The sequence below is a fragment of the Pinus tabuliformis genome, chromosome 4_2 (assembly GCF_031772625.1).
Source record: "Pinus tabuliformis cultivar Carrire ecotype Pingquan chromosome 4_2, CPIR1, whole genome shotgun sequence".
Classification (NCBI taxonomy): Eukaryota; Viridiplantae; Streptophyta; class Pinopsida; order Pinales; family Pinaceae; genus Pinus; species Pinus tabuliformis.
In genome coordinates, this window is record NC_142304.1 from 1,133,739,151 (window position 1) to 1,134,027,508 (window position 288,358).

The 288,358-nt window shown below is 38.8% G+C and overlaps 2 pseudogenes; both read right to left on the reverse strand.

Moving 5' to 3' along the window:
* Positions 1-220,759: 220,759 nt before the first annotated feature.
* LOC149173668 (LEAF RUST 10 DISEASE-RESISTANCE LOCUS RECEPTOR-LIKE PROTEIN KINASE-like 1.4 pseudogene) lies at positions 220,760-222,057 on the reverse strand (annotated as a pseudogene).
* A 16,049-nt stretch (positions 222,058-238,106) lies between these two features.
* LOC149173669 (WAT1-related protein At5g07050 pseudogene) lies at positions 238,107-238,793 on the reverse strand (annotated as a pseudogene).
* Positions 238,794-288,358: the final 49,565 nt, after the last annotated feature.

Genomic DNA, 288,358 nt, shown 5'->3' on the forward strand with positions numbered 1-288,358 from the left:
AAATGGTTATTTTCCAGTTGATCTCTTTGGAGTAATTCTGTTTGCCCATACTGCATAAATCAAATGTCAATCCCAGTTCTTCTTATGATCAACTAGAGTCTTTTTTATTACCTTTACTAGACTTTTGTTTGATGACTCTACAAGGCCATTACCTTGAGGGTAGTATGGACTTGCAAATTCAATCATTTTAACACTCGATTTTTTTTTTGTATTATTAGTGACAATTTGAATTGGGCAACCAAATCTAGATAAGATATTTTCCTTAATAAACTTAATTACTACAGAATCAGTAGCATTTCTGACTGGAATTGATTCCACCCATTTAGTAAAGTAGTCTGTTGCAGTGAGGATCCATCTATGTTGATTACTTGAAGTGGGGTGAATCTCTCCAACAAAATCTAATCCCCATTGAGAAAATGGTGCTGAAACTATTGATGGAACGAGTGGAAGAGCTACTAATTTTTGTTTACCAGCAAACATTTGACAAGGAACACAACCTCTGACCTTTGCCGCTACTTGTAAGAACAATGTGGGCCAATAAAATCCTCCCCTCAGAATCTTGTATGCTGTTGCTTTCCAATCATAATGTCCCCCACAAAATCCTGTATGAAACCGACCAACGATTCCTTCAGTTTCTAATTCTGTTAAACATAATAACACAATGTTCAGTGGATCTTTCTAGTATAAATCTGCATTTATAATGCAGTACTTGACTGATTTTAACTTGAGGGTTTTACGTTGGGTTTTGGAGAATGATGTTGGACACTCAAAATGGATCAAAAAATTTACAATATCTCGATACCGGTTGGACAACAATAAATTTTCATCAATGTGTATAGGACCGATCTGCTCAGAAGGTAGAGGTTCTTGTGGATTCTCCCCTTTAGGATGAAGGGAAGGTTCTTGTGGATTCTTCCCTTTAGGATGAAGGGAAGGTTCTTGTGTATTCTTCCCTTGTATTTCTAAAACAAAATTGATTCCAAGTACTTTGCAGTTGGATTCAGCTAGAAGCTTGGTTAATCCTTGACCTTTTACTAGCTTGGTAGTCTTGATAGTTAGATCAAACTGCAGAATTTGAGTGATCCATCTACCTCTTTTCCCATCGGTGTCTGGTTGGGTTAGGACAATTTTCACAGTACTATTACGAACATAAGCAGTAATAGGTGAATGTAAGACATACATTTTGAATGATTTCAGGGCTTGAATGAGGGCATAGGCTTGCTTCTCAATGATGTCATACTTAAGCTCAACATCTCTCATAACATTGCTAAAAAAGGCTATGTGTTGGTCATGGGAATCTTCATTTTTCTGTAATAGAATGGCAACAAGGGTTGTTTAGAGGCAAAAGGGAAAATACTAAATGGCTTAGTATAATCAGGGTTGGCTACGGTGGGAGCTTCAGAGATAGCCCTTTTGATTTGTTCAAATGCATGCCTAGAAGAGGAAGTCCATTTGACTTCATGGTCTTTTCGGAGCATGTTAGTTATATCTTTTACAATCTCTACATAACTTGGAATAAACCTCCTTAGAAAATTGATCTTGCCTAGAAAAGCTTGAATCTCCTTCTTGTTTCTAGGTAAGGTCAATGTTTCAATGGAAAATATTCGTTTGGGGTCAATTACTACTCCGTCCTTTGAAATTATATGGCCCAACAGTTTTCCTTATTTGACAACAAGCAAGGACTTCTTAGGGTTCAATGATATTCCAAATTTTCTACACCTGTCAAAAACCTTCATCGAGTGTTTTAGATGTTTCTGATCAGATTTAGAAAAAACAGTTATGTCATCAAGATAAATAACCAAAAATTTATTTACTTGACCCATAAAAGCTATTTCCATAGCTCTTTGAAATGTTGCTCCAGCATTGGTTAAGCCAAATGGCATCCTAGCATACATAAATGTAACCCAGGGTGTAGTAAAGGTTGTCTTCTCTCTGTTTGTTGTATCAACATTCACTTAATTGTAACCTGAAAAACCACCAAGCATAGAAAGTCTTTGTGCTCCTGAAACCATTTGAAGTAACTGATCCATTTTGGGCAAAGGATAATTATCCTTTAATGATGCATTGTTCAAATTTCTAAAATCTACGTAGAGTCTTATTTCTCCATTTTTCTTTCTAACAGGAACTAGATTTGCAACCCAATTAGAATATCTAAGAGGGAGGATGATCTGAGCATCTAGCAATTTCTTAATCTCCCTTTCTACAATTGGTAGAAGGGTTGGATTTATCCTTCTAAGTTTCTGTTAATAAGGCTTTTCTTTTGGCTTCAAAGGAATCTTAAGATGTATTAATGAAGTATCATAGGTCTTTAGATCAGCATAAGTCCAAGAAAAAACATCCTTATAATCTTTCAGTAACTTAAGATATTGAGCTTTGATCTCAGGGTCTATAGATGCACATATTTTGATGTTTTTGATATCTTCATCAGTTCCAATGTTAATCTCTTCTATGTCATCTTCTGAAGAAATGGACTGAGGGTTTTGGAAAACATCATTTTGATCAAACAATTTTTCTAAAGGAATAAGTCCTTTTGGAATAAAATTATTAGATAATTGAATAATGTCATGATTAGAAATTTGGGTTTTTAAATCTGAAGTATAATTCCATCTGCATTTTCATTTATTTCAATTCTATTTTCATCAATTTGGAGAAATGAAAAATCATCTATTACCTGCAAAAATGATTTCAAATGTTCATCATCTTCAAATATTTTCCAATGTTTCAGATTATTTGGGATAGATGGCCTATATTTGACTTGTATCTGATAGAGTACATCAATATGATCAGGAATTTAAAAAGAGCTAGCAGAGATAGCTAAGGCATCTGCATATATATTCTAATCTCTGGGAATATGAGTCAAATTAAAAGCATCAAAGAAGTTTTCAACTGAATCCCATACTTCATTTTGGTAGGATCTAAGTCTAGGGTGCTTAGTCTAGCAAACATTTCTCACTTGCTTAACTATAAGTTCTGAATCAGTAAAAACAGTTAAGTTTTGAACTTTTAAGCTTTTGGCTAATTGTAATCCTAGAAGGAAAGCTTCATATTCAGCCACATTATTTGTAACTTCAAAGTCTAATTTAAATGATTGGGTTATATTTTCTTTTTTCAGTGAAATTAAAACTACTCCAGCTCCTGCCCCATCTTTTGTGCAAGAGCCATCAAAGAAAAGTTTCCAAATATCAATTTGGTTTGGTTCAGGACTTTCAACTACCTCTTCAATTTTGACTTGAGTTTTATTTTGTTTTGAAGTGAGTTGAAAACAACCAAAGTCTTGATCTATTGCATAAATTGGATGGTTCCTTAGCTGGTCAGTCTTACAAACCGTATGTATAAATCTTACCTCTCTATATAATCTTAATTGCTCTCCTCCATAAACAGGAATAGTAGCATATGACATATCCATTTGTAGAGTTCCCCCTAATTTGGCACAGCAAGACCTAGAAAGGAGCATTCCAAACTTGGGAGGGATATTTGTGACAACAATATCAAGTACTACACTTTTCAATGGAATTTGGGCAAGGGTAACCACTAGATCCTTGATCAATCCCAAACAGGGCACCCTTTTAGAGTCAAAGGTGTACAGGTCATGGTAGGATTTAGTTATGTCGAGTTTTAAATGGTCAATGATAGATTTTGGCATAAGGTTGTGTGATTTTCCTGAATCAAGAATACAATTATACAACATGGAATCATTTTTTTTAAGAGTTACATAGAAAGGAGGCACTATCTCATCTATCATGTTTGAACTAGGGCCAAAAACTACTACTGGTTTTTCATCTTACAAACTTATGACATCACCTTTAGCATCAACCGAGGTATTTTGTCTCTATTTTGTGACTTGACTTTTGTAACCATGGTTTTTAGAAGGTTCTGACAGTGGAATTGGGATCTTAACCCTCTCTAATTCTTTTTCAACATTAAATGTAGTCAAAATGTTTTTACCAGTTTGGGTAGCATCAATTCACTGATCTAAGGGCTAAATAAGAGTTGTTTGAGCTTCAGCAATTTTGGTACGTGGTTCAATTATTGGAGTTTCCTTTGGAGGTCTCCTAGGACCAGGCCTAGGCCTAATATCATACCTCTTGTTTAACTCTGCAATTAAGAATTCAGAGAAAGCATGATATTTAGAGACCTGTGAAGCTTCCTGATCTCCTTGAACCTAATTTTATTGTGACAGAAGAATGATGGCTATTTGATTGGAAGAAGAATCCATACTATTAATATCTTCAGTAGTTGTCATAGTATTATCATCAGATTGTCGGTCATCTATCAATAGAGGAGTAGGAACCTGTTGATCATTGCTAGGTCTCTAAAGAATTTGTAGTGGTGGATTTCTTTTATACTGACCTTGATTTTGGTTTTGAGGTCTAGTAACTATTTGTTGTATTGTCCTAGGTTGGTCCTCAATATTTGAAATCCTATTTGATAGGTTTCTAAGAAGAGATGTTATTTCATCTATTTTTGAGTCTTCTAATTTAGTATTAGAGGAACTAGAGGCTTCTTGAACAGATTTGAGTTTTCTTTGGGCCTTTTCTTCCTTAAGTTTTAAAGAAGTTGAGGCTGCCCTATTTGCTTCTACTTCTATAGCGTTTGTTTACATATCTTCAAGAGTTCTTGAAGTTCTTTTTCGTAGCATAACAAAAAAGTCATCATTAAAAGCTTTCGAAAATCTAGACTTAGCTGCTGCTACAAGGGGCTTACAATCAACAGGCATTTTGTGATAGAGTTTTTTGAATATTTTGATAAAATCTGATACTGGTTCATCGAAGTTCCTTTTAAGCTCTTCAAATTCTATGAGGAAGTAAAGAGGATCCTTTTTCACACCCCATTGATTTTTAAATATGGTTCTAAGCTCTTCCCAATTTCTAATGAAAACTGCTGGTAACTGTCTAAACGAGATCCTCACAATTCTTTCAAATGACTGTACAAACAATCTCATATAAACATTTTCTTGTTCAATATTCATGTTGTTTGCAATGTCTAGGAAAGATTGAGGATGGTCTTCAGCTGAGGGACCAGTTTCTCCATTGTACTTGGGAAGGTATTTTAAGTATCCAGCTGGGAATGCATCAAGGTTATTAGGTAACACTAAGGCAGCATATCTAGCCTGTACAATAGGTCTAAAGCCATGACAACAGGTGGTGTATGAGGTGCTTGAGGTGTATGAGATTGTCCAGGTGGAGTATGTGGTATTTGTGTGGATGTAGAGTATGAAGAAGAAGTAGAGGAAGAAGATGGTGATTTAGGGGTCAATGAACTAGTTAGAGGTGAAGGAGGAGGAGATCTCCTGAAAGACTTCAAAGGAGTCTTAAGAACTAACTTTGGGACCTATAAAGTAATACCTTCTTTTGTTTCAAAGAGAGGATTGGAATATATAGAGAAGGTCTCCTCAGGTTGTTCAGAAGAAGAAGCTTTAGGTTGGTAAAAAATGGAAGGAAATGGATAGGTGGTAGGGGATATGAAATCTATGGATTTATATGCTGGTAGATTAACACCCAAATCAGATTTAGTTTTAGGTGATCCTGGTGGTAGTGTGGGTATTGGATGCGATTCTAATGAATGAATAAGGTAGGCTGACTTAAAATCAACTCCTTTATCTAGAAGTTCAGCAATCCCAGGTGATAAATAGGAGTAATCAAGATCAGATGGGATATTACTATAGGTGTCAAATGATTCTAATTCTTCAGACTATAGGACTGAAGAGAAAGAAGAAGATGGTTGGTGTCCCCTGTTAGAACTAGCTTTTCTCATAAGCCTTTCAGGATTTGGTAGAGGACTAACTATGTCAGCTTCTGAACGAGATATGGTATGCTTAAAAGGTGCCAGCTTTGGAGTGTGGAGTTGCCTAGGTGAATGATTTTAACCTTTCTAAACCTTTAATCACCTTAAACGAAAAGAATGAATGAATATTGTTGTCCCAACGGAAACTTAAAAGAAATTCAAATCCCCAGCAACGGCGCCAGTCTGATGTTGTGCCTTTGAGATAGTAGTAGGTCAATGTTGGGCTGTTAATATGCCATTATTATTGTCACTTTTGAACACTTATTCAACCCATTTCTACTATTCTTCATCATGTCATTTATTATAATTTATTATATAAATCCATTTTATGATGATTTATGCTTCTATGAATGAATATTATTTATTCTCCTTTATTTCTAATAAATTGATGATTATGCATGATTTTATCAATGATAGTTTTAATAAATCAGTTGTAACATTATTCACCATTTTTAGCCTCCAAGATAATTTCCAGGTTGAAGATTTGATCATTGAAAGTGCCAACTCAGAAATTCGCTGGAATAAGAAGTGACGGTTTTGCGGTTGAGATTCTGAGAAAATGAAGCAGAATCTGGAAAATCTGGAACATGGGTTTTGTCCAGAACGGACCCAATTAACTTTATCAAAGAATGGTTTGCCCAAATTTGGCTTGTACTGAGAGAAACACAGGGTTCTTTGAGCACGATTTTCTCAGATTTGTTGTTGCGGCCGTCCTCCAAATCTCAGCTGCAAAGCCAAATTCGTCTTGCTCTTGTTGAAAGCTGGATGGAAATATATCTTCTTGTTTATCAATTGGTTGGAAACAATCCAATTTTGTAATAGAAATCATGTTGTAGTTATCTCTATTGTAACTGCTCTCTGATCTCTCTCTATTTAAATGAAAACAGAGATCAGAGATGGAAGGGATTCGAATGATGGAATTGAGGATGAATTAGAGATTCGGAATTGAGGATGGCAGAGAGAATGGATAATGGCTGAGAGATTGAGAGATTTCTTGTTGTAATCCACTGTAACTCTGCTTTGATATTTTAATATAAATCTAGTTGCCATTCCATCTTTGATCCTGAAGTAACCCAGCAGCATCCGCTAGCGGCTAAGGGCCCAGCCTCTGGTGGAGTATGCTACTGCTGTATTATATATTAATGCTTCATGTGTGGTTTGATCTCTTTCTTTTACTCTGTTCAGTGATCTGACGCACTTTACTATTTTACATATCAGCTCTATTAGATATACTTGATTGGATACTATCGTTATCTGCAACAGGAATGCTATGTTATCATTTTAACTTTGTATCACATTGCTGTTCCTTTTGATAATTGATATGACATTGTTGTTCCTTACAGATTGTCATTCGATTACAGATTAACCGTGCTGTATGTTCCTAAATCGGTACAACTGTATGATGTATTCTTAAATTGTGACTGTTGTTAATTCGAGATTGCTGTTCCGTTACACTTTCTTTTACTTTATAGTTGTGATTCATGCATATTGTATCGAAGCTCGGATTACTATCCCTTTTAATGATAAGTGTGTTGCGTGCTTGATTTGGATTGTTGTACATTCATATTTAATCTACTGTTCCATTTCCTGTTATTCGCATTATCTTTATTTTGGTGTGAGAGACGATCTGTGGCTGTAGTGAGCCTTGGCATTTACTGCCTAGCTCCCAGACCCATGGTCCATGCTCTAATTTCCTTTCCATCAGTTTCCAAAGGGATGGGCTATTGCTATCAAACCCTTGACTGATACATTGCTTATTTTTCCGAATGAATGATTTAGGCTTCAAGGTATTTTGTTGTTGATTTCCATTAATTAGAGTTTGTTGTTCAGATTCCTTTAATTACAGTTTGCTTTTAAAGAGTTTTCCTAGTTTACCTTCAATGGCAGCTTTATTTCAATTTCGATTTCCTTTTGATTGCTTTAAAGCAGGACTGTCAACTATAGAGAACATTGGTTATTGCTTCCTCATTCCCAGATTGATTATCTTGTTCCGGTTTGATTTCAATTGCATCAATATCCAGAGGAATGAGTTATTGCTACTGTATCCTCGATTGATGGTTGTTTGAGTGAATGATTTAGTTTAGAACATTTCAGTTTCTTGCTGTTCCAATTAGATTTTGTTTCAAGCTTTCATTTACTTTTGAATTTTAAGCACTATACTACAAAACATTACTCTTGAGTAAATAGCCGCCTCAGACTGAGTACACTCTTGAAATAAAAAGTCGTCCCTGGGTTGATAATTAATGTGAAGGTAATTAGGAGTTAAAAAGACACCTTTTGATTGCTCCACAATCAGCTACCAATGCCAGAGCATCTAAAATAATTGTTTTGTGGTTTTTGGTTTTAGTTTTGGAAGACCAATGAATGAAGACAGATTTAGAATTGAAATACTTAGTCCTTTGGATAATATTAATATCTCAGCAAAGGGCTGCTATAAAGCTTTACACAGTGATATAGATCAAATAGTGGTGAGAAGAAGACAGAAAATAATATGATTATCATGGTTTCCAGACTGTAAACATAACAATCATAAGTATGAAAACCTTCTAAACTACGTTCCAAAGATTCAAGGCAATATACCTAAGCTTACAAAATATGTTGATGATTTATTGATTAGAGGGGATTAGCTAAACAGACAGTTCATTAATCCATTCTCTTAATAGATGATCACTTCAGGAGCTTATAGGAATAGATTGAGACACAATTATTCCTACCTAGATATCTCTATAAGTCATAAGCATATGAAGAAAAACATAATGATTGATAATTGGAAAAACTTACAGGATAACACAAACTGTGTAAAACCAAATTTAGAATCCTCTGCTTTGTATTAAGGTTCTAGAAAGATTGAGTACATCAAGTATCTAGAAAAGCTTCCTTCAAAGGTGCCACCATGTTCAACGTAAAATGAACAGTCACTACTTAACAAGCAATGAATAATAAACCTTTAACAATGAACCCTTAACAACTCGAGAAGAGAGTTATTTATACAATAATGAAACTAAGAAAATATCCTAAAACTGATTAAGATTTATTCTAGGAAAGGAAAGATCTTCATGTAAGAAGATAGGGGCAACTATTGAACTGCTTCTTGTTGTCCCTTTTATTCAGGTTGTGTTGGCTTTGTTATTTGATATTTTTCCCTTTAAGCTACTTGATTGTTTGTATCCTTTATGCTGGTTGATTCCTTCATTTGATCTTTCATCTCATACTCTTTAAACTCTGTGAATATCCTTTGGCCTCGTTGAGTAACCTTTACTGTGTTCCTTTTTACCTTTACTGTGCATTTCAGATATTTTTACTATGTTTTTCAATAGTAAGATCTTCGTATTTGTCTTCAAACTATATGCAGGCTTTTTCTTTGTAATCCTAGAATAGGAGTTTTTCCCTGCAAAACATAGAAATTGTTCAGAAAACATAGGTGACAAAGAAGGACATCAATGGCTTTATTGAGCTCTAAAGGATATTGGAAGCAGTCCAAGCGTATCGAAAGGTAAAACAATGGTTTTATTGGTCGCAGAGGCTTATGGAGGCTTCACTGTGTAAAAGGGAGAAACAAAGCCAAAATGGTGATTTTTGCATTTAAACGGAAAAACAGCTTTCTTTTTGAAATATGGCACAAAGTGAACAGGGGTCATTTGTTGTTATGCGGGAGGTGGTTTTGGTTTTCATCGCACCGCTTATGAGGTGTGGGTGGTTTTAGGAGGGGTCACCCAATGCAAATTGAACCTGGCACATAGCAAGGGGAGGTCAGTGGAATACCTCTTTTTGGGTGGGTAATGCTCAGACAGAGAGCCAACCAAAAATTTCTAAGGGTCGTTGGTTTTGAATACACATGATCAGATGGTGGTGGAGCGAAAGAGCAGCGTGGAGGGGCCCAACAACTAATTATGGAGGTAGGGCTTTATTATGGGATAAAAATTGAGATTAGCAGGGTTTTATGTTTAAACAAAGGTTTAGGTTGTTTCTTCGTTTAAATCATAAAAACAGTTTAACAAAGAAATCCTTTGTAAAACATGGTATGGCGCACTTGAAAAAGTATGAATTTGGGTGGATAGATGACATCAAGTTTGGGTTCATCGCATATCGCAATCGCAGTTTAGCGGAGGAAGGCCTGTCACAAAGGAATGCGATAGGGGCTGGATGCGATGTGGAAAATAAAACATGGATAATACTTCGTCGGGTCTAGGTTTCCATCGCATATCGGATATCACAATGGTGGAGGGTATATGCTTTAGCCAGGACTTGCGATGGGGGAGGATGCGAAATGGGTAATGAATTATGATATATATTTGCATTGGGTCCGAGTCTATCGCGCATCACATATCACAATGTGGGGAGAGTGGATGCATGTTGAAAAGATTGTGACCTGCCGATATGCGATGTCTTATTGAATACATAGTTTTATAATTAAACTAATGGTTTTGGGTTATTTAATAAAGGTATTTAATAATATACAGGAAAGGGAACTTTTAGGGGTTTAATACTATAAGTTAGCATTAATATGAAACATGAGCGGAAAGGGAAAATACACTAAGTATAATGCTTTTATGAGTTATTTGCTTTCACACACACACACACACACATATATATACATAGGCTAAACATCTTTTTGTGGGTTTTTTGGGTAAAAGGGGATTTAACATGGGGTTTTCACTTTTCCTAGGCAAAAAGGATTTTGACCTTAGGAAAAGGGGTTTTTATGGAAAATGGATTAATATGAACTGTATCAAGGTGGGAAGGGGAAATTAGTAAATGTAGGGATGAATGGGGATGAGGGAAGTTAATTAATTGATCTTGTAGACCTTCGTTTGCTTTGTGTAATTGCCTCATGGACATAGAAACATATGGTAAAATATGATAAATGTACATTTTGCCCAATCAATCAACATACTACTGTAACCTTTCTTCCACTTACCCTTTGCTTATCCTATCATTTTTTCTTCTCTTAATGGGTGCAATTAAGCTAGCAAACCCTTTTCCTTTCTTTTTATTTTACAAAATAAAACTATCTAATTCTAACCTTATAACATCCAAGGGTTCAGAGTAAACTGATGAGTACCTTATTATTCTCTACCTAACTATTGATCTGTCAAGATTAAACAGTTTGGCAACATCTTTATTCTCTAATTATAACATCAAATTTAAAGCATGAAGCAGTCAAGATTAAACTATTTGACTGTCATGGGTTGTGACATTTATGACAAGTTGCACACAACCATTATTTTGCAGAAAAAATAGTAGTGGCATTTAGACTTGCTCACTTTCAGAGTTTATTTGTTTTCTTTTCTTTCTAACCTAACTTTTTATTTTTGTCTTGATCTTTTTAGGACATCTAACTTAACATTTTCTTTGATATGGACATCATCATCAAGATATTTTCAAAAACATTTTATTCAATATTATTATATCCATATCCTTTCTTAACATTTTTTCAAATATTTTATCTTATCAAAACCAAAAAATGCTACAATAGACTGGACAACGTGAACCTCTGAAGTTTTACCAGGGTGAGAGGAATCACTGGGAGCAGTGTTGGAGAGAGAATTCTATTTGGAAGAAGACTTTGCAGGGGTCTGAGTCACTAAACCAATTACTCCGTCAACAAAAGGTGTAGCTGGAGACTTAGATGTCGTTAGATTAGATGATGGTCTAGGAGCATCTATTAAAACATCATATGGTGTGTTGAATTGTTAATAGATGAGGTCTATATACTGGGCACGCACGATGGCTTGTTCCTCAGTGACGCATCTACCCATAGCAATGTCCTCAACAATTTTGTTGACGAATTATTTGGTGAACCACTCGGTCAACAACTGATCAACAATCTCAAACTTAATCAGTCATTGGCTACGTCTCCATTCATGAATGTGATCAGAGATGTGGGTCGCAGTGTCTTGCTTGAGCGACGTTAGCAAATGGGTGACAATTTCATAGTGAACCAGCAACTAGAAATGTGTGAGAAAGGCCATGGCGAGAGTGTTAAAGTCATGATAGGTATTTCGATGTAGCTCGATATACCATTTAGCCGCAACACCTGTAAGAGTTCATTGGAAAAGTCGAAGACGAATGGAATCATCAACGTAGGAATTCGAGGAGCACCAGAGGTGATATTTCTTCACGTGGGCTTGTGGATCCTCTTTCGATTTTCCTTCAAACTTCAAACAATCACTTGGAATATTGGATGGAACTAGAGGCTAATATGGCGAATGAAGAATTGGGTCATTCATGAGTCTAGACACATCTGGAAATTCCAGTGTAGACAAGAACTACAATTTGGTATTGAAAGGCATTTGAGGTCGATAAGGGGTTCAAATGGTAGGGCCCATTCCCACTGGTAAGGATTTTGTCCCCATGATGGAGGATTTTGTCCATATGGAATTTGATTTTACCCCCATTTTAGGTTACCTTGCCCGTAGGTAGGATTCTGACCTTGAAAGCCTTGAAACTATCTGGCCAGAGGCTGTTGATAAGAAATATACTGGTTAAAAGGTTATTGAGCCTGCTAGCCTTAGACATATGGATTTTTCACCTGATGTCCCTGAGCATAAGGGTTTTGGACTTGTTGCCCCTGGAAAAAAGGGTTTTGGACCTGCTACTCTTGGATGTAAGGGTTTTGCACTTGTTGCCCTTGGACATAAGTATTTTGGACTTGTTGTCCTTAAACAATAGGAGGTTGAACCTGTTGCCCTTGGACATAAGGATTTTGCGTCTGCTATTGTAGGACTTGACCCTGGCCTTGCCCTTACAAGGGTTGACCCTGTTGATATGAGTATAAGGGTTACTATTGCCTGGGTTGACCTTGTTGTTGCAACGGCTAACCTTACAGCTATAAAGGCTAACCTTGCAGATGTAGAGGTTGACCTTGCAAAGGCATAGGTTGGGAGGATTGTGGCACATACTACACTTGCGGCTGCATGGTTTGCTGCAATTTTTGTGAGGGTTGCCCCTGTGATTGTTGTAGTTGTCCTTGCTGTAGCATCATCTGGCCTTGTTGCTGCATGGATGGCCCTGGCTACAATGGAGGTTGCCCTTGTTGCTGCATGGATGGCCCTGGCTGCAATGGAGGTTGCCCTTGTTGCTGCATGGATGGCCCTTGCTACAACGAAGTTTTCCCTTGCTGCTACAGGAGTTGTCCTTGCAGCTGCAAAGGTACTTGGACAATTCTTGAAATTACACTGTGAAAGTTCTTGAACTGCATTTGACCATACCCACCAGGTGTGACAGACTGACCAGGCTGGACATAAGGTCCAGCTGATGGATGTAGGGAAGATTAAGCATCGCTTGTGAACCATATGGAACATAAGGAGGTTGGTACTGAATCTGAGCCATGTTAGGCTACTGGTACCGGATGTTACTTGACCCAGATCGACCAACAGGGTTCAATTGTTGGTACTGGACATTTATGGATCCAGCAGGACCAACAAGGTTTAGAATGGCACCCAAAGAGAGTTGGTTCATTCCAACCATGTGAGATTGTGAACCACTCACATTGGTTGCACCAGACATCATAGACAAATTTAGACTTTTCCCCACAGGCAGTGGCATTGCTTGTCCACTTACCAGAGGGATCAGAGAACTAACAGTGACATGACTCAATATCGTCGGTTGAATCAGACGAGTTACTTGGAGTGACGAAACAAGAGGATTTGGAATGGTGGGTTGTGTTATCACTCCTCCAGATCGCCAAGGCTGAGGAAGATTCTAGTGAGGTAACCACAGACCAATCTTTTGACTTGGTGGCTAGCCCTACCAGGCCAGAGAGGGTTCTCTCCAAAGGATCACATCCAAGAGGGTTGGATAGATTAGCGTTCTAGGCTAGATATAAAGTTCAGAGGGTTTTTTTATTTGATTTTGATTGGGCTAGTCACTCGATGAATGAATTAGGTTAGAGAGTGAACTACGTTAAGGAAAAAGAGAATCAGAATTACAGACATCTGATGGGGAAAGGTAGGCAAGTTACTTTAACACTTTGTAGTATAGTGATGAAATGGTTCAAACTGATGAGATGATAAAAAGAGCATGAAAATCATGAATTCTTTTTAAACTGAAGAAATTAAATAAATTGTGATGATTTTCCCAAAACAGAGCATAGAAGATGTATTATGTTTATCACACCTTGAAAATCAAACATATTTAGAATTGAAATGGATCATGGAAGATACAAAACATTCACACACATGTAACTTAAGAATAAACAATATCAAAATACCATGCCACAGGAATCCCACCAAGATAGTTGCAACTCATCCAATATATTCCATGCCAAAGTCTAAAACACTAATACAATATCCAGTGGAGTCCAACCAGTAGAATGACTGAAAAAGTACATGATATAGGCCTTAAACAAACTCCTCCCAGCCTCAGGGGTCGAATCCATGAGAGGAGGAGAAATTCCACCAAAAACTAAATTTATAGCTAGAGTGTAGGGTGGTCAAAGTTACTCATCCCTCACTTTTTGGAAACTGATTCATTACACCTCATAGAGTCTATTTACCTAATGTATTTACCCTAGGTAATAGTAAAAATACCATAATTACGTTTACATGATCAATTGCATCAGAAAAAAGTTGATTTCCCAAGAGGTAAAATCAAATCTGGAGAAAAATAGTGAAAAAATAGGTAGCTGGTCAAACGTGTAACGCCAGTGTCAAATGTACAGTGCCATCTTCAGAACCACCTTTTCCTACCTTCCTTGTGTCTGAATTGAGCCCAGGATATATCACTAGAAATTGTATCCAGTCTAGTTTCCATATCTACCTTTATTTGGCAGCATGGACTTGATTTGACTCTCCAAAACATCATTCTCCCAAGACTGGTCAAAAAGTGCAGAATTAGGGTGCAAAAATGAAGTGTGATCTTGTAGGAAACATTTTGAAGTCTTTATCAACTCCAAATTGATTTCATGATAGCTCATTAGAAATCTCTTTCTTTCTAGTAATCATTTGATGCATCACGTAAATCATTTGGACACTTCCGCCAAGAGAAAAAATTATTTTCCGAAGGTCGCTTCAAAAGTGTAGCAACTCTCTTATAACAACTGTAGTTTTGACATTTCTCCAAAACCATAACACCTATGTAACAACGGAAGGATTTTTTTCATCCTTGGACTATTATGGATAAAACCTCTCTCACTTTTGTAAAATTCATCTCTGTTTTGTTGGAAACATACTTTGAAGCAAAACTAGCCCTATGTGTGGCAAATGATTTGTCCCTTAGAATGACTTCTTGAAAAATGATGGAGACATGATGTTTATGAGTTGCAATGGCCTTATAATAGCTAAAATGACCTCCCTTAGGCCTCCTCTATTCATATGTCTCTGATTCCATAGCCAACCCTAGCTTAGTGGGAGAGGAAATTAGGGTTTAGTGTAGGCAAAACAGGGGATTTGGGAGATTTATAGGAATGAAGGGAAATAAAGGAGATAGAGGGATTCTAAATTTTTAGGAAACTTTTGGGAGGTAGGGAGGGATGTGAGTAAGTAAGGGCAACTAGAATTTTAAGAATTGAGTGAAGGGAAGGGGTCCAAAAGGGAGAAACACAGGGCTTGTCTAGAAAAGTGTCAAAAGCATAGCAATAGGCTAGGGTTTGTAGAAAAATGATGATTTTGAGGGATAGGAGTGATGGGAAGTGTTTAGGAAGGTATATTAAGGATAGGATAAGGTGTGAGAGAATCAATATACAAGTTTTTTTTATGATTTAACCATGGAGGTCATGAAACCAAGAAAAATGTCATCAAAACCCTGGGAGAGGGAAATGAGAGGAATGGGCATGGGAAAAGGTCAAGGGAGGTAGATGGAGTGTAGGTGAGTGAGGTTTTTTTACTAGGGCTACCACCAGTGAGTAAATTTTTGAATGCGGACCTAGGTGGAACGACAAAAATTTCTGAGCAAGACCCTAATATGAATATGAAAAGAGGAGTTTTGATCACTAATGGAAGTATGCAAATACTGACACTAACAAGTTGCACAGGTACTGAAGTAACTGCAAAAATCACCGTATGTTGGGAGGTCAGGTTTTGAATGAATGGACCTGTGGTAGGCATAGTGGAAGATGCCAAAATAGGGTTGTGATAAAGTGATGAGGCAATAGGCGTGCCTCAAACCAACTGAGCTAAAGTCACATAATTACACGGTAACTCAGGATGAACACTGGTTGGAATGATTCCCATGTAAGGGAAACCTTTAGGAGGGAAGGGATATTCCTTCTCCTTGACTTTTTGTGGAGTGGAAACCTTTGAGTGACTCGGAGAGGAGACTGGGATTTCACCTTTTGATTCCATGGGCTAAAACAAACAACGATGGATGATCGAAGATGTTTGAGGGGATAACTCCAAAAGAATACCCGACTGATCATATCCATGGTATGGATGTTGCAGTGATATCACAATAGTATCAAACAAAGGATTCGGAGGATAAAAAACCAGTCCAACTTGACCTTCAGAAGTCGACGGACTCTCAGGAGTCTGGATAGGATTATCTCCAGATTCCGGGCCAATGTTAGAAAGTGACCAGTATGCGAAGAGGGAGGACAAGATGACAAAGTTTGAATACTAAGGACAAGTCCAAGCTCAACACTTTGGTCCTCAAGTGATTGTGGAAATTTAGGAAAAGGCTCCTCAGACAATCTTTCAAAGAGAGGAGAGGAAGAGGAACTAGGCGAACCAGTTGGTTCAGCCACAATGATCTTGTCTCAAATAACCAGAAGAGAGATTGATTTCAACTCTTTAAAATGTATTTAAAGGTGTACTCATGATGTGGTCCAGCAAAAGACTACTAGGGATGTTATAAGATCATGGGCAACAATTTTTTAAGACACAAAAACAAACTAGTTCTCTTTCATGTTTTAAGAGTCGAGAAAGAAGCAAAGGTGACTCTATCACTTTTAGTTTGAAATGAGCTCGAAAGGACAAGCACTCGGGTGATATTTTATATTTAGGGAGTCAAAAAATATCAAAATTACTACTCAAAATGATCTAGAAAGAAAGGATTACTAGGTAACTGTGAATTGCAAAATACCTCCTGGCAAACTTAGAAGTACGGGTAGGCAATCCCCTTGAATGTTGTGTTCAGTTTATCACATTTACAAGGTGGCAGACTCAGCTTCCTATGGATAAAGGATTGCAACCTAGTGGGGTCTCCCTTTATATACTTGATAGTACACGGAGCACAAGTTTGTACTAGTGTTTTCTAGTGCCGAAGTGAATGACGACTGCTAGGTTTAAAGACGTCGGAACACGTCCCTAGCCTAGACCTTCTAAAATGGTATCGTTAGGTTTCAAATGTGCCTTAGGTTAATTGAGTACATTTTAGAATTTATCTTGAAACTATGTCTCAGTTTTCAAACCTTATCAATGTGACTTGAAAAACACCTATATGCAGCTAAATGAGACAAGACCCTTTCAATTCGATGAATTGTCTACACTAATGAGAGTAGAAAACACACTCGAATGCAAAAAAACAAGCAATTGAAATCAAAATGACCTTTTCACTATTTCGCTTTTGAAAAAAAAAATGATAAAAAACTCTTTCCAATTCCTAACTTTCCTATCAAATTCACTTCAAGTAGTCCTTTCACTAGTAAAGAGAATTCATTTCTTTTCCAATGCAAATGATGATGCAAATCTATCCTTCAATGATGATAACTAATGTAACATATTGATTCATCAAACTAGAATTATGTATTTTCCAATGAAATGACGGAATGAATCTTTCACAAACACTTCACACTTCAATGAAACATTTCCAATACAATAAATCACAAGCAGATGAAAAGCACCAAGAGAATCCCTTTCAAACTAGTGAAGTAAAGACTCAACCAATAAGAAAATGAGCAATGTGGTCTATGCTCGAAAAGAGATGTCTAAACAACAAACGAAACTTTTCAAGTTTTTTGAATGGAAATCAAAGCAACAAAAGGACTAATAAAGTAAATGCAAAGTGCAAATTTGACTATCGACTTGACTTGTTGAGCACACAAACAAGTGAATGGATGATGACCTATATTCCCTAGGGATACAAACCATCTAAGAACTCAGGAAACCAAGTGAAGAAAATGCAAATAAAACAAGCATACAAACCAATCTAAAAGAGCTTTCCAGTCAAGGAGAACACAGTTAAAACAAGCTGAGAGACAGAAATCAAAAGGGCAAGACACACTGGCTATGATTTAGGGGAAACCCTGATCTTCACCTCTAGGAATCGGCACGACTTCCTAACTGACAACCAGTGCTAGAAGGGGATCGGTGCAACTGTTTTTTAAAAACTCGCGTTGATCGGCATGACTGTGATAAAAATAAATGCTTTGATTGGGGATTCAAGGAAAAAAAAAAATTCAAAGGCTAAGACCAGACTTTCCATTGTAAATTTCAGACTCAGAGCAATAAACCAGACAAAGCAGAGAACGCTAAAGGGAAATGGTGATACTAGAAAATTTCACACAAAACCATAAAATGACAATCAATCATGCAGAAGGTTTGTCTCCCCAGCGGAGTCACCAATTTGTGGTGCAGGTAAATTCTCAGTGCGGACAGAAACAATTCCTCTAGCCCGAGAGAGTGGGTCTAGCCACAAACAAACAATCTATGGAAAATCTTCTTAAGCTAGAGTCAATTAAGAGGGCCTACCTCTTAGAAAGTTAGTTAGTAGCACCAGTCTTGTAAACTGGGATAAAAGGAATATTCTTGGGAAATAATGCAGAGTGGAATTATTTTGCTCATGAAGAGGGACATACTAAGAGTTCTTCATGATGGGAAAGCATGTCAAGTTCACTGTAGAGGTCCCCCAGGATCATGGACAGGGAGTACAGGGACAGTAACAAAATTTTGTGTAACAAGGAGCAGGAACATTTAGTTTACATATTAAACAAACCTTTGTATGGGCTAAATAATGACCCTAGGTCATGGTATGAAAATATGTATTCCTTCTTTATTCAATAGGGTTTTTGATGCAGGAGCATCCAAGCACCCTTCATTCAAATCAGAATCCAATGTTGTAAAAGGGGAAATGTGGAAAATCATGGTAAATTGGGGCAAATTCTGTTTAAACAAAGCTAAATCGATGGAATTGATAAGTGTCTAGAAGACTTGATTAATGTAATTATCTGCCATGTATGCGAATAGAGAAATTTAGGCGATTTGTGTGAGGAAATCGTGGATCTTAGATGATCCACACTTTTGTAATTTATTCTATTAGAGAGTCTTTGTTGCGTGAGAAAGGGAGAGAGAGGATACAATGTAGCCGCAAGGGTGATTTGTGATTCAGTCATGAGGCCTTAGCCAGTAATCTAGTTCTATATCTATATATCTATATATATATAGATATATATATATATATATATATATATATATATATATATATATATATATATATATATATATATATATATAATTAAAATATGTGTGTTATGTGGATTTCGTGTGTCTGTGTACTATTATTATATATATGTTCCTTACTATAAGTTGAAAATATACGTGTGCGAGTGTAAAGGATGAAGTTCCTATGAACTTTGCCTTAAACGAGCATGGCAGAGATAACTCTGTGTTATAACGTAATTCCACCGATAAGCAAACGAGAATAGACCAATGGAGGAGAATTTCAATCAAAACTATTAGATCATCCAGATCGATGGATAATATTGACGAAAGAGGAAACCAAAGGAACCATAATAGCTATCCGATGGGTGGAGATCCACAGTGATCGCGTGGAAACTTGCACGCAAGTTATCTCGGCTAGCGGACCCGAGAAAATCATCCAAAGGAGTTTAAGGTTCCGAAGGATCAGATCGTCCGTTTAATGGAAATTGGACACATATCACCTGCTAACAAGTGCGGACTTTAATTCCAAAATCAGACGCAATGAGGCTTTATACAACGGGATTAAAACCTCGTTGAGTTCCGATCATCCAAACTGTTCGTTGGTTGATTGATCGGACGGTAATCGCGCTCGAATGTGTGTGCGGGTTAAAATTTTTGGCGGACCTGATATGTTATGAACTGGGGTTTAATTTTATTTGGGTTCTGGCCATATGCCTTCAAAGAAGGACTGACATTGATTGGTCGGGTTTCTTTGTGATTCTGCCAATTAGAACGCTTCCGATATATACGTGGGCCTATAACCCACAGGTCCACATTAATATATGTAAAGGTGCAGCTCTACTGCATCAAAGTAGCTAGGCTATCATCATTTTGGTATTAGAATAGGAAAAATATTTCCTACGAGAAACAATTTTCGTGCAAAAGGAGGAGGTACAATTACGTTGAAGATTGGCGAGTTGTGATCTTTATGTTGTCGTATAGATAGTGGCAGAAGAAGGTGAGAAGATTACAGTAGCCTAGAGCCAAGAGTGCTCAATTGGTTCCAAATAAGAGAGAACCAAAGAGATGCTAAAAGACTAAGCTCAAAGGAGAGAAGCTTGGTAAGGTATCGTGTAGCAGGGAGGACTTGTTACTACAAAGGTTTTGTTGTAGCTCACAGAAAGATCATAAATGCAATTCCATAGAGAATGTAGGTAGCATTTCTAAGGGATGATGGAGAAGCATATGACTAGGACGTCATAAATTTTTGTACCTCGGGAGTCGGATGCAAGAGCATCCGAGCACCCTTCATTAAATTTGGAATCCTATGCTATAAAAGGGAAAACGTGGACAATCATGGTAAATCGAGGCAAATTCTGTTTAAGCAAAGCTAAATTGATGGAATTGATAAGTCTCTAGAAGACGTGACTAATGTAATTATCTGCCATGTATGTGAATAGAGAGATTTAGGCAATTTGTGTGAGGAAATCGTCGATCTTAGATGATCCACGCTTTTGTAATTTCTTATATAAGAGAGACTGTGTTGTGTGAGATAGGGAGAGAGAGGATACAATGTAGCCGCAGGGGTGAATTTTGATTCGGCCGTGAGGCGCTAGCCTGTAATCTAGTTCTGTATATATAATTGAAACATGTGTTTTATGTGGATTTCATGTGTTCGTGTACTATTATTATATATACGCTCCTTACTGTAAGTTGAAAATATACTGTTGAGCACCAAATTGGCCTATCTTTTCCCTGCATTTCCACTCCTCTTTTCATCCCTTTTGTATTCATTCACATATATTTACTGTGTAAAACTATGAGGTAATTCCCCTTTATCATCTCTTGGGATATTTAATTAATGAAGTAGAGTCATGAAGGCTTTTACCTATGTGAACCACTAAAACATGTGATGACCGCAGATTATGGAGTGCAGATGTTGACCGCGCGACATATCATAACAGTTCCGCAATTCACAGTAGATGATCAACCATGACGAAACAACATGACTGATTTGCATCTATTCTCAACCCATTTTTGGATCATTCCTATTCTTTCTCTCTCAGCGCTAGTGCTGTAATGGAACTGATGTATATCTTTGGGCATATAGTTGCCAAGTTTTGGGGAGAGATGTTATTCTCCTTTGTACTGTATAAAAGACAGGTTATTCCTATATCAGGGGTTAGTTAGACACTGCATTGTATTGTAACAACAGTATTCATATTAATAAGATACAAACCTTTTTGCTAATCTATCGTTCACTATGAGTAACGCAGCCCTGATCAGAGAGTTGGGTCCGCTCTCCTTATCAGGTGTTGTGTGCTTCCTTGTTTGTGTGTATTGTTTATCAGTGTGTTTATTTCTTGTTACTGTTGCAGATTTCTTAGATAATTGTGAATACCTTTTTAAGTTCTGCAGTTGAGTTTTTATTTCTGTTTCAACAATGTTTTGATTGGTAATCACGAACCCTTGGTTGAGGATAGACTGTAACCTTGCCCCTGCATATACCTTGCGTGTTGCCTTGAAAAGAATACGCACCCAGATTGATACATTAATGTAGGAAAAGGGGTGGATAAATTCTTCATACCTGGACACCAACATATACGTGTGCGAGTGTAAAGGACAAATTTCCTATGAACTTTGCCTTAAATGGGCATGGCAGAGATAACTCTATGTTATAACGTAATTCCACTGATAAGCGAACAAGAATAGACCAACAGAGGAGAATTTCAATCGAAACCATTGAATCATCCAAATCGACAGATAATATCGACTGAAGAGGAAACCAGAGGAACCATCATAGCCGTCCAATGGGAAAAGATCCATGGTGATCGTGTGGAAACTTGCACACAAGTTATCTCAGCTAGCAGACCCAAGAAAATCATCCACAGGAGTTTAAGGATTTGAAGGATTGGACCATCCGTTTAATGGTGATTGAATGCATATCGCATGCTAACAAGCACGGAACTTAATTCCAAAATCAGACGCAATGAGGCTTTATACAATGGGATTAAAACCTCGTTGAGTTCCGACAATCCAAACCGTTCGTTGGTTGATTGATCGAATGGTAATCACGCTCAAATGCGCGTGTGGGTTAACATTTCTTGCGGACCCGATATGTTATGAACTAGCCTTTAATTTTATTTGGGTTTCAGCCATATGCACTCAAAGAAGGACTGGCGGTGATTGGTCAGGTTTCTTTTTGATTCCGCTAATTAGAACGCTTTTGATATATATGTGGGCCTATAGCCAATAGGTCCACACGAATATATGTAAATATGCAGCTTTGTTGTGTCAAAGCAGCTAGGCTGTCATCAGTTTTATGAGGAGTTAAAGTGATCCAAATATGTCTACCAAGTTTGATGCAAAGGGACATGTAATATTGATTTATTTATATGTTCATGATCTAATTATTACAAGAAATTCAATCAAATTGATTGATGAAATCAAGGTGCAGATGTCACAATTATTTGAAATGAAAGATCTTGGTGAGCTACATTATTGTTTAGGTCTTGAAGTGTGGAGAGATGTTGGTCAGACTTTTGTTACTCAGGGTAAGTATGTCAGAGAAGTGCTCAAAAAGTTTAATATGGATAAGTACAAAGCTGTAGCAGAATGTGAAACTACATTTGGATGATGACTCAAAGGAGGTATATGGTGCATTGTATAGACAATTAGTACGAAGCTTGAATTATCTTACTACAATCAGACCAGATTTATCGTACTTTGTTGGTGTGTTAAGTAAATTTATGGCGAGACCTCTAGAAATCCATTGGAGGGAAATTGAAGGATTACTCGAGTATATCAAAGAAATAATTGATTTTGGTCTTAAATATACTGATTGATTTGATGTTGAGCTTACAGGTTAGTGATATTCAGATTGGATCGGTAATCGGGATGATAGAAGATCCACTAGAGGTTATGCAATCAGTATTGGATCCTGTTGGGTAGCGGAGGCCCCACGTAACGGATTTGAAGCATAGAATCCATAGTTTAGGGGAATAATGGGGTAAAAGTCTGTAAAAATCATGGAGTGTGAAATGTAATGGGTCGAGTCAAAGGGTTGTCTGCCTGAAAAATAACGTAAATAAATAGGAAGTAAGTCGGCTTACCCTTGGTCTGCGGACCACGGGAAGGTATAAATAGAGCAAGGTGCTAAGGTAGAAGGTAGCTTTTTGTTAGATTTGATGGGTTATGGGTTTTTGGAAGTAAGAGCAGTTCTAAGTCTGTAAGTTTGAGTCTGGATTGGTGATAGGAGATAGAGGCTCTGTAGCTATGTGCGCAGAGGTCTAGTAGAGTCCATAGCTGGGTACGCGGACCCCTGCAACTGTGTGCATAGGGCGGAAGTGGAATGTACTAGATTAACCATATTAATAAAGATAAGTGATTCTGGAGTATTATGATCTGTGCTCATTTTGTTTTATGCATCTGTTATGATCTCTATGTTATGATTACCAAGTTAGACCTATAATCTGTCTAGGTATGCACACTAGTTGATATTGCTAAATGTTTGCTTAAAGACCCTAAGAACTAAATCTAATCTGTAAGAAACACACCAATTGGTTGAAAGGATACTCTATTCTGGATCCGTGTAGAAGTCAAAGAGCAGTACAGAGCGACACAAAGCCGTAGGGTTAATCGTGAACCTTCCAAGTTCCCATCACGACATCCCTCCAGGGCGGAAACCTATGGGATCTGGATCAGAGACTGAAGAGTACGATCCAGGAATCTAACATGACGTTATCAGACGCACATCATTGTGCGTGATTCGTGGTGTCTTTGACACCACACCTCCGGACGGCGCTGTCGCAACAGGAGATCTCAACCCAGGCAGAGGCACTAGAAACAGTGATGAGGTTGCATGAGACACCAATACAGGACCTTGGGTTGGGAGTTCAGTAGATCCATGCGCAAATCCAAAATCTATGTTTAGAAATGCAGAATCTAAAACAGGAAAAGGCACCTAGACCAGAAGCACGTGAAGAAGCGTGGTGTATCAAGTGTAAAGGTCAAGGGCATGACAAAGATCATTGTCAGGTGTTTACAAATTACTTGATCGTGGGGGGACAAATGCCATTGCAACCAGAGGCGTCAGTAGGGCCTAGCATGGCACCCTCGCTCTGGTGTGTGATCTGTCAGGTGGGAGGAAAGCACACCACAGACAACTATCACCTACTGCCAAAATTCACCCAGACTTCCCCCAAGCAGTTATTTTGTGAGTTTTGTAGGTCAATAGGACATGATGAGCGAGACTACCAGAGCTATGAGTTATTGATGGATCAAACATCTGCCTACGGGAAGCAGATTAAGGCATGAGGACAGGATCCAGTCGCAGCGATGGCGCGCGGTGGGTTCGAGGAACACAGACGAGGACGGGTAGGCATGGGCCCAAGCAGGGGGCACAACCAACTAATCTATTACAACTATGGAGGACTGGGTCACTACGCGTGAGATTGTACTAACCCTACCAGACTATCATGCCCATATTGTAAAGAATTCGATCATGAAATGATAGACTACCCCATGCTGATAGCACATATATGTGAGAAACGAGCAACTCAACCAACACCAACAGAGAATGTTCAAATGATGCGACTGGAGCTACGCGAAGAAGAGCCTACGTAAACCTAGTGTGTAGAAGTGACATGATCACAAGAGATGGTAGAGGAAGCTGAACAGACACTCGAATCTGTGAGGAAACGAGACTGGAAGCTAGGGAAAGATTTGCGGAGGTATCTACCCTAGGTAGTAGGGACCAACCCAAATCAGAAATAGGTCCCTCGATGTTGACTACCTTTTTAGAGACCTGTATGAAAATTCTAAGGGACTGTAAGGCAGTTAAAGGCTTGCAAGAACTAATGAATAGATGCACAGGGTTGAGTGAACCGCACGTAATCAAGAAACTGGGCAAGCAGGTGATACACACTGGTAGAGAAATGTGGTTAACAACATGGATTGGTGATTATGAGATGGACCAGATCATCCTGAACTTGGGGTCAGATGCAAACGTCCTGCCTAGGCAAACATGGGAACACATGGGCCGACCTACATTGCAGTGGTCTCCGGTTTAGTTGCGGATGGCAAACCAGCAAACAATCTTGCCCATGGGGAGACTAAAAGGAATCACGGTCGATATAGCAAGCGCTAGTACACAGACAGATTTTGAAGTAATAGAAGTCGTGGATGGCTGGAGCTCGTATCCCGCATTGCTAGGGGTCGACTGGACCACGGCTATGAATGCAGTCATCAACTTGAAGGATAGGGAGAGGGTCTTTGAAATGAAGTCTCTATGTGTAGTCATTCTGCTCGATCCAGAGGGAGGAGTGCATTGCGTAGCATCCATTCGCGATGGTAACAGGGATATAGGTTTAGATCATATCTACCAGATAACCACGCAAGGGACAGATTGGGTCAACCAGGCCTCAAGGGGAAGGATATCGGAGGAACGCATAGAGCTCTACGATTCAGGAGCAGATGAAGAGGATAAACGATGGCATAACCAGTTGAGCAGCACCACCACACTAAACTACAACATGATAACGTGGTCACTGTATTGTGTAAAAGTCCAAGATCGCAAGCTGTCGAAGTATGATGGGTTGACAGAAGTGGGTATATTCCTAACCAAGTTTGAGGACACAGTACCTGAGCACCAGTGGTTTGACACATTGAAATGGACATTACGCACAATGCCTGCACGATGGTGGGGAACACACGAAGGAACCTTTGAAGAATGGCGCGACTGCAGAAGGATGATGGAGATCAGGTTTGGCAAGACGGAACTTCGACTGACCATGAAGTACAATAGACATAATGACCCACACATACACCTAGCATGATGGACCAAGGCTTATGGGGAAGAACCCGAGGCAGAGTGGGTACATTTGTTCTATCATACCTTGGATGTTATACCTCAAAACTGGTATACTGAAACAAAACTTCGACATGGAACCAGTGAATGGGATATTTTGCATGAAGGATTCTTGAAAACATTCTTGTTAAAAGACAAATGGATGGATACTATTGATGATGCGCTGAAAGTAGTAAAAGCCGTTATTTGTAGAAATCCACCCGAAATAGAAGAAGTAGTGCGGCTAGAAGGGGTGGAGAAACTAAGCCAAGCTCTGGAATGTTACAATATGCAGATGGATGATGATGAGGATGACCCCAGGAACATCAGTACTCTAGAGACAGAGGGGAGCTCCAAAGCACGTGGACTGACAATTGAGGACCCCAACATTAATGCACAATTAAAAACAAAACAGTTCAATATTGGGACCGAGGAGGAACCGAAGTTTGCCACACTTGGAGACTATTGGGATGCCACAACAGTAGAGAAGGTCGTCAAGTTACTCAAGGAATATCACGACTTATTCCCAACAAAAATCACAGAGTTAAAAGGGATCCTCGGCGAGTTAGGAATGATGAAAATAAATCTGAAGCCGGGCGCGAAACCAGTCAAGCAACGACCCTATCGGTTAAACCCAAAATACAAAGAAAAGGTCCACGAAGAATTGGACAAAATGCTGGCTGCTAGAATAATTGAACCAGTGGAGGAATCTAATTGGGTAAGTCCCATGGTGGTCCAAGAAAAGAAAAAGAAGGGAGAAATTCACATCTGTGTAGATCTCAGGAAACTAAACGATGCATGTGCGAATGATCCTTTCTCGGTGCCATTCACAGATGAGGTACTGGAGAATGTCGGTGGATAGGAAGCCTATTCATTTACAGACCAATTCTCGGGATATCATTAGATCAAGATTGCGCCAGAGGACCGAAGCAAAACAATGTTTGCAACTGAATGGGGTTGTTTTTAGTACATAGTGATGCCCTTTGAATTGAAAAATGCACTGGCAATATTCTAGCACATTGTGATAGCTAAATTCAAGGAGTTTATAAACAAGTTTTTGGAGGTATATTTGGATGACTGGACTGTCTTCGAGTTAGTCAAACATCATACTGAAAATTTGCAGTTAATGCTGGATACTTTCCGACGCCACCAGATTGTGCTAAACCTCAAAAAGTGTACATTCCTTGTCCCGTTTGGGAACTTGATAGGACATGTAGTGTGCAGGCAAGGGTTGATGGCAGACCTAGCCAAGATTGCCGTCATACTCAATTTGCAAGCACCACGGAGTGTCAAACAGTTGCGCGCCACGCTAGGACATACTGGCTATTATCGGAAGTTCATAAAGAGCTACGCACAGATCATGGCTCCGATGGAACAATTGTTAAAGAAGGATGCTACGTATTGTTGGAATGAAGAATGTAATAAAAGTTTGGAAACACTGAAAGAAAAGATGGCATCCGCGACCATATTGGCTTTTCCAAATTGGGACATCGAATTTCATGTTCATGTGGATGCGTCATGTATCACGCTAGGTGCGGTACTCACTCAAGAAGAAGCGGAGGGGATTGATCACCTGATCACATTCACCAGCAGACAGTTTTCCAAAGCTGAAAAGAATTACTACGCAGCGTGAAGGGCTGGCCATGGTATACACACTACAGAAATATCACCACTATTTGCTCAGAGGTCGCTTCAAGATGTACACAGACCATTCTATGCTGAAATACCTAGTGAATAAGCCTGTGTTGGGGGGCCGCATCTACAAATCGTTGTTGTTGTTCCAAGAATATGATTTCGAAGTCATCGTCAAGCCGAGACGTTTAAACGTAGGACCATATCATTTGTACCGAATTGAGAATGGTGAAGAACCCACGAACATAGAGGAAGGATTACTCGATGCTCAGTTGTATGCAGTACACGTCGTGGATGGCCACTTTGAGGATATCATCCATTTTTTGACTACAGGAGCTGCGCCAACAAGATACTCCATTCAGTAGAAAAAAGAACTGGTGATACACATGACAAATTTTACAGTTAATGCAGGACACCTCTACAAAATGGGCAACAATGAAATGGAGATATGTACTAGACTTTGAGCGTGAATAATTCCTTGCCAAAGCACATGGGGGAGTCACAGGCGGACATTATGCAGGACACGCGATGGCACAAAAGATTCTTCACACCAGATTATGGTGTCCGACTCTACATCAAGACTCCAAAGCATTTTGTCAGGCCTGCGATGTCTATCAACAGATCGAGAAACTCTCATGGAGAGATGAAATGCCGCTCAAGCCTCAGATGATGCTGCAACCATTCGAGAAATGGGCAATCAATTTTGTCAGACCTATTACACCACCAGGAAAGACGGGCGCGTGGTATATTATCACCGCGACAGAGTATTTGACCCAATGGGTAGAAGCACAACCAGTCAAGGATTGCACAGCTGCTACTGCCGCTAAATTTTTGTTCGAGAATGTGTTAACGCAATTTGGATGCCCAAAAATTCTAATGAGCGACTGCGAAACACATTTCTTGAATGAGACTATCAGTGCACTCACGGAAGAGTTCCAGATCTACCACCAACAGAGTATGCCATATCATCCACAAGCAAATGGGACCATGGAAGCATTTAATAAGATTTTGGAGACAACATTGACAAAGGTATGTAATGCGTAGCAAAATGATTGGGATTTACACATACCAGTGGTACTATGGGCTTATCACATGACGTGCAAGAAGTTGACAAGCCAGACACCTTTTTGATTAGTCTATGGTTAAGAAGTTGTGATGCCAATGGAATAAATTGTACCCAGTCTGAGAATTGCAGCAAAATCAAGCATGGCAGACCGGGCAGCATTGGAAGAGAGGATCGTGCAACTAGAGGAGGAACAATTCTTAGCAGGTTTTCATCAGCAGGTACAGAAGCAATGAGAGAAGGCTTAGCATGACCGTCACATCAAGATGCGCATATTCAAAAGAGAATGACTTGGTGTTACTTTAAGACAACAAGTTTAACAAATTTCCTGGAAATATCCAAATGCATTGGTTGGGACCCTATGTTGTCGAGGAAGTAACTAATGGTGGCGCGGTACAATTGGCCAAACTAAATGGAGAAACCTTCTCGGGCAGAGTAAATAGCAATTGCCTAAAGCTCTACATAGGTGGGCCGACCGCCTGACTAACTGCCCGACATATAGTCTCACCGCTCCGGCAGTTGGAAGAGAGCGCAGGATGATAAAGAAGTATGTGAGGAAGTTGCATGTTACCAAGGGTGCGCATAGAATTAGTATGGTCCATGGTTCATGGTCACGTAGAAGGAGATGCAAGGCTACGGGGAAAAATGAGGAAGTGATAGCAACTATCAGTGTTCATGACAAGATATCTGAGCTAAGGCGAAAAGGAGCAAGCAGCGGACAATCAAGTTACCAAGTACAAGACGGATTTGGAAAGATCCACCACAAATGTAGCAGTACAATGCCAGAATAGGAGGGAATAGCTAAATTTGAATTTCAAATCACTTATAAATTACAGGGGAGCATCCACTGATCGAGCTGTGGTTCTGAAGGGAGTAAGCTATTTTTCCTGTCTATTGGTATGGTGGTGTTGATCGTTGAAGCCGAGGGTGTTGGAAATAATACTGAGAGGGGGGGGTGAATCAGTATTATCAGATCAATAAAACTTTTTCAATACTCTGAAACATATACGCTACTTCAGTTAAGTGAACCAGTGTGTACACGCTACTATGTCTAAAGAAACCAGCGTATAACCAGAAATCTTATGATTCAGTTAGTTTATCTTCAGTCAATGCATCAGGACATTATTAACCATATTAAAAGTAAACAGATGCAATATAACAGATCATCACACAAAAGCCACACACATGAACACCATGATATAAGGTGGAAACCCAATGTGGGTGAAAACCACCTGCTGCAAGTCGTCTCTATCTTTCTTTAATAAGAAACTTCAGTTTACAATCTTTTGTACTGGTGCAGCCTTATACCAGTACGTAGGCTACAACCTGCAGAAGGCTTCAACCTTCTCTCGTTCTCCAAACTTCCTTGGAAGGGAGCTCCAACCCCCCTTTGCTCTTGTACTAGCCAAGATACTAGTACGTAGGTGCTGGCCTACAATCTTCTTTCCTTCAGGTACCACTTTTCATCAATTTTCAGACTGGATACTCCTGAAGCACAACATTACAATCTGAAGACCATGATTTATTCACAAATCATTGAAGCATAAAACAACCAATTACTAGCATCATCAATCTTTGAATCACTGAACCACTGAAACCCTGTCAACACCAGTCACCAGATCACAGAGCAGACTACAGAACTCTGCAATAACAGTCAGACCCAACTGCAAACCCAAAAATCAAGCTTCAAAAGATATACGCTACTTCAATGAGAGAATCCCGCATATACACGCTCTTTTACCAAAGACAACCTGCGTACAGATCTAAAAATAAATTCTCTCAACTTGCAGCTGTACCAGACATCAGTTAGATCTAGAACATAACATTGCGTCAGTATGCAGATCTAGAAATACGCATAATCAACCATATCATAATAGAGCATTTCAAACCATTAGATCCTGATCTGTCCTTAGATCTAGTCTTCCATCAACCGATGTGATCTCTCCTTAGCTTAGATCAAGCAACCCAGAACCTGCATACGAGATCTCTTTCTTTATCAGATATTCAAGACTTTTCTTCAGTTGTCTGTGCCTAATGATCTTCTTCTCCTTATATAGCCTTAGGCCTTGCTCAATACCAAGGGCCAAAACCATAGAAATCCAATACCATCAACTTCAAAACTAGGGATCAACACGTCTGTCGAGATACTTTGGTCCAAAGACATAGGCTCAAGTACCGAGGACTAACTACCACGGACCAAAGGGAAGCTTCTCGACATGTATGCTCTTTTCTGTTCATGAATCTGCGTGTATACGCGACTTTGTATATATCGAACCTGCGTATCCGCGACTTAGTCTATAGCGTACCTGCGTGTATACGCAACTTTGGCTTAATGAACCTGCGTATATGAAATTTCTCTTCATACTTGTAGTCTGGACTGAGATCTGTCATCAAAGAGAGTTGCCATCAAGGACAACACCTGGATCATAGCGCCACACCTGTGCCAAAATGCCAACAATCTCCCCCTTTGGACTTGATGGCAACCCCAAGATCCTTAGAATCATTCTCCCCCTTTGTCATCAAGGGCAAAGGGCTGTGCTCCCCCTGAGTACATGCTGATATCTTTGCTTGATTGTGCTGAAACATGCTCCCCCTGACTGTAGGCAATATCTGCAAAAGATGTTATTCAAAAGAACCAAGACTTATACACCATAAGGGACCTTCCTATCACCAAAAGACTCAATACATACATCCATACTCCCAACCAAAAGGGGATACATCAGAAAGTTACATATAATAACCAATTATATTACATCATTCATCCCAGGCATAGTGGGGAAACCAACATAGGCCGTTACATGACCTTGACACCATAAAAGAGATAAAAGATATACATGACATAGAGACAACAAATCTAGACCAAGACTTATGAAAGTCACCAGCAGCATCTGATAAACATTTTTTAGATCAGCAACCAAGATTTCCTCCTGTGCTCCTTCTCCTGAAACCAACAACAGTTGTGAACTAGTACCAAAAGTATCTAAATGCCAACAATGCTTTATGAGACTTTAAGCTGCTCCCCCTGAACCTGTGCCTGCTGCACCCCTTGAAACTGTGCCTGAAGAATTCTGGCATACCCATCTCAGACCTTCTCCAACTGGAGTCTGCCCTTGTTGTTCAGAACTCCATATACGCGAATTCTCTTGCATAAAACGGCGTATGCACGCGGATATGCTTTCGGCAGCACGCGCACACCATACACGCAACTTTCCCAGCATAAATCTGCGTATATACGCGGATATCCTTTACGTAACTTGCGTATACCAACTTTTCTGTAGAACAGACAAGCTTCAACAGCAGGATGAAGCATCAACTACTCCCAGCTTTTGTCTGAGTTATTCAAAAGTTTCCCTAGGCAGTGGTTTTGTGAGAATATCAGCAACTTGTTCCTTAGAAGGAACATACTCCAGCTTGACCTTCTACTCAAGCACTTGTTCCCGAAGAAAATGGTACTTGATTGGTATGTGCTTGGTCTTTGAGTGCATGACTGGATTCTTGGAAATGCTGATTGCACTTGTATTATCACATAAGATAGAGACTGGTGGAGTGCAAGTGATTTGAAAATCCTGCAAGGTCTGCATCATCCAAAGAAGTTGTGTGCAACAAGATGCCGCAGCCACATATTCTGCTTCAGCTGTAGATAAGGCAATCGAACTCTGTTTCTTGCTGAACCAAGATACTAATCTGGAACCCATGAAGAAAGCACCACCACTTGTGCTTTTCCTATCATCCACACTTCCGGCCCAATCTGCATCTGTGTAAGCATGAAGAGTGAGATCTGTATCTCTAGGATACCATAAGCCATAGTTTTGGGTCCCTTGAAGATACTTGAAGATTCTTTTGACTGCCTGAAGATGAGTTTCCTTTGGGTTGGCTTGAAATCTTCCAACAATTCCTACTGCATGCATAATATCTGGTCGGGTACCTGTCAAATAAAGCAAACTCCCAATCATGGATCTATAAGTGGGTTGGTGAACTGCTGCTGATTCGTCATTTGCACTGAGGCTGCATCATGTAACCATGGGGGTACAAACTGGCTTTGAATCTTCCATTCCATACTTCTTCAAGATCTGCTTGAGGTACTTGGTTTGAGATAAGAAAATACCTCCTTCATTTTGTTGGATTTGCAATCCAAGAAAGTATGTCAATTCTCCAAGTAATGACATTTCAAATTCTTTCTGAATAACCAAGGCAAAGTTCTGACTCATAGCCTCTTCATTGCTACCAAAGATAATATCATCTACATACACAACATGTATTAGCAATTTGTTATTTTCAACTTTCATATAGAGATTGCTATCTGCTGATCCTTTTGAAAAACCTTGTTTGTGAAGATATTTGTCCAAACGATAGTACCAAGCCCTTGGAGCTTGTTTGAGACCATAGAGAGCCTTTTTCAGTCTGCATACAAGGTTTGGATCATTCCCAAGAATGAAACCATCTGGCTGCTCAATATATACTTCTTCTTCTAAGTCTCCATTCAGAAAGGCTGATTTCACGTCCATTTGGAATACCTTGAAGTTTTGAAAGCTTGAGAGAGCAAGGAACATTCGGATGGCCTCAAGTCTTGCAACAGGAGCAAAGGTCTCTTCAAAATCTATTCCTTCTTGCTGCGCATACCCTTTACAAACAAGTCTGGCCTTGTTTCTAATTACTTCTCCATTTTCATTCAATTTATTTTTGAAGACCCATTTAGTCCCTATGACATTTTTATCTTTTGGTCTAGGAACCAATTCCCAAGTATTGTTCTTTTCAATCTGCTCAAGTTCTTCATCCATTGCTTTGACCCAACATTCATCTTTGCATGCCTCTTTCACATTTTGTGGTTCAGTGGAAGAGAGTAATGCCAAATAGCTTGAAGCTTCTGCAATTCTTCTTCTTGTTTGTATTCCTGCTTCTTTCTGCCCCACAATCTGAGATTCTGGATGATTCTTTTGAACATATCTGGATGGAGTCTTCTCTTCTATTCTTGTCTGCTCCTCTGGTTCTTCTTGAGGTTCTTCTTCTTCTTGAGGTTCTTCTTCTTCATCATTCTGCCTTTGAGGGTAGCCTTCATCTTCTTCAATGTCTTCATGATGAACTTGCCTAGGAATATATCCCTTCTCATCGACCACTACATCAATGCTGTCAACAATTCTGCCAAGTCTTTTGTTGTAGCACTTGTATGCTTTGCTATGTGGAGAATAACCAAGAAGAATGCCTTCATCTGCTCTTGGTTCAAGTTTTCCAAGTTGCTCATCAGTATTCTTAATATAACATTTGCTCCCAAAGATTTTGAAATGCTTCACCGAAGGAGTCTCACCACTCCAGAGCTCATGAGGTGTTTGAGTGCTGTTTACTCGGACATTTGTTTTGTTAAGAATAATAACCACAGCATGTGCAGCCTCACCCCAGAAAGTTGCGGGAGTACCTGATTCATCAAGCATAGCACGAGCCATTTGTTGGATTGTTCTGTTCATTCTTTCCACAACCCCATTTTGCTGAGGAGTTCTAGCTGTAGAGAATTCTCTTCTTATCCCATGTTCTTCACAGAAATCGAAGAATTAGTTTGAGGTAAACCCCCACCTCTGTCAGATCTGAGGCACTTAATTTTGTGTCCTGATTCATTTTCAACCAAAGCTTTGAAGGATTTGAATTTTTCGAATGCTTCATCTTTGTGCTTCATAAGCCCTAACCAGACGAACCTGGAGAAATCGTCAATGAATAATATCAAATATTCTTCTCCTCGAGGTGTCCTTTTCCTAAATGGACCACATACATCTGTATGGACTAGTTCAAGAGGTATGCTGGCTGATCCTTCCTTTTCTGGAAAGTTAGTTCTAGTTTGCTTTCCAAACTGACAAGATTTGCATATAGTGTTGTCTGGAATTTTGATATCTGGAAGACCACGAACTGCCTGATATTTGCATGCTTTCCTTATTTGTGAAAATATTATATGCCCCAACCTCCGATGCCATAGCCAATGTTCATCATCCTTGCTCAAATAGCATTGTTATGGTCCTTCTTCAAATATGTATAGATTATTTGGAGTCCTTCTTCCTTTGATCACTGTTTTACCTGTATCAAGGTCACGAACACAACATCCATTTGATCTAAATATTACCTCTGTTCCTTGATCGCACATCTGACTGACACTCAGAAGATTATGCTTCAATCCATCAACATACAAAACATTTCCAGCTTTGACCTTCTCTTTCAATGGAGCAACACCTTTTCCTTTTATGGCTGCAGAGATGTCGTTTCCAAAAGAAACTTTCCTCCCCTTTTCTAATGCGGTATATGACTCAAGTTTTTCTTTGTCCCCTGTCATATGCTTCGAACATCCGCTGTCAATGTACCATAGACTTTCTTGACCTTCTGCATAAAAGGCTATCCCACATCTTTCTGGTTGTGGTTCCTTTATTCTCCATGTTCTGACATTTGAGGTTTGTTCCTTCTGAGTTGTCTTCCGGAACCTGCTCCTGCATTCAGAGTCTTCATGACCAAAGTTATTACAAATAGAGCATTCAACTTCATTTTCAAGAACTGAAAAGTTGTTATAAGTCCTTTTCATGGTTCCAGTCATTCTCCCTTGCTTTTGAGCTTCTCTAGTCATGATTGTCTTGTAGGCAACACATTGAGCTGCTTTGTGACCGAAGTTATGGCAAGAAAAGCATTGGCCATTAAAGAAACTTCTGCGATAATCAGATCTATCATCCAACCGATTGTAGCTTCTATTCACATTCATTCTTGGAGCAAATTGGGAAGATTTTACCTGAGGCTGATTGTAGCTTTTGTTTGTCCTTAAGGCAGTTTGTCCCCGAGTTTCTTGATGGTCTTTATTTGTTCTTGAGGTAAATTGTCCCTGATTCACCTGATGACTTTTATTTGGCCTTTGCTCGCTTCTCCTTGCTGCATCAAGATAGCTTTTAGAGGTAGATGCTTGAGATGTTTCTCCATTATATCCAAGACCTGTCTTGATCAGAGGAGATCGCTACACATTGATAATCTCATCCAAGGTTTCAGATCCTTTAACAAATTTAAGATTAATCGCTTTTGGTTTCTCAATCTCCTTTCTAAGACAAACAATCTCACATTCCAATTTTTCAAGATGTTTTTCCTTTTCATCAATTTGAAATTGTAGAGTATCAATGATCATATTCTTTTCTTCTATACATCTCTTGAGTTTAGTAATTTCATCATAAAGGTTATCCACATCTACAGCATCCATATAATCATCATCTTCAAATGCCATTAACAACTTATATTCATTACCTCGTTCATCTTCATCACTGTTTGATAGACCATCACTATCTTCATGAGTGTAGTAGCTTTTCTTATTTGCACTCTGTTTCTTGTTCCATCTAGCAGGTTCCTTTCCCTTGTCATTCTTCTCTTTGTGAGGACATTTGGCAACATAATGACCTACTCTTACACAAGCAAAACATTTAAAAGGTAACTTACCTCTGAACCTTCCAGAACCCCTTTGAAGATTTCTGACGAAATTTGATTCTTCTTCTTCATCTTCTGGCATGTGACTTGCCTCATAATAATCTTCTTTACCTGAAGCCTTGAAAGAAGCCTCTCTTCTGTCTGATGGACCTCCTTTTCTCATTTCATAAGCAGTTAGAATTCCGTGAAGCTGACATAGTAAGAATTCGTAGATTTTCTTTTTCTTCTATTGCAGACACTTTAGATTCAAATTTGGGGGACAATGATCTTAGAACCTTTTCAACCACAATAGCCTCTTTTATTTCTTCACCCAAGTTTTTCATGCAATTAACAATCTCGTCTACCCTAAGGAAATAGTTAGCCACACTTTCATCATTATACATTCTGAGAGTCTCATACTTAATCCTGAGAGTTTGAAGTTTAGCACGCTTTACCTGTTCGTCTCCTTCATAGCTCGTGACAATTTTGTCCCATATTTCTTTTGCAGATTTATAGTGCATTACCTTCATGAATTCTGATTGGGATATACATCCTAATAGAGTACTGACTGCTTTCACATTTGTTTCATACTTCTTTTTCTCGGCTGCATCTATAGGAGTAGCTGAAGGAAAAGTGTAGCCTGACTCTACAATGTCCCAAAATTTTGTACCAAGAGATTGAAGATAGGCAGTAACTCTTACCTTCCAATAATTGAAGTTTGTCCCATCAAAAACCGGTGGCCTGATTGATGCTTCTTTCTCGTAGTTGCTCATGATGAACGATCTACCTTCAAGCGATCAAGCTTCTCTGGAGGACCTGCTCTGATACCAATTGTTGGAAATAATACTGAGAGGGGGGGCTGAATCAGTATTATCAGATCAATAAAACTTTTTCAATACTCTGAAACATATACGCTACTTCAGTTAAGTGAACCAGCGTGTACACGCTACTGTGTCTAAAGAAACCAGCGTATAACCAGAAATCTTATGATTCAATTAGTTTATCTTCAGTAAATGCATCAGGACATTATTAACCATATTAAAAGTAAACAGATGCAGTATAACAGATCATCACACAAAAGCCACACACATGAACACCATGATATAAGGTGGAAACCCAATGTGGGTGAAAACCACCTGCTACAAGTCGTCTCTATCTTTCTTTAATAAGAAACTTCAGTTTACAATCTTTTGTACTGGTGCAGCCTTATACCAGTACGTAGGCTACAACCTGCAGAAGGCTTCAACCTTCTCTCGTTCTCCAAACTTCCTTGGAAGGGAGCTCCAACCCCCCTTTGCTCTTGTACTAGCTAAGATACTAGTACGTAGGTGCTGGCCTACAATCTTCTTTCCTTCAGGTACCACTTTTCATCAATTTTCAGACTGGATACTCCTGAAGCACAACATTACAATCTAAAGACCATGATTTATTCACAAATCATTGAAGCATAAAACAACCAATTACTAGCATCATAAATCTTTGAATCACTGAACCACTGAAACCCTGTCAACACCAGTCACCAGATCACAGAGCAGACTACAGAACTCTGCAATAATAGTCAGACCCAACTGCAAACCCAAAAATCAAGCTTCAAAAGATATACGCTACTTCAATGAGAGAATCCCGCGTATACACGCTCTTTTACCGAAGACAACCTGCGTACAGATCTAAAAATAAATTCTCTCAACTTGCAGCTGTACCAGACATCAGATAGATCCAGAACATAACATTGCGTCAGTATGCAAATCTAGAAATACGCATAATCAACCATATCATAATAGAGCATTTCAAACCATTAGATCCCGATCTGTCCTTAGATCTAGTCTTCCATCAACCGATGTGATCTCTCCTTAGCTTAGATCAAGCAACCCAGAACCTGCATACGAGATCTCTTTCTTTATCAGATATTCTAGACTTTTTTTCAGTTGTCTGTGCCTAATGATCTTCTTCTCCTTATATAGCCTTAGGCCTTGCTCAATACCAAGGGCCAAAACCATAGAAATCCAATACCATCAACTTCAAAACTAGGGATCAACACGTCTGTCGAGATACTTTGGTCCAAAGACATAGGCTCAAGTACCGAGGACTAACTACCACGGACCAAAGGGAAGCTTCTCGACATGTACGCTCTTTTCTGTTCATGAATCTGCGTGTATACGCGACTTTGTATATATCGAACCTGCGTATCCGCTACTTAGTCTATAGCGTACCTGCGTGTATACACAACTTAGGCTTAAGGAACCTGCGTGTATGAAATTTCTCTTCATACTTGTAGTCTGGACTGAGATCTGTCATCAAAGAGAGTTTCCATCAAGGACAACACCTGGATCATAGCGCCACACCTGTGCCAAAATGCCAACAGAGGGGTTAAGCCCCAGGGTCAATATATGGCCAATAAAGATGCAGGAGCTGTTGAGTCTTGAAAATGTCATTCATTTCCATTATACTTTCACTATTATGTCCATTATATCACCTCCATTTCACCTCCATTTCACTAATATGTCACCACATTCATCCCACTTTCATTATCATTGGGCCACCTTTATGTTTTTCCAATCTTTATTATTTCTAAGCCTTTTAAGTGAATTTGTGGTTAAACATTAGAAAATAATGTGCATATGCTTATACCTAACAAATGGGTTGAGATTGTTGACATGTGTAGGTTGAAAGGAGGCTTCTAGAAGACCCTTATGTGGCACCCCAAGGCCAAATTCGAATTTGAGTGGAAAGAATCATGGGATAATGAGGATATGTGTCACATCTCCTAATTGTATTGTAACTCTAAGAAGACATGTGTCTTATCAGTTCCTATTTTGATTAGGACTCTAGAGGTAGAGGGAGAGATTCATGGATTCTCATTAATGAGATGGCTCTCATCTTTTTGTATAAATAGGAGATCTCTCTCCTTCATTAGTTAGTCCTCTTTAGCTTAGAGTTTGGAGTTCTTAAGTCTTTTTAGCTTGTGAGTTTGTAGTTCTTCCTTGATGGCTTTGGAGAGCTTTGTTGTACTTTGTAATTTTGAAGAATTTGAATAAAGCTTTGATGTTCTCAACATGGAAGGAGATGTGAAGTAGATGTCATGGAGCACATTAGAATGTAAGGTAGAGTAGATTTCATTTTGTAATTTTGCTTTGATTTCATTATGTCATTTTTTGATAGATTAGATTTTTCATTCATGCAATTTTAATTCATGCAAGTGTGTTCAACCGGTTGATTGTAGATTAGTGATGCACATAGCCTTTTAATGACTAATGACATGATAGAATCATCTCGTCCTTCTGCTGAAGCAGCAAGGATACTGGGTCTCATAGTCACTAGCTCATTGTTTGGTTGTTGCATTATATTTTGATTGTATATTAGTGATGCACATAGCCTTTTAATGACTAATGACATGATAGAATCATCTTGTCCTTCTGCTGAAGCAGCAAGGATACTGGGTCTCATAGTCAGTAGCTCATTGTTTGGTTATTGCATTTTATTTAGATTGAACTAGCTGTATATTTACACTTTTGTTTAAATACTAATTCCATCAATAACATGTTTTAAGTTCTTTTGAAGTGCTAAGTTTTGGAAGTTACCATTAGGGACATAGGCCTTGTCTTGAAATCTTTATCCATACTTGTCCTTTAAAAGTATTCTTAAGACCTTAGAATAGGATTTCCATTTGCATTAAACACTTTAGAAAACCAACAAGAACAAAACCCCAAAAAAACAACATAAACTATAAAACAACGAAGTAAGAGAAAGGTTAACTAAGCACATATGGTGCACCACACTTCATCAGTTTACGGTACCCGGATTGATAATTTATGTAGAGCAATTTAAGACGTTAAATTGACTAGACATTTTGGCGCCATTGCCGGGGAAGTGTAATTAGGAGACCTTATTTATTACATCTAAAAAAAATTAACAATTCTTGAGTATGCTCTCCTCCTGCACTTTGTGTGATCTGGAGGATCAGAAAAAGGATTGTTATGTAAAAAAAAAATAATAATTCTTGAGTATTCTCTCCTCTTGCACTTTGTGTGATCTAGAGGATCAGAAAAAGAATTGTTATGTAAAAAAAAGAAAAAATAAAAATAAAGAGGAGACAAAATAAACTTCATCATTTCAATTGATTCAACAAAAAAAAAAATGAAAAAAAAAATGAAAAAATGAAACTCAACTGCTTTGATAGGTTCAAATTGTCCAAAATTGTCTGGTTATGGTTTGTAGTGGTCTTCAAAACACTGTATCCTGTTTTAATAAGGTTTTGCAACTTAGCTGCGGAAACTGCCCTGATTCCGCAGCTAGTTGAGAATTCCGCAGCTGTTTCAAGGTTTAGCAGGTTACAGGCATCCAATGAAAAAACCGACCACATGGGCATCTTCAGAATTTTCCCGACATGGATCCTATCCTAGTCACCCAGCTCAGATCGATGAAAAACCAGCATAAGACCTCAGTCAAAGTCATGTTTTTAACATGTTTTTCTTGAAGTATTTGCTGCCTGAAATTGAAAAGCATTAATCCTTTTCATAAAATTTTACAATTTCAGAGAAGAAAAGAGAAGAAAAACAATCTATGGTTATCCTCAATCCTAGCTTTTCATTGTGGCTTCAACAAGAAAATCTGCCTCCCTGTTCAAGCTTTGGCCTGAAACAAACCTGCAAGAACATTTAAGAAAAAAATAGGTCAAATTGCATGGACTGCTGTGTTAAAATAAAAACTCTGTGTTTTTGGGATTTGGTTGGACTCTTGCTGATATGGCTTTCAAAGAAAGGATATGAAGGATTAACTGGATATCTTGTAGAATATAATAACAATGAGCCAAGGAAAACGATTAATTTTAATGAGTTTGAAATTTTTGAGAATCTAAGAGAAGATGAACTCTGTATGAGAGATTCTCTTGCTGCTGTTCGCATTACTACTGAGGCAGCAACAAGATTCAAGTTGCATTTCAAGAAAACTCATTTAAATTAAGAGTAAAGACATTTGAATCAGCCGGCAATTGTCTAACCAAAGAAGAAACTTTTGAAGTGATCGCTGTCCTTAAGATTTAAAAGGCATTTCGGTAACACCATAAAAAGAAGTAGATTGTTGCAGTCAGGCGTATACCGTACAAATTCTGCGATTGGAAGGCTTGTGAAGAATTTTTTTTTTTAGCATCTCCTTCCCTGACTGATTCATTTGTTATTGACTGCATCTGAAAACAATTTTTCCCCCTCTGAGATTTATCTTAAGGCCGAATGCAAATTCATAAAAGGCAGAACAGTGAGAACAGTTAACTCAGGAAAAACGTAAACAGCAAAAAAAATGTCAAACTTCACATGCTCGATTTGCCCAAACGAAGGCGAATTTCAAGAAAATAAAACATGGGTTTTTTCGCCAGCTGAGTTAATTAGATAACCCAGAAACCGTTTGAAGAAATTTGTGGCGGTCTAGGAGAAATCCTCGGTTCTTTGGAGCCTCTTTTTTGCCGCCGCGTGAAGAAAAACGGAATTTGAGTTAATTAACTGATAGTTTGATGTGTGCTTCAATTCCGCGTGCCTGAGGAAGAGAAATCCAAATAGGAATCAACCATGTGCTGTTATTCAAGCTTAATTACATGTCTTTAATAACTAACAGTCCCATGCAACGTGTGACTGTGTTTCAGTTTCACGGCCAGCAATAAAGACATGTAAACAAATACGGCACTTCTCCAACAGTTATTCCTATGACTCGGCGTTTTACTTGCTAAAATATCGGCACAGTGCTACTACTCATGGATCTTGTCTTCATTAACATGTTTTGTGTACGTGTTTAATTTGACGTGCTTGGCAGTTTGATCATATTTTCAGCCAAAAACTCTGCATTGCTTTTCTATCCGCTCTTCACAGCATCTTGGCCTCTAACAGTCCTGAGCATGTGATGCCACTCCTTGAAATTGTTCGAACAGAGAAAACTTCACCGCAGATTATTGTTGACCTTATAAATGTTGGAAAGAATATAAAGAAAGTCCCTAGAGTGGTGGGAAATTGCACCAGCTTTGCTGTCAATCAAATGTTCTTTCCATACACTCAATCGGCTCATATGTTGGCAATTCTTGGTGTAGATATTTTAGACAAAGTCATCACAAGTTTTGGAATGCCAATAGGTCCATTCAGATTGCAAGATCTTGTTGGATATGAAGTATCTATTGAGGTTGGACAGCAATTTGTTGCAGCCTTCACTCCTCCACATTTTTTCTCTTCCACGCACACAGCCACTCCATTTCACAGTACTTTCTACACTCTATTTTCATTAGCTGCGGAAACAAGCCACTTTCCGCAGCTGATTCAACTTTCCGCAGCTGGCTTAACTTTCCGCAGCTGGCCCAACTTTCCGCAGCTGGCTCAACTTTCTGCAGCTGTTTTGTTAAACTCTAGGTTGCAGGTGTCATCAAGCAAAACAAGCCACATGGGTAGTTGGGGGAATGTCAGTACATGGATGGTGTCCTATTCATTCGGTCAAATTTGATGAAAAAGACCCCGGTCAAAGAGAAGTAAAGTTGAGTGTTTTCACTAAGTCGCCACACTGAGTCGCTGCATATCAAGAAAAAAATACTAATTTTGAATCAATGAAATGAATAAGTTATTTGCTCACTTTTCTGAAGGTATTGATTAATTTTGGATTGATGATGAAAAATGAATGGCTAACTTTGTATCCAAGATTTTTAGCTACAGAACCGTGCACATTCCGCAGCTAAAGTCTAATTCCGCAGCCAGAAAAACCTCATTGTTCAAATCAGCCTATCTTTCTCATACAAAATCAGATTTTGATGATTTAAGTACCATTGGAAAGATCTCAACAAGATCTACACAATGAGAAATCCATCATTTGGGTTTGAAATGGCAAATAATGAAATAAATTGCTGAAAAGAAGCAACATCAACTTGAGGCACTAATTCCAAATCAGGTATAAATTCTTTTGATTTTTCCTTTGAGAACTTGTTTCATTAATACAAATTCTTAGTTTTTTGTGTAAATATCATAACTAGAGAGATTGGCCATCTCTCTCCTTTGATAACCTTACATTCCATTGCAGAAGAAGTATTAGTTTTTTTTGCAGGTTCTAGGAGGAAGGACAAATGACTACAAGAGAATGGTGTCTCTCTAAGAGACCAATTTGTTTCATAAGGGGATGATCAGCAACAAAGAGGAGATATGCTAATGCAAAATCAGATCCAAACACTTAAAAAAAAAACTTTCAGATACTATTGTCTCCATCACATCCATCCATCACATCCATACTTCATAATAAACCATTCACCTCATTCCACTCCATACTTTCCACTTACATTCACATACACTTTCCATCTCTTTTTGTCCATTCATAACCCACAAATAACAGCAAGAGGCTCATTCACATGCTTATTGCCCATTGCCATTTCTACTCTCCATTGCCATCTTCCATTTTCATCTTCCATTTCCTGTCATTTTCATTCCGCAAATAAGCCCTGCTTCAATGCAAATTATTGAATCCATAGTCCTTTGAGTCTAAGTTCTTTGTAAAAACACCTTGAGGCTTGCATGCCTTAATGGCAAGTCGTCATGCTGACAAACAATGGGAATACATTAATGTCCCTTGTTTGTTAGATCTTCTAGGTGACTCGACATCAGCAAATTCATTCGTACCTAGCAAGATGTGTTTGGGCATCTTGACTCTCATTGTCATCAATGGTGAGAGTTCTCGTGTTGACTAGTGGCATCCATTAATGGCCACTAAGCCAACAATTTCCTACTATGTTCGACATCAGAACATCTTTTCACATAGTAGGAATTGTGCCAATGAGTTTTGAAGACGTGAAGACTATTATTTTCAGCATTTTGGAGCAGATTCAGCAAGTTTTAGTAGAAGCAATAAAAAGTCATCTTATCTCTCTATCCATGATTCCTCTTGTTCAGCCACTTGAAGAAGAATATGATCAGAATTTTTCAGCCACCACACATCCAACTCATCCATTCCAAAGGGTAAGTGAAGGTACGTCATTTTCTAACTTTTGACCATAGAATTCCATAAAAAGCTAGAATGATAATTGTTGGAAAAACATTTCTCTTCCTCATTTCATAAAATTGCCAATACCATCAGTTGGGGGGGGAATACATTCATATTCATATCTTGCCATGTCCATATCATATTTAGGAGCTCACATACTTCCAACATATATTAATTATTACATTGTTATTATGAGCATACAATGGCTTTTGAAAAAGTGCTTAAAGGATAAATTGGACACAAACAAAATCATGGTTGTCACACAAGAACCAACCATCATGCAATCCAATAAAGATATACTTTGCAACAATAATCAAAATATCATTATGCAAAGTTCAAAGATCAAAATAGAAGGCAACAAAAAAGAAAAAATGGTTGTAACACAAGAACCAACCATGTTGCAATTCAAGTAAAACACTTTGCAGAAATATGAAGTTATCAAATGATATCATGCAAAGTTAAGCCAAAGCTCAAGGATCAAAAGAGTTAATGTAATATATATTGCATGAGGACATGCAATAGCTTCAGTTGGGGGGTATGTTGAGTCTTGAAAATGTCATTCATTTCCATTATACTTTCACTATTATGTCCATTATATCACCTCCATTTTACTACTATGTCACCACATTCATCCCACTTTCATTATCATTGGCCCACCTTTATGTTTTTCCAATCTTTATTATTTCTAAGCCTTTTAAGTGAATTTGTGGTTAAACATTAGAAAATAATGTGCATATGCTTATACCTAACAAATGGGTTGAGATTGTTGACATGTGTAGGTTGAAAGGAGGCTTCTAGAAGACCCTTATGTGGCACCCCAAGGCCAAATTCGAATTTGAGTGGAAAGAATCATGGGATCATGAGGATATGTGTCACATCTCCTAATTGTATTGTAACTCTAAGAAGACATGTGTCTTATCAGTTCCTATTTTGATTAGGACTCTAGAGGTAGAGGGAGAGATTCATGGATTCTCATTAATGAGATGGCTCTCATCTTTTTGTATAAATAGGAGATCTCTCTCCTTCATTAGTTAGTCATCTTTAGCTTAGAGTTTGGAGTTCTTAAGTCTTTTTAGCTTGTGAGTTTGTAGTTCTTCCTTGATGGCTTTTGAAAGCTTTGGAGAGCTTTGTTGTACTTTGTAATTTTGAAGAATTTGAATAAAGCTTTGATGTTCTCAACATGGAAGGAGATGTGAAGTAGATGTCATGGAGCACATTAGAATGTAAGGTAGAGTAGATTTCATTTTGTAATTTTGCTTTGATTTCATTATGTCATTTTTTGATAGATTAGATTTTTCATTCATGCAATTTTAATTCATGCAAGTGTGTTCAACCGGTTGATTGTAGATTAGTGATGCACATAGCCTTTTAATGACTAATGACATGATAGAATCATCTTGTCCTTCTGCTGAAGCAGCAAGGATATTGGGTCTCATAGTCACTAGCTCATTGTTTGGTTGTTGCGTTCTATTTTGATTGTATATTAGTGATGCACATAGCCTTTTAATGACTAATGAAATGATAGAATCATCTTGTCCTTCTGCTGAAGCAGCAAGGATACTGGGTCTCATAGACACTAGCTCATTGTTTGGTTATTGCATTTTATTTTGATTGAACTAGTTGTATATTTACACTTTTGTTTAAATACTAATTCCATCAATAACATGTTTTAAGTTCTTTTGAAGTGCTAAGTTTTGGAAGTTACCATTAGGGACATAGGCCTTGTCTTGAAATCTTTATCCATACTTGTCCTTTAAAAGTATTCTTAAGACCTTAGAATAGGATTTCCATTTGCATTAAACACTTTAGAAAACCAACAAGAACAAAACCCCAAAAAAACAACATAAACTATAAAACAACGAAGTAAGAGAAAGGTTAACTAAGCACATATGGTGCACCACACTTCATCAGTTTATGATACCCGGATTGATAATTTATGTAAAGCAATTTAAGACATTAAATTGACTAGACAGGAGCCTCGGGGAAGTGTCGTGTCGATGGTAGGGGAGAAACTGGCAAATCATAAACACAAAGTAGAACTGGTCCAAATGTCATTGCCTAGCCCACTTGCTAGCCAGCGACCCATGAAAGATAAGGAAAAGACTGTGAATAAGGAGACAAAAGGCGGAATTGCAGTTACCAGTTCATCTCCACAGTACCTTGAATATTGGGATTTCGCGGACAGTAGCATCATTCTAGTACCAATTCAATACAGGCGGCAGCAGACAGGGCATAAGGAAGATCAAAAATTGGAGATTGGCTACTATGGTACGAAGAGTTCTCGTAGGTGGCACCCTAGCTCGAGCTAAAATGCTATGAGTGTTGTTGGGAAAAGTATCCAATTTGGAATGCCCCTATCCCACTCTAAGGTGTGATAGTGCCTTAGCAACAAACAAGGAAAACTATCTGAGTATTCTTCTTTATGAAATGTAAATGGAGAAGAAGGACGTAACTAACCTGTGTCTTTCGCTAGCTTGTCAATCCAATCACTCTCCTCTTTTGCTTGTTTCTCGCTGCCTGCTCCTTCACTGGTCCAGCTTCACTCAGTTCCTGTAAGATCACAAGAGAGGAAAACTACACAAAAGGCATAGATTTACATTCATAACTAGTTTAGGATCAGATATAAACTAAATATGCAAATATAACAAAACATCATTGATATACAAGCATATAGGAGAAACTCAAATAGCTTTATTGATATGATAAGAAAGTCCAAGAGGAGATACAACCAAGTGAGTCCCGATCCAGCATCTACCTCCCAGCAAAGGAATCCCTTCCTTTCCTCCAACAAAGCATAAATCACCCAATGTACTAATCTCAATCTCAAACCAACAGCAATTCTCTGCAAAGTACAAAATTCCAGCCTCTTGAACCTCTAGGTGAGAGATCCATATATAGATGTAAGTAGAGAGGATGAGTCAGCTTATGTTTTGACTTGTGGCTTCTCTCTGTCAGTTCTTGTTTCCACTTGGAGGCTAAGGGCCTCTTACTCATCACTGGTCGAATTCATTGAGGCAAGTGTCATTGAGGAAGATTCTGGAAGCTTCCAGTGCTTGTACACCTCGTTGAATGAGATTGCCATTTGTCATTTCTCGCTCAGTGCACCCTGGTAGTGCATTTAGGTGCATTGCAATGCACCTAGCTAGTGTACTGGGGTGCACTGCAACGCAGGAAGCTAGAAGAGCTTCTGAATTGATCCTGAATTGACTGTTTCTGAGTGGTTTTTGGTGGAGAACTTCTGGGAGAAGCTGTCATTGGTTGACCTTGTTCCTTTAGGGGTAGGAACAACTCTTTTAGGGACTTTGGATCCCTTGGATTATGGACATTTCATGCTCAATGCTGTAAGGCACAAAAATGTCTATAACAGTTGCCCCCTAAAGTATGAGGCCGTTTATCGGGTGAAATGCTTTATTAGGAGGATCCGAAGTTCTTTCAATGCTGGGAGGAGACCTGTAATAAGATACAATACAATACATTATTTTTCATACTATTTTCATGATCTAGCTGAGGCGGGCATTCCCATGCTCAGCTTTATAAATTCATTTTGATGTACATAGGACAGACAATCGTCTGATGGTAGACTGATGATCTTGATGAAATCACCATCCTTTTGGTAGGATGATTATCTGTGCTGTAATGCTGTACATGTCAATGTCTTTATTTTTCCTGAATATATATTGCAGCCCGGATGGATGAAACTAGATCCGGGGTCTTCAATCTCGTCCGATCTTCACTCTAAGTACAAGTCGATCCATGTGAGAAATGTTCTGAAGTCGAACATGGAAAGACATCGCTTGATTACCAGTCAATGATGTAAACTGTTAACAAGCGCGAGAGGAATCACCGATAATGATAATGACCCTCAAGGTACTACAGTACAATTCACGTGGTGTGAATAAAGGACTTGGCGTCGAACACCACGCAAAATCTTTCGATCGAAGGTCATTGATGTATACCTGTCGCCGGAAGTGAGAAACTTGCCATTGAGGCATGCAAGCTTCAAAGTACTGAAGAGGGTGTTCCTAGATCAACTTCTTGGATAATGAGCTGATGTCGACAAGAAGCAATCCGTCAAAGGAGGGCCTTAATGTATCCCACATCAGTGACACGGAACAGAGCAAATGATTTTGATGGAAGTGAAAATGGTCTGATGATATATGGTTCAGGGTGGCGGTCATGAAAGAATGAAGGATAATGTATGGTAGTGGATGGGACACGGTTGACTTCTCCGGATGACTTCTCTTGAACATATCGGCGACACTTGTGTGATGGATTGGTAGCATTTACCCCAAAGGTGGATGGTATTGGTGAGACCATGGCGATGAGACCGGTGAATGAAACAACCCAACCCGACTCAGGCACGGAGTGGAAGTGTCATGTTCAAGAGCGACTTGCTACAAATAAAAGTTCTTTGAGTTTCTTCCTAATTTTTCCCCAGTCATTTTTGACCAGTACCTCTTTATTTTTGTCAAGCTTGAGGAGGATAACATATGCTTGTTCTATAATTTTCCCTTCGTGCAAACCCATCGCTATGTTTTAACGAGTCTAGCGATAGTGAAACTCGTTCTCGTCTAAAGACAAGTTTGTCGCTATTAATGTTTTTAACGAGTTTAACGACAAAGATAACTCGGTCCTTTTCATTTTTAGAGAGTCTGAAAAGGTACGTAAAGATAACTCCAAAGTTCCTTTTTTGTCATCTAATCCCTTAAGTCCGAAAAAGTATAAAACAATACAGAAGGGATGAGTTTTCGATAGTTTTAACGAGCTGAACAAAACAAGCGCTCGATCTTTTTGTGCAATAATCCCTCAGGTCCAAAAATATTAAAATCTAGAGGAGGGATAGCACTTCTGGTCGCTTTAACGAGCTGGAAGGCCAAAACTCGGCAATCTTTTCATATTTTACGAGTCAGATGAAAAGAGCTTAAAGAAGACTCGTCTTCTGAGGAACGAGTGATAAGATGGGTAGCAGCTGATTCCAGGTAAGGGTTGGAATTTTCCAAGCACGGAAGTGTCACAAGGATGGCTAGTGAAATCACTCTTCGCAGCTGTTCCTCAAAATGGGTAAACAATCAAATGGAGGTGAATGATCGGCCAATGGAAAAGTGGAGGTGACGGTGCAAACACGACCAAGGCTTTAATGGCTGATAAATCTACATTCGCAGTGGTTATTTACCGGAAGATAGTTCAATTTTTAACGAGCTTAAACGCGGATTGAAACACTTGCTCGATCTTATGTTTATTTTTTAACGAGCATGAACTATGTGCTAAAACTGCTCGATAACATGGTCTAATTTTGATTTTTTACCATAAATAGCTTTGCCTTTTCAAAGATAGTACTGTATCCTTAATTGCTGCATCAAACTAGTTAGAAATGAATAACATTTGCTTGAAAATGAGTTTAAAACATTAATATTTTACTTTGAACTACGTAAAAAGCATTTAAAAAGTGTTTTTACCTCTCATTTTACCATTTCATTTGAACTTGGTTTGTTGGAGCTTTGGAGGTGCCTCTTCCCCCTTGATTTTCATCAGCTGATTTCGGGAGATTCTGTGGACGATTCTCGGCGCCGTCTGGACCAGGTAGGAGCTAAACCTAAGCTCTTTCATTTCATGGTTTCCTTTCTGTATTCTGTGCTTCATTTCCTGTTTTTCCGAGTATCCATATGTTGGCATGGACTTCCGGGGTGATCCGGATTTGGTACTGCCGGATGGCGAGCAGTGGGGCGCTATTGGTAAAATCTTCGACCATATCACTGTTTACAGTTTTTGTATATAATGTCCTTGTGCTTTATTCTATCAAGACTTTTAATCAAACTCATGTGTGCATGCAGATGTTGGTCCTGTTCGTCCAGTAGTTCGTCTGAGAGTGCCAGCCGCTACCCCAGCAGGAGAGGCTGCCGGGAGGGTTATTCCTCGTGACCTTGATGTGGCCGAGACCCTCACAGCTGTGCAGGAGCAGGTTGAGAGCCTTACTCTCAGTATTCTAGATGTGAGGATCGACGAGTTACCTTTACAGTTGCAGCGGCATACTACTGGTGTGCCTAGTCGATGGACTCGTCTCTTACGCATGATCGCACAGGCTGTGACGTGCTATCACGAGCATCATTAGACTAGGGTGCCCCCTAGCATTTTGAGTTTTTGGGTCATGTGACCGATTTTGTCTTGGTTACAGAACATTATATGTAAACCATAAACAGTTATATATATATATATTTATTTTCGGGGTTTTATTCTGGTTGAGTTATATGATCCACATGTAAAACACTGATGATGTGTTTCTTTTTATAAATGTCGCAAATGTCTATCTAACACATAGTTTGCTAATGAGTCGGTTAATGTGTTTAAGTTTCTGGAAATATGTTGATATTGAATCAAATCAAATTGTCTTTCCAAAATCTTAACCCTTAGGAACATGCGATAAATAGCTGGGTTGCGGACGGAATATATACCATTGAGTTGTAGTATTACGAGTTGTGAGTCTAGCCTGACGATTAGTCGGGGTATACCATGGGTGATGGCATCAGAGAGAAGTTCTATCAACGCGCTATACTCAGCGATGTTATTTGTTGATTGACCAATACATACACCTCTGAAACTTACTAACTCGCCGCTTGGATCAAAAATGGCCCAGGCTGCGGAGGACAGGTTCCGCGAACTACGACTCACTCCGTCGGCATATCCCACACATGTCTCCAAAAGGTTTGACATCTGCAATAAATGTAGAAAGGTGGATTACTCGACCAAAATGACCACTTTAGCGAAAACAAAATACAACAAAAGCATATTGGTTACTATTTAAGCATAGTAACGCTTGAGGTACAACCCATTACGAGGTTGCGCCAGTGGAATTCCGTCATAATCCATTAACTCGTAGGCTCCTTTTGCTAACACTCGTTTAACAATATAGGGGCCCATCCATAAAGAATTAAATTTACCTGCTCCCAATTTATCGGATTCTTGGTCGTAAAGCAAGACCAAGTCACCTTCTGAGAAGACACGGGGTTTGACATTTTTGTCGAACTGTGCCTTGACTCGTTTCTTATGGGCTTCGTTAGCCAAAGCGGCATCACGACGAGTTTCATCCAATTGGATTAATTCCAAGAAACGGGCCTCTTCCTCTAAAGTTCCGGGGAGGAGATCAATTGCGAGTTTAAGAGACAAGATTTCGCACTGGATTGGTAAGACTGCTTCCAGGCCATATACCAGTTGGAAGGGTGTGAACCCGGTCGCATTCCTTACCGATGTTCGGTAAGCCCACAAGGCCGAGTACAGGATTAGGTGCCACCTTTTTTTGTGAACTCCGATCATCCTTTGCAACATACGCTTCAGGACCTTGTTGATCGCTTCAACTTGTCCGTTGGCTTGCGGATAATACAGAGTAGAGCTGTCGTGAGATAACCCTAGCTTGGCAGCTAATTCAACCATCATGTGATTGCGAAAGTGCGATCCATGATCTGTGACTATAGCCTGTGGTACGCCAAACCTGGCGACTATATGATTGAAAAAGAAAAGGGCAGCTGTTTCACCAGTGTTATCTAATGTAGGCATCGCCTCGGCCCATTTGGTAAAATAGTCAACGGCGACTATAATATACCCATGCCCCCCGGTCGAGGTGGGGTTACATGTCATGAAATCGATGCCCCATTTGGCGAAAGGCCCAACAGCAACTATTGGCTGTAAAGGTGCGGGTGGTCTTCTGGTATTGCTATCAAAAATTTGACAAGCATGGCAACTTCTGACTGCGGTTATGCAATCTTTGAACATGGTTGGCCAGAAGTATCCTGCTCGTAAGATTTTTTGTGCTGTAGCATATCCAGATTGATGTCCCCCACACACGCCTGAATGACACTCATTCAGGGCTTTTTCGGCCTCCTCATGGGTGAGGCAAATTCTCAGAACTGTATCGATACCATGACGGTAAAGCGTATCGCCGACGATCATGTAGTCTTTTGCTTCGTATCGAATACATTTCTGTTCAGAGTGAGAGGTGTTAGGCCTAAAATTTTGGGTTTGGAGATAAATTATGTTATCTCCATACGACTCATTGCTTGTAGATATCAGAAACAAAGTCTCGTCCACGATTGGTTCTTCGGATGTTTCATCGTTGGACGATGATGGGAGATTGCACAATAATTCTGCGAAAACTAGAGCTTTCTTTGATTTGGATTTTACAAATTCCAAATCAAACTCTTGAAGGATCGCTATCCATTTTGAATATTTGCCCCCCAACAACTGTCGTGACAATATATAAGTCATGGGGTTGCAATCTGACAGAATGGTAGTTTTCCGAAAGAGGACATAATGTCGAAATCTTTGTATATCTTGAACAGCTGCAAGTGCTAGTTTTTCAACATAAGAATATTTGCTTTCTGTATCATTTAAGTTTCTACTTAAATAATATATAGGGTGTTCAATTCCATCGACTTCTTGAACTAAAACCATTGCGATGGTTGTATCTGCTGCAGCCAGATACAGGTTAAAGTCTCTTTGATAATCGGGGGCGTACATTAATGATGCTTTTATTAAGGAATCTTTTAAAGCATCAAAGGAAGCTTGCGCAACCTGATCCCAGACGAAGGGTACCTCCTTTTTCAAAAGACGTGTATAACCTTTAGCAAGTTCGGCATAATTTGGAATGGACCTCCTCAGAAAGTTTGCTTTCCCTTGGAGTTTCTGAATCTGAAGCAAATTTGAAGGTGGAGGCAAATTTATGATTGCCTGAACCTTGCAAGGGTCGAGACGAATCCCATCCTTGGAGACTACAAAGCCAAGTAAACGACTAGAACTGACGCAAAATACACATTTGTGCAGATTGAGTCGTATCTTGTAGTGTCGGCAACGTAGAAATATCGCTCTTAAATGTTGCGGATGATCAGTCCGCTTTCGCGAATGAGCGGGAAGGTCGTCGAGGTATGGTTGAACGATGTTCTTGATGTCATGGAAGGCATAATTCATTGCCCTCTGAAACGTCGCCCCTGCGTTCTTTAAACCAAAGGGTAATTTTCGATATGCGAATGTGCCCCACGGACAAATGAATGCAGTCTTTGACTGGTCCTGCGGGCGGATATTTATTTGATTATACCCGGAAAATCCATCCATGAATGAAAAGATTTCACATCCGGCGCATTCATCAATTATCTGGTCGATGAAGGGTGTAGGGTAGTTGTCTTTCAGACAAGCTTGATTTACATCCTTATAATCGAAACACACTCTAATTTTCCCTTGTTTCTTCATAACAGGGACAATATTCAATACCCAATCGGTTAGAGGAATCGGGTAGATGAAACCAGCATGGAGAAGTTTTTCAACTTCTGCCTTAATGGCAGCGGCTTTCTTGGGGTGCACCTGCCTGAGCCGTTGTCGTACCGGTTTGACATCTGGATACATCTTAATTTCGTGTTCAACGATACTCGAGTCAATGCCTGGAATTTCATCATATGACCAAGAAAAGACATCTCTGAACTCGCGAAAAAGAGCGTTATATATTTCTAGTTCTGAAGGAGAACAACATTTGCCGACATAAATATTCTCTACAACATCCGTTTTAGTCGAGATATTTATGGCTATAGTCTCTTCAATATTGCATAAGTTTCGCTCGGAATCCACCGTATTTACAATATTTGACAGGAATTCAAAAACTGAAGGATGATAAAGGTCATCTTGAGTATCTTCTTCACAATCCGGAAGAAGGGAACGATGGTGGCAATCATTCCATGGTGCCCCCTCAATCAACATTGATTGTAGAATTCCTTCGTCGGTTCCATGCACTCTCGACCAAGGATTTGAAGGGGTACCATATTCTCTAGACCTATCTACCCAAATGCTTGATGAGCGTTGATTTGGGTTTGCCTCCCATGCTAGAAACATTGATTGCTACAATATTTCTATTGGGCTTGGGGGCAAAACCATTGCATGATCCATGTTGATATCATCTTCTAAGATCTTCGTGGAAGATATCATATTGCAGGTACCTATCGACGCTACTTCCGCCAAATCAATTGGAGGTGGAAAAGCGAAAGTTCCCATTAGTATAGGATCTTTTAGTAGGCCTACTCCGATATTCTGAAGCGAATGGGGGCTTCCATGGATCATGGGAATGCTTCCTGTAACTTGTGAACCATTGGGGAGGAAGTTTTGTTGGTCGACGATCGTAATCCCCCTTGAAAGGGAAATGCAATCTTCCTAAAATAGGTCGACACAACAGCTGCCATGGCATATATCCACGGTCTTCCTAGTAGGATGTTGTAATCAAGATTCCCATCGATGACTTCAACATCTATTTCTACTGTTTTTCCCCCTAGTTCAACCTTCAAGTTATTTAGGATACCATATGGGGTATATGTCCTTCCGTCGAATGCTTTTAATGTCGTCGAAGATCGCGACAAGGTTGGAGATCCTAAAGTTTTCCAGCAACTCATCGACATAATACATATAGATGCCCCCTCATCAATAATTGTTCGATGAACAGTTTTGTTGAGGGCTTTCACTTGAATAAGGAAAGCTACTTGAGCTGGTAACTGAGGATCATATCCTTTGTGGTCAAAGGATACAACATTGGAATCCTTAGGATCAACCCCACCAATGGCTAATAACAAAGCCTGCCTTTGGGATGGACAATTTTGTAGTACTTCAAGAGTCGACATAGCGGATGGCGATTGGGCCAAATCTTCCACTATGTTATAATGCTGCGCTGCTCTGGCGTGAGGATTAAATGTCGACTTGTGTACTACTCCCTTTGGCGGTTTTATTGTTAATTCAGGAATGATGGGTGGTACAACTTCTGTCGAAGTTGTTGTCGAACTACTTGGTTGATCTTTACCTTTGTCGTTCGACAGCTGTGGATTCCCGTAATCTTTGTTCCTTGTCGAAATCAAAGCATCATTTTGTTGCTTTGAAATCGACAACATTAGCACCTGCGACGGTGATCCAGGTGGATGTTGGTGGCCACCCACTAACCCATTTGGACCCCCACAACTGTCTCTTTCAGTCTTTTCAGTTTCCTTAATTGTAGCACAACTTACTATTTTTAGCAGTTTTTCGGGTCCTGAACTTCCGGAGCCGTTTTGAGGCCCTAAACGACGTTTTTTTGGGAATCTGGGGGCAACATGGGTCTATAGACCAATGTTGCCCTTCCCAAAGTGGTAGTGCTCGGATAGATCTTTCTAACGAGCTATTGTACGCGTCAAACGGAGATCGTATGCCAAAGTTACGACCCCGGGAAATTGATGTACCAATTTACCCAAACGGGGCCCACAATTTGGCGTTTCATCTTCTAGGGTTAGGTTTCGGGATGTGAAGGGTTTTCCATTGTTTCTCAACAATAAATAGGCCTTCGAGCCTCATTGTAACACAGTTCGGAACAGTTCAGAGGCATGTAGCCGCACATCTCTTCTCAGAGATAGCTACCATCGCCCTAGCTGGTTTTCTTTCCATTTCTGGTTGTATTCAGTATTTTCCATTAATGAAATGAATCATTATTTCCGCTGCATATATGTGTTTATGGTTATTGCACCTCTGTATTTATGGTTATCTCTGTAATCTATTGCGTTCCTGTTTAAATCCGGATCAGTGGTATCAGAGCGGTCTGCTTTTTCTCTGTTTTTCTTTGCATGTCCCCAACGAGGTCGGGATATAAGGAGTTAGGGCTTGAACTGGTCGAACCTTTGCAAGACCAGCCTCGCAAATCCCGACGGCCTCCCATGGCGGATGAGAAGAAAGACGAGGGGGCAGGAGATCCTATCAAAATCTTGCTCGAAGAAGCGCTCGAGCGGCAAAGGAACGCGATGATGGATAGCTTTGCGCAGATCCTTCAGCGGCTACCCAGAGGCGACGCATCAGCTTCCAGCAGCAACTCTGGAAATGCCACGCCCTTCAAGGTACAAGTTAATTTTGAAATCCCCATCTTCGAGGGTCAAATAGACGCAGATGCCGTAGATAAATGGTTAAATCTGCTAGATGGGTATTTTTCTGTTCATGAATTTTCAAGTCGGGAAAAGATTGTTTTCGCTCTTCTCAAAGCAGCCCCCCACGTCAAGGACTGGTGGGAAACCTACTGCGAGCAGAAGGATGAAAATACAGGCTCACTATTTTCAGCCGCACCCACTTGGAATGACTTTCGGGATGCCATCAAAGAGCAGTACTACCCTGTCGGAAGCTATGAGGACAAATACATCCAATGGACCACACTGCGACAGGGACGAGACCAAGATGTGCCGGAGTTCACAAACATTTTTCATACCCTTCGCACACAGTTGGGTATCAAAGATTCTGAGTTGCATCTGGTACTCAAATACCGTGGCTGCCTACACAAATACATCCAGGAAGAGATGGTGTTCTTGAACATCTCCTCACTCGGCACAGCATACCGATACGCTGTCAAAATCGAGCAAAAGTTCAAACAGAAGAAGCGAGACTTTGGATCTGCAAATCCGAAGCCCAAAGGACAAAGCCAAGGCGGGGTGACCCAAGACAACCCGTCGAAGCCACAAGAAAAGAACAACACCATGAAGCCGAAGAAGGACACAGGAAAGTGGTGTGAGTTCCACAAGAGTCCCACTCATAACACAAGTGAGTGTCGGACCAAGCAGTCGCTCGTGGCCGAGTTGAAGGCTTCCGAATTAGATGCATGTTCCGACCCTGAGCCAGAACTCGACAAGGGGACTGGCAAAGGGAAGCAGATCATTGATGCGGATCCCAGCGCCACTGTTGCCACCGCCAAGATCCAGAAAGATGAGCCCGAAAATCCAGAGGAAGGGGAGCGTCTTTTCCACTCACAGATGTGGGTGAAGGGTTCGCCGCTACAATTCATTGTCGACAGTGGCAGCCAAAAGAACCTTGTTTCAGCAGAGGTCGTGAAGCGGTTGGGCCTACCGACTACACCACACCCACAGCCGTACAGTATCGGGTGGCTTCATGAAGGACGAGATCTCAAAGTTCGCCAGCAGTGCCGCCTTCCCTACAGCATCAAGCCCTTCACAGACGAGGTATTGTGTGATGTTACACCTCTGGATGTTTGTGATGTATTATTAGGCCAGCCATACTTGTGGAGGCGACATGCTGTGTATGAGTCAAGGCCTCGTGCTGTCATTATTTCTTTGAATAATTCATTATACAGGATACCGGAGGTAGCCCCACCTACCGCCACATCTTTGATCACTACCAAGAAAGGCAGCAAGCTCATATCACAGACCAGGAAATTCATCTGTCTGGTTCACTCCCAAAATAAGGGGAAGATCGTTGCTACATCCATGACCCCTGCAAAGGGTTCCTCCATGCAACAGCAGCAGCAAAGGGATACGGTCATGACAGAACATAGGAACAACTTCTCCTCACCCACATGGGTACCACACAAGTTTCAAGTGGGCAACAAAGTCTGGTTGCATCGACAGAAAGAACGCCTTACCAGAACCCATCAGAAGCTCAGACCACTCCGACATGGTCCTTACAACAGTACCAAGGCTATGGGGAACAATTCTTTGGAGCACATCATTCCTCCATTCATTCGCCTGCACCAAGTGTTCAATGTGGACCATCGTCAACCATGCTTCCCACCATCACTGGACACATCAGAGATTGCAGGACAAGTTCAGCAGATGGAGGAACTCAACGCAATGGGGACCACTGCTTCCTAAGGGGGGAGGAATGATCCAGGTGGATGTTGGTGGCCACCCACTAACCCATTTGGACCCCCACAACTGTCTCTTTCAGTCTTTTCAGTTTCCTTAATTGTAGCACAACTTACTATTTTTAGCAGTTTTTCGGGTCCTGAACTTCCGGAGCCGTTTTGAGGCCCTAAACGACGTTTTTTTGGGAATCTGGGGGCAACATGGGTCTATAGACCAATGTTGCCCTTCCCAAAGTGGTAGTGCTCGGATAGATCTTTCTAACGAGCTATTGTACGCGTCAAACGGAGATCGTATGCCAAAGTTACGACCCCGGGAAATTGATGTACCAATTTACCCAAACGGGGCCCACAATTTGGCGTTTCATCTTCTAGGGTTAGGTTTCGGGATGTGAAGGGTTTTCCATTGTTTCTCAACAATAAATAGGCCTTCGAGCCTCATTGTAACACAGTTCGGAACAGTTCAGAGGCATGTAGCCGCACATCTCTTCTCAGAGATAGCTACCATCGCCCTAGCTGGTTTTCTTTCCATTTCTGGTTGTATTCAGTATTTTCCATTAATGAAATGAATCATTATTTCCGCTGCATATATGTGTTTATGGTTATTGCACCTCTGTATTTATGGTTATCTCTGTAATCTATTGCGTTCCTGTTTAAATCCGGATCAGACGGGGAAGCATTTCCACTATCAACCAGATTTGTCCCTGGATTCGGAAACGGATCATTTAACAATGCTGGGGTTTTCGAATTCTTAAAGAATTTCTTAAGCTCAGCTCTGTGTGGACAATCTAAAGTCCGATGATCTTCATCGCATATCATGCATGGATATTTTTGTTTCCTATTTCCAGGGGGGTTTGAAGAAGTTTTTTCAGGAGATGATTCACCTTGTTTCTTCTTCTTCCCTTTGCTTTGCTTCTTCTTGCTTCCTGGTTGTTTGGTTTCTTTGCCTTTATTTGCTGATACGGAATTTACTTCCGAAGCAAGAATTTCGTCATTTGCATTTTGATCTGAAATCTTACGGGCTTTCTTGGATGCAGCCTTTGTCGATTTCGCGTTTGTCGTGCCAATCACACCATCGCTGGCATGAGAGTCATTGTTCGATTTAGGAGGAGGAGGAATTGAGAATTCCGGTCTAGGGGCGTCAGGTATTTTGTCGTAGAGCGTGCCAGACTGAGTATAGACCAAGTCTAGATATTGCGCACGAGCGATAACTTGCTCTTCCGTTACGACTCCCCCTTTCGCCACATCTTCCGTTATGGCAGGAAGTAACGACTTGATAAACCATTCAGCTAATAGCTGATCGGGAACATACGTTTTTACCATCCTACGACGACGCCGCCACTCATGTATATGATCAGATATGTGAGTGGCCGTTGTCTGTTTGAAGTTGGTTAAGATTTCCGTTCCCATTTCATACCTTATCGGTAATTGAAAATGGGTTAAGAAAGTCGTGGCTAAGGTGCTGAAATTGTCGAACGAAGCTCTAGGCAATTCAATATACCATTTTGCCGCTGGACCCGTTAACGTCCTCTGAAAAAGGCGAAGCCTTATCGAATCATCGTTTAGGGTGTTTGATGAACACCATAGATGAAATGTCATCACGTGATTCGATGGGTCTTCACCTGGATTTCCATTAAATTTAGGAATATCTGATGGAAGTTTATGAGGAATCGCTGGCCACCAAGGGGCGTAAGCAATTGGATCGTTTGTTAACCGGTGTAAATCGGGTAACTCTAAAGTTGCCACGAATGGTAACTGTTGATTCAGGTTAGGTGAAGCATACCCAGGATACGATGGAATTGTCTGAGCAGTTGGCCTTTGCATACCAGCATAATGTAGTTGATGCTGGTACAACTGATACGGTTGGTGGACTTGACCACTGTAAAGCGGTTGATTTTGACCGTTTTGAATGTACGGCTGTCCACTGTTCGCAAAGATCTGCTGCTCAGAACCTTGGTACACTTGTTGGAATTGTGGTTGTTGGTATTGCACCAGCCACGGTTGCGAAGCCATGTTCTGCTGCGCTATACTAACTGTTGGACCAAGGTGTGGGGTAATTGTACCCGTTTGGACCTGTGTCGCCCCACCAGTTGGCGATTGTGGTTGAGTCACAGGGTCAAGGGGCTGTTGCATTACAACCTGAGAAATCTGAGGTTGACATACAACAGGCAGCGTTTGAACTTGTGACACTGTTACAATAGCTGGTGTTGTCGGGATGTTTGACATAGGTACACATTGTTGCATAGAATACACAACTCTTGGTTGTTGGGGTAGTATAGGTACCCAACCACTTGTCGTAACTCCAGTATAACCTGAATACTGTTGAGAACTCCCGTATGGATATCCTCCCGGAGGGGGTAATGAAAGGGCATACTGCCCCCCATACGGTGGTAATCCGGAACTCAAGGGGATCGTCTGCCCTTGGGGACTGGATTGCCCAAATTGACCTCCAAATGGATCAATTTGTCGAGTCTCAACATAAGAGTTGCCGGATATTATTCCGGAGGAACAAACAGGAACGGACCATACTGTCGAAATAGTCCCTGGATGGACTCCTTCTAGCGGTTGTGAGCTAGTCGGGACAGATGGTACGTCGACAAACATTGTCGGAGTGATGGGAAGGAGTTATGCTGTCGCTGTGTCATTCGACACAGTCCTAGATGTTGACGGTTGTTCAGACATTTTAAGTCTATCCAAAATATTACCTAGCGATTCTACAGGAACTTCCACTGGTGGTAGACTAACTTCTAATGTCGAAGGAAATAGAGTGACCCCGACTCCAAAATGTGTTGGAGTACTTGCTTGCGGATCTTCTACAATTTCCTCTATCGCAATCAAACCAGGTGGAAGGGGAAGACTGTCAGGTCCGTAAAATATTTCTGGTGCTGAAGAATGGGTTGAATCGACAGCGAAAGATGTTTGAGGAGCAAGACTCTCCGAACCGGTTGCAGATGGAACTGGTTCAGTAACACAAGTGTTTGCTCTCAGACTAGGATCAGTATCACTGTCCCTTTGTGGCTGTTGAACTTCTTCTGTAGAGGCAGGGTTTCCAGAAATGTTTGGAGTAACCGGAATCTCGGATGTCGTTGGAACACTTGTTCTAACTTTGATAGGAGATTTCAAACCAGTTAAACGAGTCCACTTTGTCCGTACTGTTTTCGATTCCAGAGACAAAGACGGTTGACTCGTAAGCCTCCGCGAACGACGGGGTTTCAATTGACTTTCTTCCACGATTGCGGATTACTCGATCAACCAAAATACAAAAGGGGAAAGTGTGTTTTCGAATTAAATGAATTTTTAGACGCTTTAGACACAACTTGCTTTTTCAATTTTAAAGAGTCGAGAAAAAGCTAAAGATGACTCTAGTCTCCTTCGATTTTTAATGAGCCTGAAGTGACAAGTGCTCAGATGGACCTTTTCCGTTAAGGAGTCTGAAAAGGAATGAAAGGGACTACTCTGGAGTTCTAGGTAGAGGGTGTGCCAAACTTTTCGCAAAACTGCAGAATACTTTTTAAGGTACGGGCGATCAATCTTCCCGAATGCTGTGTTCAGTGCATTGCGATCAGTAGGGCGGCCGACACGGCTTCCTATGGATAAAGGTTTTATGCCTATAGGGGTCTCCCAATATATACTCGACGGTACGTGGGAGCACAATCCGTACTGGCACTTATCGTCTCTCAGGAGGAATCACCCAACCATCAGTGAGGCGACCAGTGACCAGGTTTTACGACGCCGGAACACGTCTCTAGCCTAGACCTCAATGTTGTGCATTAAGTTACAAAGCGTTGTTAAGTTCATTCAATTTATTTTAGGTTGATCTTTCTTAGAAGTTTTCCTTTTTGGATCACCACGAGATGTATGATACAATTCCTAAATGCAGTCTAAAGATGATAAGCAAGCTTTTATATCTTTTCAACAATGAAAATCCTAGCTACAAGGGGAAAAGAAAGACACAATCTTTTCTCAAAGAGCATAGAGCACACTGTAAATGCACTTTTCCTAAATCAACACATACAAACTATCAAAATGCAAATGCACATATGCATGTATTTGTTTTCACTTTCTTAATATTGATGCCTAAAAAGAAAGCTGTTGTACAAATTTGAATTCGATTTCAAGTGAAAAACACAAACAAGCTTATTTCGAAATCAAAAAGACGATTACGACACTTATGATTTTGAAGTAAACACTTGTTTCGACACTAGAAATTCATAAATTCAAACCAAAAGACAAAAGTAAAATCTAAATCAACTGTGAACAGCAAACAAACTCACTCCTAAGATCAAAACGACACTTACGACAGGTCTATATCTAAGGGCGACAGTATGACTAGTTTACTTTTGTAATGGGAAACTGCAAATGATGTAACAAATACACAAAAACAAATACAGTTTCTTTATACAACCGAGGCGGAATTAAGGCAGAGAAAAGGGGTTTCAGATAGGTACACACACTGATAACAGGCTGCAAAAACAAAGAGAAAACTGAGCAAAAGAAGCAGAGAACCACAGCTGCACAAGGCAAAGGTTGATCAGCGCACCCCAAACACAGAGAAACTGAACTTCAGCGTAGGTAGCCTTCACGGGACCTGCGTTGAAATGCAGAACCTCTTCACAGAGTCTGCGCTAAAGCAGAAACGAGAGTTGTTTCTGGGTTCTGGGTCACGGTTTGTAGTTTAATCTACGGTTTTTGGCCGGATAAAAGCTATCAATTAGGTATAATTAGAGGGATGATTTAAAGGAGGACTAAGATCTATCACAAAGGGCTGTTAGAGCACTTGTGGATCAGCTGTTCAGATCATAAACAGGCCCAGTGAATGGACTAGAGTAGCAGATCTCTACTTTGCATTTGTAAATGGAAAATGCAGTTCGATTCGGCACTCTTGAGTTTATGAGATGAACAACAATAGAAACACAAATAAACTAACAAGATACGATCCCCAGCGGAGTCGCCAATTTGTTGTTGGGAAAAGTATCCAATTCGGAATGCCCCTATCCCACTCTAAGGTGTGATAGTGCCTTAGCAACAAACAAGGAAAACTATCTGAGTATTCTTCTTTATGAAATGTAAATGGAGAAGAAGGACGTAACTAACCTGTGTCTTTCGCTAGCTTGTCGATCCAATCACTCTCCTCTTTTGCTTGTTTCCCGCTGCCTGCTCCTTCACTGGTCCAGCTTCACTCAGTTCCTGTAAGATCACAAGAGAGGAAAACTACACAAAAGACATAGATTTACATTCATAACTAGTTTAGGATCAGACATAAACTAAATATGCAAATATAACAAAACATCATTGATATACAAGCATATAGGAGAAACTCAAATAGCTTTATTGATATGATAAGAAAGTCCAAGAGGAGATACAACCAAGTGAGTCCCGATCCAGCATCTACCTCCCAGCAAAGGAATCCCTTCCTTTCCTCCAAAAAAGCATAAATCACCCAATGTACTAATCTCAATCTCAAACCAACAGCAATTCTCTGCAAAGTACAAAATTCCAGCCTCCTGAACCTCTGGGTGAGAGATCCATATATAGATGTAAGCAGAGAGGATGAGTCAGCTTATGTTTTGACTTGTGGCTTCTCTCTGTCAGTTCTTGTTTCCACTTGGAGGCTGAGGGCCTCTTACTCATCACTGGTCGAATTCATTGAGGCAAGTGTCATTGAGGAAGATTCTGGAAGCTTCCAGTGCTTGTACACCTCGTTGAATGAGCTTGCCATTTGTCATTTCCCGCTCAGCGCACCCTGGTAGTGCATTTAGGTGCGTTGCAATGCACCTAGCTAGTGTACTGGGGTGCACTGCAACGCAGGCAGCTAGAAGAGCTTCTGAATTGATCCTGAATTGACTGTTTCTGAGTGGTTTTTGGTGGAGAACTTTTGGGAGAAGCTGTCATTGGTTGACCTTGTTCCTTTAGGGGTAGGAACAACTCTTTTAGGGACTTTGGATCCCTTGGATTATGGACATTTCATGCTCAATGCTGTAAGGCACAAAAATGTCTATAACAATGAGGGGGTGCTTTGTGTTAACCGAACAAAACAAAATCGGCATCATCGATTGCGCAAGGTAGTAAATGAAACGAAGTAGTAGTTTACAGAAGAGTTGCAGGATATCAAGAAGGAACAGCAATACGAAGAGTGTCACTCCAGGGGATGGTGGACCGCGAAGCAATGGCAAAGCGTAGTGTCGTACCGCAGAGTGACTCGAGACGAGTCACGATGATTCTGTTGGGGGCTTGTTGGGTAGCGGAGGCCCCGCATAATAGATTTGGGGCATAAAGTCCGTAGTTTACAGGAATGATGGGGTAAAAGTCTATAAAAAGCGCGGAGTGCAAAATGTAATGGATTGATTCAAAGGGTTGTCCACCTGAAAAATAATGTAAAGAAATAGGAAGTAAGTCGTCTTACCCTTGGTCTGCGGACCATGGGAAGGTATAAATAGAGCAAGGTGCTAAGGTAGAAGGTAGCTTTTTGTTAGATCTTATGGGTTATGGATTATTAGAAGCAAGAGTAGTTCTAAGTTTGTAAGTACGAGTCTAGGTTGGTGATAGGAGATAGAGGCTCTGCAACTGTGTGTGCGGAGGCCTAGTAGAGTCTGCAGCTGTGTGCGCGGACCCCTCCAGCTATGTGCGCAGGGAAGAAGTGGAATGTACTAGATTGACCATATTAATAAAGATAAGTGATTTTGGAGTATTGTGATCTGTGCTAATTCTATTTTATGCATCTGTTATGATCTCTGTGTTATGATTACTAAGTTAAATCAATAATCTATCTGGGTATGCACACTAGTTGATATTGCTAAATGTTTGCTTAAAGAATCTAAGAACTAAATATGATCTGTAAGAAACACACCAATCGGTTGAAAGGATACTCTATTCTGGATCTGCATAGAAGTCAAAGAGCAGTACAGAGCAGCACGAAGCTGCAAGGTTAATCATGAACCTTCCAAGTTCCCATCACGTCATCCCTCCGATGCAAAAACCTGGATCCAACACCCCCCCGCTACCTCAAGTGAGACCTCAGTCCACGCTCCACAGATTGTTGTCGAAAGGGCTAGTAGCATGGGTTTTGTTTGGCTGAATAACTCTTTTGAACTTGGTTTAGGCCCTAATAAGCCAACAAATCCGGGATTGTGTTAGGTCCCTATACTACTAGTGTAACCCCTTATTGTTATTAGTACAACCCCCTTATTATATTGTTGTGCCCATTTAGTCCCCATATTGTTATTATTGTGCCCCATAGAAGCCCACTATTGTTATTATTGTGCCCTTATATTATTATTGTTATGTCAGCTCTAACTATATTATGACCCCTTAGACTCTTATATATAGAAAGGAGGTCGTGCAATTTGTATCATCCAAGAATTGTTCATTTGTGTAATGTAAAGGAGGTTGCCCCCTCAAAGAGGCTTATTTCTAAGGCGTTGATCTACCTTTTCTATCTGTTTGTGAGCTGGTTTCACAACATTTGGTATTAGAGCTTTGGATTCTAGGGTTTCGCTGCTCCTAACAGGTCATTGTGGAATTTTCTCTATAATTTTTTTTCTACAATGTTTCAGAAGCTAAAAAAAACCCCATTTGAGCCAAAATCAATCAAAACTTCAAGTTCCAATTTCAAAGATTGTCTCACTGTATTTTCGGAGATATGATCTGAGAAATTTAAGATTGTTGAAGACTCCCGAATTACATTCCAAACAGGTGACCTAGGGAAAATTGTCATAACTTTTGTTCTGAACATCAGATTGAAATTTTGTAAGATGTTTCAGAAAGAGGACAGCATGTAGTTTTCTGTATATCATTTTTTGGTAATAAGGTCGAAATAGTAACACTTTCACTTCATATAAATTCACTTTATTAAACTAGTATATAATCAGGTCACCGTGGGCGATTTGGCATAACTTTTCCTTGGAGAATCCAATTGTGATTAGACTTGCGGAGTAAGAAAGAGGACTGAGAGGGATATTACAAGCTGAAATTTAAGAACTTAAAGATTTGAAATTACAGAGTTACAGTCGTTTCAAGATAGAGCTCCCAAAATCAAGAAAAAGCAAGATGAAGAAGTTTGATGGCAAGGATCCGGTAAATTAGATACTACACATGGAGAAATATTTTGATCTACATGGTGTACCAATGTTAAAAAAGGTAGGTTTTGCATCTTAATATTTAGAACTGGATCAATTTTTATGGTATAAAGGGCTTTTTTCTCATAAACCACTTGTTACTTGATCAATTTTGATGGAGGAAATGATAGCACATTATGAGGATACAAAGAGAAACACCTTCTTTAGCCAATTGATAAATCTAAAGAAAAAGTGTTCAATGGAAGAGCACATTGAGGACTTTAAAAAATTGAATATAAGGGAAAATGATATTCCAGAGAAGCAAAGGATTGATGTCTCCATAGGGACTTTAAATGATAACATTCAACATGAGGTTTGTGTATGCGAACCAGATTCATTGGAGAGGGCATTCAGGTTGGCAAGAAAAGTGGAAAGAAAAATTATGGCAACAAGGAAGTCTACCCCTCACAACTATAAAGATGGAAGTGTTGTTTCTCCTAGCCTTCCACAACCTACAAGGTTGACACCACAACAATTGGAAGAGAAAAGAGCAAAAGGGCTTTGTTACAATTGTGATAACAAATATGCTAAAGGTCATAAGTGTGCTGAGAAGAAATTATTTTACAGAGATAAATAAGAGGAGGAAGAAAAGGATCACGAAACATCAAAAGAAGAGGATATACACCAGGAACCAACCTGAGAGGAAGAAGAAATTAATCCGACCATATCTTGTAAAGCATTGCCAAGAATTACCACTCCTCAAACTCTCAAGATAGGAGGACATATCAGGAAGAAAAAGGTTCAAGAAGTGAAAGATCACATTGAGAAAGAAGAAATCAATCCTAGCATATCTTGTAATGCATTGGTCGGAATTACCACTCCTAAAACTATCAAGATAGAAGTACATATCAAGAAGAAAAATGTTCAAGAAGTGAAAGATCACATCGAGCATCAAGAAATGAATCCGACCATATCTTGTAATGCATTGGAAGAAATTATCACTCAAACTCTCAAGATAGAGGGACATATCAAAAAGAAAAATGTTCAAGCAGTGAAAGATCAAATCGAGCATCAACAACAAGTTCTCCAACTTTTAAGGGATAAAACAAGAGGCAGATCAACATCATAGTGAAAGAAGTTTTGATGTAGGCAATTGGGTATTTTTATGGCTACATCTCAAGCAAGATATTTATGAGAAGGAAATGTTGGCAATACTACATGCACTTAAGAAATGGCGACCTTACATAATGGGAAGACACTTCAAGGTAAACATGGATCATGATAGTCTAAAATAATTTTTAGAACAAAGATTAAATTTAGAAGAACAAAAAAAATGGGTCACAAATATGTTGGGTTATGACTTTGAAATCATCTACAAAAAAGGGAAGCAAAATGTTGTTGCAGATGCACTCTCAAGAAAGGATGAGGATGTGGAAGCATTATTTTGTTCTCTTTCTACTATCCAACCAAAATGGATAAACGAAACAAGGGATGAATGGAAGAAGGATGAAGAAGTTTGGCCACTCATTCAAAAGTTGGAGAAGATCCCAGTTCAAACAATATTGCCAGAACATGACAAGGAAGGAAAAATCATATTGGAACCTGGAGCAGTCACAGAAACAAGAACCCAACAGCTATGAAATCGATCAATTTCAAGGTATCTCATCAAGTGGAAGAACTTACTCGTTGAAGATTCCACATGGGAGGACAAGAATTTAATATAGAAACATCAAGAACTACTCAAGTGTTGAGGACAACACTTTTTGAAGGAGAGGGGTATGTTAGGTCCCTATACTACTAGTGTAACCCATTATTGTTATTCGTACAACCCCCTTATTATATTGTTGTTCCCATGTAGTCCCCATATTGTTATTATTGTGCCCCATAAAAGCTCACTATTGTTATTATTGTGCCCTTAAATTATTATTATTGTTATGTCGGCTCTGATTATATTATGACCCCTTAGACTCCTATGTATAGAAAGGATATCTTGTCATTTGTATCAACCAAGAATTGTTCATTTGTGAAATGTAAAGGAGGTTTCCCCCTCGAAGAGACTTATTTATAAGGCGTTGATCTATCTTTTCTATCTGTTTGTGAGTTGCTTTCATAACAGATTGTTTCATGGAGCTGCAAGAAGCATCATATTGTATCTTTTCCATCTACAGAGGCAGAGTATAAATCTTTGTGTGCAACAACTTGTGAAGTTGTTTGGTTGAGGTGAGCTATGTAAGATGTTGGAGAAGAACAAAAGAATGCTACAGTGATCAAGTGTGACAACTAGAGTTCGATCAAGTTGGCAAATAATCCAATCTTTCATGCAAGGACAAAGCATGTTGATGCCCAGTTTAATTTTATTAGAGAGAAGATACAGTCTACAAAATTCTTTTGTGAATATTGTAATACTTGTGAAAATGGTTTTGATATTTTCACAAAGCCCCTTGGGAAGATGAAACTTGAATTGTTTAGGGAGATCTTAGGTGTGGATATTAATCATTTCTCCATTAAGGGGGAAACTTAGAAATAATGGAGAAAGGTTGTTTTGATTTTTTTCTAAGTTTATATTTAGATCTTATTTTTTAGGAGATTGTTGTGATCTCCTCAACAGAATATAACCATTATATTTCTATATGTGTCATTTCTCTAATTAATGAACATGCTAGTTTTAATCCTGCACAGAAATTACCTGCATATGAATTCTAAAAACAAAAAAAATAAACAGTGGCAAGAGCATAAAACATCAAATAGATATACATAGATATTTTCCCCTGGAACCTAAATCTGAGACTGCCAGATTGATTTTTCATTATATTCCTTTCAATGTTACAATACATATATATACATGTTGAAGCATCAATTAACCCTGGATTAGAACATAACTGTTGTTCCCTTGACCGGATCTACAAAATACCATGAATGGAAAACGATCATGCCCAAAATCATGTGCAAAATATATGCACAAAACCATAGGTAGGTCCACCCACCTAATATAGGGTCCATAAAGAAATTCTCGAGGCACTGCCCTAGACCCCATGCAAGGAGGCTACTGCCCCCTTGAAAACCCCATGACAGGGGGGGTTTCCGCCTCCCCTGTGACCACCCCCCCACCCCCCGTAGGCCTTGTGCAATGAAGGGGGCAGTGATCACCCTCCTATAACCCCCTCGGCTTCACGCATGGGGCTAGCTGTGGAAATAATATAACACACACCCAACATTCTCCCACTTGTTGTTTTCTTCTCCACATAGGGGGTCACATGAGAGATTAGTCACTGGTCTAGCCCTACAATGCACATTGTTTCTCTACACCAAGAGAACTTCTCAATGCTCATAAACTCTTTTGATGCATCTACAATATTCTTCAAAGTGTCCACATTTACTAGCAACACCTTTTTGTCCTCAACTATAGACCTTAGAAAGTGATATTGAACATCAATGTGCTTTGTATTTAATTAATAAGTAAGGTTCTTTACCAATAAAATTGCACTTTGGATGTCAAAGTATATCCTTATAGCTCGTTGTACTAACCCCATACTTGAACAAAATATCTGCAACCAAACTTCTTCCTTGCTTGCATGAGTGGATGCCATGTATTCTACCTCTGTAGTTGAAAGTGCCACTACAAACTATCTCTTACTCATCCAACTGACTACACCTCCAAATAGGTTAAAAAAATACCCACTTGTAGATCTTCTCTGATCTAGATCTTTAGCCTAGTCTACATCAACAAAGCCACGGATATCCAAAGCTATATCCAATCCTAGTCTTCCTTGGTAGCACAAACCATAATCACTAATGCCACGAAAATACCTGAAAACCTGCTTTCTGCTATCCAATTCTCCTTCCTTAGTTTTGACATAAACCTTCTCAATACTCCCATTGTATGTGCCATGTTTAGTCTAGTACAGACCATTGCATACATCTAGCTACTAATTGCACTTGTGTATGGAACACAGGACATGTCCTCTTCAATCCTCTTCTTGTGTCTTGGGACACTGTTCAACAAACAACTTTACACCTACATGAATAGGAAGCTTCACTGGTTTAATATCCTGCATATTAAACCTCTGCAGTATTGTCTCGACATACTTCCTCTAGTTTAACCAGAGCTTCATCTTTGATCGATCTCATTTAATTTCCATGCCCAAAATATAGTTTTCAACACCAAGATATTTCATGTCGAATTTGGAGGACAATTAGGTCTTCAAATCCTGGATAATTTATTTGTTATTTCCAATCAACAACATATCATCCACATACAAGACCAAATAAATAACAAGGTCATCAATTAATTTAAAATACACGCAGTGATATGCTTTGCTTCTAGGGAAGCCAAGTCCCCATATAAATGTATCAAATTTATGATACCACATCCTTAGTGACTGTTTTAACTCATACAAAGACTTTTTAACCCATACAAATTTCATAGTCATACACCATTGTTGGCTTGAGGGGGCCTGACCCAAGTTCAACATTAGTTAGCCAAATAAATCCCTACACTAATAGCCCTTTCAGCATCAGCGAGAACTGAAATCTCACCTAAAGCAGTATGGGGGGATGCTAGAACCAAGTTTCCACACCCAGAGATGGTTGTGATGTCAGTTTATTTTGGCTATACCTGCCTTCGCACAAGTTGCTTAGCTCTCTATTCCACCCTTCAGTACCTTTGCGAAAGGGTACAATTGGCTTTCACGCAACCCTAACCTACGGCTCAGGGACTTTCACATTGATAGGGTAGTGAACTGCGATATCTCCCAAACTAGGTTAAGTGTCTTACTTATCCTATAAACCAATCTTAGTTAGCTTCACGTAAATAGATGTTCTTACTTGCGTTCTCTTAACCAACACATTTACATACATTCGCACATCATATAGGCATTATAAGTGAAATTCATACCCAACATAACAAGATGCATAAACAAGAAAGAAAGATGTAGAAATTGTGGAATACTTCTCTTTATTGATAATTCCGGACGATTGTAGGCTCGACCCGCCCTGCGCAGTCAGCTGAAGGGTTTGGTGCACTCAACTGCGGACTTCTACCCTAGGCCTCTACACACTTAGTTGTAGAGCCTCTACCTATGCTACAACCCAAACTTAGACTTCTACCTCAGAGCTATCTCTCATTCATCATATCTTTGTGTGTTTATCTTCTATTCTTCTTCTCAAACTACTTATATGTTAGCTCTATTTATACAATCCCATGGTCTGCAGACAATGGGTAGATCTTTTACAGTTGACATTACATTTCCGAAATAAGGCCAGACAACCCTATGACTCTTTAACACCGATGTGCTCCGCGACCACAAAATGCGGAGTCTTTACACTTGGATTACAAAATTTAACCAAAATATGGGCTTTTAGCCCCAAAACTACCCTTGGGGGATCCCGCGTCCAACAGGCCCCCAACACAAACATTGTGACTCACCCTCGAGTCACTCTGCAGGTGCAGAGATCTTAGCGCGAAGACCTCCTAGCTCCGTTTGGATGACCACAACCTTGGCAATGCACTAAGCGGCCACCTACTAGACTTCTTCCACTCTCTGCTCGGTGACTGCCCCTAAACTGCCACCCTGAATCTTATACTGAGTTTCCTGAAGTGTCATGAGCTTTCCTTCAATGGAAGTTGTGGTCATTTGCCTCATCTATCCATGGCTCTAGGCGTGCTTTTAGGACCACTTCTTTGTGCCGAGCGGCATTTACCTTTTCCTTAAGTGCCTTTGCCTCCTACATCCATGCGAGCCTTTGTGTAAGGGGACCATCTGCATGGTCCCTTTGACCTCATCATATCTTTGTTGTAGCTCATGCACCTCTGTCTCCAGGCACTCTACATTTAGGTCCTCCTACAAGGTGGTCAAGAGCTCGAATGACTATTCAAAATGTTGCGTGCAGCCTGCTACTGCACTGTCAACTGCCGCTATTGTTGTTGTAACAGTGGTGGAACGTTGTTCCCTGACTTCTGACGGAGTTTAAGGTTGAGCCCTCAACTGCAATTCTATTATTTGCAGGTTCAACTACAGCGTGCGAACGCGCGCCTCAACCAGTTCTTCTTCTTGAATGTCCAACTCTAGGACCATTCGGCAGGCTTCCTCCAATACCTGCATGATTTTCATATTCTATACCACTATTGCACTGCATTCCCAACTGCTCGATATTGATGTGAAACTCACTCATTAACTACAGAGCGTGACTCTCCTGGGCCCTAAGTTCCGCGGTGACTCCATTGTGCAAGAGGTGGAGCGTCTCTCGAGGAAGCACGACCATATTCAATCCCACCCCTTTTAGGCTACTGACTATGGGCCTGTCGGCCTCATTTTCTATAGTAAGTGCCCCATCTGGTAGTAGTATCGCGTTGCTCACCCTTATGATCAGCATCTTTGTGGCAACTAAAGTGTCGATTGCAAGACTGGTGGACATTGTGCTAGTTTGTGGAGTTCGAGCCTAAAATTCCTACAACTCTATCCGAAGAGCCACTAATACCAATTTTTCCTGCTCTTCGAACTATTGGAGGGCCTCTGCAGTGACTTCCCTCACCATTTCTCCAATACCATGCAAATCACCCTCAGTGAGGGTGATTAGGTCCAAGGACTTCTTTGAAGCCTTGGTTTTCTTCCTTGACACTGCCTTCTCTTGTGGTTGCGGATGCTTGAGTTGGGTGGACATTGTCTGTGGGTTCACACCACCTTGTTCTATTGGCTCCTCTGTTTCTACCTCAACCTCGGGTGAAGGTGACTTCTATCCTTCGTGCTCTACTCCTCCTGTCTCCTATTGTTCTGCCAATTTCGCAGCGTCGCACTCTGCCTGGGTCTTAGCCTCTTCTTCCTCTTTTCTGCGTTTCTCATCCAGTTGCGCCATTTTGAGCTTTGTTTCTTCCTTCTTACGCTATGTGGCAGACTTTTCTGTTTCCACCGCAGATCCTGTTGCAGTGCACCACTCCGACAGCCAAGACTCTAGGGCTATAAAGATAACCTCATTTGCTGCCAGATAAGGTAATCTATTCCATGTCTTCATGGGGTCCTTCAGTGCCCTGATAAATACATGGTGGAAATCCACTTTGAACTCTACAAAGCTTTGCAAACTAGTGTATATTGTGGGTGACAACCGTGGCTTGCGATTGATCCCCATCTGGATACTCATGTCCATCAAGATCCAAAAGATCTTGCTTTCTTTTATGCGTTGTACGTCCTTGGTCGCCCACAGTGAAGCATACTTCACTGCCTCAGGAAGGTCTGACGCGACCAAAGGGAATTGGCTATATTTTGGTAGCTCCCATTCCATTAATACAATAAACAAGAAGAGCCACGTGTAGTGGAACATCTTGCCCTGCTCCTGTGCCTCACGACAGTCTACAAGGAACTCATCGCATTGATAATTCGCCCAGTTGAACTGGACTCCTTCAGCACATTGGGCTGCTAGTTCAATCACAGGCGCGAGCACCTCATCCGCGTGGCACCTCTGCATCACCTTCCCTGCTAATATTTGTGTTGCTACCTTGATTGTAGGGTCGCGAATGTTGGAGATGGCATATCCCCACTTCTTCTTCTCCAACTTGAATTTCTTCTTCATAGCTTCCGTGAGGGCCAACTTACCACCTTTTCCTTATGATATATTGGCTGGATCCTCCCCTGAGTAAGGCAGCCATGTGATATGATGGATCAAGTGGTTTGTGATGGGAATGGGCTCCTCTAGCCACAAACACCCATCATGCACCAAGCAGAGCCGTTGCCCGAGGACAAAGACGGTCACTGGGGTACAGTGGTCATGCAGTACCTAGAGCAGGTTGAGAAGCCCAGCTTTCTCTACACCCTTGAGCCATGTCCGCGGCTCTAATTCAATCTTTCCAGTATTCATGTCAATCAGTCGGTGCATTAGAAGCTCAGGCGCTAAATGCGGGAATTTCTCGTGATCTGCAAGGTCCCAATCTTTGAACTTTAGTATAGGAACCCTCCCTAAGTGCGTCCCCTCAAAAACAATGTCATTCAAGAGCAACGGAGTTTGCAGGGAGCTCTTGCTCTCGTCTATGTCCTTTGGCACCTTGGCTTTGCCCTTGCACAGAGGAACATATTCTGGTAACCTAGTAATAGGGTCTGCACCCTGGGTTTCAACTTCCATTTCCAAATCCTCCTCATTTGCTAGGATTTCTTTAGATTCCTCCTCGTCTGCCTCTAGATTAATGGCCTTCCCCTTTTCCTGCAAAGTGAGCTTGGTCCTCTATGGGTTTCTTAGTGAGATGTGCACTGGTAGCATAGTCTGCTTATCCTTCTTTGGTCTCAAAGTCCTGGGTGATTTAGGGACTTTGACTACCACTTCAGTGCTCTATGGGGTAGCTTCCACTACCTCAATTTTGTGCGCGACTTCCTTGGTTGTCACCGCTTTTGTGTCCATGGCTTCTGCAGGTGTCGACATAATTCTATTCAAGAGGTCCTGCATCTCCTTCCGCAATCTCTCAAATGCCGAACTTGCTCTCAAAGCCTCAAAATTTGCACGGCCTATACATACTTGATAGCGTGACAACTGAATTTTCAAAATGCCAAGTGCTTTTTCGCTGGACAGCCACTTGTAATTTATAGGGCCTTCTGAATTCAAATCCGACTGTTTCCCCCCACTTTCAACCCATTAATGTTATATTGGTGGCCGATTTTCAATAATATAATCCATAAATTTCACCTTAAGTGCCTGCCACCCACTCCATTTGGCCACAATCTAACCATCAAATCATGAACAGTGACTTTAATGGTGACTTTCTAGCTGACCTGCATGCTATTTCCACGAGTAGCACAGTTGCCTTTGCACTGTAGTGAACCCTGTGAGACTTCCCTGCTTCGCGTAGTCCTAAAATCGCACAGCTCCCAAACTAGAGCAGTGTAGTTTATAGTCCCGCGCCTCCTTTTAGCTGCCTAGAGTGCTAATACTATGCTACTTTCATTTAGTCACATGGCCAGACCGTCAGTGTATGGCTTCAAGCAACTACCATTCACCTTTCCTGGGAAGGGTTCTCCATTTAACTTGACTAGCTGTACCGCTCCTCCGTCATTAATATTCTTAATAACATAAGGCCCTAACCAGTGCATCCTGAATTTTCTAGGGAATTTATCAAACTTACTATCATATAAAAAAACCTGATTGTTTACATTAAATGTACGCATCTTGATGTGTCGATCATGCCATGCCTTTTCACGCTGCTTTTGGACCTGTTGGTGAAGCCTAGCTAAAAATATTTCTTCTTCAAGCTCATCCAGCTGTGTGAGCCTCTCTTCCAGGGTCCATGATCCATCATACCTATGAGAGCTACAATGCATAGACTAGGCATGGTGTATTCCATAGGCATTATGGCTTTCACACCATGGACAAGCCCAAAATGGGTTTGTCAAGTCAGCTTTTTGCATGTTATTCGATAAGCCCACAATACTACAGGTATGCGTAGGTCCCAATCACTTCGCTAAGCATTGCAACCTTGGTGTGCATTTTCAAGCACTTTGTTGAATGCCTCCACTGTCTCGTTAACCTATGGGTGTTAAGGTGTGCTCTTCTGGTGATATACCTAAAATTCCTCCATTACTGCCCTGATCGTCTCATTCAGGAAGTGAATACCACGATCACTCATCGAGATCCTTGGGCATCCAAATTATGTCAGTACATGCTTAAATAGGAACTTTGTGGTCGTCGCACCCGTGCAATCCTTCACCGGCTGCGCTTCTTCCCAACAAGTCAAATACTTCATCGCAGTGATATTGTACCTCACCCCTGTCTTCCCTTGTGGTTGAATGGGTCCTACAAAATCTATTTCTCACTTCTTGAAAGGTTGCAACGTCATTTGTGGACTCAAAGGAATTTGATCCCTCGACAATGGCCTTCCTGTTCTTTGACATACATCACACGCCTTGCAATATGCTTTTGAATCCTTATGAAGGGTTGGTCACCACAACCCTGTGCTTAGAATCTTATGTGTGGTTGCTCTTCCTGCATAATGTCCTCCCGCGGTGCCTCCATGAGCTTTCACGAGGATGTTGCTTCATTTGAACTTAGGTATATAACGTCGCAATGTCTCACCAATCCCCATCTTGTATAGATACCGAGCAATGACAGGGAAATCTATCACATGCACCACTAATTCCTTCTTTTGCTGGACAGAGTATCCTTCTGGTGTAGTTCTTGTTGTTAGGAAGTGTATTATATCCTCAAAATGACCATCTGCGACATGTACTGCAAATAGCTGCACGTCAGGAAATCCTTTTTCCAAGTTAGTAGTTTCCTCCCCTGTTTCGATGCATGACAAATGATCTGGTCCCGTGTTCAATTGTCCAAGATTCACAACAACTCCAAAATCATACTCTTGGAACAATAAGAGCCATATGCAGATTTTCCCCCCCAACACAAGCTTATTGACCAGGTACTTCAGTGTGGAGTGATTCATATACATTTTAAAATGGCCTCCTAGCAAGTAGCACCGGTACTTCTGGAGCACATACACCATAGCTAGCCCCTCGTGTTCAGTGGGAGAATAGTTCTTTTCTTCTTTGGATAATCTGCAACTTGTGAATGCGATAGGATGGTCCAAGCCTTCGCCTCCATCCTGTGTTCGTATTGCCCCTAGCGCTCTACATTACACGTCAACATGTACATGAAACTCTTTCTTCCAGTCCGGGAAGATTAGAATCAACACAGTAACCATCTTTTCTTTCAATATATCCAAGCTTTTCTTACTATCATCGTTCCAGTGGAATGTGACATCCTTCTTCAACAATTTTTCCATCAGCGCAGTGATCTGGTCATAGCCTTTGAGAAACTTTCTGTAATATCCCATATGTCCCAGAGTAGTGCACAGGTGTTTCGCACTCCTCGATGCTTCCAAGTTCAGTATCACCACAGTCTTCACAGGTTCTACTGTCAGTCCTTGTCTACAAACCACATGCCCCAATAGGTTCCCAAAAGGAATGCAAAATAGACACTTCTTGAGATTGAGCGCGATTTGGTATCTTTGACAGGTATCCAAGATCAGGCGCAAGCTTTCTACTTGGCACTTCACCAACGCAAATACAGTCCAGTCATCAAAATATACCTCCAGGAACTTATGAATAAATTCCTTAAATGCCACAACAACCACGCATGAAAATATTGTAGGCGCATTCTTCAATCCAAATGACATTACAGTTTATTGAAAACAACCCCACTCAGTCGCGAAGGTTGTCTTGCTCCTATCCTTCGGCACAATTTTGATTTGGTGGTACCTAGAGAACCCATCAGTGAAGGAATATGCTTCTTGGCCACCTACATTTTCCAACACTTCATCTGTTATCAGAGTCGGGAAAGGATCATGCACACAAGCATCATTCAGTTTGCTAAGATCCATGCATATCCTTATCTCATCCTTCTGCTTTTTCTCTTGCATCACCATAGTGATGCAGGAGCATCCAGCTAAGGGCACCATGACCGGGTGTTGGTCTCTGCCAAGGTGGAAAGTTTTATCAGTGTTTGGTTTCTTTATGTTTAATTAGTCAAAGCAGAATGTAGGGACTTGTTGTTTCTTTTTAATTTCAGTATTAGTTAGGGAACAGTATAGTTAGTTAGGGTCACTGTCACAATTGTCTGTCTTTTAGTGAATAATTGTCTTATAACTGTTTCTTCCATTTAGAACAAAAAAAAAAAGAGACATCCATGTCAATTGTAAAATCTTGCAGCAAGAAGAACCGAATGAATTAACAGTTATGTAACTAATAAAAGAAACAATTGAAGCGTAACTGTGCACAGTTCAGGTAACTGTGGGAAAACAGTACAAATACAAAATGTAAATCATTCTGAGGGGTTCAGCATAATTATCTACTTTTCTTTAAGCATTGAATAAACCAAAATAAGTAGATACTGTGCATGCCTATTTTCTCTCCTAAAGAACAGAAAGCAGACAACAAGAATTGCACGCGAGTTTCCAGTACGAAGGCTGGCAATCAACAAATAGAGACCATGACTGAAAGAGCCAAGCACATTACAAAAAGTTTGAGCAAGAGCGAGTATATAAACGCTGGGTAACAAAACCCAGGACAGAGGTAACAAGTATAACCCAATACATTGTGATTTCTTTTCATTCCAGAAAAAGAAAACATATATTTGTATACATATGACAGAGTCCGAGGATAACCCAACAAACAGCTAAAGAGCCAATTGAAACAATAGAACCCTAGACGAGGGTTCTAGACAGCCTTCAAACAGTATTTTATAATTACAAAATTTGCGGAATCAAACAAGGTTTTGTGCCAAATAACCCAGCTCGCATAGCGACGACAGAGGAGTATGAGCGAACAAGTACTGGGACTCAGTCTAACCTAATCGACAGAGACTAACACTAAAAACAAGTTGAAACAGAGGCAAGGCCTACCAGGAAAGGACCATGGTGATCACACCAACCACATCAAGGAGCAAACCCCCGACCTGCGCAATCAAAACAGAGCAAGAATGTTAGCCCAACTGTCAACAGTGAAAGGCAAATGAAGGGTAATGAACTATATACATAGTGAGAAAGAAACTTTTACCTGGAGATTTAGCCACGCGGGAAGAATGCAAACCAACTGAGCTATAATCCATGGTGACAACTTGAGACCGAGGAACAATTTTTGTTAGAACCAGAAAAAGACAAAGAGAAAAATAGATCATGGAGTGATAGTTTACCTTGAGCGAATTGTGAGCAGGAGGAGGCCACCGCAGTTGTGACCTGTAGCATGCACACCATTAGTCAAAATTAACAAGTAGGAGAACCACAAAGAAATTAGAATAGTAGAACAAATATCAATTGAGTAGCCGAATAGACAGTTACAACGGTCATTCTCTTACACCAACGAGTAGAGTCGTCACTCTGTGCTCAACGAACCGATCCCATAAGTCACCAGGACAAATGCAGGTGCTATATTCACAAGCAGTACAGCCCATAGCTCGCACACGCAAAGCCGTGGCTTACCACCAAACACTTACAGCATGAAAACCTTCTTTCTAGATCAAACCCTTAGCGCAGCAGAGTCACAGAACAAAAATGAAAGAATGACCATAGAAGGTAGGGTTTTGGCTTAGACCGAGGAGCGGGAAACAGCAACCAAGGAAAGGACTACCAGCACAGCGAAACTAATGACTGTCATAAATGCCACCAAACGCAATCTAGAATCATCCGAAGATTAACCACTAATCACCTTTGTTGAGTCACAAAATCACCGTTTAATCATTTACTTATTGATTAGTGCATTATTGTGTTATTTGATTAGAATTATTGCGTGGAACTATGAGCTGGTCGCATCACATAGGGCTTACCCAATCATATTCTTCCACAAGCTCAATGATGCTTGCTGCTAGCATCGTGTCTAGCTCTGAGCAGACCTTCTCCTTGTATTCAAATTGAGGCAGTAAGGCCTCTGCCTAACTGGCTTTGCGTCAGGTTTTAATGTGATCTTGATCACTCCTAGGTCTCCGATTATTCCTTTCAGATCCATAAAATTGGTAGGGAATAAGTCCTGGTATTCACGGAGAAATTCAGTGACCTTATCCACCATCACGTCATCCCAGTAGTCTCAAATCTTCGCGAATTTGGGTTCTACCTCTGTACCAATGTTCACTTATTTTGTTTCCACTGGAACAGTTATATCAGGGTTCTCAATCTGTGGTCCTTGAACCTCGCACCGGCCTTATGTTTCTGGAATGTTAATCTTCCATGGATCCTCATCCTCATCTTCAGCACTTACATTATAACATTCAAGCGCGTGACTCAGCTGAGTAGCCCAATCAACCTGAATTAGGTCTAAAGGATCGAACGGTATCCTAAAGATGGCTACTTTCTCCTCTTGTAGTGCTTCGTTAATACTGTCAAACCTGTCCTCAGAACTAAATGTCATCATGAATCCGTTGTGCAGGATATCCCATTCGCCTATCCCATGGTGCAGCTTTGTTTCTATCTACCTATTCATTGTGATAACATCCAAGGTATGCCAGAACAAGTGCACCCACTCAGGTTGGGATTTTCTCCATAAGCCTGCGTCCATTTGGCCAGATGCGTGTCTGGATCATTCTACCCATCATACTTGTTTGTCAGTCACATCTTAGGTTTCCTAAATCGTGTTCTCATCATCGTCCTACATTCGCGCCAATCATCAAAGCTTCCCTTGTGCGTACCCCACCATCTTGCGGGCATAGGGTACAGTGCCCAGTCCAAGGCATAGAAGTGTTGCTTTTCTGGTACCTCCCTTTAAAATGCATCTAAAAAGATATCTACCTCATTTAGACCATCATAAATAGGCATATTTCTTGCCTCCGATGACACACATCACAGCGACTGGGTCATCATGTTGCAATTCATAGTAGTTACTTCGTGTAACCGATTCTGCCAACGTTCTATTTCTTCGTCAGACTCCGAAGTGCAGGAACTCTCACGATCCCATATAATCCATCCATCTACAGTGGGATTCACCCAGTCCTAGTCTCATGCTATTATCTTATAGATGCAATCCAGATCATCATCACTCTCATAATCGCGGACTAGTTCCATATAGCGTGATCCTTCCGTAGGATCCAGGGGTAATATTACACGTAGTGATTTCTTCTCAAAGATCATCTTTCGCTTCATCAGATTGATTACCTTGTTCATATCATTAGTCCATTCAATTCCCAGGAGTGCAGGGTAGGGATTTCTATCATCCACTATCTCTATTATTTCAAAATCCACCAGCGCACTCACTCCCTCAATGTCCACGGTCATCCCCTACAGCCGCCCCATGGGGATGATTTTCTATTGATTCGCCATCCTTAGCTGAATTGAAGACCATTCCAGCATAGGTCTCTCCATTCACTCCCAAGTCTGCTTTGGTAGCAAATTCAGTCCAAAATGACCTGATCCATTTCATACTCTCCTATTTGTGCGATTAGTCTCATCTCCCGTCCTGTCGTCATTTTATGCTTGCCAATTTTTCATACTACGCGCAGCTCACGTGGCGTGGTCCTTGCACATATATTCATGAGTTCTTGTAACCATTTCACAGCCTTACTGTCATGCAGTAACTTCATACAGGTTTCCAAGAAATTTGTGAGCATTGAAGGGTCCATCTCCGACTCAATCTTATCCTTGCTTCCTGAGGTGGAGGCCTCAACGAAGCTCTTCTTAGCATCCATGAAGGTTTCACAAACGCACTCCAAGTCGAATTTAGCCCTTTTTTCTGGGGCTTTGCGAACCCGTGTACTCTTGAGCACTATGTTTACATTCGGATCCTCCTCGCGCTGCTCAGACCTCATCATTTGTAGGTTCTGAGTCGATGGAGGTGATAGTGCCCCTTTATCTCATATCGTAGCTATCAGTGTAGGACAGTCTTCTATTTCATGATCAAGAAACGTGCAATACTTGCACGACGGACTCATTGGATTAGTGAAATCGTGGGCATAGTGTCCTAGTCCTCTACAATTGTAGCAAATCAACTGCCCTTCACTTCTACCAGGTCCTCCTCTACCTCAACCTCATCTGCATCCTTGAAATCTTGTCCATACCATCCCTGCATTCTGGTCAAGGGGCCGCATTTCAGCTTGAACCCTATAGGTAGGAGTTCTATCCATCATCAATTCATAGTTCCTGCAAGTACACTCATCATGTCCTACCGACCTACAAAAGTTACAGAACAGTTGTTTCGGTGCTTGTACATACTTCTGTAACAAGTGACAGTTATCGGTGGCATGTTTTCCGACTACCTGATAGATAGCGCACCATAATGCAGGCCCCACACTAGGTCCTGCTTGAGCTTTTGGCCTTAAAGGCATTGGTCCTCCCCCTGCAAGGTAATTCGCAAAGACTGGGAAATGGTCCTTGTCATGACCCTGGATCTTTCATTTCAAGAACCATACTTCCTCATGTACCTCTGGTCAAACCGTCCTATCATGCTTCAGAAATTGCATCTCAAGGCACAGATTCTTCAGCTATGCATGAATCTGCTAAACTCCTAGATTAGGATTCGGCATTAGAGTCTCATGTAGTCTCATGGCAATCTCCAAGGCCTCTGCCTGAGTTGTTATCTTCTGCTGTGACAGCGTACTCCTTAAGTGTGGTAGTAGCGAAGCCACAAACCACTCCCGATGTTGTCCATCTGTCCAATTCATGTCAACTTTGTGGATTGTACATTTTAGCCTTTGATCTAGTTCCCAAGGTGTCTTGCCTGGTTTCATTGCGATCTCTTTGAATCCCACAATCGACTTTGCCTCCGATTTAGGCCTGCTAAATTCCCTATTTATTGTTGTCTAGATGTCCGCTACTCTAGCATTCCTGTTATCATTAGAGTACTTAATATACCAGTTAGCATGTCATCTTGCAGAGCACTACCCAGTGTCGCCTTCTTTATATGATCATCTATAACACCCTAAGCTTCCCATACAACCCTCACAACAAACCAGAATTTTTCCGGGTCCTCATTTCCCAAGCCTTTGAACATAGGCAACTTCACTTTGTTTTCCATACTGAACCACGGTGGAGGTGGAGGTGGTATGGGTGAAGTTGGAGGTGATGGTGGTGAAGTCAGAGATGGTGTGGGTGGAGGTGGTATTCACGGGAATCCTTTTCTTAATAACTGAATAGAAATTTATGGAGAAACCTTCGTTATCCCTATTTCATCTCTTCGCGGAGGTGAAATGAAGGGGCTATATTTCAAACCCTTATTTCCTTCATTCTTGTAAGTTTTTTCCATTCGCATAGTCCCAAACATCAAGGTAGCTGCATAACCCGTTTTTCGCACAACAACATTTTAATCCAAGTATTCAAAGATTTTGCTTACTTACCTCGTGGTCCTTTGAAAAAGTGTCGCTCTGCCTTGCTATAGCTGACTGAGGTATTGACCACGAGTTCAGTAACAAATCCTCCTATGACGTGATCGAGCCAATGATTGACAGTGCAGGCGATCTTATCCTCTGATGCTTCCAACCTTCACACCAGGTCTAGGGTCCACACAATAGGACCATCAAGTTTCCACCTTCCTTGGCTATCTTCTAACTTCGTGATCCATTGGTATAGCTCAATAGGAAAAGAGAAAAAAATGATCTCGTGGATCTCTATATATATCTACCGGTCCAATCACTATTCCTTTGTCAGTCATGGGTTTGTGTTCTCCTGTGTCGTGAATCGTGGATTTTTCTATCCAAACAGTCTCCAATCTCCTTCTTAGTTGGATTCTAGTGATACGACATCACACATCTATTATGCAGATTCTGGTCCTGGCAACGAAACCATTTTTTGGCTTGAGGGGGCCTAACCCATGTTCAGCATTAGTTAGCTAAAAAAATCCCTACACTGCTGGCCCTTGAGGTATGAGCCCACGGAGTGCGAACTGCAGTCTCACCCGAAGCAGTATGGGGGGATGTTGGAACCAAGTTTCTGCACCTAGAGATGGTTGTGATGTCGGTTTATTCTAGCTATACCTGCCTTTGCGTAGGTTTCTTAGCCCTTTGTTCCACCCTTCAGTACCTTCGCGAAAGGCAAATTTGTCTTTCGCATAACCCTAACCTGTGGCTCAAGGACTTTTGCGTTGCTAGGGCAACGAACTACGATATCTCCCAAACTATGCTCAGTGTCTTACTTATCTTATTAACCAATCTTAGTTAGCTTCGCGTAAACATATGTTCTTACTTGCGTTCTCTTAACTAACACATTTACATACACTTGTGCATCACATAAGTATTATAAGTGAAATTCATACCCAACATAACAAGATGCATAAACAGGAAATAAATAGGCAAAAATTGTGGAATACTTCTCCTTATTGATAATTCTGGATGATTACAGACTTGACCCACCCTGCGCACTTAGCTGCAGGGGTCCACGCACTCAGCTGTGGACTTCTACCCTAGGCCTCTGTGCAGTCAGCTACAGAGCCTCTACATACGCTATGACCCAAATTTAGACTTCTACCTCAGAGCTATCTCTCATACATCATGTATTCGTGTGCCTATCTTCTATTCTTCTTCTCAAACTACTTAGAGCTTAGCTCTATTTATACAATCCCATGGTCCACGGACTATCGGTAGATCTTTTATAGCCGAAATTACATTTCCAAAATAAGGGTGGACAACCCTATGACTCTTTAACACCTACGCGCTCCACGACCACAAAATGAGGATTCTTTACACTTAGATTACAAAATCTGAACAAAATATGGGCTTTTAGCCCCAAAACTACCCTTGGGGGATCCCATGTCCAACAACCATCGAGTGGCTTCACTAAGGGCAAGATCTCCATGTCAGGAAACAATGTCGCCTTCCCTACAACATGAAGCCCTTCACTAATGAGGTATTGTGTAATGTTTCTCCTCTTAAATTTTATGATGTATTATTAGGCCAACCATACTTGTGGAAGTGTCATGTTGTGTTTGAGTCTAGGCCTTTCACTGTCATTATTTATTTGGGAAATAATTTATACAGGATATCAAAGGTAGCACCTCCCACCATCATCTCTTTGATCTTTACAAATAAATGCAGTAAGATCATTTCCCATATTGGGAAATTTTTCTTCCTCATGATTTTCCCTCAAGGCAAGAAGAATATGATGGCCACATCCACAACCTCCAAATAACGCTCCTCCACATGGTAGCAGTAGATGGACAAGGTCATGGAAGAGTACATGGACATCTTCAACTCTCCCACAAGGGTACCCCTACAATGTTAGGTAAAGCACTCCATCTATCTAACCCCGGACATGTCGTTGTTGAATGGGTTGATCTACCAGTGTTATGTTCTAGAGAATGATGAAATTTAGAGGCAGATTCAAGATTTTTTGCAGAAAGGGAGCATCAGGTCAAGTTCATCACCCTATGGGAGACCGATCATGGTGGTACAAAAGAAAGATGACACATAGAGACTCTGTATTGACTATTGGGCGTTGAATAAGATCACTCTCTAGAATAGGTATCCAATTCCATTGATTGATGGCCTTCTAGAAAAGCTCAAGGGGCCCAGATATTTCAACAAGATTGACTTGAATTCTGGGTATCACCAGATACCAATTGAACCCTCCAATGTGTGGAATACTACCTTCAAATCCAAGAAGGGACATTTCGAATAGTTGGTCATGCCTTTCGGGTTGATGAATGCCCCTGTAACCTTCATGTGGTTAATGGATGACTTATTGCATCCCTTTACAAACTCGTTCATGGTAGTGTACCTCGATGACATCCTGATCTTCAGCTAGAGTTGGGAAGAGAACATACACCATATCTCACATGTCCTCCAAACCTTGTGACAGCACAAACTATGTGCCAACTTGGAGAAATTCACTTTTAGTATGACCCAGGTTTAATATATAGGGTACACCATTATTGAGCAAGGTGAGCATTTGGACCCAACCAAGATACAAGTGATTCAATATTGACCAACCCCAACCACTCTAATAGACCTCTGTAGCTTTCTGGGTCTTGCCAATCTCTATTATATGTTCATGTTGTGATTCTCTCATATCACTTGGCCTTTGAGTCAAGTCACCAAGAGTGGTGAAAAAACAAAGTTCTTTTGGTCAGAATCCCAATAGAAATCATTTGTCAAGTTGAAGCACGTCCTCTACTTTGCACCAGTGCTCACATTACGAGACCTACAGTAACCATATCAAATTGAGATAGACACCTCTGACTATGCTATTGGTGCAGTTCTTACCCAGTAGGGGCATCCGGTGGAATATCATAGTGAGACACTTTCAAATACAGTCTGAAAGTATCCCACTTATGACAAAGAGATGAATTTTATTGTGTAGGCATGCCGAAAATGGAAGCATGACATTTGGGGGAAGAAAATGGTCATCCACACAAACCACCGACCCCTACAGTTCATATAGACACATGGGAAGTTGCAAAATGATTGCCATCAAAAATGGTTCACATATCTACAACAATTCCATTTGAACATCAAGTATAAGAATGGAAACACCAATAATGTTGCAAACTATCTCCATCGACCACCGGTTATGGCACTTACCACTGTGCTCGAATCTTATGGAGATGAGACTTCGGGGTGGATGCATATTTACAAGAGTGATCCACAATTTGGAAACACATACCAGATGCTCTTTGAAGGAAATTAAATTCTAGATTTTCACCTCCAAGGTGCACTATTATGGCACCTGGGATACCTCTGTGTTCCTACAAGATAGCGTGCCAATATCATTTGTGAGGTGCACTATAATCTAGTCATTGGAAATTTCAGAGTAGTGAAAACAATGCCAATGTTGTAGAATTATTTTTATTGGTCGAACCTTCGACAAGATGTTGGGAAGTACATCACATCCTGCATTGCCTATGCCATTTCCAAACCAACAATCAAGAAGCAAGTCCTATATACTCCTCTACCTAATCCTAGTCGGCCTTGGGAATCCATCTCCATGGATTACATGTTGGGCCTTCCTTCTGCAAAGCATGGCAATGACTGTGTGTTCATGGTCGTCAATGAATTCTCTAAGCTTTCCATTCTTGCGGCATGCAAGAAGAGTATCATAGCAGAATCCATTGCTAAGCTCTTCTTTGAATGAGTGTGGGTACATTTTGGGATCCCACAATCCATTATCTCAAATTGGGATAGCAAGTTCTTGAGTACATTTTGGTCAAGCCTCTAGTCAATGTTGGATACCAAGATCATTAAGTACACAGACTTCCACCCCCAAACTAATTTCCAACCAGAGGTCGTCAACAAGATGATCATGCACATTTTATGCATGTACAACTCAAAGCATCCACGCACATGGGATGAAAACCTCCCCTATGTCTAGAACAACTAAAACAAAGCTCTCCATATCTCAACTGGCCACATCCCCTTTCAGGTGGGCTTGGGATTCCAACCACTATGTCCCATCGATGTTGCCATACCATTTGCAGTTACTCAAGCATATTCGACTCATGTGAAGTCTGAAGCTGACTCAGATAAAAACTTTATTGAGCACATTCAACACATCCACTAGCAATTCCATGACATATTGGACAAGCCCAATGCCAAGTACAAGAAGTGTCATGATCAACATTGTGTGCCACATAAGTTCTAGGTGAGCGACAATGTTTGGTTACAATTGTAGGAGTGCCTCGTCGGGCCTCACTGCAAGATTTTCTTGCTCTGATATGGGTTGTACACCATCACCAAGGATGTAGGGGACAACTCCTTCAAGCTCAACATTCCACCGTTCCTTGGTATGCACCTAGTATTCAATGTGGACTCGTTGCGACCATACTTTCCTCCATTGTTGGACACATCTGACGTTGTTGAGAAACTGACACCAACAGAGCTCAACCCAAGTTAAATCACGTAGACCACAACTAATAAGCTCATGGACACATAGATCAATAACATTCACCATCAAAGGATCTAGCTATATCGAGTTGTCAAAGCAGGCCAACTTCTTCACCAGGGCAAGTGGTTCACCAAGGACCAGATTCAACAAAAATTTCCTTACCTCATGGAGGCTCTACACGCAATGGGGATCATTTCTTCCTAAGGGGGGAGGAATGATCCAGGTGGATATTAGTGGCCACCTACCTATTCCACCTAGATCTCCAGCCGGTATCATCATTTTCCTTGATTACAACAACATTTACTATTTTTAGTAATTTTTCGGGTCCTTAACTTCCAGGACTGTTTTGACCCCTTAAACAACATTTTTTTGAGGTCTACAATAGGCCCATATTCATAGGTAGGGGTCTTTGAAAAATTTTGTAGTACTCGGAGAGATATTTCCAACAATGTATCATACATGCCAAACAAAGATCATATGACCAAGTTACAACCCCGGGAAGTTGGCTGCCCAACTAACCCCAATGGCGCCTAAAAATGCTTGGTGTTTCATCTTTTGGGGTTAGGGTTTTGGTTTTTTAGGGTTTTCCTTTGTTGTTCAATAATAAAAAGGCCCTTGATTATAACATATTTAATAGGCATGTATCCACCACATCTCTTCTCAAATATAATCTACCACCACCCAAGCTATCTTATTTCTATTTTGTATGTAGACATATTTCAGTTCATTAAGATTAATGAAATAAAGTTTTATTTTTGTTGCATCTCTGTGTTTATGTTTATATCTGTATATTGTTGCATTTTTGCATAAGTCTGAATCGAATAAAAATTGAAAACTTACTCACAAAATCAAACAACTTATCTAACAAAAGCGTAAAGGGTGGGAAATATTCTTGAACATAAGCATAGACTAATCCATGTTAAGGTAAGTTGCAGTGACCACAAATTAGAAATACTCAGAAAATATCCAAGTCTAAAAGGGTCAGGAATATTTATAAATGAAGATATTATCCCAGAAGACCAAGTTGAACTAAGAAATGAGGTCCAAAAGGTAAAAGGGGGAACAAAGGAAGGAAAATGGGCAATGATTAGAAATAAGAAATCTATTATTAAAGATAGAGTCGAAAATAAAAGTTATAAATATGAATTAGGAACATTTCGGGTCCTCTTTTGGAATTGTCCTAATTTTCCATGGTGTAGCGGTCCTACGTTAAGTTGGATTTCGAGTGATATTGATCTTAATCTCTTAGTTGAAACAAGGGTTAAGATATTGATCTTATTCTCTTAGTTGAAACTCGAGAACATGACGAATCTAAGGTCCCCCACATTGATGGATGTATTCTTTGGCCTGCTTAGAACAAGAAATCCTCTCATAGAGGAATTGGTGGTATATCGTGTTATATAAAAAATAACATTGCTTCCCACATTCAACTACATAATATTGACCCCCTCAATCGGTATGTTTGGATCGAAATCTCTGACTCTAATACCAATAGGATTTTTCTTGCAATTTGTTATTTTGATCCTATAAACTCTACCTCATATAAGAAGAAGAACCAGATAAATATTGTCCCTTCACTATATTAAAACAAGATATCCACAGTTTAAGGAATCGAGAAAACATCCTACTACTTGAATACTTCAATGCTCAAACTGCTACTAACCAAGCCAACCTATTAAGTAATAACTCTAACCCTAACCCCTTATGGCTTGATGAGGCTTGTGACTTAGCTAATATTTTCAAAAGAGATTCTAAAGAAACTAATGAGAACCTTTTTCGTAATGATGTAATCAATATTTGCAGTTCCAAAGATTTGATTACTTGTAATGGACTTAACAAACGACCTACCTCTGGATACATGACTTGTCTTCACGGGCGTGACAATAGTGTTGTGGACTATGTGATATCTAATTCCCATACCGTATTGTTCATTTTGACCTTCTAAATAAGAATGAGCTTGAATCTGATCACATACCTCTATCCTTAACCCTTTACCTTGATATGTACACCAACCACAAGCAAAAAAATGGTGAGCACCAAACACACATTTTCCTTGACAATAGAAAAATGGATCTCTTCTTACAAGATCTAACAATGGATTTCGGTTTCCTAACGCATAATGATAACATTGATCTTCAAAAACTTCCCACAACAAATTTCTAATTGGGGCATTGATTTAATGCTTGGAGCATTCCTTTGGAAGTTAGTATTTTCCAAAGATCAGTTGTATGCATTTTTTTCCAGTCTATGCAGCTTGTTGTAGATCATGGATTTTGAAGTGTGATAGTGGTATAACAGTACCTTTAGAGCTCGTATTTTCCATCATATATACCTCTGCCATATATATATCAGAATTAAATTTTTTACCATCAGGAGTAAAATTTTGCAGCAGAAGTATATTTTTTTTACAGTTCACAATTTCTTTAAAAATGCATTCATTAATATCTATTGTGGGAGTGATCCTCAATTGGAAGGAAAATTATCCTGAGTGGTCTCAGAAAATCAAACACACTCTCATTTTTAATGAGTTGTGGAAAGGAGTGTGTGTTGGAGACAGAGACAAAGAGCTAGAACAGCCTACCTCAGACAAGGAATTCTCCATTTGGGAAAATAAGAACAACAAGGCTTATGCATTGATTTCAGCATCAATAAATGAAGAGGTGAGTCACCATATTTCGCCATTTTCAAATGCTTTTGAAGTGTTACAAAAACTGAAGGAACTCTATGACTCACACTCTACAATTGAAGTTGTTCAACTCATGATTAAATTGTTTAGCCTTGAATTACAAAATGATGATCCTCTTGCTCTTGCATCAAAAGTAAAATCTATTATGCATGATATCAAAGTCACTAATGTTGAATTGGACATTCCTCTGATAGCTTTTCTCAAGGTACTTTATCCTACTTACTCAAATTATCTTGAATCATTGCAAGAAAATCGAAACCTCAAAGATATTACCTTTGACTCCCTTGTGAAAAAATTTGCTGAAAGAGAGAAAGCTTTTGGTAAGAAGACAACTCCTCAGTGTTATGAAGAGGTTGTGTGTCTTGCACATAGAGAGAATAATCTTGCTCAAGATTCTTCTAGACGAAGAGGTGGTCGAAGGGGAAGAGGAAGAAATTCAAAGGTAGGGGGCAGACACTCTCAAGGAGAAATGTCAAATTTGCATTGCATACGTTGCCAAAGAGATGGATCACATGATGCATCCACATGCAAGTTTCCTTGGGACATAATTAAGCAGGAAAGAAACCAACCCAAAGCTAAAACTAATGACAAAGAGAAAGGTAAAGCACCTAAATCCGCTCACTATGTTGTGGCACACTATAATATTAGAGTAAATGAAGACTTATTTAATGCTTCACTTGCTTCTTGGAAAAATGATTGGTTGCTTGGTTCAAGAGCAACTTGCCACATGAATTTTAGAAGAGAATTTTTTGAAGAATTTACTGACAATGTTGATGGACCATTATACTTTGTAGACAAATCAAAACTCAAGCCATCAGGGCTTGGCACAATCAGGTTTAAATTGACTGGTCTTCCAGACTTTCTTCTGCATCATGTTTTATATCTCCCATAGTTGAGGAGAAACTTGTTGTCCTTGGTCCACATCCACCAACAAGGACACTCATATGTTTGATGGCAAGGATTAGGTGAGAAAAGCATTAGACCACTCACTTGTCATGACGGGGATTAAAGAAGAAAGACTTCTCAAGATGCAGGGTACTTCTGCTCATGCACAAAATTTATCATACAATTCTCATTATGAAGAAGGTAAATTTCCATCAAGTTTATTATGACATGCTAGATTTGGACACTTGAACTAAGATAGCCTCCACTTGTTGAAGAAAAATGGTATTACTAGTTTGCCTACAATTCCTAGGAAACTTAAGCAACGTGATGCTTGCATTCTAGGAAAGCATAGCAAACAATATTTTCATGATTCACATTCCAGTGCACATAGAAAACTTAAACTAATTCATTCATATTTATGTGGTCCAATGCCTGTTCCTTCTGCAAATGGAAATAAATATATGATGACATTTATTGTTGACTACACCAGAATGTGTTGGGTTTATTTATTGAAGAAAAAATCTGATTCTTTTCAAACATTTAAGAACTTTCATACATGGATTGAAAATGATGCACAATCTCATATTGGCTCTATTCACACTGATAATGGAAAAGGATACACTTCAAATGAATCTTAAAACTATATTCGCCAACATGGGATCAAACATCAAACAACGGTGCCTTATAATCCCCAACAGAACGAAGTAGCTGAAAGAATGAATAGGACAATCTTAAATATGGTGCACTCCATGATGATTTTCAAGAATGTAAAATTGATGTTTTGGGCTGATGCAGTTCTATGTGTTGTATATGTAAAGAATATTTTTCCATCTAATGCTATTAGAAATAGGACTCCTTATGAAATGTGGTATGGGCACATTCCTTCAGTAAAGCATCTCAGGGTATTTGGTTCATGTTATGCCTTGATACCAAAGGTACATAGAAACAAACTTGGTGCAAGAAGTCGTAAGTGTATCTTCATGGGGTATTCAAACACCTCCAAAACATATCGTCTCTATGATGAAGTCAATAAAAATTTTGTTGTATCTAAAGATGTAATCTTTCTTGAATCATCCAAAACTGACAATGTTGTTGAGCGGAAATTTGATCGCTTGGATAGATTCACAAATGCAAAATCATTTCAAGAATTTGATAATCAGATTCCACATCTTGAAGTGGGGATTCCTATACTAGATCAACCTATGTAATCTTCTTCTGAAGCACTCTGTCTCCCGCATGAAACTCCAACAATGGATGGTACTTTGAGTGATGTGATTGACAGAATTGGGAGACTCAATCTTGATTTAGTCCCGACTCAATCTTGATTTAGTCCCGACTCAATCTTGATTCAGTCCCAACTTAATCAATGGAGCATACTGGACCATCTCAGAAAGGTCCCCCAAAGTGGCAGACAAAGACACTTGAAAGTGTTCATCCTGATGAGGTTGGAAAGACAGGAACTAGAAATTCAACCCGACAAAATGGAGGTGATGTAGATGACTCTAACTCACCTGTTGATATGGATGTTTCTTATGATTGTGAATTGAATTTGTCTACATATTTTGAACCAACTTCCTTCAAAGAAGTTTCTTCTCATGATGAATGGAAAGAAGTGATGCAAAAGGAGTATGATGCCTTGATAAAGAATGGCACTTGGAAGTTGGTTGATCCTCCATTGGGAACCAAACCAATTGGCTGCAAGTGGGTCTACAAGAACAAGTATAAAGTTGATGGTTCATTGACAAGAACAAAGTTAGGCTTGTGGAAAAAGGTTTTTCATAGAAGGAAGGGTTCAATTATGAGGAGACTTTTTCCCCCACAACAAAATGGGCTACCATCTGGACACTATTTTCCCTAGCAACTCAGACTAGTTGGAAATTCCATCAAATGGATGTAAAAACTACTTTCTTAAATGGAGATCTAAAAGAGAGTGTTTTTATGTCCCAGCTTGAAAGATTTGTTGTGAAAGGACATGAACATAAAGTATGTGAACTTTTGAAATCCATGTATGGCCTCAGACAAGCACCACGAGCCTGGTATGAAAAACTGACTGAGCATCTTCTGAAACTCAATTTCAAACATTATGATCATGATGATGCAACTTTGTTTGTCAAGAAAGCTGGAAAAATAGTTGTATATCTTGTGGTATATGTAGATGATCTTTTGATGACAGGGAACAATGAGAGCAACATTACATCCATAAAGAAGGGATTGAGGAAAGGTTTTGAAATGACTGATTTGGGCTATGTTCATTACTATCTTGCTATTGAAGTACTTCAACATCCAAAGTCCATATTCCTTTCTCAAAAGAAGTACATTGGAGATCTGTTGAACAGATTTGGCATGGAGGAATGCAATCCTCTGACTACTTCTATGGAACAAAACTTAAAGCTCACATCCATTGAAGGAAAATAATTTTAGGATGCAACAAAGTATAGATAGCTTGTAGGAAGTCTCAACTACCTGACTACTACCAGACCAGACATTTCTTTTGCTGTTGGAATCCTCTCCAGGTTTGTGCAAAAGCCTTGTGAGGGACATTGGTCTACTGCAAAAAGAGTTCTAAAGTACTTGAAGGGAACTCAAGACTTTGGACTCAAGTATATAGAGGTGGGTGGCTTCAGCTTGATTGGATACTCTGATTTAGACTTCGCTGGAGACAAATAAACTGGGGTATATACTTCGAGTTATGTTATGAGTCTTGGATCAGGAGCTTTCTCCTGGAGATCACGCAAACAATTAGTTCCAGTATATTCCACAATAGAGGCATAATATGTGGCAGCAGTTGAGGCAAAAAAAGAAATTGTGTGGCTCAAGAAAATTTGGGAAGATTTGTAGATAAAACAGGTACATTCGACTCCACTCATGATTGACAATACCTTGGCAATAAATTTGGCCAAGAACAAAAAGTTCCATGATTGAACAAAGCACATCAATACAAAATACCATCTAATTTGACATCATGTTGAGGCCAAAACAATCCATCTTCACCATTGTTCCACTAATGAGCAGATTGTAGACATCTTCACCAAAGCGCTTGGAAGACAAAAGCTTAAAAGATTCAGAACGATGCTTGGACTCATGAACATCCCTTCAGATTAAGGGGTGGAATGTTGACACCTAATCATAGGGATTGGGTGAACAACTATAAATAGTGTAAAGAAATAATAGAGAAAATGGAGAGTCATCAGGAGATGAAACTCAACAATCACTTCCTCTTGTATATAATAATGAACAACCTAAATGAATAATACAATCTCATTTTGAGGAGTTACCTCTTGGCCTGACATTCTCAGCCTTTAAGGCCTTTGTTGAAAAACAATCTGGACATCAAATTCTTAAGCTAAGATCTGATAATGGCGGAGAATATGTTAACAACAAATTCATCAACTTTTGCACTAAGCATGGAATTCAAATGCAACATATTATTCCATATACTCCACAAAAAAATGGTGTAGTTGAAAGGAAGAATCACACCTTAAAGGAAATGGCTAACTATATGCTTCAATCTAAAGGACTTAGTCTTAATTTTTGGGCAGGAGCACTTAACTGTGCAAATTACATAGTAAATCGCACTCCTACTAGGGTTTTAAACAATATCACTCTAGAAGAAGCATGGAGCTCAATTAAACTAGATGTAAGTCACTTTTGTGTTTTTGGAAGTGAAGCATGGGCCCATATTCTTGATGAGAAACACAAAGTCTTAGAACCTAAGAGTGAAAAATGTATTTTTGTTGGATAATCTGAAGATGTCAAAGGATATATATTTTTTTCACCTAAGTCCAAAAATGTTATCATTAGAAGAGATGTAAAGTTTGCTGAAAATATATCGTCCTATGACCCTAGTTCAACAAATGTGCCACCTCTCTCTATCCCTTCTACTTCTGAAAATATTTCTTCTTTCAAATGATGACAATCCTCCCCCACCTTCTCAGGATCCTCCTTCAGCTCCTTGGCTTCCAAAATGGATTCGTGCTACTTAGGATGCAACAGGTGCTCTTGCAGGTGATCCTACAGATCAACGACATACACATTCTCAGTTCGATAGAGCCTCTTATTTATTGGCTCAAGCTTCAGCGAATTGTGATCCTGAAACCTTTGTAGAAGCTTCAATCCATCCAGATTGGTACGCAGTTATGAATGTAGAATATCATTCATTATTGGCAAATGATACATTGGATCTTGTTCCTCTTCCAAAGCGACGAAGACTTGTTAGATGCAAATGGGTTTACAGAACCAAGTTTGGACCAGATGAAAAATTGATAAACATAAAGCTCATCTTGTTGCTAAGGTTTTTTCACAAGTTGAAGGCATTGACTATACTAAAACCTTCTCCCCTATTGCCAAATTGAACTCTATCTGCATTGTTCTTTCCCTTTCTACCTCTTTCAAATGGGAATTCCATCAGATGGATGTTAAATCTGCCTTCTTGCTTGGGCACTTACATGAAGAAATCTATATGGAACAAGCTCCTGGATTTATAAAAATAGACTCTAGCCTTGTATGTGGTCTTAAGAAATCCCTTTATCATCTCAAGCAAGCCCCTCGGGCTTGGTATGCCAAAATGGATAGCTTTCTTTTAGATACTAGCTTTCTAGGTGTCATTCTGACAATAATGTTTACACCAAGAAAGTGGGTATGTCCCTTATCATTCTTGTTCTTTATGTTGATGATCTTATCCTTACTGGTAGTGATCCCAACATTATAAACCATGTGAAGTCCAGCCTTAAAAAGTAGTTTGAAATGAGAGACTTAGGACACTTGCATTATTTTCTTGGTCTTGAAGTCTTGCAATGCAAGGAAGTTATTTCCCTTTCCCAGTCCAAGTATGCCTGTGACCTTCTATGCCACTTTCACATGGAAGACTGTAAGCCAACGCCTTCTCCCTTTCAGTCTAGAGCCAGTCTTTCAATCACTTGTACTTCCCATGAAGTTGATGCTAGGTTATACCGTCAGCTTGTAGGAAAACTTTTGTATCTAACCCATACTCATCCTAACCTTTCCTTTTTTGTTGGCCTTATTGCTAGGCTTATGCAAAACCCACATGAAATTCATTGGAAATAATCTAAAATAGTACTTCATTATGTTCAAGGTATAGTTTAGTTTGGGGTTCATTACAGTGGAGAAGCATCTCCTCTATTGGTTGGTTTCACTTATTCCAATTGGGCTGGTGACCCTGATGATCAAAAGTCTACTGTAGGTTATGTCTTCACTCTTGGTTTTGGACCTATTACATGGGCTTTCAAGAAACAAAGTTCCATTTCTCTTTCTTCAGCAGAAGCAGAGTATCGTGGTGCCGTAGAAGCTAGTAAGGAAGTCCTGTGGCTTCGTCAGATCCTATTAGAGTTTGGCTTTCAGCAGCGACATCCAACTACACTTTGGTGTGATAATAAAAGTTCCATTCAACTATGCAAAGATCCAGTCCAACATCAGTGAAGTAAACACATTGAACTACACATGCACTTCATTAGAAAGCTCATTCATGACCATGTTCTTGAAGTGCAATATTGTTCAACTGATGATCAAGTTGCATACATCTTTACAAAGGCTCTCACAGAGGTGAAGTTTACTAAACTTCAATTTATGGTTAGAGTTCAAGAAGTTGTCACTAAGGGGGGATAGGTTCTAACGCCTCCTTCCTTCTCTTATTATGTCATATTTGTACATCCTTCAATCCTATCGCAAGTTGTTCTTAAGGGGGTATGTTAGGATATTCCGACAGTTCATTCTCTCCTTAGTATTACCGACACTTGATCTGTGGCTTAACACCTGATTGGTCTATGATCTCTATTTAAAGAGCATGGAGGTTCATTTGTAGGGTGACTGTTCATGAGAGAAGCTTATGTAAATTCTCATTTTTTTATTAATAAATTGCCTGAAGTGACCGCGTTGGCTCAGGCCGTGGACTGTTTCCCTCTTTGAGGGTTTTAACCACGTCAAGAATACTAGTGTATTGATCTGTGATCTATTTGTGAGCAATGTCCTCTGGTGTTCTATCTGAGAAACTGACCCTGTAAATTCCTACAATGTCCATATTTATCCTTCCACAACTCCACATGCATTCCCCTCCACACAAATCTTCTAATCAAATATATTAAATTTTTAACTTTAGCATCGCTTTCACTTCCGCACTCTACATAATCAAAGAGGTAGGTGTGTTGTAGATGTGTGCAGGATGGAGGAAGTTTATTTTCCTTGTTCCAAACACCCGTTCCCTCGCACAACACTTCTTTCTCATACGCATTACGAAGACACTTCATTTAATATTGGATAATAATAATTTAATTGACAAATGTCAAATAAAAAATGCACTTAGTTGAGCTTATTTCGTATACTTATTCAAAAACCTGAACCTATTTATTACGTAAGCAACATGCAACCCCATAAGTCTTGGAATCACTGGGAAAGGAACTGGTAGTGTTAGTGTCATAACACTCACCGACGAAATGACCACTTACAAAACTTCCAATTTTTTAGTTTAAAATGATTTATCTAACAATTACCGAAAATAAAAATTCCTCCACTAGCAGAATTATGTCACATCAAGGATTGATGAACCAATAGAAACATTAGAAATAATATTTCCATCATTTAGAAAATTATATTTGAATTTATTGAAAAATAGGAATATTTAGCATTTTCCTGAAACTTTGGTTGAAATTGCAAAACCTTGGCAAAATAGTCAAAAGTCGACATGTTGGGTGTGTGTTATATTCTTTCCACAACTAGCCCCGCATGCGAGGGGATTACAGGGGGGGCGATAGCCCCCTGTTCGTTGCGTGGACCTACCTATGGTTTTGTGTGTGGTTTTCACACATGGTTTTGGGCATGATGGTTTTCTACCCATTGTATTTGGTAGATCCCGTCAAGAGAACGACAATTATGTTCTAGTCCAGGGTTAATGGATTGGGGTTTATGGACACTTCGACATGTATATATATGTATAGTAACATTGAAAGGAATATAATGAAAAATCAATCTAGTAGTCCCGATTTTTGGATTCACGGGAAAATATTTATGTATATTTGTTCTACATTTTATGCTCTAGCCATTGTTTATTTTATGTTTTTAGAATCCGTATGCAGGTAATTTCTATATGGGGTTAAAAACTACATTTAGTATCAGATATGGTTTGGCTTCAAGGGGACACCTTTGCTGCTGAGGGGTTTTTCTCGGGCCTGTGGTAGACCCTGTTCAGTGGGAGATCTACCGGATCGATTCTTGTGGTGAAATAATATGGCAAGCAATGGAAAGATACAGATCGAGACATTTAATGGTCAGAGCTTTGAGTTGTGGAAACTCAATATGGAGGATCTACTGGTGGATAAAGATCAGTGGATCACGGTATATCTGGGTACTAAACCAACGACAATGTTCGATGAAGACTAGAAGAAGTTGGATCAGAAGGCAAAGTGCACAATACGGTTGTGTATCTCATATTTAGTATTGTTGAATGTATCAAGGGAAGCTTCAAAGAAGGCTTTATGGGACAAGTTAGGGACTTTGTACCAATCCAAGAATCTGGTGAATAAACTGTTCCTACAGAAAAAGTTGTATAACCTAAGGACAAAGGATGGAGACTCGGTGACAGAGCATCTGAACACATTTAATGTTGTGGCAAGCCAGTTGTTATAATTTGATATAAAAATTTTAGATGAAGATAAGTGCATCACTTCGTTTTTTTCTCTACGAGATTCGTGGGATAGTATGGTTGTTGCAATATGTAGGAACGCAACTATCTTGCAGTTTGATGAAATAGTCTCATTCTTGCTATTGGAGGAGATGAGACAAAAAAATACAGAGGGAAAGAATGGTGATGCCTTTTCTATATGAGGACGGTCCCACAACAAAAAAAAAAACAAATCCTCAAGTGGGAGATCTAAATCTCCAGGAAAACCTATAAAGGTGTGCTGGAAATGCGAAAAGGAAGGGCACTTCAAAAAGGACTGTAGATCTAAAGCTCCTAATAAAGGAAAGGGATCTGATGATGCGCCTTCTACAAAGGTAAAAGCCACTTCAAATGAAGGTGGGGATGTGTACTTCGCTTCTTCTTCAAGTACACATGTAGATCATGAGGCATGGTTGATTGACTCAGGTGCATCATTTCACTTCACTCCCCACAGGGAGTGGCTCTGCGGATATGATAAATATGATGGTGGTGATGTCTTCTTAGGGGATTGACAGGAAGGATAGAACTGTCAGTTGCAAAAAATTAAAGTTGATGTTTCAAGGTGGAAGGATTAGAGCACTTCTGAGTGTTCTACATATTCCTACATTAACCAGAAATCTAATTTTTGTAAGCAAGATGAATGATGCAGGTGTAAAAACAGTGCTCGAGAAAGATACCTGCAAGATGGTTCGAGGAGCACCGGTATTGATACAGGGAGTTCGGATTGGAACTTTGTAGAAGCTTCAAGGTAGCACTCTTATTGATGGGTGCAATAATTCTATGGTTCCTGAAAGTGGAGTAGAAAATCTAGTGGTCTCTATAGAAAAGACCATGCTATGGCATCAAAGGCTTGGACATATTGGAGAGAAGGGCCTTCGAATACTTCATGGTAATGGTATGGTAGACGGTATGACTAATTTCTATCTGGATTTTGATTTCTGTGAAAATTGTGTATATGGGAAGCATAATCGAGTGAGTTTCCCCTCTCGTGCTAAGACGGTGAAACATGTATTAGAGCTTGTACACAATGATGTGTTTATACCTGTGTCGGTTCAATCACTAGGTAAGTCTATGAACTATGTATCATTTATATATGAGTTCTCAAGGAATACATGGAAATATTTCTTCAGGAAGCAATCTGAAGTCTTTGACGAGTTTAAATAATTTAAGGCTTTGGTCGAAAAATAGATAGAGAAGAAGATAAAGGTGTTGAGGACTGATAATGGTGGAGAGTTTTGCAAGTTGAAATTTGAAGAGTTATGTAAGAAGTGTGCTATAGCACGACAGAAGACTATTCCATACACACCTCAACAAAATGGAGTTGTAGAAAGAATGAACAGGGCATTAATGGAAAAGGCAAGAAGCATGCTCAATGGTGTCGAGTTAGAATAAGAATTCTAGGTAGAGGCGATGGAGATTTCATGTTACCTGGTTAACAGATCACCATCATCGACATTGGAGGATAAGACTTCACAAGAGGTATGGACTAGTAAGAAACCATCTCTTTCACATATGAGGGTATTTGGATGTGATGCTTATATACAAGTTCCAAAAGAGAAAAGAACCAAGTTTGATAGTAAATATGAAAGGTCCATCTTGATTGGGTATAAGGATGGTTTAAAAGGTTATAATATTTGGAACCCAAAACCAAGGAAGGTTATGTACAGTCGCAATGTGGTGTTTAGAGAGGTGAAATATGTCATTAAACATGAATTCCTACCAAAGGAATCTAAGAAGATAGGGTTTGAACTAAAGGAGGAGGAATCAGACTCTACAATAGAAGAGGAATAAGAAGAGGAAGAGCCACAAACTCTAGCAGTGAGAAGATCATTTCGAGAAAGAAGGCATATTGTTCTTAATCTATTACTGATGATGATCCCAGAACTATTAGGGAAGCAGTAGATTCAGAGGATGGAAAACTTAGGAAAGAGGCCATGGTTGTGAAATGACATCTTTGCACAAAAATAACACTTGAGATCTGGTGGATTTTTTTGCTAGACGGAAACCCATTGCCATCAAATGGGTGTTTAAGAAGAAGATGAATGCAGAAGGCAAGGTGGAGAAATAAAAAGATCGGTTGGTATCAAAAGGTTATTCCCAGGAGTCGGGAATTGATTTTGGTGATATTTTTTCTCTTGTTGCCAAAGTAGCTTCTATTAGATTACTTTTATTTGTTGATGTTGCTTTTGATTTTGAGGTAGAACACATCTACATGAAGCAACCTGAAGGTTTTGGAGTGAAGGGTAAGAAAGAACTAGTGTGCAGGTTAAAAGAGTCTTTGTATGGGTTAAAATAGTCACCAAGGATGTGGTATAATAAATTTGATACATATATATGGGGACTTGGCTTTACCATAAGCAAACCAGATCACTGTGTGTATTTAAAATTAACTGGTGATCATGTTATTTATTTGGCCTTGTGTATGGAAGATATGTTGTTGATTGGAAATAAAAATGAAATTATCCAGGAATTGAAAATCCAATTGTTCTCCAAATTTGACATGAAAGATCTTGGTGCTGCAAACTATATTTTGGGCATGGAAATTAAATGAGATCGAGTAAAGAGGAAGCTCTAGTTAAACCAGAGGAAGTGTGTCAAGACAATATTGCAGAAGTTTAATATGTAGGATAGTAAACCAGTGAAGGTTCCTATTCCTATAGGTGTAAAGTTATATGTTGAACAGTGTCCCAAGACACAAGAAGAGTGTTGGCATTATGATTCTGGTATGGCTCTATGTTACAGATGTTGTACTTGATGGCAACACTCTCAAGTGGCAATGCTCTGTTCAGGCTCTCAAAATGTTGGAAATTAAGAGGTACGCAGGTGAATGGTTCAAAAGGTGCGGACCCACAAGTACGCCGGCCAGGAAGTGCGTTCATACCCGCAGGTTACCCGTTCATGAGGTGCAGACCCCTAGTTCACTCATTTCAAGGCAGAGAAGCGCGCTCACGTGGGGTTTCTTATGTTTGGCCCGTGGTATTTAGCCCGCCGTTCTTGATTCTATGGTTTTGGCCCGTGGTATAGGATCTAATTTAGCCCCGGTTTGGATCCCTTGTATTGGTTATTGATGGTTTTGTCCCATGGTGTGAATAAGAGCTTGACTATAAATAGGGAAGGAGATCACTTGGCTAAAGCATCTTTTGCAAATTGAATATCTTAAGATCTGAAATATTGGGTTATCGGTTTAAAATTTTGATCTATATAAAAGTGAAGTTGAAAGTGAATCTATGAAGTGTGATCTCTCGGGCGCATGATCAGATCTAGGCATCTGACTATCTGTGGCACACTGGTGGACTGCCAATTTGGCCCTAATCAGAGGTTCACAGGTGATTAACGGTGCAAGTGCGGGGGTACGCACAGCAGAAGAAGGCGTAGTGCATGGATACGCAGTGCGATAGAAGTCTAGGTGCGATGGTTCACAGTGAAGAGAAAGCAGAAGCGCGGAGGTACGCTGTGCGACAGAAGCCGCAGGTGCGGGGACACAGTGAAAGTACGCGGCGTGATAGAAGCAGTGGGTGCGAGGGCACAGTAGAAGTATGCGGTGCGATTGAAGGCACAGGTGCGTGGGTACGCGGTGCAGAGGAACGCTCTCTGCGTGGATATGCAGAGGCACAGAAGGTGAAGTGCGAAGCCCCGCAGCCCAGATAAAGAAAAACTGCGGATCTGTATTAAGGCATTTATTTGATTGACTTTTCTCTGTTGATAAGGTGTTCTGGGTTTAGTTTACTGTTACTATTGATCTGGTTACTGCAGTTGACTGGGTGACTTACTTGTACTTAATGATCATTTGATGTTCATGGATCCAGTTTGAAAATTTATGAAAAGTGATCCTTGAAAGAAAAGAAGTAGGGGGTTGTAGCTCCCTTCTAGGAGAGACTGGAAAACGAGAGAGAGTTGTAGCTCTCTGCAGGTTGCAGCCTGCGTACTGGTAAAGGACTGCACCAGTACAAAATCATTGTAAAAGGAGTTTCTAATTTAAAAAAAAAAAAAAAAAGATAGAGACATATTGCAGCAGGTGGTTTTCACCCACATTGGGTTTCCACCTTATATCTGGTGTTCTTTGGTGTGACTATCTATTTTTCTTGTTCATGCTCATTATTTTATGGTACTAACATACAAAAATAATTCAAAGTATAAATAAGGAAGATTTATTAAAAGAACTTGATAATACTGATTCACCCCCCCTCTCAGTATTATTTCCAACAAAGAGGAAGAGGACATGTCATGTGTTCCATATGCAATTGCAGTCAGTAGCCTACTATATGCAATGGTATGTACTAAGCCAGACATTACACATATAGTAGGAGTATTGAGCAGGTTTATGTCAAAACTAGGGAAGGAGCATTGGATAACAGTGAAGTGGGTTTTCGAGTTTTACATGTCCATTATTCACCCCGCTAAAGGGAGAGGGTAGCACAAGATTCGAACCCAAGATCTCCGGTTCAGTGAGACTTCATTCCACGACCATCACCACCTAAGCTACCGCAGGTGGGCTTTTAGGTATCTATGTGGCACTAGTGATTATGTTATGTGCTACCAAGGAAGACCATGATTGTATAGAGTTTTGGGCATCCGTGGATTTGTTGATGCAGACTGGGCTAGAGATCTAGATAAGAGAAGATATGCAAGTGGGTATGTATTTAACATGCTTGGAGGTGTAGTTAGTTGGATGAGCAAGAGATATTCTATAAAGGTTCTTTCAACTACAGAGGCAGAACACATGGCAACGACTCATGCAAGCAAGGAAGCGGTTTGGTTGCAAATATTGTGTTCAAGTATGAGGTTGGTACAGTGAGCTATAATGATAGACAGTGACAGCCAAAGTGCAATTTTCTTAGCAAAGAACCCTACTTATCATTCAAAGACAAAGCACATTGATGTTCAGTATCACTTTGTGAGGGATATGGTTGAGGACAAAAAGGTGTTGTTGGTAAAGGTGGACACTTTGAAGAATGTTACAGATGCATTGACGAAGACTATAAGCACTGGTAAGTTTTCCTGGTGTATAGAAACAATGGGCATTGCAGGTCTAGACCAATGACTAAGCTCTCCTATGGCCCCTTGTGGAAAGAAAACAACAAGTGAGAGAATGTTGAACATGTGTTATATTCTTTCCAAGACTAGCCCCACTTGCGGGGGGGTCATAGGGGGAGTCACAACCCCCCTTGTTTGTTGCGTCGGATGGGTGGCGGTAGTCCCCCTCTATGGGGTTTGAGGTAGCGCCCCTAGGAAAAAAACTTTGAACCCTATATTAGGTGGGTGGGCCTACCTATGGTTTTGTCTGTGGTTTTTGCACATGGTTTTGGGCATGATGGTTTTCTTCCCATCGTATTTTGTAGATAAGTTTTATGCTCTTACCATTGTTTATTTTTTGTTTTTAGAATTCGTATGTAGGTAATTTCTATACGAAATTAAAAACTACACAACACACTTTGACTATGCACCAAGTGCTATAGTCCATAGCGAAACAAAAACTAATAAAAAATATATAATTATATTCATATATATATTCTTAATAAAATGTATACATGTATTATAAAATTATATTATCATTTCTATAAATAAAATTGTATTCACAATTTTGACTAACATTTTAAAACTTATTTAAATATAACATTTAAAATTATATATAACACTCGTACAATATTATTTTTTGTATATTATTTTACAAAAAATAATATATATAGACATTATATTTACCCAATATCATTTTAAAAATACTAATACATTTTCCCTACCATTTACCAAATTATGTAATGTGTTTTATATTATTAGGTTTCTCAATATTATAAACTTTTTTTAAATCCTACTGGTGTCATATTATATGTTGCCCCATTTTCATTATTGGTAAGTGAAAATTTAAAGCGAAAAGGAAAATATTAAAATTCACAAGAGTATTATTGATTTTGTTTTACCTACGAAGACATACAACTATTATAACTAACGACAAAGACATTAATTTATCTTCAATATACTAACGATATTATATAGTGTTGGATATTTTGTTACTAAGATGTGATTACAGCTTTTTTATTTAATTGTATACATTTTTTGAATTCAAGATTTTGTAATCTATATTATGTATGATGAGAATTTTTTGGGTAAAATTATATAAGACATTTTTAATCCGAAAGACTTTCAACATGTAAATTTCACCCAGAGGTGGAGAATGACTTCTAATTGATCATGTGAGACTCAGATATTTTTACTTACTCATTTTTTTCCCCACTAAAGTGCGAAACCTATATCTATTGATTAATTTTATCAAAACACCATATTGTTTTCTTTATTTTACCGCAAAAGTAAGTGTTTACTTTATTTTACCAGAAAACTAGGTGTTTAGCATCATTCTTGAAAACTCTTTTATTCAAACTCCACAAACAGAAAGATATAATTAATTTGATGACGATCTTCATTTATGAAATTTATCCTTGAGAATACTTCTTGTTTAATTTTTGAGAGGGAGGTATTTTAGTGACTAAATTTACCTCAATGGCCTTTGCAACCAATGGTTTGTAACTAATTGGAAATTATAAACTATTTAAAGTTCGAGATTTGATATAGTGATTTCTAACTCATTGGAATTTTTGTGTTATTTATCATTGTTTGTTAGTTGGTTGTATGGTGTGCAAGCTAGTTGGTTATATTGTGTGAAAGCTAGTTGGTTATATTGTGTGCAAGCGAGATTGTAAATAGATAAGAATAAAGAATAATTGAGAATTTCGTAAAAGGCAGAGGACGTACATACACTTTTTAGTCTTTTAAAATATAAATCTCTTTATATAAAATGAAAAAAAAAGTGCAAAAAGAGACTTTTATAGAGAATCCACGTTGGCAAAGAGAGTAGGTCATAAATTGTTCATTTACGAATCAACAAGCTATAACAATCATGCTAGGATATGACACCAAATGATATATGGAGAATATACAACTAACCTAATATCAAAGATCCAATGAGAATATGTACTTCATTAAGCAATCTTCAACTATGACATTAGATATGGTGTTATAATGGCCCCATTCTGAAAATATGTTGAAAACCTCCTACAATGGACATTAAGGCTCGACTCACGCCGAAGATTATTTGTATCATTTTCCCTCTCTTATTAGCTTCTAAACAATGATTTTAGATATATAACAACAATTTATAGACATGTTAACATTTTGTTAAACATTAAAGGATTTTTTCATATTTACAACATGAAAGGAAGCAATATGTACTCTTTGTTACATCATTATTTGCACGCATAGCAATTGGAAATTTGTATTTTTTGTCTCATATTATGTAGATTATCCTACATAATATGCTTCAGAAGTTGGAGAGGTTATATATGGATATGCTTCAGAAGTTGGAGAGGTTATATATGGATTCCAATAATTTACAAGGAAACATCCCTATGGAAATTGAGCAGCTAAAAACCTTAGGGCTCCTAGATCTCTCTAAGAATAATCTCTCTGGAAGAATCCCTAATTTTGTGGCCAACCTCTAGTAGCTAAGATATTTATATCTTAACCATAACCAGTTATCAGGAAATATACCTGCAAATTTAGGGAAATGCGTGAACTTACTACTGCTAGATCTATCATACAACAAACTTACTGGGCACATACCTCCACAAGTTGGAGGCCTTGCAAATTTAGCCTTCTATTCCAACTTGTCAAAAAATTTATTACATGGCCATGTACCTTTAGAACTAGGAAAGTTCAATAAGCTTCAAGCTATAGATATTTCTGCAAATCAATTAACTGGTTACATTCCAAGTGCACTTAGAAGTTGCTAAGAAGTAGAATATCTGAATCTTTCTTGCAACCCACTTGAAGGTCCAATCCCACTATCCCTCAGTGAACTTCAAAGCCTTAAAAACCTAGATCTCTCTTCCAACAATTTGTCAGGTGGAATACCCATATCAGTAGAAAATATCACAGTGCTCCAACACTTGAATTTTTCTTTTAACAACTTGCCAGGAGAAGTCCCTAAAGAGGGAGTTTTCAAAAAGGTTGGCACCAGGACATTTATGGGAAATCTTGCTCTATGTGGACCTTGGGTAAATCTACCACCATGCTATGCTCATAAATATGAAAGTGTTCTAAATCTAAAAAGAGTAATTGCACTTGTTTTTGTTGTAGCATTTTTTATATTGTGTTTGTTTCTTGCAATATTGTGGAGACGAAAATGAAAGAGACCTATTCAAAAAGAGATTGGCCCAACATTAAATGTGGGTCATCGAAGAATCTCCTATGCAAAGCTCGTCATTGCAGCAAATGAATTTAGTGATGCCAACTTGTTAGGAGTTGGTAGTTTTGGCAAGTTTACAAAGGGCTTTTGAATTATGGCACAATGGTTGTTGTCAAGATTCTCAATCTACAAAATGAAGGGGCTCAAAAGAGTTTCGATAGAGAGTGCAAAGTTTTGGGTAAAGTTAGACATAGGAATTTGGTTCGGGTCATATCCTGTTATTCAGATCTCGGATTCAAAGCTTTGATATTTCTATTAATGCCAAATGGAAGCCTAGAAAAGTGGTTATATCCTGATGATGGAGAACAAAGTGTTTTGAATTTGATTCAAAGGTTGAATATAGCAATAGACATCGTGCAAAGCATGACATATCTCCATCACTATTGTTTTTTGCAAGTGATCCATTGTGATTTGAAACCCAACAATGTGTTGCTGGGTGAAGATATGACTGCATATTTAGTAGACTTTGGCATTGCTACTATATGTTTTCCAAGTAATGAAGATCGAGCTCTCACTTCCACAAATTCCCTCAAAGGATCTACAGGGTACATTCCTCTAGGTATTATTTAAACTATATACCATCTTAAGCATTGTTATGATTTTCTTTTGTTTGCTTAACATTTTGAATTAAAAATTTAAGATGAGGATCTATGAATGCAGAATATGGAGTGGGAGGACAAGTTACAATAAAAGGCGATGTATATATGATGCATGGGCATCCAATTGAAGGGCTACAGTTGTAGTTGAGCATTTGTTATCCTTGATTGGTCATGAGAACATTTTTATTTTTATTTTTTCCTTGAAGGCTAAAGGCCAAGCTAACACAACCTTGTAATTTTTGTTTTCCAAAGTTAAAGAATAAAAGAGGAATAGTTAGTTAGTAGGGTTAGTTTAATTAGTTAATTAGTTCAAGAAAATTGAATGATAGTTTCTCAACTGTATGGAGTTACAGGCAAGGTATTAAAACCAAGCCAAACCACCAAGTGAGGGTCTGCCATCTAGAGGGAGAGAGTAGTCAGGAAGATAAATTTCTTTGTGAGCAAGCAAGTGTGTAATGGTTACTTTTATACTTTAAAAATAAAAGTTGTTTTCTTCTTTGTGCGAGACATTCTATATTTAAGATGATAGTTTAGAGGGAGCTGAAACCATATAGATGTTGAAACAAAATTGACAAATAAGTTGTTACAGACCCAGAAGCAAGGACCAAATATAGTCAAAATAAATTGAACGACAAATGAGGAAAGCAAGCACGGGTAACAATATCATTTACAAATTACAAATTAAATAGCCATATATATTGTTATTTCCTCACAGCCTCAGGTACAATAGAAACCACAATAAGTGAACAGCCTATTCAGGCTAACAGCAAGACGAAAGAGGCCTAAATACCAAACCCTGTAAGGGTTTTAACAAAATTTAAATTACATCAAGCCAGAGCAAGGGAGGTTGAAAACCCATCTGGGTTTTTAACTGTTGAAGCTCACAAACAGCACAGAACAACCAACATCAAATTCAAAACAGAGAAAAACGAAAGGGTAAGACCCTACCCTGTCTACATAGGGTTGTTGAAGAAGCTAGGTGCAGTTGGAGGCCATCTACGCTATAGCACCTACAAAAACACAAAGACAGAGAATTAGATCCACGGCTAGAGAAACTGAAAACAATAGCAAATCTACACGAAGATTAAATTGAACAGCTTATCTTGGAGGATCTGAGCAAGCTCACATCGCAGCAAAGGTGAAGTCACTCTCTCAGTACCAAGGTTGTATGGAGTAGTGGGGTTAGAAGCTGGGAGAAGGGGCAAACAGCCCACGCAGATAGCGACATTATAGAAGCTAACTCTGAAAGGAAGCCCTGCGAGGAAGGAGTAGAAGGGTTAGAGGAAACTCGAAAAGAGTTGAAAGCAAAAATCAGACAGAAAACTTACGAGTCGTGTAGAGGCCGATTTTCCTGGAGAAGGGAACAAGAACCTGTCAGAACACTGACCTAAGAAAATACATTAACCAACGGATACATGAAATTGCAGAACGGCTTGAAAGCAGCAAGATCAAAGCTACGAAAGAGGTAAAATAGGTACCCAATATGAGTTTAAAGGTTGCAAGGAGCAACGTAGCCATCGGAGGGTCGAAGCCACAAGATATTTTGCATTCTTGAAACTAGAGAATAGAGCAGAGGCACAAGGACGAAACCCTGCCCCCATAGCCTCACCAGAGCGGCAACGAATACCAACATCGAAAATCACAAAACCCTAAGTCTAATTTTCGTCAATGAGTTTTTGAATTGTAACTTAAGCCTTTGGTTCTAAGCATAAGGTCACATTGGAAATGATTTGATAAGGCTTAGGCCTTCGGAGTTATATTAATAAGCTTTTAAATACAATTTCATATTGTAAGTGCGAGTACTTAAGGTTTCACACCCCACGGTCCCACCAATTGTGGTATCAGAGGAGGTTTGTTCCTTTTTCTAAATAAAGATGGAGGTAGGTAGAAGAGGCCGAGGTAGAGCCATCAAAAGAGTAGAAGATGAAGGGTACAAGAAGAGATCAGGACCTTAACTGCATGTTTGGCAGCAGTGGAAGCAGGAAGGCATAGAGATCCGGAAGATGGGGATGACAGTGAGGAAGAAAACGCAACCACGACGAATGGGTTAGATGAAGAGGGACCAGAGATGTTATGAAACTAGCTCACAAAAAGATAGAAAAGATATATGAACACCTTAGAAATAAGCCTCTTCAAGGGGGAAAGCTACTTTACATTACACAAATGAACAAATCTTAGATGATACAAATGAAAAGACCTCATTTCTATATATAGGAGTCTATGGGGTCATAATATAATCAAAGCTAACATAACAATAATAATGTAAGGGCACAATAATAACAATAGTGGGCTTCTATGGGGCACAATAGTAACAATAGTGGGCTTATATGGGGCACAATAATAACAATATGGGGACTACATGGGTACAACAATATAATAAGGGGGTTGTACTAATAACAATATGGGATTATACTAGTAGTATAGGGGCCTAACATGCCCCTCTCCTTCAAAAAGTGTTGTCCTCAATTCTTGAGTTGTTCTTGATGCTTCTGTATAAAATTCTTGTCCTCCCATGTGGAATCTTCAATGGGTAAGTTCTTCAACTTGATGAGATACTCTGAAATTGATCAATTTTGTAGATGTCGGGTTCTTGTTTCTATGACTGCTCCAGGTTACAATATGATTTTTCTTTCCTCTTCAAGTTCTAGCAATATTGTTTGAATTGGGATATTCTGCAACTTTTGAATGAGCGACCACACCTTTTTTTCCTTCTTCCATTCATCCCTTGCTTCGTTTATCCAATCTGGTTGGATAATAGAAATAGCACAAAACAATGCTTCCACATCGTCATCCTTTCTTGAGAGTGCATCTGCAACAAAAAAATTCTTCCCTTTTCTGTAGATGATGTCAAAGTCATAACCCAACATATTTGTGACCCATTTTTTTGTTCTTCTAAAGATAACATTTGTTCTAAAAAGTATTTAACACTATCATGATCCATTTTTACCTTGAACTATCTTCCCATTAGGTAAGGTTGCCATTTCTTAATTGCATGTAGTATTGCCAACATTTCCTTCTCATAAATAGCTTGCTTGAGATGTAGCCATAAAAATACCCAATCACCTACATCAAAATGTTTCTCACTACGATGTTGATCTACCTGTTGTTTCATTAGATTTTGCACCAAAGTGGCATTATCCTTTAAAAGTTGGAGAACTTGTTGTTGATGCTCAATGTGATCTTTCACTGCTTGAACCTTTTTCTTCTTGATATGTCCTTCTATCTTGAGAGTTTGAGGTGTGGTAATTTCTTTCAATGCTTTACAAGATATGGTCGGATTCATTTCTTAATGCTCGATGTGATCTTTCACTTCTTGAACATTTTTCTTCTTGATATGTCCTTCTATCTTGATAATTTCAGGAGTGATAATTCCAGCCAATGCATTATAAGATATGGTTGGATTCATTTCTTCTTTCTCGATGTGATCTTTCACTTTTTGAATCTTTTTCCTCTTGATATGTCCTTCTATCTTGAGAGTCTGAGGAGTGGTAATTCTTGCCAATGCTTTACAAGATATGGTCGGATTCATTTCTTCTTTCTCTGGGGTTGAGTCCTAGCGTATATCCTCTTCTTTTGATGTTTCTTGATCCTTTTCTTCCTCCTCTTCATACTATATGTAAAATAACTTCTTCTCAGCACACTTCTGACCTTTAATGTATTTGTTATCACAATTGTAACAAAGTCCTTTTGCTCTTTTTTCTTCCAATTTTTGTGGTGTCACCCTTGTAGGTTGTGGAAGGCTTGGAGAAACAACACTTCCATGTTTATAGTTGTGAGAGGTAGAATTCCTTGTTGCCATAATTTTTCTTTCCACTTTTCTTGCCAACCTGAATGGCTTCTCTAATGAATCAGGTTCCCAAAGACAAACCTCATGTTGAATGTTATCCTTAAAGTCCCTATGGAGACATCAATCCTTTGCTTCTCTGGAATATAATTTTCCCTTATATTCAATTTTTGAAATTCCTCAATGTGCACTGCCATTGAACACTTTTGTTTGATATTTATCAATTGGCTAAATAAGGTGTTTCTCTTTGTATCCTCATAATGTGCTATCATTTCCTCCGTGAAAATTGACCATGTGACAAGTGCTTTACGAGAACAAAGCCCTTTATACCATAAAAATTGATTCAGTTCTAAATAATTAGATGCAACACATACCTTTTGTAATAGTGGTACACCATGTAGATCAAAATATTTCTCCATGTTGGGTCCCTATAATACTAGTGATTACCCCATTACTATTGTAGTTATACCCCTTATTTATATTGATGTACCCATGTAGTGCCCATATTGTTACTATTGTGCCACATAGAAGCCCACTATTGTTATTGTTGTGCCCTACAATATTATTGTTATGTAGGCTCTGATTGTATTGGGACCACTTAGACTCCTATATATAGAAAGGAGGTATTTTCATTTGTATCATCCAAGAATTGTTCATTTATGTAATGTAAAGGAGGTTGCCCCCTCGAAGAGGCTGAATTATAAGGCGTGGATCTCTCTTTTCTATCTTTTTGTGAGCTGGTTTCATAACATTTGGTATCAGAGCTTTGGATTCTAGGGTTTCGCTGCTCCAAACAGGTCATCGTGGCATTTTCGCTATAACTTTTTTTCTGGGACGTTTCAGAAGTCGCAAAAAAAAACCCATTTGAGAAGAATTGGCGCTGAACCTTGGGTCCGAATTTCAGAGCTTTTCTCGCGACATTTTCGGAGATATGATCTGAGGAAGTTGGTCTTTTGGCAGACTCCTGAATTACATTCAAAACAGGTGACCTGGGGAAAATCGTCATAACTCTCTCTCTGAGGATCGGATTGAAATTTCGTAAAAAGGTACAGAAAGAGGACGGACTGTAGTTTCTTGTGCATGTGTTTTAGATTCAAAGGTGGAAACAGTGACTCGTGGCACGTCGTACAAGTTCGCTCTACTGAACCAGTCTAAAAGCAAGTAACTGTGGGAGATTTCACATAACTCTTCCTTGGAGAATCCAATTTGGCTCAGACTTGTGGCATTGGAAAGAGGACGCAGAAGGCTACTACAGGTAGCAATTTCAGAATTGGAGGATCTGAAATTACAGAGATACATCAGATTCAATATCAGGCTTCTATAAAGTGAAAAAAGGTGTGTAGTTTTTTTTAAATTTTTGTGTAAGCTTGGTTTAACGGAATTCAAAGGGCATAGTAAAACTTTATTATCGGTAACTGATGCCCCGAGGAAAAAAAATGAAAACACCTAGTAAGGAACCTGAAAGCTCTAGCATGACTCATGAAGAAGAGGAAGAAATGCTACATGATATATCAAAATTACAAGAACAAGTGCAACAAATGTCACGCTCACAAAAGCTAACAGAAGCTAAGATAAGTGGCGTGGAATCTAAGGTAAATGGCATGGAAGCTAAGATGGATGGCATGGAAGCTAAGATTGATGCTAAATTTGATGGCATGGATGATAAGATGGATGAATTGAAGAAGTTGCTACAAGAAAGGGTCACTAATGGTGAAAAGGTAGTAAAGGAAACTCATGATGAGAACAAAAGAAATGTTAATCATGATACCATAGATGCTAATGTTGGATCGAAGACTCATCATGTTCCAAAAATCGATATGAGGAAGTTTGATGGCAAGGATCCCGCCACATGGATATTACAGATGGAGCAATTCTTCGATCTCAATAATGTGCAAAACACACAAAAGGTACGTATGGCAACTTTATATTTGGAACCAAATCAGTTTGTATGGTATCAATGGCTTTGTTCTCGTAAACAATTTATCACTTGGGCAATTTTTACGGAAGAATTGATAGCACATTATGAGGATACAAAAAGCAACACTTTTTTTAGCCAATTGATAAGTCTCAAACAAAAGGGTTCAATAATGGAGCACATTGAGGAGTTCCAAAAATTGAACATAAGGATAAAAGATATTCCAGAGGAGCATAGGATTGATGTGTTCATAGGGTCTTTAAAGGATAATATCCAACATGATGTGCGCCTTTGGGAACCTGATTCATTAGAGAAGGCATTCAGGTTAGCAAGAAAAATGGAAAGCAAAATTATGGCAACTAGGAAGCATACCATTCACAACTATAAAGAAGGAAGTGTTGTTGCCCATAGTCTTCCACAACCTACAAGGTTGACACCACAACAATTGGAAGAAAAAAGAGCAAAAGGGCTTTGTTACAATTGTGATAGCAAATACACAAAAGGTCATAAGTGTGCTGAGAAGAAATTATTCTACATAGATTGTGAAGAGGAAGAAGAAAAGGAGCAAGAAAGGTCAAAAGAAGAGGATATATTCCAGGAACAAAGCCTAGATGAAGAACAAATAAATCCAACCATATCTTGTAATGCATTGGCGGGAATTACCACTCCTCAAACCATCAAGATAGAAGGACAAATCAAGAAGAAAAAGGTAATAGTGTTGATTGATTCAGGAAGCACCCACAATTTTATTCATTGTAGGGTAGCAAAAGAATTGAATTGCTTCCTATATCCAGCACCAGAGTGTCAAGTGATGATTGCAAATGGAGGAACAATAAATTGTTCTGGAAAGTGCCATAATATCAAGCTATCCATGGGAGAATATGTATTGACTAGCCCAATGCTTTCCATTCCAATGGGAGGTGCTGATGTTGTACTAGGAGTCCAATGGCTACAATCCTTGGGTACAATAGCTTTTAATTTTCAAGAACTTTTCATGAAATTTTCTGTGGAAGGAAAGGAAGTTGAATTAAGGGGTATTGCAGGGAAACCAGGAAAGATAATCAGCTCTAATGGAATGACAAAGCTTCTAAAAAAGGAGCAAAGAGGTGTAATTGCACAATTATGTTCACTAGATGTTTCCACATTGGAATCATCTATTTCTCCAGATCTCCAAAAAGTCCTGGACAATCATTCCAAGGTATTTGAGACTCCCAAAGGTCTCCCACCTATGCGTGATCATGATCATGCTATTCATCTGATTCCAGGAAGTGTTCCTCCAAACATCAGGCCGTACAGATATCCATATGTCCAAAAAAGTGAAATTGAACGTATGGTTGCAGAAATGCTAGAGGCTGGTATAATTCAACCGAGTCAAAGTTCTTTCTCAGCTCCAGTAGTATTGGTGCACAAGAAGGATGGATCATGGCGCATGTGTCCAGATTATAGGGAGCTCAACAAGCTCACTATTAAAGATAAGTTCCCCATTCCTGTTATTGATGAATTACTGGATGAATTGCATGGATCAATTTACTTCACCAAGTTGGATCTTCGTTCGGGATATCATCAAATCAGAATGAAGATTGAAGACATTCCGAAAACAGCATTTAGAACTCATGAGGGTCATTATGAATTTTTGGTCATGCCTTTTGGCCTTACCAATGCACCTTCAACATTTCAAGGTTTGATGAATTCAATTTTCAAACCATTCCTTAGAAAATTTGTGTTAGTATTTTTTGATGATATACTAATCTACAGCAAGTCTTGGAAGGATCATGTTGAACATGTTGACAGGGTGCTACAACTATTGGAGGAGAAACAATTATATGCAAAAAGATCCAAATGTTTCTTTGGAGTCCAGGAGGTGGAATATTTGGGTCATATTGTATCTCATGAAGGAGTTAAGGTAGACCCTAGCAAAATTAAAGCCATTAAGGAATGGAAAATCCCCACATCCATAAAGCATCTGCGAGGATTTCTTGGGTTGACAGGGTATTATCGCAAGTTTGTTAAGAATTATGGGAGAATAGCAGCACCTCTAACAACATTATTGAAGAAAGATTCATTTTCATGGACTTCGGAAGCAACAAAGGCCTTTGAACATCTTAAAGAGGCAATGTGCCAAGCACCGGTCTTAGCTACGCCGACTTCACAAAAACCTTTATTGTGGAATGTGATGCTTCAGGAAATGGAATTGGTGCTGTTCTAATGCAAGATGAAAGACCCATTGCTTTTGAAAGTCGTCCAATCAAGGGAAAGTTTTTAAGAAAAGCTATTTATGAGAAGGAAATGTTGGCAATACTCCATGCACTTAAGAAATGGCGACCCTACCTAATGGGAAGACACTTCAAGGTAAAAACGGATCATGATAGCCTTAAATACTTTTTAGAACAAAGATTATCCTCTGAAGAGCAACAAAAGTGGGTCACAAAGATGTTGGGTTATGACTTTGAAATCATCTACAAAAAAGGGAAGCAAAATGTGGTGGCAGATGCACTCTCAAGAAAGGATGAGGATGTGGAAGCATTGTTGTGTGCCATTTCTATTATCCAACCAGATTGGATAAACGAAGCAAGGGAGGAATGGAAGAATGACGAAGAAGTGTGGGCACTTATTCAAAAGCTACAACAAGATTCCAGTACTTCTGATACATTTAGCTGGAAAAATGATTCGTTATGGTACAAAGATCGCTTATACCTCTGTAAGAATTCCCAGCTAAAACAAAAGATTCTTATGGAATTGCACACTTCTCCCTTAGGAGGGCACTCAGGATTTTTAAAAACTTACCACAGGGTTAAGAAGGAATTTTTTTGGGATGGCCTTAAATCAGATATTCAAAAGTTTGTGGCGGAATGTTTGGTTTGCCAGCAAAATAAAGTTGAAACAATTAAGACACCGGGTCTATTACAACCTTTATCCATTCCAAGCCAACGTTGGGAGGAGGTTTCAATGGATTTTATCACAGGTTTACCCAAGTCTGAGGGAAAGAGTGTCATCATGGTGGTAGTTGACAGACTTACCAAGTATGCACACTTTTGTGCATTATCACATCCATTTAAAGCCAGTACAGTTTCTACTGCATTTATGGAAACAGTTCAAAAGCTACATGGAAACCCAAAGATTATTGTAAGTGACAGAGATCCCATTTTCACTGGAAATTTTTGGACAGAATTATTTTCTTGTCTTGGTACTCAGTTAGCTCATAGCTCATCTTATCATCCTCAATCTGATGGGCAAACTGAGATAGTAAACAAATGTTTGGAAGGATATCTTCGTTGCTTTGTATCTGATAAACAGACACAATGGGTCAAATGGTTGCCTCTGGCTGAATGGTGGTATAACACTTCCTTCCATACAGCAACAAAAATGACCCCATTTATGGCACTTTATGGGTATCAACCACCATCCATCACATCATATTTAAGAGAAAATTCTAAGGTTCAGGCAGTGGAACATCACATCGAACATCAACAACAAGTCCTCCAACTCTTAAAGGATAACCTTGTGTTGGCACAGAATAGAATGAAACAACAGGCAGATCAACATCGCAGTGAAAGAAGTTTTGATGTAGGTGATTGGGTATTCCTACGGCTACAACCATATAAGCAAATGTCCCTCAAGCAAGCTAAGAAGGATAATAAATTATCACCAAAGTATTATGGTCCGTACAAGGTGTTGCAAAAGATTGGTACTATGGCATACAAATTGGAGCTTCCTGCAGCTTCTCGATTGCACCCAGTTTTCCATGTTTCATGTTTAAAGAAGGTTATAGGCGACAAGCTCCCAGTTCAAACAATATTGCCAGAACTTGACGAAGAAGGAAAAATTATATTGGAACCAGAAGCAGTCATAGAAACAAGAACTCGACAGCTACGAAATCGATCAATTTCAGAGTACCTTATCAAGTGGAAGAACTTATCCGCTGAAGATTCCACATGGGAGGATGAGAATTTTATGCAGAAGTATCCTGAACTACTCAAGCGTTGAGGACAACACTTTTTGAAGGAGAGGGGCATGTTGGGTCCCTATAATACTAGTGATTACCCCATTACTATTGTAGTTATACCCCTTATTTATATTGATGTACCCATGTAGTGCCCATATTGTTACTATTGTGCCACATAGAAGCCCACTATTGTTATTGTTGTGCCCTACAATATTATTGTTATGTAGGCTCTGATTGTATTGGGACCACTTAGACTCCTATATATAGAAAGGAGGTATTTTCATTTGTATCATCCAAGAATTGTTCATTTATGTAATGTAAAGGAGGTTGCCCCCTCGAAGAGGCTGAATTATAAGGCGTGGATCTCTCTTTTCTATCTTTTTGTGAGCTGGTTTCATAACACTCCATCTATAGTATCCAATTTACCGGATCCTTGCCATCAAACTTCCTCATCTCGATTTTTTTATTTATTTTAGGAGCTCAGTCTTGAAACGACTGTAACTCTGTAATTTCGGATCTTACAGTTCTGAAATCATGACCTGCAGTAGGCCTCTATGTCCTCTTTCCAATGCCACCAGTCTGATCAAAATTGGATTCTCCAAGAACGAGTTATGCATATTCTCTCAAGATGACCTATTTATATACCTTTTCAGAATAGTGAAGTTGTATGAAGTTCGGCATGTCACTGTTTTGACATTCAAATATTAAAAATACACACAAACAACTATAGTCTGTCCTCTTTCTGCAACTTCTTACAAAATTTCAATCTGATGCTCAGAGAGAAAGATATGACGATTTTCCCAAGGTCATATGTTTAAGATGTAATTCAGGAGTTTGCAAAAACCCTAACTTCCTCAGATCATATGTCCAAAAATATAGTGAGACAAGGTCTGAAATTCGGACCTGAAGTTCAGACTGACTTCTTCTCAAATGGGCTTTTTTTTTAGCTTCTGAAATTTCGTAGCGAAAATTCCACAATGGTCTGTTTTAGATGAAATTTTGGAGCTTGCAAAAACTATAAATTCCTCAGATCATATCTCCAAAAATATAGCGAGAAAAGCTTTGAAATTTGGAACCGAGGTTCAACGAGATGTCATCTCAAGTGGGTTTTATTTTTCACTTCTGAAACTTCACAAAAAAAAATTTATAGTGAAAATTCCAGAATGACCTGTTTGGAGAAGCGAAAACCCTAGAATCCAAAGCTCTGATACCAAATGTTATGAAACTAGCTCACAAAAAGATAGAAAAGATAGATGAACGCCTTAGAAATAAGCCTCTTCGAGGGGGAAACCTCTTTTACATTACACAAATGAACAATTCTTAGATGATACAAATGACAAGACCTCCTTTCTATATATAGGAGTCTAAGGGGTCATAATATAATCAGAGCCGACATAACGATAATAATGTAAGGGCACAATAATAACAATAGTGTGATTCTACGGGGTGTAATAATAACAATATGGGGACTACATGGGTACAAGAATATAATAAGGGGGTTGTACTAATAACAATATGAGGTTACACTAGTAGTATAGGGACCTAACAAGAGATTAAACTGTTGAGATCATTTTTGCTGGCTAGTACCAAGCCAAAACCGGAGCTTTCTAATTATGATGGCAATTTGTCCACAGAGGCATTGTTGGACTAGATAAGTGAACTAGATAAATATTTTGAATATGAAGAAATTAGTGAAGACAAGAAGATCAGGTTTGTTGTCACCAAATTGAAAGGACATCCAGCACTGTGGTGGGACAGTGTGCAGGCAGAAAGAAGAAGATTAAACAAGCCCTTGATCAAGAAATGAGACAAGATGATTGCAAAGATGAAGAGTAAATTTATGCCTAAAGATTATCAAATTTCCCTTTACAGACAGGTGCAGAGTTTAAGATAGAGAATGATGACTATAAGAGAATACATTGAAGAATTTGAAAAAATGAACCTGAGGGGGGGATATGTTAAAGATACCCCTGAAAAGACAACAAGGTTTGTGAATGTCTACGGATGGAAATCCTAGATGAAATAAGAATTCTTTCTCCTTTGAAGGCAGAAGAAGATATTACCAGGAAGCAGAATGCAAAGAGAGGACGTGGTTCCAATAGAGGAAAATGATAGTCCTTTGGCAGAGGTAGGACTGCCAACAGCAATGAAGAGTGCAACAGTTCAAAAACTTCGGGGCAGACTGAAAGGGAAGGTAATGATGGAGGCAGAGGAAATGCCTATCAATGTTACAAGTGTCACAAATGGGGGGCACAGGTATTTTGAATGTCTTGAAAATGAACAAGTTGGACAGAGGGGAGCATACGTTGCTCAACCTAGAGTAGTAGAGGTACCGCCACAAGAGGTGGAGGATGCCCTTGAAACAGGTGAAGCCTTGGTGTTGAATAAGGTTCTTCTAAAACCAGCTAAGGAAGTGACTGACACGACACAATGGAAAGAATTATTCCGTACTGTGTGCAAGTCACATGGAAAATGCTGCAAGTTGATTATCAATAGTAGAAGCACCGATAACTTGGTAGCCACTGAGATGGTGGAAAAGTTGGGGTTGAAGAGGTTGAAACACCCAATGCCATATAAGGTGACTTGGCTGCAGAAAGGACACCAGTTGCTGGTTGATGAGCAGTGTGAGGTGGAGTTCCACATTGGGAAGTATAAGGATAGCGTGATGTGTGATATTATGCCTATGGATGTATGCCATATTCTGCTAGGTAGACCGTGGCAGTATGATAGAAAGGTCGTCCATGACAGGGAAAAGAATTGCTACAAGTTTGTTAAAGATGGAGTGAAGCATACACTCATGCCCATGAAGGAAGGAAAAGATACTAAAGCTAGCAGAACTAAGACCCTGTTGATAGGCGGAAAGGAATTTTTGCGACAGCTTGGAAGTAATGAGGTGAACTATGTAATTGTTTGAAGACCAAGCGTGGTATTGCTGCACACCGAAATTATTAATCTGCCTGCGGAGATAGAGGAGATGTTGTAGGAATTCAGTGATATTGTGGTAGATGATCTACCTGATAAGTTTCCACCCAAGCAGAGCATCAGTCACCACGTTGATTTCATTTTGGGAGCCAGTTTACCAGACAAGGCTACTTACCGGATGAGTCCAAAGGATAACGAGGAAATTAGAAAACAAGTACAGGATTTGTTGGATAATGGATTGATTTGAGAAAGTTTGAGCCCTTATGCAGTTCCGACTGTTTTATCCCCCAAGAAAGGAGGAGAATGGTGAATGTGTATTGATTCCAGAGTGATCAATAAAATCACCATCAAGTATCGGTTTCCTTTACCTTGAATGGATGATATGATGGATTATTTAAGCGGGGCATCATATTTTTCAAAGATAGATCTGAAGAGTGGTTATCACCAGATTAGGATCAGAGAAGGTGATGAGTGGAAGACGACTTTCAAGACCAATGAAGGCTTGTATGAATGGCTAGTTATGCCATTTGGGCTGAGTAATGCTCCCAGCACATTCATGCGCTTGATGAATGAGATGTTGAAGGAATTCATAGGAAAATTTGTGATCATATATCTAGATGATATACTTATATTCAGCAAGACCAGGGAGGAGCATTTTCGACATGTCAGGTATGTACTAGAAAAATTACAGCAAAATAAATTGTTGATAAATCTTAAAAAGTGTTCTTTTTTCAAGAAAGAACTGATTTATCTAGGATTTGTAATCTCTGAAAATGAATTGAAGATGGACCTAGAGAAGATTGCAGCTATAGTTAGCTGGCCTTCTCCTAAAGGTCTATTTGAGGTGCGAAGTTTTCATGGATTGGCGAGTTTCTATCAGAAATTTATTAAAAATTTCAGTGGTATTTGTGCACCTATGGTGGATACCATTAAGAAGGCAAATCAACCTTTTTATTGGATAGAATCTGCCGAAAAGATCTTTCAGCTTTTGAAGAAAAATATTACTGAACAGCCAGTCTTGAAGCTACCAGATTTCAACAAACTTTTTCAAGTTTGTTGTGATGCCAGTGGGATAGCCATTGGTGCAGTGCTCAGTCAAGAAGATAAGCCGGTAGCATATTTTAGTGAAAAGTTGAATGAGAGAAGGCAGAAGTACACATCTTATGATAAGGAATTTTATGTAGTCGTCCAGGCATTGAAGCATTGGTGACATTATTTATTAGCTAATGAATTTGTCTTGTTTTCAGACAATTCAGCGCTACAGTACATTATGCAACAACACAAGCTGAATCATAAGCACGCAAAATGGGTGGAGTATTTGCAGAGCTCCACATTTGTTTTGAAACACATCAATGGTCAATCTAATAAGGTGGAAGATGCATTAAGCAGAAGAAGTTTGATCTTGCAAGAGAGTACAGTACAAGTATTGGGATTTGAGCACCTTAAGAATTTGTACAGGACGAATACATATTTTAAGGAAGCTTATGAAGCTTGCCAAAATCCACTATTGAGGGATAATAGCCCATGGTTGGACTATAACTTGTAGGAAGGATTGCTTTTCAAAGGAGGATAGTTGTGTTTTCCAGAGTCTTCTATGCAGGAGAACTTGATTCAGGAAAAACATAGTGGTGGTTTGGCTGGATATTTTGGCATCGATAAGAATTTGGAACAGCTAAGTCATTTCTACTATTGGCCGAGGATGCATAGGGATGTACAGAGATTTGTAACTAGATGCAAGATTTGTCAGCATGCAAAAGGACGTAGTCAAAACACAGGGTTGTATACACCCTTACCTATTCCAAGTAGACCTTGGGACTCAGTCAGTTTGGACTTTGTTTTGGGTCTGCCAAAGACACAACAGGGTTACGATTCCATCATGGTGGTGGTGGACCGTTTCACCAATATGACGCATTTCATTCCATGTCAGAAGACAAGTGATGCCACACATGTAGCACACCTATTCTTCTCACAAATAGTCAGATTACATGGATTGCCGAAATCCATTATCTCAGACAGGGATGTGAAGTTCACAGGCCATTTCTAGCGAACATTGTGGAAAAAGTTAGACACCAAACTCAATTTCAGCTCAACTTATCACCCACAGACAGATGGGCAAACTGAAGTTGTTAACCAGAGTCTAGGGAATTTATTGAGGATTCTGGTTGGTGAGTATTCCAAACAGTGGGATTGTGTGCTTGCACAGGTGGAGTTTTCCTATAACGACTCACCCAACAAAAGTACAGGCACAAGCCCTTTCCAAATCCTTTATGGAATACACGCATGTGGGATATTTGAGTTGAGGGACTTGGGACAGTTGGAGCGCAGAAGTGCTCATGGTGAAGATTTCACAAAAGCAATCAACGATTTTCATGAGCAGGTCAAACAAAAGCTACAGGACAACAACCAAAAATATAAGCAGAAAGCAGATTTGAAAAGACGGGAGGTACAGTTTGAGGTAGGAGACCTGGTACTAGTACACTTACGCAAAGAAAGGTTTCCTAAAGGAGAGTACAACAAGCTAAAGATGAAGAAAATTGGACCTTGTAAAATCCTCCAGATTTTTTCTGCAAATGCTTATGAGTTGCAGTTACCTCCGGGAATCGGAATCTCACCCATTTTTAATGTGGAAGATCTATACCCATTGTAGAAATTTTGAATAATATACACATATTCAATGGATATTATCCTGATCATGTACTACTACGAAATACATACACAATACATAAGCTCCTCTACGTTGATCATCAATTTACAGAAGCAGAAACATTCACAGGTGCACATAGAAGAATCAATCAAACTCATTAACACAATATGTATCCCGAGGAAAGCATCTCACTAAAAACCCCAACTATCTATATATTATATTGATTGAATCATGTAACATTACAAAGTGCGGTGCTTATCACAAGCAATCCAGTACTAGCTCCACCTGTTACACACAATACAGCTCAAATCTGATCTCCAAATCTCCCCCGTTGCTTGCTTGCCTCTCCAGCTCAATACCTACTCAATAATTGATGAGAATGGTTTACCAAACTCGTATTTGACCTGCAAATAATCACTCACACTGTGTTGGACGTGAGCACAGGCTACAATTCTTGGTATTGGCCAATTCATTAGCATACTCAATCCCTCTGATTGTGCAAATCTTCATGCACAACTATAGTCACAACTGATAGCAATCTGATCCTCTAACACCTGTCCCTGCTGAACTGAACATGCACTGACATGCAACTGAGTTAACTGATGTATTCTATAGTTGCATTATGAGTTAATAACTTGTGAATTAATTAATAACTAATTCACCCAACTCATCTCTAGTCTATTTGCCAGTTAGACTAAATACAACCAGTTTAACAAAGCTAAACTGAACACAACTCCCTCAACTGCACCTCCAGTCCACTAAACTCAACTCACTTGAGTTCTAACTGAAGTCCTGCATGAAAATATTAGTCATCCCATAGGTAACCACGTATTTCCTTCTGGGATCTGCATGTACCACATCCGTAGCTCATCCTGAAGTGCTCTAAGAGAATAAGATCAAGTTTATAGTCCAAATATTATTATGAGACAATAATATTTGACTTTTCTATTTTTGACAGCCAGTCTAAAAATAGACTTTGATCACTCATACTGTGATCACTCATACTGTGGTCACCCATACTATGGTCACCCATACTGTGATCACCCATACTGTGATCATCCCTGCTGGGATCCAAAAATAGAACTTGCGCCATAGTTTGCCTGCGGGCCCACTTAGTGAAGGCAACTCATTTCCACTAAGCTCCATCATCTTGTTGCATTCTCAACAATAATTTCTTGTTGCACACTTTTCAACACTCCCTCTCAACAAGAAAGGCTTCCTCTCAAACCCGATCCTGTAACTCTAGAATGTTCTCCATGCAACACATATGGCCGGTCCACTTGCTCTGTCATCAAAGTCTCTGACTGCTATTGCCTCTGTCGACTAAAGACCCTGCATCTCTGTGCTCTTCAGTATCTGACTGCTCTAGCCTCTGTCACTTTGATCTCTGACTGCATCCGTGCTGCTGCTGGTTCTATCTCCCAGCATTGCATCCACACTGCACCTCCCAACTGACCTCCCTGTTGGGCTAGAAACACCCTCTGATGCTGAAGCTCTACCTGCTGCTGACAAGTGCTCCCTCTCTAACATCTGCGCTACTGCAACATCTCCATGCATCTCGCACCATTGCACACCTCTCTGTGCCACCTAGCACTGTGCAAAACACTTGTGCCTCTCGCATTGCTGCAGCCTACTAGCTATGCGTTGTCCTGGGATTCCCTACACTGTCGCTCTCTCTGCCGCTCCATCCGCATCTGTCTCTACCCAATCAATCAGTTCTTGCTACTACACATTGGGGCTCCCGTAGCAAGGTCTCATCCAAGAGGTTGGGTACCTCAAGGATCTTGCCCCTCCTCCTTGGGACGATCAATCCACATCACCCACCTCCTACCTGGAGGTATGGCTGCATGTGATCCCTCAGCCCACCTGGCTCGAAGTTTCCCCCTACTAGAGGTCTCTGGATGAGTAGATGTCTCTACTCCATCTCGAAATAGCTTCCCCTGTTGTGGCTCCTCCACAACCTCCTGAAGCTGCTGCACCAATCGTGGCTCCTCCACAATCGTTTGAGACTTCTTCTGGCTCTGCATGTTGAGAGTTAATATACGCTCCCTCTCAACCACCAAGTCTCCATCAGTTGCCTCGCTGCTCAAGTCTTTGCATGCATCTTGAACCTCAAGAGCATACACGTTCTTGACCCGTGAACCAATCTCATGACAACGAAAGCATCTCACCTTTGACTTGTCAACCTTCTTCCCATCACTGGAAGAACTGGATTCGGAAAGAGAAACCTTCTCCTTCCCCTTCTTTACCTTACTTGCTAAGGCACAGTTCTCCTCATCATGCATAGATGAAGAACTGTCTCTGGTGTGTCGTCTAATCTCCTCCTGCATCAAATCCGACCATAGTCGTTCCAAATTTGGCAGTTTATCCCTTCCATTCACTAAGTCCTGGTAGCTATGCCAACTCTTAGGAAGGTCAAGGAGTGCTAGACTCACCATCCTCATCCGATAGTCACCCCCACACTTCCCAGCTCATCCCGGCATTGGGTGAATTTCGTGAGATTCTGGGGCATACTGTCTCCATTCTCACACTTAATGTTTCTGAGTTTTATCTCTTGCTTTGGAATTAAATTCGAATTCCACCAGCTCAAAAACTCAACTGCTTCTAATCTAGAATTCGTGAGAACAAAGTATTTCTTGGACAGAGATTGACTGTCTGGGCATTCACCGGATATCTCACCTTCCAAAAGAAGGATGAATCCAGAGGCTACCTGACCCGATTATAGACTCTGCCTAAAGAAATAAAATGTAAACACTTTCTGAATAATAGATCCGATGATCAATCCTCGCTTAATATCCTGTAAAAATCTCTTCTACAAATCAAGCAGCTCTGATACCATGTAGAAATTTTGAATAATATACACATATTCAATGGAGATTATCTTGATCATGTACTATTGCGGAATACATACACAATACATAAGCTCCTCTACGTTGATCATCAATTTACAGAAGCAGAAACATTCACAGGCGCACATAGAAGCATCAATCAAACTCATTAACACAGTATGTATCCCGGGGAAAGCATCTTGCTAAAAACCCCAACTATCTGTATATTATATTGATTGAATCATGTAACATTACAAAGTACAATGCTTATCACAAGCAATCCAGTACCAGCTCCACCTGTTACACACAATACAGCTCAGATCTGATCTCCAAATCTCCCCCGCTGCTTGCTTGCCTCTCCAGCTCAATACCTGCTCAAGAATTGATGAGAATGGTTTACCAAACTCGTATTTGACCTGCAAATAATCGCTCACACTATGTTGGACATGAGCATAGGCTACATTTCTTGGTATTGGCCAATTCATTAGCATACTCAATCCCTCTGATTGTGCAAATCATCATGCACAACTATAGTCACAACTGATAGCAATCTGATCCTCTAACACCTGTCCCTGCTGAACTGAACATGCACTGACATGCAACTGAGTTAACTGATGTATTCTATAGTTGCATTATGAGTTAATAACTTGTGAATTAATTAATAACTAATTCACCCAACTCATCTCTAGTCTATTTGCCAGTTAGACTAAATACAACCAGTTTAACAAAGCTAAATTGAACACAACTCCCTCAATTGCACCTCCAGTCCACTAAACTCAACTCACTTGAGTTCTAACTGAAGTCCTGCATGAAAATATTAGTCATCCCATAGGTAACCACGTATTTCCTTCTGGGATCTGCATGTACCACATCCGTAGCTCATCCTGAAGTGCTCCAAGAGAATAAGATCAAGTTTATAGTCCAAATACTATTATGAGACAATAATATTTGACTTTTCTATTTTTGACAGCCAGTCTAAAAATAGACTTTGATCACTCATACTGTGATCACTCATACTGTGGTCACCCATACTATGGTCACCCATACTGTGATCACCCATACTGTGATCACCCATACTGTGATCATCCCTGCTGGGATCCAAAAATAGAACTTGCGCCATAGTTTGCTTGCGGGCCCACTTAGTGAAGGCGACTCATTTCCACTAAGCTCCATCATCTTGTTGCATTCTCATACTGTGATCACTCATACTGTGGTCACCCATACTGTGTTCACCCATACTGTGGTCACCCATACTGTGATCACTCATACTGTGATCACCCATACTGTGATCACCCATACTGTGATCATCCCTGCTGGGATCCAAAAATAGAACTTGCGCCATAATTTGCCTGCGGGCCCACTTAGTGAAGGCGACTCTGTCATGCGGAAAGAGTCAATTCTGTGGACAAAACTGACCTCCCTAGAAAACAAGGCTTTTCTAGTGACAAACAAAACAATCAAGCACTATCTTTCCTTAAATATGCATTTAAAATAAAAGCAACCAGGTGTTTAAGGCTTACCTCTAGTCCAACGCTGTTTGTAGCAGCCAAGCCTCTTCGATCCAGATGAGCTCCTTCTCCTTGAAGCCTACATTCACTAACAAGGAAACGATTACACAACACCTGAATAACTCATATAATAAAACATATTCATCATAAAGACCAAGGAGTTTATGAAACAAATTATATATAACAACTTGTTGAGAAAAATGAACTTAATTGTATTAACTAGAAACAAAAGAAACCATTACAACCAGTGCCTTGGTGTTGTGTAGGTCCCTCCTAGGGTCCAGCAAGAGTTCTTCTCTACTTTGATCATCTCACCCACTTCCAAATGAAGCTAAGAAAGGATTGGAATCTCTCATCTCAAGCTCTATAAGGGAGTCCTAATTTCAGCAGCATCTACCCTTAGGAATGTTCAGCTTTCAACCTCCCCTCCCTCTGGCCCAATGCCTGTATTTATAATGCTTTGGAGGAAGTTAAACAGGTCCACCATCAATGGGATAAGCCCCTCTTTCAAAGGGATAGCTCCCCTCTTCATGGGATAAGTTCCTCTTTCATTGGGATGCATGAACCATCTGGAGGCGCTCAATCCACATCAAACCATCTTCTAGAATGCTCTAGAATCGATCGCAAGTAAGTTTTTTGAAGTAAAACTTGCGCCTTTTGACTTCTATAGGGGTACGCACCCACCCCTTTACAGACAGAGCGTACAAGTACGCAGGTATCATGTACTTGAGGTGCGGGCCCGCAGGTAAGAGTAAGAGAAAGTGCGTAACCAGAGTTATAATGATTTTTTAAATGCTTTCTCTCTTTTTTGGAGTTTGACATGAGGAGCAGAGGTATAAGACTTGCCAAGGAGGACAGTATGGTTATTGATGGAGCCATACTGACTGCAAATAGTCATGGTGACAAATTTTAGTGTAACAGATTGCCCCCTAAAGTGCGAGGTCTGTAGTAGATTAGGGTTTTATATCATCTAGGAAGGGTGAAGCACTTTATCATTTCGAGGATTATCTTGTGGAGAGCCCAGTCAGAACCTACAAATATTCAACACAAAATACATATATGAGATCATATCATCGCTGAGGTAGGCATTCCCATACTCAGATCAAAAACTTAACTAACAAACTAACTACTGCTCTAATATAGGAATGATTTCGCAATACATCATAATCATAGACACATGTAGACATAGTATGGACGCAGCCATTTGTTTATAATTAGTCTACTGTATAATGAATACAAAACTCCTCGCAGCCTGGATGGCGGAAACTAGATCCAGGGTCTTCATTTCTTCTTCTCGAAATAGTACGATTCTATCCATGCGAATAAATGAGTTGATGTCGAACATGGTAGAAACCACTTGATTACGAGTCAATGATGTAAACTGTTAACAAGTGTGAGAGAGACCACCAGTGATGTCAATGGCTCTCAAAGTACCCAGTACAATCCGTGAGATGTGAATGAATGTGTTGATGTCGAACATGTCACAGAATCCCTTGATCGAAAGTCAATGATGTAAACTGTCGTCAAAGGCGAGAAACCTGCCATTGAGGCATGCAGATTTCAAGGTACTGACGATTCCTAGATCATCTTTCTAGATAATGTGTTGATGTCGATAGAAATCAATCTGTCGTAGGCAAGCCTACAAGACGAATCATAGATCAAGTTGAAGAAATGTAGCTGTAAGGACTGACTCAGGGATGGTCAAGATGGATGACATATATTTTGCAGATGAATGGTTTATTTGCAAGACTCCTCTTGAACACATAACGACACTACAGATGGTTTGGTGACAATTGTCCCAAAGTTAATACCCGAAAATCGGCTGAAGACTTTCAATGTGGTTTGATCAACTGTTAGGTAAAGGATTTCCCAACCCAGGTGAATGAAAAGTGTCGTGTTCAAGAGTGGTGATAAGGTTTTTCCGAGACAAAGTATAACAAATAGGCTCATTTTCCTCTCTTTTGCCCCACCATTTCTGGCAAGTACCTCTTTATTTTTTACAAGCTTGAGGAGGATAACATTTTCTTGACTATAAGCTCATCCTTCGGATGAGTCCAACTTAGTTTAGATTCGAACCCTAAGAAGGAGTGGTCCGTTCCTGTTTGTAATCGAACAAGTCCTTTACTGTGAAATTTTAACGAGTCCAGTATAGGAGAAACTCGGCTTTTTTCAATTTTAGAGAGTCTGAAAAACTTAAGAAGACTCCAGGGTTGACCTTTTTCGTAAATTTGTGTCTCCCAAGCCCGAAAAAGTATAAAATAATACTTGAGAGAACCGCTTGATCTTTACGACCAAGGAGTACTTTCATGATTAGTGTCTCTGATCTGAAAAGTAGAAAGCGATCAAGGACACGTCATTTTATTTCCAATATCGAATTTGAAACGACAAAAATCCGGCAATCTTTTCATGTTTTTACGGTCAAAAAAGGGCTGTAAGAGGACCGTCTTTTTAATTCTGTTTTAACGAGCTAAAAAGAAAACTCGGCAATCTTTTCACATTTTAGGAGTCAGAAAAGAGCTTAAAGATGACTCTGAGGTTTCACTTTTTCGTAAGTTTTAACAAGTTCGAAAAAATGATAAAAATGTACTCATGTTTTTCACTTTTTCGTAAGTTTTAATGAGTTCGAAAAAATGATAAAAATGTACTCGTATGGCCGACTTTCAATTTAATTTACGAGCAGAAAAAGACGGAAAGAACTCGGCATTTTCATTTGTTTTACGAGAATGAAAGATAGCAAAATAATCTCGGGATTTTCATGAGTTTAACGAGTCTTGAAAATAACTAAAATTGACTCGAGATAGGTTTCATTTTTACAAAATCTTGAAACAGAGAAAAACTATGCTTCAAAGTAGTTTCATTTTTACACAAGCTTGAAACAGAGAGAAAACTGTGCTTGATGCCCCCTAAGCATAACTGCTAGAGCGCATGTCCCCCAGCTTCATTTCATTCAACTAAGTACAAGCTGGATGGAATGAAGGTTCATGTACAAGATCATTTGAAAAACTCGACCTAAAACTGTAAGAAAATTATGCAAAAAACTGAAATAACTAACCTAAATATACAACTTAACATTTATGAGATCTATTCAAACTCTCGACTCAATTAGAGGAGGATTTGTTTCATTTTTTAACGAGCTTGACATAGGAAAAGAACTATGCTCGGATTCGGTTTCATGTTTACGCAAGCTTGAAATGAAAAACTATGCTTGTTATAAGTTCGCATGCCCCCAGCATAATGACGCAAATCAAGGTACATGCCCCCCAAGCTTCATTGCATTCAACCAGGTGGATGAAATGAAGGTTTTACTTTCGAAATCTTGGAAAGACTCGTGGGAGTTGTTTCATTTTTTAGTGAGGTTGACACAGGAAAAGAACTATCCTTAAAACCCTTGTTTCATTTTTTAAATGAGCTTGACACAAGATAAGGAACTATGCTCATAACTACTCTCTACAATCTACCTAACAAGGAACTATACTCTAAAAACCTTGATTCATTTTTTAACAAGCTTGACACAAGACAAGGAACTATGCTCTAAAGTCCTTGATTCATTTTTTAACGAGCTTGACACAAGACAAGGAACTATGCTCTAGAAACCTTGATTCATTTTTTAACGAGCTTGACACAAGACAAGGAACTATGCTCTAAAAACCTTGATTCATTTTTTAACAAGCTTGACACAAGACAAGGAACTATGCTCATAAAATCCTTGATTCATTTTTTAATGAGCTTGACACAAGACAAGGAACTGTGCTCTAAAATCCTTGATTCATTTTTTAACGAGCTTGACACAAGACAAGGAACTATGCTCATAAAATCCTTGATTCATTTTTTAACGAGCTTGACACAAGACAAGGAACTATGCTCATAACTACTCTCTACAATCTACCTACTTAACCTACCCTTGTTTCATTTTTTAACGAGCTTGACACAAGACAAGGAACTATGCGCAAGACTCCTTGTTTCATTTTTTAACGAGCTTGACACAAGACAAGGAACTATGCTCAAAAAGTTCGCATGCCCCCAGGATAATGATGCAAAACAAGGTACATGCCCCCCAGGCTTCATTGCATTCAACTAGGTGGATGGAATGAAGGTTTACTTTCAATATTTAACTTGAAAAGGGAGTTGTTTCATTTTTAAGGAGGTTGACACAAGAGAAGAACTATCCTCATACCTGATTCATTTTTTAACGAGGTTGACTCAGTAACAGGAACTATCCTCGCGGACACCTGTTTCATTTTTTAACGAGGTTGTCACAGGAAAAGGAACTATCCTCGCGACAGCCTATTTCATTTTTTAACGAGGTTGATACAGGAAAAAACTATCCTCGCGGACACCTGTTTCATTTTTTAACGAGGTTGGCACAAGAAAAGGAACTATCCTCGCGACATCCTATTTCATTTTTTAACGAGGTTGATACAGGAAAAAACTATCCTCGCAACACTGATCATGGCTTCCAACTGGAAGAAAGACATGTCAATGGACACACCTTGATCATGGCTTCCAAGAGATCTTCATCAGAAGGAAGAATAGTTCTCTGGAAGGAACACATGTCAAGGGACTCAAAAGGGATAAGAACATCGCGTTCAAGTAATCCCATAGAGTTTTCCATGTCAATTACCAGATCTAAATCAAAGGAAGATGAGCAAACAGTGAGAGGCTCACTTACATCAGTAACTGAAAACATGGGACCAGTTGCCACATAATTAACCCGTGGCGGGGTAGATACCTCTTTAGAATTAGGAACATTTAGGGGTATCATATTATTGGTAGTTGAAACAAGACTAGGGAACGAAAGCTGGTCTACAGTCACAATATTTCCATTGTGAGGGAAAGACATCACGCGAAAGAGTGTCGATACGACAGCTTTCATTGCATAAACATAGTCTCGCCCAAGGAGTAAATTGAAATCCAAGGGACCTTGAACTACCATAAGATCAATACAGACAGTTTTACCTTCCAAGGTAATAGAAAACTTAGGAAGGATCCCTAAAGGTTCACTAACGGTTCTGTTAAAAGCTTTCAGATTCTGCGTAATAGGCACAAGCTGAGGGGAACCCAAAGCTTTCAAGCAGTTGAGCATAAAATACTAACAGAAGCACCTTCATCTACCTGTGTGCGGCGTATGTCCCTACCACCAACCTTGACAATGATTTGGAAAGGGATGGAGGAAGGAAGACGAGGTTCTGTCAGTCTATTCCAATCAAAGGAAAAGACCTCAGTACTTGGAGGGGGTTCTGTAGAAATAGGTGAAATGCCCCCGGCATAGAAGAATCTGATGTAACAAGAAGAACCTGAGCGGTATGAAGTTCACTCTCTAAAGGGAAAGCGGGATCGACCGAATGTGAAATTGAATCGACCACTTGATCAACTAATGGATCATCAACCTGAGTGACATGAGTTTCACTCTCCAATGGAAGAGTGTGATTGACTGTACTTGAAATTAGATCAATCACTCCGTCGGTTGACGGTAGGTTGAGAGAAAGTTTACGGTAACCAGTTGGAAATTCTTGTTGTGGAACAGTAAGGTTTACCAACAATTTTGAGGCTTCATCCATATGAGGGAAAATGTGATTTTGATGACTCCCTTTGCATAACTTACAAGGAAACCTAACTTTACCCTTTTTCCCAGGAACCTGACTATCACTGGTTGATGGATCAATGGAAAGTTGATGTGATTTTTCTGACCATACTTCTAAAACCTTTGGAATACCAGGACAATTGACAAGGAAGTGGTCACCCTTACAAAGCCTGCAAGGGTATTTGGGTTTACGATGCGTGTTGGAGGTTTCCTCAACACAACTAACACTTACAGCCATGGTTGGTTGGTTGACTTCTTTCTTATCTTGCTTCTTCTTCTTCTTCCCTTTCTTCTTCTTCTTAGACACCTGGTTACTAGCGTCAAGGCTTTTACCAAGCGAAGAGGAAGAAATGGAGGAAGAAAAATTAGGTGAAGAAGGTAAAGGGTCAACAGAAGGTTGGTGATGTTGAGATGGTGAACTCTGTTGAGGTGAAGCATTCAGTTGAGGTGGAACAATTGGAGTATTTGGGGCCAACGAAGTTGAAAATAACCATATCGGTAAACCTATAGTAAATCCAGGTAATGACAAAGTAGCCATATAAGGAGGACCAACATTTCCAAAGAAAGGAAAAGTACTAGGATCCTCGTTAAGAGGGGTTCCTAGGTTGGTAAATTCCGGAACAGTTGCCATTATATTCAACTTCAGTGAATTTTATTAACAATTTAAAACTAAAATTAACAATTCACAATTCGCACCTATGGTCTCTAAAAGTAAAAACAAACAAATTAACATGCACTATCAAATCTAGGAGTCAAACCACACACAAACAGTAACTTTCCGTACTGAAAACACTAGTTGGTGATGAAATCCAACGTCGCAGAGTTCAATACAGAAATGGCAGTTGGAACAGTTACCCCGGCAACCTGCTTAATGAATAGACTGGCACAAGTTTCTCCACTTAACCGTCTCGAGTGAAGAGAACCCCCCAGAAAATCTAAGTGAGTCTAGCCGACGTCTGCTCCAGGTACAGTGGGATCTTCCCACCACTGTCACCTTAGGAAGAATCCTAAAGAATATGGCCACTAAGGTTACCAACTGAAACAAGTATACCTGGGGGAACAGTCTACGATCCGATACGCACGCAAGGGCAGAGTAGCAAGCTCAATCCCCTTGAAGGCTCCTTGAAATAATCCAAGGTTTACCAACAAGTGACCCCAGGCTCCTCGACAATGGTTAATCTGAGGTTTACCGTTTTAATACGTGGATATCTGGCGTCGTTCCCAATGAAGGAGGATTGATCCCCTCACTGGTTCGGACACGATCTCGTGCTTCTCCTTTAAGAGGAGCTTTCCCAGAGCATAGATGTAACAATTGGATTTATCCTACCGCAAGATAAGCTACTTGTTTGTTTTTACTGTCTTGGAGAGTTAATTACTCTCCTACTCCAAGACACTAGCCTGATCTATGTTGGTGTATCAGAGCCCTAGAAATGTAAAAATTACTAGATGAATTTTAATTAAGCGTTGTGTTATTTAGGTTGTTATTACTCAAAGGGGTAAATGGATACGAAACCAATGGTTTTATGACCCGACTCAAAACTAAATGCAATCGAATATGATAATGTAATCCTTTCAATTCGATGAATCTTAACTAAAGTAAGGAGAGAGTTTCCATTCACTTCCAACAATGCAAAAAATTGATCACTAAGAGAAAATATGACAAATTCTCTAATGCACTAATTTCATCAAGAAAAACTAATGCAAATCAATTCCAAAATAGTTTTTTATTTTTTATTTTTGTGTAAATTCAAATCAAAGAAAACTGATCTAAATCTACGATTGATTTTTCAGAATATAAACTATGCAATTGTAATCTATGCACAATTCACTTGAAAAGTATGCAAATGTAATCTATGCACATTTTTCATTCATATTCTGAAAATGAGAATTCTAATTATGCAAATGTGATCTATGCAAGAGAATTCTCAAACACAAGACGATTCTAATGTAATCTAAGAACCAATCAAGTGCAAGTCGAGAAAATTGGGTGAGAGTTCCATAGATAAAAAAATAAAAACACTCAAAGGCGATTAACACGCATACCCAATTTAGCCCCCCCAAAATTAACACTCAAAATTGTGAAAAGATTGAGACAACCCTCCAAGTAATGACCAAAGGAAATCAAATTAAGAATTTCTCAAAAAAGAGACTCAAAACACCCAATTGATAAAAGCTTAAAGCAGGAATGCCAATGAAATTAACCAAGGAAAGTTTCTGACAAGTCACATGCAGGTCTGGGCAGTGGCTAAAAACCTATAAACAAATTCTAAACTGATAAAAAGAAGAAAATTTAAAATTTCTCAAAATTTTGACAGGGTACGCAAGCAGCCTGTTTACACAGGTGCGGTCACGCTCTGTGCACAAAGAAAAAGTGCGTACAGGTACGCACTGTGCTTAACTCAGAGGGTGCGTACCTCTCCCAAAACTATGAAAAATAAAAACTAACTCAAAATTAACTAAATTCACCCAATCCCACAATCATCAAGTCAAAAACAGAAACAAATCAACGTTTCTCAAATCAAAGTATCAATCAAAAGAGAAATCAATCAAATCCATGGATTCCCCAGCAGAGTCGCCATTTTGTCATGCGGAAAGAGTCAATTTTGCGAACAAAACCGACCTCCCTAGAAAACAAGGCTTTTCTAGTGACAAACAAAACAATCAAGCACTATCTTTCCCTAAATATGCATTTAAAATAAAAGCAACCAGGTGTTTAAGGCTTACCTCTAGTCCAACGCTGTTTGTAGCAGCCAAGCCTCTTCGATCCAGATGAGCTCCTTCTCCTTGAAGCCTGCATTCACTAACAAGCAAATGATTACATAGCACCTGAATAACTCATATAATAAAACATATTCATCATAAAGACCAAGGAGTTTATGAAACAAATTATATATAACAACTTGTTGAGAAAAATGAACTTAATTGTATTAATTGGAAACAAAAGAAACCATTACAACCAGTGCCTTGGTGTTGTGCAGGTCCCTCCCAGGGTCCAGCAAGAGTTCTCCTCTACTTTGATCAGCTCACCCACTTCCAAATGAAGCTAAGAAGGGATTGGAATCTCTCCTCTCAAGCTCTATAAGGGAGTCCTAATTTCAACAACATCTACCCTTAGGAATGTTCAGCTTTCAACCTCCCCTCCCTCTGGCCCAATGCCTGTATTTATAATGCTTTGGAGGAAGTTAAACAGGTCCACCATCAATGGGATAAGCCCCTCTTTCAAAGGGATAGCTCCCCTCTTCATGGGCTAAGTTCCTCTTTCATTGGGATGCATGAACCATCTGGAGGCACTCAATCCACGTCAAACCATCTTCTAGAATGCTCTAGAATCGATCGCAAGTAAGTTTTTTGAAGTAAAACTTGCGCCTTTTGACTTCTACAGGGGTACGCTCCCACCCCTTTACAGACAGAGCGTACAAGTACGCAGGTATCATGTACTTGAGGTGCGGGCCCGCAAGTAAGAGTAAGAGAAAGTGCGTAACCAGAGTTATATTGATTTTTTAAAGGCTTTCTCTCTTTTTTGGAGTTTGACATGAGGAGCAGAGGTATAAGACTTGCCAAGGAGGACAGTATGGTTATTGATGGAGCCATACTGACTGCAAATAGTCATGGTGACAAATTTTAGTGTAACAGACTCCTTTCCACTAAGCTCCATCATCTTGTTGCATTCTCAACAAGAATTTCTTGTTGCACACTTTTCAACACCCATATGTTGCTATTGATGTGGAAGATAGTTCAGAAATATGAACATGGGACACCTAGGACGAGGAAGAATCATGGATTAAGCATATGCCTTTAGCACAACTTTTGGAGATAGAACATATTCTGGACATGCAAATAGCCAAGAAGACACGAAAAAAAAAGAATATTTGCAATATCTAGTGAAGTGGAAGAACTATCCTATTGAGGATAGTTCCTAGTTAGATGCTACACGAATTCAAGGTGTCAAGTACTCTATCGAAGAGCTCATGGGCAGCAGCCATGAGATTAATTTACCACGGGAGCCTCATGCAGGGGCATCTAATTGAACGGATACAGTTGTAGCTGAGAATTTGTTATCCTTGATTGGTCATGAGAACATTTTATTTTTTATTTTTGCCTTGAAGGCTGAAGGTTGGGCTAACACAGCCTTGTAATTTTTGTTTTCCAAAGTTAAAGAATAAATTAGGAATAATTAGTTAGTAGGGTTAGTTTAATTAGTTAATTAGTTCCAGAAAACTAAATGACAATTTCTCAACTGTATGGAGTTACAGGCAAGGTATTAAAACCGAGCCAGACCACCAAGTGAGGGTCTGCCATCTAGAGGGAGAGAGTAGTCAGGAAGATAAATTTCTTTGTGAGCAAGCAAGTGTGTAATGGTTACTTTTATACTTTAAAAATAAAAGTTGTTTTCTTCTCTGTGTGAGACATTCTATATTTAAGATGATAGTTTAGAGGGAGCTGAAACCATCTAGATGCTGAAACAAGATTGACAAATAAGTTGTTATAGACCAAGAAGCAAGGACCAAATACAGTCAAAATAAACTGAACGACGAATGAGGAAAGTAAGCACAGGTAACAATATCATTTACAAATTACAAATTAAATAGCCGTATATATTTTTATTTCCTCACAGTCTCAGGTACAATAGAAACCACGATAAGCGAACAACCTATTCAGGCTAATAGCAAGACGAAAGAGGCCTAAATACCAAACCCTGTAAGGGTTTTAACAAAATTTAAATTACATCAAACCATAGAAAGGGAGGCTGAAAACCCATCTGGGTTTTTAACTATTGAAGCTCACAAACAACACAGAACAACCAACATCAAATCCAAAACAGAGAAAAACGAAAGGGTAAGACCCTACCCTGTCTACACAGGGTTGCTGAAGAAGCTAGGCGCAGCTAGAGGCCATCTATGCTACAACACCTGCAAAAGCACAAAGACAGAGAATTAGATCCATGGCTAGAGAAACTGAAAATGATAGCAAAGCTGCACAAAGATTAAATTGAACAGCTTACCTTGGAGGAGTCGAGCAAGCTCACGTTGCAGTGAAGGTGAAGTAACTCTCTCAGTACCAAGGTTGTATGGCACAGTAGGGTTAGACATCGGGAGAAGTGGCAAATAGCCCACATAGATAGCGGCATTATAGAAGCAAACTCTAAAAGGAAGCCTTGCGAGGAAGGAGCAGAAGGGTTAGAGGAAACTCAAAAAGAATTGAAAACAAAAATTAGATATAAAACTTACCAGTCATGTAGAGGCCGAGTTGCCTGGAGAAGGGACCAAGAACCTGTCAGAACACCGACCCAAGAAAATACATTAACCAGTGGATACATGAAATTGCAGAACGGCTTGAAAGCAGCAAGGTCAAAGCCACGACAAAAGTAAAACAGTTACCCAATGCAAGGTTAAAGGTTGCAAGGAGAAACGTAGCCACCGGAGGGCCAAAGCCACAAGCTATTTTGCATTCTTGAAACCAAAGAACAGAGCAGAGGCACAAGGACGAAACCTTGCCCCCATAGCCTCATCGGAGCGGCAACAAATACCAACATCGAAAATCACAAAACCCTAAGTCTAATTTTCGTCAATGAGTTTTTGAATTGTAACTTAAGCCTTCCGTTTTGAGTGCAAGGTCACATTGGAAATGATTTGATAAGGCTTAGGCCTTCGGAGTTATATTAATAAGCTTTTAAATACAATTGCATATTGTAAGTGTGAGCACTTAAGGTTTCACACCCCACAGTCCCACCAATATAGCTATGGAATAGTGTTATTGGAAATCCTCACTAGAAAGAAGCCCACACACGACATGTTTGTGGAAGGAATGAACTTGCAAAAATGGGTGGGTAGTATTTTTCCAAACCGAGTACAAGAAGTAGTCGAAACGGGTCTATTGAGGAGGACTAATAGATGCAGTGAATAAGAGAAGGATCTCAATTGTCTTAGTTCACTGATAAATGTGGGCTTACTTTGCACAAATGAATCTCCTCAAGGACGACCTACTATGATGGGCATTCTATGCATGTTGCAAAACATCAAAGACAATTTTTTGAGCACTACTGCCATTCCCAAATTCCAATCAAATCTAACACATTTGTTGGGTAGTAGAAGTACTACTATGAACAACATTTGTGAAGGCCAAAGTTCTTCCACATCTTAGTCTATTGTAACAAAGTGGTAGTTACGTAACCAAACTATGATGTAATTTGAGTCTCATTTCCCTTTCCTTGTTTGTACATAAATATGTGGTTTATTGTATGCAAATGTGAACAATAAAATTAGATCCATTCTCAATGGTGTTTTGGAAATGTGGAAATGTCTTTATTATTCTAAAATTTCTTATTCTATCTCAAAAAAAAGTTATGTTCAATATCCTTTGCATGTATAATTGAATGCATCACACCCACTTGTCTTAAACACATTAAAAGTTATGTATAACTAAATGCATCACACTCACCTTGTATTAAATACATTAAAAGTTTTGTATTTATTTCAAATGATTAAAACATAGAAATATTTTTTAGTTCTGGAAATTATTGAAGAAAATATCATAATTTCTAGTTGATGAATATATTTATTGTTGATTTTTTTCTTTTTTTCAATGAATATAACTAGTGTTCTTTACATCCATACCCATAAAACTAGAATGATTAGAACAAAATCATAAGCACATACATACGTTCATACCCTATTGAAGAGGTTGTGTATCTTGCAACATATAGTAGTAATAGAGTAAAAAGTTGGGTGTTATTATCAGACTATGAAACATGTAATACTTCTTTGTCCTCAAATGTGTGGAGTTCTACAGCGACAAATTTAACTATACAAATTAGACATTCTTTCATTTTCCAACAATCTATTTTGAATCTAGAAATACTATGATTCAGAGCCATGTTAGTGATACTATGATTCAAAGCCATGTTAGTTCTGATTAGACAAAGTCATAAATTCTCAAAACCATGATTGGAAAGTCCTAAATTATTAGAGCCATGATCCATTCTTGAAAATTGTATTTGATATTGGATGTTAAATTAGTGGAAGTTCTATTTTTAAAATTATCATTGCTATTGGATGTTAACGTAATGGAAGTTCTATTTTTTTAAATGCCATTGAAATTTTCAGTGAGTTTTAGGCATGTTGGGGATTGATGGTTTAAGGAATATGAGAAGAATCCTACCAAGCTAAATGACGAGAAATTTAGTAGGAACATAAAATCATGGGGTAGAAGTTAGGATTTTTTAGCTAAATGTTGCGATATTATTTATAACAACAAGAGTTTTTTAGAATGTCCCAGGAGAAGCATCTTTGTGACTGACAAACACACCTGCAATGGAAATTATAGCTACAATTCGCCCAATTTTAAATGCATTGTCCAGTTCCCTCACAAGATTTTTTTAAATGAAGTGTCCAATTCCATGGCATTATTCTTTTCGACAAAAGTTCTTACTAGTTTAGCAACTTCAGCCTTCCCTTTGCATTCTTCTCTACACATCTCTCCTGAAAACTTCTTCCTCTTTTTCTTCTTTTGAAGCTAATTTTGAGTTAGATATAGTTAAGGAAGGAGAATGAAACAATGGTGTTTCTGATTCTAATTTCTACATGCAAAGATAGTTGATGGAATACTTTGAGGAGCGAGCAAATGTACTAAAAAAAGTGGATTCTTTCATCCTCTCTACTTTGTGGGTGGATGGTCAATGGGGGTCAAGAGTAGCAATCAAACTTAGGTTGTTTCAGATCTCTAGAAGAGATTTTATAGGTCTATTCATCTTGGCAAGGGATCGTGGTCGAGCTAGATGTGGGGGAAAAGGTCATTAGTGCTAAGCTCTCTCTCCCTTGCATGGTTAAGGAAAGAACAGTTTGATGAGGACATGTCTATTCATATCCACCACCTCATTGTTGCCATGGACGTTGAGGAGAGATGAAATATAGGGAGTGGCCACTGGTTCATACGTAATTTTCTTTGTAGAAAATTCTCTGAGTAGAAACAAGACTGGGAGAGATCTGAAGGAAGATTTTTTGAACTTAGTGCCTTTCTAGTTCACGCACAAATGGGCTTAACAAACATGTCTAGAGCAATAGAATTTCCCTTTCCCCTCCTACCCCTCCTCTAGTGTTGTCTAATTCAAATATAGGGATTGAAGCAGTGGAATTTGTAGTATACCTACGGGGGATAATATGGGGTACAAATGGAGGTACCCAAGGGAGGAATGTAATAATGGGATGGGCCATAGAAATAAATAAGGTGGTTAACCCATATCATGTAAGGGACCACAAGTAGTTAACAATAATGTAATAAGCCCATGGTATTAGATAGATGGTATTGAGGGAACCATGGTAATGACCCATGGTATTGTATGTATGAAGCCTATATAGAGGCTAGAGACTCCCCGTTGAGATGTGTCAAGGAATATTGTATGAACAAGGATATGGCTTGTGGAGTGTTCTCCTTCCTTAAGGAGTGAATGTAAGGTGTTGCCCTACCTTAAGGGTTTCATTAATAAAGAAGCATTTCTATCTATATTTAGATCTTGTTATTTCTTGGGTTTATTTATATTATCTTATATTTTTGGATTAGATCTATAACAAGTGGTATTAGAGCACTTTCTTGGGAAAAAGTGGAATTTTTTTTTTAATTTTTTTCAGGAACTTTCTAGGGCGGCTAGTTTGCAGATCAGATCTGTATGTTTTGGGGCAAAATCTGCAAAATCTAATTGCAGATCTGGATTCTTTGTGAAAAAATACCCAAGTTAAAATAAATAAATAAAAAATAAAAATAAAAATAAATAAATAAAAAATTCGGCCAAATTGGAGTTTGGATGAAGGAGATATCGTTGATCTAAAAATCAGTGGTGTTGTAGACATTTTTCGGGGCGGCGAATTTGTAGATCAGATCTGTATGATTTGGGGCAAAATCTGCAAAATCTGCAAAATCTAATTGCAGATCTGGGTTGTTGATGAAAAAATACTCCATTTAAAAAATAAAAAATAAAAATCAGTCGAATCAGAGTCTGGATGAAGGAGATCTCGCTGATTTAAAAATTAGTGCTATTGCAAACATTTTTTGGGGTAGCAAGTTTGCGGTGCAGATCTATACGTTCTGGCGCAAAATCTGCAGAATCTAATTGCAAGTCTGGATTATTTGTGAAAAAGTACCCAATTTCAAACAAAAAAATCAGTTGAATCGGAGTCTGGATGAGGGAGATATCGCTGATTTAAAATCAGCTATTTTTTCAGCAATTTTTTGTGACGGTGGGACAGTTGCAGCGCGAATAGGAAATTCCAGTGCCTAGATCGGGATTTATATCACATGGGAAGATGCAGAATGGTTGTTCCATTTCTGAAAATAGACCATAATAGGGATTCTAAGCAATATTGACTGAATTGTGGCCATTTCAAATTTTTGCCAAGTAAGCGATTTGTTTTTAAAAACCCTCTTCATGGCTTATAACAGTAAGTTTTTTACAGGAAAAAATAATGGGTCTTCTATTGAAAATTTTATAGCACATCTTAAGTTTGACTTCCCAAGGTGTTGGAAGGACAAAATAGGGTATTATTTGAAAGATGAGGCTGCTATATGGTAGAAATCACTTGACAGTGAGATTCTGAAGTTATGTCATGCTGACAAAATTGAAGAACTACTTTTGGACAAATTGTCTTATACTAGAAAGGAGGAAACCAAAAAACCTAGCAAAGATTTTATTTTTGCAAGGAAAGAAGGAAACCAAGAAACCTAAAGGGTTATTTTCTGCTGGTATCTCCTTATTTTAGGTTCATGGATTGATTTAGAAGGAGAAGATCATTGTTTTTATAAATCCTAGTTGCAAGCAAAATTTTATCAATGTTAATTTGGCAAAAAAATTGCAAGTTCCAACAAAACACATTGAAAACACACAAGTTAATAATGGGGATGTTCAAGTTTATAAAGATTTGAAGCTTTCTATGGATAAGTATGTGTTGCATTGTGACTTTTATACTTCAGATATGGATAACATGGATGTTGTTTTGGGATATCCTTGGATGGAATCTGTGGGTACTGCCAATATTAATGTGCAAAAGAAATTCATGAAGCTCTGGTATAAAAAGAAGAAAATTACATTGCAGGACATTTCCATTAAGACCCAAGCAGAAGGTGTTCCAGGGACTAACACATCAGATGATGAGCCCTTGATGGTTGAAAACCAAACACAAACATCAAACCAGGTACAGGTAGAGTCCAGGGAGGCTGAAGCAGAAAATGTTATAGGTACAGATATATCAGATGAGGAATCAGTGGTTGATGTAATATTGGAAGATAAGCAACAAAAAAAGACACCACAACATGTACAAGCTACCAATCAAGCTCCATTAGGTGGTGAATTAAAGAAAAAGACACCGTGGGTTAAAACTTGAACATATCACCACCCACATCACCCCACAAGAAAACAACCAACAAGATGGCAACAAATTAGCCACAAGGACAACAACCCCAGCATGACAGATAGAGAGGAGCGACGATCCACACAGAAGAGTCACGACGGTCAGCTTCCATCTCAAGTGAGCGAGGCACCATCTAGATCGATGGTTCACCTTTCTTTGGGATGGCTAGATGCATGTGCATGGTACCAGTGGACTACTCTTTTGAGTAGATATTATTATTTGTGTTCTTCCCATGTTTCGGGGACGAAACATGTTAAGGGGGGTGGAATGTAGTATACCTAGGGGGGATAATATGGGGTACAAAGGAGGTACCCAAGGGAATAATGTAATAATGGGATGGGTTAGAGTAATAAATAAGGTGGTTAACCCATATCATGTAAGGGACCACAAATAGTTAACAATAATGTAATAAGCCCATGGTATTAGATAGATGGTATTGAGGGAACCATGGTAATGACCCATGGTATTGTATGTATGATGCCTATATAGAGGCTAGAGACTCCCTGTTGAGAGGTGTCAAGGAATATTGTATGAACAGGCATATGGCTTGTGGAGTGTTCTACTTCCTTAAGGAGTGAATGTATGGTGTTGCTCTTACAAGGAAAAGTGTCTATGCAGAACTGCTAATCCCACTAAGGAAAGTAGCTACCTTAGAAACAAACAAAGTAAAACTACTTTCGTTTTCCTTTATGAAATATGGATGAGAGAAGAATAAAGGAGACCAACCTCTGTCTTGCGCTTGGTTCCTTGTTCAATTCCTCTCTCTTCTGATAGTCCTTTGCTACTTGCTTTCTTGTATACCCAGCTATTATCGGGAAAAGTGTCTATTTAGAACTGCTCTATCCCACTAAGGTGTGACAGCTACCTTAGAAACAAACAGAGAAAACTACATTTGCATTCTTCTTTATGAACTATAAACAAAGAGGAATAGGATGAACCAACCTGTGTCTTGCGCTAGTCCTTCGATCCAATCTCTCTTCTCTTTGACAGCTTCCAGCTACCTGCTCCCTTACTTGCCCAGCTTCACCAAGTACCTGTAAGATCACAGAAGAAAGAAACTATACAAAGACATGGGTTTATATTCATAAATAACTTAGGATCAGATTTAAGTTAACCATACAAATGTAACAAGAATCAATGAAACACAAGCATGGAGAAGAAACTCAAATAGTTTTTATTGATATACAAGAAGATCCAGGAGGAGTTACAACCGATGAGTCCTGACCCAGCATCCGCCTCCCAGCAAAGAAGTCCCTTCTTCACCCCCAACAAAGCATAGATCACCCAATTCTCTTATATGTATCTCAAAACCAACAACAATTCCTTACAATGTGCAAAATTCCAGCCTCTGGATCTCTGGGATGAGGGATCCATATATAGATGTATGCAAGGAGGATGAGTCAGCTCATGATTTGATTAGTGGCTTCTCTCTGTCAGTTCTTGCTTCCACTTGGAGACTGAAAGCCTCTTACTCATCCTTGGTCGAATTCAGTGAGGCAAGTGTCATTGGAGAAGATTCTGGAAGCTTCCATTGTCTCTCCACCTCGCGGAATGACACTGCCATTTGTCATTTCCCGCTCAACGCACCCTGGTAGTGCATTTAGGTGCGTTGCAACGCACCTAGCTAGTGGACTTAGGTGCTATGCAACGCACTTGGCTAGTGGAGCAGCTGAAATGATCCTGTTTTGACTGATTCTGAGCAGTTTCTGGTGGAGAACTTCTGGGAGAAGCTGTAATTTGTTGACCTTGTTCCTTTAGGGGTTGGAACAACACTTTTAGGGACTTAGGAGCCCTTGGTTTATGGACATTTCATGCTTAGAGCTGTAAGGCACAAAAATGTCTATAACAGTTGCCCCCTAAAGTATGAGGCCGTTTATCGGGTGAAATGCTTTATTAGGAGGATCCGAAGTTCTTTCAATGCTGGGAGGAGACCTGTAATAAGATACAATACAATACATTATCTTCATACTGTTTTCATGATCTAGCTGAGGCGGGCATTCCCATGCTCAGCTTTATAAATTCATTTTCATGTACATAGGACAGACAATCGTCTGATGGTAGACTGATGATTCTGATAGAGCCATCATCCTTTTGGTAGGATGATTATCTGTGCTGCAATGCTGTACATTTCAATGTCTTTATTTTCCTGAATATATATCGCAGCCCGAATGGATGAAACTAGATCCGGGGTCTTCAATCTCGTCCGATCTTCACTCGAAGTACAAGTCGATCCATGTGAGAAATGTTTTGAAGTCGAACATGGAAAGACATCGCTTGATTACCAGTCAATGATGTAAACTGTTAACAAGCGCGAGAGGAATCACCGATAATGATAATGACCCTCAAGGTACTGCAGTACAATTCACGTGGTGTGAATAAAGGACTTGGCGTCGAACACCACGCAAAATCTTTCGGTCGAAGGTCATTGATGTAAACCTGTCGCCGGAAGTGAGAAACTTGCCATTGAGGCATGCAAGCTTCAAAGTACTGAATGGGGTGTTCCTAGATCAACTTCTTGGATAATGAGCTGATGTCGACAAGAAGTGATCCGTCATAGGAGGGCCTTAATGAATCCCACATCAATGACACGGAACGGAGCAAATGATTTTGATGGAGGTGAAAACGATCTGATGATATATGGTTCAGGGTGGCGGTCATGAAAGAATGTAGTATAATGTATGGTAGTGGGCGGGACACAGGTGGCCTTTCTGGATGACTTCTCTTGAACATGTCGGCGACACTTATGTGATGGATTGGTAGCATTAACCCCAAATGTGGATGGTATGGCGAGACCATGGTGATGTGACCGGTGAATGAAACAACCCAACCCGACTCGGGCACGGAGTGGAAGTGTCATGTTCAAGAGCGACTTGCTACCAATAAAGATTCTTTGAGTTTTCTTCCCAATTTTTCCCCAGTCATTGCTGACCAGTACCTCTTTATTTTTGTCAAGCTTGAGGAGGATAACATATGCTTGTTCTATAATTTTCCCTTCGGGCAAACCCATCGCTATGTTTTAACGAGCCTAGCGATAGTGAAACTCGTTCTCGTCTAAAGACAAGTTTGTCGCTATTAATCTTTTTAACGAGTCTAACGACAAAGATAACTCGGTCCTTTTCATTTTTAGAGAGTCTGAAAAGGTACGTAAAGGTAACTCCAAAATTCCTTTTTCGTCATCTAATCCCTTAAGTCCGAAAAAGTATAAAACAATACAGAAGGGATGAATTTTCGATAGCTTTAACGAGCCGAACAAAACAAGCGCTCGATCTTTTTGTGCAATAATCCCTCAGGTCCAAAAAGATTAAAATCTAGAGGAGGGATAGCACTTCCCGTCGCTTTAACGAGCTGGAAGGCCAGAACTCGGCAATCTTTTCATATTTTACGAGTCAGAAAAGAGCTTAAAGAAGACTCGTCTTTTGAGGAACGAGTGATAAAATGGGTAGCAGCTGATTCCAGGTAAGGTTTGGAATTTTCCAATCACGGCAGTGTCACAAGGATGGCTAGTGAAATCACTCTTCGCAGCTGTTCCTCAAAATGGGTAAACAATCAAATGGAGGTGAATGATCGGCCAATGGAAAAGTGGAGGTGACGGTGCAAACACGACCAAGGCTTTAATGGCTGAAATGCTACATTCACGGTGGTTATTTACCAGGGGATAGTTCATTTTTTAACGAGCTTAAACGCGGGTGGAAACATTTGCTCGGTGCGGGTTTATTTTTTAACGAGCTTGAACCTTGCGGTAACACTGCTCGATTAATCCAGTCATATGATAAGAATGTCTCATATAAAAATGGCAACTTTTAGATTTTTGCCCCACATCCTTTCTTTATGCAAGTTAGGTGACGACTAATCCTACGAGTTTAAAGGGTTAGAGGTCCTAAAATTTTTAAAAATAAATAGTCGCCCTTCGCTTGCACTCCAAAAGGTTTGCATGCCCCCAGGTATAAAATAGAGTTTCAAGGTTACCTCTACTTCATTTCCGCCAAAACATTTGTTTTACCGAGAGAGGCCTACCTCTTACAGGTTACCCAAAGATTGTTCTATTCGCGGCGCAAACAAAACACTTCTTCGGCGATGTCTACCGAGATAAACAAAGGTGAGCGACGATGCCCGCCAACTCACATAACTTTGACAAGAGAATCTTATTCTAGAATAACCCCTCTTCCAATCACGGACGGGGTACAGACTAGTCATATTCTCCCGCGGAAACCTACCCTATACCCGAAGTTTTCCTGCCGAAGCAGACCAGGATGCATGCCCCCTGGGTTTCAGTCATATCCCTCCGAATTACTCGCGCTCATCGGGAGGACGGACTGGGGATTGAGACATTTCTTGCGTGAAAAGACCATTTAGGGATGGTATATGACTATTTGCTATGCGTGATCCGGGAAATGAAAGCTGGTCCACGAGCTTGACCACTCTTCCTTCGTGCGGAAAACACATTACTCTAAAGAGTGAGGAGACAATGGCTCCCATGCAATAAATATAGTCTCGTCCAAGGAGTAGGTTATAATCCAAGGGTCCTTGAACTACCATTACGTTCATGCGAACTGTCTTCCTTCTCAATGTTATGGGCACATCGGGAAGGATCCCTAAAGGTCGACTGGTTCCTTTATCAAAGCCTGTCAGATTTCTCATCTCAGGCAAAAGCGATGGCGAACCAAGCGCTTTCCAAGCAGTTGAGGAAAGGATACTCACAGAAGCCCCCTCATCTATGATGGTACCAGCCATGACCATTCTATATATTTGAACGATAATTCGGAATGGTACACTTGCTGGTAAACGGGGTCTGCCTAGTTGATTCCAGTCGAAGGAGACAACTAGGTTGCTTGGAGGTGGGACCGAATAGACGGCCGGGTACGGCTCTGACGAACTTCCTTCCTGCGGTAAAGGAACGGGTAAATTGCCCCCATGTTCGTCGGAGTCTGTGTTTATGAAGAGAATTTGGACGGTGTCATCCTTGTTCTCTTCAGTGACTGTATCATCTGAAGATGAAACCTCTGAAGGCAAGACCGGGTCAACTGCCGCCTCGACCTTTTGACTTTCGTCTGGTATGGATCCAGATGGTTTATCTTCAATGATAGGCGCTTCAGCCGACCACTTGAGCGGGCCAGCTGGATTCTCAACTAGTGACGGACTCGGCAAGAGTTTTTTATATCCAGGAGGAAGTCGTAACGGTGAAACCGGACGATCATCCAAAACTCTTTTAGCTTCGTCTAAGAAGGGACAACGGTGGAGGGCATGATTGCCTTCGCACAGTTTACAAGGAAATCTAGCTTTCCCTTTTTGTCCTGGGGCTTCACTTTCACTAGTTGACGGTGTGCTTTCAACATGATCATCAGAGGTTGACGACACCGGGTTGTGCAAACGAGGAGACCAGTCCCTTAGTATCCGAGGGATGCAAGGACAATCTCTGTGAAAGTGGTCTCCTTTGCAAATGACACATGGCGATTTAGGCCTGGTCGGTGCAGTGTGTGGATTTTCGTTAGACGACACTCGTTTTCCCCCATTCGCCTTTGGCTCCTTCTTCTTCTTCTCTTTCTTCTTCTTTTCCTTCTTCTCCTTAGGAACTTGGCTTTTAGCTTTACCAGCTCCATCAAGCGAAGAGGAAGGAGGAGAGGAAGAATTAGAGGAAGTAGAAGGCTGGTGGGCAACTCTGGACTCGTCTAATTGCTGATTCGATTGTTCAGGAATAGTGGTGTTCTGAACGACAGAGGTTGAGAAGAGCCATACAGGCAAACCAATTGTCAGTCCTGGAAGCGACAATGTGGCCATATGGGGCACACCAACATCTCCCCAAGAGGAGAAGGGACTAGGATTTCCACCAAGGGGAATTCCTTGGTTGGTAGGCTCCATTTTCTCAACCCAAGATCAACGTAGGAAAGGGGTATGAATATTCCGTTTAAAATAAATTTTAACACGCTTTGACACAACTTGTTTTTTCAGTTTTTAAGAGTCGAGAAAAAACAAAAGATGACTCTAGTCTCCTTCGATTTTTAATGAGCCTGAAGTGACAAGTGCTCAGATGGACCTTTTCCGTTAAGGAGTCTGAAAAGGAACGAAAGGGACTGCTCTGGAGGTCTAGGTAGAGGGAGTACCAAACCAATCGCAAAACTGCAGAATACTTTTTACGGTACGGCAGTCAATCTTCCCGAATGCTGTGTTCGGTGCATTGCGATCAGTAGGGCGGCCGACACGGCTTCCTATGGATAAAGGTTTTAAGCCTATAGGGGTCTCCCAATATATACTCGACGGTACGTGGGAGCACAAGTCCGTACTGGCACTTATCGTCTCAAAGTGGAGGAATCACCCAACCATCAGTGAGGACAACAGTTACCAGGCTTTACGACGCCGGAATACGTCTCTAGCCTAGACCTCTAAATGTTGTGCGTTAAGTTCCAAAGCGTTGTTAGGTTCATTGAATTTATTTTAAGTTGATCTTTCTTATGAAGTTTGCCTTTTGGGATCACCACGAGATGTAGATGTAATTCCTAAAATGCAATCTAAAGATGATAAACAAACTTTTATCTCTTTTCAGCAATGAAAATCCTAGCTACTAGGGGAAAAGAAAGACACAATCTTTTCGCAAAGAGCAAAGAGCACACTGTAAATGCACTTTCCTAAATCAAGCCAAACAGACTGTCAATATGCAAATGCACATGCATGTATTTTTTTTTCACTTTCTTAATATTGATGCCTAAAAAGAAAGTTGATGTACAAATCTGAATTTGCTTTCAAGTGACAAACACAAACAAGCTTCTTTTCGAAATCAAAAGGTAGAGATGATTACGACACTTTATGATTTTGAAATAAATACTCGTTTCGACACTAGAAAGTCACAAATTCAAACCAAAGGCAAAAGTAAAAGCATAATCGACTATCAACAGCAAATAAACTTTCTCCTATGATCAAAATCGACACTTGCGACAGATCTAAATCAAAGGACGACAGTACGACTATTATACTTTTGCAATGGAAAACTGTAAACGACTCAAAAAACACATAAAAACATCTACAGTTCTTTTGTACAACTGAGGCGGAATATCAGTAAGGAAAAGGGGTTTGAAACAGTCATATACTGATCACAGGCTGCAAAAATCAAAGACAAAACTGGAAGAATGAAGCAAAGAACCTCAGCTGCACAGGGCTAGGCTGATCAGCGCACCTGTTACACAGAGAAACTGCATTGCAGTGCAGGTAGCCCTCTCGGGAAGTGCGTTGAAATGCAGAACCTCTTCACAGAGCCTGCGCTGGGGCAGAAACGAGAATTCTATCCAGGTTCTGGGTCATGGTTTGCAGTTTAATCTTTGGTTTTTGGCCGAGTAAAAGCAATCAGTAATGCACAATCAGAGGTAGATCTAAAGGGGGGTCTAAGAGCTATCACAAGGGCAATCAGCTAGTCTATGAATCAACTGTTCAAATCATAAACAGATCCAGTGAATGGATTGAAGCAGCAGATGTCTACTTTGCATTTGTTAATGGCAAATGCAGTTCGATTGCTACTTATAAGTTTATGAAACAAACAACAAGAGAAACACAAACAAACTAATTAGACACGATCCCCAGTGGAGTCGCCATTTTGTTATCGGGAAAAGTGTCTATTTAGAACTGCTCTATCCCACTAAGGTGTGACAGCTACCTTAGAAACAAACAGAGAAAACTACTTTTGTATTCTTCTTTATGAACTATAAACAAAGAGGAATAGGATGAACCAACCTGTGTCTTGCGCTAGTCCTTCGATCCAATCTCTCTTCTCTTTGACAGCTTCCAGCTACCTGCTCCCTTACTTGCCCAGCTTCACCAAGTACCTGTAAGATCACAGAAGAAAGAAACTATACAAAGACATGGGTTTAAATTCATAAATAACTTAGGATCAGATTTAAGTTAACCATACAAATGTAACAAGCATCAATGAAACACAAGCATGGAGAAGAAACTCAAATAGTTTTTATTGATATACAAGAAGATCCAGGAGGAGTTACAACCGATGAGTCCTGACCCAGCATCCGCCTCCCAGCAAAGAAGTCCCTTCTTCACCCCCAACAAAGCATAGATCACCCAATTCTCTGATATGTATCTCAAAACCAACAGCAATTCCTTACAATGTGCAAAATTCCAGCCTCTGGATCTCTGGGATGAGGGATCCATATATAGATGTATGCAAGGAGGATGAGTCAGCTCATGATTTGATTAGTGGCTTCTCTCTGTCAGTTCTTGCTTCCACTTGGAGACTAAAAGCCTCTTACTCATCCTTGGTCGAATTCAGTGAGGCAAGTGTCATTGGAGAAGATTCTGGAAGCTTCCATTGTCTCTGCACCTCGCGGAATGACACTGCCATTTGTCATTTCCCGCTCAACGCACCCTGGTAGTGCCTTTAGGTGCGTTGCAACGCACCTAGCTAGTGGACTTAGGTGCTATGCAATGCACTTGGCTAGTGGAGCAGCTGAAATGATCCTGTTTTGACTGATTCTGAGTAGTTTCTGGTGGAGAACTTCTGGGAGAAGCTGTAATTTGTTGACCTTGTTCCTTTAGGGGTTGGAACAACACTTTTAGGGACTTAGGAGCCCTTGGTTTATAGACATTTCATGCTTAGAGCTGTAAGGCACAAAAATGTCTATAACACGAGCTTCACAGAGTACCTGTAGAATCAAAGCAGCATAACACTATACGATAACATGGATCTATTATCATAAACAATCTAGGATCAGATGTAAATTGACCATACAAATGCACAAAACATAAATTACACAAGAGTATGGAGGAAGAATTGAATAGCTTTATTGATAATCAAGAAAGAGCCAAAAGAGTTACAACCAATTGTTCTGACCCAGCATCATCCTCTCAGCAAGTAAGCCCTTCTTCACCTCATGCAAAGCTTAGATCACCCAACACTATGATGTTGCCTCAAGAAACCAACAACAATTCCTTACAAGATGCAAAATTCCAACCTCTGGATCTCTGGGATGAGGGATCCATATATAGATGTCTGCAAGGGAGATGAGTCAGCTTGTGATTTGATTAGTGTCTTCCCTCTGATAGTTCTTGCTTCCACTTGGAGATTGATGATCTCTTACTCATCCCTGGTCGAATTCAGAGAGGCAAGTGTCACAGGAGAAGTTTCTGGAAGATTCCATGCTTCTCCACCTCGCGGATTGACACTGCCATTTGTCTCTTCTTGCCCATCGCACCCCATAGAAGGGATTTTTGAAATGCAACGCACCCACTATGTGTATTTAGGTGAGATGCAACGCACTTTGCCTATGGAGCAGGTGAAATGATCCAGTTTTGACTAGTTCTGAGTAGTTTTTCATGGAGAACTTCTGGGAGAAGCTGTAATCAGTTGACCTTGTTCCTTTAGGGGTTGGAACAACACTTTTAGGGACTTAGGAGCCCTTGGTTTATGGACATTTTATGCTTGGGGTTGCAGTGCCCAAAAATGTCTATAACAATTTCCCCCTAAAGCATGAGGTCGTTAATCTTTTTTGATGTCAGGTGAAATGATTTATCATGAGGATCCGAAGTTCTTTCAAGCTGGGAGGAGACCTGTAATAAGATAAAATACAATACATTATCTTCATAATATTTTCATGATCTAGCTGAGGCGATCATTCCCATGCTCAGCTTTATAAATTCATTTTCATGTACATAGGACAGACAATTGTCTGATTGTAGACTGATGATTCTGGAGGAGCCATCATCCCATAGATTGGATGATTATCTGTGCAGCAATGATGTACATTTGATGTCTTTATTTTCTTGAATATATATCGCAGCCCGGATGGATGAAACTAGATCCGGGGTCTTCAATCTCGTTCAATCTTCACTCATAGTACAAGTCGATCCATGTGAGAGATGTTCTGGAGTCGAACATGGAAAGACATCACCTGATTACCAGCCAATGATGTAAGTTGTTAACAGGCACGAGAGGAATCACCGATAATGATAATGATCCTCAAGGTACTACAGTACAATTCACGTGGTGTCAATAAGGGACTTGGCATCGAACACCACGCAAAATCTTTCGGTCGAAGGCCATTGGTGTAAACCTCTCACCGGAAGTGAGAAACTTGCCATTGAGGTATGCAAGCTTCAAAGTACTGAAATGGGTGTTCCTAGATAGACTTCTTGGATAATGAGCTGATGTCGAAAAGAAGCGATCCGTCATAGGAGGGCCTTAATGAATCCCACATCAATGACACGGAACGGAGCAAATGATTTTAATGGAGGTGAAAACGATCTGGTGATATAAGGTTCAGGGTGGCAGTCATGAAAGAATGGAGCGTAAATGTATTGCAGTGGGCGAGACACAGGTGAATTCTCTAAGTGACTTCTCTTGAACATACCGGCGACACTGACATGATGGATTGGTAGCATTAACCCCAAATGTGGATGGTGTGATGTGACCATGGTGATGTGACCGGTGAATGAAACAACCCAACCCGACTTGGATGCGGAGTGAAAGTGTCATGTTCAAGAGCGACTTGCTACCAACGAAGTTTCTTCAAGTTTTCTTCCCAAGTTTTCCCCAGTCATTGCTGACCAGTACCTCTTTATTTTTGTCAAGCTTGAGGAGGATAACATATGCTTGTTCTATAATTTGCCCTTCGGGCAAACCCATCGCTATGTTTTAACGAGCCTAGCGATAGTGAAACTCGTTCTTGTTTGCTATGGACAAGTTTGTCGCTATTAAGTTTTAACGAGTTTAACGACAAAGATAACTCAGTCCTTTTCAATTTTAGAGAGTCTAAAAAGGGACGTAAAGGAAACTCCAAAAATCCTTTTTCGTCATCTAATCCCTTAAGTCCGAAAAAGTATAAAACAATACAGAAGGGATGAATTTTCGATACTTTTAACGAGCTGAACAAAACAAGCGCTCGATCTTTTTGTGTAATAATCCCTCAGGTCCAAAAAGATTAAAATCTAAAGGAGGGATAGCACTTCTAATCCCTTTAACGAGCTAGAGAGGCCAATGGCTCAGTAATCTTTTCATATTTTATGAGTCAATTGAAAAGAGCTTAAAGGAGACTCGTCTTTGAGGAACGAGTGATAAATTTGGGTAGCAGCTGATTCCAGGTAAGGTTTGGAATTTCCCAATCACGGAAGTGCTACTAGGATGGCTAATAGAATCACTCTTCGCAGCGGTTACTCAAAAGGGGTAAACAATAAAGTGGAGGTGAATGATAGGCCAATACAAAGTGGAGGTGATGATGAGAACACGACCAAGGCTTCAAAGGCTGAAGTACTACATTCACGATGGTTATTTACCGAAAATTGGCTCATTTTTTATTGAGCTTAAACGCTGGGGGAAACATTTGCTCATTGCTTATGTTTATTTTTTAACGAGCATGAAGTCCGCGTTAAAACTGCTCGATTAATCCAGTCGCATAATAAGGATGTCTCATATATAAAAACGGCAATTTTTCAAAGTTTTTCCCCACATCCTTTCTTTATGCAAGTTAGGAAATGACAAATCCTACGAGTTTAAAGGGTTAGAGGACCTACAAATTTAAAAAAATAAATGGTCGCTCTTCGCTTGCACGCCAAAAGGTTTGCATGCCCCCAGGTATAAAATAGAGTTTCAAGGTCACCCTTCAATCTACCGACAAAACATTTGTTTTATCGGGAAAGGTTTACCTCTTTCAGGTTACCAAAGATTGTCTTATCTACACCGCAAACAAAACACTTCTTCGACGATGCCTACCGAAATAGACAAAGGCGAGTGGCACAGACGCCTCCACCCACATAACTTTGACAAGGGAATCTTATTCCAGTCTAACCCCCTTTTCCAATTACGGATGGGAGTGTCAGACTAGTCATATATCTCTCGCAGAAACCTACCCTATACCTGAAGTTTTCCTACCGAAGCAGACCAAGGTGCATGCCCCCCTGGGTTTCAATCATGTCCCCCGAATCACTCGCGCTCATCAGGTGGATGGACTGGGGATTGATGAGACATTCCTTGCATGAAAATACCATTCAGGGATGGTATATGACAATTTTCCATGTGTGAACCGGGAAATGAAAGCTGGTCTACGAGCTTGACCACTCTTCCTTCGCGCGGAAAACACATTACTCTAAAGAGTGATGAGACAATGGCTCCCATGCAATAAATATAGTCTCGTCCAAGGAGTAGATTATAATCCAGGGGTCCTTGGACTACCATTACGTTCATTTGAACGGTTTTCCCTCTCAATGTTATGGGCACATTGGGAAGGATCCCTAACGGTCGACTGGTTCCTTTGTCAAAGCCTGTTAGATTTCTCATCTCAGGCAAAAGCGATGGCGAACCAAGCACTTTCCAAGCAGTCGAGGAAAGGATACTCACAGAAGCCCCTTCATCTATGATGGTACCGGCCATAACCATTCTATATACTTGAGCAATGATTCAGAATGGTACACTAGCCGGTAAACGGGGTCTGCCTAGTAGATTCCAATCGAAGGAAACAACTAGGTTGCTTGGAGGTGGGACCGAATAGATGGCCAGGTACGACTCTGACGAACTTCCTTCCTGCAGTAAAGGAATGGGTAAATTTCCCCCATGTTCATCGGAGTCTGTGTTTACGAAAAGAATTTGGACGGTGTCATCCTTGTTCTCTTCGGTGACTGTATCATCTGAAGATGGAACCTCTGAAGGCAAGACCAGGTCAACTGCCGCCTCGACCTTTTGACTTTCGTCTGGTATGGGTTTAGATGGTTTATCTTCAATGATAGACGCTTCGACCAACCACCTGGGCGGGTCAGCCGGATTTTCAACTAGTGACGGACTCGGCAAGAGTTTCTTATATCCAGGAGGAAGTCGTAATGGTGAAACCGGATGATCGTCCAAAACTCTTTTAGCCTCATCTAAGAAGGGACAACAGTGGACGGCATGATCGCCTTCACACAGTTTACAAGGAAATTTGCACTTTCCTTTTTGTCCAGGGGCTTCACTTTCACTAGTCGATGGTGTGTTTTCAACATGATCATCAGAGGTTGACGACACCGGGTTGTGCAAACGAGGAGACCAGTCCCTTAAGATCTGAGGGATGCAGGGACAATCTCTATGATAGTGGTCTCCTTTGCAAATGACACATGGCGATTTAGGCCTGGTCGGTGCAGTGTGTGGATTTTCGCTAGACGACGCTTGGTTGCCCCTTTTCGCCTTTGGCTCCTTCTTCTTCTTCTCTTTCTTCTTCTTTTCCTTCTTCTTCTCAGGTACTTGATTTTTGGCTTTACCAGCCTCATCAAGCGAAGAGGAAGGAGGAGATGAAGTATTGGACGAAGTAGAGGGTTGGGGGGTAACTCTGGAATTGTCTAGTTGCTGACTCGATTTTTCAGGAATTGCGGTGTTCTGAACAACGGAGGTTGAGAAAAGCCATACAGGCAAGCCGATTGTCAATCCTGGAAGCGACAATGTGGCCATATGGGGTGCACCAACATCTCCCCAAGAGGAGAAGGGACTAGGATTTCCTCCAAGGGGAACTACTTGGTTGGTGGACTCCATTTTCTCAACCTAAGACCAACATAGGAAAGGTGATGATTATTCCATTTAAAATAAATTTTAGACTCTCTGACACAACTTGTTTTTTCAATTTTTAAGAGTCGAGAAAAAACAAAAGATGACTCTAGTCGCCTTCGATTTTTAATGAGCCTGAAGTGACAAGTGCTCAGATGGACCTTTTCTGTTAAGGAGTCTGAAAAGGAATGAAAGGGACTGCTCTGGAAATCTAGACAGAGGGATTACCAAACCAATCGCAAAACTGCAGAATACTTTTTACGGTACGGCAGTCAATCTTCCCGAATACTGTGTTCAGTGCATTGCGATCGATAGGGCGGTAGACACGGCTTCCTATGGATAAAGGATTAAGCCTATTGTGGTCTCCCAAAATATACTCGACGGTACGTGGGAGCACAAGTCCGTACTGGCACTTATCATCTCAAAGTGGAGGAATCACCCAACCAACAGTGAGAACAACAGTTACCAGGCTTTACGACGCCGGAATACGTCTCTAGCCTAGACTTCTAGATGTTGTGTGTTAGGTTCCAAAGCGTTGTTAGATTCATTAAATTTATTTTATAATTGATCTTGCTTAAGAAATTTTCCTTTCAAGTTCACCGCGTGATGTAGATGTAAAATTCCTAAAATGCAATCTAAGATGATAAACAGTCGTTTTATCTTCTTTGTGCAATGAAAATCCAAGCTACTAAGGAAAGAGAGACAGTATTCTTTCAACAAAGAGCAAATAGCACACACTATATGCACTGTCCTAAATCAAACCAATCAAACATTCTAAATGCAAATGCACATGCATCTATTTGTTTTCAGCCTTCTTAATATGTGAATGATAAAAGAAAGCTAATGCGCAAATCTGAATTATTTTTCAAAGCGACAATTACTAACAAGTTTCTTTTCAAAATTGAAATGAAGACAATGACAACACTTTGCGATTTGGAAATGAAAACTTGCTTTCGACACTAGAACAATTAGGGTAATCGACTATCAAGAACAATCAGATTCTCTTCTATGACTGAAAACGACACTTGTGACACTTTCAAATCAAGAAACGACGGTACAATTACGTTACTTCTTTGTAAGGGAGAACTGAAAATGACTCAACAAATACATAAAAACATTTACAGTTCTTTGCACAATGGAGGCGGAATATCAGCAAGGAAAGGGGTTTCAAACAGAGGTGTACTGACTACAGGCAACAAAACTCCTGAATAGATTTGAAAAGAGTGAACACAGAAACCAAAATTCAGGAACAAGGCCTTGTCTGATCAGCGCACCTGTAACACAGTGAATTTGAAATGCAGCGCACCTACTACACTCGGGAAGTGCGCTGAATTTGAGATTCACAGAACAGACAGTGCGCTGGACCAGGGACGAGACTTTGATTGGGTTCTGGGTCACAGTTTGCAGTTTAGTTCAGGGATTTTGGCCGAGCAAGTGGTAATCAGTAAATCAATCATAGGGGTAGATCTAAGGAGGTTACTAGAGCCACCACAAGGGCAATTAGAGAGTTTGTAAATCAGTTGTTTAATTCATAAACAAAACCCGGAGATTGACTGAAGCGGCATTTATCTACTTTGCATTTGCATAGCAAATGCAGTTCGAAGGCTACCTGGCTCAACTTCAGGCTCCGTCTGTAAGTTTATAAAGTAAACAAATGTAGATAAACAAACAACCTAGTCGCTCCCCAGCGGAGTCGCCATTTTGTTACAGGGAAAAGTGTCTATGCAGAACTGCTAATCCCACTAAGGCGGGTAGCTACCTTAGAAACAAACAAAGTAAAACTACTTTCGTTTTCCTTTATGAAAGATAGATGAGAGAAGAATAAAGGAGACCAACCTCTGCATAGAAAATTTTAGGGGCGAATGTTCGCCCTTTGGCGAAATTAAGGGGTTTTAAATTTTTAGTGGGCGAATATTTTGTATCATAGTACATTTTTACAAATCACCTCAAATAGCCCACCTTATTTTAAGGGAGAGGGTAAAAAAGGTAAATTTAGCCCTTGAAATTAGGAGTTACAACCTTCTATTCTCCCATTTTCAAGAATAGGTTTTATTTAAGTGAATCCATTCACCCATTTTCAAGAATAGGTTTTATTTAAGTGAATCCTATGGGCCAAAGGCCCAAATACCATATTTATAAAAGAGGTATGGTAAATTAATAAAAATATAAATAAATGAGAGGTATGGTAAATAAATAAAACATTTTTTATATTTACTCCATAAGTCACCTTATATACATGCAAGGGTGTAAACAAATAAAAATATAAGTAAAGTGGAGGTATGGTAAATAAATAAAACGTCTTTTTATACTTACTCAAAAGGTATGGTAAATAAATAAAAATATAAATAAACTAGACGCATGGTAAATAAATAAAACCTGTTTTTATATTTAGTCCATAACCCTCGTTCTATTTATGAAGGCTCAAGAAAGAGGTTTTATTTAAGTGAATCCTATGGGCCAAATACCATATTTGTAAAAGAGGTATGGTAAATTAATAAAAATATAAATAAACAAGAGGTATGGTAAACAAATAAAACTTTTTTATATATTTAATCCATAAGTCACCTTATATTTACGAACACTCAAAAAATGCGTTATATTTAGGTGAAACCTATGGGCAAAATACTATGGGACAAATACCATGGACTAGATTGTTATTAATACCATGCAAAAAAACATTATTAACCCTAATATTAGTATTAATAAAAATAAAAGTGGCACATGGTATTGACCCATGGTATTCACCGAAATGGCACATGGTATTGACCCATGGTATTCACCTGGAATGTAGCCTATTTAAATGGGGGAATTAAACCAGCATAGATCCATCTTTACTCTGGATCTACTAACCCCCGAGAGGTATCAAATATCGTGATATGCAAACTAGGACATAGTGAAAAAATATTTGATCCGATCAAGAGTAAAAATGGATGTTGTAATTTAATCTATGTTAAACATTTTAGCTTGGTTAAAATAAAAAATAAAATTAAAATCAACTATTAATTTTATTAATTTTTATAAATTACTAATAGTAATTTTTAAGCTCCAGGTTTATGATAATCCATGGTATTGACCCATGGTAATACCATGGTATTCATGTGATCATAGACTATTTAAAGGGGAAATTCTATCATCTTAGATCCATCTTAATTCTGGGTCTACCAAGTGCTCATAGGGATAAATAGATTTCATCCCCCTAAGAGTGGTAGATGTGGAGTTAAGATGGATATAGGTTGGTTTTTATGATAATGAAGATATTAAATAGATTTACGAAATTATATTTTAAAAACATCTTAAGGTGAATGGTTAAAGCATAGATATTGGACAAGTATATTTGTATACTTCTGTTTTAAACTGAAACAAATCCAGGGCTAAAAGGAATGTATTGATTGCACTAGTCATCCTTCTATAACTTTCCAACATATGCTGGAGTAAACAGATTGTATTTTGGGTAATTTTTCTAATTGTAAATAGGAACATACTTGTGTATGTGTATTGGCAGGGTGGTTACGAGGCCCCTAGAAGTGATGAATTTGAATTTTTCTTGGTTTTATATAAAGTATTAGGTTTTTTCTCATGCTTTCTGTGAATGGCACGGGTGAATTTTATCCAACACCCACTAGGTTATCGATATGTAATTTCGGTAATTTTGATTTCAAAATATATTTTAAAGAAATGCAATGATTTCATTTGTGTATCCAATAAACACAAGATTTTATAATTGAGTAAAATATTTGCCATGCCTGGTGAGAGATTCGCCAAAAAATTATATATACATATCATATTATTGATAAAATCGCCTTCCATTTTTCCTGTATACCATGGAGATTCGCCCATTTATTATACATGTAAATTTAGGGGGGGTTCTTAAAATTTTCCCTGACCCTCTGTCTTGCGCTTGGTTCCTTGTTCGATTCCTCTCTCTTCTGATAGTCCTTTGCTACCTGCTTTCTTGTATACCCAGCTTCACAGAGTACCTGTAGAATCAAAGCAGCATAACACTATACGAGAACATGGATCTATTATCATAAACAATCTAGGATCATATGTAAATTGACCATACAAATGCACAAAACATAAATTACACAAGAGTATGGAGGAAAACTTGAATAGCTTTATTGATAATAAAGAAAGAGCCAAGAGAGTTACAACCAGTTGTTCTAACCCAGCATCATCCTCTCAGCAAGTAAGCCCTTCTTCACCTCATGCAAAGCTTAGATCACCCAACATTATGATGTTGCCTCAAGAAACCAACAGCAATTCCTTACAAGATGCAAAATTCTAGCCTCTGGATCTCTGGGATGAGGGATCCATATATAGATGTCTGCAAGGGAGATGAGTCAGCTTGTGATTTGATTAGTGTCTTCCCTCTGATAGTTCTTGCTTCCACTTGGAGATTGATGATCTCTAACTCATCCCTGGTCGAATTCAGAGAGGTAAGTGTCACAGGAGAAGTTTCTAGAGGATTCCATGCTTCTCCACCTCGCAGATTGACACTGCCATTTGTCTCTTCTCGCCCATCGCACCCCATAGAAGGGATTTTTGAAATGAAACGCACCCACTATGTGTATTTAGGTGAGATGCAACGCACTTTGCCTATGGAGCAGGTGAAATGATCCAATTTTGACCAGTTCTAAGTAGTTTTTCATGGAGAACTTCTGGGAGAAGCTGTAATCAGTTGACCTTGTTCCTTTAGGGGTTGGAACAACACTTTTAGGGACTTAGGAGCCCTTGGTTTATGGACATTTTATGCTTGGGGTTGCAGTGCCCAAAAATGTCTATAACAGTTGCCCTACCTTAAGGGTTTGATTAATAAAGAAGCATTTCTATCTATATTCATATCTTGTTATTTCTTAGGTTTATTTATATTATCTTATATTTTTGGATCAGATCTATAACAGAATCTCCCCATCAAGGGAAAACACTTTCCAGTCTGGCTCACACAAAACCTCAAGCCAATAAAAAAATGGTGGTCAATAGTCACATCTCACCTAAACCAGTCAAGAAAGTGATGAACTTATCCAATGAGTTCAGTGTTGAGGGAAAATCAAAGGGGAGCCCTCACAAAGAAAAGTAAAATCATACACTGGGGGCGGATTCATCGAATGGGAGTGTTCCCCTCGGATTCCTAAAGGATAAGATAACCCCTTCCTCTACCTGGAGCAACAAGAATTGGCTAGGAAGGAAAAAACTCTGTAAGGTAAGGTTCCTAGGAAGCAAGTGCATCTCACCCAAACCAAGACTTATGAGGACAAGGCATGCCCAAACAAGCATGCTAAATTCCCTAGATAATCTTTCTTAGAGTATTAATTTTGCATGTTATTTATGTTTCAATTATGTTTACTTTGTTTTGGTGTCATTTTATAACCATTATGGCTTTGAACTCTTAGGGAGAGCGTTTGGTTTCCTTTTCATAGGAAGCTAGTCTCCCCAATTTTTCTCTTGTCCTCTTTGTTTTAGTCATGTTCAATTTTCTTTTTGTCTCTATGTTACCACTTTTTGTTCAAAAATATTTAAGAGACCTTGTGGGTTCCCTCTCTTGGGAAAATGGTCTCCCCAATTCTCTCTTAACACATTCATGTTTTTCTGTCCACAAATAACTATTCCAAACCTCCATGATTGTATTCTACGTATATTTTTTTAAATATAAAAAAAAAAAATAGCTTGCTTGCAAAAAAAAACTTTAGTTAAATGAGTGATATAAAGATAAGTCAAAATAGTTAATAGGTTATCATTGTGATATCTATCAAGTCATCAAGGTGATATTAATTGCCATACACCTATCCCTGGTAGGCATAAGAAGTAATTACATCATCGATAGCTTCAAAACAATGAATGAAAATAATATATCACTATTATGTTAAAGAATATATGTGGATCTATTATGAACGAATGTTTTTTTATTTTTTGGTATTACGAGAATGCTTCTATTCATTATTTTATTCTATTTTTCATTCCTTTTTGGTTTACCCCACTTCAAATATCTAATTTTTGGCATTCTCATCTCGACAATGCTTTTGTTTAAGAGTCTTGTTGACTAACAATTATTGATAAGTTGTATGTGTCTTCTCTCACTGTATATTATTGCCGACTCTCTACTTTTTTATGATACTTAATAAATTTTACATTTTTGTGGTGTTAAACACTTTTCTATGTTATCCCTCTTGCATTAATCACAACCCAGAAAATCCACCACACTTAGTTGTTTTTGTGTATGTAGGTTGCATACCCTGTTTTTCTTCAAGTCATCTTGCACCAACATCTCACATTTTGAAATTTGTACCCTCATTTCCACAACATATAAATCATACCTTTTCCTATACTTACCCATTTTATCATTGATGCAAGTTACAACATGCCTTTTCTTCACTTCTCCTCCCACGTGAGCTCCTCTTGCATGAATTTCTCCTACATTACCTTGTAGTCTTTCCCACATGATTCCCTACCTAGGCATTCCTACACTTTCTCTCTTGTTGCATGTAGATACTAGAGGAATTCCTTGGTAACATCTGATATTCAATTCTCATGTTCATTATTCTCCTCTTGACATTTTTTCAAGATGTATTAGATCGTTAAGGCCATTGCATGCTTCATGTGATTTAAGATTCATGGTATTAAATTAGGTTTTCTAATTGACTTAAATAGCCATTATAGCCAGGATCAAATGAGTGAATGACTTCAACAAACTTGTTGATTACCTGAAAGAGAAAATTAAAAAGTGATTAATTCATTTCATTAGCAAGAAAGACCAATTTGATGTAGTACATCAAGTTGGTTATGATTTAAAAGGCATTCAAGATGAGTTACTTCAAGTTCGAGTGAAACAAGAAGTCACCATTGCACCTTTACAAAATTCCATTGGGTAATTGCTTGAAGATAATTTAAATAAGGTACCAACTTCAAGATAACTCATCAACAATATCAATTGTTAGGTTTTAGGCACATGTCAAGTATTTTAAATGGAAGAAGTCTTCAACAAAAAATAGAGGTTTTTCCAACACTATTTTTTCTTTATTATATGGTTAGTGGGAGCCCCATCCCTATCCTTAAATGGATGAATGCATTTTTAATTTCTAGAATATTATATATCTTATTTAAACACTTGAATATTTTTTAGAGGTTCCTTCGAGAACTACCAAGAGTCCAACTCTAGTGTAATCTTTCAAATTTGACTTTTAAGCTTGAAGATTGCAAGAGTGTAACTCTTTTCATCCCAATGAGTCTGAATGAAAATGTCTTTTAAATTTATTTGTAAATGCATTCCACGATTATTTTCTTATGTCAAAATGTTTGATTCTTTACTCAAAATTATGCTGGAAATTATTGGTTTCAAAACTTTATTTAATTCCTATATCAATATGTATTATCTCATTGTGAATATTTAATGTTTGGTCCTATCTCAAGCCTCTACCGTTTTCTATATTTTCTTGAATTTGAAAGTTCTTTATTAAAGGGGAGTGACCTCTCTATAAAAACAAGGGGGGGATATTGTTACCTCAAATGTTATCATTGAAATTTGTAGGCATCATGTCTAGATGGGAGCATCTAAGATAACACTATCTTCTCAGCCTTACTCCTCATCAAGGTTGATACAAGATCAATCAATTGATAGAGGAATTTTACAAGATCAAGGAATTGTGAGAAGTAGTTTTGAAGACCAAGGAGTTGGACGAGAAGTTTTTTTAGGACAACCTCCAAACATAAGAAATGTTGTATACAAAGTGTCAAGAACACAACAAGAGGAAAACATTGTGTAGATTAATTACACACTGCAACAAATGCAAAATGAGATTACTTGTCTCAAGAGAAGCGATAATATTATTTCACAAAAATTGTCCCATGAAGGAAGAATGATGATTACCAAACCCTAGAGAATGAACTGATAGAAGTCAAAGACTTGAAGTACATAGACCAAAAGCACCTTGCATGCGAAATCCAAATGTAGTTGTGTTAGGAGAAGATGATGTGTTTGAAGAAACTTAAGAATATTTATATCCATTAATGTTGAAATAATTTAAGTGTCTCATATCTTAGAATCAATGCAATATGAAGAAAATATGCAGATTCTTACTCATGATGAATTTGTTGAACTAGAAAATTCTAAAGAATACCAAGAAAATTTGGTTTAGACAAAAGCTCAAACAAGCAAACTCAAACTAGATAATTAAGTCGATTAAGGAAAAAATATTATAATTCACCTCAATCAACATCACAACAAGGAACTCCATATTTGATAAAGGAAAAAGATAACACCACAACAAAATTGCCTTACAATATTTGATAAATTTAGGAAGTTGCAAATCACTCTTTCTCTTCTTGACTACCTCAAAAAAGGGAGAACTTAATAAAATCTTGGAGAACACAGGTCCATCAAATCTAAGAATAGAAGTAGCTTTGGTTGGTAGTCATGAAAGACCCGATTGATTTCAACAAAGAGTAAGAGGAAAGGCTTACCCTTTTTATATTCCTATTGAAAATCAAAACCCTATTGTGCATAATTGCATGGTAGGCAACATAGCCACAAATTATATCATTCCTTTCAACAATATGGTCCTTGGGGTTAGAATGCACTAAATATTGTGAAGTTAGAGAAAATATTTATGCTATAAATTCAATAAAAATCCTTTCCTTTGGTGAAATTAAAGACTTTTGTGCATGGATAAGATTGGCAACACGTATAACCACAATATTCACTATAGTTGTTGTCGATCTCCTTGCTACCTATGGAGTTTTTCTTGGTCATGATTGTGATTCTAGGATTAGAGGATATATCCAAATGCAGTTTTATTAGGAGAAGATGATGTGTTTGGAGAAACTTAATAATATTTATATCCATTAGTGGTTGAAATAATGTAAGAACCTCATAGCCCCAAGTGTTAGCTCAGTTGGTCAAAACCAGTGCCTCACCATTGGGAGGTCAAAGGGTCCATTCAACCTGAAGCCCTTGGGGTCAGGCCTAGCTAGTGGGCCACAGGGCTAGATTCCATTCGAGGTCCATCAGCCCAGATTTTTCCATGGATGTAGCGCCACCCATTGACCAGGGTGTCCGTGAACCACAACCAAAAAAATAAATAAATAAAATTAAGAACCCTGTATCTTATAATTAATGCAATATGAAGAAAATATGTAGATTCTTGCTCCATGTGACTTTGTTGAACTAGAAAATTCTAAAGAATGCCAAGAAAAATTGATTTAGTCAAAAGCTCAAATAAGAAAATTCAAACTAGATAATTAAGTTAATAAAGGAAAAAATATAAATAATTCTCCTCAATCAACATCACAACAAGGCACTCCATATTTTATAAAGGAACAAGATAACACCAAAACAAAAATGCCTTATAATATTGGATGAATTTAGGAAGTTGCAAATCACTTTGTCTCTTCTTGGCTACCTCAAAAAAGGGAAAACCTATTAAAATCTTGTAGAACATGGGTCCATCAAATCTAAGAATAGAAGCAGCTTTTGTTGGTAGTCAAGAAATACCCAATTAATTTCAACAAAGAGTAAGAGGAAAGGTTTCCCCTTTTTATATTCCTATTGAAAATCGAGACTCTATTGTTCATGATTGCATGGTAGGCAACAAAGCCACTAATAATATCATGCCACTTTTAGTAATGGGGTCCTTTAGGTTAGAATGCACTAAATATTATGAAGTTAGAGAAAATATTTATGCTATAGATTCAAGAAAATTCCTTTCCTATGTTGAAATTAAAGACTTTTGTGCATGGATAAGATTGGAAACACATATAACCATAGTATTCACTATAGTTGTTTTCGATCTGTTGGCTTCCTATGGAGTTGTTCTTGGTCATAATTGGTGTTCTAGGATTAAAGGGTATATCATGAATGATGGAAACTATATGATATTGTCAAACAAAAAACCTCTGCTAGAATCCCAAGAGAACAAAGGAAACCTATTTTCTTTAAAAAAAAATCAAATGTTTTTCAAAATTGTCTAGATTTATGGATAGAAAATTATGTTGTCCTCAATATAGCACTAAATAAATATTGTGAAAGTGATATTTTTCTAGGATTTTGGAAAATGACATTCAATGGCTCTTGTTTAAGTTATGTAATTTGAGTTAGGGGAGTATTTAATGGTCCAATCTCTCATATTTATCCTTATGCTTTTAGACTAGAGTTTCCTTGCACAAATATCCTTATCCTTTTAGACTAGAGTTTCCTTGCACAAATAATAGGTAGAATATGAGGCACTAACTTAAGAGCTAATACCAACCATTCAAATGCATATTAAAGATTTAGCTGTGAGAGGATATTTTGAATTGATCACAAATCAAGAAAAAGTATAATATAAACAAACAACAATTTGAATGTTATGATACAAGGGTTTGGGATATTCTTAAAAAATTTCAATCCTTTTGACACAATATTTGTTCCACTAGAACAAAATCAAATGGATGACTCCTTGGTAGTGGAATTATCCCTTTTTAATCTAGATGATCACATATCTGAAATTTCTTTTCCTGTAGAGAATATCTACTACCCATCAATACCTGGTAATGGGGATTAGTGGCAAATGTTTAAAAATGATGAGCATGCCAAAGAATTCATGTATCATGCAAAATAAATGCTACAAAAATATCTAGATTCTAATTATCCCCAAGATGACATGGACTATAAAAACACAATCCTCATCAAAGATGTAAAAATTCCCTCTCTCCCAAGAGGATATATCAAGTTCGAGTCTTTATTTACAAGAAATTATTAATAACATAATGAGAATCTTAAAAAATAATATTGTTTAATAAAATTTCAAGAAACTCAAAAGATTAATATTGATACATAAAAAAACCTAAATATCTAATCTTGTAAACCAACTATGCCCAAAAATAAATTCAATAATAACTTGATTTATTCAATGAGTTGCAAGATGTCTTTGCATGGACTTATTATGACTTGAAAGAATATGATATGTCCATTTTCCAGCATATGATACCACTCAAAGAAGGTGGGAAACCTTTCAGGAAGAAGACTAGATCCATAGATCCAAATTTGAAGCCACTAGTCAAAATCAAAGTTGAGAAGATGAAAAAGGCATGTATTATATTTCCAACAAATATTTTAAGTTGATTTCCAATGATATAGTAGTAAAAAAGAAGAATGATGTATTTAGAATTGTGTTTAGTTTTTAGATCTTAGTAAAGAATCTTTGAAATATAATTATCCACTACTAAATACATAAATTATCCTCAAACAAGTTGTTGGCTTTGCTTTAATTTCAATACTTGATGGGTCTGCCAGATAGAATGAGGTGTTAGTTGCCGAATATGATCAATACAAGAGTAATTTTGTAACACCATGAGGGACATTTTCATATGCTAGGACTCCCTTTGGATTAAAAAATGTTAGAGCTACATTAGAAGAACATATGGGTTATGCATTTAAATAGACGATCAATAAGTTCATTGAAGATTACCATGATGATATTACTCTCCATTCAAAATTAAGGGAATGACATATCATGCATTTGAGACAAGTTTTCCAACATTGTAGATTGTATGGCATATCTCTTAATCTTAGGAACCATTTGTTTGCAGTATCAAAAGGAAATATTTTGGGCCATATTGTGAGAAAAGAAGGAATAATATTTGATATAGATAGAGTTAAAACCATAAATAATTTGCGACCTCTAACTTCCCAAATGGGAGTTTAATCTTTCTTCAAGAAGGTAAATTTTGTTCAAAGATTGATACCGGATTTTGCTTCAATATTTAATTGACTTAATGAGCTATTAAAAGAGGATCAAGATATTGAATGGAATCCATAAACACAAATTGGTTTCGCAAATATTAAACAAGAAATTAAAATAGCCCTACTACTAACAAGTCAATATTTTGAATGAGACTTCATACTCTACTCCCTTGTTTTGAATGAAACTATTGTCTCTTTACTTACTCAAAAGAATATAAAAGTAAATGAGCTTCCTATTTCATGCATGAGAAAAACATTACATGACTATGAATTGAATATTTAGATCTCAGAAAGTAGGTTTTTTCTTTAATTAAAGTGGCTTCTTATTATGTTAGGAATTAACAATTCCCGGGGTTTGAATCAGTGATTATAATTTTTTTCATTTAATTAACCAATAAATTAATCAACTGCAATCTATAGACATCAATTATACATTCATACATATATACAGTGATTTAAAATGGGAACCCTTTTGGGATAAAAACCACGAAAGCTTCTATTTATTATGATGTAAATTGAAATCACTAACTATAATTACATCAATTCTTTTGTGAGAACCCATTCACAGAAGGCCCCAACCCCTTGATATTTGCAAGCACCAACTTTCTAGAGGTGTCAACTTCAAAATTTTGCAGGCACCAAACTACTGTTTCCAGTTGGATCTATTCTTTTCATAGGATTTTGAAACTCATGCCTCTATCAATATTCTTTTATTCTATTTCTTAATAATTCCATTTCCTTCCTAAACCAACCTCCCTGCTGTAGCTCCTCGATATCACCAAGATTCTATTTCTTCTACAAGCACACACTACAACCATCTACAATAGTAAACTTCAACAATTCACTTTCTATCATGCTCTGTTTCTCTCACTATGCAATTTACATTCACACTCTGGTTGCTTCTGCACTTCATGACCCTGTGGCTTTTTTTTAAAGAAAAAACCCACACTGGTCAAGAATAGGAGCTTCATTCACTCCTAAATATGCTTGATATAAGCACTTCATTCAATGTTCTACTACTTGAGGAGGAAATTCATCGCTCAGTTAGCTCACATCCAACCCATGAACTTATGATTCTGTAGTCTTGGTGCTTTATTCTAAGCTAGAGAGTGTAAAATATTATCTTTAATTACTACCCACTACAATATCTCACACTTTCTCTTAGCCTTCTTTTGCTAAACTCTTTATATATTTGTGTAATGTTCATAATTTAATTTCCTCACAAATGGCCATTATCCATGAGTTGTCATCAACAAATCAAATCCTTTATTCTTGTAGTTCTCCATTGTACAACTATGTAACAAAATATTTTAATTCATAATGGAACTCGGCACCAACTTCTAACTAACTAAACTCTTGGAGACTTTAGCACCTTTCCCATATGACCAAAAATGTGACCATGTTCTTTACGATTGATGTGTTTATGCTTGAGTTCAGGTTTGGACCTTTTTGTTGTTATGCTCGATAAAATCACCTAAAAGATGAAGTCTCAAACTAATGCTTATTATGGGTCCCACAATATGGAATTTAGTATAATGTTAGAAATTATAAAACAAAGGAAATCTTCTAAAAACTTGATCCGCTAACTCAAATCCCAACACTATGCCATATCATTTTCTAACAACACTTCTCATGTCATGGTGATGTCATCATGCCACACTGCGATATCTAAATGATGCCACATGTCAAATGGATTTTGCCCACTTTTCCATCCAAAGACTCCATATTTTCCTTCCATGTGTCACTTCTCCAACATGCCATGTCATCACCTCGGTGTATTTGGCCGCAACTATACGTACTTTAATAACCACATTATCATGCCATGTCATCAAAACTTAATAGAGAGTATGCCTTGGATGGCAGCTCAAATTATATGGCATGTAAGGATCACATGGAAGTGGTATTAGAGGACAACGGTTTGAAGGACTTCATTGATCAAGAAGTCCCCAAGCCAGCAGCTGCTAATGCCCAAGAATTGGAGTAATGGAAGAAATGTGTGGCTAGAGCAAGGAGAATTCTTCTAGAGGGAGTTCGAGAGCACATTGTCTCAAGTCTCCATGGGAAGGAGACACCGTTTTCAATGTGGAAAACATTGAAAGATCTATATTAGAACAAAAACGATCAAAGGAAACTGGCACTGAAAGACAAGCTTCAAAAAATCAAGTGTGAAAAGGGTGACACGATCTCTACATATCTGAACAAGCTCACCACCTGCATGGATGAGCTTTGAAGTGTAGGAATCGCAACAGCGATGATGACATAGTGAGTCTTGCTCTCCTCAGTCTTCCTAAGAGCTGGCATAGCTATCAGGACTCAGTTAATGGAAGAGAGAAACTTCCAGATTGGGAATGACTGTGGTCGGATCTGATGCAGGAAGAGATTAGGAGAAGCACCAGAGATGGTTCTTCATCCAAGGAGGATGAAGAAAATTATGCCTTAGCGAGTAAGGAAAAGAAAGGGAAGGAGAAGGATTCTCATCCCAAATCAAGTTCTTCTCATGGTGGGAAGAAGATTGAAAAATATGAAGTGTGATGCTTTAATTGTCATGAGGTGGGCCATTATTCAACTAATTGTCCATTGAAGAAATGCAAGAAGGGATCCAAGGAAGGATCTGAAGGTGAGGCATTGGCCTCTCAGTTCGAATTGGATTTTACCCTCATTGCATGCATGGTTTCATCGATGATGGGTTGTGGTTGGTTTCTTGACAATGGAGCCTCATTCCACATGACCGTCGATAAGAGTATGTTTAGTACCTTGGAGGAGAAAGACCTCAAGATACTATAGAGATGGTTAATGATGAAAATATAGTGTTTCAGGTGTGGGCATGGTTTTCAGAGGGAGAATGTAGCTCGCATTACCTTGACAGATGTGAAGTATGTGCCAGGATTGAAGAAGAGCTTGGTATCGATCGCAATGCTGGAGGACAAAGGCTATGATATAGTCTTCAGTAAGGGAAAGGTTTTCCTTAGACACATCACCATGAGGCAAGTGAAGCAGATCGGTTCACGAGTCAAGAACCTATATACTCTTGAGGTTCAAAATGCATGCAAAGCCTTGAGGAGCAAGGCAAATGTTGGAGACTTGGTGGATGAGAGGGAGAGTACATTATCTCTCAACATGCAGTGCCAGAAGAAGTCTGAAACAATTATGGAGGAGCCACAATTGGTGAAGCAACTTTAGGAGGTTGTGGAGCAGCCACAACTAGAGAAGCTGAGAGGATACTGACTGGAGGCATCCACACATGCAGAGATCTCCACTAGGGGGAAATTTCGAGCCAATTGGGTAGAGGGATCACATGCAGCCATACCTCCAGGTGTGAGGTGGGGCGATGTGAAGCGATAGTCCCAAGAAGGCTGAAATAGAGGCAGGATCCTTGAGGTACCCAACCTCTTTGATTATACCTTGCTACGGGAGCCCCGATGAGGAGTAGCAGGACTAGCTGAGTGGGTAGAGACATATGTAGATGGAGCAGAGGAGGAAGCTTCAGCATCAAAGGATGTTTCTAGCCCAAATGGGAGGTCAGTTGGGAGATCAGTTACTTACTTCTCAGTAACTGAGTTGTAGTGCAGCAGTGGGAAACACAATGCAACATGATGAGAGGAGGTGCAGTGTGGATGCAGTGTTGGGAGATAGGACCAACAACAACACGAATGCAGCTAGAGGAATCAGTGTGATTGATGCAGTCAGAGATCAAAGTGACAGAGGCTAGAGCAGTTAGATACTGAAGAGCATAGAGGTGCAAAGTTTTCAGTTGACAGAGGCAATAGCAATCAAGGACTTTGATGACAGAGGCATCATTTGGATTCAGGTTGTATATTTTTTGTTTCCGAAGTTGTTGGATCAACAAAACTAGAGAAAAGTGTTGCATGCAGAACATTCCAAAGATTCAAGATCGGGATCGAGTTGAATTCCTTTCTTGTTGAAAGGGAGTGTTGAAAATAGCAACAAGAAATGCTAAAAATAGCATTTCAGGTACCAGTGTTGGAAATAGAAACGAGGAATGATAAAATAGAAATGCTAAAAATAACATTGCTATAAATAGCATTTCTGGATAGATTCCAATTTTAGTTAGTCCCTGAACTAAAATTGAGAATTAAAATTCGAATTTGATCTTAGCAATTGTTTGAAAAATAATTAATTAATTCATCTTGGGTTAATTAGTTGGAGAAAATCAAACATGAAGTCTATGTGAAGACATGCAATAGTTATCCCTTTGATTGAGGAAGTTATCCCTTAATTAAGGAGATCAAGATGAGTTGTACTTTGAGTTGTAATTAGTTAGCTCAGTTAATTGAGTTAAGTCCAGTTAGATTAGTTCCAACAGTTTGTGGAACTCATTGTGAGTTCAGTTAATTAATGCATGCATGCATGTAACTAGTGTACTTCAGATAACTGAATATTCTATCATAAATAACTCATGCATGTCAGTTCAGTCAGAGACCCAGTTGAGATCAGAGGAAGGGACGATGTACTAACAGTTGGAGGATTTTTCCTATATAGGAAACTCATCCATGCAGAAGGAATTATCTCCTTCAGGATTGAGTAGTTATTTCAGAGGTTAGTGTTGTCTGTCAGAGGAGAATTCACACAAGTGGCAGCCAGAGGACCCAGGAGAAACTACGCAAGGAAATAGGAGGCTTGGAGGAATTAAGGAAGGCATATGTGTTGTTTATTCTGTTTATGAGTAGCAGTGAGGGATTGTACTGAGAGCTGGATAGCTTGTGAGCTAAAGTTTTGTGTAATCCTGAGATATTTACACTTGTATGATAATACAGATAGCAGGGTTTTTAGCTGAGGCCTTCCCCAGAGTATTCTTCTTTGTTCATGGGTGATTGATTTCTCGCTCTCTGTTATTTGTGTTCTATTTGATCTTGCTCAAAATCGATTAAGCTTCCACAAGTTTGTTTGTAGAAGTAGATCAAGTATTTTGCTTTAGTATATTGCATTATTTGGTGATCTACAGTGGGAAATTCTACAATGAGTATATACTTCAACGAGAGAACTTTGTCAAGCCTAGTAATAATGTCCTCAAATGATGGTGAATCAGTGGTTTTATGATTGGGAAGTGGCCTCTCCCCTTTTCTCAGTTATAAGAAATCTCTTTACAAGTTTGAGACAGATGGATATACAAAATTTTATCAGAGATAAATTTTAGTCATATATAGAGACAATGTGATTCTTGTGATACTAGTGCTATCCAATAATATTCGCTTTAATATATAAATATGATCAAAGAAAGACTAAAATTTCCCTTGAAAGATTCATATGATGTATATTTCTAGGAGGAACTGAAAGAATAAATTTTATTTACTATATGCAGCGAGGAAATTCGACCATGGAAAGGAAGGTTGTGACTGACAACGTAAAATGGAAAACAAATATGTAAGCTAGAAATGAATTTGACTATACATATTAAAAGGAAAGACGACTTGATAACATACTACTATTTAAGAGAATAAGAACCTTGATTAAAAAAAAATGGGAGCAATGACAATCATGGGGAAGTTCAACCCTTACACATATATGCAAACAAATCTAATATTGATCCTACTTTCCATACACAATAGTTAAAAATGGACCATACCTAAATTTGGTGTGATAAAATATTGGTTGAAGTGCAATTTCTGGTAGTTGTTCGAGCTGAATGACATTTTTTTTTAATTCCAACAACAATTTTCCAACATTTGGAGCTCTGTCACATGGATTTTTATCAATGTAATATAAAACTACCAATGAATCATTCTTAGGTAATGGTCTGGTATGAAGGCATGGCTTAGTTCTTAGAACCAATCCCCTCACATTAACACTGCTAGTTGCCCATTCATCCAAATACCTAACCCTAGGAGATGAAGCACCAAAGCTTTGTTGGCCTCACTAGCATTAGTTGGAATACCAACTTCTCGAGGTCGTACTTGTGGCATGTTATCTCTGTTTCCCGTGCACGATACCTCTTTAGAAAGAGATATCTAAGGAATTTTTTTATTATCGAGAAGGCCATGCCCTATAGGTTCACAGCTTGGCACATTTTTCAAAAAAATTTCGTTTAGGGCCTCAAAATGGCTCCGGAAGTTCAAGACCTAAAAAACTTCCAAAAAAAGAAATTTTTGCTAGAATTATGGAATTTGAAGAGAAGCCGTGTTGGGGTTCCAAGTGGAATAGGTAGGTGGCCACCAATATCTACCTAGATCATTCCTCCCCACTTAGGAAGCAATGGTCCCCATTGTGTTGATCTCCCCCATGACATGGGAAAACTTCCGTTGAACTTGGTCCCAAGTGTGCCACTTGCCTTGGTGCAGGAGCTGGCTCGATTTGACAACTCGATATAGTTGGATCCTCTATTGGCAAGTGTTCTTGATCTATATGTCCATGATCTGACCAATTGTGACCTATTCAATGTAGTTTTGGTTGAGCTCTATTGGTATCAACTACTCAACAATGTGTGATGTGTCCAAAAATTGTGGAAAGTATGGCTATAGGCAGTCCACATTTAATACAGGGCCCTGGCATATCGACAATTGCACATCGGAGCTTGGAGCATATTTGTGCATCAAAATATTGCAACATCGAAAGATCAAGAATCGAGAATCAAGACTTTTGTAGGTGACAACCTTTTAAACATTGTGACAGGGGTAATGTGCCAATAGTGTAAAATCATCGGAGGACTCAAATATAGATTAACAAAGGATTCCATTACAAAGCCAAAGGTGGATGGGCCCTCTTCTCTCTCCTCTAGTGGGACACGTGGTAACATATGGTTGGTTCTGATAAGCCACATGTGGCGTAATATGATTGGCTCCGATAAAGACACATGGAAGCATATGATTGGTTCCGATAAAGTTACAATGACATTTGAAGTCACCATGACGTGGCAGTACGATAGCCCATGCGACAGATAGTTTTGTTGTTTAGAGGGGCCTAACGGAGAAAAATGGGTGACACGTGTCACCACTCAGGAAGTGCCTCGTGGAGTGATGATGCGACATCAGAGGTTTCATATTGGAGAATTAAATTGTCACAACTCCAAATTTATTTCCCCGATTGGAAAATAGGGATGAGAGGGGCTCCAATATTAGGGCTAGCGCATGGTCCAAAAGAACTTAAAGGACCAGGGGCACGAAGCACTTTACAAAGGAAAAATGGCCCCTAACGGGAACAAAATCCACTAGCGCCTTAAGGCTAAGCACCAGGTCACAGCCCTCGGTTCTATGATGAAGAAATGTAGAAAGGGGTTAAGAAAAGGGGCCAAAGGATATTAGAACTCACTATTTGGCAATGTATTTAAGAGTAAAAGTCCCGATGAGGAAAAAATATGATATAACATTATGGCTATATTACAGGGCATATAGAAATCTAATAGTGAAATAGAGGGAGTTATGTGATGGATGAGTCGGAAGCTATGATTCAACGACACCACCAAGGCCACCACAATTGATCGCTCTCGGCTCTAGAAAGTGGTAAGTTCAAGCAGTTAAGGCGGAAAACGACAGGCGAACCAACTGAATCGTTGTGGCATAAATGTGGTCTGATCAGAAGCCATCATAGGAACGACAGGGAGATATTTTCTTCAACCATCATTCAGTTTTCCTTTTGTAATTTCTTGCATTTTAAAGAAGGAATCAAATCCTTTGTAATCATTTAGACAACATAGCCTTCAGATGCCAAGACAGCTAGTCGATCAGACAATTGGAGCTCAAGCTGAGATATTATGTAACTATTTTTCAAGTTCATTATAAAAAAAGGGAAGAAAGACTTCACACAGGTTCCAGAATTCTGGACCGAAGAAGCTAGAATTTGGTAGTTCCAATTTGGTTCAATTTTCTTATTCATGAGGGACTTGAGCTATGCAATTGCTAAATGTAATGGACTAGTGTTTTGGACTCCCTCTTGAAGGTTAATGAAATTGTTTTGTTGATTCTCATCAGAGGAATGTGCAGTATGTTTTATCCTCTGCATATCACTTCATGCATGTTTTTCTTCCTCTGAAATAGTGTAACGAATATGTTGGTTTCACTCTCATTCATGGTTGTATATTTTCTGCTAAGCAGTAATAGTACCCGTGTTAACTACATATTTACTTGTGTTATGTAATAGCCTACAGTACCTGTAATGTGCATACATTTACTTAATGTTATTTGGTGAAAAATGTATTCACGAGGCATAGAGTTTGAGGCCTTAATTCACGCTCCACTGTTTTTGCATTTTCATCTCCTCACTCTTCCATATTTTTGTTGGATATTGTTACTTAGGATTTTGTGTTATGTCCAACCCTTTGCATCAATTCCCCTCCTTTCCTTCCTCTTGTTCACCTATACTACAACAACAATTTTAAGCTGCCTATTATTGTGTGTCGGCCACCAGAACCAAGATAATCCTCTTTGAGATTAGCTATATTTACCCCATGAGTGTTTAGATATATGTGTTTTCTTGAGTTTACCTTAATGAAGGATTATTGAACCAAGCCCCTTAGTTATTTATTTTCAAACTAAGTGACATATGGGGTGAAACAGAAATCCCTCTGATAATATTCAAAAGCACTCCTCTCTCATGCCCTAGCCATTGGTCTCATATCAACCCAGAGGCTCTCTCTAGGAGGCTTTTATATCTTTTGAAGCAATTATGTGACAGATGATAGCAAAAGCTACAATAGAAACTATGAAAGTGAATATTTTATATCATGTGCACTAATAGATGGAATCAAATATTCAGATTGAGAAGCACATTGGTTTGTATTGATCAAGAATGAAAATGACAAAGCAAAAGAAGGAATATTGAAGCTAGTGAATATGACAGTGAATCAAATGACTTTTATCTTATGGGTAAAAGTGAAAGTAATCTAATGGCCCTAGAAATAGAGGTTAAAAGGCTTAGAGATATAATCAGAGATCAACAAAATCTATTTGATAAAAGGGATTGTACCTACAAAGAAGAGATTACCAGGTTAAAGGCTCAGTTGCAAGATGGAAACAAAATAAGGAAGACGTACAAGGAAAAGGAAGATCAATGTCAAAGGTTTCAAGATGAAGTAACCTCATTAAGAAACGAAGTGAATGAAAAATATACAACATCCAAGGAACTTAAAGAAAGAAGTAAAGGACTTGAAGCAAAAATCATTTCACTAAAATATGATCTTGAAAAGTCAAACAAACAAGACTCTTCAAGTATTCGAAGAAAAGAAATCATTGAGTTAAGAACTCAATTGGAAAAGACTAGAAGTGAAAAAGAGGTTGAAGTAAGTATTCTAGAAGGTAAGTTAGCAAAAAAGATAAGTAATTGAGATTTGAAAATAACTCAAAGATATTATTTGTTATTTTTTTATAATTAACAAAATATTCAGAATTTTTTAATTTATTTTATCAAATTTGGTATTTCACATTGGCCACTAAAAAAGAGGTTATGGATAAGGAGAAAGATTTATGATTAATTGCATGGACTTTTTACTTTCGTTTATTGAGAGGCGAAGAGAAAGATTTGTGATTACTTGTATGGAATTTAACTTTATTTTAGGGTATATTATATTTTTAATATATATATATATATATAGTACTGTACATTGAAGAAATATTTACTTTAATGTTGAACTCACATTGACTTTCAATTGATTTACATTAATGCATTTAAGTAATATTTCATTCTACTCGTTGGGGAGTGCAAATGCCGCATTATTTCCCTTATTTTACAGAAAAGTAAATCGTCATCGCTTACAGGCTAGTTTAATTTATTCAAATTTCAATTAGGCGGCTTTGTAAATACTAATTTTATGGCCCGAATTATGCAACTAATGCTTTGTGATTAATTTTATAAAAATGTGATATTGTTTTCTTTATCATCATTGTTTAAATGTCACAGTTTCCATTATTCAAACTTGAAAACGGAAATTAACCGACCCGAAGATCTCGAGAAAGTTGCTTCTTTTCTGGGTGTTAACAATTTGATTGGAACAATCCCGGACTGCGTGGGAAACATATCCTCTTTGCAGTACATAGATTTCGGTTACAACAACCTTCACGGCAGTGTTCCTTCTGAATTGGGTATGCTAAGCCAGCTCATCTTTCTTGACCTGGAAGCTAACCATCTCACAGGACACATTCCGTTGGAGTTGGTAAACATATCCTCTTTGCAGTGCTTATATTTGGAAAGTAACAACCTTCACGGCAGTGTTCCTTCCGAATTGGGTATGCTAAGCCAGCTCAACGTTCTTAATCTGGGACTTCATCATCTAACGGGACACATTCCGTTGGAGTTGGGTATGCTAAGCCAGCTCAGCGTTCTTATTCTGAATATTAATCAGCTGAGTGGCAGCATTCCTTCTTCCCTTTTCAATTGTACAAAGCTTCAAGTGATTGCCTTATCAGGAAACCAACTCAGCGGAATAGTGCCCATGGAGTTGGGTAAATTGACACATCTCCGGCGGCTTTTGTTTGGCGGCAATCACCTGATTAGCGGCAGCACCACGAGATGCCCCATTCTTGATGTTCTTAGTAATTGTTCCAATCTACTAGATGTAGACTTATCCGACAATAATCTCTCAGGGCAATTGTCGTTTTCCATAGGCCACCTCTCTACAAACCTCTCCCGCTTAGACTTGAGTTTCAATGAATTAGCAGGAGGAATACCTTCACAAATTGGAAACCTGACTAGTTTAACATTCTTCAGTTTAGAAAGTAATTCTTTTACAGGGGCAATTCCTTCTTCAGTTAATATGCTTCAGAAGTTGGAGAGGTTATATATGGGTTCCAATAATTTACAAGGAAACATCCCTATGGAAATTGGGCACCTAAAAACCTTAGGGCTCTTAGATCTCTCTAAAAATAATCTTTCTGGAAGAATCCCTGATTTTGTGGCCAACCTCCAGCAGCTAAGATATTTATATCTTAACCATAACCAGTTATCAGGAAATATACCTGCAAATTTAGGGAAATGTGTGAACTTACTACTGCTAGATCTATCATACAACAAACTTACTGGGCACATACCTCCACAAGTTGCAGGCCTTGCAAATTTAGCCTTCTATTTCAACTTGTCAAACAATTTATTACATGGCCATGTACCTTTAGCACTAGGAAAGTTCAATAAGCTTCAAGCTATAGATGTTTCTGCAAATCAATTAACTGGTTACATTCCAAGTGCACTTGGAAGTTGCCAAGAAATAGAATATCTTAATCTTTCTTGCAACTCACTTGAAGGTCCAATTCCACTATCCCTCACCGAACTTCTAAGCCTTCAAGACCTAGATCTCTCTTCCAACAATTTGTCGGGTGGAATACCCATATCACTAGAAAATCTCACAATGCTCCATCACTTGAATTTTTCTTTTAACAAGTTGTCAGGAGAAGTCCCTAGAGAGGGAGTTTTCAAAAAGATTGCCGCCACTGCATTTATGGGAAATCTTGCTCTATGTGGACCTTGGGTAAATCTACCACCATGCTATGCTCATAAGCATGAAAGTGTTCTAAATCTAAAAAGAGTTATCGCACTCGTTTTTGTTGTAGGATTTGTTGTATTGTGTTTGTTTCTTGCAATCTTGTGGAGACGAAAATGCAAGAGACATATTCAGAAAGAGACTGGTCCAACATTAAATGTGGGTCATCGAAGAATCTCCTATGCAGAGCTCGTCATCGCAACAAATGAATTTAGTGATGCCAACTTGTTAGGAGTTGGTAGTTTTGGCAAAGTGTACAAAGGGCTTTTGAATGATGGCACAATGGTTGCTGTCAAGATTCTCAATCTACAAAATGAAGGGGCTCAAAAGAGCTTTGATAGAGAGTGCAAAGTTTTGGGTAAAGTTAGACACCGAAATTTGATTCGGGTCATACCCTGTTATTCAGATCTCCAAATCAAAGCTTTGATATTTCCATTAATGCCCAATGGAAGCCTAGAAAAGTGGTTATATCCCAATGATGGAGAACAAAGTAGTTTGAATCTGATTCAAAGGTTGAATATAGCAATAGACATTGCCCAAGGCATGGCGTATCTCCATCACCATTGTTTTGTGCAAGTGATTCATTGTGATTTGAAACCCAACAATGTGTTGTTGGGTGAAGATATGACTGCATATTTAATAGACTTTGGCATTGCTACTATATGTTTTGCAAGTGATGAAGATGGAGCTCTCACTTCCACAAATGCACTCAAAGGATCTATAGGGTACATTCCTCCAGGTCTTATTTAAACTATATACCATCTTAAGCAATGTTATGATTTTCTTATGTTTGCTTAACATTTTAAATTAAAAAATTTAAGATGAGGATCTTTGAATGCAGAATACGGAGTGGGAGGACAAGTTACAATAAAAAGGCGATGTATATAGCTATGGAATAGTGTTATTGGAAATGTTCACTAGAAAGAAGCCCACACACCACATGTTTGGGAAGGAATGAACTTGCAAAAATGGGTGGGTAGTAGTTTTCCAAACCGAGTACAAGAAGTAGTCGACACGGGTCTATTGAGGAGGACTAATAGATGCAGTGAAGAAGATAAGGATCTCAATTGTCTCAATTCACTCATAAATGTGGGCTTACTTTGCACAAATGAATCTCCTCAAGGACGACCTACTATGATGGGCATTCTATGCATGTTGCAAAACATCAAAGACACTTTTCTGAGCACTACTGCCATTCCCAAATTCCAATCAAATCTAACACATTTGTTGGGTAATACAAGTACTACTATGAACAACATTTGTGAAGGTCAAAGTTCTTCCACATTTTAGTCTATTGTAACGAAGTGGTAGTTATGTAACTAAACTATGATGTAATTTGAGTCTTATTTCCCTTTCCTTGTTTGTACATAAATATGTGGTTGATTGTATGCAAATGTGAACAATAAAGTTAGATCCATTGTCGATGGTGTTTTGGAAATGTGGAAATGTTTTTATTATTCTAAAATTTCTTGTTCTATCTCAAAAGAAAGTTATATTCAATATCCTGTACGTGTATAACTGAATGCATCACACTTACCAAGTATTAAACACATTAAAAGTTTTGTATTTCTTTTAAATAATTAAAATATAGAAATATTTTTTAGTTCTAGAAATTATTGAAGAAAATATCATAATTTCTAATTAATGAATATAACTATTGTTGAAGTGGTTGTGTATCTTGCAAACATATATCAGTAATAGAGTAAAAGGTTGAGTGTTATTATTAAACTACGAAACATGTGTTACTTCTTCGCCTTGAAAAGTGTGGAGTTATGCAGCAACAAACTTAACTATACAAATTAAGCATTCCTTCATTTTCCAGCAATATATTTTGATTCTAGAGATACTATGATTCAGAGCCACGTTAATGATATTATGATTCACAGCCATGTTAGTTCTGATTACACAGAGTCCTAATTATTCTCAGATCCATGATTGGAAAGTCCTAAATTATTAGAGCCATATGCATTCTTGAAAATTGTATTTGATATTGGATGTTAAAGCAGTGGAAGTTCTATTTTTAAAATTATCATTGCTATTGGATGCTAACGTAATGGAAGTTCTATTTTTTTTTTCAAATTTCATTGAAATTTTCAGTGAGTTTTAGGCATGCCGGGGATTGATGGTTTAAGGAATATGTCAGTGAGCTTCCACATAAGAAGGGGAGAGTACGATTAAATATGAGAAGAATCCTACCAAGCTAAATGACGAGAAATTTAGCAGGAACATAAAATCATGGGGCAGAAGTCCCAGGAGGAGCAACAAGAGTTTTTGAGAATGTCCCAGGAGGAGCATGTGTGTGACTAACAACCACACCTACAATGGCAGTTATAGCTACAATTCACCCAATTTTAAATGCATTGTCCAGTTCCCTGGCAAGATTCTTTTCGACAGAAGTTCTTACTAGTTTAGCAACTTCAGCCTTCCCTTTGCCTTCAAAATATCCAAGGTGGATAGCATTTTGGACTGATGTCCAATTCTTCTCTCCGCATCTCTCCTGAAAACTTATTTTATTTTTTTCTTTTGAAACAGACGCTAATTTTGAGCTAGATATAGTTAAGGAAGGAGAATGCAACAATGGTGGTTGTGGTTCTAATTTCTGCATGCACAGATAGTTGATGGACCACTTTCAGGAAGGTACAAAAAGAGATGGAGGTTGGAAGGAACAAGATATCAATGGCATGATTCCCACCCCATCCTCTCCTGCGTTAGGCACTGAAGATATATATTTGGACAGCAAATAAAATTTAGGAAACTTGCTATTCAAAGAAGATTTGATGTCAAATTATCTGAAGTTCTCAAGGGATTGCAGAGATGAAGTTCTCAAGAGATTGCAGAGATTTTCGACATCGACTATCCCACTCAAAAGCCCACCAAGAAAATCTCGCTAGAACTTGCTGAGGTTTGGAAAACGTGCCAAGCATTATTATTCCCTTCTAACTATGTTCATCCATCTTCCAGAGAGCCTGTGCATGTGTATAAATTTAATTTCAAGATTTCTTGAAACACGTGGTCGAAGTTCATTGAAGAAATACAGAACATGTTTGTGATTTCTTCATTATAAAAAATCTCGGTGAAGCTCGTTGCTTTGCTTTAGAGATTGAAGAAAAAACAAGCACAAATGATCCCATATGCCCATGATTTCAATTATTCTTTTTTTTTCGGTATTTTGTATGTGACTAAATCAACTCTTATTCGAAGCCCCATTATGAATCTTTGCCCGGGTTAGGAGTGTGAATGGTTTGTTAATTCATTTTGAGTTGGGTTTTCATTGCTAATGAAAACTATGATGCTAATGCTACAAATCTGATTTGATGTCAATCTATATCATAGTGTTTTGTTACGCATTGACTTCTATGATGCTAGTACTTCAAATCTGATTTGATGTTAATCTATGTCATAAGGTTATCTCACATATATTGGCTATGCTGTTGTTATACAAGTAATCCAAGCACATTAGAAATGGAAACGCTACAACAAAGTCAACAACAGGTAAATAAAAAAGTCAATTATAATTATAGAGTCAATCTATTGTGTTAAGGTTTTTTTTAAGTATTTGAAGAACATAAAAAAAAATCATCCATATTATAGTGAATATACTGAAATTTAGATTTATTCAATGTTTTCAAATATTCTAAAGTTTATAGTCTATCTTGCCTCCCTCCTAATTCAGTGATATGAAGTTGGGAATCAAGACGAGCTGATTTTGTGGTAGACCAAGCCGATATTGTATTATCACTTGTTTATCATAGTTTTAGTGATCAAAATTAAGCCTCTTGCAATCAATCGAGTATGGCTTAGCTCTTAGTTTTCCTAATACGGTTTTGCTTGGTATCCCTTCCCCTAGTTTGCAGATGAATCCATGGGGTTAGTAGTGTTGTGTATGTGGTGATTCAAGAAGACTGTTCATCTTATATATCTATATAAAGCTATAGAGGGGGAGCAAGTTTCTTAAGAAGGAAGATCGAGTGATGGGTTTAGGCAGTGGAGAGAGGCGGTGGTGTGGTGGTGGAAGGTGTAGCCAGTGGAAAGGAAAAAATAGGTCACAACAACTGATTTGGAGTCAATGCAATATACACACTTCCAGGACTTAGGCTAATGTAAACTTTTTAAAGAAAAATATACGTTGGGAATAGTGGAGGCCATAATAAGACATTTATTTTCCTTCCCAATCAAAAAATATTTATAAAAATTAAATCATTTTAAATAAAATTAAAAAAAGATTTTGTTCCACGAATCTCGGTAATCACATGCGAAACAAGGAGGGGTAGTTGTCACATGCCACCGCTTCACGAAGTCTTAATGGGAATAGTTAGGTGCCAACCATTCCTCGCACTCACCACAAACCACATTCATTGCATTCAATCGAAGGAGGTATACATGAAGAAACGACCATTAAGGTTAGAGCATGACATGCATTCCACCATTACTGTGGATTCTGACATTCACTCCAACATTTATTCTTTCATCCTCTCTACTCTACAGGTGCATGGTCAATGCGGGTCGGGAAGTAGCAATCAAACTTAGGTTGTTTCAGGTTTGTGGAAGAGATTTTATAGGTCTATTAATCTTGGCGGGGGAACGTGGTCGAGCTAGATGTGGGGGCAAAGGTCATTGGTGCCAACCTCTCTCTCCCTTGCATGGTTAAGGAAAATAACAGTTTGATGAGGACATGTCTATTCATATCCACCACCTCATTATTGCCATGGACATTGAGGAGAGACGAAATATAGGGAATGGCCACTAGTTCATATGTAATTTTCTTTGTAGGCAATTCTCTGAGTAGAAGCAAGCCTAGGAGAGATACGAAGGAAGATTTGTTGAACTCAATGCCTTTCTGGTTCACACACAAATGGGCTTAACAAACATTTCTAGAACAATGGAATCTCCCTTTCCCCTCCTCCCCCTCCTCTACTGTTGTCTAATTCAAATATAGGGATTGAAGTAGTGGAATCCCCCCATCAAGGGAAAACACTTTCCAGATTGGCTCACACAGAACCACAAGCCAATAAAAAAATGGTGGTCGATAGTCACATCTCACCTGAACTAGTTAGGAAAGCGATGAACTTATCCAGCGAGTTCGGCGTTGAGGGAAAAACCAAAGGGGAGCCCTCACAAAGAAAAGTAAAATCATACACTAGGGGGGAATTCATCGAATGGGAGTGTTCCCCTTGGATTCCTAAAGGATAAGATAACCCCTTCCTCTACCTGGAGCAACAAGAATTGGCTAGGAAGGAAAAAAACTTTGCAAGGTAAGGTTCCCAGGAAGCAAGTGCATCTCACCCAAACCAAGACTTATGAGGACAAGGCACTGCCCAAACAGGCATGCTAAATTCCCTAGATAATCTTTCTCAGAGTATTAATTTTACATGTTATTTATGTTTCAATTATGTTTACTTTGTTTTGGTGTAATTTTATAACCATTATGGCTTTGAACTCTTAGGGAGAGCGTTTGGTTTCCTTTTCATGGGAAGTTGGTCTCCCCAATTTTTCTCTTGTCCTCTTTGTTTTAGTCATGTTCAATTTTCTTTTTTGTCTCTATGTTACCACTTTTTGTTCAAAACTCTTTGAGAGACCATGTGGGTTCCCTCTCATGGGAAAATGGTCTCCCCAATTTTCTCTTAACACATTCATCTTGTTTTGTCCACAAATAACTATTCCAAACCTCCATGATTGTATTCTACGTATATTTTTTAAAATATAAAAAAAAATAGCTTGCTTGCAAAAAAAAAAACTTTTGTTAAACGAGTGATATAAAGATAAGTCAAAATATTTAATAGGTTGTCAGTGTGATATCTATCAAGTCATCAAGGTGATATTAATCACCATATACCTATCCCTAGTAGGTATAAGAAGTAATTACATCATTGATAGCTTAAAAACAATGAATGGAAGTTATGTTAGAGAAGATATGTGGATCTATTATGAACCAAATGTTCTTTTATTTTTTGGTATTACGAGAATGCTTCTATTCTTTATTTTATTATATTTTTCATTCCTTTTTGGTTTACCCCACTTCAATTATCTAATTTTTGGCATTCTCATCTCGACAATGCTTTTGTTTAAGAGTCTTGTCGACTAACAATTATTGATAAGTTGTATGTGTCTTCTCTCACTGTATATTATTGCCAACTCTCTGCTTTTTATGATACTTAATAAATTTTACATTTGTGTGGTGTTAAACACTTTTCTATGTTATCCCTCTTGCATTAAGAAAAACCCAAAAAATCCACCACACTTGTTTGTTTTTGTGTACGTCGGTTGCATACCCAATTTTTCTTCAAGTCATCTTGCACCAACATCTCACATTTTGAAATTTGTACCCTCATTTCCACAACATATAAATCATACCTTTTCCTATACTTACCCATTTTATCATTGATGCAAGTTACAACATGCCTTTTCTTCATTTCTCCTCCCACATGAGCTCCTCTCGCGTGAATTCCTCCTACATTACCTTGTAGTCTTTGTCACATGATTCCCTACCTAGGCATTACTACACTTTCTCTCTTGTTGCATGTAGATACTCGAGGAATTCCTTGGTAACATCTGATATTAAATTCTCATATTAATTATTCTCCTCTTGACATATTTTCAAGATGCATTAGATCATTAAGCCCATCGCATGCTTCATGTGACTTAAGATATATGGTATTAAATTAGGCACATTTCTCATTGACTTAAATAACCATTATAGCGAGGATCAAATGAGTGAATGACTTCAACAAACTTGTTTATTACCTAAAAGAGAAAATTGAAAAGTGATTAATTCATTTCATTAGCAAGAAAGACCAATTTGACATAGTACATCAAGTTGGTTATGATTTAAAAGGCATTCAAGATGAGTTACTTCAAGTTCGAGTGAAACAAGAAGTCACTGTTGCACCTTTGCAAAATTCCATTGGGTCACTGCTCGAAGATAATTTAGAAAATGTACCGACTTCAAGATAAGTCATCGACAATATCAATTGTTAGGTTTTAGGCACATGTCAAGTATTTTAAATGGAAGAAGTCTTCAACACAAAATAAAGATTTTTCCAACACTATTTTTTCTTTATTATATGGTTAGTGGGAGCCCCATCCCTATCCTTAAATGGATGAATGCATTTTTTATTTCTAGAATATTATATATCTTATTTAAACACTTGAATATATGTTAGAGGTTCCTTCAAGAACTACCAAGAGTCCATCTCTAGTGTAATCTTTCAAATTTGACTTTTAAGCTTGAAGATTGCAAGAGTGTAACTCTTTTCATCCCAATGAGTTTGAATGAAAATGTCTTTTAAAATTATTTGTAAATTCATTCCACGATTACTTTCTTATGTCAAAAAGTTTGATTCTTTACTCAAAATTATGCTGGAAATTATTAGTTTCGAAACATTATTTAATTCCTATATCAATATGTATTATCTCATTGTGAATATTTAATGTTTGGTCCTATCTCAAGCCTCTACCGTTTTCTATATTTTCTTGAATTTGAAAGTTCTTTGTTAAAGGGGAGTGACCTCTCTATAAAAACAAGGGGGGAATATTGTTACCTCAAATGTTATCATTGAAATTTGTAGGCATAATGTCTAGATGGGAGCATCTAATATAACATTATCTTCTCAGCCTTAGTCCTCATCTAGGTTGATACAAGATCAATCAATTGATAGAGGAATTTTACAAGATTAAGGAATTGTGAGAAGTAGTTTTGAAGACCAAGGAGTTGGACGATAAGATTTTTGAGGACAACCTCCAAGCATAAGAAATGTTGTATACAATGTGTCAAGAACACAACAAGAGGAAAACATTGTGTAGATTAACTACACACTGCAACAAATGCAAAATGAGATTACTTGTCTCAAGAGAAGCGATAATATTATTTCACAAAAATTGTCCCATGAAGGAAGAATTATGATTACCAAACCCTAGAGAATGAACTGATAGAAGTCAAAGACTTGAAGTACATAGACCAAAAGTACCTTGCATGCAAAATCCAAATGTAGTTGTACTAGGAGAAGATGATGTGTTTGAAGAAACTTAAGAATATTTACATCAATTAATGTTGAAATAATTTAAGTGTCTCATATCTTAGAATCAATGCATATGAAGAAAATATGTAGATTCTTAATCATGATGAATTTGTTGAACTAGAAAATTCTAAAGAATACCAAGAAAATTTGGTTTAGACAAAAGCTCAAACAAGAAAACTCAAACTAGATAATTAAGTCAATTAAGGAAAAAATATTATAATGCACCTCAATCAACATCACAACAAGGAACTCCATATTTGATAAAGGAACAAGATAACACCACAATAAAATTTCCTTACAATATTGGATAAATTTAGGAAGTTGCAAATCACTCTGTCTCTTCTTGACTACGTAAAAAAACGGAGAACTTACTAAAATCTTGGAGAACATGGGTCCATCAAATTTAAGAATAGAAGTAGCTTTAGTTGGTAGTCATGAAAGACCCAATTAATTTCAACAAAGAGTAAGAGGAAAGTTTTACCCTTTTTATATTCTTATTGAAAATCAAAACTCTATTGTGCATAATTGCATGGTAGGCAACATATCCACAAATAATATCATGCCTTTCAACAATAGGGTCGTTGGGGTTAGAATGCACTAAATATTGTGAAGTCTAGAAAATATTTATGCTATCGATTTTGTTAGTGTCAATGTCTTCATACTTCCATTAGTGATCAAAATTTACTCTTTTGCATTTCATACTAGGAGCCCCATTCTGATGAGGTTGCATTCCATTAGGTCATGGATCTATTGATGGTAGGGCTCATTTCAGTTTTTCCCTCATGATATTTAGGAAACTTGCTAAAAAATCTCGCTAGAACTTGCTGAGGTTTGGAAAACTTGCCGAGCGCATTATTCCCTTCGAGCATTATTATTCCCTTCTAACTACGTTCATCCATCTTCCAGAGAGCCTGTGCATGTGTATAAATTTAATTTCAAGATTTCTTGAAACACATGGTCGAAGTTCATTGAAGAAATACAGAACATGTTTGTGATTTCTTCATTATAAAAAATCTCGGTGAAGCTAGTTGCTTTGCTTTAGAGATTGAAGAAAAAACAAGCACAAATGATCCCATATGCCCATGATTTCAATTTATTTATTTATTTATTTTTATTTTTTATTTTTTTTTCGGTATTTTGTATGTGACTAAATCAACTCTTATTCGAAGCCCCATAATGAATCTTTGCCCGGGTTAGGAGTGTGAAAACTATGATGCTAATACTACAAATCTGATTTGATGTCAATCTATATCATAGTATTATGTCACGCATTGACTTCTATGATGCTAATACTACAAATCTGATTTGATGTTAATCTATGTCATAAGGTTATCTTACATATATTGGCTATGCTGTTGTTATACAAGTAATCCAAGCACATTAGAAATGGAAACGCTACAACAAAGACAACGATAGGTAAATATTAAGTCAATTATAATTATAGAGTTTATCATATGTAAATGTTATTGTGTTAAGGTTTTTCTTTAATATGGCATCCATATTATACTGAATATAGTGAATTTTAGATTTATTCAATGTTTTCAGATATTCCAAAGTTAATAGTCTATCTTGCCTCCTTCCTAATTCAGTAATATGATATTGGGAATCAAGGTGAGATAATTTTGAGGTAGACCAAGCCGGGATTGTATTATCATTTTTTATCATAGTTCTAGTGTGTTAGAATTAATGGAGAAAGATACAGTTAGTTAAAAATAGGATTGAGACTCTAGGATTAGGTCTCGGGTCCTACTATCTAGGTAGTGGTTGAAACCACCTTGATTGTGTGAAAGCCTATCTTACTAGGCTGTTATTCTGATCTAATTGTATCTAAGAAAATTAAGATATTATAAGGAGGTCATCAACCCCACTCTAGAAGATCAAAAGTATCTCTCTGTTTAACTAGCTCAAAGAAGAAAATTAATATAGCCAAAATTAGAACGAACTCTCATGAGCTCCATAGTGAAACGGGTCATTGGGCAGTTCCTAAAACACCATGGATGGAAAGGTTCTGCCATCTCTGTGGGAATACGAACATCGAGGATGAAAATCGTTTCCTTTTAGAGTGCCCCACATACGACCACATTAGATCTTAGTTTCAAAATCTTTGTTGCAACACTGACCTTCCTAGCCTTTTATGATGTCAAATTACAGTGAGCTGGAAAGGCTTCTCTCCAAGCTTTTTGAGCATAGGAATAAAATCCTAAATCAAACTAAATAATTCATTTTTTAGGTCCATTAGACTAAATTTGATCTTAGTGAACGTTAACCATCATCATCATTGAAAAATATTTACGTTTCAAGTAATAAGTAATATTGACTTTCAATTGATTTACTTTAATGTTTTTAAAGTAATATTGCTAATTCGTTCTACTCGCTGGGAATGCAAATGCTGCATTATTTCCCTTATTTTGCGGAAAAGTAAATCGTCATCATTTAAAGGCTAGTTTAATTTATTCAAACTTCGATTGGATGGAAATATTTAATTTGGGTGGCCTTGTAAATACTAATTTTATGGCCCGAATTATGCAACTAATGCTTTGTGATTAATTTTGTAAAAATGTGATATTATTTTCTGGAAAGGTGGGTCTTTACCGTCATTGTTTAAATGTCACAGTTTCTGTTATTCTAAAAATTAATCTAAGTGTCGTATACCTTATATAAATTTAGACAAAAGATTTCTGAGAATAATTTTTTATTAAAAGATTTGCGAGAATAATGTTTTTATTAATTTTATGCGAGGGCTGCCTTTCAATGACTAATTTTACCCTAGTAGCGTGTGCAGTCAATGCTTTGTGATTAATTTTATGGAAATGTGATACGTTTTCTTAGTTTTGCGGAAATGTGGGAATCAACCATAATTCAAACTTGAAAAAGGGAGCTCCATTTTCTGCCGTATCGGTGTTTACTTTACTTTACCAGAAGAGTAGGTGTTTAGCATCATTCTTGAAGACTCTTTTATTCAAACGCCAAAGACGGAAAGATTTAATTAATTTGACTGCGGTCTTCCTTGATGAAATTTAGTATTATGAGAATACTTCTTCGTTGAAGTATTTTCGTGACTAAATTTACTCCCATGGCTTATGCAACTAATGGTTTGTCACTAATTTTATAGAAATGATAAACTATTTAAAGTTTGAGATTTGATATAGTAATTTATAACTCATTGAAATTTATAATGGCCTTCGTGAGTTCAGAAAGCTATCTTTGAAATGTCTACTTCTTTCATGCGAATTTGGTGATAGACCGAGTGAAGGTCGAGCTTAGTAAAGAATTGAGCCCCATTTAGTTCATCTAGCAAATCATCGACAACCGGGATGTGAAATTTATCTTTGACCATCAGCTTGTTGAGGGCCCTGAAGTGTGGACACATATGCCATTCCCCATCTTTCTTGAGCACCATGACCACAGGCGATGAATAAGGTCTAATGCTAGGACAAATGACGCCTGCTCCTAGTAGTTCCTTGATGATTTTTTCAATTTCATTCTTTTGGGAGAATGGATATCTATATGGACACACATTTGGTGGTTGGGCCCGTGGGACCAAAATAATGCTATGATCATGTTCCCCTCTCGAGGGTGGAAGCTCATGACGCTTTTCAAAGACCGGTAGATGGTTGTTCAAGATCTGTTGCATCTCAGGATGAATATGAAGAGAAGTGGGTTCGAAGGCCTAGATGGCATTAAATTGGGCTATAACTCCATGGTGGCCCTTTTTTTAACAATTTTTCCATCCTATGCGAGCTGATTATAGAGGGAGCACCCGCCTGGAGTCCGCGGAGGGTATGTGCATGGTTGTTCTGCTTAAAGCTCATATATAACTCTTGGAAATCCATTGTGATTGGGCCGAGTGTGCGGAGCCATTTAGCACCCAAGACAATGTCACACCCTCCCGTGTGTATGGTAAACATGTGGGTCTTTAGCTGATAATCCCCGATTTGAAGTTTGACATTTTCACAACGGCCTTCACATTTCATTGTCCCCCCATCAGCAATTTGGACTTGGAAGTTAGAGACTGCTCTGAAAAAACAATGCACTGCTTCCGCGACTCTTTGATGGATAAAGTTATGCGTACTGCCACTATCAATCAAGACTACTACAGGGCGATGCTTAATAAAACCTCTGATTTTGAGAGTTTGGGGAGAAGAAATCACTGCCAAAGCATGAAGTGAGATAATTGGTTCTTCAGGTACATTTTCCAACTGGTTGTCCTCATCTTCCTCCTCTGGTTTGTCAAGTGGTGGGGCTTCCTCCGATGAACTGTGATCAGTAGCATCAATTTGAAATAATCTGGGCTCCTTGCATTTATGCCCCGGGGAGTATTTCTCATCACAGTAGTGACACAATCCTTGCTTTCTTCTTTTCGCCATTTCCGCAGGTGACACCTTTTGAACCTTGAGTGTTTGGGTAGTTCTTTGAGCCTGGGTAGGGCGACCTTTGGCTATAAAATTTGGGCGATTGGACTAGGCCGCTAACGCACGTTCTACTTCACGAGCTATCTTGCAAGCATCCAGCCATGAGGTTGGGTGTTGCAGTCAGATGTGGTATTGTATGGCTTCTTTGAGACCACTGACAAAACATTCCAAGTAGAACTGATCGTGTAGACCTCCTGTGCAGAAGGCTAAGGCTTCAAAGGCTGTAATATATTTTTTCACTATTCCTGTCTATCAGAGCTTAGTAAGACGACCCAAGAAGTTAGATTCATGGTCAAAGAGATCCGTCAGGGCTTTTGAGAATGTCTGCCAAGTCACAGGCCTTCCATAAAAACGTTGATGCCACTGCCACCATTGCCACCTTTTGTGGTCCAAGTACATGCTACCCACACTTAGCTAAGTCGCATCATCTCTGATGTGATTCAATGTGAAATATTGCTCCATTTGTGCTAGCCATGTGACTGGATGAGAGCCATCAAATTTATACATGTCCAGCTTGGGTGGTCATGGCTGGGACTGTTGGTGGTCTCCAAAGAGGTGAAGAGAATGGCTAGACTCACCCTCAATGTTTTCATTAAAAGCATATGCCTCCGAGTGTTCCCCCAACTTGCCCTTTGTCATTGTGTCAGCTAAGGTCTGGATCGTCTTCAGTAATGTGTCCAACTTTTGTTCAAGGGTGTCAATCTTCTCATTGGCCATAGCTTGAGATCTGGTTTGTACCATGCACTGATCTGGTGCACTTGTCGATACTACAAGAAAAATAAATTTTGTGACCACCGAAAAATTTTATTCTAAAAAGCGAATGGTACCACCTTGCTCAGCCCGTCGAGTTGATTCTTATGGGCTAAGTCTCCTATAAGCATCCCGGGAGGGTCTCAGACTTTTTTTTTTTTTTTTTAACTCTGAAAGGAGTTTTACTCCTCGCTTAGGAATACTGCAGTAGCCGAATCCTAGAAAAGTAAATTTTGCCCAATGTCTTGCGAGAATCACACCAAGGTATAGGGGCCCACACAAATAGTCAGATCTGTCGCCTAACCCTCAACTGCAGATTATGAGTAGGAATGTGGTAGTGATCGAACCCCTGCTACTAGATTTGAATGGCGGATCTGATTATGGCGACTACTATAGAACCCAAACGACTAGATATGAATGGCAGTTCTGATAGATCTGATTGGCGGATCTGATAGATCTGAATGGCGGAACTGATTGTTGTAGCTGCGACAGAATCCCACCTGCTAGATCTGAACTGGAAAAGATGATGCGTGATCTAGAGAGAGACAAGCGAACTATGGTCTCAAGGAGTTTCAGGTGCTACAGATCGCAATATACATAAGGGTCTGATAGTAGTACTTGACCCAATCTTTTAGGGCACTAACCAAGGAGGATCAACCATACAACCCGACTACCCTACCGTATGTGCGAGTAATCTCCCTGAGTGCTGTTCTCGGCGTACTATAGCAGCAAGACGGATGATGGTTTATCTATGGCGAGGTTTCAAGAGAGCCTAGGGGGCTTCCAATATACCTAGAGGGTACTTGGAAGACAGTCCGTGCGTGGTTCTGTCTAATGCGCTACTACTCAAAGGGGTACCCATAGGGGTTACAAGGGAGTCCAATAAGCGTGACCACCTCTTGTATTTCCTACATGCATGCCTCCCCAAATCCACAGGTTTATGCACTCAACGACAGATCCTGTGGTTTAAAGACGCCGGAACACATCTCTAGCCATTTTTTTTTTTATAAAAATGGAGATCCCACTGGCCTTGGAAAGTGCTCTGATACCACTTGTTATGCTCTTGACCTGCGAGAAGAGACCATAATACCAAATATGCGAAGAAATATACCCAGAACACAAAACAATAAGAAATAATAGCATGTATTTTTTTATTCAGAAAGGAAAGCAATGCTCACTTGCCTCTTCGAGGGGGCAACCTCCAATAGAGCTCGACTCAATTACAAAGTAAGACACGATGATCCTCGAGGGGAGTCTCTATCCTTTATATAGGATTCATACATGCAATACCATGGGTCAATACCATGGTTCTTATTAATACCATATCTATCCTTTATATAGGATTCATACATGCAATACCATGGGTCAATACCATGGTTCTTATTAATACCATCTATCTAATACCATGGCCCATTTGCAACTAACTGTGGTCCCTTCATTAAATGCGGGTCAAGCACTTACAACTATTAATATGGGCTTTATTGACTCTTTACTTAACTATAAATATAACTCGACCCTATTACATAAATAAGGGGGTTAGGGTTGGACCCTAACAAGCAAACAATACTAGCCAAAACTCTAATATTTGAAATCAGTTGCCTCCAATACCTACCAAAAAATAATCATACACTAATTCATCATATAAGGCCAACAACAATTAGGATGAAAATATAAACTCCCAGAAAAAGATAACGAGGCATTGAGGTCCAAAAATAAAAACAAAAGAGATAGATTTGTCCATGAGCTCGAAGTGAAAAAATTGGTACTAATGTGACGTCCCTGCAAGCAAACAGAAAAATTGATGCAACCCAGATTCATTGAAAGTCCTTTCTTTGAAAACTTCTTAGCAACAACGTTCAATTCCCTATGTAGATGTGAAAAGGTGACTTGTTGGAAAATTCCTCTAATCTTGTTTATTTGATGCATCCAATGGATGAAATGTGGAGGGGAAAAAGTAGTCCCATTGTTAATCCAATGTATGGTTATCTGAGGATTGCAAAGATATGAAAAACATTGAGGTTTAGTCGCTTCACACGATACAGTAAACTCCATAATGCAAGAACTTCCACTCTGTTAGTGTCATGTTCTCCATTCCAACGAAAATGATACATGAGATATGCGTTAGTAGCAATGCAGACTCCACAACCGCAACATTGATTATGGGATGCCCCATTGAAATGGTTGATAGGAAAAGTGTGTGAGGGTCAATACTTTATAATATTGTTCATCATGTAACCATTGGTCCGTCGGTATTCATAGTGCAAAGCATAGATTTTGGAAGAAATATATTGAAACTCCATTTTCTGTTGTATCAGTGTTTACTTTTTACCAGAAAATTAATTGTTTAGCATCATTCTTGAAGATTCTTTTATTCAAACTCCAAAGACGGAAATATTTAATTAATTTGACTACAGCCTTCCTTTATATTATGAAACCAGCTCACAAAAAGATAGAAAATATATATCAATGCCTTATAATTCAACCTCTTCGAGGGGGCAACCTCCTTTACATTAAACAAATGAACAATTCTTGGATGATACAAATGAAAATACCTCCTTTCTATATATAGGAGTCTAAGGGGTCATAATATAATGAGAGCCGACATAACAATAATAATGTAAGGCATAATAATAATGATAGTGGGCTTCTATGGGGCACAATAGTAACAATATGGGGACTACATGGGTACAAAAATATAATAAGGGGGTTGTACAAATAACAATAAGGGGTTACACTAGTAGTATAGGGGCCTAACATGCCCCTCCCCTTCAATAAGTGTTGTCCTCAATGCTTGAGTAGTTCTTGATGCTTCTGTATAAAATTCTTGCCCTCCCATGTGGAATATTCAGCAGGTAAGTTCTTCCACTTGATGAGATACTCTGAAATTGATCGATTTCGTAGCTGTCGGGTTCTTGTTTCTGTGAATGCTCTAGGTTCCAATATGATTTTTCCTTCCTCTTCAAGTTCTGGAAATATTGTTTGAATTGGGATCTTCTGCAACTTTTGAATGAGTGGCCATACTTCTTCATCCTTCTTCCATTCATCCCTTGCTTCGTTTATCCAATCTAGTTGGATAATAGAAATAGCACAAAACAATGCTTCCACATCCTCATCCTTTCTTGAGAGTGCATCTGCAACAAAAATTTGCTTCCCTTTTCTATAGATGATGTCAAAGTCATAACCCAACATATTTGTGACCCATTTTTTTCTGTTCTTCTAAAGATAATAGTTGTTCTAAAAAGTATTTAAGGCTATCATGATCCATTTTTAGCTTGAAGTGTCTTCCCATTGGGTAAGGTCGCCATTTCTTAAGTGCATGTAGTATTGCCAACATTTCCTTCTCATAAATAGCTTGCTTGAGATGTAGTAGTAAAAATACCCAATCACCTACATCAAAACATTTTTCAATATGATGTTGATCTACCTATTGTTTCATTCGATTTTGCACCAAAGTGGTGTTATCCTTTAAAAGTTGGAGAACTTGTTGTTGATGCTCGATGTGATCTTTCACTGCTTGAACCTTTTTCTTCTTGATATGTCCTTCTATCTTGAGAGTTTGAGGAGTGGTAATTTCTTCCAATGCCTTACAAGATATGGTCGGATTCAATTCTTGATGCTTGATGTAATCTTTCACTTCTTGAACATTTTTTTTCTTGATATGTCCTTCTATCTGGATAGTTTGAGGAGTGGTAATTCCGGCCAATGCATTACAAGATATGGTTGGATTCATTTCTTCTTTCTTGATGTGATCTTTCACTTCTTGAACCTTTTTCTTCTTGATATGCCCTTCTATCTTGAGAGTTTGAGGAGTGGTAATTCTTGCCAATGCTTTACAAGATATGGTCAGATTCATTTCTTCTTTCTCTGGGGTTGGGTCCTGGCGTATAACCTCTTCTTTTGATGTTTCTTGATCCTTTACTTCCTCCTCTTCATACTCTATGTAAAATAATTTCTTCTCAGCACACTTATGACCTTTAGTGCATTTGCTATCACAATTGTAACAAGACCCTTTTTCTCTTTTTTCTTCCAATTGTTGTGGTGTAACCCTTGTAGGTTACAGAAGGCTAGGAGAAACAACACTTACATCTTTATAGTTGTGAGGGGTAGTCTTCCTTGTTGCCATAATTTTACTTTCCACTATGTAACAAAGCCCTTTTACTCTTTCCAATTGTTGTGGTGTTGCTTTAAAGAAGGTGTTTATCTTTGTATCCTCATAATGTGCTATCATTTCCTTCATGAAAATTAACCACGTAACAAGTTTTTTACAAGAACAAAGCCCTTTATACCATAAAAATTGATCCGGTTCTAAATATGAAGATGCAATACATACCTTTTGTAACAGTGGTACACCATGTAGATCAAAATATTGCTCCATCTAAAGTATCCAATTTACCAGATCCTTGCCATCAAACTTCCTCATATCACCTTTTCTTGAGTTTAGGAGCTCGATCTTGAAATGACTATAACTTTGTAATTTCGGTTCTTCTAGTTCTGAAATTGCGACCTGCAGTAGCCCTCTGCGTTCTCTTTCCAATGCCACCAGTCTGATCAAATTTAGATTCTCCAAGAAAGAGTTATGAACAATCTCCCAAGATGACCTGATTATAGACCTTTCTAGGAGAACTGACTTGTATGAAGTGCCACGTGTCACTGTTTTGACCTTAGTATTTGAAAAATCTACAAAAGAAACTAAAGTCCGTCCTCTTTCTGTAACTTCTTATGGAATTTCTATCTGATGCTCAAAACAAAAGTTATGATGATTTTCCCCAGGTCACCTGTTTGGAATGAAATTTGAGAGTCTGCAAAAAGGCCAACTTCCTCAGATCATATCTCTGCAAATTTAGTGCGAAACGCTATGACATTTGGACCCGAGGTTCATAACGAGTTCTGTCCAAATGGGTTGTTTTTTTAGCTTCTGAAACGTCGCAAAAAAAAAGTTATAGCGTAAATGCCACGATGATTTGTTTGGAGCAGCGAAACCCTAGAATTCAAAGCTCTGATACCAAATGTTATGGAACCAGCTCACAAAAAGATAGAAAAGATATATCAACACCTTATAATTCAGCCTCTTCAAGGGGGAAACCTCCTTTACATTACACAAATGAACAATTCTTCGATGATACAAATGAAAAGGCCTCCTTTCTATATATAGTAGTCTAAGGGGTCATAATATAATGAGAGCCGACATAACAATAATAATGTAAGGGCATAATAATAACAATAGTGGGCTTCTATGGGGCACAATAGTAACAATATGGGGACTACAGGGGTACAACAATAAAATAAGTGGTTTGTACTAATAACAATAAGGGGTTACACTAGTAGTATAGGGGCCTAACACTTTATGAAATTTAGCCTTCTGAAAATAATTCTTGGTTAATTTTGTGCGAGAGAGGAATTTTCGTGACTAAATTTACCCCAATGACGTATGAAACCAATGGTTTGTCACTAATTTTATGAAAATTATAAACTATTTAAAGTTCGATATTTGATATAGTGATTTCTAATTTATTGGAATTTTTCTGTGTTATTTATCATTGCTGGTTAGTTGGTTGTATGGTGTTGTTGAGGGCCCCGAAATCGGGTCAACAATAAGGGGGATACCCACCCGGTCGGGAACCTGGTTGGCGGCTCCGTACCCGTTTGGTGTAGTGGGTCCGACTGGGGATGACGGGACCAGCTTCCCGTTCTAAGGGGTGTGTGTGCGTGTAGAGAATAGTGATGTGTGTGTATGTCGAAAATGATAATCGAAAATCTGTAATTATTCCTTAACTAATCTAATTCTAAACTCTGAACTGATTTTATACTACTTTAATCTAACAAAAACAATACATCTAATCTACACTAACCCGGGGTAGAATTTATCCATTATGCAATCTAGAAAGATTTCACAGAATAACTGGTAATGAAGATTATTCAGCTATTATGAGAATATAAATCAATTAAGATGAACCATCTTGCGCAAAAAGTTAAGCAAAACGGTTGTGAACAACATATTGCATAATCAGTTATTCATGTATCAAGCACAAATCAATGATTCCACCGTACAAAAGTGCCAAATGGTAGTCCACTCATTCATACATTAACATATAAATAACATCAGCTGTATATTACTCTAAGAATGCAAGCAGAAACTAGTCAAGAGATAAAAGTACCATTTATGATTGATTTTAAACTTACAGATTTTAAGCAATAATGATCTATTTCTACTTGCTTCTAATGCCTACTAAGAGTACAGAAGTGCAACATCAGTAGCAGGTATTAAAATGCAAACATAAATAAATCTTGATCCGTCCATTCATCAAAAACCCCCTCCGAGGGTGCAAAAGTGCATGTTCTGAGGACAAGTTTTTTGACAAAATTTCGGACCCTTCTCCAATGCAACGAGAAGGGTTAAATACTAGTAACCGACTAATTTTAATTTACACAAATTTAGGGAACGACTTCAAATGACCGCCCTTTTACTAAAAATAAATTTATTTCTAAAAACTAAATCTAATTTCTGACCGTTTCTGTATCTGTTCCTTAGTGCTGTAAGCAATGCGCTGTTCGCCCTGAAAGAGTCGGCTGGTTTTCCTTTCCTTTTGTTCGAGCTTGATAATTAGAAATGACAAGAGCTGGCACCTCTTTCTGACAGGCTAGAAGATATTTTCGAAAACCTTTCTCTAGCTGGGTGTATTCGCTGTGCGCACACTTAGTACAACCCAGTTTCTTTTCGAATTGATTTTGCTGTTGCTATTTCGGTTTCCGGTCGTGCGAATGACTCAATGAGTTAGAAGTCGCGCTGTATGGACAATCCCCTGTTTCGAGAATTGTTTCCGTTCTTTGTTACAGGCTTTTCTGGAGCGTCCTCCTTCTCATGCGCTTCTTTCTCTGCTTTACCAAGTCTGAGCTTCAGGATCTTTTGTAAACACGCTGCTTTTGTGCGCCTTTGACTCTGAGTCTTGGACAGTCTATTTTCATCAGTGCCTATTGGGCGATACTCTGGAATTCGCGGTTTTGCTGCATGCGGCATCCAATTGCGGAGGCATCTTCTCTTTGTTGTCTTATTGGCGCTCTTTCCTTAGATGTTTCCTGCATATAGATTTATATCAGTTGCATGTCTTGCAGTTTACGCAAAGAAGAAGGGAAAAGATGAAAAGATTGACATGAAAACATTAAATTCTAATGAATGCATAATTCTGACATTCAATATGACTTGACTCTTCGATAAATGCGATGCAATCATTTCTGGATACTCAAGCATGCGGTCATTTATTTCTCTTAAGGCACGCGTTCAAATTTGGATCTACCGTGTATGTCGGAGAATTCTTGCGATGAGTCTTTTCTGCGATTGGTATCGCAGTATCAAGGGCATGCGACGTTATTAAGTGTTATCGTAGATCGCTGATATCGCAGATCGCAACTTTGCATGGTCGCAGATCGCATATCGCAACATCGCAAGGTTTTCTCTTTGTCACTTTGTGCTGCCCATGTGACATTGCGACGGGCGACGTCGCATATCGGCTATCGGCGACTTCTTTAGGTTCTCCCTTTTCAAACGCTTTTAATGTGCGCGATGCGATGGGTTCTCGCGTCGCTCCTTCTTAGTGCATTTATGCGCTTTGGGCAAGCGCTCCTTTTTCCATTGCGATGCGATATAGCTTTTAGGGAATTGATACAAAAGATTTTTTCAAACAAAAATATTTTTTGGATTTTTGGCTAAGGGTCCCCCTTTGCTTGATGTTATTACTAATATCAAATGAAGAGGGGGGTTGTTGGTGACCACAACAATGGTGATTCACTGTGAAGAACCAGTTATCTCTACTTTTCTATTGACCGTTCACTTCCGAAAAAGCAAAATTTTTATATTTCTAAATTTTGTTATGAACAGATAGAGTAGATTACCCCTCACCTCGTCAACGATACTTTGTCTCAACCTTTTTCTATCCCAATTGCTTGCTTCCTCAGGTTTTTTTCTTGCATTTGCACCAGACATTACTTGGTCTTGATTAAAAGATAAAATAAGGTCTTCTCTGCGTACTGGCTTAAAAGTATACTCATTTGTCGTAGGTAGAGCCTCTGCTGCCCGCAAGCGTCCATAGCCTCGACAGGGTTACCATGTTATCCAGCAATGATCCTTTTTCCTGCTTGAGGTTACTCGCAACGTTCCAGAGAAAAATCCTTTTTGACACACTTTTCCTTTTTTAATTCTCTAAAGAACAATGTCTTGGTTTGGTGGCCAAATTATGACACAGTCATTCACTTGATTTACACTTTTGCTGAACAAGCCGGCTCGTGATGAGACCTCTTGTCTTTTGATTGCAACAATCTTAAGTCGTTGCCCTGTTTCGATAGACAGTTTTGGAAAAGTCAGCAAGTTATAACATCTGTGATCATGATAAGCCGGCTCGTAATGAGACCTCTTATTCTTTGAGATATAGTGTTTTGTTTGGATTATTTCTCTGAATGCTGCAATTCCCTTTTAGCAGGGAGGAAGTCATTGTTTTTCCTTAAGAAAGCTCTGGACGACAATAATAGAGTTTTTGAAAACAACAGCTTTGCAGAGAGTACTTATTTTATTATTGATGATACCTTTCATGGTGCTGATACAAAACAATTTTTTCACCAAAGGTTGCCTTCGTCAAAGTTCTTTGAGGTTGAAACTAATATCGTAATCAAGGTGAAGTTAACTCTATTTGTTAATAATAAAATTCAGATTTTTCAAAAATTTTGCTATTTGTACAAGCGAAATCAAAATCTGATAGAGAATTGGCGTGCTCTTTCATGAATTCTATTTAAATGATCATTTACAACGGGTTTTATTGATAAAAAGAGAAAAACAAAACAAAATGAAATATAAAAACTAATTCTATCCTACAAAATTTATAAGAATTTCTCTTCTATGGAAAATATAATTTGAGAATGAGTCCATTGACAGGTAAAGAATCTCTCCTACCTCCCAGATCCTGCAACACGAATGTAGATGGGCCTACGACTTCCATAATCTGAAAAGGGCCAAGCCACAGCTTTTGAAATTTCATATGTTTGCCCTTTTCTTCATGAGCCTTATCCCATTTCAAAACTAAATCACCCATCTGAATGTTTTCTCTCGTTATGATGCTTGAGTCAAAAGACGATTTTATTAGCGCTTGGTGATGTTCATGGGTCTTCCTAGCTTGTTCTCTTTGTTCTTCAAGTTTGATTATTTCCATTTGTCTTAATTGTAATGAGGAAGTAGGTACTTCATCGATGTACTGCACTAAAGACAAAGAGGGAATGACTAAGTGAGTCAGAAGAACCACTTCCCTCCCATAAACTAAATTAAAGTGAGAAGTGTCGATTGAAGCTTTCTTTGTGATTCTATCAGCCCATAAAGCATTTACCAGTGCTTTGTGCCAATTATTTTGGTTTTGATCGGCTGTTCTTTTGATAATTCTGATTAGGTTCTTGTTTGTTGATTCAACCAATCCATTACCTTGCGGATAGTAGTTGGAAGAATATTTCAATTTGAACCCTCTTTTGAGCGCAAACTCAGTCATGGTATTTCCAGAAAAATATGATGCATTATCAAACATTAAGGCCGTTGGCAATCCAAACCTAGTTATGATAAATTGGTCTATGAATTCAATAATGTCTTCAGAATGAACTGTCTTGAGAGGAACTGCTTCTACCCATTTGGTAAAATAATCAGTTGCCGTAAGGATATACTTATGCTGCTTAGAAGAGTGAGGAACGATCTCACCTATTATGTCCAAGCCCCATTGACTAAATGGTTGGTCGATGTTGACCGGTTGTAGCGGCATGGACGGTTTCCTTTGTTTTCCTGCAGCAGTCTGGCAGATTTGGCATTTCCTTGCGTGATTGTATGAGTCTTTGAACAACGTGGGCCAATAATATCCTGCACGCAAGATTTTATGTGCAGTCGCATCTCCGGCATAGTGTCCACCTGCTGGTCCATCATGAAGTTCCTGCAAAACCTTTTCGGCTTCAGTTTTCTCAAGACACCTAAGAAGTACAGAATCATAATTCCTTTTAAACAGGACATCATTTATGAGCTGGTATTGTTTAGCTTTTAATCTCAGATCTCTTTTCTTGGTATGATCCAGACGTGATGGAGCATACCCGTTCTTAAGAAAATAAATGGTGTCAGCATATAATGATTCTGCGTCGTTTAGGCTTACCTCATACGTGTGTACCTCCTCAGACGAGTTCTCAGGGATTTGCGATGCTCCAGCTAACATCTTGTAGAAGCCTTGACCTCTTACGATGTGTGCTGGCTTAATCTCAAGGTCGTATTCTTGTAAGGCAGTGATCCAATTCGCTCTATTCTCGCCCACATCCTTCTGTATCAGGAGGTTTCTTACCGCTGGAAATGGTATTATGACTTTGGTATGGGCCTTTAGTAAGAAAGGTCTGAAATATTTGATTGCTTTGAAAACGGCATATGCCTGTTTCTCGACGTCAGAATAATTGAGTTCAGCACCTTGTAAGTTCGAGCTAAAGAATGCGATTGGGGCTTCTACCTTTTCTTGATTAGCTTGAGTTAAAATCGCAGCATAGGATTTTTCTGAGGCAAACGTGTATAAGATGAAAGACTCTGAAAAATTTGGGGTAGCCAAAGATGGAGCGTTGATGATGGCTTGTTTAATTAAGTTGAATGCTTCGTGCTCGTCTAGACCCCATTTGAAATTTGAATTCTTTTTTATCATATTTTGTAAGGGAGAAATAATACGTGAAAAATCCGGGACAAATCTTTTGACAAAATTGATCTGTCCAAGGAAGGATTGCATGGCTTTCTTGTTATGAGGTATGGATATTTCGAAAATTTCCTTGATTCTATCGGGTTCTATGTGAATACCAGATTTCGATACTATGAATCCGAGCAATTTCCCTTCGCTTAATGCAAAGAAAGATTTCTTTGGATTGAGCGAAATCCCATACCTCAAGCATCTTTGAAAGATTTGCTTCAAATCTTTGAGATGGTCAATTCGTTTTTTGGAGTACACCGTTATATCATCCAGGTAAATCACTACTGATTTATTGACTAGCCCTTTAAACGCGATGTCCATGGCTCTCTGAAAGCTAGCTCCGGCGTTGATCAGACCAAATGGCATCTTTCGATATGCATAAGTGCCCCACTTGGTTCGGAATTTAGTCTTTAACTGATCATCGGGATGCACCAGTACTTGATTGTATCCTGAAAATCCGTCCAGGAATGACATTAATTCTGAGCTTGCTACTGCCTGTAGAATTTGCTCCATAGGTGGGAGGGGAAAATTGTCTTTCTGACAGGCTTTGTTGAGATTCTGGAAGTCGATACAGATTCTAATGCCTCCGTTTTTCTTCCTAACAGGAACCATATTGGATACCCATTTGGAATGCCTGACGGGGAAGATTGTTCTGGCTCTCAACAACTTATTAAGCTCAGTTTTTATCTGATTTTCTAGGTTAGGGTGTATTTTTTTGAGCTTCTGCTGGACAGGTTTCTCGTTGTCAATCATAGGGATAACATGCTGAATGATGGAAGTGTTGTAAGTTTTCAGCTCATCGTAATTCCAGGAAAAAACGTTTTTGTACTGTCTTAGAAGGCGGATATATGCTGATTTTTCTTCAGGGGCTAGGCCCTGGCCTAGATTAACGTTTTGCAGCTTCTTGTCGGTTCCTAGGTTGACTGATTCATAGTTCAGAGTTGAACTGTAAAGCTTGGCATTAGCCGACCTTTTGAACCGACTTTTCAAGTCATATAAGTCTTCTAATTTGACCACCGATTTGGGTATAGCATTGTCAGTGCTACTTTGTTTTATCTGGTGATCATGACAGTCTTCATCGATTATCTGGTTTGTGTAGGATCCTTCAGAGGTGAGGAAAATTACGATGTCTAGGTTTTCATTGAACACTCTCCAGTTGGTGATGTTGTCAGGGATAGATGGTTTAAAAATTAATTCTATTGAAAACCTATCAGGACTAAAATCTTCGGAAGGGATAAGTCTAGAGGCTATGTTAGCTAACAGGTCTGCGCTTGCGTTTTGAATTCTTGGAATTGACGAGATGTTGAATGCTATGAAATGTGCAGTGAGATCTTGAACTAACGATTGATAGTGCTTTAAATGACTAGACAGGCAGTGTATGGTGTTACGTACCTGTTTTACGACAATCTCCGAATCTCCAAAGACTTGAAGATACTTAACATTCAATCTGATTGCTTTGTATAGGCCTTGAACCAAGGCTTCGTACTCCGCTGTGTTGTTCGTGCAATCGAACTCAAGTCTGCATGTGAGCATAATCTTTTTTCCGTCCGGGCTAATCAGAACGCATCCTGCTCCTGCCCCCTCGTTGGATTTAGATCCGTCAAAATATAATTTCCAAAATAAAGACGTATTTACAGAATTATCTAAAAAACTAAAACATTTTGAGTCATCAGTTTGGGAGAAATTTTCAACTTGGGATAAAACTGAATTCTCTAAGTATGGTGAAATATGAGCACTGAAATTGCCTAGGAAAGAATCTGTTGCGTAATTGCCTACAATGCTGCTATTGTATGTGATGGCTTCATTTTCTCCTTCTAGTTCTGTCACTATGTATTTTTGGTGCAACTCTCGTTCAACCTTTATCTGATTTGGTTTACCATTGTATGGTAACCACATGTGCACCAGTCGGTTGAGAAATATCCGTGGAGTTTCTCCGACCAATCCCTGCTAAGAATCAAGCCATAGAACTTAGGGATATCAGCTACCAGAATGTCGATAACCTAACACACTTTTGGGTTAGATTACAATCTTATGGTTACCTGATTAAGTTCACCAATCACTTCGACCTGGGATCGATCAAGTTGAACTATACGTACTGCGGATTTTTGAGGTTGCACATTCAATTTGGCACATATTGACCTGGGTAAAATATTCGTTGAAGCACCAGAATCGACCAAGCAATTGTGCACGTTTTTGTTGAAGATTTCATATGTGAGAAGAAAAGGAGGAGTATGAGGTCTTGATCTTCCTCCAATCAAGGCGATGTCATTTGGATCAATTTTATTGATCGCGTTGGTTGGAGGTCTTCCTAGATTGTGGGAAGCTACAGCTGTAGGTAAAGATGTAGTAGGCACAACATGTAATTCTTTCATCATGATTTTCTTCTGGTGTTTCAGTTTACTCAATTCATACAGAGTGATATTAGCCCTAGTCTTCTTCATGTCATCGATGATGTTATACTCCATTTCATCTGACACTATTAGTGTTCTTGATGGAGGCGTTTGATCAGATTGGACTGGGCTAAGCTGGGTCGCTTTAGCAGTTGTCCTTTTTGTTACGACCTTTTCTTTTGTTGCAGGGCTTGCGCCCTTTTGTTTTGGGGTAGCTTGGGGAGGATCAAGCTGATTTCTGCTTCGCGTGCTAACAGGAAATGCTTCTTGATCCTCTTCCCGTGGGAGGATGAAGTCCCACATTCCTTGAAGTTCTACAACTTCTTCCTCGTCGATCTGCCCTTCAGTGCTATTCTCTTCTTCTTCGTCTTCTTCAGATTCAACGTTTGAGACAACACTGGGTGGTTTTACCTCCATGGGAGGATTTATTTTAAAAGTCCTAAAGGGCTTTTTCGAAGAAGTCTCTGCTACTTGTTTCTTGATATCGACCATCTCATTGGACATGGCTTTCAACACTTTTTGTAATCCTTCCAAATCGAAAGGATCTTTCGTTTGCTTCTTCTTGGTGTCTTCTTTGAAAGAGATTTTCTTTGATTTACGTTCTTCAATTGCGGATCTCTTTTCAAGGGCTACCACGCATTTTTCCACTGCTAACGCTTCTGTCAAGTTGTCAACTAAGGTGGTCTTGTTTTCCCTATCTACGAAGATAGCCAAGTATGGAGGTAAAGCCGTGATGTACCATTCACATCTTACTTCCTTGCTGGGTTGTGAAGCAGCGGGGATTTTGTTGAGGATCTTATTGAACCGTAAGTTAAAATCTTTAATGGGTTCTCTAGCCTCAGCCTTAAGATTAGATAGGTCATTAATCAATGTCGCCGTGGATCGGTCATCACCAAACTTAGTGAGGAACTGACTTTGAAAAATGTCCCAGCTTGTGATGGATCCGGAAGGTAACGAAAAGTACCACGACCCGGCTGTTCCCTGCATTGCATAAGGGAAGAGCCGGACAACAACGTCTTCGTTAGTAACTTCGTTGAGATTAACAGAAAGCATGAAGTTATTGATATGTTCTTCGGCAAGCATTCCTACTTCTGGATTGAATTTAGGTAGCCATTTCTCGGGATGGGCCGGTATAGGGCTCAGGGGCGGAGGCATTAAAACCGCCCCAGGATTATTCCATGGAGACTGGGCCATCGTGGAGCTGCTAGCTAATGGAAGTGCAGAAACTGATCCCTGATGCTGAGAAGGTGAAGAAATCAGGATCTTTGATGTTTGAAGAGGGAGGTTTGTAGAAGATGGGTGAGTGAGTTGGAATGGAAAAGTGCGTGGTTGACTTCGCGGTGAGGGAGTTGATATGGACGAAGTGGATGAAGGAGTCTTACTGTCAGACTCTTGAGGTGTTTTCCTTGCTCTTTTTCTAGTAGGAAGAGGGAGTTCACTTGGTTGTATGCCAAATTTTTCACTCTTTAATCTGGTAAGGGGATGAGCAGGGTTGTACTGCGAAGTCACGCTGCTTTTAGATTTATCAGACTTCTGGTTAAAAATGGAGAATCCCTAGAGTTTACGAATCAAAGTTTGGATTTCAGGGGGTTCAAAAATAGATTGGTCTGATATATTCAAATGTGTAGCAGCGGTGGATACTCGAGCGACTTCAAATTCCGGGTTTAACCGTGTTGGAGAATTCGAGGGAGTTGATGAGGGTGTATTACTCTCAGAATGGTATTTGGATTTGGATTTATGTGCCATTCATAGTTCGTGCCCTCCTTCTAGCGCCAAATATGTTGAGGGCCCCGAAATCGGGTCAACAACAAGGGGGATACCCACCCGGTCGGGAACCTGGTTGGCGGCTCCGTACCTATTTGGTGTAGCGGGTCCGACTGGGGATGACGGGACCAACTTCCCGTTCTAAGGGGTGTGTGTGCGTGTAGAGAATAGTGACGTGTGTGTATGTCGAAAATGATAATAGAAAATCTGTAATTATTCCTTAACTAATCTAATTCTAAACTCTGAACTGATTTTATACTACTTTAATCTAACAAAAACAATACATCTAATCTACACTAACCCGGGGTAGAATTTCTCCATTATGCAATCTAGAAAGATTTCACAGAATAACTGGTAATGAAGATTATTCAGCTATTATGAGAATATAAATCAATTAAGATGAACCATCTTGCGTAAAAAGTTAAGAAAAACGGTTGTGAACAACATATTGCATAATCAGTTATTCATGTATCAAGCACAAATCAATGACCCCATCGTACAAAAGTGCCAAATGGTAGTCCACTCATTCATACATTAACATATAAATAACATCAGCTGTATATTATTCTAAGAATGCAAGCAGAAACTAGTCAAGAGATAAAAGTACCATTTATGACTGATTTTAAAGTTACAGACTTTAAGCAATAATGATCTATTTCTACTTGCTTCTAATGCCTACTAAGAGTACAGAAGTGCAACATCAGTAGCAGGTATTAAAATGCAAACATAAATAAATCTTGATCCGTCCATTCATCAAAAACCCCCTCCGAGGGTGCAAAAGTGCATGTTCTGAGGACAATTTTTTTTGACAAAATTTCGGACCCTTCTCCAATGCAACGAGAAGGGTTAAATACTAGTAACCGACTAATTTTAATTTACACAAATTTAGGGAACGGATTCAAATGACCGCCCTTTTACTAAAAATAAATTTATTTCTAAAAACTAAATCTAATTTCTGACCGTTTATGTATCTGTTCCTTAGTGCTGTAAGCAATGCGCTATTCGCCCTGAAAGAGTCGGCTGGTTGTCCTTTACTTTTGTTCGAGCTTGATAATTAGAAGTGACAAGAGCTGGCACCTCTTTCTGACAGGCTAGAAGATATTTTCGAAAACCTTTCTCTAGCTGGGTGTATTCGCTGTGCGCACACTTAGTACAACCCAGTTTCTTTTCGAACTGATTTTTCTATTGCTATTTCGGTTTTCGGTCGTGCGAATGACTCAATGAGTTAGAAGTCGCGCTGTATGGACAATCCCCTGTTTCGAGAATTGTTTCCGTTCTTTGTTCCAGGCTTTTCTGGAGCATCCTCCTTCTCATGCGCTTCTTTCTCTGCTTTACCAAGTCTGAGCTTCAGGATCTTTTGTAAACACGATGCTTTTGTGCGCCTTTGACTCTGAGTCTTGGACAGTCTATTTTCATCAGTTCCTGTTGGGCGATACTTTGGAATCCGCGGTTCTGCTGCATGCGGCATCCAATTGCGGAGGCATCTTCTCTTTGTTGTCTTATTGGCGCTCTTTCCTTAGATGTTTCCTGCATATAGATTTATATCAGTCGCATGTCTTGCAGTTTACGCAAAGAAGAAGGGAAAAGACGAAAAGATTGACATGAAAGCATTAAATTCTAATGAATGCATAATTCTGACATTCAATATGACTTGACTCTTCGATAAATGCGATGCAATCATTTCTGGATACTCAAGCATGCGGTCATTAATTTCCCTTAAGGCGCGCGTTCAAATTTGGATCTACCGTGTATGTCAGAGAGTTCTTGCGATGAGTCTTTTCTACGATTGGTATCGCAGTATCGAGGGCATGCGACGTTATTAAGTGTTATCGCAGATCGCAGCTTTGCATGGTCGCAGATTGCATATCGCAACATCGCAAGGTTTTCGCTTTGTCACTTTGTGCTGCCCATGCGACATTGCGACGGGCGACGTCGCATATCGGCTGTCGACGACTTCTTTAGGTTCTCCCTTTTCAAACACTTTTAATGCGCGCGATGCGATGGGTTCTCGCGTCGCTCCTTCTTAGTGCATTTATGCGCTTTGGGCAAGCGCTCCTTTTTCCATTGCGACGCGATATAGCTTTTAGGGAATTGATACAAAAGATCTTTTCCAAAAAAAATATTTTTTGGATTTTTGGCTAAGGGCCCCCCTTTGCTTGATGTTATTACTAATATCAAACGAAGAGGGGGGTTATTGGTGACCACAACAGGTGTGCAAGCCAGTTGGTTGTATTTTGTGCAAGGAAGATTGTAAATAGAGAAGAATAAAGAATGATTCAGAATTTTGTAAAGGGCAAGGGACATACATAGACCTCCTAGTCTTTTAAAATATAAATCTCTTTATAAAATAATGAAAAAAAAAGTGTAAGAAGAAACTTTTATAGAGAATCCATGTTGTTAAAGAGAGTAGGTCATAAATTGTTTATTTACAAATCAACAAGCTATAACAATCATGCTAGGATATGACACCAAATGATATATGGAGAATATACAACTAACCTAATATCAAAGATCCAATGAGAATATGTACTTCATTAAGCAATCTTCAATACTTCATTAAGCCATCTTCAACTATGACATTAGATATGGGTGTTATAATGGCCCCATTCTGAAAACATGTTGAAAACCTCCTACAATGGGCATGAAGGCTTGACTCACACCGAAGATTCTTTGTATCATTTTCACTCTCTTCTTAGCTTATAAACAATGATTTTAGATATATAACACCATTTAATAGACATGTTAACATTTTGTTAAACATTAAAAGATTTTTTCATATTTACAACATGCAAGGAAGCAACATGTACTCTTTGTTACATCATCATTTGCAAGCATAACAATTGGACGTTTGTACTTTTTGTCTCATATTATTTAGATTTTCCTACACATTCTAATAATTCCTCCAATATTGAGTGATGTATTCTTAGCATTGGGACTTGATTATAATTTATGGATAATACACCTACATGAAATAATTATGATCAATCCATAATCATCACTCAATGTTGGAAAACAAGTTTTTGGATGTTAAAGATTGGATTATTTTCCATTCTAATTATAAACTAAATTTACCTATTAGCGTAAATATTACAAGAACTAATTTCATTAAAATGTTATCCTCTGAAATTGTTTTTTTTATCCAAATTATGTTTCTCTTTATCTTACTATTTTAATAAAATGAGAAAAAATATAAGTATTTATATCTATACGTTTTTCATAAAATGTAAACATTTCTTATAAAAATATACACATTTCTTATAAAGCTATATTATTTATTTCTAAAATGAAAATTTTATACACAATTTTTGCAATTGTTTTTAAGCACATTTAAATATAACATTTAAACTTATAACTCTTTGCATAATTATAATTTCCTTAAAAGATACGATAATAGAGATATTGTATTTAACAAATATGTTTTCGAAGAAACATTAATACATTTTCTATGCCTTTGTTAATCAAAAGACAAATTATAAATTCTTACTACATCTTTCAAGAAATATTACAAATTCTTGTTAAATTCTACAAACAATAGAAATATTATTTGTGTATAAATATAGTTGGAGATTGATAGAAAATTATATTCTACTACTACCATATTATGTTGCCCCTCTTGGTTAATGATATGTGAAAATTCAAGAATTTATAAAATGTGAAAATAAATATGAATATTAATTTTACTACCTTTTAATATGATTGTTTTTTAAAATATTATTATTATTATTATTACTAAATATTGGATTTTTATTTAATTTATTATTTTTTTCAAGACAATTTTTTTTTAACATGTTTCTATTAATAAGAGAACCATGTTTACATGTAACATATTGTTAAAATGTAGCATCAGATATATAGCCACATGGACAACTAATCAACAGTAAACAACAACCAATAGTAGCCAAAACTCTAATATTTGAAATCAGTTGCCTCCAATACCTACAAAAAAATAATCATATACTAATTCATCATATAAGGACAACAACAATTAGGATAAAAATATAAACTCCCAGAAAAAGATGTGGCAGTAAACAAGGCATTGAGGCCCAAAAATAAAAACAAAAGAGATAGATTTGTCTGTGAGCTTGAAGGGAAAAAATTGGTACTAATGTGACGTCCCTGCAAGTAAACAAAAAATTTGATGCAACCCAAATTAATTGAAAGTCCTTTCTTTGAAAATGTCTTAGCAACAACGTTCAATTCCCTATGTAGATGTGAAAAGGTGACTTGTTGGAAAATTCCTCTGATCTTGTTTATTTAATGCATCAAATGGACAAAATGTGGAGGGGAAAAAGTAGTCCCATTATTATTCCAATGTATGGTTATCTGATAATGACCAAAGATATGAAAAACATTGAGGTTCAGTTGCTTCACACAATACAATAAACCCCATAATGCAATAATTTCCACTCTATTAGTGCCATGTTATCCATTCCAACGAAAATGATACATGAGATCTGCGGTAGTAGCAATGCAGACTCCACAATCGCAACATTGATTCTGAGATGCCCCATTGAAATGGTTGATAGGAAAAGATGTGTGTGAGGGTCAAGACTTTATAATATTGTTCATCATGTAACCAGTGGTCCACCGGTATTCACGGTACAAAGCATAGATTTTGGAAGAAATATATTGAATGCTATAACTACGATCATCAAAGATGGGTGTATTACCCACTTTCTAGATTCCCCAACAAATAAGAAAAGGTAGTATGTTTCCAACCTGTGTCGAGATTATCTAGTGTTTGAAGCCCTCCTCAATTGTAGGTAAGTCCCAATTAATATTAATCCTGATATTCTGGGAAACATAAATCCATGTCCCCATAGCATAAGGACACTTGAGGAATAAATGTAGAGTATTCTCATCAGAGCATAAAAAACATAAATCCATGTCCCAAGTTATTATTTTATTCCTACAAACAAGCCAACCAAAGAGAAATATTTTTCTGGGAATAGGCCATGTCCAAACCCTGTCAAACCAACAAATTTCTTATCGACCTCTGAGAGTGTCTGAGATATAATTGTCTATATTGTTGACTAAGTTTTTCCAATTCCTTTTTCCTACCTGCTAGCAAAGACTATCTTTACCTTGATTTAATGAAATGCCAAACATGTGCAATTGTGGTATCTATATATATATATATATATATATATATATATATATATATATATATATATATTCCATCAGACCGAGTTTCCAGGTCCCATTCCCAGATCCTTCACAGTCATCCAGATGGCATATAAGTGTAAGGGATCTAATCCCTTTAGGATATGAGTAATGTAAAAGATGCCCTTTGCATGTAAAAATTCAATGGTTTATATTCGCAGCTTATCTGAGTCCATCATATTATCATAAGTCGAGTCTATGTCTGTCATGATATCTGAACCCGATCTAGTGTACCCCCTGATATTCTCTATAGTCCATCGCATGATCGACATAATACTTTTCCAAATGTATGATCCATTCTTTATGGCAATAACACCCTATCTCAGTCAATCCACAACCCTCCTATTCTTTAAATATTTACCAATAATAATCTTGTTCGAGATACCAGACCCAGAAAATACCTTCCAGAAATTGTTCGACAACAAAGCCCATCTGAAAAATTCAATTCACTTAATACCCCACCCGCCCATGGATGTCCTTATGTAAATATTATCCAAACTAATCAAGAGAATATTCCTACTTTCCAATGGACCAGACCATATAGAATTAGTTATAATTGAAACAATATGTTTTATAACACCTTAGGAATTTTGTAAGTCCACATACGTAATCTAGTTTTGAATTTGTCTATGATCCATTGCCATTCTGCCAGGAGGTATCTATTAGGTTTCATCCTGAAACCCAAATAATTGAAACCTGCTTCAAAAGGGAGTGTCTTGACTCCAAAAATCTCAGAAATCGTCATAACCTGTTCCAACTCATTGGAAGCATATACAAGCTCTAATTTGGAAGAGTTCATTTTTAAACCATAGACATCCCCAAAAGACATGATAATATGTTGTAGATGTGTCTTTTGTTCAATAGAAACCTATCCAAAACATAAAACATAATCCATAAACATTAAATGTGTAATAGATACCTATCTCGTGATTTTAATTCCTTGAAATCTAGACCACATTGTTTTTCCACTAGAATCTGCCTGCTAAGGTGGTCAATGACTAGTAAGAAAAAAAATGGAGATAATGAGCACCCCTTCCGAAGGCCTCTGTATCCACGATGTAGGTTTTTACCCCGTACAAAAATTAACTACGTACGAATTCTAGAACACAGAAAATAAACAATGCGAAAGAATAACACATATACTGTTAGGGTCCCACCCTAACCCCCTTATTTATGTCATGGGATCACGTCATAGTCAAGAGTCAATAAAGCCCATATTAATATTTGTAAGTGGGTAACCCCCAATTAATGACGGGACCACAGATAGTGGCAAATGGGCAGTAGTATTAGATAGATGGTATTAATAAAACCCACGGTATTGGCCTGTGGTATTGCATGTATGAGTCATATATAAAGGATAGAGACTCCCTGCGAGGAGTATCATGTCTTATTTTGTAATCGAGCTCTGCTCTATTGGAGGTTGCCCCCTCGAAGAGGCATGTGAACATTGCTCTTGGAATAATAAAATCATTGCTATTCTGTGTTCTGGGTATCTTTTCTTCGCATATTCTGTGTTCTGGGTATCTTTTCTTCGCATATTCTGTGTTTGGGTATTTCTTTGCAGGTTAAGAGCATAACAAGTGGTATCAGAGCACTTTCCAGGGCTCGGTGGGATCTCCAATTTTTAGCAAAATTTTTTTTTTGGCTAGCGACGTGTTCCGGCGTCTTTAAACCACGGGATCTATCGTTAAGCGCATAAACCTGCGGATTTGGGGAGGCATGCATGCAGGAAATACAAGAGGTGGTCACGTCTGTTGGACTCCCTTGTAACCCCTGTGGGTACCCCTTCGAGTAGTAGCGCATTAGACAGAACCACGCACGGATTGTCTTCCACGTACCCTCTAGGTATATAGGAAGCCCCCTAGGCTCCCTTGAAACCTCGCCATAGATAAACCTTCGGCCGTCTTGTGGCTACAGTACACCGAGAACAGCACTCGGAGAGATTACTCGCCCGTACGATAGGGTAGTCGGGTTATACGGCTAAGGGTACGGTCAATCCTCCTTAGTTAGAGCCCTGAAACATTGGGCCGAGTACTACTGCCAGACCCTTATGTATATTGCGATCTGTAGCACCTGACACTCCTCAAGACCATAGTTCCCTTTCTATCGGGGGATCACACATAATCTATTCCAGATCAGCGGGTGCAAAGAAGGGCAGCAGCAGCAGACATCAGTCTGGCAGCTCCATCAGATCAACAGCAGCAGTTGTTCCACCATTCAGATCTCTCAAATCCACCAGATCGGAGTAGTTGTGAAGGGTTCCTGTACCTGGATATACTTTTCACAGGACTTTTGAAGGCATTGACATTTTTCGGATTTGGTGACCACAGTATTGATCTTCCGGGGCGCTTATTGGTGATCTAGCCCATCAGAATCAGGACAACGAGCTGAGCAAGGTGGTACCATTCAATTTCTTAGTAAAAATTTTTAGGCGGTCCCAAATTTTTCATCAGGTTGGTGTATGGTAGAAACTCGCGCTCAAGCGATGGCTAATGAAAGGATGGAAAAAATTGAAGACCATGTGAACTCCATCCAAACTGCGGTGAATGAAATCCAACATGAGATTAAAGGAATAAGTCTCCAGATACAGAATGCACTCTCGAAGGGCAAGGAGCCAGCCCACGAGGAGGCGTATCATGGCCATGAATACCATGAGGGTGAGTCTAGCCACTCTCCTCACATCTGGCACACCCATCCACCACCCAGTCAGCGACCTCCCAAGTTGGATATGCATAAATTTGATGGGTCTCACACGTCCTCATGGCTAGCACAAATGGAGCAGTATTTCAAATTGAATCATATCCTAGATGAGGGGACTAAGCTTATGGTGGGCACCATGTACTTGGACAATGAACGATGGCAATGGGGGGAATGGCATCAGTGTTGCAATGGAAATTTTCAGACTTGGGCCCAATTTTCCAAAGCTCTTCGAAATCGCTTTGAACAGGAAGACTCTTTTTTGGGGTGTTTCACTAAGCTCCGACAGACGGGTACAGTGGATGAATATATTACCGCTTTTGAAGCCTTAGCCTTCCGCACTAAGGGTCTCACAGATGAGTTCTACATGGAATGCTTTATCAGCGGTCTTAAAGAAGCCATCAAAGCTCAGGTTCTACTCCACCACCCTCCCACGTGGACAAAGGCTTGCCAGGTAGCTCGTAAGGTGGAACGTGCATTAACAGCCCAATCCAGCCGCCCCAACTTCCCCACTAAAGGTCGTCCCCCACAGGCTCCCAACACAACTCAGACACTGAAGATTCAAAAGGTGTCACCTGTGGAAATGGCTGAAAGACGGAAGCAAGGACTATGTTACTACTGTGATGAAAAATATTCCCTGGGTCATAAATGCAAGGAGCCCAAGTTTTTTCAAATAGATGCCACTGACTACAGCTCCACTGAGGAAGATCCACCACTTGAGGAACCAGAGGTGATCGAAGAAGATAACCAAAAGGAGATTGTACCTAACGACCCAATTATTTCGCTAAATGCATTGGCAGGAATTTCTTCCCCTCAAACTCTCAAAATCAGGGGTTTTCTTAAACATCGCCCAGTAGTAGTCTTGATTGATAAAGGAAGTACCCATAATTTCATCCATCAAAAGATCGCTGAAGCAACGCATTGTTTTGTCCCGGCAGTTTCTAACTTCCAAGTCCAAATTGCAGATGGGGGCACAATGAAATGTGAAGGCCGCTGTGAAAATGTCAAACTTAAAATGGGGGATTATCAGTTGAAAACCCACATGTTTGCGATACACATGGGGGGTTGCGACATTGTCCTAGGCGCGAAATGGCTCCGCACTCTTGGGCCAATCACAATGGATTTCCAGGAGTTATATATGAGTTTTAAGCAAAACAACTCCACACATACCCTCTGTGGACTACAGGCGGGAGCCCCCTCTATCATCAGCTGGCATAGGATGGAAAAATTGTTAAAAAAGGGCCATCATGGAGTGGTAGCTCAATTTAATGCCATCCAGGTAGTCGAAACCATGTCTCTGCCAATTCATCCTGAGATGCAACAGATTTTAAATAAACATCGGACGGTCTTTGACAAGCCTCATGAGCTTCCACCCTCACAAGGGGAACATGATCATAGCATCACATTGGTTCCAGGGGCCCAACCCCCAAATGTGCGGCCATACAGATATCCGTTCACCCAAAAGAATGAAATAGAAAAAATCATCAAGGAATTGTTGGAAGCAGGTGTCATTCGTCCCAGCATTAGTCCTTATTCATCCCCAGTGGTCATGGTCCTCAAAAAAGATGGGGAGTGGTGGATGTGTCCCGACTTCAGGGCCCTCAATAAGTTAACAGTCAAAGATAAATTTCCCATCCCGGTGGTTGACGATTTGCTGGACGAACTCAATGGGGCTCAATTCTTCACTAAGTTGGATCTTCGCTCAGGCTACCACCAAATTCGCATGAAGGAAGTCGACATTCCCAAGACGGCTTTTAGAACTCATGAAGGCCATTATGAGTTCCTGGTCATGCCATTTAGTCTCTGTAATGCCCCCTCTACTTTTCAGAGCCTTATGAATCACCTCCTCAAACCATATCTTAGAAAATTTGTCCTTGTCTTCTTCGATGACATCCTCATCTATTGTGGCACTTGGGTGGCACATCTTCAGCATGTAGATCTACTCTTGCAACTACTCAGCAAGCATAAATTATTTGTCAAGATGTCTAAGTGTTCGTTTGGCATGGAAGAAGTTGAGTATTTGGGCCACATTGTGGGGCGGGAAGGTGTCAAGGTGGACCCCAAAAAGATCCAGGCAATGCAAGAATGGCCTCAACCTAAGACCTTGAAAAGCTTGAGAGGATTTTTGGGTCTCACAGGCTATTATCATAAATTTGTCCGCAACTATGGCCGCATAGCAAAGCCACTCACTCAACTTCTAAAGAAAAATTCCTACTTCTGGAACGAGGAAGCACAACAGGCATTTACTGCTCTCAAAAACGCCATGTGTTCCACTCCCGTCTTAGCACTACCTGACTTCACCAAATCCTTTGTCATTGAATGTGATGCTTCGGGTACAGGTATTGGAGCGGTCTTAATGTAGGAAGGGTGACCATTGGCCTTCGCCAGCCAACAACTCAGTGGGAGGAATCTGGGCCAATCTACCTACGAGAAGGAAATGATGGCCAGCTTACACGCAGTCGAGACCTGGCGACCTTACCTATTGGGACAATGTTTCCAAATCCGCATAGATCATCACAGTCTTAAATATTTTTTGGAGCAACGCCTATCCTCCCCACAACAAAATAAATGGATAGCCAAAATGCTGGGATATGCTTATGAGATCATTTACAAGAAAGGGAAAGACAATAGTGTAGCAGATGCATTGTCGCGCCAATTTGAGGAGGAAAGTACTCTGCTCGCAATTTCCCTCCCCATTCCCGACTGGATTGAAGAGGCTCGCAGGGAATGGTTTTCACACCCCGGGCTCTCCCAACTCATTTCTCAATTGCAGGTAGATCCTAATTCCAGCAAGGGCTACTCGTGGAAGAATGATATTCTTCGCTACAGGGACAGAGTCGTAATATCACCAACATCCACCCTCAAAAGTCGCATTTTGGCAGAATTACACTCATCTCCCATTGCAGGACATTCGGGCTTTCAGAAGACGTATGCTCACACCAGAAGATCATTTTTTTGGACCGGCATGAAAAAGGACATCCTTACTTTCGTAGGAGAATGTGATATCTGTCAACGCCACAAAGGGGAAACCGTCAATACGCCAGGCACATTACAACCATTGCCCATTCCGACATCAATTTGGACAGAGGTTTCCATGGATTTCATTACAGGTCTTCCAAAGTCTGGGAACAAGTCAGTCATCATGGTGGTTGTGGACCGACTGTCGAATTATGCTCATTTCTGCGCCCTAACCCAACCGTTTACACCAACTTTGGTTGCTCAATATTTCATGGATCAGATCTTCAAATTGGATGGCATGCCCACTTCTATTGCGTCCGACCGCGACCCGATCTTCACCAGTAATTTTTGGCAGGAACTCTTTAGAACACAAGGCACTCAACTCAAACTCAGTACTTCATATCATCCGCAAACAGATGGTCAAACCGAAGCCTTCAACAAATGTCTAGAAACCTACCTTAGGTGTTTCACTTCAGAAAAGCAACACCTTTGGGTACAGTGGTTATTTTGGCTGAATGGTGGTATAACACCAACTATCATGCCACCACCAAAATGACTCCCTATGAAGCAGTCTATGGTCAACTTCCGCCTTCCCCTACTTTTTATCTCACGGGGTGCTCCAAAGTACAAGCCGTGGATCAACTCCTACAACACCGCGCAACCATGCTCGCCCATCTTCGCGAGAATCTTCATCAAGCTCAGAACCGCATGAAGCAACAGGCTGACCAACATAGCTCAGAGCGCCAAACAATGTAAACTTTGAAACGGAACTATAAACTCAAAACGGGAACTCTGGCCCAAAAACCCCAAAAAAACCACAAAAACAGTGCTAAAAACGAAAAGTGTGTATACTGGAACGATGTTTTTTTTTTTTAGGTGTCAATTTTGCGGCTGTTTTAAAAATGGCAGTGACTACGAAATTTTCTACGAAATTTTCTACGAAATTTTCCTGCAAAATATAGCTTCAGAACGAAAGTGTTGATAGTGGAATAATGATTTTTTTTTTTAGGTGTCAATTTTGCTGCTGTTTTAAAAATGGCAGTGACTACGAAATTTTCTACGAAATTTTCCTGCAAAATATAGCTTCATAACGAAAGTGTTGATACTGGAATAATGATTTTTTTTTTAGGTGTCAATTTTGCGGCTGTTTTAAAAATGGCAGTGACTACAAAATTTTCTACGAAATTTTCCTGCAAAATATATATCTAATTTGGTATTGCATTGTAGATATTTAAACAATAAAATTTATCAGACCTCCAAACATGCTATCGTGAAACCTTGAACCCCTTGTGCCCATTCCAAACCCACCCATACCCCCAAACGGGCTTGAATCACCAAAAAACTCAGCAAATATGTCTTCGGCATTTCTTGGATTAAACCTCACATTCGACCCACCTCCACCAGAGAAGGACGATGCCCCAGGTGGAGGAACCTGCCCCTTCAATCCCTCTTCTCCATATTGGTCATAAATTGCACGCTTTTGGGGATCGCTAAGAACCTATGATCAATAGAAATCGAAACTTTAAGCAACATTCTCACTGATTAATCGTGAATAATGGAAGAAGCAGGCTAATTCTCATGAAACGAAACTATGATACGGTCTAAATTTTTTTGCATCTAAATTACTCAAATCACAGATATTACAAAAACATTTAACTGAAATTGAAGCAGGTGGGTATGACAAACAGAAAAAACATACACAATTTCTGATACAATCACCTGCTTCGATACTTAAATAAAAAAATGCACATTCTTATGTGCTCAAAATAAATGTAATAGAAGACAGTACCAATGCAAGGTGATTGGTACCCTTTATATATATATATATTGAAAACTCATTTTAAATTATAAAAATCAAATTTTAAAATTTCCCGTAATGTTATGTACTCATTAAAAACCCATTTTAAATTATAAAAATTACAGATTTAAACAAACAAACAAAAAATTCCAAATCCAAAACAATAACACAACTCCAGATGTATAGAATTTGTTGATTGAGCTATACAATTTGTCAATTTTCCAAAACATTTATTAGAAATGACGTTAGTTTACCGTGTTTAAATTTCCCTTCATTTCGTTTGGAATTCGGTGGTTATATTGCTTAAAATTATTCAGTTTTAAAGGTCAAACCTATTAAAAATACAAATTTCGATTACATGAGTTCAATTAAAACGGTCTGGAAAATAATGTCTAGAAAATAATTACTGCATTAAGTTGTACAATCTCGCTAATTAAAATGTACCTTTCCATAAAAATATAGAAAACCTTCAATTTAAACTAGCATATAAGAACAATCCATTATCACTGGCTTGTTATCCTTGGTATATCACGACTGTCTGTTAGTGAGGTCCTTCGCGATTCGAAGCTCCATCGGATTTGGAACGTTCATCCATTCTTTTGTTACATAAGCTCGATCGGATTTGGAAGGTTTGTATGGTCGAATCCAGTTGATTTGCAGCAAAAGACACCCTTGATCACTTGGCTTAGGTAAGCAATTTTTTGCCATACATACTGTAAGAGTAAGGTCGTCGTGAAAGAAATCCTTTCGCCTGTGTGTATCTTCTTCTTCCCAAGATTGATATCATTTTGATTCTCGAACGACTTATTTGCATATATGCAGCAACTGAGACCCACAGCGCCACCCCGGGCCGCCCCGCCCCGCCCGACCGGCGGGTCGATTCCGGGAATCGACCCGCCGCCGGTCAGGCGGGAAGGGGCGGCCCGGGGGTGGCACTGCGCAGATCTAGACACGCAGGCGGGAAGGGGCGGCCCGGGGTGACACTGCGCAGATCTAGACAGGTAGCGCCACCCCCGGTCGGGCGGGCGCCACCCCGGGCCGCCCCGCCCCGCCGCCGGGGCGGGGCGGCCCGGGGGTGGCGCTGCACGGAGATGGGAGAGAAAGGCACTGTGTTTGACTGGTTGATGTTAGAAGACGATCCCAACTGCTGTTGTTCACCTGCACCAGTCGAGGCACCATACGAATCTCTGATATTCTCAAGCTGAACAACAATTTCCTCCATTTGCGGTCTGTCATCCCTCTCTGACGCCAGGCATCTGACGGCCAATTCTGCAGCTGCACTCACCATGACCTTTACTTCATGATTCACTTCAATCTCCAGCAGCGGTCTACTAGTTCATCCAAAGCCCCTTCTTGAATCTTGGTTATGGCTAAGTTAGCAAGGTTTATTTCCCTTCTGTTCCGATTTATGTCCATCGCTATTTTGGCAGAGATAATCTCCACCAAAACGACCCCGAAGCTGTAGACGTCGGATTTCTCGGTCAGCTGATAGCACTGATAATACTCTGGGTCAACATACCCTGGTGTGCCTTGTGGGATAGTAGTGACATGAGAGGCATCTACAGGTACAAGCCTGCAAAGTCCAAAATCAGCCAACTTGATATCCAAATTCTCTTCCAAGAGAATATTAGAGGATTTCACATCTCTGTGGAATATAGGTGGATCAAGGCCATGAAGAAAAGCCAAGGCCTGGGCAGTTTGAATAGCAATGTTCAAGCGGGCATTCCATGGTAATCCCTTGGGGTTTTTGCGGTCGCCATGAAGATGATCGTCTAGGGTCCCATTTGGGACAAATTCGTATACGAGCAGCAGCTCTGGACCATCTGCAGAGGTGCAGCCATAAAGACGAACAACGTGTGGATGATTCAATGTCGAAAATATCTTCACCTCATTGATGAACTGCTCGAGTCTCCTAGAGTTATCCTGGAAAAGTCTCTTCACGGCCACAGTTCGTCCGTCCCAAAGTTTACCCAGATACACCGACCCGAACCCTCCGACGCCAAGTTCGTTGTCCTCGTGGAAGCAATTTGTAGACTGACGAAGTGCTTCGTAAGAGAATATAGGCAAATTGTCTATCTCATGCCCAGGTAAATGTGTAGGAACAACACCACTGGGAGGAGGCTTTCTGTTTTTCTGATAACACGCTAAGGACAGTAGAACCGCTATCAGCGCAACTCCCACGAAGCAACAACCTGTGGTGGAATTTAGAGATTGATATCAATGTAATCCTGGACCCCGAATAGAATAAAGAAAAACAATTCACCGCAGGGGTTAAAGCGGATAAAAATATTTGGAAGAAATCATAAATTTACCTATTAGAATGGCAAAGTTGTAATTTCCACGACCTGTAACGTGGACACAACACACAGTTATGATAAGTAACAGAAATTATTCACATATACATATAATAAGATCTTGTTTTAGATGTTTGAGTTCAGTACACCCATTGATATTAATATTGGAAGCTTCAAATGAGAGGGACAAAGATCGGCCATATACTACCCTAAATTACTTGGGATCACACAGGAAATTCTAGTTGCAAGTAGTTTTGCAAAAGGTTAAAATAAAACATACCATGGCCGGAGCATTTGTGAGTATGGGGTCCGTCCTCGCAATAGCAGAGGAATGGCAAATTAGTTGAGTCCAAATTGTTGTAACCGCATATTCCTCCAGTTGCTTCACATGAGTTGCAGCTGTTATCTCTCTATGTATCAGTGGAAACAAATTTCGTTATTCCGACCTCAACATCAACTTGTTCTATAGAACATCCCGGGATCGATGAATGACCTGAGCTGTAGAATTTGTAATAGACAGTAGCATTACATTTCCAGAGTTTCCGTCCATTGGAGTCGAATGCATTCTGAAATGATATAGTACACCGGTACACGCCTAGAGTCATGTTCTCTTTACCCGAAATTTTGAAGCGGTCGTCCCCATATTCTGAGAGCGGTATCTGAGCGGTATCTGAGGATAATTACTGCGATGATTAAAAAAATTGCAATTCTTGCCCCTGGCAATAACGAAGCTGCTACCATAAAACCTTAGTATTGTGTAACTCCGGCCATGAATCTCGATAATTGGACTTGAATTTTGTACACAGTTGATCTGAAACTTAGGGTGACCACATCCACGGTTTCCTACACCGAAGGGATACCTTATATCCATACTCCCGCATTTACTAGTATTTTTGCAATACTGATATTGCCTGTCCAAACATAACGAGTAGGGGAATAGAGAGGCACAACAGGCAGTAAGGACAAGGAAGACGAGGTGTGGAGGCTGGGAAGGAAGAAAGCGAGCAAGATATAATTCCATCGATGATAAGCATAGAAATGGCGTTGGCAAAACAATAATGATCCACCCACAGCAACATATTACTCACCAATGAAGCATAGGTAGCGTTAATTAATTCGATATTGTCTATACAAATAACTGAATCATTTAAATTAGTGGTTACCATAAATGTCAAATATTTAAGTTTGTTTCAGCGCTCTGACCAAATGAGTCGGTAGTCATAATTAATAATGTCAACGGTTAAGTTTAAAAGAAAAGATCAGTAGAAGATGCCGTGAAAATCAAGTGTTGGTATTTTTTCTATTTTAATAGATGTTTCGACGCTCTGCGGAAATTTTTAACAGCTTCGTTATTGAGAATTTTTTTGAAAATTAAGATTTGGTGGGTTTTCTTAAAAATTTATGATTATAGCCGAGTTTTCGTAAGAAAGAAGTTATTGTAATGGCATTTAGGCCCGCAGCGCCCCGCCCCGCCCCGCCCGACTAGCGGCGGGTCGATTCGTCGATTCCCGGAATCGACCCGCCGCCGGTCGGGCGGGGCGGGGCGGCCCGGGGGTGCCTGTAACACCTTCCTGTGCGGATTGCGAGGATTAAATTAAATATGTGTGCCTGTAACAGTACAGTAAAACCTGGAAGAAGCGCAGTGTTAGGTAGGGGTATTGCGCAACACATCAGAAAGCCAGAAGCAAAGGCGGTGACAACCCTAACAACCTTACCTGCAATAATATCAGTAATTGATTTAGTCATCGCGGTGCTAAATGAAAATACGGGCGTTTTGGTTTCTGTCTGTGCTTGTAGGGTTAGAGATTCAAATCCCTCTGCAACCATGGTGTTTGAATTTGATTTGTGTGTCTAGGAACGGTTGCTCTAAATAATTTGGGGTCTTTCTGTTGGATTGTTGTATTGATATATGGAGTGGACTGGACGAATGAATATCAGGAACTCGTGGAGAAAAGAGGGTGGAAATGGAAATTTGGGACTATTTAAACTATTAAATGGACGTTGCCTGAGCTTCTACGAAGATTGAGACTAAATCATGTACGTTATTTGTTATTTTTCTCCTTCCACTTCACATTAATGTATATATATGATTTAAGATTTTAATTCCGACAAACAAGACAAATGATTTCTTTCTTCATCTGAGTTATGCATTTTAATTCCGAAAAACATGATTTTTTTTCATGAGTTGATATAGCTGATGAGTGTAAAAGAAGGGAATTATACTTAAATTTTCTTTAAAGGACTTACATAAATAGCTTTAATGCAACCAGCATTAAAGGTGTATATTTTTAATAAAAAAAAATGCAATAACAAACATGATTTTACCTAAAGACTCACTAAAAAAGTTCTCAGTATTTTTTTTATTCATAAATAACCAATTTATTTATGTTGAATTTCAATATAACCATAATTTCTTAACTGAAATTATAATACCATAGACCAAACCACCATACATCACAAAATTGTTAAAAACAAAAAAATTCAAAAACTACAACAGGTGGAGTGGTTGACCCCCTGTAACTCCGTACTGCGCCAGATGCAAGATACAATACATCGATGTAATCGCTACTTCCTGTGGGTGGCGAGGAGAACATGTTTTTGTGGCTAGTGAAAATCCCAGTTTTTTTTGAAAACATTTGGTTCTTTTTGTCAATTAACTCATAAAAATTTAAACCAAAAATACATCACAAAGAAATTCTTAACAATACACCCATTTACTATCCATCCAAAACCCCTACACTAAAAGAGTTAAACTTCATTCAAACATTTTTATAATTGACCCAGCAGCTGCTGCAACTATAATAGGAGGGAAACAAATGCTGAACATAATTGACACACTGTTTTAGTTTATGACATCTAAAACATCAACATGAGGTTGAGTAGGTCTGCCGATTACGATCATCGTGGCCCTGGAAAGACCTGGCACATGATCAGAAATTCGAAACTTGGATGGTAATCTGGAATGAAATTGGTTTCACGAGCCTGCCTCTCACTAAATTGGCTATTTATTAGGTTGGGTTGATGACTCCATTATCGAGCTCAAGGATTTCATCTCTAAATGCAAAATAAGGTGCCTTTTCAAGTGCTTTATTTAGTAATCCATTAACTGTTTAATTTTGTTAGCTTTTTCTTAAAATTATCTCTCATATTTTGATTTTAATGGTTCTTTATGAATTGGTGAGTGATAACATTTTTATTGTTTATTATTTTGATATTTTGATTTTTTGTTGAGTAGCTCATGAAAAAATTTGATTTTAATTGTACGAGCAAGTAGATCATCTGATAAGCCAGGGAAGGCTCGTTAGGATTGAGTGACATCATAATCGTGGGGTACAAAACTTTGTGCTAAATAGCCACGACAATATATGTGCAGTCACACGATGCGAATTCATTAGATAAATTATTTTTTATGGTTAGTTTTGGCAAAACAATAATGTTGGTCTTACACATGGTTGATGAATATTAAAGTTTTGTGTATCACATTGTTTAGGTTACTAAATGAGGTTAGATTTAAGTTAATCATTATTTTTGAAAAAAAAATAGTTATTATTATCTTTTTGACATGAAATTCATAAAAAAAACTATTATTTGACCATTTTTAGTTAATATTTTTGTATAAAAATTGTGATTTTGACATGTTAATTCTAGCAAAAAATTATCAAAACGTTTAGTTTTTTTGTTATATTTATGTTAAAAATGGTTATTTTTTATGTCCATTGTTAAAAAATGTTGTTTTTTAGAAACAATTATTTCATGTGGATTGAAAAATTAATTAAGGATGTCTAAATATGTAGATTATCTAAAATTCAAACTATTGACTTTCTAATTTAAAAACGCAAAACAATAAAAACCCCACTAAAAAAAAAAATTAAGATAGAGAACAAGAAAATATGAATACAATGACGACTTCAAAAACTATCAAATTTAGAAAATAATTTTTTACATTTCCCACACTAGAAAATTTAAAGTCAAAAAATAGGTCTTTTAAAAAAATGGTGTGATGCAAAATACTCACTTTTTAAAATCAGGATGAAAATCACTACCATTCACTACCATTCTAAAACTTAATGCACATGAAAAAAATTAAAGTTCCAAAAACCATGTTCTAAAAAAAACATGTCTATTCTGCATCACCACTTTTGAAAATCGGGTCATTTTTTTGCCACCTCTACAAAACAGGTAACAGCATCAGTTCTCGTTTCAAAGTTTACATTGTTGCCAATTTCAAGAAGGGGATCAGGTCTTTTTGAGGCTGCAACCATATAAGCAAACATCACTCAAAGATAAGGGTTGTCAAAAGCTCTCTCCAAAATTCTACGGACCATACCAAGTACTTCAGCGCATTGGAGAAGTGGCTTACAAGTTGGCTTTGCCACCTACAGCAAAAATCCACACAGTTTTCCATGTATCATGCCTCAAGGAAGTGATTGGGAACAATTGCCGAGTTCAAACCAGTCTACCTGAATTGGACGAAGAAGGGTCAATCTGGCTTCAACCAAAACAGGTTCTAGACACAAGGGACAAGCACCTACGCGGCCGCATGATTAAGGAAGTCCTCGTCAAATGGAAAGACACCTCTCTGGAAGATGCAACTTGGGAACCAGCCACTATTCTTCAGTAGTTTCTGCAGCTTCAGCCTTGAGGACAAGGCTAGTGGTGGGCTCCAGTATTGTAGCAATAATGCTACAACTCCTGGAACTCCCTTCTTTAATTTTATCAACCCGTAGTTCGTAACAAACTTGGAAGCGACGCTGCTGTATGCACAAGTACTAGCTCTTGCCGCAGCTGTCACTTGGTCAGCTGGCACAAGTCCACTAGGAGTTTAAACCAACTTCTATGAGCTCTTGGAAGAAGCTTTTTAATTGATGGATGAAAGCTAACTCGAAGGAAGCTAATCTAATTGCAAAAAGAAACTGAAAGCCAAAAAGAAACGCAAACCCTAGCAAACCCTAATTCTACCAGCTAGTCCTACTGACGCAAAGGAGAGCATGCAAACTACTGAAAGGGATGCCATTACTTCTATGAAGGTGAAATACATGTGTCTAGACTACCTCTGTCTGAAGAAAACATATTTTTGTATTTTTGATTAAATTGTTGGAATTATCATGCATGTGCTTTTAACTATTTTTGACTGTGCAGAGGTGGATCAAGGAGGAGAAACGCTTGGAAGAGATCGGGAAGGTTCGGAGAGGGTCTAAGGGGTCACCAACACCCTTCCAGAGAGTTTTACAAAGTTTGGCTATCAAGAGACCTCATTCGTGAGCTTCTACAGGAAGTCTGCAGGGGTTCTACATGATGTTTAGGATTTCTACAGGATGTTCTGTAATTTTTCTACAGGATGTCTAGTAATGGAATTTTGGATCATGGATGGAGGGAAAAAGGTGGAGGAATGAGTATGGAGGCGAAATAGGGGTGTAGGGGAGTTCAAGACTTGGAGGATGGAGTTGAGGAGAAGGTGTAGATGGATGGACTTGTTCCAAGAAGGCTGGAATAATGTTGCACAAAAGGTAGGGTTATGAGGGCAATGTGGCAACGTGAGGCAAGAAACCAAGTGAGGAGATGGAGAAGATGGGTTTGAGGGAGTCTGGGCAGATAGAGAAGTGGTATAGGTGCTCTGCAATTTGTGTTTCCAACTGAACCAACAAAGACATGCAAGAAAACAAAGATCTAGTTATGCTACCCTAATATGATCTAGCTAACAGTAACAAGAATGGACAGTAGATTTATTTGCAAGGAAACCATGTATATTAACTGTGCAATGAAGCATTCAAAGATCTGAACATGTAACCAACTTCTGCAAATGAAAACCAAACACTAATGATTGCATGGCAAAGCAAAGTCAATGTTTTTGTGGGCAGCAAAGTCATCCTAGTCACAGCTCCTGATCCCACTGAGGGAGAGGTGAAACCACAGATGCTTGAGCCCTTTTTCCAAGGATCCTTTATGTTATTAACCTATCAAACCAATCTGAATATGAAAATCTGCTTTAATCATCAAAAGCAACCTAAATAACAAAACAAGATTTAGATCTAAATGGCAGATTTTATTCTAAGAATGCAGCAAAGACACATGAAAGTAAATAGAGGTACTGGGCGCTTGAGATGGGCCCAACCCCAAGAGTTACAGCCTCCTAAGAGAGATTTAGAGCTGGTGCAAAGCTGGATTCATCTTTATTGAGCAAGAAAAGAAGAGTTACATCAAAACTGTCCACAAGGAGAACTTGAAAATGAGCTGACAGCAAAACTAATTTATTGCCTAAAAATCGAACTACAAAATGACTACAACAAGACTATGAAATGAATAACTACCAGCTACAAAATGACTAACCACTAGCTAACCAAAATGAGGCCCTAAGACTTCTTATTTATACAAATTGAGGACCCCAACATTCCTCCTAAAATTTAGGGACTCGGCTGCCCAAAACTTGTAGTTAACAGCAGTCCTACTTGACTTGCTTGGCTGCCCTTGTGCTCATTGATTTGGTGGCCTTTGAACTCGGAGCTGATGGTGGAGAATTCGAGGTAAGGGCCCATAAATGAAGGGGACACCTTCCTACAAATCCTCTCCCTTGTTCTCCCACGAATTTGGCTGCCAAGTGCTCATTAAGACCTTCAATTTTGTCTCCAAATTGACCAAAAAGGCTACACAAAGCACCCATTAGACTTGTTGGCATAATGACTAACCAAATTCACTCTATTAGCATAAATATAATCAAAAACATGCAATAAACTAATGAGAATGGTGGATTAAGTCAAATTAAGAGGTTGAATGAGCCCAAATAATTATCCATTTTTGGGGCTCATCATCACCACCCTACTGAAAGTGTTGCTCATCCTCTGAGCAACCAATCTCTCTCCTCATCTTTGATGGCCCTAGTGGCCTCCTTTTCATGCCAAGCTTCTGAAGTGATGTCCTCTTCTCTATCATGAAACCATGCTTTTCTCTTTGCTTCTTCCCACTGCCTGCTCCTTTTCCTAGTGAATTCTCAGCCTTGGTATGAGTGTGCAAGTATATGCAATCATATGAAAGGAGATGAAACCAGTGGATGATGGAAGAAAAGAGTGGTTGCATGTCTCCTCAACAGTCTTCAAGCTTCAAATCCCTCTCCATAATTGATTCTAGCCTACCCAAAGGCTTCTACAGGATGTTTCTGGTAAAAATACAGAACTTCCTGTAGAAAGTCCTGTAGCTGAGTTCTGGCTTCCTGTAGAAACAGACAGCACCACTGTATCCTGCTTGGCTGTGGGTGATTTTCCTTTCAGCTTGGCTGTGGCTACCTTAGAGGTGCCCTCACTGACATGGACTTTTTCAGTCCTTTCCATTCTACTCTGTAGTCTTTTCTCCCTGGGTGTTAGTGTGGTTTTGTCCCCCTCTGTTTTGGCAGCTTGGTTTAATGCCAATGTTCCAATCACTGATGTTGTTGGATACATATGCAGGGTTGTGCTTTCTGGGCTTGTGACCAACTTGTCATCATTTTCCTTGCCCCATAGTACAATATACAGTCATGCTATTACTAGAATCGCTCCCAGCAGACTTCCCAGATAATATTTCACATGAAGGATAACTGTTCCAACACTGCAAAAATTATGGTTGAAGTTGGATTGAACATTGCAGCAAAGACAGGTCCCTTCAGACGGATACAGTAAGTCTGTACAAAGAAGGCAAATGCAAAGCATAATACTCTGTTGTGGGGGAAAGTATCCAACTCGGAATGACCCTAACCCACTCTAAGGGTGACAGTTCCTTAGCAACAGCTGAAAGCAAAGCTATCTAAAGTTACTTCTTTATGACATGCAAGAGATAAAAGGAAGAGATCCACTTACCGATGTCTTGCGCAAATGGCCGATCCAACCTCCTCTATTTGCCGCTTGCTCCCAGCTCCAAGTCTTTTCATGGGCCCAGCTACACGAGATCCTGCAAATAAGACAAGAAAGGAAACTACAAGAAGCATGCATTCATAATCGATTCAAGGATTACCATAAATCAAATACGCAAGTAAGACAATACACCATTGAAACACATGCGAATAGAAGAACCTCAAATGCTTTATTAATATAAGGAAGTAAGGTTCAGGCGGTGATACAACCATAAGAGGTCCAATCCAGCATCACCTTCCCGACAGAGAGAAATCTCTTCTTCACCTCCCTCAAGCAATCACCCAATGCTCACAACTGTAAACCAACAGCAATTCTTTGCACTAAATTCCGGCCTCCAGATCCCATGGGATGAGATCCTTATATAGAGTTTTGGAGTGAAGATAAGTCAGCTGGATGTGTGACTTGTTGTCCTCTTCAACTCCAGTTGTTCTTCAGTCCTTGAGTCCACTCGGAGTTTCTACCTTCCACTTGGAGTTTTAGAACCTCTTAACTCATCATTAGGCGAATCTTCTGATCCAAGTGTCAATTTGGAAGCTTCCTGGGCACTGGCACATTGAGAAAAGATTCCTCCACATGTCAAAGTATGCCCAGCGCAGGTAGCCTTTGTTGCACTTGCTATGCAGCGCAGGTACACCATAGAGCTTTTGACATTCAGCGCAGGTGCTCAGTGGAGCAGTTGACATGATCCAAAATTGCCCTGTTTTTGAGTGTTTTTTAGTGGAGAACTGATTTGCAGTGCTGTGGTTTGCTGACCTTGTTCCTCTAAGGGTAAGAACAACATGTTTAGGGACTTTGGATCCCTCAGATTATTGCCATTTCATGCTCCATGCTGTAAGGCACAAAAATGTCTATAACAGTTGCCCCCTAAAGTATGAGGTCGTTTATCGGGTGAAATGCTTTATTAGGAGGATCCGAAGTTCATTCAATCGTCGGGAGGTGACCTGTAACAAAATACAATACAATACATTATCTTTTCATACTTTCTTTTCATGATCTATCTGATGCGGGCATTTCCCATGCTCAGCTTTATAAATATATTTGCTGTACATAAACAGACGATCGTCTGATAGTAGACTGATAATTCTCTGCTTTTAATTATCATCCTTTTAGTAGGATGATCATCTGCTGCACATGTCTATGTTTTTATCTCCTGAATATATATCGCAGCCCGGATGGATGAAACTAGATACGGGGTCTTCAATCTTCCGATCTTCACTCTAAGTACAAGTCGATCCATGTGAGAATTTCTTGGAGTCGAACATGGAAAGACATTGCTTGATTACCAGTCAGTAATGTAAACTGTTAACAAGCGCGAGAGGAATCACCGATAATGATGATGACCCTCAAGGTACTGCAGCACAATTCACGTGGCGTGAATATAGGATCTGACGTCGAACACCACGCAAAGTCTTCCGGTCGAAGGTCATTAATGTATACCTATCGCCGGAAGTGAGAAACTTGCCATTGAGGCATGCAAGCTTCAAAGTACTAAGGGGGTGTTCCTAGATCAACTTCTTTGATAATGAGCTGATGTCGACAAGAAGCGATCCGTCAAAGGAGGGCCTTAATGAATCCCACATCAGTGACACGGAACGGAGCTAGTGATGATGGTGAAAACGATCTGTGAAATATGATTCAGGGTGGCGGTCATGGAAGGATGAAAGATGATGTATGGTAGTGGATGGGACCCGGTTGACACTTTCTGAATGACATCTCTTGAACATATAACGACACTGATGTGATGGATCGGTAGCCTTACCCCATACGGATGGTATGGCGAGACCATGGTGAAGGGACCGGTGAATGATAATAACCCAACCCGATATTTACGGAGGCAAAAGTGTCATGTTCAAGAGCGACTTGCTACCATTAAGCTTTGAGGTTCTTCCCAATTTTTTCCCCAGTCATTTCTAACTAGTACCTCTTTATTTTTGTCAAGCTTGAGGAGGATAACATATGCTTGTTCTATAACCTGCCCTTCGGGCAAGCCCATCGCTATGTTTTAACGAGCCTAACGATAGGGAAACTCGTTCTCGTCTAAAGACAAGTTTGTCGCTATCTAATATTTTTAACGAGCCCAGGGACAAAGACAACTCGGTCCTTTTCATTTTTAGAGAGTCTGAAAAGGGTACATAAAGTGGACTCCAGGGTTCCTTTTTCGTCATCTAATCCCTTAAGTCCGAAAAAGTATAAAACAATACAGAAGGGATGAATGTTCGATATCTTTATCGAGCCGAACTAGACAAGCGCTCGATCTTTTTGTGTAATAATCCCTCAGGTCCAAAAGATTAAAATCTAGAGGAGGGATAGCTCTTCCTGTCCTTTTAACGAGCTGGAAGGCCAAAACTCGGCAAACTTTTCATATTTTACGAGTCATTGAAAAGAGCTCAAAGAAGACTCGTGTTTTGAGGAACGAGTGATAAACAGGGATAGCAGCAGATTCCAGGTACAGGTTGGAATTTTCCAATCGCGGCAGTGTTACAAGGATGGCTAAGTGGGATCATTCTTCGCAGCTGCTCCTCAAAACAGGTAAACAATCAAGTGGATGTGAATGATCGGCCAAATGAACGGTGGAGGTGACGGTACACAAACACGACCAAGGCTTTTTATGGCTGATGAATTTACGGTCTCAAGTGGTTATTTACCGGTTCATTTTTCTTAATGAGCTTGAACTCTGGGGGAAGCTTGCTCACATGCTTATGTTTATTTTTTAACGAGCATGAATTTCCGCATTAAAACTGCTCGGATCTTGCGTTTATTTTTTAACGAGCATGAACTTTGCCAAAACTGCTCGTTTTTACCAGTCATAAAGTAGGAAGGTCTCGTGGAAGATTGCTATTTTTTAAGGAGCTTCATCTCCCTACGCTTTGCTCCATATCCTCTCTTTGTGCAAGCTGGGTCCTGACTTATCTACGGGTTACCGGGGTTAGTCCTACTTAAAACTAAAAAGCCGCCTGTGCTTGCATTCCAAGAGGGTTGCATGCCCCCAGGTATGAAGTATAATTTCAAGGTTGCCCCTCCTTCCCCCTCACTTCTGCTTTTCTTTGGGTGTTCTCATCTACTTGCTGTCTTGTCAGTCCTAATGTTAACGATACTTGTCTTCTCGTTATTTTTAGCGGGTCTTACGCGGTACTTGTCTTCTCATCAGCCCAATTTTTAACTGATCTTTGCGACAAGAGAAGGACACTCTTCAATAGACAAAGCATTGGTGGGTTTGAGGGAGGCTTACCTCTTTCAGGTTATCCAAGGATTGTTCCGTTAGCGCTTAAACAGGACGTTCCTTGGCGGCGTCTACCGAAGTAGACAAAGGTGAGTGACCATTTGTATCAAACACATAACTTTGACAAAAGAATCTTATTCTAGAACAACCCCACTCCCAATTACCCCTTCTGAGAGTCCAACTCTCTCTTTGTCTTCTTGTCCTTCTTCTTCCTTTCAAAGAAGATGGCTCAGAGGAAGATCTACAAAGATGAAGGAGGGGACGGGGTACGGACTAGTCATATTCTCCCACGGAAATTCTACTTTATTCCCAGGGTTTTCTCTGCCCGAAGCAGACCAGGATGCATGCCCCCTGGGTTCCGACCTTCCTTTCTCGAATCACTCGCATTCATCAGGAAGAAGAACCGGAGGGAGAGACCTTTCTTGATCGAAAAGACCATTGAGGATAGGTATGTGACTACTTGCGATGCGTGATCCCGGAAGTGAAAGTTGGTCTACGAGCTTGACCATCCTTCCTTCGTATGGAAAACACATTATTCGAAAGAGTGAGGAGACTATTGCTTCCATGCAATATATGTAGTCTCGTCCAAGGAGTAGGTTATAATCCAAGGGTCCTTGGACGACCATCAAATTCATCTTGACAGCCTTCCCTTTCAATGTAATAGGCACATTAGTTAGAATCCCTAATGGTCGACTGGTTCCTTTGTCAAAACCTGAGAGATTTCTTATCTCAGGCAAAAGCGCCGGGCACCCCATTGCTTTCCAAGCAATAGAGGACAGGATACTCACAGATGCCCCTTCATCAATGATAGTTCCAGCCATCACCATTTTGTATATTTGGACTATAATTCTAAATGGGATACTGGCTGGTAACCGGGGTCTGCCTAGTTGGTTCCAATCAAAGGACACAACCAGGTTGCTTGGTGGTGGGACCGAATATACGGCCGGATATGATCCTGACAAGGCTCCTTCCTACGATAAAGGAGTGGGCACATTGCCCTGATGTTCATCAGAATCGGTGTTGATGAAAAGAATCTGGATGGTGTCATCCTTACTCTCTTCGGTGAGGGTGTCAGCTGAAGATGAATCCTCAGTGACTGGGGTGTTTGAAGACGAAACTTCTGAAGGGAGAACTGGGTCAACTGCCGTTTCGACCTTTGGACTTTCGTCCGGTCCAGATTCAGTAGGTTCATTTTCAGTGACTGACACTTCAGCTGGCCCTATGAGCGGGGCAGCTGTATTTTCAACCAACGAAAGACTTGGCACGAGTTTTTGATATCCAGGAGGAAGTAGCAACGGTGCAACCGGTTGATCTTCCAAAACTCTCTTTGCTTCGTCTAAAAAGGGACAACGGCGGAGGGTGTGATTGCCTTCACACAGTTCGCAGGGAGATGTCATTCCCTTTCGTTGTCTAGAACCTTCACGTTCGCTGGTCGACGGTAAGCATTCAACCTGGCTGTCAGAGGTTGACGCTTCCGAACTGTGCAAGCGAGGGGACCAGTCCCTTAGTATCCGGGGAATACTGGGACAATCACGGTGGAAGTGGTCTCCTTTACATATGACACATGGCAACTTAGGCCTGGTCCGTGCTGTGTGTGGATTTCCGTTAGATGTCTTTTTCTTGCCCGAGCCGCCTTAGGCTCCTTCTGCTTCTTTTCTTTCTTCTTCTTCTCCTTCTTCTTCTCTATGGGAGCTCTGCTTTCGGCGGCTTGACCCTTCGAAGAGGAAGGATTAGAATCCTTCTTCTTCTCTACGGGAGCTCTGCTTTCGGCGGCTCGACCCTTCGAAGAGGAAGGATCAGAGGAAGATTCATAAGAAGTGGAAGGCTGGAGGGTAGCTCTAGACTGATCTAACTGTTGACTCGACTGTTTAGGAACCGTGGTGTTCTGAACTACAGTGATTAAGAATAGCCAAACTAGCAGGCCAATTGTCAGTCCTGGAAGCGACAATGTGGCCATGTGGGGCGCACCAACTTCTCCCCAAGAGGAGAAAGGGCTAGGGGTCCCATCATGTGGAATCCCTTGGTTGGTGTGTTCCATGTTCTCAACCTTAAGATCAACGTAGGAATCAGGGGTAATTATGTTCCGTTTAAGATGAATTTTATATGACAACGCTTTAGACACAACTTGCTTTTTCAATTTTTAAGAGTCGAGAAAAAGCTAAAGATGACTCTAGTCTCCTTCGATGTATTAACGAGCCCGAAGTGACAAATGATCGGATGGACTTTTTCAGTTATAGAGTTTGAAAAAGGCCAAAAGAAACTACTCTGGAGTTCTAGGCAGAGGGTGTGCCAAACCTTTCGCGAAACCACAGAATACGTTTTACGGTACGAGTGGTCGATCTTCGTGAATGCTGTGTTCACTGCATCGCGATCAGTAGGGCGGCCGACACGGCTTCCTATGGATAAAGGCTTTGTTCCTATAGGGGTCCCCCAATAAACGCGACGGTACGCGGGGGCACAAGTCCGTATTAGTGCTATCGTCCCTCAGGAGGAATCACCCACCTTCGTAGAGATCGATAGTCACTATGTTTAACGACGCCGGAACACGTCTCTACCTAGACCTCTACTGTGTTTCGTTATGTTTCAAAGCGTTGTTAGATAAATTCAGTTCTTTTTAGGTTGATCTTGCTTAGCAGTTTGCCTTTATGGATCACCACGTGATGTATGATACAACTCCTAAATGCAGTCTAAGAATGATAAGCAAGCTTTTTCAATTCTTTCAACTTTATGAAAATCCTAACTACTGAAGGAAAAGAAAGACATCATCTTTTCAAACAGATCATAGAGCACACACTGATGCACTTTTCCTAAATCGACATGCAAACTGTGAATATGCACATGCACAATGCAAGTATTTCTTTTCTTCTCTCTTAATGTTGATGTATTACAAAAAGAAAGCTGTTGTACGATTTCGAATTCAATTTCAAGCGAAAGCAAACAAGTATTTGTCCAATAATCAAAAGAACACCTTAAGATTTACTCGTTTCTACACAAGAAATACTGAAATTCGAACCATATAACGAAAGCAAATGCTCAAGCAGCTATGAATAGCAATAAACTAGCTCTTAGAATCACAACGACACTTTCTTACAGGCCTAGATTCAAGAGGTAATAGCAAGACTAGTTCACTTTCGCTACGGGAAACTGTGAATGAAAGCAAGAAATACAATAAGAACAATCACGGTTTCTACATACAACTGAGGCGGAATGAAGGCAAAGAAAGTTAGTTTCAGCTGGGTATACAGGTTGACAACAGGCTGCAAAAACAATATTGAAAACTGGGCAACAGACAGTAGGGAACCCCAGTTGCACAAGGCAAAACTGGATCAGCGCAGGTACTGCACTGTCAATTTGACATGCAACGCAGGTAGCCCCTTCGGGACCTGCGTTGCAGCGCAGGTAGCCTTTGCTGTAGCTGCATTGATGAGACAACTCTCGTCTCTCTCAGATTCCGGGTCACAGTTTGCTCAAAAATCAATGGTTTTTGGCCAAATCAGAAGCTATCAGTCAAGTATACACTAGAGGATGATTAAGGAAGATGAACACTATCACAAAAAGCTAAAAAGAGTCCTTGTGGATCAGCTCTTCAAATCCTAAACATGCCCAACACTGGGCTAGAGTAGCTGCCCTCTACTTTGCATTCGAAGGATTCGAATGCAGTTCGATTCGGTACTCCCTTTGTTTAAGAAATGAATAGCAAGAATACACAAGCTACCAACAAGACACGCTCGCCAGCGGAGTCGCCAGTCTGTTGTGGGGGAAAGTATCCAACTCGGAATGACCCTAACCCACTCTAAGGGTGACAGTTCCTTAGCAACAGCTGAAAGCAAAGCTATCTAAAGTTACTTCTTTATGACATGCAAGAGATAAAAGGAAGAGATCCACTTACCGATGTCTTGCGCAAATGGTCGATCCAACCTCCTCTATTTGCCGCTTGCTCCCAGCTCCAAGTCTTTTCACAGGCCCAGCTACACGAGATCCTGCAAATAAGACAAGAAAGGAAACTACAAGAAGCATGCATTCATAATCGATTCAAGGATTAGCATAAATCAAATACGCAAGTAAGACAATACACCATTGAAACACATGCGAATAGAAGAACCTCAAATGCTTTATTAATATAAGGAAGTAAGGTTCAGGCGGTGATACAACCATAAGAGGTCCAATCCAGCATCACCTTCCCGACAGAGAGAAATCTCTTCTTCACCTCCCTCAAGCAATCACCCAATGCTCACAACTGTAAACCAACAACAATTCTTTGCACTAAATTCCGGCCTCCAGATCCCATGGGATGAGATCCTTATATAGAGTTTTGGAGTGAAGATAAGTCAGCTGGATGTGTGACTTGTTGTCCTCTTCAACCCCAGTTGTTCTTCAGTCCTTGAGTCCACTCGGAGTTTCTACCTTCCACTTGGAGTTTTAGAACCTCTTAACTCATCATTAGGCGAATCTTCTGATCCAAGTTTCAATTTGGAAGCTTCCTGGGCACTGGCACATTGAGAAAAGATTCCTCCACATGTCAAAGTATGCCCAGCACAGGTAGCCTTTGTTGCACTTGCTATGCAGCGCAGGTACACCATAGAGCTTTTGACATTCAGCGCAGGTGCTCAGTGGAGCAGTTGACATGATCCAAAATTGCCCTGTTTTTGAGTGTTTTTTAGTGGAGAACTGATTTGCAGTGCTGTGGTTTGCTGACCTTGTTCCTCTAAGGGTAAGAACAACATGTTTAGGGACTTTGGATCCCTTAGATTATTGACATTTCATGCTCCATGCTGTAAGGCACAAAAATGTCTATAACATACTCCCTGCATATTATGGGCCAATATGATCAATGACGATGTTAAGAATTTCTGCACATTATTAAAACGAAGATGCGGTGCTCACAGAGTATATGATGCTGAGAAGCTGAATGTCCCACTTTAGCCTCCAAGTAGAGGCCTTTGGCTCAGAAATTAAAGCCACCACAGTGCACTGTAGAGTTCCTTGCAGCATCGTGAGAGCTGTTAATGAAATTTCTGCTGGATATTTCTTAACAACTGGAGCCTGAAAGGTAAGCCATCCAGACCAAAATAAACAGCCGGCAAACAGCATCAGTGCTCCAAGCAGCCATGTGTTATGAAGAACCCTATTGAGCCTAATGAGAACAGGGCCCTTGTAGAAGGTCATAGTCATTGCACCACCCACACATATAATGGTTCCTACAACTTTGGCTTGGCCATATCTACTCCTGATATCAACTTTCTCCAGTCTAAAAGCTGTGGCCATCCCAAATGTGACAACAGGAACCAGGTTTGACGTTGCAGAAGAAAATGTAGCGGAGGTGTAATCTAGGCCAGCAAAGTAGAAATTCTGAAATAGAGTGGTCTTACCCAGCCAGTGCAAGCACAAAGATCTGCCAGAAGATGGCACAGGTCTTTGCAGGGCGTTGGTTTCTTTCAAGAAAAAAACAAAAGGAGAAATAACTACTGTAGCAACAGCCAGGGTGTAAGCTACGAAAACAAAATGACTCATTCCTTCATCCAGAGCAACTCTGGTAATGATATCCATGCCGGCCAGGCAGAGTTGAACTGCAATCTCAGCTAAGAATGTTGCAAATGCAAATTAATCAGCGAATGGTGAGAGCATTTCAAGGATGAGTTCGATTGGCTGTTTATGGAGGCTTCCACTGATGGAGGGTGAGCTGGCTAAGTGCACGTTGGCCCCATGCAAACCATTGGTCCTCACTGTAGTGTAATTATGAACTATAGTTCTCTGCCTGTATTCACTTCCATCAATTACGTTGGATTTTAAACAACCACCACTACCTGCTTTCAATTTTCTTCTTGAGATGGCTGAGCACACGTGTTGATTTCACCCACCGAGCGTTGTTCGAACTGGACGAGGGTGGCCAGTTAGCTGGCCACCGATTTTTTAATCCCAACCATCTCATTTCTCATGCTGTTTACGAATTACATTCATGCAAATAGAGGAACGAGTTTAGTCACGTACCTGCAAGTCGTGTGTGGTTGCTGTGAAGTGCTGAGATCTTTCATTTGCTGCATGCATTTGTTTTTGTGATTGCATGTGGCTTGGCTGCTGATTTTTTGGTTGTTTTTTTCTTGTGCAGGTGTCCTCTGGCCAGATCTAAGCTCCAGGCATTTGTTTCCACGTTCAAATCTGCACATTCAAGCTGCTACTGCTGAATTTTCACAAGACCAGAACTTGTTTTCGCCATTGCTCCCAAACGGTAAACCGGATCGATCTGAAACTTGTTGAGCACGTTCCTATCATCATTATGCATCTCCCATAGCAAAATTGCGATCAATGGATGCACAGATTTCGAGAAAAATGGAAAATGGCTGAAGATTTCAGAGATCAATTTCTCGGAAACCGTGCATCGGAATTGGCTGAAACTGCTTGGGTAGGCTACTATCACCTATGTGCATCTCCCCATGAAACAAGTTTTGAAACGGATGCACGGATATGGAGAAAATGAAAAAATGGCTGATGGTGATGGAGGCTAGTTTCTTGGAAACCGTGCACCGGAATTGGTTGAAACTGCTCAGGCATGTTGCCATCACCCCTGTACAATTCCCCATAAAACGGTTTTTCAAATGGATGCATGGTTTTAAAGTTATGGAAGAAACAAATTCTGTTCTATGTGTTTTCTCTTCAAAGCATTTTGCAAGTTTTTGCGTGGAAAGAAAAACTGAGCTTGGGCTGTGATGCAGGTATGGAGATGATGGAGGAGGAGTTTGAAGATTGCAGGAGGACTTCTGAACCCTTGAGGAAGCTACCATGTTCGCCAAACCACCTTTTTGAAATCCATTTCTAGCTTCCTACAATTTCTACAGGAACATCCTGTAGAAGCACAATGAGGTGGAAAAGATGATGGAGAAGGGTGAGGAATGGGAACATGGATGCTTGCAGGCATAACCAATGGATTCCAAGCTTTAGATCCCCTTCCAAAATCGAATCTGGCTCGCTTGAAGGTTCTACAGGATGTTTCCTGTAGAAATATAGAACTTCCTGTAGAGGGCACAAAAACTCCTTTGTCTTTGTTTTGAGTGATCCTCCTGACTTGCAATGTCATTGCTGCAACCTGAAATTATTCAATGAAAGTTAGATTTATTTTTATTTTTCTTTTTATCTTCTTTTTTTTTGAAAAAAAACAACTAGGGTGCCTCATGGAGGTTTTCACCCTAATTGCCTGCCCTGGGCGGCTCCAAGGGAGGTTTTCACCCAGAGATCTTATTCTCGTTTCTCTTTTTTCCAATCCATTGACTGCCTCATGGAGGTTTTCAATCAATGAGCCAATCTAAGGGACCTCTGAGGAGGTTTTCACTCTAGATTTTTATTTTTCTCTTATTTTCATTTTTTCTCTTTTTTTTTTTTTTTTTTTTTATTATTATTATTATTATTATTATTATTATTATTATTTTTATTATTTTTATCTACCCTACCCTACTTGAAAAACAAAATCGTTCTCAAGTATAAGAATAATTCCAATGGAGCCATGTGCACAACGAGATTAGAGAAAAAATGATGTGAAGGCTCGAAATGCATGCTTGGACAACTATCCAGACTTTAGAGACCAAATGATCTGACTTTGAAGGGATCAAACATAGCTGAGGAAGAGAGTACCGCTGCAACTTAGTGACCGTCTGAAACCATATCTCAATATAGCTTTGATATCGATGGTCCTTTTGCTGATCTGGATCATTCTTCATGTCACCTTCTATCATGACCTTCTCATCTTCCTCTTTTTGCTGATCTTTCTCTTGAGTACATGGAGGATTTGATGGTAACCATGAGGGAACTCTCTCGATCTCTGATTTTGATCTCTTCTCTTCATCAAGTGCAGCCCATGGTTCTTTGATCTCCTCTTTGGAATCTTCTTTTTCCTTTGGTCCTTCAATGTTGTCAATATAATCTCTGTTTTGCAACACTCTTCCTGAGCTTTGGTGAACATCATTGAGCTCAAGAGGAGTCATTTGCACATGTGCCTCAGCTTTGCAATTGGGTTGAGCTACTCCATTGTATGGCTTTGGAAATGGTACGGCTAGTTGAGTGGAGGTGTGAAATTGAGATGGAGATGGATGGCATTGTGGTTGGGTAGGCATTTGGGGTTGCCTTGGTGGAGGAGGAGGCGATGGTTGTGGATGAGCAGGTGGTGGAGGAAAATAAGCGGGAGGAGTGTTGTATTGGGGCCTCCACCCCTGATGATGTGCATTCCACTGAGGCTATGGCTGAGCATAAGAGTGAAACAAATGAGCAATTGGTTGGGCATAATATGGATCTGTGAAGGAACAAGGAGGAGGTGTGAACCAGGAAGGATGAGCAGGGGGAACCCAAGAAGGCATGAAAGTGGCTTGATAGGGGTCATAATAGGTCTCAGATGTCCCTTGCAGTTCCTGCTGGTAAGATCTAGGTCCATGTGGCCTCCTTTGGTTCATATAATGGAGTGGTTCAGTGGCTCCTTTGGCTCTCTGATATGCAACTTTAAGTCCAGGCAAGGAAGGGCACTGATTTGTAGGATGGTATTCTTCACAGATGAAACACACTTCTAGGGAGTGCATTGGACATTCGTTCCTAGGATGCTTTCTAGTGCACCTAGGACAAAAGATGACCAAAGCGCTCTTGGCTCCCTCTTGCTTCCTTTGGATATATAAGGTATCCAGTTGCATGGCAAGAAACTGCCTCATATCACTCTTGAAATCTTCCATTTGAGTTGCAAACTCATTCTTGGACAAGGTATTGCTCCCAAAATTTCTACTTGTAGCCATTTTCTCCAGAGGAATGGTTTCTTCTTCTTCTCCCCTTGAGGTTCTTCAAATATGTCTTGCTGTCCACCTAAGGGTTCTTTAATCACAGCCATCGAAGAAGAGAGAATGTTGGTTGTGTGAAGCAGTGGGGGTGTTGTGCAATCATTTTTCTAACTTATTTCTACTCCTACAAGGCATGAAATGAAATCTTTTTGGTTGATTTTTGTATTTTTCTTCTTGTGCCTGCAAAACTGAAATAGATTGAACTGCAACTAACTATCTTGCTAAAATGAAAATGTGGAATTGAAATGAAAGCAGGAAAGGACTAATCTATTTTGCCCAAATGAAATTGCAAGAATGAAATGCTAGTCTATGCTTGCAGAATTGAAATGCTAATCTACGCTTGCAGAAATGAAATTGCGGAATTGAAATGCTAATCTATGAAAGCGGGAAAGGATAATCTATTTTTGCATAAACGAAATTGCATGATGGAAATGAAATAAACTACTTAGCAGAAGATTGTAGTGGAAAATAGAAGAAAGGCGGCAATCACCAATACTCTGACGCTTCCCCGGCAACGGCGCCAAAAAGATGGTGGGCTCCAGTATTGTAGCAATAATGCTACAACTCCTGTAACTCCCTTCTTTAATTTTATCAACCCGGTAGTTCGTAACAAACTTGGAAGCGACGGTGCTGTATGCACAAGTACTAGCTCTTGCCGCAGCTGTCACTTGGTCAGTTGGCACAAGTCCACTAGGAGCTTAAGCCAACTTCTATGAGCTCTTGGAAGAAGCTTTTTAATTGATGGATGAAAGCTAACTCGAAGGAAGCTAATCTAATTGCAAAAAGAAACTGAAAGCCAAAAAGAAACGCAAACCCTAGCAAACCCTAATTCTACCAGCTAGTCCTACTGACGCAAAGGAGAGCATGCAAACTACTGAAAGGGATGCCATTACTTCTATGAAGGTGAAATACATGTTTCTAGACTACCTCTGTCTGAAGAAAACATATTTTTGTATTTTTGATTAAATTGTTGGAATTATCATGCATGTGCTTTTAACTATTTTTGAATGTGCAGAGGTGGATCAAGGAGGAGAAATGCTTGGAAGAGATCGGGAAGGTTCAGAGAGGGTCTAAGGGGTCCCCAACACCCTTCCAGAGAGTTTTACAAAGCTTGGCTATCAAGAAACCTCATTCGTGAGCTTCTACAGGAAGTCTGCAGGGGTTCTACATGATGTTTAGGATTTCTACAGGATGTTCTGTAATTTTTCTACAGGATGTTCAGTAATGGAATTTTGGATCATGGATGGAGGGAAAAAGGTTGAGGAATGAGTATGGAGGCGAAATAGGGGTGTAGGGGAGTTCAAGACTTGGAGGATGGAGTTGAGGAGAAGGTGTAGATGGATGGACTTGTTCCAAGAAGGCTGGAATAATGTTGCACAAGAGGTAGGGTTATGAGGGAAATGTGGCAACGTGAGGCAAGAAACCAAGTGAGGAGATGGAGAAGATGGGTTTGAGGGAGTCTGGCAGATAGAGAAGTGGTATAGGTGCTCTGCAATTTGTTTTTCCAACTGAACCAACAAAGACATGCAAGAAAACAAAGATCTAGTTATGCTACCCTAATATGATCTAGCTAACAGTAACAAGAATGGACAATAGCTTTATTTGCAAGGAAACCATGTATATTAACTGTGCAATGAAGCATTCGAATATCTGAACATGTAACCAACTTCTGCAAATGAAAACCAAACACTAATGATTGCATGGCAAAGCAAAGTCAATGTTTTTGTGGGCAGCAAAGTCATCCTAGTCACAGCTCCTGATCCCACTGAGGGAGAGGTGAAACCACAGATGCTTGAGCCCTTTTTCCAAGGATCCTTTATGTTATTAACCTATCAAACCAATTTGAAAATGAAAATCTGCTTTAATCATCAAAAGCAACCTAAATAACAAAACAAGATTTAGATCTAAATGGCAGATTTTATTCTAAGAATGCAGCAAAGACACATGAAAGTAAACAAAGGAGGTACTGGGCGCTTGAGATGGGCCCAACCCCAAGAGCTACAGCCTCCTAAGAGAGATTTAGAGCTGGTGCAAAGCTGGATTCATCTTTATTGAGCAAGAAAAGAAGAGTTACATCAAAACTGTCCACAAGGAGAACTTGAAAATGAGCTGACAGCAAAACTAATCTATTGCCTAAAAATCGAACTACAAAATGACTACAACAAGACTATGAAATGACTAACTACCAGCTACAAAATGACTAACCACTAGCTAACCAAAATGAGGCCCTAAGCCTTCTTATTTATACAAATTGAGGACCCCAACAGTCCTCCTAAAATTTAGGGACTCGGCTGCCCAAAACTTGTAGTTAACAGCAGTCCTACTTGACTTGCTTGGCTGCCCTTGTGCTAATTGATTTGGTGGCCTTTGAACTCCGAGATGATGATGGAGAATTCGAGGTAAGGGCCCATAAATTAAGGGGACACCTTCCTACAAATCGTCTCCCTTGTTCTCCCACAAATTTGGCTGCCAAGTGCTCATTAAGACCTTCAATTTTGTCTCCAAGTTGACCAAAAAGGCTACACAAAGCACCCATTAGACTTGTTGGCATAATGACTAACCAAATTCACTCTATTAGCATAAATATAATAAAAAACATGCAATAAACTAATGAGAATGGTGGATTAAGTCAAATTAGGAGGTTGAATGAGCCCAAATAATTATCCATTTTTGGGGCTCATCAGCTAGTCTGAAGGGGGAGGGCATGTTAGGGTCCCACCCTAACCCCCTTATTTATGTCATGGGATCACGTCATAGTCAAGAGTCAATAAAGCCCATATTAATATTTGTAAGTGGGTAACCCGCAATTAGTGACGGGACCACAGTTAGTGGCAAATGGGCAGTAGTATTAGATAGATGGTATTAATAAAACCCACGGTATTGGCCCGTGGTATTGCATGTATGAGTCATATATAAAGGATAGAGACTCCCTGCGAGGAGTATCGTGTCTTATTTTGTAATCGATCTCTGCTCTATTGGAGGTTTCCCCCTCGAAGAGGCATGTGAACATTGCTCTTGGAATAATAAAATCATTGCTATTCTATGTTCTAGGTATCTTTTCTTCGCATATTCTGTGTTCTAGGTATCTTTTCTTCGCATATTCTGTGTTTGGGTATTTCTTTGCAGGTTAAGAGCATAACATATACACAGATATTTTCCCCTGGATCCCAAAATCGGGACTACCAGCTTGATTTTTCATTATGTTCCTTTCAATGTTACAATACATATTTATACATGCCGAAGCATCCAATACCATGGACCGAAAACCATTGCATCCAAAACCATGGACTGAAAACCATCGCGTCCAAAACCATGTGCGAAAAACATGCACAAAATAACAGGTGGGTCCGCCCAACCTAATTTAGGGTCCAAAAACAAAATTTTCCAGGGCGCTGCCCCGGACACCATAGAGTGGGGTTACCTGCACCCCTCAACATGTTTGATCGACTCACTATCATATGCTCGATGGAGATCTAGTTTTAAAAGTATTGCATCCTTGCAGTGAGTTTTGACAGTGTGTAAAGTTTCCTTTGTAATAGCAACCGCTTCTTGTATGTGCCTGTTGTTGAGAAATCCAAATTGTTTAAGGGATATATGATTTGATAGACACCCCTTCAACTTGTTAACAATAATTTTTGAGATCAACTTATACATAACGCTGCAAGGTGAAATGGGTTTGAAATCCCTGAATGTCTTAGGGTTCGAAGCCTTGGGAATTAACGCGATAAAATTCACATTAACATCACTAGAAGCTCTCTTGTGTATCTTGGATTCCTCCACCATCCACAATAGGCCAAGACCCATAATCTCTTTAAAGTGAATGAAAATCTTGATTGTCCAACCATCTGCGCCAGGACACTTATCTTTTGAGAAAGATTTAAGAATCTTAAACATTTCCTCCATAGTGAGAGCACGGGGGCTTCACTCAATTAACCTATGACCTATCACGTGCATTCATGGCATATTAAACAATACCCTTAATTTGACTACATATTGGAAAATACCCCTAAAAATCACATTATTTAACCCCCTACCTATACGAAGCCAATACAAATTCGCAATTTAAAAAACCCCTACTTCCACTAGATATTGTAGGTATCCAATTTTTCATTAACAATTTTGATACCCCTTTATATTTTTTCTTTAACTTTGAGTTCCATTTTTTATACCTGCCAATGTAAAAACCCTTTTTCCCTTATATATATCACCCAATTTATTATGCCATTGTTTCCTTATTTATCCCCCAATATGAACCCACGTGGTATGATATTGCTCCCCTAGTGAAGTCCCTGTGAGTGAGAGGGGGCTCCAACCAACCTTTCTTCCTACTCGTAGAAAATTTGTGGATAATGTTCTATGAATGATAGTTGATTCTCTATTTCAGAAAAACCATTGGCTTTATAAAAATTCTCAAAAAATTGCACCACCAATTTATGAATCTCTTCACTCTTGGATGCTTTACCACTCATCCCATCCTCAATCTCCCATGTTCTATTGTGTTGTCTCATGTTTGTAGCGAACTTATGGAAAAATGTATTATTCTTATCTCCACATGCTATCTAAATCGCACGACTTTTCAACCTCCATTGTGTAATATGTGTCTTTTGCGAGTTTCAAGCTCCATAAGTCTATGGTTCATATATATAGATAAAAAGTCCTTTGAATATGGATCTCCAATGAGGGCCATCTCAAAATCAATCTCCTTAAGTTCCTTCTTGTGTTGAGCCTTCTTTTGAGTTATCCATTTATAGACTCCCCTATAAAACCTTCAATTTGGAAACCACGATGCCAATACGAGATTTGGCCAATGAGTCCAAACATTCACTCCATGTCTTAGCATTTAGAAATGAGTGCGGTCTTGCATTTATAAATTTAGCCAAAACATTTCAGAGAATAATTTTTATTAAAATATTTACGAGAATATTTTTTGATTAATTTTATGCGAGGGTTGCATTTCGATGACTAAATTTACCCCAGTGGCGTGTGCAGTCAATGCTTTGTGATTAATTTTATGGAAATGTGATACATTTTCTTACTTTTCATACTTTATTCAAACTTCAAAAAGGAAACTTTAATTTATGTGAGTGCGCTCCTCTTTTTGGAAAATTAACGAACCCGAAGATATCGGAAAGATTTGATTCTTCTGGCAATTCTGCTGCTATATAGCTACACTACCAAACTCCATTTTCTGCTGTATCGGTGATTCCAGAAATGCAGATTTATTACGTTCCTTCTCTTTTCTCATGTATTATCAGAATGCTTCTCCTCGCCACCCTTTCTTTCATTCTCTTTCTCAATCCTTTTGTGTTTTCCACACCCATCGCCCATTTCCTCACCATCCTCCTCGTCTCACCAATGCTTCTGATCAACACGCTCTACTTGCTTTCAAGTCTGCCATCACATATGATCCCTACCAATCATTAGCTTCTACCTGGAAACCAAATGTTTCATTCTGTGAGTGGAAGGGTATCATATGCAGCAGGTGCAGGCACAGAGTCGTTTCCCTCAATGTTTCAAGCTTGGCATTACAAGGTGCAACCTCTCCCCTTCTCGCCAATCTCTCCTTTCTTACAGTACTCAGCCTTCACAATAACAGTTTCCATGGTCAAATTCCCTATCAATCGGGAACGCTCTCTCGCTTAAATATGCTTCGCCTGTCTCTCAACCATCTCCAAGGTTCCATTCCACCCACCCTGGGTATGTGCCGCAATTTGCAGAACTTGACTCTATCCTATAACAATCTCACAGGAATCATTCCCCCACAACTATGTGTTCTCCCCAAGCTAATAGAAGTGGCCTTTGCAGATAACAATTTGATGGGAACAATCCCGGACTGCTTGGGAAACATATCCTCTTTGCAGTACTTATATTTGGAAACCAACAACCTTCACGACAGTGTTCCTTCCGAATTGGGTATGCTAAGCTAGCTCAATGTTCTTAATCTGGGATTTAACCATCTCGCGGGACACATTTCATTGGAGTTGTGTAGCAAGGAACTCTATCTGAACGTTAATCACCTGAGCGGCATCATTCCTTCTTCCCTTTTCAATTGTACAAAGTTTCAAGTGATTACCTTAGTAGGGAACCAACTCAGCGGAATAATGCCCATGGAGTTGGGTAAATTGACACATCTGTGAAATCTTTATTTCGACGACAATCACCTGATTAGCGGCAGCACCATGAGATGCCCCATTCTTGCTACTCTCAGTAACTATTCCAATCTACTATTTGTAGACTTATCCAAGAATAATCTCACAGGGAAATTTCTGTTTACTATAGGCCACCTCTCTACAAAACTCTACTACTTAGGCTTGAGTTTCAATGAATTAGCAGGACGAATACCTCCACAAATCAGAAACTTAACTAGTTTAACATTCCTTGTTTTAGAAAGTAATTTTTTTACAGGGTCAATCTCTTCTTCAGTTAATATGCTTCAGAAGTTGGAGAGGTTATATATGGATTCCAATAATTTACAAGGAAACATCCTTAGGGCTCTTAGATCTCTCTAAGAATAATCTCTCTGGAAGAATCCCTGATTTTGTGGCCAACCTCCAACAGCTAAGATATTTATATCTTAACCATAACTAGTTATCAGGAAATATACCTGCAAATTTAGGGAAATGTGTGAACTTACTATATCTAGATCTATCATACAACAAACTTACTGGGTGTAGAGCCTCTAACTTACACCTTATCATCCATCATTACCTACTGTTTTCATCGCTTTCCTCTCTCTTTTGCCTCATTTTCCACCCAGATCATTACATTAGATGTCATTAAGCATGATCAAGTGAGCTTTGCTAATGTGTGATTGTTTTGTTTAGATTTTGACATATTTGCAGAGATTCCGCAGCTGTCTGGTAATTCCGCAGCCATTCAGCGATTCCGCAACCATCTGATGATTCCGCAACCTTTTTGTTAATCTTAAGGTTCCACGTGCCATTTTGCAAAACGAGCCACATGGGCATGTTGGAATAAATGTGCTCGAGGTTCCTGTGCCATCGGTTCAGCCAGCCACGTCATCTGTACCTCTGGTCAATGAGGGTCAAGTTACGGTCAAATAAAGGAAGCTTAACAGTGATGCGTAAGCTGTTGGGTCACGTCAGTAGAAACGGTGACTTGTCCATGTTTTGCAAGCTGTGGGGGACATAATCCAACTTTGGATTCATTGCCCATAACGACCAGGACCTCCAGCTCAACCACGAAGCATATGACGTGTTAACTGCACCTTTATTACGCATGACAATCAGTTATTTTCTGTTTTAAGCTTTACGCATTAGGCCATCTTGCAGATGCCTATAAATACTTGCGTCTACGTACGCTTATTTTACTTTTTAGCTACTGTAGTTTATGAACTTGTGAGAATTTTAGTACATTTCTAAAAACTCTGTTTTTATAGTGCTGTTCTAGCACTCTTGACTGTGTATTTTTGCATATGGAGTAATGGAAACAGTGCTGTTTTGAAGTTTTAAAGCATCTGAGTTTTCAGTGGGTTGTATGGATGGAGGGCCCCCGTTCATGACTGCCCTTGTATAAGTATTTCATGTTTATACTTCTGCAATTTCCTTATTTCACATTCAGCATTTCCTTTTCTTGAATTATGTACAGCTTGATTTCTTTTCATTGCTGCAGCCTTTATTTTGACTGATCAGATTTGTTTATTTGCAGGTTTTTAACCCGGGATTGTGTGTGTTGTATTTGCTTTAATATCTAATGGTAGTTGCAGTTGTCTTATTCATAGTGCTGCCCTTTTTACTCTGTTTTCTAGATTAGTTTTTAGTTTAGTTTTTCAAGTTGTATGCTAACTAATTTATGGTCTCTTTATCATGAATTATTTATCTTTAAGAGAACCAAATACTAATGAATTGCAGCTTGTTTTGAAGTAGTCTTGGCTTGTAGCACTAATACTTTTTCCACTTGTTACACATAATCGTGTATGTAGGAAGCAATATGATGGAAAAGGCATAGTAGTGTTATAATTTGTCATTTAGAGTTTTTATCAATTCTTGGATTTGTCTTTAGCTACTTCCTAATCATGTTTTACACAGTACTATGTGGTAGAAGCAGGGAGTTAGGAAGAGATAACCATTATTATCAGTCCTTGAAGTGATTTTCTTATTTCTTTTATTTGCAGCAATATGAGTAGTGACTAATGCTGTTAGAACGTGGTTCTTTTCTTTCAAGTCATTTCAAGTTATTCATTTCTTTCAAGTTCTTTTCCTTTACAAATTCAGCAAGTAATTAGAAATCACCAATCACACACTCTCACTCATTTAGAACTCACTTTACACACACTTTCACTCATCTGTCTATAATCATCACTCCATCTTAGGAAGATAAGTTAACCATAAACAACACCCCCCAAACGACAAAAAGCTCTAAGAGGTTGCTTAAGTACATATAGTACACCTTCACTTCATCAACTTACGAGCCCCGGGTTGACAATTAATAATATCAATTTAGGAATACTAAATTGACTAAACATTTTGGCGCCGTTGCCGGGGAAGTGAAATTAAGCAGCCATATTCTTAGAAAAAAAAAAAAACATAAAATTTCAAGGAAAGAAGTTAGTAACCTATCCAAGTATGCTCTCCTCTTGCACTTCAAAGTGATCTGGAGGATCAGAAAGGAGAAATTTATTGATTTAGTAGTTTCTTGAGTATGCTCTCTTCTTGCACCTAGAGTGACCTGGAAGATTAGAAAAAGAACTATTAACTTGACTTGAAGATAAAAATAATAAAAAAAATGACATGCATAGAGCTAGAGATTCTAGGGGAAGGTTTTTAGCTAGAGCTCGAAGTTCAATCTTTACAAGTTCATCTGCTTCAAGGGATAGACAAGAGACACCTCCCTTATCTCCAACCGAAACTCCTAGTCCTAGAATTCCTGGAATTCAAGAGCCTAGAGTTGACTCTCCTACACCTTCTATTGAGTTTGAACCAGGAAGAGACTCTTCCCTTTCTCCTACAGGAAGACCAATTGTAATTGAGGAAGTAGAATCACCTGAAGAAGAAGGAGAAATCTCTTCTCATTCACCCTTTGTAGAGGAACCAGAAGATTTTGAAATCCCTAGGAGAACCATCATGGCCGAGGAAGAAGGAGGTGGTAGAGGTAGAGTAGGAGGAGGAAACAATAATAATAATGGAGGAGGCAGAGGTCCCTTTGGAGGAGGAAATAGAGATGGGGATAACTCATTTGGGTTTCCCATTGTTAATGAGGATTCCCGAGCCACTATGAAAAACATATCACCATCCGTCCTCCCAAATTTCCATGGGTTAAGAACTGAGGACCCTGAAACATTCCTGTTTGAATTTGAAGTTGTGTGTCGAACCTATGACTATCTGGATGATACTCAGAAACTCAAGCTGTTCCCCTCAACATTAAAAGATCAAGCTTTGAAATGGTTCATGGGGTTACTTACTCAATCCATTAGGTCTTGGGATGAAATGAAACAAACCTTTTTGGATAGATATCAGGACTATTGTACGCCTACTAATCACAAAGATGAGGTATTTAAAATGATCCAAAGAGAAGATGAAAGTTTGGAAGATTTGCTTGAAAGATTTCAATATAACTTAAAAAGAGCAAAAATGAGTACTTTGGATGAAGAGACCTTAAAAGCCCTCTTATTAAAAGCCATTAGGGATGAATGGATAGATATCTTAAATATGATGGGGAAAGGGGATATTTCTCAACTTTCACTCAATGATATAGCAGAACTCTGTATCCATCTCTCAAGGGGCAAATCAAAAACTCAAAAAGGGCCTAGAGATCCCTCTCTCCTTAGAGCGAATAAATCTGCAACAGGATCAATAAGCAGGGCTGAAATTGGCAATATGCTTGATGAATTCAAAACTGATATCTTAGGGAGTCTTAGTGAACAAATAGATACCCTTAAGATTCAAAATAAACAAAAAGCAGAAGCTGAGGCTTTGGCTATCTTTTGCCCGAAATGTAGAAAGAAACATGCTTTAAGGGAATGTCCCTTAGATGTAAATGTTGTAGAAACATGTGTAATTTGCTCAGAAACTCATGAGACCAAGGATTGTCCTTCAATTCCTGGCCTCAAAGCAGTCTTTCAAGAGGATCCAAACACACTTGAATCTCTCTGTTTTGTTGCAAGGAGACCTTGGCAAGGGCAGCAAAATCAAGGGTTTAACAACTCTATGAATTTTCAGCCCCAACCAAATTGGAATCCTTGGCAACAGACTTGGTCTCAACCTCAGAATGCTTTTCAAGCATGGATACAAAGCATGCAGAATCCTTATGGGAGACTTGCTCAATTCTATCAATATCCTTCATCATTTCAGAATCAGCAAGCCCCACAACTTCCAAATCAAGGTCAACAATTATCATTGCCATACCCTCAACAACAACAAACTCCTCCACAAAATCAAAATTCTCAACTCACCCAGCAGAAGTCAAATCAACTTCTCTCTCAGCCATTACCAAATCCAAATAATAGGAACCCTCAAAATGCTTACGTGATGGAAGGTCAACCATTTCCTACCTATATGGTTGTTCCTCTTAATGAAGTACAACTCAGATCAGGTAGAATCTTAGATCAACCTTCCACAAGTGTTCAGGAACCAAGCATTTCTGAGGAAGAATCTCTCAAAGTCAATAAAGGTTCTGAAGTATCACTTCAAACCCAAAATATCCAAAAAGAAAAAGAATCAACCTCTACAACTCCCATAGTTGAGCAACCTACATCTTTAGCTACACCTCCTTTTCCTGAAAGATTACAAATTGACAAAGGAGTGGAAAAGCAAATTTGGTTGCCTGACTATAGTTTTCTAGATGAATTGAAGAATGTCTGTATTAAGATTCCCTTGTTACAAGCCATTAAAGAAATTCCCATTCTAGCAAAGACAATAAAGGAGTTGAGTTTGAAGAAAACAGTAAAAAGAACCAGAGATACCAAAAGGATACACCTAGTTGGAAAAATTGCAGACATTATGATGGGCAAAATTACCATGCAAAAATATGTGGATCCCGGTAGTCCTATTGTCAAAACTCATATTAATGGGGTTGAAATCCCAAATACTTTAATTGACTTAGGAGCCGCTATCAACATCATGAGTAGACAGACCATGGATCAGTTAAAGCTTCCTAACCTTCTCTTTACACCTACTTTGCTGCAACTTGCAGATAGATCAATCATTAAACCTGATGGTGTATTGGAAAACATTCCAGTCTCTCTAGATTCTTGGGAATATCCAGTTGATTTTATGATTTTAACTCCCAAGAACAATCTAGGAGGACATCCTCTTATCTTAGGAAGACCTTGGCTAGCAACAGCTGATGCTTTCATCAGTTGTAGGTCTGGGGACATGTATATATCAGATGGTAATTCCACCAAGAAATTCAACTTGTATCCCCCAGCAAAAGCTATAACAGAAATAGGAGAAGATGAATGGGTAGAGGATGAAGATACTATACAACCTGTTTTGACCATCTCTAAGATTAGTGAGGACAGTCAAATTCTAAATACTTTAGAAAATTTTGAAGTATCTTTAGAATATGACTCTGCACATTTCCAGATAGATGCAGACATTGAATATCTCTCCTCTAGACAGATGTCTCTCTTCTCAATGGAAGAGTTTGGTAGTTCTACAATGGAAATCCTTCCAGGAAAAACTTTGAACATTAACAGAAACTTGGGAAGATCACAACAAGAAGAGCTAACCAAACTTTTGCAAAAGAATTCTACAGCATTTGCATGGGAATACACTGACATGAAAGGAATTGATCCTAAGACTTGTATTCATCACATCTACATTGAAGAAAATAGCAGACCTATTAGGCAACCACAAAGACAGATGAATCCAAACCTTAGGGAAATAGTGAAAGAAGAACTTCAGAAATTGCTCAAGGTAAACTTCATTTACCCCATTTTAGATAGCCAATGGGTTTCTCCCTTGGTTATAGTGCCCAAAAAGAATGGTAAATGGAGAGTTTGCATTGATTATCGAGAATTGAACAAGGCAACCTTAAAGGATCATTTTCCTCTACCTTTTATTGATCAGGTACTAGATACTTTAGCAGGTAAAAAGTATTTCTCATTCTTGGATGGATTTAGTGGGTATAACCAAATTCAGGTAGCACCTGAAGATCAAGACAAAACCACATTTACTTGTCCTTGGGGAACTTTTGCCTACCGAGTACTTCCTTTTGGATTATGCAATGCACCTGCTACATTTCAAAGGGTTGTACTAGAAATCTTTTCAGACCTAATTCATGATTGTGTAGAGGTTTACATGGACGATTTCACAGTTTATGGTAATACATTTGAAGAAGCTTCGGAAAATTTGGAAAAAGTACTGGTAAGATGTAAGGAAACAAATCTTTCTTTAAGTCATGAAAAATGTTTTATGATGTTTACTGAAGGGGTTGTTTTAGGACATCATATTTCAAGAGATGGGATTAAGGTTGATAGATCTAAAGTAGAAGTCATCTCTAAGTTACCTATTCCAAATTGCCAGAAGGATGTTAGAAGTTTTCTTGGGTTTACTGGGTATTACAGAAGATTTATTGAAAACTTCACTAAAATAGCATTTACTCTTTTCAAATTGCTTACTAAGGACTGTGAATTCAAATGGGATCCTGAGTGTCAATATGCTTTTGAAGCTTTAAAGACTAGAATATCTGAAGCACCCATCTTAAGGGGGCCAAATTGGAAACTCCCTTTCCACATTTCCACTGATGCTTCAGATACCGCTCTAGGAGCTGTTTTGGGACAAAAGGATTTGATCCCTTATGCAATTTATTACACCAGTAAAAATTTGACTCCCACTGAGTTAAATTATACTGTTACAAAAAAAGAGTTCTTAGCTGTGGTACATGCGATTAATAAGTTTAGACACTACATAACCGGCTATGAAACCTTTGCCCATACTGATCACTCTGCCATAAGATATTTAATGAACAAACCTGTCACTAATGGTAGAGTTACAAGATGACTTTTACTTTTGCAAGAATTTAACATTACTGTGTTAGATAGACCTGGAAAGCAAAACACAGTAGCTGATTTCTTGTCTAGAATCCAAAACACTAATGAAGATTCTCCAATAGAAGATAAGTTTCCAGATGAATACTTGTTTGCAGTGACTACCAAGACTCCTTGGTATGCAGATATGGCTAATTATCTAGTTACAGGGAAGCTACCTTTACACTTATTTCCTAATGAGAAAAGGAAAATCATTCGGGAGAGTTCACATTATTCTTGGATTTCTAATGAATTGTTCAAAACAGGGCCAGATTGTATAATCAGAAGGTGTGTTCGGGAAGATGAAATGCCTGACATCCTTAAGGCATGTCATGATGAACCATGCGGCGGGCACTTTGCTGACAAGAGGACAGCCTATAAAATCCTTTCTCTAGGATATTATTAGCCTTCTCTCTTTAAAGATGCAAAGCAGTATGTTAAAAGGTGTGACAGCTGCCAAAGAGTTGGGAAACCAACTCCTTCAAATGAAATGCCTCTACAGCCTCAGGTATGCATCGAACCCTTTGAGAAATGGGCTCTAGATTTCGTTGGACCAATTAATCCACCATCAAAGCAAAATAAGTATATACTAGTTTGTACTGATTATGTTACTAAGTGGGTAGAAGCAAAAGCATTACCTTCTGCCACTGAAAATTCAGTTGTTCAATTTCTTTTTGAGGATATTTTCACTCGTTTTAGTGTCCCAAGGGAAATTGTGACAGATCAAGGCAGCCAGTTTACATCTAAATTGATGGAGAAACTGATGGAGGAATATAAGATCAAGCACAGAACATCTACTCCATACCATCCACAATCAAATGGCCAAGTGGAATCTACCAATAAAGTTCTTGAAGGAATTATCACCAAGACTGTTCATCTTCATAGAAGAGATTGGGCGGAAAGGCTTCCTGAAGCCTTATGGGCCTATAGAACCACATGGAAGAACACAACAGGACATTCTCCCTATGAACTTGTTTATGGGAAGGAAGTCCTGCTTCCTATTGAGTTCCAAATCAAGACCTTCAAGATGGCAGTCCAATTGGGAATGAGCCTCTCAGAAGCCCAAAAGCACAGAATGGACCAACTGAATGAGCTAGATGAAATGAGACAAGATGCAATTTTAAGGACCGATCTAGTTCAGCACCAAAGATCTAAAAGGCATGATCGTCATATCAAAGAAAGAAAGTTTCAGAAAGGAGATTGGGCTCTATTGTTTGATTCAAAGTTCAAAGACTTCAAAGGAAAGTTTCAAACTCATTGGCTTGGGCCATATGAGATTGATGAAGTCTTTAGCAATGGAGCAGTTCGAGTGAAAACTATTGATGAATTCCATACTCCTCTTATTGTAAATGGCCATCGCTTGAAGATCTACCAAAAGCCATTTTCAAAAGAAGAGTTTGTCAGATTGTTTAAAGAAGATTCTGCAATCAGGTTGGTGGAGAAGGATTCTTCTCCTCCATCAGCCTAAAGCTTTGGTTTTTGAAAAAAAAAAAAAAAAAAAAAAAAAAAAAAAAAGGAAAAGAAAAAAAAATAATAAATGTATAGGCCTGAAAACCAGTCTCTGATTGGCAGTCCTATACAGAAAATTTGAGGTGAAAATCAGGGCCACCTGACATCTCATATTTTCTAAAAGAAAAAAAATCTCTTTCTCTCCTTATTTCATCTCATTTCATCATTACCACCATTCCATCCACCATTTCATTCATTTTCACTCCACCTCATTTTTTTCATCCATCCACCCATTCACTACATTCCATTCCATCAATAAAGTCATTTTTAGATAGCTAAAGTTGTTTTTGTGCAGTCGGAGGTCACCACTGCAGTTTCCGCAGCTGTTTGACAATTTTGCAGCCATTCAGCCATTCCGCAGCCCTCTGCACCTGCATATAAAAAACACAGTCTGTTTGAAATTTCTTTACAGCTCAGTAGTCATCAATAATAAATGGAAAATAGTCATGCAACAACAATAAATCAATGAAGGGTTAGTGGCAAATCATCAAAGGCAAATTCAAGCGGGGATCTGAGGTATGATTTAAATCCTAAACTTACGGTTATTTCATTATGCAAAGTTTTCTAGGTTATGTTTTTTGCCACTAAATGTAATGATTACCAGTCATGCGACCATATACCCACGTATCTCCCAAGTCTATCAGTCCTTGATTACCATGATTTTGAATTTCACTTGCGGCTGTTTCTTCCATTAAGGTTTCGTACCTAAGTGACGTAGCCTACTGTACTACGTCTCTCTATGACATAATCCCGCAACCAAGTGTAACTTTGGGACCGAAACCTAAGGACTAGCCATTTCCATTCATCATTCCATAACCCTTCTACCCTCTTACGCTCATATCATTCCACATCCGCTGTTTCATTTCCACTCACACTGTTTCATTCCATTTACGCTGTGCTCACTACGTTGCTACCATTAACCATACTCTGTTTTTTTTCTTCTCCGCTAATTCTAATCACCAGTGGAAGTCTGTGACGGCCGTATCCAGAACTAAAGCCATAATCCACTGTGTTAAGGCCGTAAATCCACTGTGTCAAGGCCATTGTTGAAGCTGTATCCAGAGCTAGAGCCGTGAATTTACTGTGTAAGGCCATTGTTGAAGCCGTATCTAGAGCTAGAGCCATGAATTTACTGTGTAAGGCCATTGTTGAAGCCGTGTTCTGGAACAGAGCCGTGAATTTACTGTGTAAAGTCATTGTTAAAGCCGTGTTTTAGAACAGAGCCGTAGAGCCAATGGGGAAACTCTTAAGGGCAGAACCAGAGGGTTCAAAATTTCTGGAGGGATATCCTCAGGTTAAAGAAGCATTGCAAAAAGAAAACTGGTTACAATGCATCCAGAAATTCAGAGGTCACCACAAGGAGGTTACGAAGGCCTTTGCACGGTCCTTCAGAGAAAAAGATAATCACGTGGAGATAGGGGATTTACAGTTCACAGTCACTGAGAGCAGCATAGCACAAGCTACCTCACTTCCACAGACTGGAGAAAGGTGGTTTAAGAACCGGTCAGTTCAAGATCAACAGTGGAAGCAAATCTTAAAGAACCCAAGTATGGATACCAGCATCTATACAAAAGGGATTCCTGTTTCTTATGTTAATGAGGAATGGACAACTTTACTCTTATTAGTGCAAAAAGTTTTCACTTGTGAGGGAAGATTTGGAGTCTTATATGTTTACCATGCAAAGGTCATGATGCATTTCCTAGGAGATGATATTAACCTCCCATACTTTCTACTTTCAAGTCTTAAGAAAATGTGTGCAATTGTCCAAAGGAACCCCAGAAATATTGAAGCACATCTATATCATCATGGTCTTGTTAAATTGCTAGTTGAGGAACAATTGAAATCAAAAAGAGACACATGGGAGAGATTTCTCATAAGAAATAATTTTCAAGAATTAGGAGAAACTTCTGGAGGATCCCCTCAAGTACCAAAAAGGAGTAGGAGAAAAAGAGGAGAGGGAGTTAACCCAGAAACTATTGCCCAAACAGAAAATATTGTTCCTGATACCACTATTCCTGAAACAACTGTCCAAGAGGAAACTGTTCAAGAACAGTTTGATGAGGAAACTGATATACAACATTCTGAACAGGAAATCGATCCTGGATTTACTGAAGATGATGACCAAACAGCTCAAGGAATTATCACAGAAACTCTTTCAGAACTTGCTCAAGAAATTGCTCAAAAGAGAAAAGAAGGTAGGAAGAAACAAAAGCAAGATAAAGGTAAATCTGTAGTCCAAGAAACCTACCTCACTCCTGAGAATTCTAGTGAGGAAGACACTCAGCCCCTAGCTCAAAGAATGGCCAAACTCCATGAAACCGCCCTTTCCAAAAAGGTGGAAAAACAGAAGCAAAGTACAAAAAGAAAAACAGAGTACTACCACCGTGAGAAGGAGCAGGGGGATACAAGATAGAGTAGGGGCCACAAAAGGTAAAAAGTCACTTATCATTGACTTGAGCACACCTGAAAAGGTTGCTACAAGTCCTTCACACGCTGAGCATGTTGAGACTAGTCCTCCACGTGAGGAAAGTCCTTTTGAACATGAACTTGAGCATGAACATGGATCTGAATTTGATTATGAACCAAGTCCCAAAAAGTCACCTGAGGTTGACCCGGATCAGCAGAAAGTGTATAATTATCTGGAGACATTGGAGCAAGCAGCTGCTGGCCCAAGCAATGCTCAACCTTTGGAGCAACAAGTCCATTCATTAAAACAGGAAATTTTTGAGATTGAGGTTCTAAATCGACATATCATGCAAGAAAATGAAAAGTTGAAAGAGCAAGCCAAAGTGGATAAGATGATTCATGATAACACCATGTTACATTTGGGCCTGTGGCAAAGAAATAACAAAAAGTTAAGGAAGAAATGCAAAAGGCTAAGCAGAGCCTTGATCAACCTAAAGTTCAGATGCTTAATAAAGAAACCAAGGGTCAATGTGGCTACACAAAGAAAGAAGAGGAGATTGGATGTCTTGGCAGAGGCATCACAGCAGGTTGATTAATCAATGTTTTTTCATGAGGACATGCAATGCCCTCATAGTGGGGGTATGTAGAGCCTCTAACTTACACCTTATCATCCATCATTACCTACTGTTTTCATCGCTTTCCTCTCTCTTTTGCCTCATTTTCCACCCAGATCATTACATTAGATGTCATTAAGCATGATCAAGTGAGATTTGCTAATGTGTGACTATTTTGTTTAGATTTTGACATATTTGCAGAGATTCCGCAGCTGTCTGGTAATTCCGCAGCCATTCAGCGATTCCGCAGCCATCTGATGATTCTGCAGCCTTTTTGTTAATCTTAAGGTTCCACGTGCCATTTTGCAAAACGAGCCACATGGGCATGTTGGAATAAATGTGCTCGAGGTTCCTGTGCCATCGATTCAGCCAGCCACGTCATCTGTACCTCCGGTCAACGAGGGTCAAGTTACGGTCAAATAAAGGCAGCTTAACAGTGATGCGTAAGCTGTTGGGTCACGTCGGTAGAAACGGTGACTTGTCCGTGTTTTGCAAGCTGTGGGGGACATAATCCAACTTTGGATTCATTGCCCATAATGACTAGGACCTCCAGCTCAACCACGAAGCATATGACGTGTTAACTGCACCTTTATTACGCATGACAATCAATTATTTTCTGTTTTAAGCTTTACGCATTAGGCCATCTTGTAGATGCCTATAAATACTTGTGTCTGCGTACACTTATTTTACTTTTTAGCTACTGTAGTTTATGAACTTGTGAGAATTTTAGTACATTTCTAAAAACTTTGTTTTTATAGTGTTGTTCTAGCACTCTTGACTGTGTATTTCTGCATATGGAGTAATGGAAACAGTGCTGTTTTGAAGTTTTAAAGCATTTGAGTTTTCTGTGGGTTGTATGGATGGAGGGCCCCCGTTCATGACTGCCCTTGTATAAGTATTTCATGTTTATACTTCTGCAATTTCCTTATTTCACATTCAACATTTCCTTTTCTTGAATTATGTACAACTTGATTTCTTTTCATTGCTGCAGCCTTTATTTTGATTGATCAGATTTGTTTATTTGCAGGTTTTTAACTCGGGTTGTGTGTGTTGTATTTGCTTTAATATCTAATGGTAGTTGCAGTTGTCTTATTCACAGTGCTGCCCTTTTTACTCTGTTTTCTAGATTAGTTTTTAGTTTAGTTTTTCAAGTTGTATGCTAACTAATTTATGGTCTCTTTATCATGAATTATTTATCTTTAAGAGAACCAAATACTAATGAATTGCAGCTTGTTTTGAAGTAGTCTTGGCTTGTAGCACTAATACTTTTTCCACTTGTTACACATAATCGTGTATGTAGGAAGCAATATGATGGAAAAGGCATAGTAGTGTTATAATTTGTCATTTAGAGTTTTTATCAATTCTTGGATTTGTCTTTAGCTACTTCCTAATCATGTTTTACACAGTACTATGTGGTAGAAGCAGGGAGTTAGGAAGAGATAACCATTATTATCAGTCCTTGAAGTGATTTTCTTATTTATTTTATTTGCAGCAATATGAGTAGTGACTAATGCCGTTAGGACGTGGTTCTTTGCTTTCAAGTCATTTCAAGTTATTCATTTCTTTCAAGTTCTTTTCCTTTACAAATTCAGCAAGTAATTAGAAATCACCAATCACACACTCTCACTCATTTAGAACTCACTTTACACACACTTTCACTCATCTGTCTATAATCATCACTCCATCTTAGGAAGATAAGTTAACCATAAACAACACCCCCCAAATGACAAAAAGCTCTAAGAGGTTGCTTAAGTACATATAGTACACCTTCACTTCATCAGCTTACGAGCCCCGGGTTGACAATTAATAATATCAATTTAGGAATACTAAATTGACTAAACACTGGGCACATACCTCCACAGGTTGCGGGCCTTGCAAATTTAGCCTTCTATTTCAACTTGTCAATCAATTTATTACATGGTCATGTAACTTTAGAATTAGGAAAGTTCAATAAGCTTCAAGCTATAGATATTTTTGCAAATCAATTAACTAGTTACATTCCAAGTGCAGTTGGAAGTTACCAAGAAGTAGAATATCAGAATCTTTCTTGCAACACACTTGAAGGTCCAATTCCACTATCCCTCAGTGAACTTCTAAGCCTTCAAAACCTAGATCTCTCGTCCAACAATTTGTCAGGTGGAATACCCATATCACTAGAAAATCTCACAATGCTCCAATGCTTGAATTTTTCTTTTAACAACTTGTCAGGATAAGTCTCTAAAGAGGGAGTTTTCAAAAATATTGGTGCCATGACATTTATGGGAAATCTTGCTCTATGTGGACCTTGGGTAAATCTACCACCATGCTATGCTCATAAACATGAAAGTGTTCTAAATCTAAAAAGAGTTATCGCACTTGTTTTTGTTGTAGCATTTGTTGTATTATGTTTGTTTCTTGCAATCCTGTGGAGACGAAAATGCAAGAGACATATTCAAAAAGAGACTGGTCCAACATTAAATGTGGGCCATCGAAGAATCTCCTATGTAGAGCTCGTCATCGCAACAAATGAATTTAGTGATGCCAACTTGTTAGGATTTTGTACTTTTGGCAAAGTGTACAAAGGGCTTTTGAATGATGGCACAATGGTTTCTCTCAAGATTATCAATCTACAAAATGAAGGGGCTCAAAAGAGTTTTGATAGAGAGTGCAAAGTTTTGGGTAAAGTTAGACACCGAAATTTGATTCGGGTCATAACCTGTTATTCAGATCTCCAAATCAAAGCTTTGATATTTCCATTAATGCCAAATGGAAGCCTAGAAAAGTGGTTATATCCTGATGATGGAGAGAAAAGTGGTTTGAATTTGATTCAAAGGCTGAATATAGCAATAGACATCGCCCAAGGCATGACATATCTCCATCACCATTGTTTTTTGCAAGTGATCCATTGTTATTTGAAACCCAAAAATGTGTTGTTGGGTGAAGATATGACTGCATATTTAATAGACTTTGGCATTGCTACTATATGTTTTGCAAATAATGAATATGGAGCTCTTACTTCCACAAATTCACTCAAAGGATCTACAGGGTACATTCCTCCAGGTATTATTTAAACTATATACCATCTTAAGCAATGTTATGATTTTCCTATGTTTGCTTCACATTTTGAATTAAAAAATTTAATATGAGGATCTATGAATGTAGAATATGGAGTGGGAGGAAAAGTTACAATAAAAGGCGATGTATATAGCTATGGAATAGTGTTATTGGAAATTCTCACTAGAAAGAAGCCCACACACGACATGTTTGTGGAATGAATGAACTTGCAAAAATGGGTGGGTAGTAGTTTCCTAAACCGAGTACAAGAAGTAGTCGACACGAGTCTATTGAGGAGGACTAATAGATGCAGTGAAGAAGATAAGGATCTCAATTGTTTCAGTTCACTCATAAATGTGGGCTTACTTTGCACAAATGAATCTCGTCAAGGATGACCTACTATGATGGGCATTCTATGCATGTTGCAAAACATCAAAGACACTTTTTTGAGCACTACTACCATTCCAAAATTCCAATCAAATCTAACACATTTGTTGGGTAGTACAAGTACTACTATGAAAAACATTTGTGAAGACCAAAGTTCTTCCGCATCTTAGTCTATTGTAAAAAAGTGGTAGCTATGTAGCTAAACTATGATGTAATTTGAGTCTTATTTCCCTTTACTTGTTTGAACATAAATATGTGGTTGATTGTATGCAAATGTGAACAACAAAATTAGATCCATTGTCAATGGTGTTTTGGAAATGTGGAAATGTCTTTATTATTCTAAAATTTCTTATTCTATATCAAAAAAAAGTTATATTCAATATCCTTTGCATGTATAACTGAATGCATCACACTCACTTGTATTAAACACATTAAAAATTAAGTATAAATGCATCACACTCACCTTGTATTAAATACATTAAAGTTTTGTATTTCTTATAAATGATTAAAATATAGAAATATTTTTTAGTTCTGGAAATTATTGAAGAAAATATCATAATTTCTAGTTGATAAATATAATTATTGTTGAATTTTTTCTTTTCTTTTTAATGAATATAACTAGTGTTGTTCATCCATACCCATGAAACTAGAATGATTAGAACAAAGTCATAAGCACATACATACATTCATACCTTATTGAAGAGGTTGTGTATCTTGCAACGTATATTAGTAATATAGTAAAAAGTTGAGTGTTATTATTAGACTATGAAACATGTGATACTTCTTTGCCCTGAAATGTGTGGAGTTATGCCACAACAAACTTAATTATACAAATTAAACATTCCTTCATTTTCCAACAACCTATTTTGATTCTAGAGATACTATGATTCAGAGCCATGTTAGTTCTTATTAGACAGAGTCCTAAATTCTCAGAACCATGATTGGAAAGTCCTAAATTATTAGAGCCATGATCCATTCTTGAAAATTGTATTTGATATTGGATGTTAAATTAGTGGAAGTTCTATTTTTAAAATTATCATTGTTATTGGATGTTAACGTAATTGAAGTTATATTTTTTTTAGATGTCATTGAAATTTTCAGTGAGTTTTAGGCATGTCGGGGACTATTGGTTTAAGGAATAGGTCAGTGAGCTTCCACATAAGAAGGGGAAAGTACGATTAAATATGAGAAGAATCCTACCAAGATAAATGACGAGAAATTTAGCAGGAACATAAAATCATGGGGTAGAAGTGAGGGTTCTGTAGCTAAATGTTGCGATGTTGTTTATAACAACAAGAGTTTTTGAGAATGTCCCAGGAGAAGCATTTTGTGACAATGTCCCAGGAGTTATAGCTACAATTCGCTCGATTTTAAATGCATTGTCCAGTTCCCTGGCAAGATTCTTTTAAATGCAGTGTCCAACTCCATGGAAAGATTCTTTTCGACAGAATTTCTTACTAGTTTAGCAACTTCAGCCTTACCTTTGCCTTCAAAATATCCAAGGTGGATAGCATTTTGGACTGATGTGGCCAAAATTCTTCTCTACACATCCCTCCTAAAAACTTATTTTATTTTTTTCTTTTGAAGCAGACACTAATTTGGAGTTAGATATAGTTAATGAAGGAGAATGCAACAATGGTGGTTGTGATTCTAATTTCTACATGCAAAGATAGTTGATAGGCTACTTTGAGGAGCGAGCAAATCAATGGCATGATTCCCACCCCATGCTCTCCTTCGTTAGGCACTGAAGATATATATTTGGACAGTAAATAAAATTTAGGAAACTTGATATTGAAAGAAGATTTGATATTTAGGAAACTTGCTATTGAAAGATTTGATGTCAAATTATAGCTATAGAGGGGGAGCAAGTTTCTTAAGAAGGGAGATCGAGCAATGGGTTTAGGTAGTGGAGAGAGGCGGTGGTGTGGTGGTGGAAGCTGTAGCCAGTGGAAAGGAAAAAATAAGTCACAACAACTGATTTGGAGTCAATGCAATATCCATTTCAATATACATGATTCCAGGACTTAGGCTAACGTAAACTTTTTAAAGAAAAATATACGTTGGGAATAGTGAAGGCCTTAATAAGACATTTATTTTTCTTCCCAATAAAAAACTATTTATAAAAATTAAATAATCTTAAATACAATTAAAACAAAATTTGATTCCTCGAATCTGGGTAATCACATGTGAAATAAGGAGGGGTAGTTGTCGCATGCCACCTCTGCATGAAGTATTAATGGGAATAGTTAGGTGGCAACCATGCCTTGAACTCACCACATACCACATTCATTGCATCTAGTTGAAGGAGGTCCAGATGAGGATAAGGCCATTAAGATTAGAGTGTGACATGCATTCCACCATTACTGTGGATTTTGGCATTCACTCCAGCATTCATTCTTTCATCCTCTCTACTCTGCAGGTGGATGGTCAATGGGGGTTGGGAGTAGAAACCAAACTTAGGTTGTTTCAGGTATGTGGAAGAGATTTTATAGGTCTATTCATCTTGTTGAGGGAACGAGGTCGAGCTAGATGTGGGGGCAAAGGTTGTGGGTGCCAACCTTTCTCTCCCTGGCATGGTCAAGGAAAAGAAAAGTTTGATGAGGACATGCATATTCATATCCACCACCTCATTGCTTCCATGGACGTTGAAGAGAGACGAAATATAGGGAATGGCCATTGGTTCATACATAATTTTCTTTGAAAACAACTCTCTGGGTAGGAACAATCTTGGGAGAGATCCAAAGGAAGATTTGCTGAACTCAATGCCTTTCTGGTTCACACACAAATGGCCTTAAAAATCATGTCTAGAGCAATGGAATTTCCGTTTCCCCTCCTCCCCCTCCTCTAGTGTTGTCTAATTCGAATACAGGGACTAAAGTAGTGGAATCCTTCCATCAAGGGAAAATACTTTCTAGTCTGGCTCACATAGAACCTGAAGCCAAGAAAAAAATGGTGGTCGACAGTCACATCTCACCTGAACCAGTCGGGAAAGCGATGAAATTATCCAGTGAGTTTGGTGTTGAGGGAAAAATCAAAGGGGAGCCCTCACAAAGCAAAGTAAAATCATACACTGGGGGAGCATTCATCGAATGGGAGTGTTCCCCTTGGATTCCTAAAGGATACGATAACCCCTTCCTCTACTTGGAGCAACAAGAATTGGCTAGGAAGGAACAAAGTTTGTAAGGTAAGGTTCCCAGGAAGCAAGTGCATCTCACCCAAACCAAGACTTATGAGGACAAGGAACCACCCAAATAGGCATGCTAAATTCCCTAGATAATCTTTCTTAGAGTATTAATTTTGCATGTTATTTATGTTTCAATTATGTTTAATTTGTTTTGGTGTCATTTTATCACCATTATGGCTTTGAACTCTTACAGAGAGTGTTTGATTCCCTTTTCATGGGAAGTTGGTCTCCCCAATTTTTCTCTTGTCCTCTTTGTTTTAGTCATGTTCAATTTGCTTTTCTATCTCTAAGTTACCACTTTTTGTTCAAAACTATTTGAGAGACCATGTGGGTTCCCTCTCATGGGAAAATGGTATCCCAATTCTCTCTTAACACATTCATGTTTTTCTGTCCACAAATAGCTATTCCAAACCTCCATGATTGTATTCTACGTATATTTTTTAAAATATAAAAAAAATTGGCTTGCTTGCAAAAAAAAACTTTGGTTAAACGAGTGATATAAATATAAGTCAAACTAGTTAATAGGTTGTCAGTGTGATATCTATCAAGTCATCAAGGTGATATTAATCGCCATATACCTATGGCTGGTAGGTATAAGAAGTAATTACATCATTTGATAGCTTCAAAACAATGAATGAAAATAATATATCACTATTATGTTAGAGAAGATATGTGGATCTATTATGAACCAAATGTTTTTTAATTTTTTGGTATTACGAGAATGATTCTATTCGTTATTTTATTCTATTTTTCATTCCTTTTTGGTTTACCCCACTTCAATTATCTGTTTTTTGGCATTCTCATCTCGACAATGCTTTTGTTTAAGAGTCTTGTTGACTAACAATTATTGATAAGTTGTATGTGTCTTCTCTCACTCTATATTATTGCCAACTCTCTCCTTTTTTGTGATATTTAATAAATTTTACATTTGTGTGGTGTCAAACACTTTTCTATGTTATCCCTCTTGCATTAATCACAACCCAGAAAATCCACCACACTTAGTTGTTTTTGTGTAGGTAGGTTGCATACCCTGTTTTTCTTCAAGTCATCTTGCACCAACATCTCCAGTTTCGAAATTTTTACCCTCATTTCCACAACATATAAATCATACCTTTTCCTATACTTACCCATTTTATCATTGATGCAAGTTACAACAGGCATTTTCTTCACTTCTCCTCCCGCATGAGCTCCTCTCGCGTGAATTCCTCCTACATTACCTTGTAGTCTTTCCCACATTATTCCCTACTTAGGAATTCCTACACTTTCTCTCTTGTTTTAGGTAGATACTAGAGGAATTCCTTGGTAACATACAATATTCAATTCTCATATTCATTATTCTCCCCTTGACATTTTTTGAAGATGCATTAGATCATTAAGGCGAGCACATGCTTCATGTGACTTAAGATATATGGTATTAAATTAGGCACATTTCTCATTGACTTAAATAACCATTATAGCCAGGACCAAATGAATGAATGACTTCAACAAACTTGTTGATTACTTGAAAGAGAATATTAAAAAGTGATTGATTCATTTCATTAGCAAGAAAGACCAATTTGACATAGTACATAAAGTTGGTTATGATTTAAAAGACATTCAAGATGAGTTACCTCAATTTCGAGTGAAACAAGAAGTCACCATTGCACCTTTACAAAATTCCATTGGGTAATCGAACAAAGATACTTTAAAGAAGGTACCGACTTCAAGATAACTCATTGACAATATCAATTGTTAGGCCTTAGGCACACGTCAAGTATTTTAAATGGAAGAAGTACTGAACACAAATAGAGGTTTTTCCAACACTATTTTCTCTTTATTATATGGTTAGTGGGAGCCCCATCACTATACTTAAATGGATGAATGCATTTTTAATTTTCTAGAATATTATAGATCTTATTTAAACACTTGTATATTTTTTAGAGGCTCCTTCGAGAACTACCAAGATTCCATCTCTAATGTAATCTTTCAAATTTGACTTTTAATCTTGAAGATTGCAAGAGTGTAACTCTTTTCATCCCAATGTGTCTAATGAAAATGTCTTTTAAATTTATTTGTAAATGCATCCCATGATTAATTTCTTATGTCAAAATGTTTGATTCTTTACTCAAAATTATGTTGGAAATTATTGGTTTCAAAACTTTATTTAATTCCTATATCAATGTATATTATATCATTGTGAATATTTAATGTTTGGTCCTATCTCAAGCCTCTATAGTTTTCTATATTTTCTTGAATTTGAAAGTTCTTTGTTAAAGGGGAGTGACCTCTCTATAAAAACAAGGGGGGGATGTTGTTACCTCAAATGTTATCATTGAAATTTGTAGGCATCATGTCTAGAGGTAAGCATCTAAGCTAACACTATCTTCTCAACCTTACTCCTCATCAAGGTTGATACAAGATCAATCAATTGGAAGAGGAATTTTACAAGATCAAGGAATTGTGAGAAGTAGTTTTCAAGACCAAGGATTTGGACGAGATTTTTTTTAGGACAACCTCCAAACATAAGAATTGTTGTATACGAAGTGTCAAGAACACAACAAGAGGAAAACATTGTGTATATTAATTACACACTACAAAAAATGCAAAATGAGATTACATGTCTCAAGAGAAGCGATAATATTATTTCACAAAATTTTTCCCATGAAGGAATAATGATGATTACCAAACCCTAGAGAATGAAATGATAGAAGTCAAATACTTGAAGAACATAGACCAACAACACCTTACATGCGAAATCCAAATGTAGTTGTATTAGGAGATGATCCAAAAATGGATCCTGAATAAACCTCTAAGTCTAAAAGACTTCATATAAGAGGTAAAAGGTGCCAAATGGCACAAATCCTTTGTAAATCAGAGGAAAATGAAAGTCGCAGGCTGCTCTCAGAAATAGCCCCATTGCAGAGATCTTTTCCTTCTGAATCTACTGCAACTTGAATGGGCTAAAATGGACTTAGGATGTAGAAGTTATCGCATGCAGAAGACACCCAGTTTCTTTGAAAAAAGAGGCAAAAACCCCTAAAAATGGAAAAAAAAAACCCCTATAAGGAAAAATCGCATCGCATAAGGCAAAGAGGAGGACTTAAGGTCGGGTGGAAAGCACCCCCAATCAGTGACCTCTGATGATTGGATCGACAGGTCGAATCGGAGGTAGGTGGTGTATACCCAAGGCAAAGGTCCCAGGCCGATGCGATGGTGTGATTGCCGATATCGGCGGATCGCAATCGGAGCTACACAGAGGAGCGGCTATAGACATACATATATGCGTGATGTGATTAGCTGGACTTGATGGAAATATAAACGCTATTTCATAAGATTTGAGATCCGTCAATTGTCATTTTTAATGTATTTTCGCATGTTTCATTTATTAAACAAAATGCGAAGGGAAGCGCCGATGCGATGAAACCCGGACCCGAAGGGGTTTGGGAATGAAAATGAATAATATTTCAAATCTGCCCAAAGCCATTTTTACAGGATTTTAATGTTTTTAACGTATTTTTAAAATACAAAGGGAAACCTTGGAACAGGGCCGAAGCGACTTGCGATAGCGATTTTGGGAGGACTCGATAATGTTATAAAGCACAATTATGAATATTTGAAGTCCAGGGAACAATGTTCTCTGCGGATTTTTCCCGTGTTAGTGCATTTCTCTGTGTTAACAGAAAGCAGCCGTTTCAGGGATTTCACAAGCCTGATGCACTCATCCATTACAGAATAGGTGGCATCCATCCCTGAGGGCGTTTAGCAATGATTTCTAACACTCAGAGAGGGGATTTGAGTGGACCGAAATAGGAAGATAGGGAGCCCAAAAGGGAAAATGAACCGACAGTGCTGAGTGGGCTTAAAAAGCCACAGAATGACAGAAACAAGGGCAACTGAAGGGTTGTTGAAGGGGCTACTGAAGCGGAATGCTGAAAGCAGTGGCAGAGCCAAGAGAGAGCCGAAGAGCTACTGCGTAGAGCGGTTGAGGGAGCCTTTGGGGTCACTTGAAGTTCAAGTGAAAATCTAGAGAGCCGAAGGTTACAGAGGGCCAAGAAGCCAGAGCTAAAGAGCCAGAACCAAGAGCCAAGATCCAGAGTCAGAGCCAAGAGCCAGAACCAAGATCCAAGAGCCAGAGCCAAGAGCCAGAGCTTCAAGGGCCAGGGAATGACATGGTGTCTGAACCCACTGTTTCTGTGCATAACAATAGGAGTTGAGCCAAGAGCTTGTTAAAAGGACTTATACCATAATCTCGGAGAGCCTAGTTGAGTTGACTAGAGTTCACAGAGATGTAGCCCAAGAGTTTTGGGTGAACTCCAAATTAATATTGTTGTTATGTGTTTGTTTTTACTGCTGCATTATTTATTGTTATATGTATTTATATATCAGTTCAAGCACATTTACATATCAGTACAAACAACATATTTTAAAGCATATATTCAGTTAAATCAAATAATAGCATACACCTATATTTTCAAGCATTTTTAATTCCGCATTAGTTAATCATGAAGACTTGGGGATATTTAAAGCTTTGGAAGTGGGAGAGGTTCTTGTAACTTAGACAAGAAGCCTAAGAGCCCCATTTTCAGATCAGGTGGTATCAGAGCTTGAGATTTATTAACCACACCTTCTAAGAAGGTTATATCAGAATGCTTGATTGACAGAGCAAAGATTTTTTATGTGAAAGGTGTTTGGGCAGTCAAGGACTGATTTTCAAAGGTTGATTGTATGCTTGTTGCAGATGGACTATTGTTTGGGTTTGCAGAGGTGAAGAGGAAATGCCTAAGTATTTGGGTCATGGCTATGGAAAGTCTTATGGAAAGTTTTCCAAAGCTGCCATGAAGGCCATTAAAATGGCTCCAAGAAGGGGTTGCATTATAGAGTGTGAAGACTGTATTCAGGAGGAATGCAATAGCTTGAAACATCAGTTATAGGATGCAGGTGTTCAGAAGCACACACTTGAACCAGAGAGTTGGGGAGACTCTAACAGCCTTGAAGAGATTGATGGTGTTCTAAAGGGATCCACTTATTCATTTGCTTCACCTCCTCATGAAGGCAATAAAGGTGAAAGAAAAAGGTATATATCTGGTTCTAAACATTTTCCTTTTGATTGTGAAAAGCATGATAAATTTCCACATAGAGATGGGAAAAGAATTGCTTGTTCCTTTTGTGGTTTGGATAACCATAATGTTTCTAGATGTTGGAAGAGAATGGCCACATACAAGAAACTTTTGAAGGAAAAGAAGCAAGAAGCTGAAGGTCCTTTGGACAAGGCAAATCATGCTGTCAAGAGGATGCACATGTAGTGCACTCATTGCCATAAGCAAGGACATCTTGTTGCAAAATGTTGGACTCTAAATCCAGCAATGCTTCCACAAAAGCTGAAGAAAGTGGAAAGAGAAGATGGCAGAAATGGAAAGGAAGATTCCATGAATGATGTGTCTCAAAATGATTCACATGATGATGTTGATGTGCAGACAAAGGTAGTACCTTTGAAAGGGATTGGTAAGGAACGGTTAGAGTTCTTATCCGATTGAGATTGCATGTCTATTGATGCATCTACATTATATTTCATTTCATCTTTGAAAGTACAGTGTGCTTAAGTGAAAGTTGAAAGATGAAATGCATGCATGAGCATGAGATGCATGAACATAGGGATGTTGATGATTTCCTTGTTTTTGAACATGTATGTGTAATTAACTTGCAGGGTTGATTTCTTTGACATGCATGTGATGCCATGTTGGCTTGGGAGAAGTTAACTTGGTCTCCAAATGGAGATAATGATGAAGTGTTTCATCTTTTGAAAAAGAGTCCTAATGGTCTTTTTCCACATGCTTGACTTGAAGGGTCATTTGTTTTAAAGGCATGTTTTGTGGGCTTGTTGTCTAGTCCATCATTTGTATGTAGATGTAAGACATGGAGGTGTTCACAAGATGTGAAATCTGTTTCTTTTGTTGAAGCAGGAGTTTAGGCCATCCAGTTATTGTCTGTATTCTGTTGTTGTTAACAGATGTTGTTGACAGCTTGTCAAACAGGTACAAATGAAAGTTTTGTGGAGCAGATGTACTTCACATTTGTTTGAGCCACCTTGGATCAATGATCAAGGAAAAGAAGTTCAAACCACCTTCTATGACTAGTTCAACAGAAGTTCTGCAGGAAGGCAAGGAGGAAGACAACTCTTCCTAGGAAGACCAGCCCATTCGGGGAAGGGAAGTGGTCAGAAACTTTGGTCCAGAGGCATTATGCAAGGCAAGTGTAGGGAGGCTGAAAGAAGAGGGTGAGTCACTCTCATTTACTGTTTAGATCAGTACATCAGTATTTTGGAGACCAAAAGTTCTTTAGTGGGAAGGCGTGATCCAAAATGGATCCTGAATAAACCTCTAAGTCTAAAAGACTTCATATAAGAGGTAAAAGGTGCCAAATGGCACAAATCCTTTGTAAATTAGAGGAAAATGAAAGTCGCAGGCTGCTATCAGAAATAGCCCCATTGCAGAGATCTTTTCCTTCTGAATCTACTGCAACTTGAATGGGCTAAAATGGACTTAGGATGCAGAAGTTATCGCATGCAGAAGATGCCCAGTTTCTTTGAAAAAAGAGGCAAAAACCCCTAAAAATGGAAAAAAAACCCCTATAAGGAAAAATCACATCGCATAAGGAAAAGAGGAGGACTTAAGGTCAGGCGGAAGGCACCCCCGATCAGCGACCTCCGATGATTGGATCGGTGGGTCGGATCGGAGGCAGGCGGTGTATACCTAAGGCAAAGGTCCTGGGCCGATGCGATGGTGCGATCGCCGATATCGGCGAATCGCAATCGGAGCTACACAGAAGAGCGGCTATATATATATATATATATATATATATATATATATATATATATATATATATATATATATATATATATATATCTATATATATATATATATATATATATATATATATATATATATATATCTATATATATGTATATATATCTATATATATGTATATATATATATATATATATATATATATATATATATGTGCAATGTGATTAACTGGACCCGATGGAAATATAAACGCTATTTAATAAGATTTGAGATCCGTCAATTGTCATTTTTAATGTATTTTTGCATTTTTCGTTTATTAAACAAAATGCGAAGGGAAGCGCCGATGCGATGAAACCCGAACCCGAAGGTGTTTGGGAATGATAATGAATAATATTTCAAATCCACCCAAAGCCATTTTTACAAGATTTTAATGTTTTTAATGTATTTTTAAAATATGAAGGGAAACCTTGGAACAGGACCGAAGCGACTTGCGATAGCGATTTTGTGCGGACCCGATAATGTTATAAAGCGCAATTATGAAGATTTGAAGTCCGGGGAAAATTTTTCTCTGCAGATTTTTCCCGTGTTAGTGCATTTCTCTGTGTTAACAGAAAGCGGCCGTTTCAGGGATTTCACAAGTCCGATGCACTCATCCGTTACAGAATAGGTGGCATCCATCCCTGAGGGCGTTTAGAAATGATTGCTAATGCTCAGAGAGGGGATTTGAGCAGACCGAAATAGGAAGACAGGGAGCCCAAAAGGGAAAATGAACCGACAACGCAGAGTTGGCTTAAAAAGCCACAGAACGACAGAAACAAGGGTAGCTGAAGGGGCTGTTGAAGCGGAATGCTGAAAGCGGTGGCAGAGCCAAGAGAGAGCTGAAGAGCTACTGTGCCGAGTAGATGAGGGAGACTTTGGGATCACTTTAAGTTCAAGTGAAAAGCCAGAGAGTTGAAGGTTGCAGAGGGCTAAGAAGCTAGAGCTAAAGAGCTAGAGTTGAAGAGCCAGAACCAAGAGCCAAGAGCCAGAGTCAGAGCCAAGAGCTAGAACCAAGATCCAGAACCAAGAGCCAAGAGCCAGAGTCAGATCCAAGAGCCAGAACCAAGAGCCAAGAGCCAGAGCCAAGAGCCAGAGCTTCAAGGGCCAGGGAATGACATGGAGTTTGAACCCACTGTTTTTGTGCAAAACAGTAGGAGTTGAGCCAAGAGCTTGTAAAAAGGACTTATACCGTAATCCCATATAGCCTAGTTGAGTTGACTAGAGTTCACGGAGACGTAGCCCAAGAGTTTTGGGTGAACTCCAAATTAATATTGTTGTTCTGTGTTTATTTTTACTGTTGCATTATTTACTATTATATGTATTTATATATCAGTTCAAGCACATTTACATATCAACACAAACAACAAATTTTAAAGCATATAATCAGTTAAATCAAATACCAGCATACACCTATATTTTCAAGCATTTTTAATTCCGCATTGGTTAATCATGAAGACTTGGGGATATTTAAAGCTTTGGAAGTGGGAGAGGTTCTTGTAACTTAGACAAGAAGCCTAAGAGCCCCATTTTCAGATCAGGAGAAGATGATGTGTTTGAAGAAACTTAAGAATATTTATATCCATTAATGTTGAAATATTTTAGGAGTCTCATATCTTAGAATCAATGCAATATGAAGAAAATATGTAAATTCTTACTCATGATGACTTTGTTGAACTAGAAAATTCTAAATAATACTAAGAAAATTTGGTTTAGGCAAAAGCCCAAACAAGCAAACTAAAACTAGATAATTAAGTCAATGAAGGAAAAAATATTAATAATTCACCTCAATCAACATTGCAACAAGGAACTCCATATTTGATAAAGGAACAAGATAACACCACAAAAAAATTGCCTTACAATATTGGATAAATTTAGGAAGCTGCAAATCACTTTGTCTCTTCTTGACTACCTCAAAAAAGGGAGAACCTACTAAAATCTTAGAAAGCATGGGTCCATCAAATTTAAGAATAGAAGTAGCTTTGGTTGGTAGTCATGAAAGACCCAATTAATTTCAACAAAGAGTAGGAGGAAAGGTTTATCCTTTTATATTCCTATAGAAAATCACAACTCTATTGTGCATAATTGCATGGTAGGAAACAAAGCTACAAATAATATCATGCCTTTCAACAATAGGGTCCTTGGGGTTAGAATGCACTAAATATTGTGAAGTTAGAGAAAATATTTATGCTATAGATTCAAGAAAAATCCTTTCCTATGGTGAAATTAAAGACATTTTTGCATGGATAAGATTGCCAACACATATAACCACAATATTCACTATAGTTGTTGTCGATCTCCTAGCTTCCTATGGAGTTGTTCTTGGTCATGATTGTTGTTCTAGGATTAGAGGATATATCCAAATGCAGTTGTATTAGGAGAAGATGATGTGTTTGAAGAAAATTAATAATATTTATATCCATTAATGGTTGAAATAATTTAAGAGCCTCATATCTTATAACCAATGAAATATGCAGAAAATATATAGATTCTTACTACAGGTAACTTTGTTGAACTAGAAAATTCTAAAGAATACAAAGAAAATTTGGTTTAGAAAAAATCTCAAATAAGCAAATTCAAACAAGATAATTAGGTCAATAAAGGAAAAAATATTAATAATTCTCCTCAATCAACATCACAACAAGGCACTTCATATTTGATAAAGGAACAAGATAACACCAAAACAGAAATACCTTATAATATTGGATGAATTTACGAAGCTGCAAATCACTCCGTCTCTTCTTGACTGTCTCAAAAAGGGAGAACCTATTAAAATATTGTAGAAAATGGGTCAATCAAATTTAATAATAGAAGTATCTTTGGATGGTAGTCAAGAAATACCCAATTAATTTTGACAAAGAGTAAGAGGAAAGGTTTCTCCTTTTTATATTCCTATTGAAAATCATGACCGTATTGTGCATAATTGCATGGTAGGCAACAAAGCCACAAATAATATCATGCCACTTTCAGTAATGGGATCCTTGGGGTTAGAATGCACTAAATATTATGAATTTAGAGAAAATATTTATGCTATAGATTCAAGAAAAGTCCTTTCCTATGCTGAAATTAAAGACTTTTGTCCATGGATAAGATTGGAAACACATATAACCATAGTATTCACTATAGTTGTTGTCGATCTCCTAGCTTCCTATGGAGTTGTTCTTGGTCATGATTGGTGTTCTAGGATTAGAGGATATATAATGAATTACGGAAACTATATGATATTTTCAAACAAAGAACCCTTACTAGAATCCCAAGAGAACAAAGGAAACCCATTTTCTTTAAGAAAAAAGGAATCAAATGTTGTTTAGAATTGTCGAGATTTAGGGATAGAAAATTATGTTTTCCTCAATATAACACTAAATAAATATTGTAAAAGTGATATTTTTCTAGGATTTTGGAAAATGTAATTCAATGGCTCTTGTTTAAGTTATGGAATTTGAGTCAGGAGAGTATTTCATAGTCCAAGCTCTCATATTTATCTTTTTCTTTTAGACTAGAGCTTCCTTGCATAAATAATAGGAAAAATATGAGGCACTAACTGAAGGGTTAATATTAAAGATTTAGTTATGAGAGGATATTTTGAATTGATCATAAATCAAATTAAGAAAAAGTATAATATAAACAAGCAACGATTGGAATGTTATGCTACAAGGGTTTGGAATATTCTTCAAAAATTTCAATCCTTTTGACATAATATTTGTTCCACTAGAACAAAATCAAATGGATGACTCCTTGGTAGTGGAATTATCCCTTTTCAATCTAGATGATCACATATCTCGAATTTATTTTCATGTAGAGAACATCTACTACCCATCAATATCTGGTAATGGGGATTAGTGGAAATTGTTCGAAAATGATGAGCATGCCAAAGAATTCATGTATCATGCAAAATAAATGCTATCAAAATATCAAGATTCTAATTATCCCCAAGATTATGTGGACCATAAAAACACAATCCTCATCAAAGATGTAAAAATTCCCTCTCTCCCAAGAAGATATATCAATTTGGAGTCTTTATTTACAAGAAATTATTAATCACATAATGAGAATCTTAAAAAAGAATATTATTTAATAAAATTTCAAGAAACTCAAAAGATTAATATTGGTACATAAGAAAACCCAAAATATCTAAACTTGTAAACCAACTATGCCCAAAAATAAATTCAATAATACCTTGATTTATTCAATGAGTTTCAGTATGTCTTTGCATGGGCTTTTTATGACTTGAAAGAATATGATATATCCGGTTTCCAGCATATGATACCACTCAAAGAAGGTGGAAAACCTTTCAGGAAGAACACTAGATCCATAGATCCAAATTTGAAGCCACTAGTCAAAATCAAAGTTGAGAAGATGAAAAAGGCATGTATTATACTTCCAACAAAGATTTTAAGTTGATTTCCAATGCTATAGTAGTAAAAAAGAAGAATGATGTATTTAGATTTGTGTTTAGTTTTTAGATCTTAATAAAGCATCTGTGAAAGATAATTATCCACTACTAAATACATAATTTCTCCTCATTAAACAAGTTGTTGGTTTTGCTTTAATTTCAATACATGATGGTTCCACCAGATAGAATCAGGTGTTAATTGCCAAATATGATCAATACAAGACTACTTTTGTAACACCATGAGGGACATTTTCATATGCTAGGATTCCCTTTGGATTAAAAAATGCTAGAGCTACATTAGAAGGACATATGGGTTATTCATTTAAAGAGATGATCGATAAGTTCATGGAAGACTACCATGGTGATCTTACTATCCATTCAAAATTATGGGAACGACATATCATGCATTTGAGACAAGTTTTACAACATTGTAGATTGTATGGAATATCTCTTAATCCAAGGAACCATTTGCTTGCAGTATCAAAAGGAAATATTTTGGCCATATTGTGAGCAAAGAAGGAATGTTATTTGATACAGATAGAGTTAAAACCATAAATAAATTTCAATCTCTAACTTCCCAAATGGGAGTTTAATATTTCTTCTTGAAGGTAAATTTTGTTCGAAGATTGATACCATATTTTGCTTCAATATTGAATCAAATTAATGAGTTGTTAAAAAAGGATCAAGCTTTTGAATGGAATCCATAAACACAAATGGCTTTCGCAAATATTAAACAAGCAATTAAAATATCCCTATTACTAACAAGTCCATATTTTGAACAAGACTTCATACTCTACTCCCTCGTTTTGAATGAAACTATTGCCCCTTTACTTACTCAAACGAATACAAAAGGAGAGGAACTTCCTATTTTATTCATGAGAAAAACATTACATGACTATGAATTGAAATATTTAGATCTTAGAAAGTAGGTTTTTTCTTTAATGAAAGTGGCTTCTTATTATGTTAGGAATTAAGAATTCCTGAGAGGGGGGGGTGAATTAGTAATTATATTTTTTTCATTTAATTAACCAATAAATTAATCAACTGCAATCTATAGACATCAATTATATATTCATACATATACACAATGATTTAAAATGGAAACCCTTTTGGGAGAAAAACCACCAAATCTTCTATTTATTATGACATAAATTCAAAGCACTAACTCTAATTACATCAATTATTTTGTGAGCACCCACTCACAGAAGGCCCCAACCCCTTCATATTTGGAAGCACCAACTTTCTAGAAGCATCAAATTCAAATTTGTGAAGGCACCAAACTACTTCTTCTAGTTAGATCTATTATTTCATAGGATTTTCAAACTCATACCTCTATCAATATTCTTTTATTCTATTTCTGAATAATTCCATTGCCTTCCTGAAACCACCTCCCTATTGTAGCTCCTTGACATCACCAAGATTCTCATTCTTCTACAAGCACACACTACCACCATCTGCAACAATAAACTTCAGCAATTCACTTTCTATCATGCTCTGTTGCTCTCACTACGCAATTCACATTCACACTCTAGTTGCTTCTACACTTCATGACCCTGTGGCTTTTTGTTTTAAGAAAAATCCCACACTGGTCAAGAATAGGAGCTTCATTCGCTCCTCAATATGCTTGATATAAGCACTTCAATCAATGTTCTACTACTTGAGGAGGAACTTCATCTCTCAGTTAGCTCACATCCAACCTATGAACTTATGGTTCTCTAATCTTGGCGCCCTATTCTAAGCTAGAGAGTGTAGAATATTATATTTAATTCTTACCCACTGCAATATCTCACACTCTCTCTTAGCCTTATTTTGATCAACTCTTTATATATATGTGTAATGTTCATAATTTAATTTCCTCACAAATGGCAATTATCCATCCCTTGTCATCAACAGATCGAATCCTTTATTCTTGTAGTTCTCAATTGTACAACTATGTAACAAAATATTTTAATTCATAATTGAACTCGACACCAAATTCTAACTAACTAAGCTCTTGGAGACTTTAGCACCTTTTCCATATGACCAAAAATGTGGCCATGTTATTTATGATTGATGTAATTATGCTTGAGTTCAGGTTTGGACCTTTCTATTGTTATGCTCGATAAAATCACCTGAATGATGAACTCTCAAACTAACGCTTATTATAGGTCCCACAATATGGGATTTAGTAGAATTTTAGAAATTCTAAAAAAAAGGAAATCGTCTAAAAACTTGATCCGCTGACTCAAATACCAACATTATGCCACATCATTTGCTGACAACACTTCTCATGTCATGGTGATGTCATCATGCCACACTGCAACATCTAAATGATGCCACGTGTCACATGGATTTGGCCCACATTTCCATCCAAAGAGTCCATATTTTCCTGCCATGTGTCACTTGTCTAGAATTCCATGCCATCACCTCGATCTATTTGGCAGCACCTATACTCACTTTAATAACCACATTATCATGCCACATCATCAAAACTTTATAGAGAGGAAAGATTGGGTCTGGGTTCTTTTCTTATGTTTCCTTTAAAAGAACCCTTCGGGAATGAATTCCCAGTATAGTTTGGAACTTCACCAACACATGAACTCAGACCATGAGTTTTGGTTTCGGACTCTTCTGCACCTACATCCTTGAACAACTTACCTCGCTGCAACATCCAAATGAGTTTGAACTATTCAGAGTTCGACACTTTATCTGTGGACAAAGCACATGAAATTTGAAAATGAGTTTGATTTTAGGAATATTTTGCACCTACATCCTTGAAAAAATCACATGGCCTGAACATCCATATTGGTCCAAATTGTTTGAAGTTCGACACTGTAGCCATAGACAACCTATTTTCTTCATAAGGGGCCCAGAACTCTGAACTTCAACAACTAAAGCTAACCACATAACTTCAAAACACACTATATATACAACCCTTAGGATATTTATTAAGTTTAATATACCATTGGAAAGGTCTCTTTGAGGATTATCCATCCACGCACTTTGTGGGGGAACCTAACTTGGTTTTCTACGCACAAAATTTTCTTTAAAAAACTGACCTCTACAACATACCTTCATCAACCATAGGCATAAAGTTTTAGGAATTCTTCACTTTATCCTATTACTGTGATGGTTCTCAACTAAATGCCTCAACTACCATCCAAATCTCATTGACATAAATGACTTCATACTTGTCAACAGTGAGATAATTGACATCATTGAGAACATTATGTCCATCAATCTTTCCAACAATCTCTAAGGACAACATTTTGTCCAACATTCTTCAAGGCCTACATTTTTTCCAACAATCTTCCCCTTTGGCGTTGATGGAAATTGTGCCAAACATTGTTAAGGCATTTGATGGCTACTAACTTGAAGAAATCCCCCTGACACTAATCGGGCTCATTCTTCTCCCCCAACAATATTACACATATTTTCCCTGAGTGTGATACTGACCAAGGTTGATTACACATTGTACCTCTTCATGTTGTTCTATCTATACCACAGGTCCATACATCTTCTTCCTTTGACTTATGCATCTTCTCATACTTTTTGTGTGTCAGGAACATCTATATTCATACCACCCAACTTCTCCAGGATGAAGCCACGCATTTGTCTGCGTGGGCCACTGATTTGTGCCACTGTGTGGAGGAGGTGGACAATATGCTTGTTAATGAGATAAATTGAGGAAACCAATTTGTAATAATTGGTTGAACTTGTCAGGATTTGCATCCAAATGTATTGAAAACTTGAGCCTTTTGTTTCCTCTTTTCCATGGATTTGGCCCTCCACCTCTATTATTTCTACATTGGCCATGGCCACCTCTACTGAAAATAATCATGTTGTATATATTGTAGCGCACAAAAAATTGTATACAAATTATGTTCTTCTATCATTAGTATACCTATCAACAAATCATACCAAATCTTAACATCTTGAATTATGTAAATCTTGGGTGAAAAATAAAACATTCATAGGGGAGTGTACAAAACAAGGGAAAGGGACTAGCTCTTATATGTTTTTTTTTTAAGAAAAAAAGAAAGGTTATTCATGAACACATAATATAACAATACAAGAAAATTACATAAGAAAAGATAACCACTAATTTTAAGTATTAGTTGTAATACTTAAAATCATGAAACCACATTTGAAGCCATTTTTGTCTTTTTACATAGGCCAAGATATAGCTTTATCACCACATGCATTAGTTTTAAATAGGTGAAGCTCAACATGGGAGCCACAATGAAGGCTTTATGCAAGGCTTAAATAATAGAAAAGAAGAGAAAAAATACATGCCAGTGATAGAGACTAAAATGCATGTGTGCCTTTTCTAAGGCACAAAATTGACTTTGAGAAATAATTATAGCTTGATTTGGGTTTTGAAACTTCGTATTGTTCTCAAGATGGATAAAGCTCAAATTGGGGTTGTATAACTAGACACTGGGTGATAACGTAGAGTTTATCATTTATTTTATTTAAATTTTCAATCTTTGAAAATGATGGCACCTTTGTCCTTTTACAGAGAAAAGAGAAAGGCAATAACTTTGAGCTATGTGGTTATATATATATATATTATATATATATATATATATATATATATAGATATATATATATATATATATATATATATATATATATATATATATATATATATATCCCTAACTGTAAAAGGTAAGTGACTAAGCTTAGTGCATAGTCCAAGGGGCATACACTATTGGGAATTACTTTTACATTTTTTGAAATCAATTCTAAGCCTAATAGTATCAAACCCACTGGGATGAGTATATACTTCAATGAGAGCACTTTTTCAAGCCTAGGAAGAATTTCCTCAAATGATGGTGAATCAGTGGTTTTATGATTAGGAAGTGGCATCTCCCCTTTTCTCAGTTATAAGAAATATCTATACAAGTCTAAGATAGATGGATATACAAAAGTTTATCAGAGATAAATTTTAGTCATATAGAGAGACAACGTGATTCTTGTGATACTAGTGGTACCCAATAATATTCACATTACTATGTAAATATGATCAAAGCAAGAGTGAAATTTCCATTGAAACATTCATATGATGTAGATTTTTGGGCGGAACTGAAAGACTAAAATTTATTTACTATATGCAATGAGGAAATTCGACCATGGAAAGGAAGGTTGTGACTAACAACATAAAATGGGAAACAAATATGTAGGCTAGAAATGGATTTGATTATACATTTGAAAGGAAAGACGACTTGAAAACATGATGTTGGAAATAATAATGAGAGGGGGGGTGAATCAATATTATCATATCAATAATTTTTCATTTCCCAAACAGATTTATATATGCTACTTCTGTGAAGTGAACTAGCGTGTACACGCAACTGTGAGTAGAGAAACCAGAGTATACCCAAAGAACTTGTGATTTAGATAATTTATCATGTGTTGATCTTTAATCAGTGCATCAATAACTTATTAAACAGTGCAGTAAAAACAGAATAAACCATCACACATAAGCAACACACATGAACACCAAGATTTAAGGTGGAAACCCAATGTGGGTGAAAACCATTTGTTGCTATCTTCTTTGTCTTATTTTAATAGTAATAAATTCTGTTTACAATCTTGTACTGGTGCACACTCATACCAGTACATAGGAACCCACCTGCAGAAGGCTACAACCTTCTCTTGTTTTCCAGCTTCTATTGGAAGGGAGCTATAACCGCCTAGCTCTTGTACTAGCCAATGTGTTTACTAGTACATAGGCGCTGACCTACAAAAGGCTACGACCTTCTCTCTTCCTCCAGGGACCACATTTCATAAATTTTCAGAATGGATGCTCCTAGTACACAATAATACACATGAAGGCCTCGTTTCATCAAATTTTCATACTGGACCCATCAGAAACTTTGAAACTTAAACTGCATCAACCAACATTCAGTTAATCTGAACAATCAGTTCACTGTCACTAGAATGCTGTGTTGAACCCAGAAACCTGCATCATCATTCAGAACCAGCTGTAACCTCAAAAATCATGCATCAGAATGTATATTCTACTTTACTGAAACAAACTTGCGTGTATATGCTACTTCCTTTAATCAAACCTGCGTATACCTTCAAAACTACTGAAATATAAAACTTCTGAATCAAGTTTGTACCAACCAACAATATACTGAACATCTACTGTCAATTTACAGAGCTTTACACAAGCAGTACCAGAGATCACCCTTCTCACTTATACAATCAATCAATCAGATACAAAACTCCTTATGCATTCAATTTTACATTCAGATCTAAGAAGACTTCATTGACAGACAACAGTAAAACAACAGAATTGATCAGATAGATCAGTCAGATCTGAAGAAAAGGATTTTATTTTGTATACACTACTTGAAAGAGTAGAACTTGCGTGTACACGTGCTTTTACCAAGGCGAACTAGCGTATAGATCTCCAAATATTAACTCATAACTTCGCTGCAATTCCAGACTTCAGACAAACCTAGATCATGACATTTAAAGAATAAAACAGGTGTACATAATCAGATCTAGCCCAACCAATATCAGATCATTCAATGATAAGTTATTTTAATTCTCATAATCCTGATCTAACATTGAATTCAAGGTGCACAAAATATTTCAGATCAAATAACAAACATAGCCCTTGCAACATAAAATATACTTCAGATAGAAGTATTACTTAGAAACCCTTTCACTTGCACACTGTGGCATTATGATCTTCTCCTCCTTATATAGTTTTTGGCCTTCCTCAATACCTTGGACCAAAACCACTTAGGACCCGTGGTATTCTTGGACGAGATCAAAGAGTCATTACTCCGCTCAATATTATGGGATAATACCATGGTATTGACCCCTGGTATTCTCTATTCTTGGAATTCTTTGATTTTCCTACCTGTACATGTTTTCCCCCTTGTGAGAGTGCGTGTATACGTATACGATCTTTTTGTTCTGTGGACCAACGTGTATACGCTGTTTTGACTAAGTGGACCTACGTATACTTCTTAAACTGCTTTACATCATCCTTTTCCTTCAAATTCTTTATTCTGATTAGTAGACCTTAGTTCCATATTCCTGTTCTTCTGTACCACTACCCTGTTACCTCTGAATATACCTGTTATACTGTGAGTTGTGTTTTATCAAAACTGAACTGACCTGTGAGTGAGTTTCCATCAAGGACAACACTTGTATCATAATGCCAAAAACCTCCCCCTTTGGACTTGATGGCAACCATGATGGTGTTGATTACTGCAAGTTGTAGAAACTGTTAGAGATAACATGCAACACCAAAATACTCTCCCCCTTTGACATTAAGGGAAAAGGGTGGATGAATCTACTCTCCTCCTTTGATATACATTATGTTGTCCATGTTCCCTCTGAGTACATGCTGAGTCTATAGAGATATGATTCAAAATAATAACATGACTCTATAACTCAACTAAGTGTGTATGACCTCCTTATGGCCAAAGACTCATACATACATAAATCACCCAACCAAGTGGGATACACCACATTTGACTCATCCATCCAACCAAGTGGGGATATACCAATTATTTATACATGACAGAAATACAACAAATATTACATCATCCATCCCAGGCATAGTGGGGAACCAAATTACATCATATGTCCAATAGGACTTATTCAAATATAGACAATGACAAAAGGAGTCATGTCACCCCTTAGATCTTTATATGACGTATGCAACAAATGAAATATATGAAACCATAGTTGAACTCAGCAACCATAATGCCAACAATGCAAAATGCATGTGAAAGTGAATGCTCCCCCTGAACCTGTGCTACCTGTGCATTGTCAACAAGTCATTCATCAAGGCATCTTTGTCAGACAGATAAAAAATTAATGATCAATGAATATCGTTAGACAGTAATCATCAATATCAGACAGAGCACCCATATCAGAGTTTGACCCACTGTTTTTCAGTCAGAAAAAGATATACGCTTCTTCAGACACAGAAACCCGCGTGTATATGTGACTAAACTTCATGAAACCTGTGTATAATAACCTTCATCTGAAAGACTGGATTTAACAGCAGGAGGATGCAACAACTACTCCCATATTTTGTCTGAGATATTCAAATGTTTCTCTAGGAAGCGGTTTGGTGAATATATCAACAACCTATTCTTTGGAGGGAACATACTACAATTTGACCTTTTGTTCAAGCACTTGTTCTCAAAGAAAATGGTACTTAATGGGTATGTGCTTGGTCTTGGAGTGCATGACAGGATTTCTTGAAATACTGATGGCACTTGTATTATCACATAGAATGGAGATGGGTGGAGTACATGTGATCTGAATGTCTTGCAAAGTTTGCATCATCAAAGTAGTTGTGTGCAGCAAGATGCAGCAGCCACATATTCTGCTTTAGTTGTAGATAAGGCAATCGAACTTTGTTTCTTGCTAAACCAAGACACTAACCATGAACCCATATAGAATGCACCTCCACTAGTTCTCTTTCGATCATCAATATTTCCTGCCCAATCTGCATTTGTATATGCATGACGAGTAAGGTCTGTATCTTTAGGATACCATAGTCCAAAGTCCTGAGTTCCTTGAAGATATTTGAAGATTCTTTTGACTACTTGGAGATGTGATTCCTATGGATTTGCTTGGAACCTTCCAACAATTGCTACTGCATGCATGATGTCAGGTCTGGTACCTGTTAGATAAAGCAGACTTCCAATCATATATATGTAAGTTTGTTGGTTTACTGCTGGTGATTCATCATTAGAGCTGAGACTGCATCTTGTTACCATTGGAGTACATACTGGTTTAGAATCTTCCATTCCATACTTCTTCAATATCTTCTTGAGATATTTCATTTGTGAAAGAAAGATACCATATTTTGTTTGATATACTTGTAGACCAAGAAAATAAGTAAGTTCACCAAGTAAGGACATTTCAAATTCTTGCTGCATTACTGAAGAAAAACTATGACTCATGGATTCTTCATTGCTACCAAAGATAATATCATCAACATAAACAACAATAATTAGCAGTTTATTATTTTCAATCTTTGTGTATAAATTGCTATCTGCAGAACCTTTTGTGAAACCTTGTTGTTGTAGATATTTGTCAAGGCGGTAATACTAAGCCCTTGGAGCCTGTTTCAGACCATAGAGAGCCTTTTTAAGTTTGCATATGAGTTTTGCATCATTTCCAAGAATGAATCCTTTTGGTTGTTCAATATAAACTTCTTCTTCTAAACCTCCATTAAGGAAAGTTGATTTTACATCCATTTGATATACTTTAAATTTTCGAAAACTAGAAAGAGCAAGAAACATCCTTATGGCTTCAAGTCTGGCAACTGGTGCAAAGGTTTCTTCAAACATACCCTTTACAAACAAGTCTTTCCTTGTTTCTAATAACTTCTCCATTTTCATTCAGCTTATTCTTAAATATCCTTTTTGTTCCTATAACATTTTTATCATGAGGTCTAGGAACTAATTCCCAAGTATCATTGTTTTCAATTTGGTCCAGTTCTTCATCCATGGCCTTGACCCAACATTCATATTTGCAGTCTTCATTTACATTCTGAGGTTATGTGGAGGATATTAATGCTAGATAAATTGAGGTCCCTGTAAGAGTTCTTCTTGTCTGTACTCCAGACCCTTTTTCTCCTAGAATTTGAGATTCTAGATGATTCTTCTAAACATACCTAGATGGAGTCTTTTCCTTGTCTGTTGTATCTTCTTCTGGTGCTTCATTGGTTTCTTCTTCTATATAATTTTGATTTGATGTGGGAAAGAATCCCCCATCTTCCTCATTGTCATATTCCTCTATTGATTTCATTTGTTCCAGATTTCTACATGCTTCATCAATTACAACATCAATGCTTTCAACAATTTTCTGAAGTATTTTATTATAACATTTGTATCCTTTACTTCTGGATGAACAACCAAGAAGAATACCTTCGTCTACTCTGGGTTCAAACTTACCAAGTTTTTCATCAGTTCTTTTGATAAAACATTTGCTGCCAAAAAACCTAAATTGTTTTAGAGTAGGAGGCTTACCATACCAAAGTTCATATGGAGTTTGATTGATATTTACCTGAACATTTGCTTTGTTGAGAATAGTTACGGCAGCAAATGCAGCTTCACCCCAGAAGGTTGCAGGAGTTCTAGATTCATCTAGCATAGCTCGAGCCATTTTTTGAACTGTTCTGTTCATCCTTTCTACCACACCATTTTGCTGAGGAGTTCTTGCAATGGAGAATTGACTTTTTATTCCATGTTGTTCACAAAAGTCAAAGAATTCATCTGATATGAATTCTCCCCCTCGATTAGATTTGAGACATTTGATTTTTCGATCTGATTCATTTTCAACTAAAGCTTTGAAGGCTTTAAACTTTTCAAATGCTACATCCTTATGCTTTAGTAGACCTATCCAACACATCCTGGACAAATCATCAATAAATAAAATAAAGTATTGTTCTCCACGAGGTGAATTTTTCCTTGTTGATCCACATAAATCAATATGGATGAGTTCAAGCGGCTTACTTGCTGACCCTTTGTCATGCGGAAAGAGTCAATTTTGCGGACAAAACCAACCTCCCTAGAAGCTTAAGGATTTCTAGTGACAAACAGGACAATTAAGAACAATCCTTCTCTAAATATGCATTTACCATATAAGAAATCAAGTGTTTAGATCCTACCTGTAGTCCAACGCTGTTGTAGCAGTCCAGCCTCGTCGATCCGGATGAGCTCCTCCTTCTCTTCTAAACCTGCATTCACTAACAATCAAACGATTAAATAGCACCTGAATATCTCATAAAATAAGACATATTTAACATACAGACCAAGGAGTATATGAAACAACTCATAAATAACAAATTGTTGAGAAGAATGGACTTATTTGTATTAACAGGAAACAAAAGAAACCATTACAACCTGAGCCTTGGTCTTGTGCAAGTTCCTCCCAGGGTCCAGCAAGAGTTTTCCTTTACTTTGATCAGCTCACCCACTTCCAAATGAAACAAGAAAGAA